The sequence below is a fragment of the Halichoeres trimaculatus genome, unplaced genomic scaffold (assembly GCF_033239565.1).
Source record: "Halichoeres trimaculatus isolate MK-OKI-2021-1 unplaced genomic scaffold, fHalTri1.1 fHalTri1_scaffold_22, whole genome shotgun sequence".
Taxonomy (NCBI): domain Eukaryota; kingdom Metazoa; phylum Chordata; class Actinopteri; order Labriformes; family Labridae; genus Halichoeres; species Halichoeres trimaculatus.
In genome coordinates this window covers 15904769-16121047 of record NW_027437200.1, presented here as the reverse complement: position 1 = coordinate 16121047, position 216279 = coordinate 15904769, and the positions used below count along the sequence as shown (strand labels likewise).

Genomic DNA, 216279 nt, shown 5'->3' with positions numbered 1-216279 from the left:
CGCCGTCAATCTGCAGCTCAACATTTGCTTCGATGTTGTCCCCTTCAGGCCTCCTACAGATATGAAAATATTAAAGTACAAATCAAACATGATCATTGTAAACTAAGTACCATATTTCAATTGTAATATTTATGGTACTGTATTTTTAAAGTATTGTGAGTTTTGTGTGTTGATTGTGCAACTCGGTACTCGCAAGATGTACCTCATAAAGTAGCCAGTAAGTCTAGATATATATAGTGATTTTATAATTATGGGGGGAAAAAAAGTGAAGAAAAAAGTTGTTGTTTTTTGTTTCATATTCCATTTCATTGAAAAGGATCCTCATATTTAATGACCTTATTTTTCAACCTTATTTGACAAATTTGACTTTTTTCCATCATAAATCCATATAAAACTGAATTTAGAGTTGTTCAACATTTCTATGCAGGAAATACTCCTTAGAAATGTCCCTTACCATTTTTATTACGGTTTAGCCAAATTTGAGATAATCATGGCAGAAAAATCGCATGTTCTCATGGCACCACCTGACCTCCATCACCTCATATTTCTTTGCTTTTTCTTCACAATTTGTTTTTTTTTTTAACATTTATATGAAGAACACTAGAAAATGTTAGTAACACAGTAGATCAACAGTTAAAGCGCCCCATGTACGCACAACCATTTTGATGAAATATTTGATGAGGAGGGGTTAAAACATGCCACACCATCTTCATGGTTCCCACCAAAAAAGATGCAACTTCAGTTGATTTAAGTCATGTGACTTTGGAGCAAACCATTGCATTTATATGCCTTTTTTCAATGGGTAGCAAGATTGACGCTGATTTCTCGGACACACACAAAATGAAGTATTTCATCCATATAAATTATTAAATTACATATTGTTTTATGTGTTGTTTTTTCAATGATTACCCAAGATTTAGAAGCAATGTTATGGTAAACTCAGAGCCAAGCTTCTCTTTGAAGGTACAACCACACTATGAAGAAGAAATCAAAAGTTAGTTAAGACACAACATACCGGTATTTCTCTGTTCTAAAGAAAAATACAATTAAAAAGTTACACAAATTGTAAACAATAATATATCAAATTGTTGAAATAAATATAAATTGTACTTACCATATTTGTAAGTTGTGCTCCAACATCTTTGAACACTGTGCTGTTATTGTCGTCAATAATTCTTTCTTTTAAGCTTACTGCAAATACCAGTTTTTCTTGAGCAGTGTGTGTTCCAGTTGTATTTGTTTTTCCATCTTGAGATGTTTTCACTACTGTTGATGTATCAGTTGTGAAGGATCCATTGAACTGTGTTGCGGCAAACTTTGGGGCTCCTTTTTTAAAATGAATTGATAATTTGTCAAACTAGCCTCACATATTTATAACATTGCTGTCATTCATATGATAAATTTTTAATTGACTTACCCAGAAATATCAGCAACACTGATAAGATGGCCCAAAGACCCATCTTGCCAGGTACTGGATCTGTAAAATTTGTGTGTATGTGAAGTTATTTGAGGAAGCAAAGTACATATTGCCAATATAACCATTAAACAGTAAATGCAGCTGTGTTAGAAATGCAGTGATAAAGCTTAATGACTCTCTCAGGGTTATTTTAACAATAGAGTGAGTAATATGCATTCCAGTGTTGGTGAAAAATTTTAGAGAGAATACATAGTGTCAGAGTACTCTGGGGAGTTGCAGTGTAAAAACAGAGGTACTTCGAGAAGATGTGGACTATTCTCAAAAGACACACTGTCTCAGAACAAAAGCTTCATGTCGCCATTTTTTTTATTTTGATTTGATTTGATTTTTCTGTCGTACTGCTGCAGTAAGTCACTCTCAATTATCAGTTGTTGTTGTTGTTGTTGTTGTTTACATAAGCAAGGTTTTATAATTTTTTAATGTTTCAGTTCAATATGTTTTCCACCTGGCTGTTGTGTCCCTGTAAACCAAATTTCATGGGTCAGGGCAACTTTTTGATTGCTAGCTTATATTTGTGAGGCTAACGTTCCTCACATCACTGGTTTAATAAAGCTTTTAAAGCTCTAGAGACAATATGGACCATGAGACAATAGTGTCGCGTTCTTCTTTACGTTTACAGAATGTAGCGTAGAAGTGACTAAGACTGCACATGTTACACTCAATCATTATTTTTTAAGCATCGTCAATTTTCAACACTTTCTCAGAATTGATATTCAAACCTATTTCACTTTGCTCTTGCTAGGACTTCACTACAAAGGCATGTGCGAGAAATGTATGCCAGAGTCATAGTCACCATGTTCCTTCACCTTAAGGATTCTTACTCCAAAAATGGACAAATAAGTTGACATGTAAGTTTAATTTTAAAGAACTCTATAGTAGTTTTGTTTGATTTAATCATACCATTCAGACTATTGGCAATGCTGAAAAGGGGAGCTGATCTCATTATTGCTTAGGGTCCCCAAACAAAGAATTTGATTTCTAGGACATTGCAAAATTGTGGTGCATTACTGATTAAATGAATACAAGAGAAGATTTGTAAATCCACATTTTTTTCAACTGGCCAATATTAAAATGTTGCTGTTCGCTGCCATTGTCGCCCGTAGACGTCAATTTGATTGTGACTGTTTACTGTGTCATTAGAAGTAAATTGGGTTTTTCAGCAGGGGAGGCGGGATCTGGCGGAGCTTTCCAATCAAAATCATGCTCCTAAACCACTGTGGGTAAGAGAGTGTATAAGTATATGGGCTGCACGGTGGCACAGCTGTTAGGTTTGTCTGTCTGTCTTCCTTTTAATTTTTTTCGTTTGTTTGGCATTCATAATTATACTTTTCACAAAGCGCTGGTATTCAGCAGTTAGTGTCAAATCATAGGGGAAGAGTTGGGGAAACTGAGCATGGCATTGTAAAGCCCCACCTAGAATAGTTTTTACCTGCTGCCATATGTTAGCATAACAGTTAAGCTGCTCAACAGCCTTGGGTTTGTTCACTAGAGGGTTTTTTTTAATGGGGCGAGCCCGCGAGCTAGTTCAGGCAGACAACTCGAGCTGCACTACTATGCACATACCACGTGTCTCACACGTCATAACTATCTTGCTATCACACTCTGCCTCCCAATTGGGCGGTCTATTTAAACCGAGAGTCTCCCATCCCTCTCTGCCTGTCAATGCCTTGGTTGCCCTGCGTTTGTATTGCTGCATGTTTCTTTTGCCCCCACCACCACCCCAGCGACCAACTGCAGGCTCCGGGGGGGAAATGTGTACAATATGTTTTGCTCATCACTCCTCAATGTCGCCATGTAAACTTATTGTGAGGGGTGATGAGGCCGGAGCCAAACATAAAATATATTTGCTACTAAATAAAAAATTCAAACGTGAGTTGTCTGACTGAAATTACTTTATGGTGTAACAAATGTGAAACGTCTGGACCACAGGCCGGACACTTCAGCCAAGATATTATCTGGGTGGGAACAGGTACTAATGCACCCTCATACTATCAGAGATGCTGGCTTTTTGACTCTGAGGTAATAGTATGACAGAAGGTCCTGCTTCTCTTTTGTCCAGAGGACATAGCATCCATGTTTGAAAACATTCAAATAATTTCAAGTTTCATTTTCGTCAGACCGCAGAAAGGTTTCCCACTTTTCCCCAGTCCATTCTGGATGACCTTTGGCCCAGAAAAGATGGCGGGTTTCATGTTTACAAATGGCTTCATCTTAACATGATAGAGCTTTAGCCTACATTTGTGAAAGGCATGCTGAAGCGAGACTATGATTTGTGGCAATGTTTCTGAGCCTATGTGGGGATTTCCATTACAGAATCATATATGTTTTAATGAGGGATTTCTCCAAACTGTTGGGAATACAATTTTTGATACAAAGATACTCAGTCTTCCCAGTTTTTCCTGAGGAAGAGTTTCTCTGGATTTTTTTCTCAATTTGTTGATGCAGCTTTTCACAGACTGGTGGACCTCTGCCCATCTTTACTTTTAAGAGACACAGTCACTGTAGGATGTTCTTTTCACACAAAGGTAAATTGAGAACAGGTCATAAAGATGACTTATTCATTGCAAAAACTCCTCCAGGTGTTTCTGTATTACAACAGCTTACTTTTCAGCCTTTTGTTGCCCCTGTCTTTACTTTTTTGACAGGTGTTGTGCAACATACCCTGTACCCAGTATATTGGTCAGGGGGTGAACTTATCATATCCATACATAGCATGTCACTTATTTATAATTATATTCTACGTTTAAATTTACAATCTCCACTCAGTTTAGAATCAGTAAGAATTCAAAAACACACAAAACAATTCTTTTACACAATTTTTAACCAATTCAATCAGAAAGGGGTTAATAGCCATGATCACATAATCAGTGTTGGGTTGTGGACAATAATTTGTAATTGCTTGCTGCCTTTAGTTTCTGCTCATGGGCCATCCATGTGCCAATGTGTTTATGGTGCACTTTTTTCCTTCCTAATCAGCAATGTCTCCTCCTATCTCCATAATCTAATCTTGATTACCTTAAGTTGATGTTTTAACAATGCTTTGTTGCCTTTTTGTATCATAAAATAATTGTAAAAATAAATAAAAAAAATAGCAATAAAACTTTATTTATATAGAACCTCTAAAAACAAATTGTTAACAAAGTGCTTTGGCACGTTAGAAAATGGCACAGAATCAGAGAAAGGAGCATCAGGCTGAGGAAGGTAAGATATTATACAGGCAAAAAAATAATCGAATTAAAGAGGGGACCAAAATAAAGTTCCCCTCTCAACTTAGCAAATGATTAAAAGCACAAAAATGAAAATAATGTGTGCACACCTATATGCACATACATATACACTAAAATTGACTAATACAATCAATGAGCATAAATATATATATTTAAAGACTACCAAAATAAAATAAAAGAATCATAAAATAATAATAGTTTTAATGAAATGGATGAATATATAGATTAAAAATACTATAAAGGTAAGATTACAAAAAAGCTACATCGTAAAAGTGAGTTTTAGGAAGAAATTTAAAAGAGATTACTGACTCTGCCCCCCTTATCTCGTCAGGAAGGTCGTTCCAAAGTTGAGGGGCCCTGGAGGAAAAAGATTTGAGTCTCAACTTAGGAACGACCAGTAGGGTTCTGCCTGAGGATCTAGGGCTGCGAGATGGCTCTTAAGGCATTAACATTTCTGAGATATAACTTGGTGCAAGACCTAAGCAGGCTCTAAAATTAATCAGCAAAATCTTAAGATTTATTCTAAAGCGTACAGGGAGCCAGTGAAGAGATGCAAGGAAAGGAGTGATGTGATGTCATCTGTTAAAACCAGTAAGAAGCTCAGCTGCTTAACTTTTGGACCAGTTGGAGGCAGTAGAGAGATTTATGAGAAATATTGGCGCTTAAATTACATATCTGCAGCTAACTCCAAGAGCCTGCAAGTTATTGTTCATCGTAAAGTTTAAGTTAACTTTAAGTGAAGGTAGGTCAACTTTAGATTTAGCTATACTTTATCAATCCCCTTGGGGGAAATTCTATTTTTTACACTCTGAACATGCTATATACAAACTGCACTTCTGCACAGAAACATGAACTGATTCGGGGTCAGAGTGATGGTGCTGCACCTTCAGCGCGCACCTGAGCAGTTGGGGGGGTTTGGTGCCTTGCCCAAGGGCACCTGACAGTGCTCAGGAATGTAAGCCAACACCTCCCTAGGTATCAGCCCAGTTCCAATCTTGATCTGCACCTGGGCTTGAACCAGCGACCCTCCGATCCTTACGCCAAGTCCCTACTGACTCCTGAGCTACTGCCGCCCCCAACTTGCATCATCTACTGATGGGAATATGAGAAGATTACAACCAGAGTTGGGGAAAAGTTGTGTCCCCACTTGAGATAAAGAACTTCATGACTAGAGGGGAGGATATTGCCTCATCTCTAACAACTGACACTCTGTTCCATTTTACACAGTTAAATATACTCAAATAGATTACAAATAGCTTAGAGTTTAACTTTTTTATGTATTATTGAACACTTGATATTTTGAAAGTTGTTCCATTTTATACAGAATGCACTTTATATAGCATATTTAACATGTATCAGATACATCAACTATCAAAAAAGCTTTCATCAACTTCTTTCCAGTCAAGATCTAAAATACTTTTAAAAAACATTTTCATCTTTATGGAATTTTCACTTTTTAAAAGCTGTAAAATGTAATGTACGACTGAACACAGTGAAAGTACACTGGATTAAATGAGACCCAGGGTGTGTATATGATTAAAAAGATTTACTTACCCAGGCAGATAAAGATGTAAAGGCTTAAAGTCCACTGTCAGATTGAATGTTGATGAATTTTTGTCTTGGGATATCTCAACTGCTCCTGTATCAGTCTTACCTATGATAGTGATTCAGCAAACATTTGCCTGTTATAGAGGTCCTGCCTTCACAACAATTGAAGTCATATTTGGGCGTGCTATACCAAACAAATACAAATACCATGACTCAGTGATGATACATTTTTCAGACATGTGACACCAAAATAAAGAACAATATCAATACACAGGTGCCTCCTGTTAAGCTGTCACTTTATGGCTCAGTCTCAGAGTATACTCCCTTGTCTTTGTCCTGTGATAGCAATGCTGAGTTGCTGCATTCCACTTTTGTAAATTGTGAAGGGAGTTCCAACGATGTGTCAATGAGTTATGTCAAGCCAATAATTAATTGGATAAGTGCAATGAAAATGTTTGGCAGAGCTTTCCTTTCACTCATTTAAGTTCCTATTTTATGGGACTTGGCATATAGAGAACTGGCATAAGGTAAAACTCGATGCCTTTTTTTTTTTTTTCATGAATAAAGTCTAAGCATCACTTATCAGATCAGCTTCCTGGAGATTGATGCACCAAAGTGCTTACACACACACATATATAGACATATATAGATATATATATATACGTAGGAAAAGTTGTGATCCAAATGACATAGTTTATTCTCTAAACAGTGAGGTAAGAAAACATTTGATGTCTAAAATGACATCGTAACACTCTTATTGTGCGGCCACACCGAAAGCTAATTTGCGTCGAGACTACATACAAAGTCAATGCAAAGATGCGTTTAGAAGCCAATTCGCCCCAGACGGCGCGTTGGTGTGTTGGCGCATTTGGAGCGTTCGGGCAATTGGGCGTCAGACGCCTAAACGCTTAAGTTGAAAATATTGAACTTTCGACGTGAATTTGAGGCTGTGCCGCGGCAGCCAATCAGCGATGACATTCCCCCACGAGGTCACTAATTTGATTACGTTGGGGAGGAACCGCCACCTGCTCCGACTCCAACCCCACTGAAAGATGGAGGAGAAAAAAATCTGTGCAGTGTGTCATTATCCAGAGTTATATGATATGATGTTTGTACTCTACAGAGACCAGAACAAAAATGAGCAAGCTTGGGTGAAAGCCATTGGGGAGACAGGTTTTGAAGGTAAGTTCTGTAAATATTCGTTTATAGCTGAATTTGCCTGCACGGGTCATCACTGAGTCCGACTGTGATGGAAGTTCTCTGCAGTCCTCTCTTTCCTCGACCCCTTCATTATACCCAGGGAGACCTCCGGGAACGTGGGTCGGGGGGTCGAGGATGAGGTCACAGGGAACAGCTAGGCAGGGACAGTGGAGGTGGATTACCAGGGAGAGGCAGCAGGCCTTGATTGTGATCTCCAAAGCTTTCACACATTCCCCTAACATGCTTCTGAAATCACAGCTCATTGTTTTTTAGATGTTCTTTTGGGCTTTCCGTCTTCAAGTGAGCAGGCTCTCTACTCTCCCTGCACAGTGACGTGTGTCAGCCCCTCAGCTTGTCAAAACAGTCCAGCATCTAGACCTGGGTCTTTACGCCGCGCGTTACAGGCGTGACGCACGTTTAAATTCACAAGCCTGACAGTGATGGATGCTCTGATCATTTTTGAGTCTGATTTTCTGTTCGGTATGATCTGCTCTGCAGAGATCAAGGTGTCTGCAGCGTGTTCCAGCCAAAATTTTGAGGCTTTTCAGTTTTGCCTCTTTGAGTCTCTGGAACAATCAACTCAGAGCAGGTTCAGGTGTGTGTGTGTGTGTGTGTGTGTGTGTGTGTGTGTGTGTGTGTGTGTGTGTGTGTGTGTGTGTGTGTGTGCGTGTGTGTGTGTGTGTGTGTGTGTGTGTGTGTGTGTGTGTGGTATAATTTTACACATTTAGGCCTGTAATCCACACGAAACAGCAGCTATACATCACTAAAAACAATGTTTTTTGAAAACTCTGGCCAAAGAAAAGATTTTGGAAAACTCCGGTTTCATGGTTTCATATAGACAACAGTATATGAAATGTTGAGACAGGGCCTCATTCTGATTGGATGGCACCGGTTTTACGTCTGCAAAACACTGCCCATTACATCAGCTGATTTTCCAACTGCACGTGGTTAAAAACTATTTTTAAAAACATACCAGGGGGGACACTAGTTTTTGAAAATACCAGGCTACATGAGGCAAAACTGGAAAGCCGCACAAAAAAAAGACTTGCAGCGTAAAAGCTGTGCACAGCTGTTGGTGATCGTGGCAGTAGACTGCAGCGCGAGCTGTGTGAATGCAATGATTGACTGGAGTGGGTCTTTCTAGAGTGTTTTCTAAGAACAACATAGTGCTCTGTGTGGGGCTCACGCTTTATGTATGAATTGGGGGTCAGAGACAAGTAAGGTCACACTTTGAATCGCAAAAACAGTTTTTTTTTTTTTGTTTTTTTCAAAAATAGCTGCCAATCCACTAAAAATACTCTAGAGCCCATACCTTTTCCTCTGTTGTAGTTATAATGACATTTATATGTATATTGGGGGGTCAAGGAATCCAATAAAATAGTTAATAAGTAATTAAAAAAAGAGTTTGCATAATTGTAATTTGTTGCAAAACAACAAATTACAAGGCACTGGTCCAGCATGCAGTGTCAAACATCATAATAAAGGTTAGCCTATAAGATGCTATATATGTACCTAGAAAGATATATATCTATATCTGTATGAAAGAAACACAGGTGCTTTTGTTAACACATTTAATACAAAGGGAAGGATTAAGCACTTACTTGAGCTGAAAGACAGGATTTCCTAAAGCTCCCTTCAGTTGTATTAGAGACAGCAGAATTGTCTTTGTTGTTACAGCACTTGGGTGTGAATCAACAATACAGTTCTTAACCTTGGCTTGGAGGTACTGCCTCCATTTACAAGTTAAGTTGCCTACCACATGGCTCATTAAGTCCCAAAAACCTAAACCTCAAAGACAGATTGGCAGGGGTAATCAAGTCAGCTCCTCCTTTACCCACTGGTGTTTTAAGTTTGGGCCCACAACACCTGGGAGTGGCTCAGACATCCAGAAACAACTCCCTCCATGCTAGCTCTCAACCCATTCAGTACTGTTGCCTAGGTTCTCTTATATCAGATTGTCTCAGCCATAAAATTTGTTCAAGCATTAAGACAGGATCTGATAATTATCTTTATTGAAACCAACTTCAAAAAAAATCATAGTTAAATAAAAGATACAGGAGATAATTTCTTTATTGTTCAGTTAAATATCCTGATCATCATGGAGGCCTTCTAAATATCACTGACAAAAAAGTACTATCACATCCACAAAAGATAAATTTTGATATATTGCAAATACATAAGTACAAATGGGCAAAAGAAAGAAAAAAATACTTCTGACTGACTTTGGGGTTTTTATTCCCAATAATTGGACATTCCTCTACATCTGACGTCTTTACTGAATTGCACTCACAGGGGCAAGACAAGGCAAGCTTATTGATATAGCACATTTAGGTAATGCAACTCAAACTGCTTTGGGGACAAACCAGCTTCAATTCAAATAAATTTATAATGTTATTTAAAAAAAAAATTCTTGTAAATGTTTTTACTATCAAAGATAAAGAGTGAACAATGCCATCAATCTTTTTCAAAGTTTATCACCTGGCTTCTATACTCACTATCCAAAGGGTTACATACTTTTCTCTAATCAGTCAATAAAACCCAAAGTAGCACCAGAAACAACTGGATAACAAGAATTTTATCATATTCACATAGAGTTACAGCACATTTTATCCCCACAATGTTAGCACTGAAGTAACAATATTAGTGTTTGTTAGTGTGCTTGAATAGTTCACAATTACTTGAATCATTTTTTTATTATTATTATTGTTCTTGTTAGCATTTAAAATGTCAAAATCTATGGGTAGTATTTTATATTTTACCACTTATTTATTGAAGAAACACAAAACTTTTAGCTTGAGATCAATAGCTGACCAGTCACTGACCAAGAACATAAGGATGCCATTTTTTTATTTGTATTATTTCTTTTTGATAACACTTAACTTAAGAGGTCCACAAATTTCATCGCAGTCAGGTAATGATAATACAATTTTTTCTTATTCCTTTAGAATTAGCACATAACTTCTTAAAAATAATGTCCAAATTTATTGTCAAAAGTCACAATTGGTAGGTTACTGTTTTTTCCAGTTTCTTTGAAATTTACTCCAAATTGCAAGGTAAGAAGGTGATGATTAGCACAGAATTTATTTGAAATTAAATCACAACCCACCACTAAATGTTTTTTAGAAGTTTCCCAATGTTTCTGCTATTTCCAGAGAAGCAGGTGATAAATAGCTGCTTAGTTCTTGAATACAGAAGTTAGTTTCATTGTTTTCTCTGATAATAACCTTTGAAATGTGAAGTGAATAATTCATTTTCCAAACAAGCAGTTGATAGTCAACTATTTGTTATTTAATTTCACCAAGTTCTTTAGTACCGAGTTTGTTGATATGCATAATTGAGATCACATGCAAAATGATAAACCTCTATGATCAGGCCATAATGTTTTACATGATACAACTGAAGGCTTCAGATGTGATATTCACCTAGAGTGGGGTTGTAAATTGGCCAAGAAAGAAGAAAAAGCTTTGTCTAATTATTACCTAAGTGCAATGAAAATAGCGGACCTCTAAAGTTAAGTGTTACCTTATTTTACATGAAATATGTTGTGCTTAACACAAACTTGACTGAAAGACTTGCTAATAGAATACCTACTTGTCATATCAGCTGTGTCAGCGAACCATTTTTAATTCCATATGCGGGGTCATTTTGTTTCTATCTTTAATAAACAGCCTGGTATTATGTGGATCAATAAGTAGTGAGCCAGTGAGTGAGCCAGTAGTTACAAGAAATAGAGCCCCTTTGGGCTGGACAAGAACCCTTTATTTCAGGGTCTAGTCTCACCTTTCCTATTTTACTATCTACCCATCTATGTTTTTGTTAAGGCTGTGAATTTAAGTTTTTTGCAATCCAAAGTACAGTTGTGAATCAAGATGCTGTCTTGGATATTTTAGTGCAAACAGTCTTTTTTTCACTCTGCCAAGGTCTGCACTCATCCTATTGCGGACTAACCAGTATACATGACAACAGCACAAAGAAGGATGCAGTCCAGAGACTGATATAGTGTCGTACTCCGCTCGAAACTTCTGTAAATGATGAGAAAAGACAATTAGACATTACTTGGCCAAAGAAAAGCATTCTTCATTTTCCACAGGTAGAAATACTTTTTTTTTTTTACTCCTACTTACCACCATCCACTGTAATGAATGTAGTATCAATATTGAAGGCTGTGATGTTAGAGGCTGCACGGATCAAAGTGTTTGCAATAGCAGAGTTATTGGGAACAGATGCTGATGCAAAAACTAAATCTGCAGTGTTGATGATTGATCCACTTCTGCAAAATTAACAGGGGGGGTGCAAGTTTAAGATGACGTTTATGACTAGTGCTCTGAAGTTTCTGAAGACATTAAACCATTAAGTTATTACCTGAATGAAACCACTGTCAGGAAGCGGAATGCTGTGTGTTCGTCTTTGAAGATAGGCTCAAGCTGTGAAAATATGAAGAAAACTATTCAAGACCCAGAAAACCATTGCAATCTCATCAAAGAGTAACACTGACAAATCATGAGATTGTGGTATTTGTTAGTTTCACGCTAGATCTAGTGAAGGCAACTTGGCTTGGTAAAGTTACTGCAGATGTTTCACCTCTTCACCAGGGAGCTTCTTCAGCTCTATGAACAGTGGACTGAACGAGAAAATATGGGTCTCTAAAGATCATTAGTCTACTAATGAGTCACATGAGTGTGTTACTCTAGTTCTTGAGAGTCATTGGGAGTCTTTAGTTGCCTGTGGTCAACTTAAAAATAGTTGTTGCCCTGGAATAACAACAATGCTAGTTGAGTTAAGGATAATTCAAGTTAAAGTGGTCATGTAGCCAAAAATCTACCGTGGAGTAGCTTGTTTGAAATACCTCAATTTGGAAGCACACATGTTGATTTTTTTTTGTTATACTTACTGTATTTTTTATCAAAGAGGCTCGAGACATGAAAGCAGAAGACGATGAATTGAGTAAGTCACTTGTAAATGCCTCGCCAGCAGATCTGAAAACCAGACGTCTTGTTGTGACTGCCTCGGCAGTAGTTGTTGCTTGGGCAGTTGTAGCTCTGGCAGTTGTAGCTCTGGCAGTTGTTGCTCTTGCTGTCATCGCTTTGGTAGTTGCAGCTCTGGCAGTTGTTTGGGGGGCAGTGGTTGTAGTGGATATTCTCACTGTTGAGAAATTAAATTTAAAAAAAAAGAGAGAGAGAAAACAACAAGAATCTTTACAAAAACGTAGAGTTAAAAAAACAATGCTTGGAGGCCACCCCTGTCTTCTTTTGTATTAGCCCCACAGTTTGTAAAAAAATGTCTGGAAATGGACTGATTATCAGTTAACAGACACATAACAGTAGAAGAGCCTCATACTGGTAATTTAACTTCAAAAGTATTCTCTTCCCAAGTATTTTAGTGTATAATTGGGACTTCATGAAAATAACCTCAATCACACATTCACTCATTTGCAACTCCCAACACAGTAATGGATGCCTCACTCGTGGCACAGACAATAAATACTAAGGAACCGTTTGCATGACAACGGTTTTAGGGTGAAACGCAAAAGTTTTGTTGCGTTTCAGCTAGGGATGGGTACCTTTCACATTTGAAACGATATGGTACCAATACCTGGTACTTTGCTGGACAATTAATCAGATTTTAATCGTGATTTCAATTTTGCCATCTGACAATCATAAAAACAATATAATCGAAGAAAAACAACTAATATGCCACACAGTGTAGATGTATGCAAGTTCCTGTGCTTCATAGCTCTTCTGTGTTCCATGTGCAGCCACAGCGAGTGTGTGTGACTTATGTGTATCAATAATACTGTATGTGCCACTTGCTGGTTCTTTAAAGTTGTGTTTAAATCAGTACTGAAGTTTTTGAATAAGATTCAAATAATAAATGAATAATTGTGTGTATTAATTGTGATTTCAATATCACTTAAAATAATCGGGATTCTTATTTTTACCATAATTATGTGGTAAAAAATATCAATTTGTTTGATAATGATTTTTTTTTTTTTTTTACCTTAACATATTTATTCTTCAATATGTAACCTTATAACACTGTGTTTATGTCCAACTTGGAAAATTGCCTACTCTCCCACTCCCTCATAGTCACAAGGATGCATTTAGGTACCTATACATGGTACCTTCTGATTCTACGTGAATCGGTACCCGGTACTTTTGACAGAATTCAGTCGGTGCCAAGAAAAGTACCTAATTTGGTACCCATCCCTCGTTACAGCCTTGCGTTTACACAGAAACAGCATTTTCAACTTTTGAAAATGGCCACCACGGTGGGATTTTTTTGAAACACTGCCGACACCGTTGCCGTGTAAACAGTAAGCCGGCGTTTTCAGTGGAAACACTGCGATCAAACCCTGCTTCACACGAGCGCATACAACAGGACAAGAGTACTGCTGTTAAGATCGTCGCAAACTACCATGTCCTGCTTGCGCTGCTTATCCTGTTGAATCTGCTGACTGCCTTTAACAAAATTTGCATCTGGTGCTCCACTTCTGCTCTTAGTATTCACCAATACACCAGATGATCAGCTCAACTCTACTTTGATGGAGATCTCCCAAAAGCGCCTTCTTGACAAGACAGTTATAGCACCACCTTCAGGCCTGGCATGCTTACTACAGCATTTACAGTCCTTCAGCTTTTCGTGTAAATGCTGATTTTTTTGGCCTAAAAGGCATAAAAACAAAGACCAATCCCGGCTACTCAAAGTAAATTGGAAACTTACCCACTACAGTGGTGGAATCAACAGTGAGATTGAAGGTATTGTTGGGGTTTGTCACACCTTCTCTTAAAGTTTCTGCCACAGCATCAGGCTGTGGGATTTCTGATGCTGGTGAGGTTGTGTTGAACTCAATACCCACTTCGGCTTCAGTGTTAGGCATTCGCGTTGATGTCACAGCTTGCCTGCATCAAACAAAGACAAATTATAGAGTCAAATCACAAATATGAATTAGAAGTTATGAATTTGATTACCTTTTTTAAAAAAAGAGTAACAACAGTTCATTAAAATTCTTGAAATAGAAAATGTTACCTAAATGCTATGACGAAACTTCTGATGAAAAGAAAGCCAAATCGTGATCTGAAGATGAAATTATACTGTGGAAAAGAAGCACAAGGAAATGTGACGAGGACGTCACTGATTGAATCAACAAATAAAAACTCTCTTTATTAGCACTCACCACAAGAACAACCTGTTCCTCAAGAGCCTTGAATTCAGGGCTTGTTTTATCATTGAGTTCTTCTCTAAACGGTACGATCAACACTGCTGCAAGAACCACAACTGGAGCAGGTGCAACAGTGGTGGTGGTTGTTGGAATGGTTGTTGGAGTGGTTGTTCTACGCCTTGTTGTTGCACCTTGTGTCATCCCAACAACTGTTGTTCTTTGGCCAGTTGATGCTAATGCCTTTGATGTTGAAGCCCTTGCTGTGCTCATTGTTGGGGGGGCAGTTGTTGTAACGGATGGTATTTCTGTTAAGTAAAAAGAAAAAGAAAAGAAACAATATTTTTTATGATGATGAGGCTAAAGAAACAATGCGTAATGGTCATGGCCACCTGTGTCTACTACTTTATCAATGCCGCAGTATTTGAAAAGTTTCAAGAAATGGACCAATCGTCAGTTAGAAACAAACAAGGAGAGGTTAAAAACTAGCATCATTACTTCAAACGTACTTCTAAAGTATTTTTATACATCTTTGAAATGTCAAACTGTCAAACAAAGAAACTAAATCACACATTTATTTTTATGCGACTCCCAATACAGTGATGGACACACACTCGTGACATAGACAATAAAGCTAAATGGCAATTAAAAAAAACAAACAAACCAGGAAATTTAAGGTAAACTGGATACTTACCAATCACCTGCACAGAATTGGCATCAACAGGGAGGGTGATGGTACTGCTGGGGTTTGTCACACCGTCGATCAAAGTTTGTGCTACAGCATCAGCCTGTGGGATTTCTGCTCCTGCAGAGGCTGTGTTGAACCGAACACCCACATCTACTTCAGTATTTGACGTTCGCGTTAACGTCACAGATTGCCTGCATCAAACAAAGACAAATTATAGCTAAAAATTGAAAGACTGATTAGAAATTACGACAGCAATAACCGTATAAAAAAGAGTAACAATAGTTGGTTAAAAGTCTTGAAATTAAAAACGTTACCTAAATTCTTCCACAAAACTGCCAGCGAAGAGAGTGCCATACTCCTCACCGAAGATAAAATCAAGCTGTGGAAAAGAAACACAAGGGAATGCATTGAAGACTTTCCTGGTTAAATCAACAACTACAAAATGTCTTTACGCACTAAAACTTAGCACTTACCGCTTCAACAACTTGTGCCTCAAGAGCCTTAAATTCGTTGCTTGTTCTATCTCTGTATTGGTCTATAAACGTAACTAATAAAGTTGCCCTAAGGAAGACAACTTGAGCAGGTGAAACAGTGGTGGTGGTTGTTGGAATGGTTGTTGGAGTGGTTGTTCTACGCCTTGTTGTTGCACCTTGTGTCATCCCAACAACTGTTGTTCTTTGGCCAGTTGATGCTAATGCCTTTGATGTTGAAGCCCTTGCTGTGCTCATTGTTGGGGGGGCAGTTGTTGTAACGGATGGTATTTCTGTTAAGTAAAAAGAAAAAGAAAAGAAACAATATTTTTTATGATGATGAGGCTAAAGAAACAATGCGTAATGGTCATGGCCCCCTGTGTCTACTACTTTATCAACGCCGCAGTATTTGAAAAGTTTCAAGAAATGGACCAATCGTCAGTTAGAAACAAACAAGGAGAGGTTAAAAACTAGCATCATTACTTCAAACGTACTTCTAAAGTATTTTTATACATCTTTGAAATGTCAAACTGTCAAACAAAGAAACTAAATCACACATTTATTTTTATGCGACTCCCAATACAGTGATGGACACACACTCGTGACATAGACAATAAAGCTAAATGGCAATAAAAAAAAACAAACAAACCAGGAAATTTAAGGTAAACTGGATACTTACCAATCACCTGCACAGAATTGGCATCAACAGGGAGGGTGATGGTACTGCTGGGGTTTGTCACACCGTCGATCAAAGTTTGTGCTACAGCATCAGCCTGTGGGATTTCTGCTCCTGCAGAGGCTGTGTTGAACCGAACACCCACATCTACTTCAGTATTTGACGTTCGTGTTAAAGTCACAGATTGCCTGCATCAAACAAAGACAAATTATAGCTAAAAATTGAAAGACTGATTAGAAATTACGACAGCAATAACCGTATAAAAAAGAGTAACAATAGTTGGTTAAAAGTCTTGAAATTAAAAACGTTACCTAAATTCTTCCACAAAACTGCCAGCGAAGAGAGTGCCATACTCCTCACCGAAGATAAAATCAAGCTGTGGAAAAGAAACACAAGGGAATGCATTGAAGACTTTCCTGGTTAAATCAACAACTACAAAATGTCTTTACGCACTAAAACTTAGCACTTACTGCTTCAACAACTTGTGCCTCAAGAGCCTTAAATTCGTTGCTTGTTCTATCTCTGTATTGGTCTATAAACGTAACTAACAAAGTTGCCCTAAGGAAGACAACTTGAGCGGGTGAAACAGTAGTGGTTGCTCTACCCATCGTTGTTGGTGCAGCTGTTATTGTAGAACCTGCTGGTGTTCGTGAAGTCGGTCCTCTAGTTGTGGGTAATGCAGCAGACACTACAATTGTTGATGCATCAGTAACAGTTGGCGCCACAGTTGTTCTTTCTCCTGTAACAGTTGATTCCCTTATTGTTGTTGTTTCCGCACTTACTAGGATAAAAGCTTGAGTTGTTGATGCTACATTTGCAGTTGTTTCTACAGTAACCGTTTCTTCAGTTATAGTTGATGACTCAGCAGTTGCTGTTGCCACACTTGCGGTTGAAGCCTCAGTTGTTGTTTCACCAGTTGCTGCTGTTTCCTCAATTGCTGTTGTTTCTCCAGTTGCAGTTGCAGCTCCAGTTGCACTTGTGTCTTCAGTTAAAATTTCTTCAGTTGTGCTTGATGACCCACCAGTTGCTGTTGCTTCAGTTGCAGTTATAGCCCTAGTTGCACTTGTGTCTTCAGTTACCAGTGTTACCTCAGTTGCTGTTGTTTCTTCATTTGCTGTTGTTTCTCCAGTTGCAGTTGCTGCTCCAGTTGCACTTGTGTCTTCAGTTACCAGTGTTACCTCAGTTACGGTTGTTTCTTCATTTGCTGTTGTTTCTCCAGTTGCAGTTGCTGCTCCGGTTGCACTTGTGTCTTCAGTTACCAGTGTTACCTCAGTTGCTGTTGTTACTTCATTTGCTGTTGTTTCTCCAGTTGCAGTTGCTGCTCCAGTTGCACTTGTGTCTTCAGTTACCAGCGTTACCTCAGTTGCGGTTGTTTCTTCATTTGCTGTTGTTTCTCCAGTTGCAGTTGCTGCTCCAGTTGCACTTGTGTCTTCAGTTAAAATTTCTTCAGTTGTGCTTGATGACCCACCTGTTGCTGTTGCTTCAGTTGCAGTTAAACCCTCAGTTGCTGTTGTTTCTTCAGTTACCAGTGTTACCTCAGTTGCTGTTGTTTCTTCATTTGCTGTTGTTTCTCCAGTTGCAGTTGCTGCTCCAGTTGCACTTGTGTCTTCAGTTACCAGTGTTACCTCAGTTGCTGTTGTTTCTTCATTTGCTGTTGTTTCTCCAGTTGCAGTTGCTGCTCCAGTTGCACTTGTGTCTCCAGTTACCAGTGTTACCTCAGTTGCTGTTGTTTCTTCATTTGCTGTTGTTTCTCCAGTTGCAGTTTCTGTTCCAGTTGCAGTTGTATCTTCAGTCACCAGTGTTACCTCAGTTGCTGTTGTTTCTTCATTTGCTGTTGTTTCTGCAGTTGCAGTTGCTGCTCCAGTTGTACTTGTGTCTTCAGTTACCATTGTTACCTCAGTTGCTGTTGTTTCTTCATTTGCTGTTGTTTCTCCAGTTGCAGTTGCTGCTCCACTTGCACTTGTGTCTTCAGTTACCAGTGTTACCTCAGTTGCTGTTGTTTCTTCATTTGCTGTTGTTTCTCCAGTTGCAGTTGCTGCTCCAGTTGCACTTGTGTCTTCAGTAAAAATTTCTTCTGTTGTGCTTGATGACCCACTTGTTGCTGTTGCTTCAGTTGCAGTTAAACCCTCAGTTGCTGTTGTTTCTTCAGTTACCAGTGTTTCCTCAGTTGCTGTTGTTTCTTCATTTGCTGTTGTTTCTCCAGTTGCAGTTGCTGCTCCAGTTGCACTTGTGTCTTCAGTCACCAGTGTTACCTCAGTTGCTGTTGTTTCTTCATTTGCTGTTGTTTCTCCAGTTGCAGTTGCTGCTCCAGTTGCTGTTGTTTCTTCAGTTACCAGTGATACCTCAGTTGCTGTTGTTTCTTCATTTGCTGTTGTTTCTCCAGTTGCAGTTGCTGCTCCAGTTGCACTTGTGTCTTCAGTCACCATTGTTACCTCAGTTGCTGTTGTGTCTTCAGTTGCTGTTGTTGCTGCTGTGTCGGTCACATCTGCAGCTGCAGTTGTTGTGTCGCCAATTATTGTTGATGCTTCTGTTACAGTAGAACTATCACTTGTTGTCCCACTTGTTGTTGATTGTGCAGAAGTGTAAGCTGTTTAAATTCAAAGACATTGGGTCAATGTTTCAAAAAAAAGGAAAAGAAAAAGAAAAGAAACGTTTTCTTTGTATAGGTGGACAGTTACTTTGTATAAAGCTTCTACTTACCTGTTAGTACCAAAAACAAAACCACTGAGACTGGCCTTAAACCCATCATGTCTGTGGTTCAACCTGTAGAGATTGACAGAAAAGTTACCAACCTCGACCTCTTCGGTAGATTTCTAAGAATTTTTTTTTTTTTTTTTTTTTTTACAAAAAAACAATTATTGTTTTTGAAAGAGTTAGGTTGAACAAGCTATGAAAAAAAACTGTATCTCAATGGTAATACTTTTTCTGTGTGTTGAAAATGTCACTGTTTTGGGCTTGTTCCAAATCCAGGTATTTCAACATCCCTCTTATGATAAAGCAATAAAGTGCTACATTTATCTAAATCTTCACTTTCCAACTCCTCATAACAATAAGACATTTTTTAAATTCATATCGTTTGTATCTGCTCAATTTGTTCAATTTGCAATTAGTTTATAGTTAAATACTGTTTTACTTAGTCACGACCAACACACTCAACATTTTACAGACTAACAAAGTTGTTGCAAAATTTACTGACATTGTTGCATGCTAATTAGATGCTTCAGAGGAACACTCCGAGACATGAGGCAGAAGCCAGATTTTTTTATACCCACATATGTAAGTAATTTGATCTTTTATACACCCTGATGTTAGAGTATGTTTATTAGGTGTCATTACTAAACAAGCTATTATTTGAATATTTCAACTAACTGGTATGAAAATTTCACTTTATTGACATTTATTATGTGAACGCTGTATTCTAGCTAACCTGTTAGCTTAGCAAGTCCAAAACTTAACCAACATTTTCTGCAGAAAGTGGAATTTGTCATTACCGCCATGCCTCATTACCACGTCATTAAGACACAAAAACTTTTTTTTTTTTTTTTTTTTTTTTATAACTTCTTCAACCTTACCCTTACAAATTTGTTTTTTGCAAAAAAAAGAAAAAGACATTTTTCTTCTTGGAAATCTACCCTGGGGACAGAGAAACTCCCTTAATTGAAGAATCACCAATTACTGAACGCATTGCACAATGAAATTAACAGTGGCAGTGAGAGGAAAAGTTTTTTTTTCCTATCTTTTCACTTTAGCTACACTGTTATAAACATATTGAATGAAAAATAAAGATTACATACAACAGTCCACTGAGTATGGGTTTTACTTTTCTTGCACAAAAAGATATAAATTCAACTCATTGAGGCACTTGAGTGTTTTCCCATCATCATAATCACAGCTATACCAAGAATGCACTTCTGTCTTTCTGGGGAGCTTTATTAAATTTATGTTTAATTTCATTTTATAAGGTAATGATGGTGGGGGAAGAAAAGATGTTGGCAAAACATTACCAGTAATACATTTCTGACCATCAGTTAAACAACTTAGATTCAAGGTACATTGTGCAGGTCACCCAAGTGACCGGTTCTTTGTTAATTTTTTAAATAGAAAAGCATTAAATGATCTTAAGGTAGTGGTTTGGAGTTAGGGTTTACAATCACAGTGGCAGCTAACAAATGTTAAAAAAAAAAAATTTAACTTCCTTTCCTTGTCTTTTCAGAAGGACCTTGAGTTGGTTGAGGGTCGTTGTTTTTTCTTTGACTTTTTCCCTACTTTTTTGCCATTTATTTTAACCATTTTGAATAGTACCAATAAACAATATTTTACACTCAAAAATTTCAGATAATAAAAAAAAGCAAAATTAATCCAATTCATGTTAAGCTAACTAACAATTTAAGAGTTTGTTAAAATGTACTTACCTTTAAGGCAATAAGTGATTAAAATCTCCTTTATTTCAGCTTTATTTTCAAACTTATTCCTTGTGGTTTGTCTACCTTGGAGCACAGCTTTTCTGAAGGCACCTGTCCGTGCAGGTCTTATATATGTGGCACCAGAGTGGAAAAAAAATATAAAGAATGTGTTGTGACATTGATGGCAACATAAGGAAAACAAAGACAAAAAACTGGGTAAAGGGCTTGGAGTGAATCACAGCTCAGTCACAAACCGTTCTTTGCCCCATTGTTAAAGCATTCCAAGCAAGTAGACCAACCAGATGATCTTATCACATATTTCATCAGATCAAACCGTGTGATACTCATAAGGGAAAATATGTTCAGGAACTTACCTGTGAACAACCTGGGCTGTGTTTCTAAGATGACAACAATTCAACCCTGTTCAACCAAATGAACGTCAGACAGGGATAGAGTTACAACTCTTTTCTTTTAAGCCAAACCTGCTTCGTCTTCCTGAAAATCCTCTTTGGTGAGGGCAGAGCTGGAGATTTGTGAGTTTCACATTTTTTGTACTATGGAAACTGGTCAAAACATGGAGATGCTTTGACCTTGCGGTCCAGTTGTGCAGACCGCCTGAAAATGCTTGAAATCTTGGACTCCACTCTTGTAGTTTCTGTCAGTAGTGGGCTACTTCAGCTTATTGCCTAACAAGGAAAGATTTTCATTAAGCTCTGCATCAGCTGATGACACAGAACAACAAACTGTCAGACTGACAGATCCCTGGCTATGCTGTGAGGCAGCATATAGACCTCTATGGGCCCAGTAATGAGGAAGTCAGCAGTGTTGTGCCAGGGCACACAAAAAGTTCAGTTCACATCAGTTTAAATGAACTAGTTCACGTTCATAGTTCATTTTTGAAAACTTTGGACTCAGTTAATGATCCAAAAATGAATTAGTACACATACATTTTTTAACTGCAAGTTCTTTTTTTCAGTAGAGAAATCAATGATTAATTCATATCCCTCGAGCTAATTCCCCAAATTTATGAATCCCTGTATGCTATCACAGCACCACAGACAGAAAAGCCAACACCAAGAGTCCTGTTGTGGATCTCACCTCTGTTGCTGTTACTCACAGTGCTCGGCATCTCTCGGCGACTTCCCTTATCTCTCAACACCTTCCGGTGCCCCTCAGGAGTGAACTTTGCTCACGTTCCCATTCATGAGTTATAAACTGAGCAGTTCAATTCGCCGTTCATGAAAATATGACCACATTTAACACTGGAAGTCAGAACCATATTACCCAAGCACCAAGACAACAATCTCCATCTCAAGAGCAGTTATAGACTAGATGAATGGACATAGAGAAAGACAACACTCGCTCTAACCAAAGAGACTATTGAAGAAAGGATTGGCAGCTTTTGGTCTTGGGTTCACCTTCCAGGCCCTGACCAGGACTCACTCTATAGGATCATGAGAGGACAGGTTAAAGCTGATTTCTGTGTGGAATTAGGAACTCAACAGATACCAACTGAGGAGTATCCCAGTGCTAGCATCACTCAGTCATACAGATCAATGACTAATGGAAAAATTGCAGAAGGAGGGCACTGGTATCACCTAGCCATACGGTCAAGTGCCTCATTAGGTTTGTCCTTAAAAAGTTGGCCTGGGTTTAAATCCAAACTGTGGCACTTTTTCCTGCTCTATCCACTGTCCTTCCCTCTGTGAGCACAGTTTAGTTTGGTTTATTTAAGTCACTTTAAACATTGAGACTTATTCACAGTGAAGTGAAAACAAACAAATCTAATATGATGCTATTTCTGCATTAACACCAAACAGTCACCAAAAAAAAAAAGAAAAAGGAAAAACAAAAAATTATGTAGGCTGAAGCCTTCACTTACTTCACCAACCCTTTTCAAATTTATCTCTTACTCATCTCTTCTTTGGATCTATATAAAACAATAAGATAAACATAACTAAATACTGATTCATCACGCATTGAGATCTCAGACATGTTATGATTTCACACACATTTCTGTACTATACAAACAATTTTTGTTTAATTTTTTTAAACCAACCATTTGTTTGACATTCTTTCATGTCTGTGTCAAATCCCTTTCACAGACTAACTCCATATACTGAAACACATCTTAGTTTGTTCTGTTCTGTGTTTTTGCAAACAACTTTCGTTCAGCTCATACTCACACTCTCAAAGTCACAAACTCACAAAATTTTAGAGCTTGTAGATATATGAATTATTTGTGCGATAATCAGCTTGGTTTTTTGAGCCTGATCGCTTTCTTTTTAAGAAAAAATATATATAGTTTGTGATTATTTTGTAAGTTCTTCCCCAAGCTTCTACACAGTAAGTAAAGTATGAAAGATAAAAGAAAAATACAACATATGTATTAAATTAAAAGTAAGCACTTCTTTGGTATTATTGCAATTTATGATCTATAATATAACCCAAGAATTTATTTTATAAAAAACATTCGGTAGCACTTTAGATTACAGCCCGCGTCTTACAGTGTAGTTTCCCGTCTCTTACAGTGTAGTTTCGTCAACTGTAGGGGTAACTCTCACACATGTACCTTGACATTTTGCGGTACCTATCGGGTAGTTACGCTCTCGTCTTACAGTGTAAGTCCTGGAGTCTTACAGTGTAGTTTCGTCAACTGTAGGGGTAACTCTCACACAAGTACCTTGACATTTTGCGGTACCTATCGGGTAGTTACGCTCTCGTCTTACAGTGTAGTTTCCCGTGTCTTACCATGAACTTGTCAAAACAGTGTAATTTTCCTGGGCATATGCTTTTGCTGTTAATGTGCCACTTCCTCTTAACAATTAGTATGGTGAATAAAGTAGACCAATGATGAACCTAAACACTGTAATGTATTGATGAGTATGTGTTTCACACAATAATGATAAGACTTGCAGATGTAAAAAAAAAAAACTTTATTTTTTCAAACACACAGAGACCCCACATAGTAATTCACCTTTTAAGTAACCCGGCCATTAAGTTAACACTTGCCTCTGCTTACTGTCTAACTGTCCAGTACTTCCACTGCGACAACCCACTACTTTACCTGTAACTACTGGTAAACAACTGGAACCGGGCTGGATTATAAAGTGCACACTTGTTGGCTTGATTTACTATGTAACTACCCACTACTTTACCTGTAACTACTGAGCAACAACTGGAACCGGGCTGGATTTTAAAGTGCACACTTGTTGGCTTTACTTACTGTGTAACTACCCACTACTTTACTGTAACTACTGGTCAACAACTGGAACCGGGCTGGATTTTAAAGTGCACACTTGTTGGCTTTACTTACTGTGTAACTACCCACTACTTTACTGTAACTACTGGTCAACAACTGGAACCGGGCTGGATTTTAAAGTGCACACTTGTTGGCTTTACTTACTGTGTAACTACCCACTACTTTACCTGTAACTACTGGTCAACAACTGGAACCGGGCTGGATTTTTAAGTGCACACTTGTTGGCTTTACTTACTGTGTAACTACCCACTACTTTACCTGTAACTACTGATCAACAACTGGAACCGGGCTGGATTTTTAAGTGCACACTTGTTGGCTTTACTTACTGTGTAACTACCCACTACTTTACCTGTAACTACTGGTCAACAACTGGAACCGGGCTGGATTTTAAAGTGCACACTTGTTGGCTTTACTTACTGTGTAACTACCCACTACTTTACCTGTAACTACTGGTCAACAACTGGAACCGGGCTGGATTTTTAAGTGCACACTTGTTGGCTTTACTTACTGTGTAACTACCCACTACTTTACCTGTAACTACTGATCAACAACTGGAACCGGGCTGGATTTTAAAGTGCACACTTGTTGGCTTTACTTACTGTGTAACTACCCACTACTTTACTGTAACTACTGGTCAACAACTGGAACCGGGCTGGATTTTAAAGTGCACACTTGTTGGCTTTACTTACTGTGTAACTACCCACTACTTTACCTGTAACTACTGGTCAACAACTGGAACCGGGCTGGATTTTTAAGTGCACACTTGTTGGCTTTACTTACTGTGTAACTACCCACTACTTTACCTGTAACTACTGGTCAACAACTGGAACCGGGCTGGATTTTAAAGTGCACACTTGTTGGCTTTACTTACTGTGTAACTACCCACTACTTTACTGTAACTACTGGTCAACAACTGGAACCGGGCTGGATTATAAAGTGCACACATGTTGGCTTTACTTACTGTGTAACTACCCACTACTTTACTGTAACTACTAGTCAACAACTGGAACCGGGCTGGATTATAAAGTGCACACTTGTTGGCTTTACTTACTGTGTAACTACCCACTACTTTACTGTAACTACTAGTCAACAACTGGAACCGGGCTGGATTATAAAGTGCACACATGTTGGCTTTACTTACTGTGTAATTACCCACTACTTTACTGTAACTACTGGTCAACAACTGGAACCGGGCTGGATTTTAAAGTGCACACTTGTTGGCTTTACTTACTGTGTAACTACCCACTACTTTACCTGTAACTACTGGTCAACAACTGGAACCGGGCTGGATTTTAAAGTGCACACTTGTTCGCTGTACTTAATGTTTAACTACCCTCTACTAGTGTGCATTTTATAATCTAGTCCAGTTCCAGGTGTTGACCAGTAGTTACAGGTAAAGTGCTGGGTTGTTGCAGTGGAACTGTTGAAGCTACTGACATCTGTGTTTCTATGATGAATAATGCTTGGACACTTTATCCACACAGATACTCCGGTCAGAGAGTAAAGGCAGATACACAGTTCACAGTTCGGTCTTTTATGTATCCTTTTAGAAACAGCATTACACCAACGGCCGGATAGATGGAGATTGAATGAACGAAGAGGATGAATAATGTGTGTGACATCAACGTCCAACAGCCACTTATCAGTAGTGCATCTCAACAGGGCTGGCAGTGTATGGTATCTGAAACAATAAATAACAGAAGGTGAATCAAAGACAGTGTCTACCAGACGTTAATGATGCGCCCACTAGCTATTTAGCATTAGCAGTGCAACGTAAGGGAAACAAGAGCCAAAATTCCTGCCACATAAACAAACAAACTAAATGTTCATTCCCCTCTCAACACTCCTTGAAGATAACTTGTAAGCTATTAAAGTACTTACTTCCTCAAGAATGCATCACTGATAACTTATAAGATGTTTTGAAGATGCTTTTAAACAATCGCGGAATCTCCGTTCGGGATATACAACTTTGAGGACCCCAAGCTGCCCGCATACAGGCATGAACGTAAATACGCAAAATCCTAAGGACCCCGGTCTGCCCTCTAAGTTGCCTGAATAAAATTATATACAAAATGCTTACAACACATCAACGAAGAACAGAGGCAATTTATAACAGAAAATACTGGATAGTTAGCCAGTAAGCAAAGACAAGTGTGATCTTAATGGATCAGTAACTTAAAAGGAGAATTACAATGTGGGGTCTCTGTGTGTATAAAAAATAAAGATATTTTATACGTCTGAATATCATTATTATGTGAAACCCATACTCATCAATACATTACAGCTTTTAACTTTATCATTGGTCTACATAATCTTTATCCATGCTGATTCTTAAGAGGAAGTGATACATCAAGGTTTGCATAGTTAGAGCATATGTCCAGGAAAATTACATTGTTTTGATAAGTTCATGGTAAGACACGGGAAACTACACTGTAAGACTCCGGGACTTACACTGTAAGACGCGAGCATAACTACCCGATAGGTACCGCAAAATGTCAAGGTACATGTGTGAGAGTTACCCCTACAGTTGAGGAAACTACACTGTAAGAGACGGGAAACTACACTGTAAGACGCGGGCTGTAATCTAAAGTGCTACCAAACATTCTATCTCCATATCATGCTTCATCACCTTTTTTCTCTGTATTATTAGTCTTTTTCCAAATATCATGTACTTTTTTTTGTTTGTTTACATGTAAGGATAATTTACTAACACTGAACCACTGTGTCAAAGCATCCAATTCTTCAGAAAAAGTTAGTGTCATCAGCAAACAAAGTAAAAATTTAATAATTTTGACACATTACAAACATCATTTATGTACAATATGAACAATTTAGGACCCAGCGTTGATCCTTGTGGAAAAGGTAACAAAGCCTGAAAAAGTAACTTTAAAACAGGATGGAGCTGCTATCACTTCAGGACCTCTTCCTACAGACATCCTTCCTGTGTTTTCTCATCAAGCATTGTAAGTAGGGAGTTTGATAGCTGGTAGTTTCTGAACATTGCTTGTCAAAAAGTAGACATAATGAGCAGGTAATAAAAATATTTATTCAAACACATCAAATGTCATACAATGTTGCCCTTATGTACCCCTGAGAGTTCCTGTACATTGTTCACCTCTTTCAAAGTAGACTGACAGGCATGTGACAAACATGATAGTGACAGAATACAAAGGCAACAACGCTGTGCCCTCAACGAAGGGAGCAGAGAATCTAATTTTAGCATTGACCCACCCTGTCTGACTGATATTCACTGATAGTGACATTCTTTTATGCCCAGAGTGATTGCTGGGTCAGGACATGGCCAAACTCTAAACCACCCTGGTATATACATACAGTATGTCAGTTACAAGGCATTATCTTTACAAACACTTCCTTCTTTTGGAACTGGTACCAAAACCATAAAAACATAGCAGGAAAATCCAAGTATTTCAGTCTGATCATTACAATGTTTTTCAAAGTAGAGCAGAAATTTTCACTCTTATTTTTGCTTTTTAACTCTAAAAGTGATAAAGTGATAATGTACATTAAAATGACAAATGTATACCGAATGCATCGTTAACAACAAAAATCGTACTTAAAATTTTGAAAAAACGATACTTGGGAAAGATATTCAACTACCCAGTAAAGGTGAAAGACACAGCCAATGTTATGTACAGAAATTCTATTTGTGCTGAACAAAAATTACACCTCAATGTCTAAACCAGTAAATAAACAAAGACTTGGCTTGACAAAACCAAAAAGAAGGATAACAAAAAATATTAAAACACAATCACAATCATGTGTTAGGCTTGTCATCAGTGGATTTTCTTTAAAAGGGCATGAGGATAGTTTGATATGGGCATTTAAATAAGGAATGGGGGATTGGGTTTGTGAGTAGACCAACAACCACTTACGCATGGAGAGAAACTGACAGCAGTCTTTTAGTGGCTGTCTTACCTTGAAATTCCTTGTTTCAACCACCTGTGTCATGATGAGTGACATGTCTATTTGCAGAGGCAAACTGTCCTCATCACAGCTTCACTTTACCGGCTAATGCACGTCATTGGTGAACAGCAGGGTTAAGTAAGGGGAAAAGGGTGCAATAGTTACATCATTCTGTTAAACAGCTGTTGACAACCCAAGGTGGAAAGTGTGTGTGTTTCTGTTGAAGTTGCCACGAATCTATGAGTCCAGATGCAGACAACAGCACAATACACTAGATGCAGTTAAAGGGTGTATTGTTATAACTGGTGGTAGTGATGGCGTTGGAGGCTGGGGTCCAGGGAATGAAACTTGGATTAGGCAAGGGTGGAGGCACCGCAGGAAACATGACCAGGTAGAGAAGGCAGAGGCCGGAGTCAAGACTGTCAGGGCTAGAGGAAAATCGAAATGAGACGTAAAGAAACTTCAAACCTGCATTTTTTTAAGTATCTCATATTAAGACATTAAGCTTAATTCAAGAAGCTCAAGACAAAATTTTTCTAACCACTTGGCAGAATGAATGTTATACATAAGGGGCAATAAAGGTCTCATTCCTGCCCTTCGATATCTTGTAAAAGACAGTTTCTGGACGTGTCAGGTGAATGTGACTCATCAGTCAATATGCTGTGCCCTAGTCAATAGATTGCATACATCAGGGGTGGCCAACCTGCCGCTCGCGAGCCACATTTGGCACTTTGCCTTCCGGTGTGCGGCTCTTCGATCCATTCATAAAAATATATAAATATATCTTTTTGAGAAGTGGTGCAACAACAATTCTAAAATATTGATATACTGATGCCAACGTTGGGAACAGGATTGGTCAATACTTGGGTGATGAGCTTGATGCTTAAGTTTCAGTTTCTCTTCTCTACATGTGCTCCTCACAATCACTCATAGATAGATAGATAGATGGATGGATGGAACTTGGTCTCTTCTACAATAGAAACAGAAATTTGTCTTTGACACGACTCAACAAAAAACAATAAATCTCGCTTTGAAAATTGGAAATGTATTGATTTTCATTTTATGTCCATTCGTTTATGTATGAGGGGAAGTGTGTTTGTAAGACCACGCGTGTGATGTGGCTCTTTGTAGTACAACAGTAATTTTTGTGGCTCTTGGTCTCTTACTGGTGGTCCACCCCTGGCATACATGTTGCAGATAGCTTTGATGATATTGTGAGCTCCTATCAATACACTGGATCATTGGGTGTGAGGACATTTCAAGTTTAGGGCCCAGTGGGTCCAAAGATGATTGAAAGTCAGCAGATTGATGCCTCAAAAGATCTGGTTTTGATCTGAAATCATTTTCAATGAATAGGGAGCATGTCTATGTTACCACAACTCTATGTTCCCGCACTTCTAAAGCTGCGTTTCCACCTAGCAGTCCCATTCGGTTCAGTACCGTTTGGCATGGTTTGGTACAGTTAAGCCTGATCCTGTTTGTCAACAAAACTTTGCCCTCTCATGGTAAGCGGCATGTAAGCCGGATGCTGAAAGCCGCAGCTGTTAAACAATAGTGTGATGGCGTAGCAGCGCGACACAGTGTACCCCGCTAATAAATCCAACGAAGAAGAAAACTGCAACACAGTAAAAAAAGAGCACAGATGAAAGACTTGCAGCATTTCGTCTTCTCTGTGGCATGTAGCTCTTTGATACAAAGTGCAACCAAGCTTCGTTTCAGAGAAGTCTGTGAGCCACCAGGAGAAATACAGCCACCGTCGGGGTAAGTGACAATTCTTTCGACCAATCAATGGTCTGCAGTGTTGTAGCTCCACCTTCTGAGAGCAGATCAGTTCAGTCTGGCACCCATATGAAAGGGTCCCAAAAAGTAGGCCGGCTCGTCTCAGTTATTTGGGGATCTGTCCTGGGATAAGTCAGTGGAAACGGCGTGAAATGCGCACCATACCAAGACATACCAAACCGGACTGCTTGGTGGAAACGGGGCTTAAGATCTTGTTCTAAAATCTTTTCCAAAATCTTGTTTGCCTGACTTAAGGAAATGAAAACAAGCGCTCGGTATCTGTAAACTCTACTTCAGTTGAAACCCTTTTTAGATCAGCATTTATTATTTTTTCTTGGACTTTTCATGGATGATTGTGGTTGTGATCATTTCTCGACTGTGGTAACATAGGGCCCAATTGTCCATGGCAAAATAAACAAAGTGCTTAGAAATTTGGGAACATTGGGCAGTGGCAACTTAGGGCTGACCCCAATGAATCAGTGCAGATAATACCAATATTGGCCAATTTCATGGAAAGAAATACAGAACTTGAACCACCTTGGCACTACGTTAATGCCCCAGTGTAATGGATAACACAAGACTAATAACCACACCCAGTCTCTGTTTGAGTAAGTTCAACTGAAAGACAGGAAGTAACACAGGTTTGAGTCAGTCTTAAAGCTTGTTAAACTAGTCATCTAATGGAACAGATATATCCTATGATGCCAGGCTAATGCTTAGCTAAGTTGTACTCACCTCACTTGCGTTCTCTTTCTCTGGTTGCTCCGCATGATTGCCATCAGAGATAGGGAAAGTTGTCCGGTTTACAACTGGATAATCAAAGATGAGGGGCCTTACAGCAGCAGTTTTTGGACTATATTGGATAAAAACTATTTTTCCTTCAAGCAGGGAAACAGCAGTAGTGTCTAACTGGTGCTCTGTGATGTTTCCTTTGGGGGGATTTGTTGTTGAACTGTGGCTAGAAAGAACAGTAACAGGCTGGATGGAACTCATATGTGTCACATTGTCTTTCATTCCTGTCACAGGTTGAGAGACTGCAGGTGATGTGGTTTTGGAGACAGAACTGGATGGAACAGTTCCAAGAGCAACAGTTGGCATGTTCGTCAGCTTTTCTGTTAGAGGGCTCTTCGCTTTTTCAGCTACTGTTGTAGAGTCCTGGCTTTGAGTAGAGCCCCTGACAGATACAGATGTCGAGGTTTTGTCCATTTTAATCGTCCTGTTGGTTCGTGTCGATGGACTGGTTGACATTTTGGTAAATATTGATGACTGTCCAACAGCTTTTCCAGTTATTGTTGGAGCAGTTGTAGGTACTGGCAGAACTTTAGTTGTTGGGCCAGTTTTGCTTGTTGATGAAGATGCAGTTACAGTTCCTGTCACTAATGGAGAAGCTGTGATTGTGTGAGCGACTGTAGTTGTTGAAGCCGCAGTTTTTGGGACAGTTGTTGCTGAAGCCACTGTGGTTGCGGCAAGATCACCCTGAGTTGATAAAGCAACTGGTAAAGTTGTCTGAGAAAGTGTAGCCGTCAGGGGAGCTGTCGTTGAAATTTTGGGGGCAACTGTTGGAAGAGTACCTATGGTTGGTAAAGTAGATGGTGAAGCTGTTTGGTCATCTGTTGCTGTGAGAGTACCTATGGTTGTTGGAGTAGAAGTAGATGTAGTTGGTGCTACTGTTTGATCAGCTGTTGCAGTTGTTGCAGTGCTCTTGGCTGTTTGAGGGGCTTGGGTCGGGGTAGCAGGTATTGTTTCTGGAGGTGCTGCTGTTGGTGCAGTCAGCGTTTTTGTAGCAGCTGGAAAAGTTGTTGGAACTAAAGTAGACGTTAGTGTAGCTGGAGTACTTTCAGCTGCCTTTGCTGTTGTTGAAACTACTGGCAGTACTGTAGTTATTGAAGCAAGAAGGGTTGTTGGAGTTGTTTGAGCAGATTTATGTGAAGGGGTGTCCATCATTGTCGGAGAACCAGTTATTTTTTGTCCAGCAATAGTTGTTGAAGCAACTGTGGTGAGAGTATGGGAACCAATAGTTGTTTGGGCAACTGGGTTTAAAACTGCAGTTGTAGTTGTTGAAGTAGCTGTAGCTTTTTGAGCAGTTGTTGCTGTGAGAGTACCTTTTGTTGGAGCAACTGTTGTTTTTTGAGCAACTGTTGTAGTTCTTTGAGTATTTATTGTTGTTAGATCAGCTGTAGTTGTTGGTTCTCTTGTTGTTCTTGAAACTGCGGCAATTGTTGGTGTTACTGATGTTGTGAGTTTGACCAAAGTCACTGAGGCAGCTGGTAAAGTTTCTTGAGTTACTGTTGTGAGAGCAACTTTAGTCATTGGCGTAGCCGTAGTTGTGAAATCTGGCTTTGCTGTTGTTGAGGCAGCTGCCTTTTCTTTCGTACATGCAGTTGGTGCAGTTGTAGATATTGGTGAAGTTGTTGTGGTTGGTGGATGTAGGGAACTTGTATGAGCAACATTTGTTGTGAGAGCACCTTCAGTTGTTCGAGTTGGTGTCGTTGGAGAAGCTGAAGACATTGGTGGTTCTGTATTTGATTGAACAAAATGGGTTACTGGATTTGTAGTTGTTTGAATATCCTTGGCTAATGGAGAACCTGTGGTTTTCAGTGCAGCTGTAGTTGTTGGAGCAGATGTGGTTGCAGGGGTGGCAGTAATTGTCAGAGAACCTGAGATTGCTGGAGCTGGTGTAGTCGTAGGGGTAGCAGAAGCTGTCACAGCAGCCTTTGCTGTTTGAGTAATTGTCGTTGTTGGAGCAAGTGTTGCCATAATGATACCTTTAGTCATGTGAGAAGCAGCTGTAGTTGGCGCACCTGTGACTTTGTGAGCAGCTGAAGTTTTTGAGGCAGCTGTAGTTTCCGGGTCAGATGTTGTCTTTAGAGCTGATGTTGTAACGGTACCAAATGTTTTAGAAGCAGATGAGAAAGTAGCAGTTGAAGCTAATGTTGATGGTACGGCTCTTGTAGGACCACCAGTTGTATTTCTGTTGGCTATGATTTTCAGTGAAGGTGTATTTGTGGAAATAGCGATAGCCATTGGTGCAGTTGTAGAAATTGAAGTACCCCTGGTTTTTGGAGCAGCTTTAGTTGGAGTACCTGCCATTGGTTTGGCTGAAGGTGTCTGAAATTTTGTTGTTGTTGGAGTACCCATATCTGTTTTTACAGGCTTACTGGTCGATGTAGAAGGGTTTGGAGCAGCTGTTGTCTTTGAAGGCGCTGATGGTGCAAGGGAACCCATTGTGGATAAAGCAGCAGGTGAAGTAGTTTGAGCAGATGAAACTTGTGACACAGGTGAATTCGTAGAACCAGCCGTAGCTGTTGGGGCACCTGTTATTGAAACAATTGTTTGTAGAGCCGCTGGTGTTGTTGTGGGAGTTGCCATTGTTGTTTTGAAAGCTGCCTTTGATGTTGTTGGAGCAGGTTTTGCTATTGAAGCTCTTGTGGGTTTTGAGAACAATGGAGAATGTAGGGTTGTTGGTTTCACCGTTGTTTGAGCAGCTGTGTCTGTGTGAGTATCAGTAATTATTGAAGCGCCTGAAGTTTCCGGTGCAGCTACAGCTGTTGAATCAGCTGTGTTTGTTAGAAAACCAGAACTAACGATGGTTGGCACATTTGGAGCAGATGTCGTCTTTTGAGAAAATACTGTGTTTATCTGAGTAAAACTTCCTGGGGATACAGCAGTTGTTGTTGGTGCAGTCAAAGATTTTGGTGCAGCTGTTGTAGGAGTTCCCATAGTTGTTGGAACTGGTGCAGTTGCTGGTCCAGCTGTGCTAATAGAAGCGGCTGTAGTTGTTGCAGCAGTCATTTGTTGGGGTTCAGCTGTTGTTGTTTTTGTACTTGCAGTTGGTGTTGCAGCCGTTGCTCTTAAAACACCTATTGTTCCTGATTCTGCTATTGTTGGAGCAGTTGCAGTTGTTGGAACAGCTGTAGATGTTACTCGACCTTTGGGACTCTGTTCTGTGACTGATGTTGACTTTCGCAATGCAACTGTAGCTGTGATTTTGTTGGTTTGAACTGCTGCTGTAGTTTGGCTCATGGATAGTGCATTCTTTGGCTTGCTCATTGATTCAGATGGAGAAGGTTTACCGGTGTTTGTTTCCTTCGTTGTGGGCATTACAATTTGCATTGGTGTTTCTGTTTTGGTCGACAATGTTTTGGGCCTTGTTGATGTCGAAACTGGAGTGCGTGTTCCTGAGTGAGACCTTGTGAAAGTAGAGGTTGGGCTTCTTCTTGTTGCTTCCACTGTGATTGCAGATCCTGGTGTATTCATTAATAAAGCAGTTGAACCTGATGTAGCAGATGCTGTACTCAGAAGTGGAGCTGATTGCTCGGGGACGGTCGTATCTGCTGTTCCTAAGGATGCTGTAACTTGTGTTGGTTTTACAGTGTCTTCCATTGCCTGTGTGGTTGTTTCACCCTCGTTTGTTGTTGAAAACAGGTCTAGACTCTGTACAGATGATATTGCACCTTGTTCTGTTGTTGAAATTGGCTTTGTTGTGGTTTCAGTGGTTAACTTGGGCTCTAAAGTCAATGATCTTTTCTGTGTTTGTTTCAGGAATTTTGTACTAAAAAGTGTTGTTCTCCGTGTTTTTTGAGTGCTTTTAAGTTTGGAGTGCTTAGTGGATGCCTTCAAGAGAGATGCAGTTTCTGTTGTTGTTGATACAGTGCTTTGTTTTGTTCTTGTTTCATCAGTAGATTCTGAAGTTACAAATGGTGAAAGATGAGTTGTACTAGGACCAATGGTTTCAGTGTCTGGATTCTGCCCTTGTGTGACATTTCTACTACTTCCATGAGGCCGTGCATGTTGTGAAACTGATTGGCTGTTTGTTGCTAAGGGAAACAGTGTCCTCCGTTCCTGGGAACTTGTTTGTCTTGTTTTTTCCATATTAGAGGTGAGTAAAGCATGTAGCCTGGATGTACTTGTTGCTTCCTTTGCAGTCGTAGTCACCTCAGCCACATCTTGAGTTGGCATTCTCAGGGAACTTGCTTCAGATGAACCCCCAGGCACTGAAGAGTTTGAGTTTAAAGCTGTACTGTGAGAACCATTGAGGGGAAAATGTGCCTCTTCTAGCTTTGTTGCTTCAGGGACCGTGAGTTCAGGTGTGCTTTCTGGCAAAGCATTAACTTTTAAAGTATGAAGCATCTTGATTGGTGCACTTTTATCTATGATGTTGAAAGCCTTGGGTGTGGTTGCAGAAATGTTTGTGTGTGGATTTGCAGTGTGTGTAGTTTCCGTTTTTGTTGATGTGGGAGTTGCAAGCACTGATTCTAAAACAGATACAACTGTTTTCATCTTATCAGATGAATTTGGTGAGGGTGAACTTAATTCCTGAGTTGTTAGTTTTTGACTTGGCTGAGCTTTGGTTGAGGTTGCAGTGACTCCACTTTCTTCTGGCTCTACAGCACCCACGGTTTCCTCTTTACCCCTGGAGGTAGATGTTGAAATGCCAGTTGAAGAGAAAAAATTTGGCGTCATGGTGGGTCTTGTTGGTGTTCTCCATGTTGTTGATGTAGGCATACGTTGCTGAATCTTTGATAAGTTACTGATCTCTGGGACTGCTGCCATCAAGGTTTTTGCTGGAACCTTGGTAGAAGCTTTGACCCTGAAGTGAAGTAGGCAGACAGCTATACAAGGGTGAAAAAAAAACAAAACAGTTTTGGCTAGTTATTCTTGTAGAGCATGTTCTACTCCACAAAAAAGACCAAACTTTGTGACCAATTGCTAGGAATTCACAAGGGCTTCCCCTGGGCAAAGCAGAATTGGTCTTGAGGCTACCAAGCGGCTCACCAGACACACTGGTTTTACTGTACCCGTACAAAATAAGTGCATAAAAAGCATCATTCAATTTTAATCTCTTTTAGTTGTTAGGAGATGGGTAAAGCCAATGATGATGCAGAGCTAACTTACAAGTACAACCATAGTTGGAATAAGTGACAGATAAAAGTTTTTACAATTTAAGACATAATCCTCACTTCCCACAAAGCGAGCTTGCTTTAACCCCTGTTCCCTTCATGAAAAGTGTCACAGAAACATCAATTTTTGTCCCTTTCCAGATAAATTAACCCCCAGATTTTTCTGATACAAATAAATCAGGTGAATGACACATAAAGTGAGTGGATCATTGAACGAACACAGAGTTGGTGTCATTTTTCCAAACAAGAACTTAAAACTTCTCACGTCTTTACGTGTAACTGACTTGCGTAGATAATTCTACCCACATTTGGTGTGAACATAATAATTCATGGCTTATCAAAACAAACTGACTTACTTCAGGTACAGGCAGCACAGCAGCATTTATGCCAAGCTTAGTTAAGTCTTTGTGTGCCATGGACGGGATATGTATGGTAGGGATCCACCATGATTATGAGACAACTCTCCTCTTTTAAAGACCAATATTCAGAAAAAGACCCTAATAAATAGAATTTACTTTGTGAAAACAACCTATCTTATTGAAATCCTGACCAGATCAATAGAATATTAATTAGAGACTGCTTTCTTTCTTGACCATAAAATAATGATCATGGTAATGAGCATGCTTTCATTATGTTTCTCAATAACAAACTCAAACACTATTACTGTCAATCTCTTGGTAACGGCTGCTTCGAGGACCACAATAAACTTTTCTTACCCCTAAATTCCACGCGCAGTGCAGCGCAGCGTCAAGCCCTTGTGGAGCACTTAGCTTCCATTGTAATCTATAAGGCGCGAGAAATACGCTTCAGGTCTATTTTCTGCACGGCCGCTTCCAAACCTCGTAAGTTCACTTTAAGAAAGCACTAGACAGGAAGTCACTGTGTGAAGAACCCGGTAGATTCCAAATAAAACACAATGCACGAACTCTTGAACGTAAATTCCCCCCATATTTTTAAATATGTCACATCTGGAGTCGCATGCATCAGGTAGACAGTCGGTCAGAGGGTCCCGGATGCAACACGATGGCATGGATGAAGAGAAGCTGATCTTGGAAGTGGAGAAGTTCAACATTCTGTATGATCCCAAACATCCTTTTTATAAGGATACAGGCAGAAAGGACAAGGTGTGGACTGACATATCAAAAGACACGGGAGTGGATGGTGATCGCGTGATATGGCTATTCACACGAGACGAGAGCCTGTGATTCTCTGAGGACCAGCGGGAGTGAGCGGCGCAGCGCGCTGCTTCCAGTGAGGTTTGACAATCGGAGCAAGACCACGGCGCTCTGCTGCGCTGTGTGGCGTATGCAGAGGAATTTAGGGGTTACAGTTTGTCTTTTTTAGACTGTGCCATTTTAGGGCATTGCACTTCGTAACCCTATATTTTTCAGCTATCTGACAGTTGTTTGAAGTCTCTACTGTATTTTCCACCACTATCTTATGATTAACATCATAACTTCGCCTCAATGGTCTGGTAACTTACCAGACTGACTGCAGCCACAGTGAGGCTGGAGCCCTCAACCCTAGACCATTATTAGCATGTGTCAATGTTTAACCCTCGTTAAAGGACAATCCTATTTAATCACATTGTTTTTAACAAAAAAAAATCATCTTATATTCAGGTCAATACTTTCTTATCTTGGTGATTTAAACAATTTTGCAGGCAGGAGCCTAATGAGTGGCTGGTTTCTGTAGCTCCCTTAAGTTGAAGAGTCCCTACAAACTTGTTTATTTGGGAGCATACCTATGTTCCCACATTTCTAAGATTTTGTTCCAAAATTTGGTTTTGTTCAGCACCTGTAAACTCTGCTTCAGCTAAAAACCCTTTCCATTCAGCGTATTTTATTTTTTCATGGAATGATTGAGATTATGATGAACTTGTGGGAAGGGTTGTGGGAACACAGGGCCTAATTGTCCGTGGAAAAAAAAAAGTCTTAGAAACGTGGGAACGTTGGGCTGTGGGAACTTAGAGCTGACCTTGTTTGTTCAGTGTACAGGAAGTGCTGGCTCACAGATGTCTGTCAGCTGCTACCTGTTATACCGAAGTCTGAAAGTGTTTTCAAAAATACCTCACAAGAGTTTTCCTCTGTGCTCAAACTGCCTGCTGTATCATCACAGGTTTACTTTTTTATTCTCATGAAAGAATCAACAATCTGAATAAAAACCCACACGTGGTTTCAAACTGAAAGGCAATTTATAATGAGTGAATCATTCCTAGATAATTATCTGGGATTTTTAGACAATAAAACAGATGACATAAGTGAGGCTTTTGATGCAGTTACATTACAAAACAGTGATCTTACTCACCTGCCAGTAGGCTTAAGAGCAATCCACAGTCCATCGTTGAAGGTGACTGCTATTCAAGAGTAGACAGCATACCTGATAACAACAGATAAAAAAGCAACAAGTTCAAGGCATCTGGGTCTCCATTTGTTTTTTGTCTTGTAGACAAAACCTCATGCGTAATAGCATTCTTACATAGCTTGCATACTATCTTCCATTGCATCTGTGTGTACTTTTTTGCATAGTATGAAAAAACTGTAAGTTGCAGATAACATTCTACACCCACTCGTTCATTGCTTTGAGCCAGCGACTCTCTTTTTAATCTCTTTTTAAAACTCACTTTTACAGTCTAGCTTTTATGTAATCTTACCTTTATAGTATTTATCTATTTATTCAACCACTTTATTCTTCTTTAATTTTCTTTTAATATTTTTTAAAATATATATATTTTTGTTCATTGATTGTATTAGTCGATTTTAGTGTATATGTGTATGTATGCACACAAAGGTGTTCACATATTATTTTTATTTTTGTGCTTATAATCATTTGTTTAGTTGTTCAGTGTTTTCATTCTCTTACCTCTCTCCCAGAACCTTTTTCCTCTTTCCTCCTGATGTGATGATGTCATTTCCCCCTGTTTTTTTTCTTCTTTAATCCTTTTATTTTGTTGCCTGTATACCTCATCTCCCTCAGCCTGATGTTTTTTTTCTCTTATTCTGTGCCATTTTTTATGTGTCAAAGCACTTTTTTAACATTTTTTTAAAGGTGCTATATAAATAAAAGTTGATTATTATTATTATTTTATTTATTTATCTATTATTATTTTTTTATACCACAAATGCTAAAAAGTGTGAATACCATAAAGCAAGTTAAGTATGTCTCATTTACAATTAGAATCATTTCAGCTCATGTAAAAGGATAATCAAGTTTACTTAAAGGTGGAGCAGGTCAGATTTAGAAAGTAGCAGCAGTTAGCACAAATTTGATGGACCAAAATAAGCCCAGTGCCTACATGTTTGTTGTCATTCTCCATTGATGACTATTGCGATTTTCATATTGAACTTCAATTTAAAACCTATTGTCTTTTAGAGCTCTGATGAAGTAGCAGAGGCTGGAGACTGTGTGTTTGTCTGCTTTTTCTCATCCATCGTTGTCCAGGTCTATCTGTTGTGTTCATCTAGTTAGGCGAAGATTTATAGCTAAGTAGAAAGCACAGCGCCCTAATGTTAGACCAATATATGTTTGACTCAGTACCAATGTAAATGGTTAACACTTAATATTAACTACACCCTGTTTAGCATTAGTTGAGCATTAGATAACGCTTAACTCATTATCTGTAAAGCATTGTTCAAGAGACATTTAACACAGATGGTCACATTAATCAGTAATAAAACATTTATAACTGTGTTTGTACATGGTGCACAAATGAGTATTAATGTATAAACAATGCTTTACAGCAATGTTTGTCACACAGATCACATGAAAGTGTTTTTTGCGTTTTATATGTGGGGAGCTGAAAACAAATTTGTACTTCAAACAATAAAGACTCTTTCTATTTCTATCTATTCTTTTCTATTGTATTCTATGTCAGCTGTCAGCCTCTTAAAAGAGAATGAAATATGTTGATATAATGACAGCAGTAAATGTGCCAGGAATCTAGCTTTAGTCCCTTTGATTGATGTATAGCAGTGTTACCCAATCCTGGTCCTGGGGGACCCCTACCCTGCATGTTTTAGATGTTACCCCACGCCAACACACCTGATTCAAATGAATGGCTCGTTATCAGGCTCGAGCAAAGCTTGATGACGAGCTGATCATTTGAATCAGGTGTGTTGGAGTCGGGAAGTTGGAAGCACTCAGAAAGCGCAGACCTCCACCAAGCATATTGTGGTTGTCATGCAACACTTTAGTCCAACTTTAATGTATACTCCCCTTCAGCAGACTGTCTGCTACAATTTGGTGTTAGTTGCAGGTTTGTACGATAATTTGTTACCTGACAGTGTTGAAAATGATGATGACCCAGTACATATTTCATATTCCAAATCTTAGAATCCAGAATATTGCCAGGATCTGGATTGTACTTTTACATCTGTCAGAAATTATGGTAACTTTGTCTTGTATTGTTTTGCAAAGCAATCCGACCATTTATGGTGGAGTTATATACACATATGGTGAAAACAGCCCTATCTCACAATGATAAAGAATCCTTTAAAAAAAAAAAGTCCTGGACCCAGAGTGATCCAGATCACCTCCAAAACTTAATCACTTCTCCCCTAACCCATTTTGAAAATTTCCTAAAAATTTCATGAAGATCTGTTTGTTCGTTTTTGAGTTATGTAAAGCTTCACGCTATTTGGAAAGAAGAAATACACGTCACAAAAATAACTAGGGCTAGGTTGGATACATAGACTGTATTAAACATGGATGTAGTATCCCCGACGTCACCCGTCTGTTTCTGAAATGGAAAATGAAGCACATCGACTACAGCGGCCATATTGGTAGTGGCAAGGGCTTCGCGTACAGCTATAGGGCACCTGTTGGTCACGTGACCCCGAGCTGTGCCTCTGATTGGGCAAGTTCACAATTTTAATATCCTCTGAACTGCCAAGTTTGATAAAAAAAAAAAATCCCCGTACAATGTGTGCTAGTAGTAAAATTAGAGACTTTATTTATTTATCTATTGTTTCATTTTTTTGAACCAGGCTGTAAAAAGGTTAATTTCTGCTTTGAAAACAGCTTTTTTGGCTTGGTGTGTATGTGACTTTTGGTACTTCATGAGCCAGCCTTAAGTGGACGCTAGAGAAACAGCTGATTTTAGCAGGTCTGCATTGTCTCATATTCTTAGACCAGAGGTTGCCACTTGGTTGGAAATGCTAAACACAACGTAGCTTCATTTGAGTTGATGTGGGGCAAAGAGGTTGGCCTGTAGCTTTTGGCAGACAGTCATATCTATGGGGAATTAAGAGAAAACAATCAACCAACAAGAACTTTTTGGGGAAGACTGAAGTAGGAGCCGGAGAAAAAATGTATTTTGACATTTTACCCTCAAGCTCACTCTGTCTCTTCTCCTCTCCCTCACTTGCTCTGTCTCAATACAAATATACACATGTAACAATGTCCTTTCCTTTTTCCTTTCCTATAATCCAGACATTACCCCCACAAAACACTTTTCCTAGATCCACCCCATAGTGAGTGTGCGGTTTTTGAACACTCACTCGGAACAAACTAGCACGCCTAGTCTGCTGAGCTGTTTATGAACGTACTTGATCTACCGTTAGAGCTCAAAAGAGAGAAGAATCTAAAGAATGTAAATCTACAAAAAAAAAACACTCACCTTTAAAAAGCTTCGACTCCATATCTGAAAAATCTTCTTTACCCTGATAAGCATAATGTAAAGTCAAAAAGAAGAGCCATCTTTAGTAGTGGTTAAACCAGTCTTACCAGTTGGATCCACACCTGTCAGTCTACCCTGTGGCGGTGGTGAGTAATAGATGCTTTCCTACAGCAGGAACGTTTCCTGGGAACTCAAAGGTTAAGGAAGTAAGTGCAGAATAACTGCTGCATGTGGGTTGGAACGAATATTATCACAAACAGCTTAATCCTTTAAGCCCTTAGCCTTGGCTGTATCACTCTCCTATTTATCTTTCTTCTGCTCTTCTGTCCTTTTTCTGTCTGTCAGTTAGGCTCCTGTGTCCACGACCACTACAAAATCAATCACGGAAATCGTTTTTGGCAGAGAGAACAGACCAACTTCTTGCTGCTAAACTTCATCAGCCGGCGCGGTGTTGTCATAAGAAGCTACAAAGTAGAAATTTGAAATAACCTGTACTGGCGCTGATAATCTCATTTTAAGTGTTGGTTACAATCAGGCATATATCTATAAGGGAGACTCTTTCAAGATCAGTGAGGCACTTCTCACAGCCCCTTTAAGGTGAATTAGATTATCATTGAATACAAATGTGATGCAAAAATACCAGCCTGAAAGCAGGGACATTTTCAGGGGTAAATTTATGACCATAAAATTCAACTCAGATCCTAGTTTCAACAGTTGAAAAGCATGTAGCTATTGCAGAAAAATCACCTTCTGTGTGTCCCATGGGGAGGAACCAGAGTCTAAATTTAGTTCCTGGGTTAATCTACCCCTGTTTAGGATGTAGTTCCCTTCAGAACTTCAGGGAAAAGGCTTGCAGCGCTGAACATTTTATAGTGTTTTACTTAGTGTGTTTATATTTCAACTGCTGTGTTAAGAGAGTGCATGTACTCACTCTTTGATTTGTTTTTACTGTCTTGTTTTTCCATCCTGCTTTGAGGAGATTAAATTTGATGACAGCACAGTTCAGGCCCTGCTGGGAATATATGAGGAAGAGGACATTGTTGATTCAATGAATCTATTTGCGATGCAAAACAGCAGGATTAAAAAAGAAAAACATATTGAATCTCCCTTATATGAGCAGACAAACTGCAGAGTCACTCAAACGATGATGGTGGCCTGGTAAAGTTTTTCGAACTATTACAAGCAAAAGTCTCTGGAACTTCTGTGTATTTAATGATTAAAAAAGTCTTTGTACACCTTGTAGCCTAATTATAATGGCCCATGTTTGTTTGAACAAGATTCCCAGAATTTCCCCTTCATCTGTGAGAATAACTCGTCACAGGTAGTGATGGAGTCCGCAACTGTTCCACCCTGTTATGAATAAAAAGAAAACAAACAAAAAACCAGGAGGCTAAGATTTTTCATCTGGCTTGACGCACGTCGGCATCAGTGGTGAGCAAAAAACAACAACCATCTTGTCAAGCAACAATCCACTCTCAAAGTTTATTTTGATAGATTGTTACAATGAAACTGAAATAAAATGCCTGCTTACATGAGACCTTAACAAGTGCTGTATCGCTTGAAAGGTGTTTTGTGCTTAGATGCATACTGGCAACCAACATTTTAATAATGTATTCCTTTTTAACGTGTCAGTGTTGTATTCCCATGTTGTTTTATCTGTCTTTGATGACAAGTTTTATCTATTAATCTTTCTTTTGTAAATTCCTTCTGTTTGTTTGTATTGTCTACTTGTTACCCTATCGTAGCAATCTAAATGTCTTCCTTGTGGTGTTGATAGACAATTCATGTCTTGTTCATTCATGTCGTGTTGTGTTCCTTGTGTGTGTGTGTGTTGTTGTTTTTTTTGTTTGTTTTTGTCAAGTTTCAAGTGTTTCCTGAATTACTTTGTAGTTCGTGACCCCTGTGTTTCTGATTTGGCCATACTTCCTATCCTTGTTGGTGTCCCCCCCACTTTGGTCAGCAGTAAAGCCGCGTTTCCACCAAGCAATCTGGTTCAGTTCAGTACGGTTCCACACGGTTTGGTACAGTTAAGCCTGATCCCGTTTGCGTTTCCACAGCAAACTGTGCCCTCACGTGGTAGGCGGCGTGTAAGCCGGATGCCGAAAGCCGCAGCTGTTAAACAATAGCATGACGCCGTAGCAGCTTACCCCACTGTTAAACCCAACAAAGAAGAAAATTGTGACACAGTAAACAAAGAGCATAGATGGAAGACATGCAGCATTTCATCCTCTTGTTGATTGACATGTAGCTCTTTGAGACAAAGTGCAATCAAGCTTTGTTTCAGAGAAGTCTGTGAGCCACTGCCGTTGTCGGGTAAGTGATGATTCTTTTGACCAATCAACCGTCTGCAGTGTGTTGCTCCACCTTCCGAGAGCGGATCGGTTCAGTCTGGCACCCATACGGAAGGGTCTCAAAAAAGTGGGCCGACTTGTCTCGGTTTTTGGGGATCTAACCCCGGATAAATCAGTGGAAACGCCACAAAATGCGCGCCGTACCAAGATGCATTGAACCGGTCTGCTTGGTGGAATCGCAGCTTTAGTTTCACCTGTGTTCTTTGTCCACCAGTCCGAGGTGCTGCCAGAAGGGAAGGGTTTCGGCATTTGGCAGGTTTTGAGAAAATATTCTGGGGAAAATATTGGCAAGGGCTCACTATTATGTGGCAAAAAATAAAAACTTACACATGATGCGCTCTTGTTATAAGTACATTTATTCTGAAATGGAGATAATCTATCAAACTTTACATCACCAATCAGTGATAATCATTGGTTAATCAAGTGTCACTGTGACATGGTATTGGTTTCTTAGTAAGTGCCTTAGAGACAGTATCATGCCAAAGTAGGAGAGATAAAAAAAGATGAACAGAAAGGAATGACAGACTGATCTGGAGATATGATACTGGATTGTTCCTGTGCCAGAGGAGAATTATACATTAAAAAAAGTATATTATAATATGTTCAAATTTAAATATTTTTCTAAGCTCATCAGTGAGGGTGTTTGTGTTACTCTTTTTCCTTATTTAGTGTAGTCATGTGCTTATGACATGTTCTTTGTTACGCTTGGAATAGTTTTATGTTGTGTTTCGGCAGCTCTGTCAGATCTGGCAACCTTGCCTGTCCCTAGTTGGATTTTTCCTTTTATTTATTTTATTTTTTCTGTTTGGGTTTATGGGCTATGGAGTCAGTTTTGTCTTTGGTCTATTGCATATTTGTTCCTGTGTTAAATCACATTCTGATCTGTCAGTCGCTGAGTGGCACTACAAAGCATTTTATTACAAAGGAACTGTTTCTCTAAAAAAAATTGGTCTGCTTTCTGTCAGTGTGATGCAGTTTTGTTTTGCATTACCCTGTCTGCTGCTGTTCATAGCTTAGCTTCCATGTTTCATCTAATGTGCAAAGGACGTTTGATTTAATTAGTGTTTGTTGTGTGCTGCTTCAGATTGTAAAAAAAACAAAGAAACGAGTGTGTTGCTCCTGGAAACAAAATAATACTTATCTTGACTGCTAGATCGAGTGATAATTTTAATACCTTGAGGACATATCCTGCATGTCAAGCAGTGACTCTCGCTTGCTGTTGTTCTGAAACAAATCATTTAAACAGTAATTCCCCCTGAGGAGTATCTTACCAACTAAAAAGAAAACATTCCTTGTTATAAATCCACAAACCCTACCCACAAACAAAAACTATCGTCAAGTAATGTTGGCACAAGGTCAAGATGTTACATATCTTTCAAGCTTGCTTAATGATGACTTTAAATCAAGGAAGTGATAAAAGTTAATTAAAGGCTGACATAAGACTCACCTTAATGGGTTGAGAAATTTGTTGAGTAACAGTCCATTTTACAGGCGATGATGACGCCCTGAAGGTCCACTGTTACACAAATGTTTTGGACAGCATGTATGAAGTGCGGCTCCAGTTGAAACATATTTATCAGAAGTGACTGCAATGAGAAACACAATTTGAGCCCATTCATAGGGTTTACAATTCATCAACCTTCATTTTTTTCCAGGTGTTTGAGGGCACATGAGTTAGAGATTTGGGAGTTTAGTATTTACAGGTACAAAAAAATGTAAATTATTTTATTACCCCCGCCAAGGAGGTTATGTTTTTGGGAGACTTTGTCTGTTTTTTTGTCTGTGAACAACATAACTCAAAAGTAACAAACTTATCTTGATGAATTTTTCAGGAAATGTTTAAAATGGGATCATTGTGAGATAGGGCCGTTTTCACCGTATGTGTATATAACTCCACGATAAGTGGTCGGATTGCTTTGCAAAGCAATACAAGGCAAGGTCACTGTAATTTCCGACAAATGTAAAAGTACGATCCAGATCCTGGTAATATTCTGGATAAAAAGATCAGGAACTTGGAAAAATGTACTGGGTCATCATACTTTAACACTGTCAGGTAATAAATTATTTTACAAACCCGCAGCAGACAGTCTGCTGAAAGGAAGTATAACATTAAAGAAGGACCAAAGTGTTGTGTGACAATCACTATATACTTGGTGGAGGTCTGTGCTCTCTGAGTGCTTTTCTATGTCTAAATTATATAAAACATGACAACTCACACACTCAGAACTTAGTGGAATGACTTTTGGGTTTCACAGAAATGACCACCAAGTGGCTGTGGTGTTATTAAAGCTCAGCTTGTTTTTAAAATCCCTATGTTTTCACTGATGGGGAAATGAAGTGCTCTGAAATCTCCTGGTAGATTCTGTGTTGACTTTGGACTCCTGAGCAACAGTCTAGTTCTTTTTCTTTGTGTAACCCAAACAAGATGCTTTTGATGCATCCCATGATTTAGGGGTTGGCCTAATATTGTGACAGTTGCATCCATTCTTGTTGCTTGTACACCTTTTCCAACCACTGGTGTCCCCTCCAGTCAACTCCCCACTTAAAAATTTTGAAACAGCCATTGACCAGCCTTTTCATGATTGTGGCTGCATGCCCTGTACCAAGAGATATGCGGTGTTAACTCTGTTTGAATATTGATTTACCCAAACTTGATATGACAAATCCAATTTTTTCAAGACATGTTTTTTTTGTTTTCTTTCTACATATTTTAAACTGTATGCTGGTATTGTCTTTAACCCGAAAAACGATGGAGAATTAGTGTAATGGCTCCAGAATTGGTTAAACTCCCACTTGATTCAATGTGTAATGTTAAATGTTAAATGTTATCAGGATACACTCAGTCTTTGATAAGCACTTGCATAAATGCACGTACTCACACCTTGCAAAAATAACTTTTTTATGATAAATGAGCCTGGATTAAAACATGATCTGTGCTGAAAAAGTGTTGGTTGAGTGACACCAGCCAACTAACTTTAAAGGAGTGCCAATGACCGGAAAATCCAGTACTGTTAGATATTTTTGACTGGTTGGCAGCTTACTATGTACTGTAAGGAACTATCAGAACTTTCCCAAGACTCATATCAAAGCAACTCACAAACCACACCTAGCTCAGTTAACATCAGTCATGTGAAGAGGCCATCCTTCACATGTTGTGGTTGCAGTGGCATAGCCACACCTGGTGCTATTTTTAATAATGGTCCCGAGCTGAATTACATGGTTGTGCAATAAAAAGCTTTTATGTAAACAAAATTTAAGTATGGTACTGTCATTTTCACCTGGCTTAATTCCAAGAAATAATGATGATTTATTGAGGATTTGTATATGTCTGATTATTTAAATTGATTTGTAATAACTAGACAGAGAACCTGGAACATGCACATTAAATCAATTTATGAACCATTTAACAGCTATAAATTACAATTATGCTCACTTTTCTTTTATTCAGGGTTTACTCACAAACTTAGACACATTTTATTTAGGTTTGCTATCAGCTCCCATCAAAGACAGACATTAAAATGCTCTCATTGTGGAATTGCTAGTTATTCTTAATACTATTTAATCTAGCTTTAGGTAGTGTGTTCTGCAATTTCTTTTTCTTTATTCTTTAGATCTTTTATTTTTTTTGCACGTTTTACACTACACATACAGGACAAAGTATTTTCTGATAACTTATTATCAGTTGATACAATTTAGACTTTTTCTTTACACTACGCACCCAAAACCGATCAAAAAGTATGGAAACCCGCGAGTCCAAACATGCAACATTCGCCCGGTTGTGCGCGCTGCGACTGCTCCTCTTAAAGGAGACGCATCCTTAACAGACCTTCTCATTGCAAGGGATATATGAGGTTTGCTATCGCTTTAAGAAGCAAATAATGGTAAATGTTTGTAAATTTTGTATTTATCATATTCCGTAACGTTTAACTCGAAGTAGATAATAATATAACTGCATGGGGGCTAACAAAATAAACAAAGCTAACAAAACTAGGACCCTCTGGGGCCTTCGACGTTTCACTTGTCTTAAATTTCCTATATCTTGTTAACTAACTGATAACAAAAGCAACTCCGGCGAATAGACGCGTATGTAAATCCAAGAGAAGACGAGGTTTCAGGGATTAGTGCAGGGAAAAGAAAAAACACGGAAAACTCAATGGAGGCCTTGAACACATCCCCGGACTCGACTGAAACGTCCAGCCGGAGAGGAGGGAGTAAACGGCGCGTCGAAGCCGTGGTCACCTCCCCTGAATCTGTTGACTCCTGCTCTGATGCTGTGCGTGTCCTGCGAGCCAGAGGAGATGCATCAGGCAGGACTAATGAATCCAGGAATGCCTCCTGTAAGAAAAAGCCCCAGAGTCTGAACGGCAAACGTAGGAGACCTACAGGACCGAGCTGCAAAAGTACATCTGTCATAAAGTAAGTGTATGGTCAGAGGCACGTTAGATACTTCGCTATCCTACTGTTATTGACAGAGCATTAGTAACAGCACTTTCAGGAGGGTTGTTTGGGGCACCCGTGAGACTGAACCGCAAGTGGACTCGTGCCTGTAATTATCGGAAGTGTGCTATACCACAGTGGGTTCTTAAAGCTATACGTTTCCTAGATACTGAAACCAAACACATGAGATAAATGCTTTTATTTTTCTGTCTTGTCCTGTCATTTTTAAAGAGTAGAGGAGTTTAAATACATGGGTTTTTAACATCTTAATCATCACATGCACTTTGCTGTCATTAACTGTATCATATCTTTCTACAGAGCCAAGGTAAAGAAGCTGACAGCCAAAAAAGGTAAAAAAAAAAATAAAAAAAATAAAAAAAGGAAACACACACACGTGTCAGATTGATTCTTAAGCTGATTTCCTTCCAGTGATACAAGCTAGCTGACGCTAAAACCTGAGTACCCTTTCCTTTTTTTTCAGCATCCAAAATCAGTCTTGGAACAAAGCTGGCCAAATCTAAAAAAGGCAAAAAGAAACCTCAAAGCCAAGACATCTCATCTGTAGCATCATGCAAGCCAGAAGCAAAGCTTGAATCTTCACCATATGGTAAACGAAGAGGAATTCAGTGTATTCAAACAACAGTTTTGTATAAATATCGTGAATATGAGAGCAACTATTCTAAACTGAAGCGATAATGTCATGTCTGCCTTTCAGCGAAGGAATCGGGAGAATCAAAAGAAAGCAACAATATGTGAGTTATGTGTGATCATTCCTGAATAATTACAGAGTTATTTAGTTTTACATTATGAATTTGATAGTAGGGTGTTGTTTATGTTGTTGATGTCCATTTCTTCAGTGCCTCTGATCCAGATGATCCACTTGGTGAGGACCTTCCGTTCAGGGATGACTTGAATGATGCCATCTATACCCCGGAGACACACATGTATGATGTACACAATGTCTTTCCACACTCAGAAGAATCTTTGCATACACTCAGAACTTCATAGTGGATGTATTAATTGATGCTTCACCCTCAGGGAAAACTCAACGAGCCATGCAGCGTCACAAACGGAGGTGAAGACAGAGGAATCGGAGAAAGAGGACGATGATATAAAGGAGGAAGAATCGACTCAGAGCGTGGACGAAGGAGACAATGACGCAGAGCCAGCGAGAAAGTACGGGACATTATAACAATAGGAATGCACAAAAGAATGATGATGCTGGTGTGTTACGAGAAAGCCAGGAGCATGACAAAGGGTTTTTTTTGTAAGCACACCATAAAAACAGACATCAGGAATTCACAACCAGATCTTGTCTAACGTTAATGTGCCTTTCATGAATAAGCCCAAAACACATGTCACATTTAATTGAGCTAAAAGGAGAAAAACAAAGGCCTCGTAAAGTTGCTCAGTTTAAAATCTTGTCATGCACAAACAGAATGCTTTCTCTGCATCAAGTGTCACCACCCTAGGCCTGATGCCAGAGTAAACTCCCAAACCTGAGAACGGCATTCATGATGTATGACGCTAAAACACTGCAAAAAAAATGTGCCTGCAAACATAACCTCAGGCTGAGTCATCACGGCGTTTTTTAATGTGGTAACGCACTGATTGTCTATTAATATTACTGATGTTGACTCTTAATTATGTTTGCTGTAAATCTTAGCAACTTAAATTAGTTAACCAAAATGAAAATGTGGCTTACAAAGGAAAAAGTCCCCTGATGGGAAATGACCCTGACCTCTGTTAACCTTATAGAGCCCAGGGTTGCTATAGCGCTACAATTTGCATATTAAGTTTCGATTCAGTAGAACCAGAAAAGAAAGATCAGATTCTCTTGGCATAAAAAATCTGGGGACTTACACTTTCACACAGTGTTTTCAACATCTCCCAAAGGGCTGTTTCTTTCCACTGATTTGTTTGCAGATTTCCAAAATGTTAATGTCAGCTTCATTTATATAACACATTTAAAACAGTCAGAAGCAGGGTAGTTGCAGTAGGGTGGCTGGGCTCTCCCTTAGCGATAGGGTGAGAAGCTCGGCTATCAGGGAGGAGCTCGGAGTAAGGCCGCTGCTTCGTGTTGAGAGGAGCCAGATGAGGTGGCTCGGGCATCTGGTGTGGATGCCTCCCGGGCGCCTCCTTGGTGAGGTGTTCAGGGCACGTCCCACCGGGAGGTGACAGCGGGGCAGACCCAGGGCACACCAGGGAGACTACCTCTCTCGGCTGGCCCTGCTTTGGCTGCTGCCCCCGCGAGCCGACCCCGGATAAGCTGCAGAAGATGGATGGAAGAATGGATTTAAAACAGCCAGTGGCCCACCAAAGTGCTTTAACAGTAAAAATTCAGAAACAATAAAAACTGAAAAACAATAAACTTTAAAACATTAAAAGCTTAAAACAACAATATAGATAGAAATAAACTCAACAAAAGTGGCTATCCTGTGCCAAACGATTTAAAGAAAAAGAGCGTGGAACATCTGAAACCATCTGGTTAGCTGACTTAAGGGCTCTGGAGGGCTGGTGCAGCTTTATAAGGTCTGATAAGTATTCAGGGACCAGACTATTCAGGGATTCAAAAACAAACAAAGGGATCTTAAAAACATTAGGATTCAGACCAAGGTCATTGACATCGCTTCCTGCGTTGATTACATCATTTTTTACATTCACATTTTTAAGAGATACATCAATGACTTCTGAATTCTGAGAAATATGTTTAAAATTTTCATTTTTTAATAATTTCTTGCCCTTTTTAGCAATTTATTCAGTTAACTTGGACACACGTCTGTACATTTTATTGAAGTTGGGGACATAAGGGTTGAAAGCAAACGTACCCATTGGTTTGACTGTCTGTGCCAGTAGTTGTCTGTCCTGCACACTGTGACGACTGGGACAGGATCTCAAATTCAGCATTCTGTGTTTGTTGCAGGAGGACTAAACAGCAAAAAGATGACAAAGAAACTCGGCCACCAAAGCGGAGGTAACAATCTTTGCTGTATTATTGTTACTCTAACGCGAAAAGCACTATCTGAATGACTTGCGTCTAATTTTCCTTTTTGCTACCTTTACAGGAAAAAGCCACCGGTGCAGTATGTCCGCTGTGAAATAGAAGGCTGTGGAACTGTCTTAGCTCATCCACGCTACTTACAGGTGAGCTCGACACGGAAACCTCCAATCAGACCATTTTAAATTTGGCCCAGATTCAATAGCATAAGTCGTAGCTCATTGTAATTGCTCGTGTTGACTGTAGTATTCATGTTTCAATCAACATAATGACACTAGATTACACCTCTCTTTCTTCCAGCACCACATCAAATACCAGCACATGCTAAAGAAGAAGTACGTGTGCGATCATCCCTCGTGCGGTCGCTTGTTTCGTCTGCAGAAGCAGCTGCTGCGCCACGCTAAACACCACACAGGTGAAGATAGGAGCTCATTTGTTTAATTGAAGCTCTGTGACAGGCCTCACTCTCTGTGCAGCTCCGTTTGACTGTGAAATCACCTGATTTCTGAGCTGTCTGAAATACCTTGTCAACAAGTCACAAGATTGCCACCATGACTTCTTGTCCCCCTTTCTTTCCTGATGGTGCTTTTCTCCCCGTGTGTCTCACAGATCAGAGGGACTACATCTGTGAGTTCTGCGCTCGAGCCTTTAAGAGTGCCCACAACCTGGCTGTGCACAGGATGATCCACACAGGAGAAAAACCAATACAGTGAGTCGGAACTCAGGTTTTGCAATGTCATGCACCGACGTGTGGACAAGGAAGTATTTAAAAATAGAGTCACATGTGAATCATGCATGATTCCTGCTTCGTGTGAAGAAAACATCCTGAACTGCTCTTTTTTGTTCAAGATCTGTTTAAAAAAATCCATCTGAATCATTTTAAATCTTACCTTGATGATAGTAAATTTTAGCAGCTACAGCGCACCACAATGCAGGTTTATTAGCTACATAGAATAATGAGGGTTTTCAATCATTCATTTAAAATGAGGGCATCTTTGACCTTCCCTGTCTTTGCTCTATTTACCTTACCTAAATGGATCTAGGGCAATTAGTCATTGAAGTAAAAGTAAAATAGACACAGTTAAACCATAATTAATCTAGATTGTAATGACACATGTAAATAATTACTCCTGCTTAACAACCTTTGTGTCCATTTCAGGTCATACAGTCCACTTTACTCCGTTTTAGTAGGTCAGATCATTACGAGAGACAATTAACTTTGTTGCCTCCAATCTGTCGACTCGTAGCAGCTTGTGTGAACGGTTTGTTGTTCCTGTTTTTCCGTGCCCAAGACTTTATGAGGGTGAAACCGGACAACCTCTACGCCTCATGTTATGATGAATGCTTTTGCGCCTGGCTGGATGATGAACATTTTTTCTTTTAATTGGTTGAGTCATAAAATGTTTCATACGTTTATTTTTAGTTTGTTTTTAACTTGGATTTAAAGCAGTTTTATAAAGTTTCTTTGATAACTAACATGAAAGAGTGGTGACATCTGAAAGAGCAAGAGATTTTCTATCTGTGATGCTTTGATGTAAGAAGATAATTATAATTTTATCTGCATTTGTGTCAAAAGAGTGTAGTATAAAAACAGACGCATAAAAACACAGACAATTAAAGAATCCAAATAATGTTCAAACCGAAAAGCAGAAAGCATCTCATGTAAAACAACGAGAAAATCCAGTCAACATGATTCATTTGGACATTACATAAACCCAAGCAACTCAACACCCCAACAGCATGAAACGTGTCCAAGAGGAAAAAGGCTGTGAAACAATGTCGAGGATTTAAAAGAGAAAGAAAAGGATGAATGAGGAAACACATTTAAAGAAGCATGACAAGATATAAAAACGTTAATTCAGACACAAGGAGTCAAAGGGCAGAGTAAACTTTGAGTAATAATAAGAACATTAATAATAATAATAATAAAATAATTAGTAGAAGCGGGGAAAAAATCAAAATAATGTTTCAGAACTCCCCCAAAAATTATGGGAATAATAATAATAACACTTTTATTTTGTATATTTATTTCCCAAGTTTCAACTGATTGCTGTAGATATAAAAAGACATTCAAAAAAAACAAAACACAATAAAACACTGCTTTGAGCTTGAGCAGTTTTAAAAAATGGGTTTTGAGCTGAGGTTTGAACATGTTTAGGTCTGTGCAGTCACAGATGTGTTTGGGTAGGGATGGTAAACGCTTGTCTCCCCAGATAGAGACAAGGATGTGTAAGAGGTCAGTAAGAGAATGAGGGGAGCGGCTATGGAGGGCTTTGAATGTCAGCAGAGGAGTTTTGATGATGGACCATCTAAGATGCCATTGTAGAAGTTAATTCTGGATGAGTTAAAGGCGTATATCAGGGTTTCAGCTGCTGAGAATGAGATAAGTGGGTGGATACGGGCTATGATTTTTAGATGATAGAAGGCTGTGTTTGTGTTGTGAGTGGTATGTTGTCCCAATGTGAGTTTGGTACCCAGAAACGCCCAGATGAGTTAACGAGATAAGAACAGATAGAGAAGAAAAAAGAAGGTTTTCTATAGCGGGATTATCAGTCTACGTCATCATAAAGATGCGCACGCATCTCAATCGCAGAAGCAGAATGTAGCTACATTCAGTCAGACGAGTTAGCGTTTTTTAAACACTAAATTCAATCTGTTAGAAGCATCAAAATTTTCGGTTTTTCTGTGGACAGCTGTCAAAAACAATACAACACGATAGAGGCAACTTCTGTCAAGTTTCGACCGTTACAGCGCAACTGGTGTTTCGGCGTCAATAGCGACCATGCTAACTGGTGACTTTCAGCCGACGGCAGCCGTGATTAACGGCAGAGTGTCACCAGTTAACAGGGTCACACTTTACAGTGATACACCAGCGACGTCTGCGTGTATGTAATTAAATGTGTATTATTTATCCAACCTCATTTAACAAGGTTTGACTGCAAACAAGCAATAATAACTGCTGATACTCAGAATACAAATTTGACTTTGCTTATTTAATGAAAAAGTTGGTTTGGAGCTGAGGTGATGACCAAACATGGATTCAATATGGACAGTAAATAATGGGTGAACCTATAAATTATGATTAACAGAAACGGTTTTTATGAACAAAGTAAAATTAGGGAATATCATGAAACAATGTTTACATCCTGGTCTGTCACAGTCTGTTAAGTGTCCACAGATAATACAGTCATGGGCATGGAGTGAGAGTTGTGTTTCCTCTCTGGGTACACGCTAGGTTTCTCTGCTAAAAACTTCTCCACCTAATATCTGTCCACTCACTGATCTCTTCTGTCCACTCACTGCTATTTCACAAACCTGGGAGCATTTTGCCATCTGTTAAAGTGATGAGATTAAGAAATCATCATCGTTTCACTTCTTCTCTTTCCCTCTGCTTTGCTTCCCTCTTGTGGCAGGTGTGAGATCTGCGGCTTCACCTGCCGTCAAAAGGCCTCCTTAAACTGGCACATGAAGAAGCATGATGCAGAATCCTCCTACCAGTTCTCCTGCTCCATTTGTAACAAAAAGTTTGAGAAAAAAGACTCTGTTGTAGCACACAAGGCTAAAAGCCACCCAGAGGTGCTCATCGCTGAAGCCATGGCAGCTAACGGGGGCTCTGTAATAAGCACACCCATCCCAGTCCCAGAGACGGTCCCTGAACTAACGCAGCCCCAAACTCCCTCTGCTGGCCAGGAGAGTCAGAAGGAGGAGGAGAGTGAGGCGCTGACTCCCCTTGAGCAGGTGGTGCTCCCGCTCGCTCCACAGACGCAAGTGGACGCTACTCAAGGTCAGCTCCTCCAGCTGCCCTCCCACCACCTCGTGCCAGTTGCACATCAGCAACAAGCTCCCACCTTACTGCACCTCACCACGACCACTCCAGCTCAGCTCTCTGGTACTCAGCTCATCCAGTTCTCCACCTTCCCTGTCAGCACTGTGACGGCCGTGCCCACAGCAGACCAGCACAGCGCTCTCATCACTCTGAGCTCTGTCGGCACCATGACTCCTGCAGCCTCACTGGCGCCTCCTCAGCCGGCCCAGCAGTGGGAGAGGGAGGCTCAGGAGGACGCAGAGGTGCCTGGGGAGGGGGAGTTATGGGACAGGGTGGTTGTGGGTGACAGGGAGATGATATGGGAGGGTAACGAGGAGGAGAGGAGGAGGAAGGACGATGAAGGGATTTTTTTGGAGAGGGAAGGAGAGAGGCAGGTTCTGTTGCAGTGTGACGGAGTGAACGGAGAAAGTTTTCTGTAACAAAAGGAGAATGTAGGAAAGGTTTTCATCTGAGAAATTACGTTGATGTGCTGGCATTTTAATTAGAAACATCAACTTTATCTCCACAGAGCGCTTCACTACACAGAAACACTTCAAATCAGGGAATGTGTGCATTTTCTGATTTAAAATTATTAAGTTGTGTATTTAATTACTGAACATACTGATTATGTTCTAAATGTATACATGTGTATTTTGATTTTTGAGAGGTTGAAAAAAAAAATATGATTGCACATGTTCTATAAACAAGTGTAGAAGATTCCACATTTGTCTCTACATTGTGTGTCTACACTGCGTTTATGCAAAGTTAATAAAAAGAAGTGAATAAACTCTGTTGGCTTAGCTTTTAACAAGTCAACAAACTGATCAGTAGCAGAAAAACATACGACCACATGTGACTGAAACTTTATTGAAGATTCTGTTATGACGCATCAAATGATACCGAAACCCTTCACAGACAAGATATGAAACTCTTAAAAGATGAAACAGCTTTTCCACAGCAGACAATGTAACTGAAGCCTCTGGCAGTGACGCCGTATTATGTCTCTACTCCGTCTTTTATCACCTCTCTCTTAATAACTTTGTACCTCTGCACACTTTCACGACTACTGAGCAAAACACAAATTATTTTAGAGTCTTAATTTATCAAAAAATGTATTTTATGACTCTAATAAACACAATGTTTTAAGAAAACTTTGTGACTATGTGAGAAATCATTTATAAAAGCTTAAAGAGCAGCACATGGACGAAGATGTCCAGACAGGTGGAGATTTTACTTTCCAGTCAATTTTATTTAACAGCAAAAGTTGAATAATTTAAATGGTTTATATTCTCTATTTATATCTTTTGTACAGCTCTGACTCTGGGAAAGCCCTGCACAAGAATTCCTGTGTGTCAGGACTGTTGGTCCATGTACAAATGGCAAATAAAACCCTCGAATCCTTATAGTACAGATAAAACAAAGCTCATGTTGTTTTTCTTTTACAAAGATGCCAACACCGAAAATTACAAATCTTGTAACAAACAAAGGAAAAATTAGAGAGCAGGTTTTAAATTACAAGTACTTGTATTTTGGAAAACAAAAACCACGGACAACAAACTTCTTGCACATTCTGGACTTCATTCAGCACTGGACAATGGGATTAGCCCTGGGCCGATAACAAATTTTGCTGGAAGATATATTATCCCACAATTATTGACGTTAATATTATTTTGAGACCAAATAAACCACTAATATAAAACCTTTATACCATATTTATGCAATACACCCTTTCAAATGCAACACACTTTTATTTCTCATGAGAATTTTTCACTAATGTAATTGGAATATTAATAAATTTCAAATATCAAAAAAAAAAAAAAACAATAAAAATGTAATGGGCTCTCAGTCAAAAATTGCACCTGAATATAAAACTGAGTTAAAACACAGAATTTCTTTTGTGATGTGGCAAACTCCACCCTCTATGTCCATGTGAATTCTCACTTATCCAGCTCAGTTCAGTCAATCAGGCAACTGGATTGTTCAGAGTTTGTGAAGACATTTCTCCTCTCATCCATGAGGATTTATCAGCCTCATTAGCTTCATCCTAAACTACAAAAACAAGCATGCATTCACATGGCGATATATTGAAGCTGGCAAAATTATTGAGTTTATTTCATTTGTTAAACAATTAATTGATTTATTGACTATTGTCCCAGGCCTTTATGGGAACATGCTTTATTTGAGTGCATTATCCAAATGTCTCTGAACCTTGGACCATTTTTCATTCAGCACTGTGATTGGTCACTGGCTGTCGTCTTACTTACTGCTGTGAAATGTTTAAGAAATAAAACTCACCTTCTTGAAGTGCATGTAGATATGCACATTGGATGACTAATAAAGCTTTAAGCTTTGCTGCCCCCTTGGCGTATAGTACTCTACAGACTGAACTGAAACTTTGACCTTATTCCACTTGGAGTCTTCTGGTCTATCCTTAGGGACACACAGCTGAACAGTGCCTGTTTTTAAAATCTTAAACTGTTGTTTTAGTGTTGTGCAAACGCTCCCACGCTTCCTGTTATAGAAAACACTATGCTATAAATCAGTACTGTCACTTTGCTGGAACTGTTCCTATGATAGTGTTTTGACAATGCAATTTAAGAATTCACAGTGATGACACGTAGGAATTAGACCACACCAACCTCCCAACCACAGCAACATTGAGGCATACCACTTAATATTAAAAGAAACATAGTGTGGGGAAAAATAAATAAAACAAGTAGAAAGAAATCAAGCTACAGTGTAATAATTTGTTAGGGGTGTCAATTGGTACACTTTATTATCTGAAGCACAAAAAGGCACTGCTAAAACGCAATATCAGGCCAAATTTGTCAGCAAACCCCCTGACAGTAAACCTTTTCTCTTCTAGCTTAAAAAAAAACGTATTTCTCCAATGTTCTGTGTAATTTTTGAGGGTTGTTGTCTTTCCATCTCATTAAAACTTGGCTCCTGGAAACAAAAGCCAGACAACTTTTTGTGCAGTTCTTAAACTTGGTGTCACTTCACCAAATAGTGCAAGGGAGGCAGATACTTATCCCTACCCTACCTATAATTTTGTTAAGTGTATCAAATATCTCCATAAATTAAATAACCTAAATCATTTCCAAAACAAATTAATATTGTAATTCTGAGATAATAATTGTTATAATATGCTGCTATATAAAGATTGAATTGCACCATTACAAGTGCTGGGTTTGAAAGGTCATGATGGATAAGTTGTGTATTTATTTATTTATTTATTTATTTATTTATTTATTTATTTATTTATTTATTAATCTACTATTTTAGTTATTTTTAAGATTTTTTCCCAGCCTATATCAGTAATGCTTTATAAGCGTTTGAAAAAACACATTTTCCATAGCTGTTTCTTACCCTCAATAAATCATCCGGAGTCATCCTCTCTTTCCTCTCAGAAAGAAGAAAGTGTTTGTTATGTATGGACGGATGGGTGGGCCACATGTGTGACGTTTTGTGGGAGAGAAAATAGGCCCTCCTGTGCGTCCCCCTAAAAACGCCCGTGGCTTGCGGAACCAATTAAATCCCCTGCCGTTGCGTTCCTGCCAACCAACAGGAGCACCGACATGAACACGCTTCATTGACACCCGCTGTGAGGATCTCCGGTTCCTGACTTTTCAGACCTCGAAAGTATCCGAATGTAAATAACGTTTTTTTTCTGCTCCAACATTTGCGACGTTAGGGGGAGGAGGAGGAGGAGGAGGGGGGCTCACTTTGTGTCTCGGTGCTCATCCGGCTCGCTGCTAACACACCTATATAAACAGGGCTGAAGTGCAAATGGCAGAGCAGGAGGAGCAGAAGCAGATAACCGAGCTGGACGCGCCGGTGCCTGGTGTGTCCAGGACGGGAAGTGCGGTGGCTCTTGCCCGGCTACTGCACCACGAATGTGGTCGTCTGCTCCAGCTATACGTGAGTTATTGGTCTGCACGGTTGTTCTCCTGCCGACCTCATACTCTCCACACACTCCCCTTTCCCCGTTACTTCGATGCCAGCATGCTGTTGCTGTTGTACTGAGGCAGCTAGCAACCTGTCGCGCATGAATTACATGTTGGCTTACTCTGTTTACAGGCTAGCATTCATCATTTTGCACTTGTGTTCTATAAAGAGATGCTGTGGTGCAGAGTAATCACACTAAAAGACCCCCTCCCCTCCTCCATTTCCCCTAGGGCACCTAATGGATGAAGAGTATTGGATTTTTTTCTGCTGTCTCTAGTCTCCCTTTTAGGACACCTTTTAATTCGTCAATAAAATCAACATGGAAGTCACTTAGTATTTTGTTTATAATAGATTCTAAATAAATTAAAGGCACAAGTGCAAAAGCAGAGGCACCTTGTGGGTTTGTATTTCTGTTGATTTATAACTCTTGTTCATGCTCTTTCAGAAAGAGAAGGAGACCTTCTTGGCAGACCACACCCCAGACGGCGCTCGCATGGTGTCTCTGTCCCTTGCCTCAGAGGAGGTTAGCACCCAGCAGCAGGTGCAGGCGCTGCACTCAGCTCTGCGGCAGTGCCTGGGACTTCTTCACTGTGTCATTGCAAAGGAAGAGGAGGAATGGGGCGAGCTGGAGGGCGACTACGAGACCTTGAGGAAAAATGTCCGGTCCCGACTGGAGAACCTGCTCCACACTACCAAAAGTTTGGCTGAGACTGAAGACACGACACTGGAGGTCACTCCAGACCACCGGTGTAATGAGGTAGAATACTGATATGATGATCTAACAAAACACTAGTCACTGTAGTTTTGGTGTACATTGATTGGTTAGGCATATCCACATTCTTACAGTACGTATTCACAAGAACAACAATGTTCTCTATACCCAAAACACCCTTATTTGTCCCTCATAAAGGTGAATTTAGAATTCATTGTGTCTCTTAAAAGTGCAGAACAAAAAGACTCCTCAAAAACAAGCTTTTCAAGGCTGCCAAGCAAAATGTTTCTAAATAATATAATTACATAGAAGGCTAAGGCTTTTCTAAAGGTATGACTAAACCCTGTATTATATGAATAATACCTTTGTGTTAACATGACTAATGTCAGGAACAAAGATTTAAATTGTTGACTTGATCACCTGGGTATCCAGGATGATATTTTCATTGTGGTAAAAGCTTTATAAATATTTGTATAGGAACAATAGACCAATTTTGAGGGTTTAAGTTGTTTTGAGGAGCTTTTTCACAATTTTGATTTTCCAACTTGAGGTTTTATTATTGTTTCAGTTCATTTTCAGAGAATGCTTTTGGCTAAGCTAGCAATCAGTAAAAGGTAATGGGTGGTAAGCGGGGTTCTGTCTGAGTCCCAGTGACCTTAAATCTCATTCTTCAGCTGTACTGTCATGGCTAGGATTTCTGAACAGGATCTTGAATGAAAGTATCCCTGTGGTTTAGCATGCTAACAAAAGCAAACATTTTAGCCATATTCTTTACTGATGTGATGCTAGTGGAAATAAACAGTTGTACCCCACCTTGCGGTCCATCTATGGTGTCAAAATGCAGAAGTTAAAGTGCCACAATTTTTTACTGTGGAGTTCACATCTGCCTCTGGAGTTAGGACCAATCAGAATCAAGCATCTTACAAAGTCCGATCAGTGAGAAAGCCTGATTATAAGTAAGCAACTAGCTGGAGAAAAAGATGAGTACAACAGCTGGATAATAATGTATGTGTCATAGGAGGTGGTGGAGACTAAAAACAGTGGTGAAAGCTAACATGTGGTTGGATGGACACCAACAGCTGATACTGATTATCTTTTCTAACATTAGAGATGCCAAGCAAGTTTGCCACATGGACCTAGTCATCAAAAACGAGTAGTTTCCACCCAAGTTTTGGTAATCCATGATCTTGTGTGGAATTTGGGAAATTGACAAGGCCCTTTTGTCTTTGAACATTTTCTCTTTCAGCTTTTTTATCCTCTCAGCCTGGCACAGCTTTACTGGAAAGTTTTCAGAACCATATAACAGTGGGTGTGAAGTTCATTGCCTTTGTCTCTGTAGGAAACTGACGGAGCCGGTGGAGTTTTTGGGCTCAAAATGTGGACCTACCGAGTGCTGCTGGAGCTTGTCCACTGGGCCGACCATGCCACTCAGACCCTTCATGTATTCCACACGGAGAGAGGAGGGACAGAAGACATCTGATTAATCTTCATTTCAATTCACTGTCTATGAATGAACTCACTCAACACTAACAGCCAGCTATCCCTTTCATGTACCCCAAATTAGATATGAAACAGTGGGGGAGTATACTCTGTGTGCGCTAGAGGGTGAAAAATGTTCTGCTTAACTAAAATCACAACTAAGCTCCTCTTAACAAAAGGCCTACAGACAGCTTTTCCCAGACGTTGGTATTTCCACAGCAAGTGTTAAAACGACCCCAAATATGCCACAGTGGCATTTTCTTTTGACAAAGAAGTGAGTGCAGACTTTTAACAGTTTGATGGTTTGCTGTATGAAGTGGTGGAGATAGAAATTAGTTTGAAAGTGACTTTTGTTTTGTAAAGAGTGTTTATATTTATTTTATTTAAGTATCTTTTGATGACTAAAACCTACTGTAACTAACACTCCAAAATTGTACTAACTGCTAGAATGTAGCCAAAAAAACACAACTGATATACTGTGATTGATGTGCAGCTAAACACATAGCCATTAGCTATTTTAAAGGACAGTTAGTGATAAATGTAACACTTGATTAAACATGTATTATCCAAATGATTCCAACTCACATATATTGTTTGTTTTTAGAATAGATTGGATGCTTGTATCATCAATGGTTGGCACAGTCTTTGAGGAGCCAAGTGTCATGTTTGCTGCTCTGGTCACAAAGTTCTGTCCTGATATTATACTTGAATGTGCTGCTACACTGTTCTCATCTATGAACTTTAACCCCAGTGGTTCTCAATTGTTTTTTTCTTGTTTGGAAGAAGTAAAAAAAGAAGTCGGGAACCACTGTATTAATCTCCTAGGTTACACAATTGTAGTGTCTCTTTCGCCAAAAGAACCAAACACCCTGCACCTAAAGAGTTGTAGTGTTTAATGCCTAATGAAACAAAATGAATGAGCTGTGACTTTTATAGTACACAACTGATCACAATTTTAAGCACAGTTGAAAAATTGCAAGAATTTACCCTTCGCACTTTTGTATCTTAAGAATTTTTTTCAAGTAGAGCAGCCTATTTCCATTTAATTGTTTGCAACAAATATCTTTCTTGTTTGTTTGTTTTTCTCACTCCCATTTCTTTTTGCATTTTGAAACTCTACTTTAACTAATTTGGATCCAACAGTTTGAAATGTAAATTTTTGAAATTTTTCAACCGGTCCTAAAATTTTGATCAGGTGTGTATCTGCAGTAGTGAATTATCTTAATGCCATGGTTTTAATTGATCTCTGTGATAAATAACTGGATGTGCATATAAGATTAAAACCAGTGAATAACCTTTTTGTTGTTGTTGAAGGTCTTCTTCTGGAATGTGTGTATTTAAAAACTTATTCCCTTTACTTTTTTCACATTGCTTGACATGTCTAAAATCTCCCTAAAAAACATGTTTAAAAAAAACTACATTTACATATACGCTTGTGAAAATAGAGAGAACTTTCTGCCAATTCCAATCACATCAGTACCTGAAACTCAAGTATCCCCAGTCAACAATCACAAAAAAAGGTTTTTGCCTAATAAAGACACTAAATATTTCTTTTCATTTGACCTTGGCAGTTGGTTAGGAATATGTAGGTCAGTTGAAAGTAGCTTGATTAAAAATGAATGATAAATCACATATGTTTAATGTATTGCAAAACGTAAATTCACTCATCAGACCAGCACATGAAAATCCGTTTTGATAGCACACACTGAATTGTACAAGTGCTATTCATCAATGCATCCATAGTATTTAATACGTTACATAATTACAGCATGTGTATTACTGTATTGTGTTGGTGTACTATGTACCAGAGAAGCTCATTCTCCTGGAAATGGAGATGGGTTTGTTATCTTGAGCAGGTAAAACAACGCTGAGGCAGTGGCTTCATTAGCTTAAAAAAGCAAAATTAGATCTGGGATCAGACTGCACCTCCACGCGAATGCATGAAAAGAAGCTGAGAGCCATAACCTGCAAACTATTTCATCCACGAAATGTGTGTGTGCTGAGGTCGCAGGTCTGCCTCCTCAGAGGTGAGGGCACCCCATTTTACCATTGGAACCCCAAAAGGATGTTGTGCACATGCGCGTTGTGCAATCTACCGGAGCGCGAGAGGTAGGGGAAGGGAGTCCTAATGGCGGAGACTGTACGGTCGCCTTTTGACTACCGGGAACCACCGACCCTCGACAGCGACGGGGATGGGAGTAAACCACCGCCGCCTCGAGGGTGAGTGTCTGTGTCACGCCGCTGGTTTGTGGCCGTTTCCAGCGTGGATTTGTGAGCAAAAAATGCGAGAGCTCGAGACGCACGCGCGAGGAGCGTGCGCGCCTGTTTGGTTAACGTTAGGAGCCTTTATTCGCGTGCATGAATCCAGCGTTATATTGCGAAAAACGAAGCAAAAAACGTGACTTCTGTTTGCTTTATTATTGCAGTTACCGTGTCATGTGAGGCCACGAGTTCCCCAACCCACCTTAGCTTGCATTGAATCGACATTCTTTGAAATTTTGATATTGGAGTCCTAACGTTAGCTGCTGGGGGCTAAAGGCTAGCAATATGCTAGCATTCGCGTTAGCACAGACCCAGCTGGGATCAAACTGCTGAGGTACTAGCTCTGTAATTTTCTCCTCCCATTCATTAATCACAAGAATGGCAGTTTCTGGCTCTTTGAATATGTGTTTTTAAAAATAAATGCTCCTGCCACTGCATTAAGAAGCTCTTAAATAATCTTGGTTGCCCCTTATCATGACTCGTGGCTTGTTTGGCTTTGAGTAAACAAAGTTGCTGACCGTTGACAAGTGTGCATCGATGAGATTAGTAAATGATTGTATGTCCATTATTAATCTCTAAATATCTGCCTTACATGTTTTGATGGATCAGATCATTTGGCCTGAAGAAAACAGGAAAATAAAAGCAAGAGTTTTTCTACTATCTGACTGCAAATCACTTGAAATCATCTTAAACTGTTAACCCTAGGAATTCAGACCCAAATGCAACCATAGATCAGATGTTCAGGTTTTGGAGTCCCCTTTGTAAAAATAATTAAAAAAAAACGTGCAATTTTTTGTTGATTGTGGGAAAAATAAAGTCTTGACACTTCTAAACGCGAGCCAACAAAATTACTGAAATCACATCACTGCCAAACTTTTTTTCCAAGCACTTGAAAGGCTCAGTGTCACTCACCTTAAGGAAATGTCTTGTGAACGGGTTTAAGACAGGCTTCTCCAAATGTAGAACATGCCCTACTTATCCCTTGTGTCCTCCGGCTCAATATTTGCAATGAAGACATTTTTAAGCACTGCCTTGTCTCAATGTATCATCTTTTACAGCCGGGTGTGTGGGAGGAAGAGGAAAGGAACACCTGTGAAGGTGTGCGACCGAGCGTATGTAACAGAAGATGAGGAGGAGGAGAGCATGTCAGAACACAGCTACAGCCCTGGTATATATAGAACAATAACACAAACATGTTTTGCCACCTGCTGTTTATGTTATTATCCACTCTGATATTGAGGAAAACAAGTGCATGATGGTGAAATAGTAAAGATGTGTCAAGTCTAAACTCGCCTCTCTTGTCCAGGTGATAGCCAGTATCCAGAGGGTGCTGAGGATCGCCTCCCTCCGCCAGGAAGTCCCTACTACTTGCCCGATCCCTCTCAACTCTGGTGAGGAGGAGCCTTGAGAAATCAGTTTTTTTTAAGTCGCTCTTTGACCCTCTAACCTCATGATCTGAATGTTTTTCAGTGTGCCAGAGCTTGGGGAGGAAGGAGCAAGTGGAGTTAGGGGACCTGTGCTCTTCCATCCGCCGCCAAACTGTCGGATTCGAGAAGTTCACTGTGGGACACAGGTGCGACTGGTTGTCATAGCGATTCGAGACATTGTTAAAGGGGAGGAGATCACAGTGGACTACAGCCTCACAGACTGGGGAGAGAATGCAATGGTGAGTAATCAACCTGTTAGTAACTTTTGTGAGGAGTACTTAAAGGATCAGAGTCACAAGAGTGAGTTTTTGACATTCTGAAACCCATCTCCCATGAAGATAAACCAGGAAATCTAAAATACAGAGAACGCATTTGATCAAATCATTTTTTCCATTAGAGATTTTAATAATGAGAAAAAAATGAAAAACCTCAGTTTTACAGTTTGATTAAAGATAACATCATCAGCGCTTCCTGATCAGCTCATACAATTTGTTTTTATCTTTTAATTCATCCAACCAGGAAGAGGAGGCTGGCCCCCACCCGCTTTCCCTCTCTGTTTCTGATTACCTCACCCCCTCCTGGTCATTATCCCCCTCATCCTCCCCTCTCACCCACTCTGAGCCCAGCGACTCCGACCGAGAGGAGGATGAAGAGGAGGAAGATGATGATGATGATGACGATGACGAAGAAGAAGAGATAGAGGAGATAAGGGGTCGTATGCTTCGACGGCGCAAGAAGCGCAAGATGCCCACCGTGGTCAATTCAAAGAAGAAGACCACACCAACTTCCAACAGAGGGCCGGGGCGCCCCTGCTCTTCCTTCTCACGCCCCACACCCGTCACACCTCCAGCCAGATCCCAGTCCCAGGCCCCCGCGAGCGCCTTAGCGCCCCCTACCACTAATATTAACAACAACATCAACATAAATATTGGTAGCTCCAGCGGTGCCACAGTGAGCCGAAGGCAGCACTGCCCGTACTGTGGGCGCCATTACCGCTCTCTGGCACGCCACCTGGAGAAACACCACGCCAACCAGCCAGAGGTCCGAACAGCCATGGAGCTCGCACACCTGCACAGCTCCTCAAACGGAAACGCCTCACAACCCCACCCCTCGTCCTCGTCTTCCTCCTCAGCTCCTCACTCCTTCGCAGTCCCACAGACCTCCGCCTCCAACCCTGCTCCTCCCTCGCTCTTCGCCAGGGAGAGGGAATCACCAGCCACGCGTTCCAGCACAGGCGGCGTCTCCTTTTCCCTTTCCCTTTCGCCGCCATCTTCAACCCAGCAAGCAGCCTCCAAGAAGGCGCCCAGCTTAGCGGTGCCAACAGCGAAACGCCCGGCACCGACCCCAATGGTGTCACGGGTAAAAAGCCCTTCACCTCCTCCCCCTACTCCCAGGAGAGGTCGGAGGATGAAGAAAGAGAAGCAGGAGGAGCCGCCAAAAGTGGAGGTGGAGAGCTCCAGGAGTCAGGAGGAGCTGGCTCCGCCTCCTACGCCAGAGCCTGATGTGGATCCAGAGGAAGATCTGGAGCTGAGTGGAGAGGGTGAAGAGGACGCACCAGAGGAGAAGAATGGGGAGATTGTAAGGTGTGGTTTGATTTTTGTTTACTTTGAAGTTTTGTGATTCAGTGGCAAAGAGTGAGCGTACAGCTAAAAAAACAAACTTAACTTTGTGATCTTTGACCTTTGCTCTGACACCAGTTCTGTTTCCTTCCTTTCCAGGCATCACATGTCCCCCCTGCTCTCCTCCCTCTCCTGTTTGGTCCTCTACCTCCGCCGCCAGCAGCACTCTTCCTTCCTGTCTCTAACCCGCTCCCCTCACTCTGCTGAGGCCTGGCGCCTGCTTTGCCATTCCAGCCTCTCCCTCCTCATCCTCTACAACCGCCACCGAGAATGTGAAGTCGCCAAGCTCACCATCCAGGACTACCGCAGCCGTGTCACCCCTCAGCCCTGCTCCAGCAACAGCTCCCCCTCTGGCATGGAAGCCCTCCTCTCCCCCTTCGAGCGCCAGGTCCTCTGTCACCTCCCGCGGGCTGGTGTTCTGGGCAAACGCGGTCGCATCCAGCCGCTAATTCTCCCGCCACACTGTGAGTCCTGCCTTGACCTCCTCCTTCAAACCAGTCCGAATGTGGGCGTCGATCCAGAGAGCCCATACGTCTTCTCCCGGCCCTACCACTCTCCTGCCACACCGCTTCGAGGCACGGACCTTTTGAGAAACCTGGCACGCAGCAGTGGTGCTAAGAACCCAGGGCTGCTGACAGCAACGCGTGTGCGACGGCAGGTAGCGATACTCAGTCAGCTACTTCTCTTAGAGGAGGGCGAGGGCCAGGGGGGAGCTACAAAACGGCTGGAGGACTTCCTGGAAAGAGAGTACCATGTGACCCAGAACTGCTCGTCCATAGTGAGAGATCCAGCACTTATGGGCCGTGTGGGTCGTGTTGTTCTGTACGGCGAGAGGGAGGGCGTGCTGTTCAGAGGGATGAGCCTGCAGCACATCTGCCTGGAGTTGGATGGTGAGTTAGAGCAGGAAGTATTTCAAGCAATAAGTATTTTTCAGTAAATACACATTTAACTGACATCTGACATCTAACCCTAACTCCGGGGTTCTATTGTGCAGGGAGTATACCTGAAACACAATGTTAGAATATCAGTGAGATTAAATAGGATTAATGACTCACACAGCCAGTTATCAATTAGATTGAATGTCTTAACCACTTGACAGCACAGGTATTGGACTCTGGAAGGAGTGACTGGCTTTTTCAATCGATTTACAGCACAGAACAACATTAAGTTTGATTAAACTGCAACCATAGAAAATAGCTTTGGCTGGAACGTATTTATTTCAAAGATAAACGGAAAAACGGTTCACATTTTGAGTATGGATTTAAAGTTTTTGTGCAGGATGTTCATATTTAACCTGCACAGGTTTTCCAACAGCTACATATTGTAGAAACTCCTAAATCTGCCTGTAAAGTAGGAATGGGTACCGAATTAGGTACATTTAGGGGTACGGACCAAATTCTGTTAAAAGTACCGGGTACTGATTCACGTAAAATCAAAAGGTGCTGCAAAGGAGTGGAAGAATAGGTTATTTACCATGCTGGACATGAACACAGCATTGCAAGAATAAATATGTTTAAATAAAAAAAGGGTTTTTTTAATTAAAAAAGTAGATTTTTTTACCACATCAACACAAAAAAGTAACGAAAAATGGTACCGTTGAGTACCGGTACCGATTGCCAGGTACCAGGCATCGGGACTGTATTGTTTCAAATGCGAAAGGTATCCATCCCTACTGTGAAGTGTTCAAGTCATTCAGTCATAAAATCAATAGAAATGGCGTGAGACTTGCTGAAATGATGACATCATCACGAAAAGATTTCCTCGTAGAAGTAGATTCAGGTATGTTGACAGGGGGCCTCACCCACTAAAGTCTGTCCATTGCCCTGCAGGTTCCCAGAAGGCTGGCCAATCAGAGGGAAGTGGGTTTGTGGTGTGGGGAGCCTTAAAGAGACAGCCGCTAAAACAAAATGTTTGAGAAAGAGGCTGAAAAAAGGGTTTTCTAAAATACAAGTGTGAAAAAAATAGAGGTTCTTTTAGCTGCAGATCATGTAAAGCTGCTACAGGGGTAGAGGGTCAGTAAGAAAAAAAAGTGCAATAGCCCCTCTTTTACCAAAATGCGTGTCAGTCAATTGTTGCTCCTTTAGTTGAGACAATTTCTGTTTTTCTCTGTTGTTAAGTTTTGTCTGGAAACTCGGCAGAATCCTTCTCAGAGGATTCAGAGCCAGAGGAGGAGAAGGAAGGAGTCAAAGAGAAAGCTGAAGTAACTGTGAAGAAGAAAGGACCAGGACGGCCGCCAAGGAAGAAGAGAGCACCCGCTCCTCCTCCAGTCAGCCCAGTGATAGCCGGTCCTCATAAGAGGAGGTGTATCCCACAAAAATCAGGTAATCTTTCCTCACCAGTTTGACCTCTCAGGATACAGAAACAAACCAAGATTCAACTCTAATGATTTTTATTTACCATCTGTGACAGGAAAGCGTGGTGTGTTGAAGCGTCCCTGGTCAGAGGCCGAGCGTGTAGCAGTGGAGACTCACCTCAAGAGAAACCTCATGGAGCTGCGGGTCCCTGCGAAGGCAGACTGCGAGCGCTGCCTTGAACTCTGCCCGATGCTGGTGAGCAATCAGCGAGACTGGAGAGCGATCAAGTTTTACGTCCACAACCGCATCCAGCTGCTGAAGAAGCAGGGGCGGAGGGAAAGCGCTGCCGGGAACTGCTAGGGCGCAACAAAGAGACGTAGCACAGGACACATACCATAATGTATAGACCACCAGCAATCATAACGAAGAGGTGAGGTCTTTGTCATGGTGGAGTGGAGCTCCTTTTGGAAATAAGCTAAAAAGTTGCTCCAGTTAAAGATTTGTTCTCAGTGTTGATGTCTGTTGACGGATGTATTTTTAAGCGGTTTGACAACGTTACCCAAGCAAGAATATGAGTTCATACACAGTGAATGCGGTTTTTAGATGACTTTCTATTGGTGTTGTTCTGATACCAATACCAGTCGTGGTAATGGTCTCCAGCATAGCAGAAATGCATTATGGGGTGATGTCTTGTACACCCATGAATGCACAGCAGTTATCCCATAATTAATTATCCCTTGAGAAATTTTCTGGAAAATTCTAATGCAAAGAAAGCTAACGACGGTTAGATGTACACTGATTTTCTCCCAGCTTGTACGGCTATTTTCAACCACACTGGTAATGTGAGGAGCTCCGTATTAGAAAGAAAAAAGAATGGTATCCGCATATCTTTTTTCTAATGTCATTGTATAAGAACGTTGACTGTTTTTAGCAGGGAAAAAAAGGTGATTTTTAAAAGGTTTCTGGAGTGAAACAGATATCAAGGGGCTGCAGTTAAATGCGTTTCAACACCAGGACCCTCCAGAGCAAATTGTCTTGGTTCCAGTTTTATTTGCTCCCCCTGAAAGCTAACGACCAAACATGAATGTGTAAAGCTTTGAAGGAAGAAACAAATGGTTATGATCTTCTCAACCCTGCGGGCAGACTCCACGTCTACATGATCGAGACATGTATGAACTTGTATAGTTTGTGTTTTATTTAGTCTGGCATTGTGCCCCCTCCCCCTTCCAATGAGTGTTTTAAGAAGTATCCCTAAAAGTCTTTGACCATGATGCACCTGTGAAGCGGTTTTTCATACCTTATCATACCATGATCATTGTCAGACAATTATGTATCAAGGCACGTCTACTTGAATTTATTGTGTATCAGAATTTAAAAAAAAACAAAACAAAAAAATTATTACATATGGTCTTATTCACAATGTAAATACTTCCTAATCTATGAAAAGTATACAGTAGTGATGACAGTTAGTATTGTGCTATTGTGTATATACTGTAAATACTACCTGTACTTATTAAAGTGTATGACATTTTGCTGTGTTTTTATTAAAATTGGCTGTAAATTAAGTGGACAAAGAAACAAGAAGTAAATACAGGATCTCATTGTCATTGACTTTATTGAAAAAACACTTTAAAAATCTATTTTACACTCGTACAACACATTCAAAGTATTTAGGAATAGTCAAAAAAGAACACAAACAGATTGATGATCAAGTAGCTAATCAGTTCCCATCTTTAAAACAAAGCTGCCACATTTCAGGTGTACAAAGGACTTTTTCAAACTTGAGCAGCACTGAACCAAAAGCTAGCTTGATTTTCCTTGCAATAGAAGTTCGTACACAACATGTATTCATTGTTACTAGGCAGACACTATATTCTTACAATTAGTACACACAATGGTACACAACTTATCATTATCCCACTTAATCTCTTGTTCCCTGAATGGATCTGCCATTTTCCATTTTATAGCATATTTCACCATAGTTGTGCAACTTCAATGTAAATTAAGTACCACAACCTTGAATTAAATTATAAGAAACAAGTCACATTAAATCACTCACAAACAAGAAAGAGTTACACAAGAGGTGCTAACTAGAATTATTGTTCTAAATAATCATGAATAGTTCAGCTTGTATAGATTTTTTACATATGTAGTGGAACAATAAAATGGTTCACCATAGAGGACTAAACTAAGCACAAAGTAAGGCATTTGTTACGTAGTGATATCAGAAGTTTAAAAGATGAGTCAATAACAACAGCAGAATAAACTGGCAAAGAAGATTTTGCAAATTTTTCATGGTTCCCACACACTGAGCTCTGCGTGTTCTTTACGAATGTGGCACCATTTAAAAGGAAAAACAGATATTACCAATGGTATAAGATGTATTCTCAAGAAGCACCGTTACAACAAAGGCATAATCAGCTAAAAACAAATAGCCTTACATTTTATGCGATGTTTATTTCAATCTATCTCACATCAAGCAACTCTAAAAATCTTAAAACCTGTGTAGTAATGAGAGAGAGGCTTCAATTGGAGAGTCCAAAGACAGCTGGACTTGTCAGTTAGAAATGGTCACATAGTGGTGGACAGTAACAAAGTAAATCATACTGTACAGTGTTTGAGTATTTAATCTTTACTTGTGCTAACGTGGCTAACATCAGGGTGTTCATTTAGCGCTGGTAAAGATGGCCACAGCAGAGACGGATTACTTTTTACATTAGTGTCTACTTCAACTCAAACACTGAAGTTATGCACATCGTCCACCACTAGTCATAAAGCGAAAGACGCACAACAAAACTAAACATACAGTCTAAAAAAACACATTTTTTTCTTTTTTTTTTTCTTGAAAAGACTCTTGCCAGTAATTTTCTTCTCTTTGCCTCGTACTAGCTTGTCCGAAGTTGGGTTGCATTAGCAGTTTTCATACGGAAACCGTTCACTACTATCTTCAAATCTCTACCTTAGAAACAAACTGATGACATCACAGAAACCATGTTCATCTATCATACAATTCCTGGGTGTGTCTGAAATCCGTCCTAATGCACCATGCAGTGCAACATATTAGATATGCCACTTTTTAGAGCTGTCCAAATTCTGAATGAACATGGTCACACCCTATATAGTCCACTCAATGTGTCTCACAATGCATTTTGAAAAATAGTGCACAAGCGACGTTCACTATGCAAGCAATAAATACCATCATGCATCGCAGTTCAAACATAAAAATGGCTTATTACAAGAGTATGACATGATTCTACATTATCTAATATATTGTACCATCTACAAGAGACACTGAGCCCTAATCCAGGTTCAATGTCAATGGTTTCTTGAACCACTTAGCACCGGCTACTGTTGGAGGTAACCACAAGAGTATTACTTAGCTACCTATTTAGCTCTCCGACGAGCAGGCCCCACAACTCTGATTAAAAACGACATGAGAGTAGTGTCTGAAATGTTTTAGTTTTGCTGAGTGGACTAAATAGTCAACTACAATATCAGGTTGTTCATTTAGCGCCGGTAAAGATAGCCAAACATAGCTAGCATGGTTGGATGAGCTGGCTAAAAATGCCACAAAGTGGCATTTATTATTTGTATTAGTAGCTTTAACAAAAGTATTTTAATCATTATTTTCCAAAATGTGATATATTCACAAACTTAATTAGCTTGAGCTACCAAAACTGTCAATATTTAGCTAAAATGCATTAAATATTAGGAGCTAAAGTAAGGAATTTGTTATGGCTGCGTTTTCACTCAAGGGCAGTAGAGCTTTAAAAAAAATACAAGAGTGAGATTTACCTGCGTACAAAAACACTTTAAGACAGATAAGAAATCTGCATTATCTATAAGTTAACTTTATCTGCTCCCTTGTCTTCTGAATGTTTCTGGGCATTTTTTCAAAGTAGTACATTTGAAATGATTTAGTTAAAACCGATGACACACTAGTTTGTTTTTTGAATGACAAGCAGTTTCGTCTTGTCAATTTAAGCAGCTCTTCCCCCTATTGCTGGCTGGTGTCATTAGGAAGTGGTGAGGAATTCTCAATGCCACTTTTCTCCCCATCTTCTTCCCTCTGTATTATCTTCATTGTTGCTTTGTCCCCCAAACCAGGATTAAAAAGCGGGAACACTTCCCCTGTGAAATCACCTTTTAAAGTTCCCATAAGTGTTTCATTTTCCACATCATAAAAGGAAAGCTCTTTATCATCGTAATTCAAATACACACCAACAGTCCGTGGTAGGGTCTGGAAAGGAAGTAGAACATGTGGTTGACTGTTAAATTGAAAGCTCCCAGCCGTGGCAGGGGAAGATGACAGGAACCAGAAACCGTTAGACGGAGTTGGGGAGACATCATAAGAGATTTCTGTTACACTTGTAACCCCTACCCACCAGGATCGTTTGGTGCCTACGCCTGCACTTTCCAAAGACACCTCCCAGTAGTGTTTTCCAGAAGAGAAGCCAGGCATTCCTTTGATAGCAGTGTGGCAGGTAAAATGTGGTTGAACTTGGAAACCACATTTGCCAGAGTCTCGTAACATAGCACCCCTGGTTGTGAGATATGGATTTTCCACTTGGTCAAGAGACACATTTACTGTCAAAAAGGGGAAAAAAAAACAGGATGACATCAGAACATTTCAGATTCAAACACTAACAGGTACAAAAGATTATCAATAATACACTCTTTTATTTACCATAACAATCAGTTGGCAGGGTCACTGTAAGGAGAAAGCAGAGAAAGATTTAAAATATACAGTATATATTAGAGCTGAAACAATTCCTTGAATGATTCGAGGTACTCGATTTCAAAAAATACTCGAGTACTTTTCTCCGCCTCCAGGAATCGTTTAATTTTAAAAAAGATCAAAGAGTATTTCCAATAGAGCTGAGGCCATATTAAGAGAGTTTTCAGACCCCTCAAGCTACCTCTTATACAAAATAGCAACTAGCAACAAATCTAGCTTCTTTTCTGGAGTTTGGAGACTAATGGGTCATTCTACGAAACGGGTGCCATTTGGGTCCAAAACATTTGATGAGATGTACAAGGCACAAAAAATGTGTCAAAGTGTGTTTACAAATTTTGGAGCTACCAAAGCAAGTGCTCTTATTGACATGCTGTATCAGAAAAGTCTATTTCTTAAAGAGAAGAATTTTCATTCAATAAAATAACTGCTCTTTAACCAAACAAAAATGTATTTTATCTGATTACTCGATTAATCGATGGGATTTTCAGTAGAATACTTGAATACTAAAATATTCAATAGCTGCAGCCCTAGTATATATGCACACAATTATCTGCTTTTATTAAAATAAACCATCCTTTCATATCACAATTAATACTTTGCTTTGATATTATCAGCTGTATCAACAACACTTCTCACCTTTTTGTAGAAGTCTCTGACTCTCTGGGCCTAAAATACAAAAATGAATTGTGTCATCTTATGGAGTCATCAATTATTTGACAAAGAAAGAAAGAAAGTTTCATTACCAGGTCCGTATTCAGTCTCTGCTTTTCAAAATTAATAAGTAGAAAGACCACTAATAGGAATGTTCAGGGCGCAACATTTTGGGGCCATAAAGGGGCCAATCTCTGACAGTAAAAAATAAATAAAAGAAGTGGAGAAGTAACCCATAAAACAGAAAATAACAAATTGACTTAAAGTTTATGCAAGTAAAAGTAATAATTAAAAAAAACTTTCAAAATAAAACAAACTGTGTTGACAAGATTGTATTTAGCCTGACTAGAACAACAAACAAAAATAGTGAGCGCAGCCAGGCCAGGAGTCAACAGGTTTGAGGTTTCACAGCCAAACATGAACCAGGAGACAATCATAATTAAGGTGGAAATCGAAGGAACTCCTCAGTCTCGTGACTCCAGCTGCATGTTCAGTCCAGCAATGGCAATATGCTGGACTCAACATGCAAATGGTGTGGGCTGATGGATGAGAGAGCACGCAAGTAACACGCATTTAGGGTTGTTAACTACAGACTCTTTGGTCTCTCTTACCGTCAACAGCGTCACTGCCTGAGGTGGGTCTCTTTCCTGTAACAAAGAGTTTTGAGAAATAGTTAGATGAAGTTCCTGCTCTCAATAGTCTGTATTGAGTTTTTCAAAGTGAAACCTAAGTTTTACTGCTCTGTCCTTCTTATAGGACACAGTATTTAGCTGAGCCGCATTATGAGAAATGCATTTATTATGAATACAAACACTTATGCATGTATGTGAATCATTTACCTTTCTTTCTGTAGTAAAACACTCCAAGTGCAACGACAGCAGCTGTGAGCAGTAGCCCAAAGAGCACCCAGCCAGCATTTGAAGATCCAGACCCTGAATAGAAGAAACAGAATTTTAACAGAGGAAAAAGTTGAACCATTGAACACATATAAGTATCTATTTTGACTCTGTTTACCCGCTTCAGGAGGCTTTCCCAGTCGCACTCTTGACTCCTTTCTCTCTCCACCTGAGAGGCTGATCGAGCAGGAAACCTCTAAAGAGCTGGAGACAAGGATCCAGCTGCGGACGGACAGGAGACCAGAAGAGTCATTGCTGTACTTGGTGTTTTTTGCAGACAGAGCCTGCTTTGGATCCGACCACTGCAGACTGGGCTCAGGGTACCAGCCTTGAGACTCACAGCTCACATTCACCATGTTATCTTCCTTCCACTCTGCCGTCAGAAGAGGGGAACTTCCTATTTCTGTGAAGAGGAGAAGATGGAAAGCATTAGAGGCCATCACTTCAAAATAGTGACTTTCTGTTAGTGTTTGGTTTCGGATACTCACTAGTCACAATAAGACTGACACTTGCACTGTCGTAGTGCTTCTCGCTGCTAACATGACAAAGGTAATCTCCTGCATCCCTGAGCGTCACGTTTACCAGCTTCAGGCTAACATCACCCGCCTTCAGCCCACCAGATGCTGCATCCTTAAGGCCAAAAGACACCCGCCCCTTGTATGATTCGTCCTGGGATGCGTCCTCAAACTGTTTAGCGCGGTAAAGCAGTACTGGGGACTCAAAGTCATTTTTGCGGGACCAACGGACATCCAAAGACTCTGCACTTTGAGGTGGGTTGAGCCAGCATGGAAGGGTAGTCATGTGGCCTAGAGGCACGGAAACAGGAGACCTGGCAGAAACCACAAAGCTATCTGAAACTGAAACACAAAGTGAAAGATGGTTGAGTGTGTGCTTTTGCTTTTTTTTCTTCTTCAGGGTAAATATTGAGAAACAGTTTAGTTATCCTCATATACCACAATAAAAGTCAGATTAGTGTAATTTTTAGAGAAGTGACTCAAATCACAGACTCTGAAGATGATATGATCAGGTACTCACCCGGTGCTGCATTACTCAGTGATAAAGTCAGAGCAGCAATGGCGCATACGTGCCAGATCAGGGCACCTGTAAAATTCGACAAATTGAAGTTATGACCTAAGGATGTGAGCGGAAGGAGGCGCACAGAGCTGGCTTCCCTTGTTAACCTTTAAAACAAGTTTCAACATGGTATTAAATGATGAGTAATCCCTTAAGTGGTTATTTGCAGGAATCATCGGCCTACCCATTTTAACGTTTTTTTCCTTGGGCGATATCCCTCTTCAGAGAAGATGTGATCCTTTGAGACAGAAATACCCCAGCAGGTACTCCAGAAGCCAACTCCAGTGGATGTATATTTTATTGGTTGCTTCCAATAAATATAACTAACTCGATTAATACAAATTAAACAGGCTATGTAATCCCGCGTGCAGCGACAAGCCCGACAGACAAAACGGTCATTGAAGAAATTTTACTTTCACTTTCACCGTCGAGGACACGGGATGGGGAGGGGAGTGGTGGGGCGTTGAGTAGTATAAAGTACACGGCCTTACTAGCTTCAATTAGCCGCATAATAAATTATAAAATAAAATAAATAAATAAGATAAAATTTAAAAATGGGGGGAAATGGACCGCAGGTGTTGGAGCCTATTCTTCTACTGGAGATATTACCAAGCAATATAACTATATTATTAAAAAGAAAAAAAAAAGATACAAAGGAATTCATTTACCTTTGCATAAAAATGTAGAAAGTCCAATCATGATAGGTTATACACACATAGGCTATTATTATGCTTACAAACTAATTTTTTGGTGGATTTACTCATACACAAATATGGTTAAATTGGCAAAATTAAATAAAAAAATTTTTTTAAGTAAAACGAATGTTGAAAACCTTAAAATCAATGTAAAGGACGATCACAAGATGCGCGAGGGAGCGTTAATTAATAATGTTTGACCGCTCTCACGTGAGAGGGTCGGTAACTGAACACCAGCCACGGCCCGGATGTTTTTAATACTGCTTTCAAAATAAGTGTCATATGTTAATCAACGTGGAAAGAACGAGCATATTTTTTCCTGAGACTGGTGGGTAGTTATTTAAAAAAATATATACTCAAACATTTGTGAGAGTTTTGAACTGTGAGTTATAACAGAAATGAAAACTCAGTGTATTTTCATTCATAGGTATTTTATTTTGAAAGGACACACCGCTTCTGTCGTCTTTGCTTCGTTTGTTGTGACTGAAGTGAACACTCACACGACTGGTTCAGGTGGTTTTTTGAGGTGGTGTACTTTCGCTGCTTTCTCATTTTGCCTTCAGTTAGAAAGTTCTCGAAAGTTAAAAGAAGAAAATTACGTGTAATTTTACCTCGTACGGCGGATACAGGGTTAAGAATGCGTCGCTGTAGTTTGAGTTCCTAACGTTAGCTGTCATAGCTTTAGCAGTGAAGTTCACTGACCCTCTTCTTCATGGCGACTGAGAAATACAGTCCAAAGTCCAGGACAACGTCGTAATTTTCCTGGGCTGTTGTTTTTTCTTTGAAAAAATGTCTCAATTTGTTGACTCTGACGACACCACTCCTCTGCTGGGGGATGATGCATGCAGGTGAGAGCAGGGTTGCTGTTTGGGGTCAATTTGCAGTAAAGCGTTTTAAAGGTCGTGTAAAAATTTTAGAATTGCCTCTTCACAATATACAGTCATGCATTGTGTTTTTAGAATACATGTCTTATCACTTACTCCTGTGTTTTGGAGGACGAATGACATTTTTTTATGTCTCCACCTGTCACTGTACCTGTGTGCAGTGTTGACTCCAGGGATGAGGACTACAGAAAACGATGGAGGTCCATCCGGGTCATGTACTTCACCATGTTTCTCAGCAGTGTAGGTGAGGACCGTAAACAGACATGAGTAACTGGGATAAAAAGGATGTCTTTTAGAGCAACCAGGTGAAAAAGATCAGGAAACTGTTCTGTCTCTGGATGAAGATGTTTAACATGTATCTCTATGAAAAGATATGCATGCAAAGTCTATTGTCGAGGAACAGCAGGTAAACAAATCTCTTGTCTTTTAGGCTTTACTATTGTCATCACATCCCTCTGGCCTTATTTGCAAAAGGTATGTGTGACTTTTTTTTCAAAATGCTACTGTTAGCATCATAAAGACACTGTAGAAGTTGAGTTGAATTCATCATTCTCGCAACTCCAGCTGTGTGAGTTGATGTACCCAGTCAACACGCAGCGAAGCAGTGCCGCACTGGTGATGCATCTTGTGTATTTGGGCTGCCACTTTGTATGTGTCCTACAGATTGATGATAGTGCCAATGCCAGCTTCCTGGGATGGGTGGTGGCAGCGTACAGTCTTGGTCAGATGGTGGCCTCACCCATTTTTGGCCTCTGGTCCAACCACCGACCAAGGAGGGAGCCACTTGTGTGCTCCATCTTCATCAATTTGTCAGCTAACATCTACTACGCCTATGCTTACCTGCCCAAAGATTACAACAAATACCACATCCTCTTGTCCAGAGCCTTTGTTGGTTTTGGAGCAGGTAGTACATCACTTTTAAAACTTTCACAACTCCTGTTTTTTTTATAGATGATCTTTGTTGTGGGGTTACTTACCTAAGGTCACATCGGCTTTTCATTGCAGGTAATGTTGCTGTGGCGAGGTCCTATGTCTCTGGAGCTACATCCCTGAAAGAAAGGACTGGTGCCATGGCAAACATGAGCGCCTGTCAGGCCCTGGGTTTTATCCTGGGACCAGGTAGTACATGTTATAAAAAATCTGTTTGATGTTGTCAGAAAAATCGTCAATGAAAATCCTCTGTTAACATTTGCATATCTTTCGATATTAGCTTTGCAGGCGTGCCTGTCATTCATTGGTGAGCATGGGGTCACTGTAAAGCTCATAGACCTGCAGCTCAACATGTACACAGCTCCTGCGTTGCTGGCCGCAGCTTTTGGTATCATCAATATACTGTTGGTTGTTTTCTTGCTAAGGTAAGGCTTTACTTAACTTAACTTCCTTCCCGAGCATTGGTTTTCTCACTTTCATGTTTAAAAAGATAAAGTGTCTGTTGTGGTTTTTATCATCAGAGAGCATCGTGTTGATGACCATGGAAGGTATCTGCGAGCCATTAACTACTCATCAGAAGGTATTTACTGCCCATATTCAAATAACAGCATTCGCACTCATTGTGTTTTTTTTTCTCTTAAGGGCCTGTGTCCACTAACAGCAAAGTAGTTCATCACTCAGCAAAATGCTCTTAGTGTCAGCTGTTATTTATCACTGCACTTTTAGTTGACAGAAATTTAACTTTTTTAGTTTCCACTTTTTAAACATTAAACTAAAATCAAGAAGGGGCATGGCTTTTAATATAAACATGTCCACAACTATCGAGGAAAAAAATGATCTTGATAAGAAGCAAGTGCAGTAGATATGTGAAACAACTTGTGTAACCTACAAACACCAAGTGCAACACCTCTTGCTGATGTTCATCCCCCTTTCATAGATGGAGAGTACCTCAGTGAAGAGCCAGAGGAGAGCATTGACCAGGTCGCAGTCCTGACTTCCAACATCCTCTTCTTCATTGTCATGTTCATCTTCGCTGTCTTTGAGACGTGGGTATTCCTTTGGACACCTGTGAGTCTGAAGTTATGGACAAATTCTGTGTCTGCTTCTTCTAATTAGTGCATTTGTCACCTTTCCAGAATTGCCACACCTTTGTCCATGGACATGTTTGCATGGACACGGAAAGAAGCGGTGTTGTACAATGGCATCATCATCTGCTGCATTGGATTTGAGTCCATAGTGGTGTTTATAGTTGTTAAAGTGGCCTCTCAAAGGTGCGCACTTTGACAAATGCTTGGATTAAAGTTGGGAAGTATTTCAGCTAGGACACACTTCTTTATTAATGATAGTTGTTTGTGTCTTCGCAGGGTTGGGGATCGTCCTGTGTTGCTTGCGGGTTTGATCATTATATTCTGTGGCTTCTTTATTCTGCTTCCATGGGGGAATCATTATCCCAAAATCCAGTGGGCAGGTATGTCAGGTTTGATCTTGTAATTTGATCATTGTGTGGTTTCTAAATGACAAACATTTGGGCTACAAGAATCAATCTACATTCGATTTCTGTTTCTGGTCATAAGCACTTTAACAGGCTATAAGTGTTCACATCCTGTCTTTATTTTCATATACAGATATAAAAAACAACTCTATGGTCAGCAAGATGTCTACGTTCTCCAACAGCTCTGTGGAGCCCACAGGATGCCCGTTTGATCAGACCTGGTGTCAGTATACACCAGCCATCTATTTAGCTCAGTACATCTCATCTGATTTCCTCATCGGGATTGGGTACCCGGCATGCAACGTGATGTCGTACACACTGTATTCCAAAATCCTAGGACCTAAACCCCAGGTAAGAATGTTGACCATGGCCTGACATTGCTTTGAATTACTTTTCAAGGTCGCAAGTTTTAGAACTTTGATGTGGTGATATTGTGCTGCTTTCTGCAGGGTGTGTACATGGGCTGGTTGACAGCCTCAGGCAGTGGGGCTCGGACTTTGGGCCCAGTCTTTGTCTCTCAGGTCTACACCATTTTGGGGCCCCGCTGGGCCTTCAGTCTCATCTGTGGCCTTATGGTGGGGTCAGTTATCCTCCTCGCTGCTCTCTACCACAGACTCATCGCCTTTTCTGTACGCCATGGAAGGACTATGGAATAACAAAGAATCCCTTTACAGAGACTGATTTTAATTTTTCTACTTATGCTCTAAAGCTGGAATCCAGGCTCTTAGAGGCTCTTTGTCGTAGTTACTTGTAACTGATGAACTGCAAGAGTCTTTGACTCAGATTAGTTTTTACTTTTTAGCCTCTTAAGTGTACTGCAGCTGCACTTTGACTCACGTATTGAGAAAGAATCATGAACTACATTACCTAAATGGGTCCATCAAATTAGAAAAATGTAAGTTTTAATTCAGTGAGTTACTTAAATATGTGTAACTGAAATCACAGTTTCAATTTAATTGTGCATATGGTAACAAAATATTTTTTATCATAACAAAATTAATTTAAACTGTTTAAGCAAAGCATTAAATGATATGGCATGAGTTTGAAGCATAGAAGCAACTGTGACCAAACTGAGGCTGTTAACAAATACTATTTTTTTTATTGTTGTAAATTGTGCTGCTACCGCTTGATTCTTTACAAATGCCATTCCACGCTCCTGAATGCACTGATTTACCTACTTGTAATTTGTACTTTTATTGTAATACAGAAAGGGTAAACAAGAACAGTTGTTTTCTGTCTGAAATTGTTCAAAATGTAATGTGTGTAGATGTGTGAATGCATTTTAAATGGCTGAGGTGAAGTATTAAAAAGTGTGTTGTGATTTTTTATAATATCTCAATCCGTTTTAGGAAAAAAGTCGAAAAACAATTAAGCAAAAAAAGTAAAACACATTCAACAAACACAGCATCCTTATGAAGGAGGGTAGTATGAACGTGTTTCCAGAAGAGAGCAGCAGAGGACCTTCTAGCATAACATAAGGGCGCAACGCGCATGCGTCTCACGTGATCGTCCTATTCCCGCGATCCTGAAAGCAGCCGTGCGCGCGCCAACAACATGCACACGTCAGAAGTGAAAGGCTGCTGATATGAGCCAGAAATCAATGCTTGTTTGAGTGTTTAACTCGAAAATACGAGTATATGCCGCATCAGAAGGGTAGTTATTACAAAACATGGATTCAGAGGACGATGAGAGAGGTAAGCCGAACACTTGTTTTGTCGTTATGTGAAGTTAGAGGCTAATTTGGCTAAGGAGCTAACTATCTGGCTCACCCAAGTTAAAGCTAAAAAAACTACTTTTAATGGCACAACAGTTGAAGTTTTTGTCTCCCTCTTTTTTCAGACTTCTCAGACAACCCTGTTTACGTAAGTACACCCTTTTAACCCTATTTATTCACAGTTGTTGACGACATCAGGGAAAGCCCACATGGAGCTAATGCGGATGTTATCCTGCCAATCCCTCTTCCTAATAACTGCGCATACCCAGAGTCGATTGAAATATGTCTTCCGACACTAAAAACTCCCACACACTTCATGTTAGCCTTTTAATGGGGAGACATTCTTCGTGTGTGTTCAAATGTCAGTTATCAGAATAAACTTAGTTCCAAATTGCGTTTTACGTCGATGAATGTAACTGAATGCTAACTTAGCGGAAATAACTTTGTTAGTCGTGTTTTAGATGGATTATGAACATGTCTTCCGTCAACATGTCAGTTCGCATGTTGGTCATTCAGTACACTGTAGTTGGGCCCTGTTGCAAACGCACGAGGATAAAACTTCGTTCACCAGAATGACGCAGGAAAAGTAGTTCAGTCATTGTGTAGCTGAAATGTTGACACATTGTATTTGATGCTTTCTTGATTAAAATTGTCATTCGCTTTTCTTTTCTCCTGTCTAGTCGAGGGTATTGGGTATGTTTGATGGAAACCCGAGTTTTCAACGAATAATAAGACTCGGCCTTCAAGGTAAGAAGACGTCTATTTGCGTATGTAAAACATTTCAATTTTGTTTCAGTTTCACATAGATTTGAACACACTGATTTGGCAGGATATTTAGATATCTGACCTGAAACCATATAATGCAGAATAAGGTGAGGTCTATGTTTAGGGATTCTTTAGTGGAATGTAAACAGCGGGGCATCTTTCCTAACATGACTGGGGTGACTAGGAAAGTGAGCTGAAGCTTTCATTATACCATAAAACTTGATGATAAATTAATTTTCAATCAGTTTTAAAACTCAGTTTGAATTGTGCAGACTGAAATTGAAAAGTTCTATTTTGTCTATTTTAAATTAAATGAATAAAGAGAGTTGACTTTTCAAGTTGGTTAAAACAAAGTCAAGGCAAATTAGTTTTAGAAATCCGATTCAATTTCAGATCATGCTTTTCAATTCAACATCATGAATCAAATTCAGCTTCTAGCGGCATAGATTTCAGCCCATACACAGTTGCAACTAGAAAAGCACTTAGAGAGCGCTGTGTATCCAGAATATTGCCAGGATCTGGAGTGTACTTTCACATCCGTCAAAAATTATTGTGACCATTTATCGTAGAGTTACGTAAAAGAATCCTTTGAAAAACTCCTGGATCCAGACAGTAATCTGGATAACCACCAAAATTGAATCACATTTTTCTTATCCCAATTTGAACATTTCCTGAAAATTTCATTAAGATCTGTTGGTTAGTTTTTGAGTTGTGTTGTTCACAGACAAACTCTCCGAAACCAGCATCATGAAGTGCTTTAACACAAACTCTTCCTTTCTCAGTGAGTTCCCTATGGAAGGACAGAAAAGAGGAATTTTAAACCAAATTTATATTTAATTCCCAAATTTGAAGCAGAGAACTGGAAGTCTCTGATAATTCAGTAAGGAATTCAGAATAACAACCAACCTCTAAACACATTTTGTTGTCCCAGACCTTCAAATTGCTACATGTTCTCTGACTGGACCTTTGTGGATTTTAGTTGATGATCCCTGGGTTAGAGCGTTCACCAATGAGTGGGATTCTTGCTTCTACTTCTTAAACCTATGAGTAACCCTTTTCTTCTTTTGTGGTCAATGCAGCGGAGCTAGATGCTGCAAAGCGGGATCCCTATGAGGTACATGATGGTTCAAAATTGCCAATTGAGCCCAGTGAGTACCTGAAGGGATCTAACTGGAGCAGCGACGGTCGATATATCGGGAACTATACACGACCAGCCAACGGTGTTCCAGTGTCTTACCTCAATGCACTCGCCAACCTTCATCTCCAAACAGTAAGATCTTTGAAACTCAGTCCGTCCTAAGTGATTCATCTGAGACCACACTGTTTGAAATTGATGGAGTGTTTTAAAAAATCTTTCAGGATTCTGAAAAAAGGAGTGGAGTAATACCAGAATCAAAAAAGTACAAAGGGAAGGCAGAGAGGAAGCGGCTTAAAAAACAGGTAAATCCTGCAGTCTTACATGAGTTAGTTTATGTTTTCAGAAGTGTGACTAAACTTTAAGGTGTGTGCTCTTTATTCCCAACAGAGACAGAAGGAGAAAAAACGTCTCGAAGAGTCAGGGAAGGAGAACCCGAGCACTGGAAAGAATGCAGATGTAAGGTTATGATACGTGCTGATTCCTTTTTTAAAGTTTGCAGCCTTCAATGCAAGTGAATAAACCTGCAGATTTTTTTTGTTTATCAACTTTATAATTGATGACAGGGTGGTGATGGCCTGAAGAGCAAAAAAGAGTCTAGTGTTGAACAACAGGCGTGTGCCAAAGATACAGACAGCAGCAACTGTAGTGATGAAGGCGAATCCAGTGGTGAAGATGGAGACACAGAGGAAGACTTTGAGGTACTTTGAGCCCTGTTTTTCTTTTGAAGCAGTGAAGTTTTGCTTCATGAGCCATTGTAGATTTCAACCTATTCCTGTTTCTTTAGGAGCTGGATATGGGGAGTTCGTTTGTGAGCAAAGCTGCCCTTATAGCCAGACGTCAACTGGAGCAGAAGCCCAAACCTGAGAAAAAGAAGAGCCCGGTTAAAGAAGAAGCTAAAACCAGCCCAGACAAAGCGTATACAGAAACAGTGGTTGAAAAGAAGGTCAGAATGATAATCCACTTACTCCTTTTTGAATGTAATAAAGCAACACCTGTTTGATTTTGCTCTCCACGTTTTTCATCAGGACTCTGTCGCTGCTCCCAACCTTACTTTTGAGGATACTGTTAGAAAAAGTACAGAACTTGGAAGTAAGCGTTCTCTACCTCTTGTGCAAGCTCACACTCTGAAGATTGATTCTTTGATCTGAATTTTTATCATGTGTTTTTCTACAGATAAAGGAAATAGATCTGCTAGCGCCGGAGACTATAAAACAGCTGTGCAGTATTTTACTGATGCGATTAAATTCAACCCTACAGAGTTTAAGTGAGAACGTTTCCTCTACAAATCTGTCTGATCATTCACTTCTGTTTCAGTGTTTAACTTCACTTTCTTCTCCCTCTTCCAGGTTGTTTGGCAATCGTTCCTTCTGTTTTGAGAAGATGCAGGAGTATGAGAAGGCGCTGGCTGATGCAGAGTTGTCTCTCAGCATGCGTCCAGGCTGGGTTAAAGGTCTGTTTAGGAAGGGCAGAGCTCTGGCAGGTCTAAAGGTCAGTAGTCTCTCCTGTATGTGCCTGTGTCAGAAGCCCTTGTGTAATGTCACAGAGTTATAAAACAAGTGTTGGCTTTTTTCAGGGAACAGAAAGTGATTTTCAACAGGGTGATGTGGCAAACTCTGGTTGTATCAGCCCAACACCACATTGCTTCATATGCAAATATTTGTACACCAAAGGCAGCATGAAGACTTTATACGTCCTATTAAAACAGTCTCATTTATTTGCCTGTTTGTAATCCATGATCTTAAATAAGAACAACGGAGCCAATACTAGATTAAATAATATTCTTCAGTTTAATTTTAGATGTACTGTGTCTTGTGAAAAAGCTGAGGCTAAAACTGGGTTGTTTTTCTTTTTATGTAAAAAAGGGTCTTATTGCTGCAACAGTTTCACCTGTTCTAGATCATGGAGACCTTTTGTACATGCCTACCTCTGCACGGTGTCTTCATATGGTGGATACTGCCCACCATGCCTCATAAGCTGCGTTTCCACCAAGGTTCGGTTCGTCACGGTACAGGTCAGATAGCCTGCTTTGGCAACCCGGAGGCTCACACATTAGTACACTTTTATCTGTAAGACAGTTCTTGGTCTGCTGCCCCACTATTTATCTGTTTTTATCATGCAGAAAAGTACCAGACAGTACTTCCTGTGTTATCAGGACCACGTTGTGCTCTCTGTCCCAAACTCTTGGACAGAAATTAGGAAAAGGGCCTTTGGGTACTCGGCATGCTCAGCTTGGAACCAGTAGCAGAATGACTTAAAACTCAAGGAGCTAGTGTTTTAGCTCGGTTGTTTGAACAGTTGTTTCCTGGAACGTAATTTTAATACATTATCTTGTGTTTTATTAACTGTGCTTTGTCTATTTTTGTGCTTCCTGTCTAACTTATGTTTTGCTGCTGCCTGTTTTGGCCAGGTCTCCCTTAAAAACAAGGTTTTCAATCTCATAGGGACCAACCTGGTCAAATAAAAGTTTAAAAAATTAAAATCTGTGGGATAACACAGGCCTGTACAAGGGACGTAGATCTAAAGTCACTTTCATGACATCATGTTGACTGGCAAAGTTTAGCATCAGGAAGCAAAATCTGACCTTTTTCCTGAAGAAAATGAGTTATTTGATTTATTTTGTAGTAATAATGGAGGACACTGAAGCTGAACAACTGAAGTGAAGAAAAAGGACAGAAGAGCAGAAGAAAGCTAAACAACAGTGATAGAGCACAGGCTACAGGCTAAACGGGCTAATCTGTTTGTGATTATGTCTATTCCAACCCACAGTCAGCAGTTATTCTGCAGTGGTCTGTTCAAACTTGAGAGTCTATCAATAAAATAAAGAGTGAGGTTGTGTGACTTCTGCTCAGTGAGGTTGGAGTTGTTAGGAGAGTACTGGACATAAGGAGGATTTATTAATGTTACGGACACCAAACGTTTGGTTCTTGTCACATCTCCAAAAAGGCGATTCATTACTACAAATACATCACCTCTATGCTCTGCTTCCTGCTAAGGGTTGTTTTGAACAAATTTAAGTTGTCAGAAGTCTTGTAAGAATCGTTTACTCTCAGTGGCTCATGTCGGCGTGACTTTGCGATCACTCTGTCCTTGTTGCTTCAGATTGATTCAATTTCAAGTGTCATTGAGCTGCACCGGCTGCAGTTATTTACTCAGGCTTGTTTTGGCTAGCTGTTACTGTAAACAGTCATAACGGAGCTGATTAATCCAGCAGCGTGACAGTCATTGAGCCTTAACTTTGATCTAGTGCCGAGGCAGCAGCTCATGGAGGTTACGATGTTTCTCTCTGTCTTCCTGCAGAGGTACGAGGAGGCGTCTCAGGCTTTCAGGGAGGTCCTGAAACTGGATGGTTCATACGCTGAAGCTGCCCAGGAGTTAATGCGGATGCAGATAATGCAACTTATGGTGTGTAGTTGACTAACAACCACTGTTTACGCTTCCCTTCTTGAGAATTACAAGGGTTGTGTGAGCAGTTTTGAAGACTAACTGATGAAAATGTGTGGTTTGTTTCAGGGATATGGTTTCACTCGAGAGCAGTGCTCAAATGCTTTAATTATTCATGGAACAGTACAAAAAGCATTAGAGGTTCTGTCTAAATTAAACAGTCAACCAGGTGAGTGTCTCTTTTGTAGATTCTTAAAAATTTTTCCTACATCTTTGTGCATAAATGTAACCCTTTTGGTTTCTCTTTAGGACCCGTTCAGAACGGCGCTCTGCCACCAGCTCAAGTAGTGAACGTCAGCGGAGTGTCTCCAGTCCTTTCAGCCAAAAACCCCGCCACTCCATCTCCTCCTCCACCTCCCTGTCAGCCCCAGAACGCGCCTAAAAGCCAACTTCAGAGTGCACCTGTAGTCCCAGTCCAGAATACATCCTATGTCAAGAGCCAACCAAAAGCAGTTCCTGATCAGGCTATGAGGACCAACAGTAAACACCAACGCCCACAGCAGTAAGTGATCCCCCTTTAGATCCTTTAGGAAAAAAGGGATCCTGGTCTTCTTTTAGATTTCGACCTGGCATTAAAGAATTTGGACAAAAAACTTTTTTCACGAGCCCCAAATCAGGTCGTAAACTAACTGCACAAGTGAATTAGCTTCTGTTTGTATACGGAGAGCGTTTGGATGACAATCAGTCAGCTCTTGCATTGGACAGACTTAATTAAGTACTGATTGTTTACTTAAACTTATTGGTTTTGCATCTTCTCTGATTAGACACTTCATTCTAACAGAGCAGGAAATCATTGGTGCTTTCATGCAGCTCAGACTTTGTGTCTTGAATTATGTCACCAGGATCTTTGCGCTGGTTCTCACTGTATCATCCATTATCTGCAGTGATTTTAAACAATCAGGAGCTAATCATCTATCTTCTCTCTACAGGGAGCTGTTTCCTGTTTGGGTGGGGAACTTGTTCCAGCCGGTCTCTGAGTCTGACATAACTCGGCTGTTTAACAAGTGAGTTTACAATCACTGTTTTTGTCCTTCTAGTTTGCTGTTTTGAAGTTGATCACTCACATGATTCTCGCCCTGCAGGGTCGGAGTCGTCCACAGTGTGAGGCTCCTGTCTTACAGGCGATGTGCCTTCGTCAACTATACAAATCAGGAGGATTGTGATGAAGCAATTCGACGCTTTCAAGTGAGTTCAGCCTGAGCTCTGTGGATACGAGTCATTTCTCCAACGCTCACAAGAAATCTTTATGAATTCTCTCATAAGAAATGACAGCAAATCATCCAACTTGTGCTCCAACCTGTATAGGATAGAAACATTTCTCCTTGTTCTCTTCTTCAGGGCTTTGATCTAAACGGTGCCAAGATTGCAGTGAGATACCCAGACAGGATTCCTCATGGTATGGGCATGTCCAAATCCGCTCTCAAAGCTGATGACCTGGAGGAGGAGAACATAAGGTGAGAACTGGAATTTCTAACACTTACAGTGAATTTCATCACTTATAAATTCATTGAAAAAATAGCCTTGATTTGTTAAAGAAGGTGGTATTGGTAGGGATGGGAATCGAAAACAGGTTCCTGTTGAGAATCGATAAGAAATGTTTCAATCCATCGATATTGTTAGCCTTTGTGCTTAACCATTCCCTTATCAATTTTTGACATTGTGCTGGAGCTGCCAGGCCTTATGTCGACTAGTCTGCTGCAGCTATCTTAGCTTAGCACTTAGATAACGTTTCCCAAGAAAACTCTGAAGAAATGTACATTACTCTCTCTCAGGAGATTCATATTCAGTACATTTGAAATGCTATAAATCACCTTATTCACCAAAATAACAAAATAGTGCAAGCTCGATGCTAACGTATATGGGAAACTGCATTGATATGCTAGCAGTTAGCATACATCAGTATAACTTCAGCTTCAGAATAAAATTTCAACTTTCATCACAGAAACATTTTACATCAACTCTTTGTAAAGAATACTGAGAATTTCAAATGTGAAAAGCTAACAGGCTAATGAAAGGCTCATGGCTGACTTCATAACTGCGGGAAGTTTCCGAACAACTTGAACTATTGCTATAACCACTTTGAGACACTAGATGGCCTACTTGAATTAATAATATATTACAACACAGTACATCAACGTCACATTGTGTGCAGTTTTTACCTGTTTTTTTATAGTTATGCCCAGAAATATCCAGACTCAGGGACTAATTACAATTTATTCACTTACAGTATAAACTCAATTAAATGTTGTTGACACAGAAAACCTGTAAAGCTACTTTTTGTACCAAGAACACTCACAAAAGGAGTTGATAAGGGAATCCGTAAAGAATCAGATCGATAAGCAGAATCGATAAGGGCATCGGTATTGACAAAATCTTATTCCCATCCCTAGGTATTTGGTTTTTGGTTTGTTTTTTTTTAGGCTTTATTCAGTCTCCCTGGTACCCCTGAAGTAGTTTCCAACCTAATTATATCCCTTTATTTCTCATACTGGTGTTTTCATACACTAGTGTGAGACACACTTCATTGAAGCTGCTGTCTCTTTAAGACTCAACGCCACAAACCCCCGTCACTCTGATTGCCCAGCCCTCGTGGAGGTCTGTCAGGAGCCCTCCAACATGTCATAAACCAGTTGGGAGATTCTTAAGTACAAACTTCATAATTTCAGCAAGTTTTGTCGAAATCCCAACCTATTTTTTCGGAATAGGTTGTGACAGAAAATCTGGACACAATTAGTCCGAACAATCAGTGCTGATTCCTCACTGATGTCCGATATGTGGGAATGCATGATACCCCCTCTTTAAATAGTAAAAAAATAAAAACATTGTTATCATTTAACCTGATCTAGCCAGCAATTATCCCTGACCGGGTGAAAATAGTACAGACCTTATCTGTGTTCCCAGGGTCACTTCTAATCTTATTTTTTTTGCTTTCATTTCTTTGTGTATTCAGGTATGAGTACCTCAACAGTACACACAGAAGGAAACTGTACGGTCCTTATAGACACGTCAGCAACGACTATTGAGGAAACTACAACTACTGGGAGAAGAGGCTCTTCAAAATAAAAGCATATCCCTTACACTGCCCAGAAGAGGTTTTTAATCAGCAAGCTTGTATGCTTTCTGTCCCTTTCATGGTTTTTTATTCATTTATTTCTTGTTATTTTTTGTTAAGTGGGCGATGGATGCTGAATAACTTTTTTTTTCTTCTTTTTCAAGAAGGGATACAAGTATAAATGTTTTTTTTTCTAATGGTATAAAGAAATATTGCTCAACGTGTCTAAAAAGTGAAGCCTCAAATTTTGACTTTAATGCAAGCTGAAATTTAGGTCATTAAAGCTCTTTACTGCCAAGCACTAGAGAAATACACATGGCTTGAGTATTCATGTTATTGGTTTGGCTAGATAAAATCTATGAAGGACTTAAAATTGAATTCCTTCGTTCTTGTGTCTTGAAGAAACTGCTGCGTGAAAATGGATTAAATTCATTTTACATGATTATTGAATATACAGGAAATTGTTACAAATGAAAGTGTTAATCTTTATAAGAAAGCTTGCCTTAAACAGTACTTTACTATAATACAGCAGTGATTTATTTGATACGGAAAGTTAAATGTTGATTATATAACTGAGAGGTTGTAACAGCTGTGGATTGTGTGATGTTTCATGGGTTTTCTCATAAACACATTTATTGTTAATCATGTTCTTTTCGTAACAATTAAAGATTTATTCAGATTCTACCATCTCATTTTTATTACACCATGAGGAGTTGAGGGTATGAAAGGGTTTCTGTGAGTACATTTTTCATATTAAATTTTTATAAAGTCGATTTTTAGCTATTTAACAAAAATGTTGGACAGTTTTGTTTGACCTACTTTGAAAAAGTACAGCAGATTGTTGGATCGTGTGGACAAATAAACCACATAAACACAAAATCTGGATTAACATATACTAATGTTTGATACTGACATGAAGCCCCCTCCACCAAACGTGGTAGTTTTGATTCTAACTTTGCCACAACACATTTATATTTTCCAGTCTAAAATACCCAAACTAATCTGAAAGTTACTGAACAAAAAGTAACCAACAGATTCTGAGTCGTTTGTAAGTTTGAAGCCAATTAGCTGCCATCTGATTACAGTGAATTTACCCTGATCATTTATGACCTTCAGCCAATAGGTGGCAGCACAGGCTCAGTTTCAGATCGCAAGGAGACTTGCTTGTTGGGAAAAATTTCACTTACATGTAAAATCATGGCAGTGTGATAAACTTTTTGTGAATTTTATAACTTCCTGCTAAGAAATGAGAAACTAAACATGATATGATGGGATGACACCCTGAGCAGTGCACACACGTCTCACCTCTCCTGGAGCAACTTGAACAACAAGCAAATAAAAAAATGAGCAATCAGTGTTTCTGCAGCTTTATGTGAAACTAAACTAATTAGCAGCAGCACTGCTAGCAGCTTAACAGTGATTTCCTCCCCAGTACTGTTCTTTCAGAAAGAACATCCTGAATTATTCCCTGTTTGTTTATAAGGCATGTGATGATGCAACACCAAGTATGAGGATCTATGTATCTATGCAGAAGCATCAAACTAGCTTCCGAATTATTTGACATCATACTTTGGAAATTTTTGCTGATTTTTATGACTGAAAATAAAACTTACCCTTTTTATCATGAATGTGTGACTCTTGACATAGGAAAAACCCCTTGGTATTAATAATTTACTTTAAGGCTGCTATCATATGAGACCAACCTGTCTGCCTGTTTTCATCCCTAGAGTTTACAGGCACTGATTAGCAGAGTGCAGCTCAATAAATCAAAACATGTAAAAGTTAAAATTTTAAAATTATAAACTACTGATGTCACACATTAATCAGCTAATGAAGCAGAGGTTCCCTAAGCATTTAAATGGTCTCAGAGGCTGGTTCAGTAGACCACACCATCACAAGTAGCTTGAAGTTTTATGGAAAAGCTGATTTTGTTTTCCAGCAGGATTTGACTCCTGCCCACACTGCCAAAATTACCAAGAGTGGGTTAAATGACCTTGACATTGAACAACTGAAATCAACCAGTAACTTTTCAAACTTATTAGCCGTGTTTCCACCAAGCGGTTCTCTTCGTTACATTTTGTGGCGTTTCCACTGACTTATCCCAGGACAGATCCACTCTGAAGGTGGAGCTACACTGCAGACCGTTGATTGGTTAAAAGAATTGTCACTTACCCCGACAGCGGCTGCATTTCTCCTGGCAGCACACAGACTTCTCTGAAACAAAGCTTGGTTGCACTTTGTATCAAAGAGCTACATGCCAATCACAGAGAGGACGAAATACTGCATGTCTTCCATCTATGCTCTTTGTTTACTGTGTCACATTTTTCTTCTTCATTGGATTTATTGACGGGGTAAACTGTGTCGCGCTGCTACAGCGTCGGGTTATTGTTTAACAACTGCGGCTTTCAGCATCAGGCTTACACGCCACCTACCACGAGAGGGCACAGTATGCTGTGGAAACGCAAACGAGATCAGGCTTAACTGTACCAAACCGTGCCAAACTGTACTGAACCGAACCAGACTGCTTGGTGGAAACGTGGCCAAAGAGTCAGTCATCCTCTGAAGGTCTCGCTCACTTTAAGTCACTGAGGCATCAGTGCTTATTTCAGTTTGTTTTGTTACTAGCTAAAAACTTCTCACAGGAGCTTTAAAAGATTGAAAGGAGAAAAATTAACAAGTATGAAAAGCTCAACTCAGAATATGCACCAAATATTTAAAAAGAAACAATCTCTTTTATTTAAACTGCTTTTCATGAGCTGAAAACAAACACAAACACCCATCATCTTATTGATGAAAACAGCTTATCTTTCATCTGATTGACATCAGTGTTGTTATCTTAACCATAAGCTTCTGAAACCACAGACCCTGAAGTGTTCAGCGTCCGTTGGAGCTGAACATCTATCTGAGCATGCTCAAAAATGAGAATCAGCCAGCAGCAAAAACATCTAAATCCCTAATGTGGACTGATTATTACATTTTCACAAGTGAACACCACCTTTCAGCCGTCATCCTCTGTGCTCAATGTGGAGTTTGTTTTCCAGCTTGTGAAGAGGAGTTAATTATTAGTTTGGAGAGTTGGTGCTACGTTTCAGAAAGAAGTCATGCAAATGAGCAGATTGTGTGTTAATTAGGAGATGTGTTGAGTAAAATAAGGTGGTATCAGACTGTCCAGCTGGTCTTACTTTCTGCTACTTTCTGATTAGATACAAAGGTTTTTGGGGAATAGTGTTTTATGAAGCTACTATAAATGATTAAATTTTAACAAACTGTCTTTCTGCCCTGGAGCTATTCCATGATTAAAAATAATAGATTAAACTGTTAAAAGAAGCCGAAGCATTTGATCAGGACTTTTGATCACTACAGCCTTAATTAGAGGCAGAGTGGTGCAACCGGCCGTGTCCGTGCAGCAGCAGCAGGCTGACTCTGAAACACTCTCCTTGGGCTGTTTCCCTTCAGAGTGTCAGCGGCTGAGAAAAGCCTCTGAAGCGTCCAGGAGGTGAAACTCCAGAGTCCCTCAGTTATTTGTAAAACATGCACAGGGAAAGACGGGATTGGATGAAATCATGTCTGGTTGCACAGGCTGTTCTCCCTTAATTCGAGCTAAAAAGTGTCTTTTTAAAGCTCCTGTGAGGATTATTCAGTTGGTTATGAAACAAGTTGAAATTAAAAGTAATTCCTCAGTCTAAAAAGACCTTTACAGTAACACTGTCTCACATCAAAGAAGAGTTAAGAGGTTTGAAGCCTGGTTTATGCTTTTGGTGCTCTACCTACACCATGGTCATCATCATTGTGAGCACCATGTACGTTTAAAGAGGGGGGTGTAAACTGCTCAGAACTGTCAATTCTTGTGAAAGCAAGAATTTTCTCGAGATTTTAACAAGATTGCAAGCATGTTGAGGTCACCACAAAAGGATCACAATGTGTAAGAGCTGTGGGCCTCAAACACCAAGGTCTGCACAAATCTCTGTCCCTAAAAGACCCCAGAGGGAGCTGGCCAATCAGGTGAAGGGGGTCCGTAAAGCAGTGAGTCTTAAAGAGACAGGGACTAAAACTCCCTTTCCTCTGATTGGTAAGCCCCCATGAGGCTAAAATAAGAGATTTCCGAGAAAAGCAGGGTGAGAACAAATAAGTTTTGAGTTGTAAATCATTAAAAGCTATTACAAGATACAAAATAGCAAAAAAAATAAAATAAAAATTAAATTATATCTATCTATCTATATATATATATATATATATATATATATATATATATATATATATATATATATATATATATATATATATATATATATATATATATATATATATGTATATATATATATATATATATATATATATATATATATATATGTGTGTGTGTTTGCCTTTTTTATTATTATTTTTTTTTATACCTCCAAAAGTCAAAAATCTTCGATGTTGGATTGTTACCCAAACAAGTCAGAAACATTGATGTAATTTTTTTTTTATTTTTTTAAGTCTTGAGGTTGTTTAATGAAAGACCTCATCCCTTAGAGGAAAATACATAAAGTTTTGCTTGGATCTGAAAAAGCTTCAGCACAGTATGTTGAGGACATATTACACCCTGTTTTTTTTACTCGTTGCTTTGAGGTTTTTTGTAAGATGAAAAGAGAAACAAATACATCAGAGTAGTTTGGTGCAACCACTTGAGTCCTGGTGGAGGACTTTGTGTTTTCTAATTTACTCCTTTTCAATTTTTCTCAATCTCTTTCTGTTTGGTGGAATCGAAACAAGATGGTGTGTTTCGCCTAGAAAAAATGCAAAATTAAACAAACTAATCTTTAAAATATGAGGCTGGAAAAAAAAAAAAAACTCATGGAGCAGCTAATCTGTGGTTAGGATGCTGTTGGGTTTCTCACCAAAAGCGACGCTCCTCTGCGGCAGAGTGATGATGGAAGACGAGGAAGAGGAGAGCCTTTGCACCCTGGCAGGCTCCCGAACACATGGCTGCCTGCCTCGCTCTCAGCTGCAGAGCCAAGGTCAGCCAGCCTCTCGTGTCAAACTCCACAGAGGGATTCTGCCTCGGAGAGAAAACGTATACCCAGATTTAAATACGCAGGAATTATGAAAGGGGGAGTTTGATGAGGTTTGTCTTCAATCTGCCAACAGAGATTATTTAAAACTGAGTCAGATCAGAGAAGTTCTTACAGTCTGAACAATGTTTAAACTATCATGATGAATATAATATTGAAATTATTTGATATTGTAGCAGAAAACTTAAGAAAAAGTAGACTTACCTTGTTGAGTTAGATTCCCGTGAAAGAAGCTTATATTCCATCTATATTTTCCTGTTTCTGTCACTTGGAGACACTAAATACAACGTGTGCCACATAAAACATGTTTAATTTCAAACAGAACAGCTGTTAACACAGTGGAAAATAACCAACAGTCTATTGAGGTTATTAAAAAATGCATTTTGGGAGAAAACAGTATTGTGCTTACTCTTCTTTAAGCCTTCATCAATCACATACCGGTCACAGGAGGGATCCTTTCATTTACCCTTTTCATTTTTTTCTAACATAAAGTAGAAAAATAAAGGTGTGTCCTCTAAAAAAAAAAGTTAGTGGAAGTGTTCCTGTTCCTGATTCCAGAGAGCTACTGTTCATCAAACTCTGTCAGTACAGGAGCCCCGACCTCCAGCTGATCGCTGCAGGCAGCCGATCGCTGCTTCAGTCCCTGATCTGAGCTCAGACAGTGGAGAGTCAGCGCTCAACCCTCGCTCCGTCTTGATCTCAGCAGCTCCGGAGCAGATGTTAAAAGTTGTCCCCAGGTCAGCTCCAGAGGCAGATGTTACTCATGGCCTGACATGTGGAGCTGCTCTCTGCAGGGGAGAGGTAGATCTTACCGCTGGGGCAGACGCACACCTCGAACACTTCCTGCTCCTGGGAGGCCTGATGGGGCGACGCGGTGTAGACGCCCAGCGGGAGGCTGCCCAGCTGAATGGTGTTGGCGTCCAAAAGTATCTGGGAGGGCAAACATCAGAGATGTGCAGGACAGTATTAAATCCACATCGGCAGGGGAGCGCTGAGGTGATGATTTACAGCCTCAGACTGATAAAATGACAGAATTCAATGTGACGGCTGGAGTGAAGCAAAGCAGCTCTGATCTGGTGAGATGAGATAAGCAGCAGAGGAAACACTTTTCTTCAATTAAATTAAGTATTTTGGGCTCTAAGAGGTTTGTTTTTATCCATGGTGCTAAGTGTTACCAGGATATTAGCTTCGGCTTCACTAACAAAACCTAAAAGAGGAAGTTTCTGCCATCTCATACATATTAGACATACTCTGTAGAAATCTGTCTGTCAATACCAGGTCAATACCAAACCATCTCCTAACTGGGGTATCACACGTCAGCGGCGGGGCTCAACCACCAAGGTCTGATTGTAGCTCTGCCCCCTGTCACACTGGCCAGTCAAACCGTGTCAAGTAAGGTGGGGACAACATGCTATTCTAGCGATTCGATTTTTTTTTAACAATTTTTAGGACTCCGATTTGATTTAAATTGTGATTCTTTAATATTTACGATTTTCAGTTTGTTTTTTTAACACCAGACTATGTGAAAAAGTTAAATGATGATGATAATGTCTTCACACAAAATCAGGAGCCATATTTTCCCATAAAATGCACATCACATGAGTCAGAGAGAAACATTTCACCTTCTGCTGGACAAAAGTGGTAACTTTTTTCCAATCCTTTTTACAATAAAAGGCTGAAATGAAGAATTTGAAAAATAAAAAGAAAAGATTTTTGACAAGATTCTATTTTTTTTTTTTTCCCCACCCCTAGTGTTGAGCTTGAGCATGATTCCCCCTCCAGGTAGTGCCGTTCCCCCGCTAGAGAGTACAGCCTAGCCCAGTCTCACTACTCCAGTATGAACCAGACTTAAGGCATACCCATGACTCACCTACGTCATCGTGAAGCGTCTATTTACACCAAGCATGTTCTCATCAGGGTCAGCACAACGAGACACAGAGAGCACTGCTACAACTATAGACACTTATGTTCAGTCATTTTGATCCAACACAGCCCTCTGACTGCTCAGATACTGTTTAAAATGATTGACAAGAGGAGCGGTCAGCGATGATACGTCATGTCTGCGTGCTTAGGCTAGTGCATGAAGTGCAGTTTGTGTCACTCCAACAAAGTCTTCGTCAGTTCAGAGGTCAGTACAGCCACACAGCGCTGTCTGGAGTGACACAGACTGCAGCAGAGGACTAACCCGAAGCGGACCATGATGGAATGTTGGTAAAAAACACAAGTTTTTGGACGATTAATGCAGTTTTAGGAGCAGCGCTGTCTATGCCCTGATGGATCCCATTATACGGACGTCCGCTGCACAATTTTAGATCTAAATATCTCCCGAAGCACTGCTTGGATCAGGAAAGCCTTCTGGGTGAGTATTTTGTTCTACTTCATTCTATAAACAATGTAAAAGCTGTATAAACCGAACTTATCCTCTAAGCAAGGTATGGTTTGCAAGTGTGACCATGTCCTTAAAGAGACAGTAACTAAAACATGGCTTGACTCTTATTTTAGACAGAATCAAAAATAAGGGTTTGTCTGATTTTTTATTATTTGGTGGGAGAAAAAAACACTAATTCTTGAATTTTAAATAATGCAAAGGTACTACAGGATTCCAGAAAAACCCAATACCCCCTCTTTAAAAAATGACTAGAATAAAAGTGCCCTATCAAAAACTTTTGAGGGTAGGTAGGGCATGGTTACACTGGCCATTCACGCTTCATCACTGAAGTCCAGTTCGTTTTGACCAGTGTAACCACAAGTATTGCTGACTCTGGTGAGACCATGGTTGTGGTAAACAGGTGCTTCATGATGATGCAGGTGGGCCATGTGTGTCCCATTTGATGACATAGGGATGATTCTTATTGGAGCAGTGTGACCAGCAGGGGTAAAGTACTATGGGGAGCCAATCATGCTTGAGTAGAGCATAGTACAGTACAGTACAAAAATGTGTAAAAAAAAATTCTTCCTCAGTGTGTTTAATAATATATAAAGAAGGAAACTATGATGTCTCTTTACCCCATCTCCTAAATAACTCCTTCAAATTTTGGCTACCATAAAAATTCTGGGATTTCTGCCCCCCTGCTGCCCTGCATTGGTACTGCACTCATGTTTCAGCCTCAGCACAAAAACACACTAACATTGTTCCAGCTAACCTGCCAAGAGTTGCTGGACTTGAATTAGAACTATTAAAGAAAATAACTGAAGAAATAACAACAACAGGGAGTGTTTTAATTCCCAGGGTTACTCACTTCTCCCTCTGTGGATTCCAACTGTAGGTCCTTTCGACCGCTGACCTTCAGCGGCCCCATGGCAGCACTCACTTCCACCCCTCTGGGAGCCTCCATGGTCAGCGTCCGCGTAGGAGACTCCAGCCTGGAGACAAAAAAATAAATCAGTGCGGGTTCAGAGCTTCAGAGCTTGATCTTCAACTATTTCATTTCATACTTTCTTGATCTTTGTAGTCCTGAAATTTAACAGCTGACAGGGCACATTTGGGCTTTAATAGAATGATTGTAGTTTATAGAATTAATCAGTGTAATACTCCTTTAGGGATGGATGTGTAAAGCTAATATGTCTTCACACAGGCCTCAGGAGTTTAAATATGGCGTCTCAGGTGTAAAAAAGCAGCAGCACATTGTGATGTTTCTGCATGATTGTCTCCTGGCTGTTGGTTAAACCTACGACTCCTCCACCTGTGGAATATATTAACACTGCTGTTCATCTTTAAGCAGCTCTCCTCATTATTCTAATCCAGCATGGCTCTTTAACAGCCCATAATTGTATCAGCTCATTCTGACCTTCAGCAACACCGAGGCTAATGCAATTTGCATTTTCCTTCTGCAGACTATTTGTTTACACAAGGAAAGATAAGTGCGCGAGCCAATCAATGCAGGATTTGTTTTCATAACTCATAACCCTTTCAAATTGATTCCCTTCGCCCCATCTTCCCCTAAATCTGTTTTCAATGAATTTTAAACGGAAGACTTTAAGGCGACGTCTTGAAATCACTTGAATCTCCATACCCCGCTGAAAGTGACACACATTTCAGATTACGCTCTATTTGGATAAAAGAGGGAGAAAAAAGCAAATGAATTTCATCTGCATTTGAAAAGCCTCTTTGACTTTAAATAAGCTTTTCAGTAGATACAGTTTGGAGAGGATCTGTGAAATGCGCCTTTGACCCCAAACTGGAGAAATGGAGGGGAAGGGTGTGCTCTGTTGTTTTTTCTTCTTTCTCTTCTTTGTCTGCTTAACCTCTGAAATAAACAGCGCTACTATAAAATGTGTTTTGGGTCACTCAACAGCACATTTTTACACATTTATTTTTTTTCATTCCATCCTTGATTTTCCCCTTTATTCCTGAATTTTCAGGGCTGTATTTGTTTATTTTGTATATCCTGACCCATACATGTAGGGGTTTGAACAGTTATAATATAAAATGAGTTTCTTGGGTTAAATAACTGACATTTCCCTGTTTCATGTAAAGACAGTTCATGGCCAAGTTTCTGGGTTTTAATACTAAATCTGTAAAATTTTAACCCACAACATGTTCATTTTTTGTAATAATTTCTGAATCTGTAAATTTCTAAAGATAGCATAAAATTTTACAAGATTTGCTAAAAAGATGAGGTCATCATGCAAGGATTGCCTAAATCAAAGGTCTTCAACAGGGGGGACTGCAGCAGTACTGCAGGGGCTCCTTGACACTTTTGGTTGATTTGACATTTTTGGGGTTTTTGAAGTAATTATTCCCAAATATTTCAGTTTTTACTTATAATTTTTTTGAAACACACATTAGCAGAAACATGGACACCAAAGATTTTATCTTTCAGTCAAAACAAAAGCCCACCTCGATTACTACTCTGCCAATCAGAGCAGCAGTTTATCTTTATTGAGATTGTCTTTTAATTGTGTTTTTAATCATCTGTACAATGTCCTTGAGTGTTTTTAGAAGGTGCTTTAAAATATAAAAATAACAATAATAATAATTATAACAACAACAATAATAATAATAGTTATTATGATTATGATTATGATTATGATTATGATTATTATAAATCTGCAGGGATTTTCATCCCTGATTGTTATTAAATTTCACGCTTTTTTACATTGTCTTTATTACATTTTTGTTCATTACGTATCGGGCTCTAACAAAACTGAAATAAGGGTTTTCTAAAACACCAGTGTGAGGAAAATGGGAATTTCTTTAAATTGTAAGTCATGTTCAGCTACCACTGGGGCACAGGAGGGACAGAATAAAGTTGACAAAAAAGCACAATACTTCCTCTTTAAAATGCAAGAAACCCTTACAACAGATGGTACTATTTAAAGTCTATTAAGGTCAATAAAGAACTACATATCTGATAAAGAAAACCATAGAATTACTTGGAAAAGAAATGTACCTTCAAAACAAAAAACTGCTAATTTCTAACCCAATTTAAATACAACTGAGAAATTCACCATTTTATTCAGCTCCTCAGAAAACAACACTGTTTTAATGAGTTATTTGTCCTGAATCCAGCTGCATTTGCTGTTCTTTTTCAGACACATTTTCTTTACAACTCTTTATTTTCTGATTCATCACATCCTAGCTAACCTGTAAGTTTACATCAATTCAACACAAGCTCATCCAGGAGTAGTTTAAAAACAGCTTGAAATAATGTGACCTGAGTCAAAAGCTCACAGAGACGGTTAACTGCACATGTTCAAGTTTTCTCCACCATCTTCAGCATCAAGCAGCTTTTTAAACCCAGCTTTTCGGGCTTCATCCGTAAATCTCTTTGCAGATAACCTGGGTGGCATTTGTAGCCGCATCAGCTGTTTATGACAGGCTCTCTGAAAAAAAAAAAAAAATCTGACCAGCTTTTCTCGCAGCGTGCAGTTTGACCTTTCGATTCCCAGAAAAGGTCTCTGTATCGCAGATCTGGACAGCATAAAATGTGCTGAAGGCTGGGGCTGAGGGCGTAGTGGATGAAGCTGCTTTAAATACTGCATGTCTCCTCTGTTCGCTGAGGGGATTCCAAAGGTGAAAGTCAAGTTTATTTTTAAACCACGGTGTTGCCATACAGTGACTCGATGAGCTGCAAAGAGCACGTTTCTTCAATTCTGCAGCTCAGAGACGGATAATGGATCTAATGAGCCCCACGGGATGATGTTCTCAGCTTCTTTGAGAAGTGAAGTGCAGTTCTCTCATACTATCTAACCTGTCATTTTTTACACCAATGTTTCACGTTTTTCCACTTTCATTCTGTTTATGGCCCAAGCTGTACATCATTTAATGTTAAACAGAATTTATATCAGTGTTTCTTTTTGGAAAATCTTATCTTTTACAGCCTTGATTGAGCTTTCTGGTGTGAAATCAGCCTTCTTTCCTCAAAGGTTGGGATGGTAAAGTGAAATCAGATGTCTTAACCAATCTTGGAGCCACAGATGAGCCAACTGTTAGTGATACAAGATTCCACGCCAAAACTCCTCTTCCTCTTCTGTGTTTAAAGACCAATTAACTACCTATAAAATCCCCATATGTTCAAAGTGAAGCTGAATGTTTCTAGCACCTGGAAAGATAAAACCAAAATGTAGGATTTGAAAAGTAAAAATTAGGGTTGTTAAAAGTTAACGCACCAACGCACATTCCTTTTAACCATGCTAATTTTTTGACCCTTAGCCCACCTCCTGGGTAATCAGAATCCAGGGCAGCAGTAAGTAAGTAAGTGGAGGGTGAGCAGATATGTAAAACAGATCTTTTGAACAGCAAAAAACAGTGTAAATGCCCTGCCTGACAAAAGCACCTTTCATATAATGTCAACCTGGAGGTCAGGCGTGTGCTGGACGAGTACACAGCTGTTGCAGAAAGCCCTCTTCTTCCTTGTCAAAGTTTATCTGCAATCTTTGTTACAAACTATACAGCATGTGAGGTTAGACACTGATGCACTGTGCAAGGTTATTTGAGAGAACAGGAGTTCAACAAATCAATTATATCTTTTATGTTTCCAGAAAGTTGGTTTTCTAAAGACTCTGACTGTAAATCTTCAGTTTCACTTGCAGCTTAGCATCAAATAGATTTGTCACTCTGGGCAAAATTTCAGCTGCACTTTGATGCAGTTTATCGATATAAGTTATTTGTGATCAGACGAGGATACCATTCAGGATGTTGGTACGCTGTATGCATTCCTACCAAGCGACAACCTCCGGTTTAAGAATATGAGACAATGTGGAAGTGCTAAAATCTGCTGTTTCTCAAGTGTCCACTTGAGGCTGGCTCTGGAAGTATCAGAAGTCACATACACACCAAGCTCAAAAAATAAAAAGCTATTTTCAAAGCAGAAATTAACCAATTTACAGCCTGGTTCAAGAAGCGTCTTCTGTCAGAGTCACTAAGTCTACCATCAGCACACAATAATTTTTTTTCTAACTCGGCAGTTGCCACTTCCAATATGGCCGTGATTCTTGATTTGCTTCATTTTCCACTTCAGAAACAGATCGGTGACATGGGGGGAGAGTTCATTGAGCATCCACTTGAGGCTGCTGTAGAAACAACTGACACCACATATTCAACAAGGAACATGTTTGCAGCAAAAATAAATAATAATAATAAATAAAATTTTCCAGTGTGGTTCAAAAAAGCTTGGCTTGACTGTTGCTTGCTTTCGGGCGCTTGCAGAGTGACCCAAGTTGGTATTTGTCAAATACCCATGATTGGCTTGTACTAACATGCCAAGTCTGGTGCACAGCTCTCGAGTCTCTCCCACATAGAAACGCGATGCTGCAGGTGGTTGCTGGGCTGGTGAGTGTGCTCACGTTGCTTGGTCAGAAGAAGTGGGTGTGCGCTGCCGCTGGCACTGACCCAAGGAGGAGGAGCCAAGTTTGATTGTTGAGTCTACGAACAAGTGAAGAAAGTTCCTCCAGACTGTACCTTTAAGTTCTCAAACTTGCGAGTTTTGCCTACGTAAGGGGCACAGCGATTTGACTGGCAAACAGGCACACTGTAGCTACCAAAGACTGTGTTATAAGTGGACGTTGTTACCCTTTAGTTTCTGACACCAAATCGTTGGTAGGAGCCATATTGAAAATGAGGTGGGCTTTGATCCTCCACACTAACAGATATATGGTGCCTGCCTGTCAATCAGCTGAACTCTGTCTCTGATTGGGCGAACTCGTAGTCTTAATATTTCAAAACGTCAGCGCTAGAAAAAAATTCATCCCCCATACTGTGTGTGCTGTTGGTGAAATTAGCTAGTCTTTTTATTTACCAGGCTGTAAACATGCCTCAAGACAAACTACAGATTAAGCACTTCTGAATTGTTTTATATAGTACTTATATTTTTATTTTTAGCAAATAGGCTTAACTGGCACAAAATTGGCATGAGTCAGCGGTTTCCATATGGCACCCACTGATGATGTGTGACAAGAGTGACATCACTGAGGCTAAATCCAGATATCAAAAGGAGTCCCTCCTGCTTTTGCTCTTCATACTGACTTGTTTTCTTGCATACAGCGAAGCTTTCTGATAGATGATTGGGCAATCCTACTCACACCAATCTGCTGTTTTTCGATACAAGCTTTCACTCCAACGTTATTTTGCTGAGCTGAATTGCGGGTTTCATTTTTTCAGACCAAGGTCGATTCTTTTCAAGTTTTGCTTGTGACAAGTACACATCCGACCAATCAAAATGCTTGTTTACACGTCACATACCTCAACACTTAACAATGATTGTGTTGGTGTCCCAGCACCCAGTTCTTTTTGAAAAAAGACATAAAAATTACAAAGACATGGAGTATGGAGTAAAAAAGCTGTGGGGAGTGAATATGACACCTACAAAATTTCGTGCCTTTCGTGTCGTCTTAAGGCCTTTAAACAGAGACCACAGCATCTCACAAAGTAAGAGCCAGACCCCCATGACAGCATCCAGACTTTTATGTTGAATTTGGCTTTGGGTTGTTTTATTGAGCATCTGTCTGACATTTCAGGGACACTATGACTCAATTTATGGAGAGAAGCTTAAAGATTAATCAATAAATGTTAGTTCAGCAATGACAGATGATTACTTAAGCAGAAAAAAACTTTGGTCCTTACACTTTGACGAAAAAGTTTCCAACTTCAAACATTCCTCTAGAGGATAAATAAGACCACACAGTCATAGTCTTGTCAACACAGAGGGGGTGAAAAGAAGTCTTTCAGCACGATATCTCAATCTTACCAAATTGGTAATAAAAAAAAGTCTGACTTCAGCTAAGTGGAACCAAGAAGAATTGTTCTGTTCTGCCTTTATCTTCTTAATGAACCTGTCACTCGTGTGTGGACACAGTTACTGCAGAGACCGTCCTGGAAGAGGAGTACGGCTGACTGCATCGCAAACAGACTCTACTAACAGAGACTTTGAGAGAAAATAAAAGAAAAATTTGTTTTCCGGCTCTCTGATGCCAGGCTTGGAAATGTACCATGTGATGTCTGCAGTGCAAGGAAGCAGAGTGCCTTCAATTCCTGTCTGGTCTGCTTTCTGCTTCTTAATGTCAGACTCGTCTTACTTCAGATTCCCATGTGCTTTCGCACCATCGTCGAAAAACGCGAGCCGGAGTTTGTTCCTGACACAGTCGAGACTCTTCATAGCGTTGATAAGACGTCAATCCACCATTTGTCCTCCAAACATGTCAGGAGAGTAGACTGAGTCTGTGAGCGTAAACAAACTGGATGACAGATGTATCACAGTCACATTTCAGAAAAACAACGTTGCAAACCAGCTTCACCAAGAGGAATGCAGCAGAATTTCTCTCTGCCTCTTCAGATGGATTTGGGACATCAGGAATCAGAGCACCATCCTCCAGAACCAGACACAAGATGATCCTATTATGTAATTGACAGAAATATTTTCATATCCAGGCCTGTAATTTCTGGCTTGAAGCTGCTACAGTTATCAAACTGAGTGGGCAGCAGGCCGAGGAGTCAAAACATGAATCCTCACAGCCAAATTTTAGCAATTATCCATCTTGATTCCTGTCCTCAAACTCAGAGCCGGAGGTGTTTTGAGAGTAGAGCTGAGCCGAGGAGGTCAGCAGCAGGTGAAGGAGCAGATCAGAGCCTCAACAAGAGGGATGACTGAAGGTAATGAAGCCGTGAGCCGAGGGAAGGACATGACAGACTGACAGGCCGCTTCTTCAGAACTATATCCACTTTATAACTGCAGCGCCCTTGTTTCAGAGTCCTCTGGATCAAGGTTTGTGTTCTTGATAGATCTACAGTACCGGGCACAAAGCACAAACACTTTTCCTCTAATTTTAAAATGTACAGCGGACTAGAGGGAAAAAAAACAAGAAAATATTTTGATAACTTGCAGTTGCTATGACACCTGCTGTTCCTCTTGTTTATCTAAATCCACCAACAGTAACATTATGACCCCTAACAGTTAAAGTGAGTAACACTGACACACCAAATCCGTCTCTGGACACTAAATTGGTTTTGTCTTCAGTGATATTTTTACTATTTTGCTACTGAGTTTGTCTGGAGATCCTACATGAAACCATAGCTGCATTGTTTGCACGTGAAGCATGTAAATGCTAACTGGTGCAAGGCCTGATGTTTCCCCACAAGGTGAGGAGAAGGAGGTGAGGACAACGTGCTGGTTCTCAGGTGTGAGCTAAGAAGTGAAGACATCAACCTGTCCTTACATCCATCGTTATTGGGAACGTAAGATCTATCTCCAATAAGATGAACGAGCTAGCCATGCTAACCCTGCAACAGAGGGAATACCAGAAGGCAGAGTAGCATCATGCTATTCACAGACATGGCTAACGGAGCTAACACCAACGCCACATTGGAAGAGCTTCACCTGCTGTGAGCAGACAGGATACAGGAGACAGAGACTGAACAGACTGATGAAGAAGCTCAGTCCTGGACCCTGTGGAGGTGGAGGCTGGCTGAACTGGAGAATGATGGACAAGCTGTCATCATCTATTTTCTTATGGACCTTTTTGCACTTTCTTGACATTGTCTTACTTTTGTTTTCTTGATTGCTGCTGTGACTCCTGAATTTCCCCTCAGGGATAAATAAAGTCTTTTCTGTTCTGTTCTACTCTGTTATTCTATTGGATAGATTTTTATTGTTCATTTTCATCAAAAACTTTCTTATCTTATTTTGTAAACAAATTACTTTACTCTTCATAAACAGCAATATAATGAAAAACGTCTCCTAATCTAAATCTTCTGTTTACCTTGACATCATTATACTTTCCTGGAGGCTCCATTCAATCTCGCTAAAGTTGACCCCTTGTGGCTGTACTTGTGTTGTGCCATTTGCATTTGTGTTTTTCATTGGTGTGGTTGTGTTTTTTAAATTTGATATTTTTTGACACCTGCCAGCCACCAAACTAATGCACATGGGCCCAGATTGAATTTCACTTTACTACAAAAACGCATCACCATGACTGGAGCCAGACAGGAGCCAGAGAAAACACAAGTTCGAGGTCTTGACATGTTTTTCCAAGTTGCTAGATCTTAAGTTCGGTCAAGTGTCTGTGAGACAGGCAAATCCAATCCATGAAGACCCTGAGCTGAACTTACAGGTCTTCATGGACTTCCAGGTGGTTATAATGTTGCACCTGTACATCAGCTTGACTAGCTGTAACCAAATAACAGAGGATATTGTGCTGAGGATTTTGTTTGTTATCCACAGGCTAGGCTCTTATCGAGTTGTTTTCTTGCTCTAACAAATTAATAAAGAGGACTGCAGCAGAGATTCTGTGCACTTATTAACAAAACAGGTTCAGAAACATGTCCTAACTAATAAAACAGTTGTTTTTCTCAGATTAAAGAAATGTTCAGAAGCATCATGATGATGACAAAGAGACTCAGGCACAAGGCAACAAACAGGAAAGCTCAGGAGAAGAGCACGTGCTTCAAAAAGAGAGTCTGATCTCAGGTGGCTTTCTTTGATTTGCTCTTCTCTGAGATTATCGCTGGCTTGCAGAGGAATACAACACATCACAAAAACAACAATGTCGCTTTAAAGAGGAAAAGGAGGGCGACAGGGATACGAGCCACGTGGCATGTCTGTCTTTCAGAGAGATTTACTAACAGGTGGTGAGTGGTTTAGAAGAAGGAGGCTGAACTTGTGACCCCGAGACTTGTTAAACTTCTAACTAAATAACACTCACAGGAACCCAACGATGAAGGGGAAACTAGAAAAGCTTCATATAATTGTTTGCATTAAGTCAAGAGACTGCGAACATCCATCAGTAGTTCAAGTCTATGTTTGAACGATATTTGGAGATATTCCCTTCAATGATTAAAGAGGGGGTATTGTCCTCTTTTTAAAGTTTTATACTGTCCCTTTGATACTCCTCTACCTTTACATGATTTACAGCTCAAATAATCCCAGTTTTCTCACTCTGGTGTTTCAAAAACATTTAATTCAGCCTCTGTCTGGAATGCTTTGTTTTAGCTTCCGTCTCTTTAAGGCTCTCCACCCCGCTTCCCTCTGATTGGCCAGCCCTCTTGAGGCCTGTCTGAGACAGACTCAGGAATTTCTGTAACATGTGAAGTGGTTTGAAAATATGCAGAAGTGAAGTATGAACTTCCAGCATTGTCACTTTGTATCCAAGTTCCAAGTGTGAAAAAGCTCAATACCCCCTCTTTAAACGTTTAATCCTCAGTAGCAAACACTCTCAAACTTAGCTCAGGAATCTCAAGTGTTTGCCTAACACATGTTATAAAAGATGACAGTGACCTGATTCTGAACCACCACAATCCAGTCATTCCAAGCTGAAGTCCACTGTTTGTGCCAAATTAGAAGATACGCCCTGCAGGCATTCTCGAAATAACGTGTTCACAAGGATGTGACGCACAGATGGACGTTTGTGTGTGAGGACAGTGAACCTGAAATCATGTTGCCTCCAGGCACATTAATCTTCAACAAAACAAAATCAAGTTTTCTCTGAAGCGTGTTTATTTCAGCATTTCTAACCAGCTGTGTTGAGCACAATAAAAAAGGGGGAAATAATGGAGTAGACCATATTTCCAGTACAACATGGGTTTGCCAGCGTTATATTTAAGGTCAGCCCTGTTGGATACTGTCCTCATAATTACACAGCATCATGTCATCCTATTAGATGATAAATTGGAATTACACATGCAATCAATCACCACCCTTTTTTCTGGCTCATAACTCTGTGTCTGGCTTTATAATGAATAAGTGCCCGATGTGTTCTTTTCCTTCATCTCTCGAGCTGATAAGAGTTATCTCCGGGTAAACAAAAGGACAGTTTTTAGAGATAACAGGCCTGTAGCTCATCTGATTACAGCTTCTTCTGTTTTGCCGCTGTAACAGTCTGGGGGGACAGCGATTCAAGTGTAGTGTTACATTAATCTGTAACAACACTTTCACCTTGAATTAGCAAATCCTGTTTGTTGGGTTCATGCTGACATGAGTCTCCCAGTCTCAAATCAACATTATGAGCAATTTGCAAAAAAAAAGGGGTTGATTACGGAGCCTGTTCCCTAAAAACAACAACACATTTTCTTGTGAAGTTGCAGAATCAGAAAAATGGATTGCAACATTCATCTGCATTGCATGAATCTGGAAGCTTAACTCTCTTTAAACATTGTGGACATCATTAAACAAAAAACATCTGCTGAACCTTAGACAGCTACTTACTCTACAGCGCTGTTTGTGGGGCATTTAACCCTTTGCATGTGAATAAGGGCCACAAAAATGACCGTGGTACTACATAGAGCCCCGTCATGCACAGGGTCTTACAAACACACTTCCTCTCACACATAAGCGAAATGACATAAAATGAAAATCAATACATTTCCAACTTTCAAAGCAAGATTTATTGCGTTTGTTAGTGTGTTTGAATTTGTACTAGAGAAGAGAAACTGAAACTTAAGTATCAATCTGTACACCCAAACATTGATCAACACTGATCACAACGCTGGCAACAGTATATCAATATTTTAGATTGATCGGCACACCACTGCTCTTAACTATATATATGTTTATGAATTGATCAAAGATTCGCACGCTGAAAGGCAAAGAGCAACATGCGGCTCCTGAGCCACAGGTTGGCCACCCCTAGAATAAGGGGTTGGAAAAAAAAAAAAAAATAATAAGGGTTGTTGCGAAATGCATTCCAAAATGAAAAAAAAAAATAGGAAAACTGCATTTTCATCATCTATTGTAAAAATAAAGACAAAAAATCTGGTAAAATGTATATAAAATATAAAAACAGTATTAGCAACACAGCAAAGTGTGCACATATGTAGTTTGACTTCAAACCAGCTAAATTAAGTCTCTTAAAGGTGCAGGAATTTTTGTTACTAGCAAAGTAGTAAACACACACCTAATGCCTCCAACTAAAACTACGCAAAAACACTAGCTCAGCAACCACCTGTAGCATCGTGTTTCTACGTGGGAGAGACTCGAGAGCAGGCAGAGGAGGGGGTTCGAGGCAAACACAGACACTGACACACATGTATTGAGGCCCAGAAGTGACAACTCAGCAGGATCATTCCTGGAACAGTTGGTGTTTCGTTTTTTTAGGAAGACTGTGCAGATCTTACCTTTAAGCCTGTTTTTTTGTTTGTTTCTGGATTGGTCTCCTGGAGTTTTTCTTACAGCAGGGGGTCGCTGGTACTCCTACTTTGGCTGTAACCGTTTGAAAAGTTGGGGAAGCCCTGAATCACACGTCTTTTTGTCTCATTTGCACAGGTTTTGCGGCAAAAGCAGCACAATCCCTCTCTAGTGAATGAAGCCCTTAGTTTAGCGGGAGATATCATCCTCAAGCAAAGTCAGGTGTTCACATTCACACAGAGATTGGCATTTACCGATCTGGACTCGGACAGAGTGCACACTGAAAATCAGCACCTGATTAGGTGTACATTTTTATCGGCCAAGGTACGCATGTTTCATAAATAACACTTGAACGTGAGGTTCTCTGCATCTGTTCAGGCATTGCTGAGTTATAAATCAGTTCAAACTGTAAAACAGTGTCTTCCTTCAGAGTTTGCCAACTGCTTCTGGTTCAATAAGGTTGTAGTTGTGCCTATTTTCACCCAAGCCTTTCTGTTTACCCTCAAACCCCCTTGGGCCATTTCTGTTGTTTTCCAAATGAGTTACTCCAGAGTCTCCCTGTGAGTTTGTTCTCTGTTCAGCTGCTCAACAACAATGTTTTACTTTGCTTTACCCAAGCTTTGTTTGGGTTAAAAGACTTTGCTTTCTGGTCTGTATCATTTCTGCTTTTTTCTGTGTCCCTTCAACTGCTTGTGACCCCAATGGTTATTCCTCTGGGAAAAGCTTTTAGAGCCCCTGGTCTACAACTGTCCACCTACACCTAGCAGTCTGCTGCATCACTGTTTGGTTTCTCTTTAAGAAGTTAAAATCAGTTTTGATGGAAATAAAGACTTGATTTAATAATAAAAACCTTTTATTTTAGAATGAGTATTTTTACACAGTCTTTACAAAAGTTAAGGAGCTGAGCAATCTCACTATTTACATTTTATCATGGATGCAGATTTAACCAATCATTCAGCCTGTAGTCCTACTGTCCCTCTGCCTAACTAACACACACACCCCAGGTCTGTCCTCTGCATCAGGCTCCCAAAGCCCAATGTTCCCACAGCCCAATGTTCCCACAACCCAATGTTCCCACAGCCCAATGTTCCCACAACCCAATGTTCCCACAACCCAATGTTCCCACAGCCCAATGTTCCCACAACCCAATGTTCCCACAGCCCAATGTTCCCACAACCCAATGTTCCCACAGCCAGATGTTCCAACAACCCAGTGTTCCGACCGCCCAATATTCCCGGAGCTTAATGTCCACACAGCCCAATGTTCCCACAACCTAATGTTCCCACAGCCCAATGTTCCCACATTGAAATGTTCCAATAGCCCTATGCTCCCCCAGCCCAATGTTCCCACATCAAAATATTCCCAAGGCCCGATGTTCCCACCACATAAAGTTCCCACAGCCCAATGTTCCCATATCCAAATATTCCCAAAGCCCAATGTTCCAGCAACATTAAGTTTCCACAGCCCAATGTTCCCACATCCAAACATTACCAAACCCTATGTTCCAACAACCCAATGTTCCCACAGCCCAGTGTTCCCACAACCCAATGTTCCCACAGCCTAATGTTCCCACAACCCAATGCTCCCACAGCCCAGTGTTCCCACAACCCAATATTCCCACATCCAATTTTTTCCAAAGCCTAATGTTCCCAAAGCCCAATGTTCCCACATCCAGATATTTCCAAAGCCCATTTTTCCCACAGCCCAATATTCCCCAAGCTCTATGTTCCCACATTCTGATATTACCAAAGCCCAATGTTCCCACAGCCCTATGTTTCTGAATTAAAAATATTATTTTAAATTAGGCCCTTTGTTCCCACAGTTCTTTTGCCTAAAAGATTTTTTCCTCAAATCTGGTTTTGGTTGTCTGGCTTAAGAAAATGAAATCAAGGGTTCAGCATCTTTAAGCTCTGCTTCAGCTGAAACCCTTTTTGATCAGCCTTTTTTTCTTGTATTGATTGGGATTGTAAAGATTTTTTCTGCAGATCAAAAACCATGCATGTGAGTGGGATAGAATCTAGACCAGGTCTGGGCATGCTTCAGACTCGTAATGTGAGTGTTACCAGAGGGAAGCTGGAGTGGAACAGCACCCTGCTCTGCCTTCCCATCCTTAGGTAAAAAAAAATGATCTGCCCTTTTTCAAAATTTCTCCCGCTTGCTTGCACTTGGCTCACATGTTCTGATTAAAATAAAGTTCCTCATTCACTCATACATTCATTAACTATAAAGTGCTTCCCAAATATCTTGTGGGAAGATAGGGTTTAAATTGAAGGGAAAATGTGGGAACATAAGGCTGATCCTATGAAAAGTGAAAGTAAAAAAATTTCTCAGCCCTCAATGAGTGTCTGTTTTTAGTGACCTTAATATTGAAGGCTCATAACCTCGACCAAGTGAGGTAAAAAAACTTTGAGCTTATTTTAATTCCTTTTTTTTAATATGTGGCACATGTTACTCAGTGAGCCTGCAGGTTTGTAATGGGCGGTACTAAAGTAGTTAAAAAGCTTTTGAGCAAGTTTTCAAGTAAGGTCTCACCTCAAAAATATGGGGTGTGTTTACTTTGCCTGAAACCCAGTTAGAGCAAAACACACTTTAAAGACCGAAAATTAAAGCGCATCAATGTTGTTAGGCTTGAATTCATGTAATTAACAGCCCACATGGTTTGGTTTCAAAAGTGCTCAATGATTAATATGAAAATTCTCTGACTGTTTTTTTAGTGTTTGGGAAATAAATTAGTTTGGGATTAAAGGGGCATTTATTTCAAGTCCTGAAAGGGCAGTTTTTACATCTGCTTGTTTGGAAATATTTCAGTAAATGAATTTCACAGCAATTTTAGACTCACTTTGAATGAGCCTGAAGAAATAATGGGTTTTTAACATGCATGGTGTTTTAATTAAACAAATCAAACAGATCCAATATGCTGTCAAGTAAATCACACAAACAGAACCAAACTCCAACAATTTGGAAATTAAATATTTTCATTAAATTAGCATTAAAAGAACATGTGAGTCAAACATCATGTTGGAGGTCTTAAACGTCTCCTGTTTGTCTCATTAAGAGAGCGCACACTGCAGATGGTCACCCCTGAGCTGAGGCTGTGTGCGCCAGTCACGCGAGTGTGAGTGTAAGTGTGTGTGTGTGTGTGTGTGTGTGTGCGTGTGTGTGCTGGTGCCTCATCAGTATTCCTCTCACTCTGGAGGAATTAGATGCCAGAACACCGCTTTTTTCTGCCAACTTTGATCCCAGCGCTCCCTTCAGGACCAGTAAGGTGGACAACAAACCAAACTCGTTAGAGCTCGCTAATGGAGCGACGCAGCGCTCGGCGCCTCCGGGTGCTGCAGAGATGGGGATCACACTCACTGGAGTCTGATAAGCATCTCAAGCTCACCCACTTTCTGCATCCTCTCTCTGTGCTTTAATCAATTCCTGACTGCTTTAGAAAATGACTAACAGATTAGCTCACCCCTCAGCTGTGAAATTAATATAATGGTCAAATCTAGTTTATTAATTTGAGCGATAACGAGCCAACTAGTAGATGTTTGAGTTTAAAACTGTGAGCTGGAGGATAATGATACTGGTGAATAATAGCGCCTGCCACGGTTTCCCTTCTTCTTTTTTTCACAGCTCAGGCAGTGACTTTGAAATGCGGCAGTACATTCATCATCATCGTTTAAACTATCTTCATTTTAATTGAACAGGATATGAACATGTGACATTAAGCTTTAATGAAATTCTGTAAAGTCAGTGAATTTGAACTTACTTCAGGTCCTCTGAGGCCCTGGCCTGGATCAGGGGGGTTTCAACTGAGTGTCCAAACACAGCACCTTCTGAGCCTAGACGAAAAAACAACATTCTGTTATCATTTATAAACACCAGGGATGTTTTAACCTTATATTTTGTGCATTTGTGTATTACGAAATGAAATACTGTGTCTAATACCAAACATCAAGTATCTGAGACTAAGGAATCACATCAACCAATTAGCCAACAAGGTTTAATACAATCCAGTTTATATACAGAAAAAAACAGGGCCCAGTTAATTTGAAGTGAAGGATACTGTAAAAAGTGAATGGGAGGTTTTGCAAATTAGATCTCCGTCAGGGTGAGCAAGACCTCAACACTAAGCATCTATAGCCAGGTTAACTATCAAATGACTTTAAAAAAAGTAAAAACTGTGAATCAAAGATGATTCCATGGACTAAAAAATGATTTATCTCTGCACACAACAACTATCGTACTTGGCGGTTTGGATGGGGGTCCTCCTTTTAAACTGACCGCTGAAAAAAAAAAAAACACTAAAAAGTGTCCTCTGGGGAGCCAAAATGTGCACTCAAGTGCCCTCTAGGCTGGTTAAAACAAATTAAACTGCCCTCTTTGGGGGTACAAATACATGCTTAAGTGCCCTCCTTTGCCTTTTTGTCTCTTTATCCCTGCCCTTCCAAAGTCTGTGCGCACCACTGATTGTACTTGAGCCTTGTCACGGTGCATTGTTTTGACAGCACTTTGGAAGGCCAAGGTGGCATCAAAACAATGTGAAAATGTTCATCCCCCTACACCCACACACTGTGTGTATACCGCTAACATCAATTGGTAACCAATTAAGACAGAGGTATTGTGTTTCCATGTTTTCAACCTGGATATAAAGTAACAATGTGAAGAAATCCAATGATAGAAATCTCTGAATTTGTCTGTAAACTGCTCAAAAAGGTCTACTCTGGAATAAGAACAAGATCTTCACTGGAAAAAACTGAAATCTTATCAAGTTTTTTTGTCTTGTTTTTAGTGGATAATGCCTTTTTAGACCACATATGAGCCAAATTCATCTGACCAGTCCAGAAAGATGTCATATTTAGAGTTATTTAAAGACAAAACTAAGGACTGAATTGCTTGTAAAAAGAAAAAAGATCCTACTCTTACTCTTAAATCTTACAAGCAATTCAGATCTCATTTTTGTCTTTAAATAACTTAAAACAAGACTGTTTTTTGGACTGACCAGTTGAATGCAGGCTATATCAAGTAAAAAAAATACAATTTTTACTTAAAATAAGACAAAAACACTCGATAAGATCTCAGTTTTTTTGCAGTGTTCACAAGACTTGCTGGAATTATGACATCATGACTTAAGAAACAGGCCTCAAACACCAAGGTCTGCCTCTGGTGGGCTTTCAAAGGGCTGACCAATCAGAAGGGAGGAGGTTTGTGGAATGGGGGGCCTTAAAGAGACAGCTGCTAAACCAAAGTGCTTTAGACAGAGGCTGAAATAATTTTTTGTTTTTTTTTAAATTACATTTGTTAAATAGTTAGACAGTGGGCTTTTTTTCTGTTACATTCTCTTAAAGCTGCTTTTATACTATTCATCCTCAATTATCAGGTTTAACTTGCAGTGGTGGTATCACTTTTTTAAAAACTGACTGAAAGTCCTCAAACATTAAAGGCTTACATAAGGAGAGCAAAGCACATGTCACCTGTGACAGTAAACTTTTCCGTTGTCATGACGACTTCTTCTTCATTGGCCATGAACAGCAGCCTTTCTCCATCTTGACTTCGTACCTCCAGCCCCTTACACTGAGCCTCCACAGCCTCAGGTCCTGAGAACAAAGGGACAGAGGTGGCAGCTTCCAGGTTAGAGCTTTAAAAAGCAGCAAATTGCATTCCAGTGCTGGAAATTCAATTAAAAGACTTTTTATGCTTTGCATTGGTATTCATTTATATCCTGAATTTATCAATAGTATATTTATCTAGTAGTGAAATTAAATTTTCCTCTTGGTAACTAAAAGCATTAAAAGAAGGCATTTCTACCTAAAACCTTTTATCTGTCGTTAATGCTCAACATTAACAGTCATTCTGAAGAGGATGTGGACAAATTAAACTTTGCTTTATGTGTTCCTGGCCTTGCAAATCAGCTTTTTGAAGCCGAGTCTGGTCGTATGAGGCTATTAGGAATCTGAAAAACTGTGCAGAGTGCTTCCTCTGCAACTGAAAGGCATCTAACAAAGCTGGATGGGCCGTGCTTTTACAATGGATGGAGACAAATCAGTAATCTGTTCCGCTGGTGAAGAATATTAATTCCCAGTCTTTGGTGTTTTTCCAGATGTGCACGCAGGAACTTTTTAAACCTCTGCCTTTCTCACACTCTCCCCCAACCCTCGTTTCATTAATCCACGGGCTGCTGGGGAATTTAATTATTCTCGCCAAGTTTCATCTCATTTCAGACAAAAACGCACTTTCTACAAAAGTGGGCGCTAATTTTCCGAGGAAGGTCAAGCGCGACCAAAGCGTGTCATATCACCAGTCTTGTCAAATCAGCATCAACTCTCAACTTATGTTGGCCAAGATCAATAGCTATTAATGTTAATAAGCAGGTCATTTTCTTTCCAGTGGCCATTAATCATGTAAATGACTTTGGTAATTTGGGCTGACTGATGGTTGAACTTGATGATAATAAGAAGAATCCATTGTCCTTTCAATAAGTGCAGCAAAGGTTAGTGTCTGGAAGAAGCTACAGTCTTTCTTTTGAGGCACGAAGGGATTCAAAGAGGATTTCAGGATGAAGCGCTGCACTTATCTTGATTAGAGCCATTCATTAAATAGATAAATCGTGCCATTTACAATCAGGGAAAACTGAATTTAAGATTACTTTTCAATGAGTTGCACAAAATAAGAGAAATGAGAGCAACCGAAACTGGAGTGCAGTTCCTTTTATGTCCACTAGGGGCTTGCTATGTGCAGCTTTACAGTGGAATAGCTCGAAATACTGTTTGTACACAGCTGTCTCTCTTAATCATAGTTTAAACTTTCTCTTATTCTGTGTAATTTCATATTTGGTCATAACCTCCGCAAGAAACAAACTACACAAAGAGAAAACTGGATTTAGAATATTGGCAGTCAATTTTACTTATTTGAGGTCAAACCAGGCTAATTTAGGTTGGATAAATAAATCATTTTCAATAGCTTGCAGTCAAAGTCATCACTGGTGTTTCAGTCTAAAGTGTGAGCCTGTTAAGTAGTAACTCTTAGACGACAATCTCTTTCACATTGAGCTGTTGACACCAGTTAGAAAGGTCACTCTTTACTTCAAAACACCCTCGTAATGGTTGTGATCCTGTTTCAACTCCCCAGTATCATCTCTGGCAATTGATACAGGAAAAACAAATGTTTTTGTGCCACTAGAAATCTATTCATTCAGAACTCGTCTGAACTGCACTTCTGTTGCCAAAATTTGCGCAAATCTTTGACGCAGGTTGTAAATGGGTATATTGAACATGATCAAAGCCTGGCTTAGAAACAGAGCTGGTACACTGATATTTTTCTAACTTTTACATTCAGCCAGTAAGGTGACAGCTTCAAATGATGATTTTCATTTTTGGGTCATTAGCTCCAATAAGTAGTATTAAAAAAACTAACGTTAGCTTAAATTTGCAGTCATGTGCATCTATTCGATAAATCAGGGATGTTTATGAGCAACTTATTTCCAGGTTGTTTAAAGCGCTGGTTCTTAACCGTTGGATTGTGGCCCAAAAGTGAGTTGCAGACCTGTTTTTAGTGGGTAGAAGGCCTTTGTCTGGGCATTAAAAACTTGTTGAGATACAACCTGTGCTTTTATCTTGAGCTTTTTCCACTGAGCATTTTTAATGCAGGGTCAGGGTAAAGGTTAATGTCTTCTCACACACCTTAACACCAGGTGACGATGATGTTTATGAATGCTATTTGACACCCACCCTTTCACAGTAAAGAAGAAAACTCACAAAATCTGTCTAGCACAGGAAAGCATGAAACTGCCATAAACAAGGCAGCATTTGGAGACAAAACTCTTCTTTTGGAGATAAACCTATTGAAAACTTCTGAAGACGACTTCATGACCTAAGGACTTTATAAAAGTGTCTTTTCATGAGATAAATTGGAGAAGTTCAAATTTTTCCTGGATTTGGGTCACAGGTGGTCATTAAGGGATGATGGCTCGTTTTGGAGCCAGACAAGTCAAGAACCACTGGTTTAAAGTGAAACAAATCTGACAAATTGCTGAGTCTAACAGTAAGAACTAGAAAAGCACTCAGAGAGCACAGACCTCCGCCAAGCATATTGTGATTGTCACCAACACTTTAGTCCTACTTTAATGTTATACTCCCTTTCAGCAGACTGTCTGCTACAATTTGGTGTTAGTTGCAGGTTTGTACAATAATTTGTTTCCTGACAGTGTTGAAAATGATGATGACCCAGTTCATATTTCATATTCCAGATCTTAGTATCCAGAATATTGCCAGGATCTGGATCGTACTTTCACATCTATCAGAAATGATGGTGACCTTGTCTCGTATTGTTTTGCAAAGCAACCCGACCATTTATGGTGGAGTTATATACACATATGGTGAAAACAGCCCTATCTCACAATGATAAAGAATCCTTAAAAAAAGTCCTGGATCCAGACGGTGATCCAGATCACTTACAAAATTTAATCACTTCTTCCTCATCCCATTTTGAACATTTCCTGAAAATTTCATCAAGATCTGTTTGTTACTTTTTGAGTTATGTTTTTCACAGACAAACAGACAAATAGACAAATTCTCCCAAAAACATAACCTCCTTGGCGGAAGGAAACGGTTCAAACCTAAATCACAAATCAGATCTCAGGGCTCAGTCGGTAGGTTGCGGTTTCAGATCCTGGTGTCTACTCTAAGTGGCCTCGTCATTAGAACAACGTGAATAAGAAAAGATAAAAATAGCTCTATAGATAGCTGCCTCTTTCAAAAGTGTGTAAATGCAGAGTGAATGAGTGAATACAACTTGCAGTGTAAAATGGCTTGAGTGCAATGGTCTGTGGAAAAAGCTTTTTTATTAACATCGATCGAAATACTATCTAAACAGACTTACCCACAGTGAGCTGACCGGTCAGATGGCCTTGTTCGTTTCTGACGTTCAGCGTTACGTTCTTGTCTGACTGAAAGACCAACATGCTGTCCTAGGGGAAGTATGAACAGAGAAAGAGAGAAAGAGAGGAAATAAAATAGAAAACAGTGTTATATTTGGGTTTTTGATCTTATTTTTGGGGTCTTTATATCAGAAGGAGAAATCTTGGCTAAGCGAATTCCCTTTAGTAATCACTGAGATTTTGGAACATGGGAGAAACACATAAGTACTTCAAATAAATTACTTTTATACCAGCACAAATATGAAAATGGAGAGGTTCAATAAACTAAACCTATTCTTTGAATCTCCAAACAGAGGGGCTGTTAAAGGAGGTCTCTGGTGTATCTCCACTCCATCAGTCAGAGCTGAGGATTAGATTAAAAAAACCTTACTAACAGAAATTCTGATGACCACAAACCCTCACATTCAGCTCCATCAGAAAACAATCAGCACTGTATTATTCAGTGATGTGATGAAGAGATTAAGGAGACAGGGGACAGGGACAGTGCAGCTGAAAATGTGTGTTTTTCGTCTCACTGACAGGTGGAGGTGTTTCTTCCCCCCCCTGCAGACAGTTAAACTCTGGACTTGTTCTGCTTCTGGCAGTTTTACATTTTGAGTTTTAAAGCTGTTTGTCGTTTGAGTGATGGCACTTAGTTGTGTAGCTGTTTGCACGGTGACATGACTCACACAGCATTCAGGGTTTTTTGCGCTACTGTCAAAAAGCTTAGAGCACGGGGAATAAAACAAAAATCAGAGTAGAGGACACACTTTTAACCCTTTCACTGCCATCTTAAAAGCAGAGTATTTACAGTATAGCAAGGTGAACTAGCCAAGTGGCACCACTTTTTATGAGTCAATCTCATGAGTTTAAAGAGGAGATATTGTGATTTTTAGCCTTTATGCTGCCCTCAGGTACCTTTTTAGTGGCTTACATGATTAACAGCTTGAAAGATTTTTTTTTATTCTCAAAATTTGTTAAAAAAAAAAAAAACCCTAGCTACTGTCTCTTTAAGGCCTTCCACTCCGCAAACACCCTACCCTCTGATTGGCCAGTCCTCTGGAAGCCTGCCAGGGGCAGAGCTATGGGCAGACCTTGGTGTTTGAGGCCCGTGCCTAGTGTGATGACCTCATCATTTCAGCAAGTCTTGTGAAAATCTTGTGAAGATCTCAATTAAAGCTGATTTTTGAAAATAATTATTATATTGCAATTGCGATTTAGCATGCAATTTTTTGGGGGGAAGGGGCATTTATCTTCTGTGTTATTATAAACAGAGGCACTAAGTTATTCTATAATATAACCAACATGACAAAGGATACTGTCAACACATAAACAATTCTTTCCTGCTCTTTTTAATTGAAAAGACTAAGGAACACTGGAAATTTACTGAGCTCTAGTTGTCAGTAAGAGTAACAAAACCAGGGGGAGTTTTTAGAAAAAATTAATAGATAAAAAATAAACAACAACTGCATATTGACTTTTGCCAGTTTTAAGTAAGAATGTGCACAAGTTACTGTATTCCCTCCAGGTCTGTGTACGTGTTTTTTCTTAAACTGCGGCCTTTGCGATTTGAAAAGTTCAACTCGATCAATTGTTCAGCCCTTATCTCGATAAGATCTTGTGCAGTTTACAGACAGATAGAGGGATTTCCACGACATAAAATTATGCAGCAGTTTGAACATCCAGCACTGTTAACCTATAACTATGTTTAGAATATGGGAAAGCACTGTACCTCCTCTTAAGAGGACAGAGTGAAATACAGTTGTAGAAAACAGTCTTATTCTATTTGATCCCTTGATGCCTGTTGTCGCAAATTTGCGACATACCCTGTCAGGTCTTGAGGCAGCTAAAATGACCTTTGTATCTCACTATCACCTATTGATTTATATTCTACACATATCACATGTCACTATATATTGGTCAGTGGATGAACTTGTCATGTCTATATAAATAATATAACTTAGTTGTAACTATTGTGTTTACTATACTTAAATTTACAATCTTCACTCAATTCAACATATGTAAGAATGCGAAAACATGTGAAAACAATATATATTTTCATAACTTTTTAATTGATTCAGGCAGTAAGGGGTTTAGAGGTAAATTTCGTTATAAGACGTTTTAGCTGAAAGGACTTTTCAAGAGAAGAAAAGTGACAAGTGGAGGTGTTTTATTTTATGGGCTGAAAAAAGAAGGAAGCATTTGTAGGTACCTTCACTCCCCCCTTTCTAAAACAGCTGATGTGCCTGACTAAGCACTGGTACCTGTTTGTTTCTATCCATAAAGCACTGGCTCCAAGTGCTCTTTGCTGGGCCAGAGCGAAGCACTGACTACATCAGGGACCTGAGGGGGTGGGGTTACCATGACCAATGATCGGCAGTGGAAAACAGCCATTCAAAAAAGGAAAGGTGCTGAGTTTCTCATTTAAAACGTGAAGGCGAAATTGAAGCAGCAGTGCACGGTGAGCTCCTCCATTGTTGCTTTGTGCCGTCCTTGGGTAAACATCTATGTTTCGCCTTGTTTTGTAGCGTGTGCTTCAAAACTTGAATTGAGACAAAGGAATAGAGTCACATTTAGGCTGATAATTATGGTCTGCTGCAGTCTAATAAGTTTGATTAACTTCAAGCCTTTCTTGATTGGTGTCCAATTGAAATGAATTACCCAGAGGTTTTTTCCTGTGTGTGGATTTGCAGAGGTCAATCCGTTCATTTTAATCCCCTGTCTCTGGATATGAATGCGCATCATGAACAGAAGTTCTCCAGGAAACACTGAACACAGAGAAAATTTTTGTTTTGATTTGAAGTATCCCTTTATAGAGTTTATAGGTCTTGCGCTGTTTCCTAAGGGGGGCCGTGGCTGAGACACTGTTGCTCTCTCCGACACTTCTTTGGGATCTCATGAAAGGCTTTTTAGTCGCCGTGCCTGTTGAGGAAGGTCAAGTGCAGATCAGAGCGAATGCACATAAATGGAGCCCGTTGTTGAAGGTGCAGCGAGCCCCGTCAGACTGAGAAATTACCATGGCTGCTGTAAGGCAGAGGATGCTTCCCTGCATACAATGAATAACATCAGAGGCGTACGCGCGAGCACGGCCCACTGCTCCGATGAAAAGGCTGAAAACAAAGCAGCCTGGTGTGATTGTACTGTCTTCCTGAGCACAGAGTAAAATTCAGACCTTTTAGGAGGCACTGCTGTAATCCCAAACACATATTTGCATACATATATTTAAATTTTAATTATATTTGATTGTTCTGCCAGCAGCTCATTTTCATACTGAGCTGTAAAATAATGAAGCAAACATGTCACAAGTTGAAAAGGTACGCTTATTATCTTTCTATTTATTGGTTAGAAAAGCAAATCCAGCAGGGTGTCTTTTTGCACACAGGGCTTAGGTTGTTTGAGGACATTTTTTTGGGCTTATTTTATATATATATTTGAATTAAACCCTCCCTTTATTTCAGTTTAATACTGTTAGCGAAATTAAATTGGTTCAAGAAAACTGGGTGCTCAGATCTCTGAGGCACTGCTGGCGCTCTGAAGAAGATATAATTCAGAATTGTGGGAATGAAACAAGCAGTTGCATCAGCAGAGTGGAATTCAGATCAGCACTGGTGCTCACAATCATCTTTGTCATGCGTCACCAATGCAAGTGGGTGAGACCGAGGAGTTTCACCCCAATAAAGATACACCTGCATCTGATGCTATTAATAGATAGAGACAAAACGGAGAGCCAACAGTCTGAACGGCTGAGATTTGATGAAAATAAAAACTATCTGGGCAGTGTGTTGCCTCATACAGAGATGTGCGTCAGACTGAGACACAGTTTGAGTATTAGAAAAGAAGCATTTTAACTTGATTACGTAGTGAATAATGCAAAAACATTTGTGAGATGTTTGCCAATAACGTCACCAAACCTTGAAAAATGCTAATTCAAACCACTTGAAGTGAGCATTTTTCTGCAGCTTTTAAACGGTTTTATTTTAATTAAGCAACTAATCTTCACCACACACACGTCCAGAAACAGTAGCGATGCTACATTTCAGCCTTTTAAGAGTCAAGGTAAGAGATATTCAGTCACCTTTCCACAGAAATGGAGACCTTAGATAAGCAGGAATCAAAGCCTTCTGATGCCTTTTAAGTCCTCCTTCAGTTTGCATCAGTGGGCTTTAACCACGTGGCTTCAAATCAAAGGCCAGGACTGCGGGCCAAACACGCCAGCTAATGTTTTGTTTTTCTTCAGAACCACTTCAAGCAGAGGATTAATAAGAGAAAGCAGCTCCTGTAGGTCCTCACATGAATAAAACACTGTCTCTGTTCATTTATTGATATTCAGAGGAAGAATCAATTTACAAAACCAAGAAACAAATCTTTGAAATGTACTGAATCTGATGCTCATCACATCTCATTTAAGCTCTGCTGTTCTTAAAAGCTGCTGCAAGAAATTCTAAGCTTTTTGTAAAACAGCCTGAAATTAATATGGAGGTCCTTTTATCGACAATCAGTGAGTACACAGATTTAAGTTAAGTTGTTTTTCATGTGTGATACTGCTGAGGGGGGTAGGAGTCAGAAGGTGTTATTGGAAAACACTCTATAAAGATCTTTTGTTTTACAAACTTCAGGGCAAAAATTTTGGTAAATTTGGGGATTAAAAAACTCCCAAGAAGACTGTACACAAAAACAGACCCTAAGTGAAAATTCACAAAGGAGCTTTAAGAAGCAGAAATTATGCTACTGTTGTTTTAACTAGCAAACTGGCTTTTTAGTTTAAAAGCATAGTTAAGTATAATCATCAAACAGTGAAAATATTTTGAAGACACTGAGAATATCACATTCACAATATGACTTAATATATTTGATTTACTTGGCCAGTACCATGTCCTTTTTAAATTAGCGTTATAGAACAAATCATGGGGTTATGCTATAGATTGCAGAATATTTATTTATTATATAATATATAATTTAGGTTAGAAAGAATACTTAAAAGCTTTGCATCATACTCATTACATTTTTAACACCAGCCAATAACTGCTGTTTTCTAGAATGGAAAAACATGTATAACAGACAAACTGTTGAAACTGCCTTGCAGTTTTTGGACAAACTACTTTAAATAAGTAATAAGTTATAGATAATCGTTACTTTCCCAAATATATAACTGAATGAGTTACGAAAGTACTCCTTAAAAATTGTAATGAGTTACCAGAGAAGTATTTACTGCATCACATTTAAAGAAAAAACACCAGATATTTGGATTTTTGAGTGGGTTTAGCTAAGGGGCACTTAACATGTATGTTCTTGCCTTTTCAATCAATGACTTTGAAGTAGTGCCTGTATTTTCATCCTGAAAATGCCAGTTTTAACCATAAACTGTATTATTAATGGCGTCTCCATATCACCCCTGTGTTTCTTTAACAGAGTACTGAAGCAAAACCCAAACAGGGGCCATACTGGAAATGGGGCAGGCTTCGAGTCTATGGATTCGTAGCTACAGGGTGCCCAACTGTGCCTCCAATTAGACAATTTTGTGCTCTTAATACCTTCTAAACTGCAGAGTTAGAAAAAACTGGCCTCTGGACAGTGTGCGCTGTTAGAAATATTATCTATTCAGACAGGACATTTTTTGTTTCAGGGTGTACATGTTTATTTCTGCTGTGAAAATGACTTTTTTATCTTGGAGTGTATGTAGTTTCTAGTATTCTAGGAACCAGCCTTAACCTCTTTAGACCTGAGCTTTTTGTCTGGTGTGCAAATTTTAAAGGTCCCATATTATGCGAAACTCACTTTATTAAGTCTTTTAGTGAAATTTGTGGGTCTTTGGCTTTCCTCCCAGCCCACAAAATGTGATATTTAGTAACAAAACCTGTACTTAGTAGTGCTCGTGAATGTAAAATCCTGACCTAAAACGAGCTGTTAAGAGAATGTCAAAGTTGAAAAGCCATCACTGCTCTGTTTTTGGCTGTAAACAGCGACATAATTCCATGCACAAGCTTCCCATCTCAAAAGAAGACAAGACTAAGTGGCTAGAGTTCATTTATCAAGGAAATGTGCCAGCTACACTCAGTAAAACTGTGCATGTGTACTAGTCACTTCACGGCCGACTGCTTTTCCAACTTTGGACAGTCCAACAGAGGGCTAGCGAATAGACTGGTCCTGAATCCAGGCGCGTTACCAACCATCCACCAACAAACCTCGGACCCTGGAAATGTGAGTATTTTAAATGCTGTGTGCTGTGGAGCAGATGTAAGAGCTTTTCCTCAGTGTCCCCCCTGTATCTGTGTTAGCTTCAGGATGCTAACTTTAGCTGCAGTTAGCCTGTTGGCCAAGCTTCGCTGTTTTCTAAACATTGTGTATCAGCGGTGGCTCATTTACATATGAAGGCCACGCCCACTAAATCAGAGTGTTCTGAACAGAGGGGCTATGAGAGCCTGGAAACAATGCTGCTGTGCTTGATTTATTGGCTTTTTGGACCAAAACATGTGACTACCATTTCATGAAGACATCAGTGATCCATATTTAACTGCACAAAAGGAGCAGAATATGGGACCTTTAATTCACCTTGATATTTGGGATAAGTAAGACCTAGTAAGTGTAATAAATCAATTTGGCCTTTGTACAGGAAGTTTGATCATTTGTGGAATGACTTCTCTTTTCGTTGTTTGTTAGTGGTGTTATTGTACTTAAGTACTTTGTTTTTTTTACTAAAATTGGTGTAATGTTGTGATTTCACCAACAGATGATGTAGGCAGTGTCCCTCAATGTGGCAAATAGGTTTTAAAAAGTTTTAAAAAATGAAGTATCATGGGTCTGAGATGCAGAAATGTCAGTGCATTATAACGCGCCACATTCCACTGTTGGTAACTGTAATAGTGTTGTAATGTTTGAAATAGTGATAAACTAGATAACCTGTTTCTGGAAAACACTAACAGCATTAGCAACAGTGTTATTTTTAACACCACTGTTCCCAACACTGCTCACTACTATTACAAAAAAAAGGACCGTTGTGTTCTAGGACTGTAAGATAAAACTTTAATTCTCAGCTGAGCTGTGTGGTTAAATAAAGTTAAATAAAGGAAAAGGTTTATCTTAGTCAACTGAAATTAAAAATAAACAGCAACAGTTTTGTTTTCAATAAAATTGGAAAGAAATGCATATTTCTCAGATCACTGAAGCTGACAGCTTCACTTCCTGTCTAATATTCAGTAACAACTTTGCTGGAGTCCCACATATTTTACAGTCAAAAGGCTCTCTGACGACACGTTTGTCTTTGAACAATAGTTATTTCATCTGCTCTGTTTGAAGCCTCAGCATAAGGAAAATGAAAGGGGTCTCAAATATGTCTGCTGAAACACTTGTTGAAATTTTACCCGCCTAAAGAGCTGTTATAAATTTGGTCCTAAAATTACAGCAGCTCTTGTTGCATTCAAACCAGTGTCTTTTCAAGTGTCGGATTAATTTCACATTCCTGAAAGAGCAGCAGTATCAAAGCTTTCACAGGTGTGGGTGTGGGTGTTATGAGGCATCATATGCTTCATATTTAAGAGTGAAGTGGATTTTAAACATTCAATTTTAAGGTCAGCCCTTTTTGGGATGAAAATGCAGGTGTGAGGATGCTGTGTGAGCTGACAGGCTGATGGATGGATGTATAGATAGACCTGCACAGAAGAAAGCCCGCAGGGTGAGGAGAAATAATATACAGGAAATTCTCTCTTATCAATCTCCCTGTCAGGTTTGACGGACAGCTCAGCATGGCTGTTACTCAAATCTGCTGCAAAAGAGCCCGGCAATTGCAACGTACATTAAAAGGATCATAATATTGAGTGTCTATGACTCATTTACACTTGAACCTTCAAGCAGGAGCAGCACAATGCCTGTAATTTCAGATGTGAAAGCAACAATGGCACTCTAATTTTTAAGTGTTTGAAATCATCTCTGCACTCCGGGTTTCACCTGCTCGAGGTAAACTGGTGCTGCATCTGAAGTTTTTAAGGCCACCCGTGTTCATACCCAGCAGGCAGGATATGTGAAGCATCAACATCGAGGCACTACAGCCTGCTCTTTGCCATTTGCCAAATGTAGTGACATTAATTATATAACCCAGTGTGAGGAGTTAGTGCATGGTAGTATGAATAGGCCTGAGTGGACAGTGAGCACATGAAGTCTCTCTGATACCAAACAGTGTGTGTTTGAGCTTCATTGATGGCTATGATACAAGTAGCATATCTCTATTTCTGTATCATGTTTTATGTGTTTATGATCGTTTGACCATTTACTGAACATTAGGTTAGTTCAGGTAGTCCACAAAGTCAATCTCAGATTACATCTACACTCCCTTTAAACTGCTTTAGCCGGGCTACTCCTGCCACCAGATTTTACCATGTCTTTGCTGATGCTCTACCTGCCTTGGCTTTTCATGTATCCCCATGAAAGAGCAGAGAGCTGTGTCCTACCCACCAATATCTTTAGCATTCCATATAAGCATGGGGAAGGGCAGGGAATAAGAAGTGTTGCGTGTTTTTTTGTGTCACGGGTAGAACCCAAACTTTAGGGAGGTGTGCTCTCCCCACCTCAGGCTTTAGCATTCAACAAACAGCCATACCACCAAATATAAATTCTTGTGTGCAAAATAATTTATTCTTTTGTCTTTTCAGAGTGGTCTTGACTGAATTGATAAGAACTCAAAAACTGCCATTATTGAATGAGTCCCTGATGCTCTGTCTGCCGTGAACATTATACTGTGGCTTCAACAGCACAGAAGCCTCATTTCCTCCCCACCGACCACCACCTAGCTCAAAATCTTATGATGTGCTTTAATATTTGCTTTAAATTGGGACATCTTTATTTGAAGATGCTGGCGTATCTGTAGATTTGACACAGCAGAAGAGTTTTGGGGGTTGGAGTACAAATCCAAACTTTGGGGAAGTGTGCTCTCGCCACCTTGGACTTTAGCAGTCAAAGTTGGCACATGGAAAGAAAAATTGCCAAATTTAATTTTAGTGCAAGAAAATGTATGTATCTTACAACAAGTGTAGTCCTGACTGAAATGGTACAAAATCATGTAATATTCTGGAGTTTTTTGTTGTTGTTGATGTAATTTTCATTTTTTTTTTGGTTATGACAAATTCATTTTTTAATTGGAAATCTACACAGAACAATATAAGTTATAATGTCATCAGTTGCCTCACAGACTCTGCTGTATCTTTAGACCTAAGGCTTTGGATGTGTTTGTGCTTGTCTGTTTATACTACGACTAAAATTGTGAAGTAGCATCTCACTGGGCATTGGCTGCATGTTGAAAAAAGAAGCAGAATACATTGTCCATGATGTAATCTCAGACGCCATCATTAGCCTTATGAGACATATTTCAATAATGCCCCTTAAAGGATAAGTGAAAAAGGACTGTGATAAAATTGACCAAAAAAAAAAAAAAAAAATTTCGCTTCTCAAGTTTGTTTGAAATTGAAACCATGGCCAGGTTTCAACATAGAACTGTCTATGGCTACACTGGAAGCTGCAGAAAATCAGTGATAATTCTTATGAGTAACAAAACAGAGATGTATACAAATTACAAAAAAAGGAAATGCACAAGGAAAGTTAAAGTTGTAAAAGAAGGAGCAAATTCTATTCTATATTTCCACCTGTCAGGGGATTACAGGAAATTTACAAACTAGTTCTTTCACTTTCGTTTTCATCCTGGCAGGAACCCCATTGAGTGTAAACCATGTTTGCAAACTTACCAGCTCTCCTTTCACAACACGCTCCTGAGAGTGCTGATTTAAGAGGGCATCTTTGACTGTAATTTACTGCCAGCTACCTGAGCTCCTGCCAAAAAACACAGAGGGAGCTTTCCTAGTTTGTATTCACAGATTACAGCTTCAGTCATTGATGAGGATTCAAAGCATTGATTGACCCACGGGAAGTGAAACTAAAGCCACTTTGAGTCCCGCCTTGACGGCAGCTTGGACTCAGTGAAGGTATAAAAGAAGAGAATCATGCTATATTTAAGTTTAAGGAACCCGTGGTGCACTGCTGAGGTCACTGCTGTTTCTGGTAATGGCTTATTGATCAATGGTGGTTATCTGACTGAAGAACAGCACCGTGAGCTGTGCTGTAAACTCATTGGATAACCATAATCCCCTGCTCTCCCAATGCTTGACATATTTCTTCAGGTGAGAAATATCGAGTGACCTGCAGAGATTTTTGTCCTGCAAATATCTCTGGTGTGGGTAGATAAGGGGGCGAGTGCACAGCATGTCTGTAAAACAGGACAATAAAAATGTCTGCAGGTAGTATTGCACCGGGGGGATGAAATATTAGCTTTGTCCAGTGTTAGGTGATGGTCTTGTGGTGTTTTCTCCATTGCTTAGCGCACAGCTGTTTTATTCAAATCATCATTTAGCTCGGGCTTCAACATCAAAGACGCAGAGAGGGCTATTCTGAGTTGTTTCACGATCCACTGTGGCAAATTGTGCCCGCCACTTCCTCTGTCAACGTCCCTCAAAAATCAAATTTACATGGAACCCCGGCTTCCAGTGCTTGAAATTGCTTCCTCGCACCATGCCTAATCACTGAAAAAGAGGATGATCCAACCGAGTGTCTGTGTGTCGTGTGGGGGAGAGGGGGAAATTTGGATCAACTTTGCACTGGAGCTGTGTTGGTTAATCTACAAAACATCAAAGAGGAGAGAAAGAAGGGAGGAAGGACGGAAGTAGAAGAGGGGAATTTATCGTGCAGGCTTGATTGGAAATCCGAGCGGGTGGACTGTGGTCCCTCTGTAATCGCCTGTAATCTCCTGTAGGGTTGTATGTGGCCTGAGAGGAGCCGAGAGGCAGCTTATTACCCATCTCCGGCCGATGGGAGGCCCCGATAGTGCGCTGGTGGAGGGTGGCAGGAAATGAGGAGGAGGAGGAGAGTGTCTATTCGAGCACACTATAAGTTAACATCAAAGTATCATCAAGTCAGAGTTCAGAGAAAAGTTGGCCTTTGTTCTCAATGAATTGATCATAACGTCCTGAGATCGATAGCAGCTTGTCTGTAGCTTTGGAGGGATCTCCAGTCGATGGATGTAACCCTGAGTTCATCAGCGTATTGATCAACAGGCAAGCTGGAAGAAGAGCAAAGAGAGTGACTTACCCTTCTGGACTGGATCTCGCTCACGTAGAGAGGCAGGACGAACTCAGAGATTCCCTCCAGGTGAATCCCGTCGTGGTTCAGCTGCAGGTTCCCCATCCCGTCCTGAAACACAATCACGGGCAGCGCTGATATCTCCTGGTTTGACTCAAAGGATTATCGCTTCCCGAAAGCATTAAAAATTGAACCCCTCTGTCACTGAACTGCATTAGGGGGAGCATTAGGAGGGCCAGTGGACGGGCGGCGGAGCTGAGTGACAGTGAAAAAGTAGGACACGACACCGAGGTGACAATGGAGCAGACACTCAGAGGTGACGGGTGGCATGCAGGGGGGAGGCAGAGCGAGGCAAGGAAGGCTAATGTGGCAGCTGTGAGATGAATGTTGATGACAAAAACAGTATGATTGAACAGATTTACAGGCTGCCACGATGACGACATTGTCTTAAGGTTATTATAAAAGCGCTTAAAGTGTTATAGAAGCACAAGGAGTTCAGAAAAAACTGAAAGAACAAAAGAATGAAAGTTGCATCAGACTGCATGCATTGTTAAAACATCATGTATATTTCACATTTTTGCTGACTGTTACAGACAGAAGCGGGAGTTTCTGATCTATCTCCACTGCTGGTTCAGACAGCCATTGATTTTCATTTCTGTGAGGCGCTAAAATCAATTAATGGAGATTCAAAACTTGCTTCAGTAATCTTATCCATCAACATGAGCATCAAGTGAAGACTTTTATTTAAGTTTAGCATTGATCTAAAAATCAGATGTGACTGACCTTATAATTACAACACAACTTTGACAAAAGTTGTGCAGACGCTGTCAAGTAGTTTGAAATCTTAAGGCGCTACTTGTTTTCAATCTCAGTGAATGGGCACACATGGAAGGACAGGAGATAAGCCTGTCTGGAAAGTTTTCGAGACAAGCCTTTTAACTGTTCTGTGTTGGTTTTGGCGCCCCCTCTGGTGAAAGCAGTAACCCTCGTATTTTTGCAGATTTTTCTTTACATGTGTAAACCTCTTATTTTGTGCCTGGAAAACTCTTCCCTTTCATTTTTTTAGCAGTTAAATCACCCTTTGAGAATCCTTGCCGTTACAAGTCATCCAAAATATTCATTTCTGCAGCCGGTCCTCAACAACTTTGTCCAATAGCAACATTTTTAGGCATTGAAAAAAGCACGTCAGAGGGTTTCTTATGCTGATGGTCTTGTTTGCACTTTCAGGTCAAACAATTGAATTGTTAACCCTAACCCTGCACATTTTTAATTCCATTATTTTGCATTTTAAAACAGTTTTAAGCCTCTGTTGACCATAGACTGTATAAAACATGGACGTAGTCTCACCCATGTCACCCGTCTCTTTCTGAAACAGAAAATGAAGCACATCAGCTATAGCGGCCATATTGGTAGTGGCAAGGGCTTCACCTACAGTCATAGGGCGCCTGTCGGTCACGTGACCCTCAGCTGTGCCTCTTATTGGGGGAGCTTGGGATCTTAATATCCTCTGAACGGCTGCATTAGAAAAAAATTCACCCCCCGTACAGTGGGTGCCGGTAGTAAAATTAGCGACTCAGACAGGAGACGTTTTTTGAACCAGGCTGTAAATAGGTTAATTTCTGCTTTGAAAACAGCTTTTTTTGGCTTGGTGTGTTTGTGACCTCTGGTACTTCCAGAGTCAGCCTCAAGCGAACACTCGAGAAACAGGGAGCCTTAAAGAGACAGCAGCCAAAACGAGGCGCTTAAAACAGAGGCTAAAAAAAAGGTTTCTAAAACACCAATTTGAGGAAAAATAGGTTTTTTTTTTAAAAGCTGTATATAATAAAAGGCTGCTATGGGGGTACCAGAGGGACAGTATACAACTTAAAAAACACAGTACTCTTTCTTTAAAGGCTTTGAAAATTATGTCACTACAGCCAAGCCTTAAATCTTCACTCTGTCTAATGGCCAGTAGGGGACAGCAACATTTTAAGGCTTTTAATGTTTGATAGTAAAAAAAAAAAACATCAGCTTTTAATAAACAAAGTGGCTGTTATTTGTTTCACAAAAGTCCAACATAAAATAATCTGCTAACGTTTTTAATGTTAACCCTTTCTTGTACAGTAAAAGCCTCCTCCACCTTCAGGTTTTTTTTTATTCCGGGCCTGGTTTAGTGGATGATTCAGAAGAAACAGATAAAAGGTGATGCTTTGGCATACCTCAATAAGTAAAGTGAAGTCTGAGAGCAGCTTTTGAGAGGATTTGTGAGCACAGATGGTTTCTGACGGACGTGTTGGAAGAATCCGTAGAGCCAGCAGCACAAATGGATGGGGATAGTAAATTATAGAAGCGAAGAACAGAGGAGAGCCCCCATCACAAAGACTGGAAACAGACAGGAGGACAAAGTCAGAGAAGGTGGGTGTGGAATTGTGGAGCTCTTTGTGTGTTGGCAGCCAGACGTTAAAGTCACTCCTGTGCTGAAGCTGAGGTGATGTGGTGGGAGTGAAGGGTCTGTACAAGCTCCAGTCAGTCTGATGTTTGGGTGTGAGGCAGGACAAACAGGAGGGCGGTATGACGGATCAGTCGTGACGCTCTGAAGGCCGGGATGAGCTCCTCAGAAAGAGGCAGAGAAAGAGATGAGAAGACACAGGCGATGATTCTGAGATGGGAAATGACAACTAAAAGATTTAGCTTTGTTAGGTTTCACAGAAAGTGCAGTCAAAGACTCAGTCAAGTCAACCAAGGTCCTGCTGTCCTTGGCAACCTGTCAGAAGTTCTAGTTTTTGTGGATCCTCCCAGAAACAGTCAGGCTTTACAAAATGACTCCAAGACTTTTACAGTATTAAAAAACATGTTTACAGTCTGATTCTAAAATGGCTTGGGTCTGACAAGCTAACTTCTTTAACGGCACAAAGTTTTTTCTAACTTAGCGGTTTAGAAGATATCAAGATCATGAGTTTCTCAATCAGAGGTGCAGCTCATGTGACTGACAGGTCTGGCACATTGGGTACGTCTCAAAGCTCCAAACTTCCTCCACTTGCATCTCAGGGGCCGTTTACACGACAACAGTTTTAGGGTGAAACACAAACGTTTTGTTGCGTTTCAGCCTTGCGTTTACATGGAAACGGCATTTCAGCTGACCTAAAACGCAAAGTTTTGAAAACGGCCTCCAGAGTGGGATTTTTCTGGAACGCTCCCGACACCGTTGCCGTGTAAACAGTAAGCCGGCGTTTTCAGACGTTACACTCTGCCTCGCGCGTGCATACAACAGGACAACAGTACCGTTGTTATGATCGTCGCGAACTACCGTGTTGTGCTTGTGCTGCTCAATCTGCTGTATCTGCTGACTGTCTTTATACAAAATGTGCATCTGTTGCTCCAGTCTTTAACTTAGTATTCCCCAATACACCAGATGATCAGCTCAACTCTACTTCGGTGGAGTTCTCCCAAAAATGGCCTCTGGACAAGGCCGTTATAGCACCACCTAAAGGCCTGGCATGCTTACTACAGCGTTTTCAGTCCATCAGCGTTTCCGAGTAAACATAGATTTTTTTTCACTGCGTTTTCACAGCGTTTTAGGGAGAGATGTGGGGAAATGAAGAGAGGAAAAAGGAATCAAGGAGATTTGTTCTTGGAGCAATGAGATGTCCTTTCTTCCTCTAATAAAACATAAACAGTGACAGAGCTTTGTCTGTTTCTTTGGCCTGTTTGTCAAACACGTTACCATGAAGAAAACCTGCTCTCTGTTTATTCTGTGTGCTGTTTAGAAGCACACGTATCCCTTTAGCGGTAAAAAGCCTCACTATTAGATCATCTATGAATTATTTAGCCTTTATCTAGAGCAAAATCTGATCATGAACTCTGAAACTTACTAATATCACCTAGTTTGTTGTGTCTCAGCAAGATATCATCTATCAGATTTCAGTTTTCAGAATTAATCCTCTGTTATATTGATTTCATGATGGTTCTGTTCAGTATTTTGTGCTTGACAGTCACAAAAAACACTTTTTTTTATTTCCAGATTTATGGCCTGTTTCTGAACGATCGTCATTGCCTGTTTTCAGCTCATTAAACTCTGTTGTGTTTGTGAAGTTTCCTGTAGAGGAGTCTAAGCTAGAGTCCAACTGATATGGGATTTTTGGGGCCGATGGTGATACCAATACTGGGGGCAAAAAGAAGCTGATATCCGATATATAGCTATCGTGTTTCCTCGATCATCGCTCCTCCGATCAGTCTCCTCCATCCTCTCCCCTCTCAATTATCGCTTTGGGACAGCCTTCAGTATTGCGACTCAGAAAGTAATCCCTGTGCCGCAGAGGGGAGAGGATGGAGGAGGCTGCAGTTTATCGCTTTGAGAAGCACCCCTTGCAGCTGTTAGTGAGGAGGCTCAAAGCTGCTTCTCGAGTCAGCAATCACACTACAGCCCCCGCTGATGAAAGGCTTCATGACTCTGTATCAAGAACAGACGGGTGACATCACAAAGACAACATCCATACAGTCTATGATCCTTCCTAATGCATTCAACCAACATCATTGGGGATAAAAGCTTGGATGTCATTGGAGCGGACTGTGTTCTACCCGTTCTTGCTGATACTACTTTCATACATAATCTACATAGTAGAGGAGTTTTAAAGAGAATGTTTGAATAAACTGTCAAATGCAGACAATCAGGATAATAACTTCTGTCTTCCTTTCAGAAGTTGGAGGCAAATTGAAACTTGGAACAAATGACAAATTTTACTGAATCACTCATGTTTGTGTCTGTACGGGATTGGATGTGATTAAGATGCATTAGCAGCCGTTACACCAGCAGTCTTTTGACGTGTCTTTGGATCTTCTGACTATTTCATAGCAGCATTATATTGTTACAAGTTCCCCACACTACTGACTCTGATTTACAAGGACGAAGCAGGCGTCAACTTTTTTCCCCCACTCCGTTGCTCATAATTATGATTTGAACTGTGTGCCAAGAATAAGGCAATTTACATGGCAGGGAGAGTGTAATAATAAGATTAAACGCAGGATGGGAAATGTAGGATCAAGCCTTCTTGGAGCTTGACCAAGAAACAATGCTCCCGTGCCAGTGGCCCCCGCAAAAATGATAATGACACCAATACAGCAGGGTGCAGTTTGGCATGTGTTTTCTTATTTAGCTGCCTCAGAGATAGGAAGCAGGGAAGTACATTTTCTGGAGCGACACCAGCAGCACTGATAAGGTCTTTTGCTCGTGACACAGATTGATGGAGGTAGAGGAGTAGAGAAGTGATAGCAGGAATCTGGGGATGCATCCGTCACAGAGAGGTAGGGGGAGGGGGTGCTGTCATCCCCAGTTTGTTGACAAAATGCTAAATTGTGTGCATTGTCCCTGGAAATGTCAGTGGGGCTCAGAGCAGCTGCTTGTTTGTTCGTTTTTTTTTCTGTTTTGAGATTAACACGTTCTGTGTCAGCCGGGCTGCTTCAAAGTCTTTATGAGTCCTTATCAAACCCAGATGGGACGAACAGACAACATGAGAGAGGACGCCATGCCATACGTTTTCCACCGAGGCTTTGTATTCAGGTCAAAGAAAGATCTAAAGAGGGGGAAAAACATCCTGTGCTGCAGTTCAGTGACATTAATATGACTTGATCTTTGGTCGGAGATTGTCAGCATTTGGGCAAAACTGATCAGAAGCTTAAATATATCTCTATCAACCATTTCTTATTTTCAGCACTCTGTTCACTTTTCATTTTTAAAACACAGAATTTAAAAAAAAATGGTTTTTTTGGTAACCGACTGGAAACTATCAAAAAGAAATTAACCATTAGCAAATAGAAGCATTATTATTATTAATACCTAAAATCACTGCTGTAGGAAGGTGTCACATTTATTTATCTGTTTATGTATTTGTTTATTTTACCAGAGAAAATTTACAGAATTTAGCTGTGACAGAGTTAGCTTTAAGCTAATTTACAATTGTAGTCCCTGCAGAGACAATACTTGCATGCAATATTTTACTGTGTTTATTTCAACACTTCTGAATGAGAGATCAGTTTGACAGTTCAAAAGAGACGGAATTGGATTTTTGAAGAAAACATATATTCTATATTACCCTGAATTTTTGGTTAAATCAAAAGTTACAGAGAGGAGCTTCAATGTTGTTTGGCTCTTATAAATCTTTTTGTTGTACTTTTGAAAGCCAAGTATATATAATTTTTCACATGAACAAACAAGTAATTAGACCCCCAGAATTGATTCAAGTATTAAATTGATACCTTTAGAAAAAATAAATAAATAAAATTGAAAAATTTAAAAAAAGAAATATTGCCTTCCCAGCCTCAGTCCTTGGAGATTGTAACTTTCACCTTGGACTTCACACTTTTGTGTTTGTAGTATGTTGAAATGACTTTAATGCTAAGATTTCTTACTGTTTTCTAAATTTCAACTTTTCTAATTGATTTTTGAGTAAATGCAAAGGACGATTCTTCATAGACTGTATAATAAATGGATGTAATCTTCTTGATGCCACCTTTTGTTTGTTTTTTCTGAAACTGATTTTTGAGGCAAATCAGCTGGCACAGCCACATTTGAAATGGTGCAGGCTTTGAGTCTCCATGAACTGAGCTGTACCTCTGACTGGGCAAAATTTTAACATCTACCTCGTACCCTCACTGTGTTAGAAAAAAATTCACCCCAAACACAATGTGGCCAATTGTGAAACAAGCAATTCAGACAGAAAACGTTTTGGTACCAGGCTGTAAATAGGTTAAATTCAGCTTTCAAAGTAATTTTTTTTGGCTCAGTGTGAATGTTATTTGTGGTACTTCCAGAGCTAGGCTCAAGCGGACGCTTGAGAACCAGCAGGTTTTAGTACTCTGAATTGTCTCAAATTTTTAGACTGGAGGTTGCCGCTTGCAAGTCTTCTCCTGGTCTTTGGTGGTATTTAAAAGTGAGAGTCAGTTTGTGATCCATGTCATCATGTTTTCTCTGACTCCAGAGATGCTTTTCCACATAGTTGATGAATAAGGTTTAATTCTTGTATTTTCATTTCAACTGTTGGACGCTTTTTTAAGCCAAACTTTGTTTGTATTGGTTATTGGTTTAAGTATGGATCTCATTTTTCTTGGGTCTTGGGTGAGTTTTTGGCATTCTTAATCATCTGGCTAATCAGCTTCTCCAACCCTTGTTTTACCTTTTCCTTTTACATTCACCTGACGCCTTTTTGTTTGAATGAAAAGTTAAAAATAAATAAATAAAAATAGGTGATTTGCCTTTCCTATTTTTTTCACAGAACAGTTGATTGAATTATTAAAGTACTAAGGTAAACTGAGTAACAGTGAAAAGCAATATTGAACCCCCATAAAACTGCCTGCTGGGACTTATTTTGTTTTAAAAATTTGAGACTGCAGCAGAAAGACAGAGCAATAACAATTTAATGAAATTTTAATTAAAACCCTGTTTCTTTGTCAGCTATGTTTAAACTGTTGTTCCCTGAAAAAAAATCTGCAAAACAACTTTTTTGGTGACAAAGGTAACAACTAGTTCAAGCATATTTGAAAATAAAAGCTTTAACATCTCTTTTTTAATTTAATGAGAACTTGAACAGCCTCAAAACAAATGAACTTTCCTCATATTAACTAAGAACAAACTGCTGCAGAAGACGCAGCTTGTTCTGAAAAAGCATCCATGTACTCACCACAGAGAAATTCATGACCTTTATGATCCACACGGTGAGGGCCAGGTTCACGATCATGGTGACCAGCAGCAGCAGCAGGAAGAAGTAGAGGCCGCGTTTCCTCCAGCCGTACAGACCCACCGGGTACACTGCATCACAGCCGGGCCGCTGGAGGTGCAGGGACTGCGATGCCAGGATAAACTGCTCTTGGGTGATCTGGGAGAAACAAACACATTGCTTTATGCTAGCCTGCTGTCGGGGATATACACACACTTCAGGGGACGTCTCGTTGTTATACCTTTTGCCAGGAGCATCAGGAATAAGTCTAAGCTGAGGCAGGGTTGCTTTACTCTTTTCTCTAATGGGCGGTGCTGCTGTTATAAGAACAAAAGGTGGGAGCACTGCAGTAATAAACATGAAAGTGAGAAGAGGATATTTCAATACATAACACATGACGGAACCCTAATATTTGGAGGGGCAGACTATTTTTGTTGTTTGAAAATCCGTCCAAGGCACAGTTTTGTGTCCCGGCCCTACATGCTTCCAGAAATTGAACGAGTGGCAGAGCCATTCATCATGCTGTGGGCCTGCAAGACAAGGTTATTTGGGTGAATTTATTTCTTTGAAAGAGATACCAAGGAAGAGTGTCCACTCAGAAAAACATATCTTAATTTAGTGTTTCCTCTACTGCAGGACAGGCTGCACATCACTCACAATACAGCTCTGACAAAAAGCCATCAGCTGTGGGAATATCTGGCTCTGAACGAGGAAAACCCAGAGGTGCTCAGAGACCTGAAGTTTCCAAAACTGATCAAAGGCACAATTATTAAGAGACAACATGTTTCCACAGGATTATCAAAGTACAGTAACTTGTTTCGATAAATACATAACTTGAATTTTTCATCTTAAATGAACAAGTTAATTCATTATACTTACACAAGTTATCTTGTGTACACAAGACTAGAGAACAAAATAATCAACTTTCTAGACAAGATAGTTTTTCTCAGTATAAACAAAAGTAACTTTTTTTTGTAAACATCTTGTGCGCACAAGATAATTAATTCTTGCCCATACCTTACCTTTTTCATAATAACTTGTTTGCACTTTACGATTACATTGCATGCATAACCTAGTATCCTTGGCGTAGAAGATATTAATGTTTAAGCACAAGATAACTACAGGTTTTCATGAGGTAATTATCCTGTGCACACAAGAAAATTAATTCTTGCCCATGACAAGAAAACTTTCGTCGTTCAAAAATGTTATCTTGCAAGAACAACTCACATACGCACCAGATGGTCACCAGATTAGCCACATGACAATAACTAGTGCGCACAAGATATTATTTTAGACGCTGAAGATATTAACATTTAAGCACAACATAACTAGATTTTCGACAAGATAATTATCCTGTGCGCACAAGATTTTCAACTCTTCCACAGCATACCAATTTCTGCCCACATCATTATTTTCCTGTTGGTAAAAACATAGTCTTTTACAAACAAGATAATAACTTACATGCACAAGATAGTAACCTGTGCTTAGTACAGTATAGTTGTTCTCCACAAGATACCTATATTGTGTGAATGGGATATTATCTTGAAGTAAGAGGAACTTGTCTATTGGTAAATGTTAATATCTCTTGCATCTAAAACATTAAGTGTTCACAGGTTATTATCCACACAAGAAAATTATGTTGTGCTCATAAACTGTTATGGGAGGGGGTTAATTATCTTGTGCACTATTGATAATTGTCTTGTGGAAACAATAGTTATCTTGTGCTCAAATGTTCATGTCTTTCTGAACAAAGATAAGATGTTGAGCACACGATGTAACAATAAACACAAGCTATTGTCAGAAACATAATTATCATGTGCCTTTTTTAGTACAACATAACACCTTTTTTCCAGATAACAGGGCCTCTGATGACATTTTAGTGCATGTCAAATGTGAAAACAAATCCACAAAACATAAACAAACCAGCTTTAAAATAAAACAGTCCTGTAACAAGGTAATCAAGTTTTCCCTCTAGCATAAACACTGAAAATTAATTTGTATGGATTAAATATCATGTCACGGCTTTCTTGACAATGCTAATTGCTTGTTGACATACTGTCAAACTGAAACCTTGTGTTCGTACATGCCGAGTCGCTGTGAGTGACAGCTTCCTGCAGGCCGGTCTGTTTACTGCTCCCCCCTGGCTGAGATCTTTATAACTTCACTGCCCATCAATATTTCTTATGCCACAAGCGCTAAGCAGCTTTTATGGTGCTATATCAAACACAAGATGTGAAAGGAATGCTGCAGGGCGGGCAATTTACGGCTTGAATAAAGGATATCTCTATGTTAAGCACACTTTATGTGTGACTTTTCACACTAGCTGCTGTTTTTTCTCTCTAATGAAAAATGAGGCTGGTTTTATGACAAAGGATCAGCTTGGTGCCAGAGTGTCCTAGTGTGCAGCCTGTGGGGAGCTTCTACATGGGAGCTCTGATCTGAGATCAGAGGGGATGATGTCTGTCAAGTACGTTCATCCAGGCAAGGGTGAGCAGTGGCTGCTCTCCAGCCAATCGTGACTGCAGGCTGACAGTGTGACTCCCCGTCACCGAACAGCCCTGTTAGCTGGTGTTGAAGCTACCTGTCATCAGTCTCTGTTGCATCAATAAAACTTGGGCAAACTGAGATAAAATTCTCAGTAACATTATGTTTTATTACCTTCAGCATCCTCAAAGTTGCTCACACTTCCACGAGGCAACTAACAGTTTATCGACGCTTTAATTTCGAGAAACAAACATCTATAATAGATGCACCTGTGCACACTTTTCCCCGGAGAGAGCTCAGCACTGTAATTCATGCATAACTCAAGTCAGAATCCCGGACCTGCATGCTTTATTCACACTCAGCATGTCATTAGCATATGACACCGATGGCATATATCATTAGCTTGTATGTTTTTCTGACAGGCTCTCATTAACTCAGCCGCAGCAAGCAAAGACTCTTTAACTTGGCAAGCTAAAGACGGTTTTCCCTCAAGAAACTGGGTAGAAACTGGGCAGAAACTGGGACTTCTTTGGGTGCACATACAGCTGTGGAAACTCGCTGATGTACAGAGCCAGTCTCAGCTGGTGATGGTGATTATTATTACTTTTGTTGCAATAAATCAAAATCTCTTACAAAACATGAGCAGCTGATTAATTCTACTGATTAGACAAACTGTAGGCACTGTTTTTGGTTGCGTGAGAATACTGCTACAGTGTGTGTTAGGGTGAGTGTTTGGATCAGCTGGTATATGACGTATAAGAAGGCACCTTCCGGCCTTTTTCATTGCTGTGATGTATTTCCATCAATCAGTTATTTCATTCTTCTTCGGTAAACAAATTAGAAAGAAACTATTAAGTGGATTTTCTGGAGATAGATTAACTCATAAGAGTCCATAATCTTGTAGCAAGTTGTAACATGAGGCTCCAATTTTTTTACTGCTAAATTATAGGTAGCTATGAGGCAAATCTTAAACTACAAGCAAGTAAAGCTTTGGATTAAAGGTGAATGTGTGTTGACCATAGACCGTTAAAAAAATGGATGCTTGCTCAGCTTGAAGTGAGGTCTCCACAATAACTGCTCCCCCTGGTGGCTGGCTGCAGTATAGGTCAAAAATTTTGGCTCTCCAGTCATTCCAGATGAGCTGTGGTCAAACCTTAAAAAATTAATACTCCTCGGAGAAATGTTTCCCACGTCCGATTTGAAGATATCAATTGGCTGTCTTGTATTCATGTCCTCTTTTTCCTGAAAAGTTTCGTTTTCATTAGTTATAAGAGGTTAAAAACAAGGTTTTACGCAACGTTTAGCGATGATTGACAGATGCCGTTCTTGTGTATTTTTTTCAGGGATTGTAAAATATGTCGGGAGGTAGAGTCAAGAAGTGATTGGACTTTCGAAAGAAAAAATATATATATTATTTTTGTCACCCAGCTCCACTCAGATTCTCCCTGAACCTCTCATCATCCCTACTGCGCAGGCTCTGGCTCCAAACTACTACAATGGTGGTGCCTGTGGCGGGGGTATTTTAGCTACAGTCTATGGTACTAACTGGGCTGTTCCTCTATTCTGAAAATCGAGATGTGAAATGGCAAAAATACTTCATCTACCTGAGATTGTTATCTTATGGGAGCAAGATGCTAACTTGTGGGCACATGTAAGGATAAAAGTTGCTAGCTTACATTTTGGAAGAACAGATTATCTGATTCCCAAAACTTGGTCCCTTTCCTTGAAGTTGTGAAATTCATCTTTATGCTGATGACACAATTTTGTATTGCTCTGCACTGCTGCTAATGTACAGTTCTAACTCTTTTTTTAACGACGCAACTCACTTCACTGACAGGCAGGGACACTGTAGCCGTTAGCAAGGAGGCTAAGTATCGTTTGTAGTGAAGTCAAGAGAAACTCGACAACGGTAAGATGCAACCACCATGTAGTTATGTTTTTAGTATGCAAATCATCATTTTTTTTTATAGGTTTTTGTGTAATGTCACTGAGTTCACACAGTTTGCTTCACAAGGTTTTACACTCACATAGTTTCTTTCATAAGTTTGAGTGTAGATTTTTCCACTGTGCAGAGGCAAGGTCATTCTACTAACAAAGAGAACAATAACCTCCTCTTTACTAACTCCTTTCTAGTTGCAGGTCAGAGAAAATCACACATATACACATTCTCTGAAGAGACATGTGTGTCTGCTGGCGTGCACATTAACATCTTTGGCTAATAGCAGACGGTTGCGTGGAAGACCAGCTTTGTGTGTATGTTGACATTTTTTTCAGCCTAGGAGGTAAGTGTGAAATATACCCTATATGTGTGCTCTTTCTGCCAGAGCTCGGGGAAGGTCAGCTTCTGACCAGCGCTAATTTTTACATGTGACCAATTAACGGTTAAACTGAGACCAACAGATTCTCCAGTCTTCTAGCAACTCACCATGTTGCATGCTCCTCACTAAATCATCACTTTAAAACAAATATCTGGGCTGTATCAACACCAGCTTATTAAGCTCAAACATTGTTTCATTTTTTCTTTGACTTAGTATTACTACAGCTCTGGCTCGGTTTGCATAAAAAGTGTGATGGAGCTAAAAGTGATTTTTACGTCTGGTTTATCACACATTACCAGACACAGCATTCAAAACTGCCTCCTTTAAAAACAGACTTTCTTCCCTGCACACATAAATAACTTACTTCCAGGGGATGCCTTTCAAAAAAATAGCTAAATATCAACAGTTTCACTTGTTCGATTTTTGGTGTACAAAAGAAAAACTCCATCAAAATCTAGAAAATTTCAAGCTAACTTACCAATTTCAAGAGTTTCAAGGCTAAGGTAAAATAGCTGACAGACTGATGATGAAAATAACAGAAATGACTGAGACTTGATGCAACTTTAAGTACTTTTCTTACCAATTTTAGGCTCTATAACTCTTACAATGCCACTCAAATATACTGTAAAATGTCCAGGCACTGGCTCTGTTACACCAAATTGACAGTTTCCTGAGAGTTCATGAATGAACAAGCAATTTGTAGACCTGAACAAGGAAAACAAACACAGCAGCGAGAGTTTTCTGCAGCCTCGCAGCTTCACCCGCTCTTTAAGCGACTGTTTCCTCGGACCGGCAGTTTGGGTCGTGTCTGCCAGCGATGGCAGATGTCTCACAAATGGGTGTTGCGACTTTGCAGCAAATACAAATGACCCATATCGCTGGCCTAGAAATGTCAGCGCTTCCAATTTAACCAGCGATACAGCTGAGGGACGGGAGCATTATGAGAGGCGCTCACTCAAAGGCTGAACATAAACTCTCCACGCTGGCTCACACAAACCTTTCTTATTTATTTATTTTACAGTCACAACTTGTCGCAAAGTTTAGTGAAACCGCATACCTGAGATCATCTTTGAGACACTTCTACAACTTTACACTTTGAGAGCCTTGTAACTTCTCAATATATTCAGATAACGCCAAGAAAAAAGTGCCTTAATGCAATGTTTTAGCCTCCAGCCATGCCCCTGCTGGACAGATTCAGTCTATTTTCAAACCTCTGTTGCCATGGGAAATGTCAGCACTTCTAATTTCTATGGCAACCCACTGTTTCCAACATTTCAGGATGCTGTGATTTCTTTGTGAGAGTTGGAATGTATTGTTACACCGGTCATGTCATGCCTCCTAAAGCATGCCTCCTAAAGCATGCCTGTTCACAGAATAAACAGAAGCTGGTGTTTGGTCACTTTGTCAGTGAAGCATGCTGGTCAAGCACAACGCCAACCAACTCAATGGAGGCATCCACCTGTGGCGCATTTGCAATTTCGTTGCACTTGTTGCAATGACAAATAAAGTTCTATTCTATTCTATTACAGTAAAAACTTTGGCTTCTAAAGAAACCAAATGCCTCATTTATGTATTTGGGACAGTTTCAATAGGCCTGACACTTTGTATTTATTCAGGTAAAAAAATATGTAGCCTCTGCAGAAGCTTAAAATAAGCATGATTTAAGGTCCCATATTATGCAAAATCACTTTAAGTCTTTTAGTGAAATTTGTGGGTCTTTGGCTTTCCTCCCAGCCCACAAAATGTGATATTTAATAACAAAATCTGTACTAAGTAGTGCTTGTGAATGTAAAATCCTGACCTAAAACGAGCTGTTTGGATTTTGGGGATTTGCCGACATCAGCGGTTCCCTTTTTTGACCAATCAGGAGCAAATCTGACCTGATTGGTCCACCGGAGCAGATACCCCTGAACCCCCTCCCCACCCACTCCCTTCCCCGCTGCTGAAAAGAAATCTCTCCAGCAGCAGGGAGGTGAATGCCACAGTTGAAAAGCCATCACTGCTCTGTTTTGGGCTGTAAACAGCCACATAGTCCCATGCACTAGCTTCCCGTCACAGAAGAAGACAAGACTAAGTGGCTAGAGTTCATTTATCAAGGAAATGTGCCAGCTACACTCAGTAAAACTGTGCATGTGTGTGCTGGTCACTTCACGGCTGACTGCTTTTCCAACTTTGGACAGTATAACAGAGGGCTAGCTAATAGACTGGCGCACTACCAACCATCCACCAACAAACCTTGGATCCTGAAATGTGAGTATTTTAAATGCTGTGGAGCAGATGTAAGAGCATTTCCTCAGTGTCCCCCCTGTCTCTGTGTTAGCTTCAGGATGCTAACTTTAGCTGCGGTTAGCCTGTTGTTTTAGCCTGTAATGTTACAGTAAACGAGCTTCGCTGTTTTCTAAACACTATGCACTCGGAGCTCGTGGCCCCGCTCTCAGTGACGCTGAAGAGTGGGGCGGTATCAGTGGTGGCTCATTTACATATGAAGGCCACGCCCACTAAATCAGAGCGTTCTGAACAGAGGGGCTATGAGAGCCTGGAAACAATGCTGTTGTGCTTGATTATTGGCTTTTTGGACCAAAACATGTTACAACCATTTCATGAAGACATCAATTATCCATATTGAACTGCAGTAAAGGAGCAGAATATGGGACCTTTGGTTTGAATAGCTCCTTTGTTTCTCTGCATACACTGTTTGGTGGTGAATTTATTCAGAACTTACTTTGGAAATTGTTAAATTCACAATTTTTTCCCGTAAGAGAGAGGCTAAAGGCCCGCCTCTTTGTCTCAAACTTAACTTTGGTATTGCGTCGGAGGATTCTTGTGTGTCTTCTGGTTTGTGAGAGATGATTATGACAGTAATGATGAAAACCCCTCAGGGTAGAGATAAGAGGATACTTAACTAAATTACTGAAGTGAAACGAGCGATAACTTCATAAAATGAGTCCAGAGGTGGTGAAAGTTTGGTGGCTGTAAGAGTAAGCCTGAAGTAAACTCACACCTCAAAGAGCCCAGTGTCAAAACATGTGAACTATCCCTTTAAAGGGGCAAAGATCAGTCAGCCATGTAACCAGGTACAAAAAAAAGATCTTATCCATCTGGTTTCTTGTACCTGAAATGCCTCCTGCAAACCCCAGCCCCTCCATTATCAGCGTATAAAACTATTATGTGTCCTCATGCATATTGTTCAAGAAAAATTCAGCAGTGGTTCAGTGAGATCAGGTTAATACATTCATACACCAAATAATGAATTAGATTTCTACTTTCCTCACAAAGCACGCACTGAAAGAGAGAATGGATTAGATCACAGCTGTATTATCCTTCAGTGCAGAGTGTGAAATTCACTTAAAGATTCTAAAACTCAATCAAACTTTTGTACGAGATAAATTACACAATCACACAACTTTAGTTTTATCTGTCGCTGAAAACTCTGCTTGTTGTGTTTTTCGATAATGCATGAGTAAAGGTACTAAACCACTAAGTTAAGAAGTTTTGTTACTCATTAGACCAAATCTGGTCATGTATTTTTGAGTAGCTGGTCGTTGGCTAACAATTAAGTGGAGTTGATGGATTTATCGCAATTGGCCGTAAACATATTATTTTCCTGTTGGCACACTGTTGTTAAACTGCAGTCTCTTCATTCTGCTTTCTGCTCAGCTGACGAGTCTAAAGTAATGCGCTCTTTGTGTCTAGCAAAATTTTAAAGCCACCCAATCCAAGCACTTTGAAATAAAGGGACTGCAAGAGAGCCGAGCATACACGCTCTGATAATCTGACTTATGTTAGTAGGTAACGGCTTCGCAAAAGCTGGCAGAACAGATTTCATGTTTAGGGATGGGTACCGAGTAGTGCTGCACGATTTGGGGAAAAGGTGCGATTTGCGATTAGGTGGACAATATTGCGATTGCGATTGTGCTTGTGATTTACTAAAAAAAGTTGTGTCATGATGAGTCTACAGACTTGCTTGGTTATCATGGAGAAAAATCTGAATTGCATGTGCTGACATTGCGATTGCGATTGCGATATCCTCTTTTGCGATTACATAATTGCATGTGCTGACATTGCGATTGCGATTGCGATTGCGATTGCGATAATCGTGCAGCCCTAGTACCGAGTTACGTACTTTCATAGATACCGACCAAATTTTGTCAAAAAACCTGGTACCTAAATGCATCCTTGTGACTGTAAGGGAATAGAAGAGTAGGCGATTTTTCACGCTGGCCGTGAACACAGCATTACAAGGTTATATTTTAAAGAATAAATATGTTTAATTGAAAAAAAGTGCATTTAAATATCAAACAAATTGATATTTTTACCAAATAAACACAAAAAAGTACCAGAAATTTGTACCATTGAGTACCAATACCGATTGCCAGTAGGGATGGGTACCTTTCACATTTGAAACGATACGGTACCAATTCCCAGTACCTGGCAATCGGTATCGGTACTCAACGGTGCCAATTTTCTGTACTTTTGTGTGCATAGATGGAAAAAATATATCAATTTTTTCAATAATAAAATATAAATTATTTTTATTTAACATATTTATTCTTTTATATATAACCCTGTAATGCTGTGTTCATGTCCAGCATGTAAAATCACCTACTCTTCCACTCCCTTACAGTCACAAGTTTGCATTTAGGTACCTAAACATGGTACCTTTTGATTTTACATGAATCAGTACCCGGTACTTTTGAATGAATTCGGTCGGTACCTATAAAAGTACCTTATGCATTACCAATCCCTAATTGCCAGGCACCTGGCACCAGTATCGTATTGTTTCAAATGTGAAAGGTACCCACTCCTATTCCCCTATTCATGTTACAATTTTTTGTTTTTTACCAAGTCTTTTTTGGGGGTTTTCTACAGTCTTAAAAATGGTCTTAAAACACAAATTATGTCATTTTAGTTGTGATTAAAATGTTCTATCACAATTTATCTAAACCTCACATATCAGTTTTAAATTACAACATGAAACTAAATTCTTACATAATGTGCTTATTTACATTGTTTAACTCATGTTTGAATGGGAAGACTGTACAGAGAACAGAGTATGAAAGGATGCAATGCAGGGGGCTCTACAGAAGGAAAAACCAGTTCAACACTCTGGAGGTATGTAGCTACATTAATCATCAAGAAGAAAGAAGGCACAGCAGGCAGAAAAACAAATCCTTAACTATTGGTAATCAGTGATTAAATGGAACGAATAAAATACGTTTTGACAGCCTGAGACTTCGTCAGCAGCACCTGTTTATCAGTTTCTGGTGAGTCCAAGTTTAGTTACACTGAGGTTGCACTCTAGCTTATTTTGGCCATACGAATCAGAAAAAGAAATTAATGTGTCAAAGCAGAAAAATTTTGTTCCAGAAGATATAACTTTTTCAATGCAGACAGATAGATGTTTGAAGAAGAGCTGAATAACTTTACTTCTTTATGCAGTGAAGACACCGGAATCTGCATTTTGATCAAGACCATATTGGACCGTGTGGCGAGAAGAAGTCTGAGAACAATTCAAACTTCACTAAATCTAAAAACTATTTCTCCCTCCAGTCAGACTACAGCACTTTCCAGTCTGCACTCATTGTGGAAACAATTCTTGTGGCCCATTTTGAGCAGCAGCCTTATCTACGGAGAAATCATCACAATATGTTAGAGATGAGTGTCAACGGATTACCACCAACAGATGGCTGTGAAATCCACTCGAAGCTGTGGATGCTTTTCCACCTACAGTCCTGATTACATGTTGTTTCTAATAATAGAAACTCAAACACCCACACAGAAACTTGCTCCTCTGAGGTACAAAGTTAAAAACAGCTTTCTCAACACATCAGAACAGGTTTGTTGAGAAAGTCTTCGTCCTCATCACTCACTTCCTTTAAGTCTGTGTTGATATCTGTGTCACTGTCCCTTTTTTTCACAGGAAGAAGACAAGGGGGTCTCCAGAGCTTTGGCGGTACAGCTGGATCCAGCCGAAGTCGGCAATTACCCAGCAGCCCCTTCGCTCCACCGGCACAACTCATCTTCACCAATTAGCGTGCAGCGTGATATTCTACATGCTGTTTCGATCAAACATCGACACGCAGCAGAGGCAGCAAAAACGCAGCTGAGGAGCCCCTAATGAAGGAAAATGAGACGTTATCAACAGCTGATAATGTTAATCAGCAAATCGCAAAGAGCTGCCTCGCTCAGGGGCCCTGCAGGGCCGCCTCAGCTGGAGGTGAGAAAACATTTGAGGAGCACTAATGACCGTGGAGCTTGCTCTTGTGCGGCCCTTGCAGAATCGCTGAGGCAGCAAGAGTGGACGCAATCATGACATAGAGCGTCAAAGCACCTGTTTGTTTAGGTTCGTCCGGGTGTTTTAGTTTGACAGAAATCCCATCATGAAGACGGAGAGGCCTGAACACACAGCTGTAAACAGGGAAGGCAATTATACTCCTCAAATGTGCAACTCAATGCATTGACATAGCCATTTCACATTTTTGTTGATGTGACAATGAAGCATGTGGGTGAGGCTGCGGCTGTCAATAGGCGCTCCACTTAAGACGTGAAATCCAATTTTTCTGGCTCCATCATCTCTGGTGGAGTTACAATAGCGGCGCAGCTGGTCGATGGCTTCATCTCTCGCTGTGCGGTTGCCTGCCCTTTATGGGTGGATGCTCGTCCACTTCCTTGAGCTGAAAACCTCAATGCAAGGAGACGGACAGGGATCAAAGATCTCCAAAAAAAAGTCTGCAAAGGTTGCAGCCGTTCAATCAGAGAAGAAAACATCACAGACTTGTTTTGAAGAGGGGTGTTCAGAGAGAATTCCCTTTTTTCTCTCCCACACAGGTCTCCTTTTGATGACATTTTCATGAAAACATTCACACCCGGCGATGCAAAAAGTATGCAACAAACCTCGTCGCACTTCCACCTTTGCATCTTTCATTATCCCAGGTTTTCTTGAGTCTTGTGATTTTTTTTTCTTTTTTGCTTCTGTCATTTTCTTCCCTTCCCGGTGTTGATGATGGCTCGGGCAAACTGCTGATGTAAACAGACAGACACTTCTCCACAGTACACTAGCTTTCTCTGCTAATCCCTTGGCAAATCCTCGGAGAGCCTACGGGGCCGTTTTGGACAGCACCCATAGGCGTCATTTGCATTCATCAGTCTAACGCACAAGGGAGGGGGAGAGGGGGGTATCAAACTGAGTGTTATCAACAAAATTAAAGTGACAAAAAAATCTAAAGAAAGTGGATTGTTACGAAGAGGCGAACTTGATGATTTCACACTTATCAGTCACTTCTTGGCTGATAAGTGTGAGTCACAACTAAGCTTGGAGCTCTGCGTGTGCACGTGTGTGTGTGCATATGTGTGTGTGTTAAGGGCCAGTGGATCTCCCCCAGTGCACAGCTGAACAGTAGCAGTGCTGTGTGGCTCCCTGACACCGAGCTGCCTCTTTTCTTTTGCACTGCAGCACAGGAGACGCGATGCATTCACTGTACCCAGAGGTTAGTGCCTCCCCGCTGCTATAGCCTGGAATGATAATGAGAAACCAAGCAGGAGGAATATTCATAAGCTGTCACATTACTCTGATTCTTCAAGAGGTGAATGCATCGAAAATGAGGTACAGTGCAGGAAGGGGATATGTAAAGAACTCCAGACAGGCTTCCTGAGGTGTTTGAACGCTGGTCAGCGGTTATTAATCATCATGTTCCCGCCTGGAGAGAGATGCAAACACTGCAAGACTTGAGCAGTAAGCAGACGCTTCACATTCATCTTTGATTAGCCCGAATTTTTAATGCAACAATTGAAGTGCACCTGTTGCGGCGAGCACTTGAGAGAAACTCGAGTTTGAACTGTTGAATAAAACAACACAATACGCGGATAAATTATTCATAAACAAGTCCGTGAAGTATCCTCCAGTTCTGCCCCGTACAGAGAAATCAAACTCTCATTTTCTGTTGCGTCATAAGTCTCCCGAGTCAAACTAACGTTAATTTCTCTTCGAAAGTTGCTCCTTTTTAACTAAATTACTCCAGAAAAGAACATTTTAACATAGTCTTCTTACCTTTAACGTCTCTATGTCGAGAGTGGCCGACTGCTCCATGTTTTAATCTCATTTGTCACAGTTACATATTTCCACAAAGTTCAAATTTCTAACTGTACGAAATTCAGCCTCCTCGCGCGAGCCGTTTAACTCTTCTCTCCCGCTCAGTAAAAAATTAAAGCATCCGGTTTTAGAGTAACACTTTTAAAACTACATATTAGCGAGACTCTCGCGATATCTTACAATTAATAATATCGGCAGATACCAATGTTCTGATTAGCTGTCGTCTCCATTAACCACACAGGCTCAAGTGCTGCTCACTTTTCGTACAAGCAGCTCATGAGTGGTCGCGCTCGTGCGAAAATCAGCAGCGGCAAGTCAGCCAGAACGAGGAACAGGATATCCTGTATGGATTTTCAAAATAAAAGCATGGTAGTTGTACATTAATCTACGTACTTTACTGTATTTATTTCTATGTATTCAGCCTTTTTTTGGTTTTGTTTATCTATTTATTTTTTTATATCTTGATTTATTAATAGCTTTTTAGTCTGTAACAGCATTATTAATTGTGTATTGTTTTGATGTACAGCATTGAGTTTCCTTGTCAATATTGAAGAAACAGACTTGACTTGCCTTCATTTTTATGCTACTCTGTTTTTTCCATGCCTCCTAAATGTTGAAGGCTGTGTCTGTCAACCCAACAAAATCATATTACACATAAGGATCAGAGGATTTAATCAAAGGTCTAATTGTGGATTCACTAAATACCACGCTCTGTATACCATAGGAGGACATACATAACAATCAATGTTGTTCCTTTCTCCCTCTTGATAGATGCAGATGTTGAAAAGTATGACCAGTGGGGTTACATCGTATAGCTTGTAAAATTTACTATAAATTTCACGTCATAAATATCTAATGTTTTATTGTGAAAATACAATAGTGTTTAATTTCCTGTATTGTCACGGGAACTACAGTAAAATTGACACAAATCAAATCACTTCAGAGAAAAGTGGATTGAATCTGTTGAATATGTTTGATATTTATATTAAAATGTTGAGATGCAGATCCACTCAGCAACAAGACAGAGGGGAATTGACTCCTGCCGATTGGGCATGTGTATAATGTGCAGTTGTAGGCTAACTTTTCCTCATTAAAGTATAATAATCTCTTCAGAGAATATTCCATTCCAACATCTCTGAGGTTGTAAATTAGACAATGAGCCTCTGATAAAATACCGCATAAGGGCTCCTTCAGATTAAACACAGTTGCATACATATGAACGGTTCTCTCTTTTAATTACTACTACCACCTGCTGGAATGATAGTGACACTGCATCAACGAAACAAAAGGAAAGAAAGAAAAAACTGTTAACTAAAAGTAATTTCAGCGTATTCATTGATGCATTAATCAATTTTTATTTATTTTTTTGTCTTTTTTTAATGTATTTTATTTTATTATTTTTTTTGCTGAAACGTCCCTTTACTTTAACATAAGCCCCATCGATTTTTTTTAACATCAAGCAACATTTTATAAATAACAAATATGAATGATTTGTGCCTAGGTTATATGAAAAAGTATTGATGAACTTATAAGACTATATGAAAATTAAAGATTAAAAGCATCTCAATCCTTTCGGTGCAGTAACACTACATTGACAGTAGAGTGCAGCAAAGGTTCACGCGAGTAATTTCCAGACTCACACAATCAACCCCTGAGCTCCAGCTCGAGTTTAAGGATTACTAATCAATTATCGATCATCCGAGTTATCGTCGCAGGGATGTCAGACGCCAAACAAATCGCGGCACAGAAAAGGTAGATTATTAGCATTATCCTGTTTCATTTCAGATCAGCTCCCAGAAATATTGAGGTGTAACTGTCGGTCCTACTCTATTTAATTCTGCTAAACGACATCATACGATAGCCCCTTTTTTCTCTATATGATTGACTTATTATCTGCTTGTCATGCTAACATTCATAGTGCATCATTTATTGTAATGAAATATTATTCTCTGTGTTCTTGCAGTGCTAAAATAGCAGCTGGTGCTGTTGTTTGTGTTGAGTCTGAAATCAGAGGAGATGTAACAATTGGTGAGAGAACAGGAAACGCCATTTTTTTACATATTTCATAAAATTCATCTGCTGCATATGACATTGGGATGGATCTTTTTCTCGTGTTTATTGTTATTGTTTTGGGGTTTTTTTTCAGGTGCTAGAACAGTCGTCCACCCCAAAGCACGGATTATAGCAGAGGCAGGGCCTATTGTCATTGGAGAGGGTAATCTCATAGAGGAGCAGGCGCTTATCATTAACAGGTACAGTGTGTCTGAGAGCTTAATCACCCACTTGTCTCTGCAGTTCAGATTTTTGTTAAGTGCCTTTCCCCCCCTACAGTTATCCTGAAAACATAATGCCAGACACAGAAGGGGTGGAGCCAAAAACCATGACCATTGGGACCAATAATGTCTTTGAGGTTGGATGTGGTATCCTTTACAATGCAGTGACACACTGAAGAGATGTTGTTGTCATTAATTTAATGTCTTAAGATGCTTTCGAGCCAATGTGTCATCAGTGCCGTTGTTACCCACCAGAGAGCAGTGATGAGCTTAAATTAGCTTTAAAAAGCCCCACTCTGTAAATATCGTCTCATCTTCCTGAATGTGTTGTTTTTGTTAAGAGATAATCCTTAATGGCCTGCAGTCTCCCAGGCTTTGAAAATAGGAGACAACAATGTGATTGAGTCTAAAGGTAAGTACTGTAATCACTCACTGTAATCCTGTTAGGAGTCTGCAACATGGAAATAGGACTACATAACTGCTGCATTAGTGCCCTGATAGGTAGCAATTAGTTTAAATTGTACTAAAAATGAATGAACAATAATATATTTATCTCTTCTCTCTTCTTGTGCCATTTTATAGATTTTGATTTTTAATTCCAAAAGTAAGAAACAGCCAACATTGACATCTTCTCAGCTTGAGCTAGAAGAAAGTACATGATTTCTTGTAACTCGGGATGCACTGATCCAATCCTGGTAGACTCATAATGTTGTGTAGGATAGCAAATATAACCATAACACAGATCTACTCAACTAGGTTCTATGCACTTCTGTGTTCATTTCCAAAAGAAAAAAGAAATGTATTTTTGCATGACAGCTAAAATAGCAGGAATGAAGATAGCTACAGTTACTCAGCAGTTTGGAGGTATTTCATGTTCTGATTCACCTACAAGTTGACAGCAACTTGCGATATGTGCAAGTATAAATCCTCACATGTCCACTGCTGAGGATATTTGTATTACACATTAATGCAGTCAGTTTAAGTGTATGATTACTTTTATTGTGGTTCAAAAAGTTACAAAAGTCTCAAGTTTCAAAAACATAATTGCAGTCTCATCTTTACTTAAGAAATACAGGGTGTCCGCGGGGTCTTAAAAAGTATTAAAAGTTTATAAATCAATTGAGGGAAAAGTAAGGCCCTTAAAAAGTATTGGGAGAATGGGAGTGTCAATAAACCTGCCAGTAGTTTCATTTATTCTGTCAAGCTTAATACTTCATTTCTATTTAAATTCAAACCACAACTGCTAAAGATGGGTTGCTACCAACAGCTTAAAATTGCTATGAGGTCTTAAAACTTTTTGAAATGTTTTTTAAAAAAAAGTCTTAAAAAGGTATTGAAATTAACCTCTAGGTTTCAGCATATACCCTGGAAATAGAGAATAATAATATTAGATTGTATTTAGAGTGCTTGTCGAAATCCAAAGACAATGTCAATTGTTAAAATCAGTACTTAAAAAGAATAGACAAAATTGCAAATGAATCAAATAAAACAGCAACACAAACACAAATTGAAAGGTAACTTAAGTAGAGCAAATTTTGAAAGTGAGTGGGAGGGAGCAGCTATGCAGAAGAAGTCAGTGAGATAGGAAGGGGAAAGAATCTCACACAAATGCTGGTATCAGATCAGACGAATATCTGTTTAGGCCAGCTCCAAAGACCAGGTATTGGACTTAAAAAAATGCTTCCCTACTGAAAGATTTGCCTCTATGACAGCAAAAGCTCTCAGAGTCCCGCATAATAATGTAAAGACTGAATGATTAAAGGCCTTGTCTGTGATTTCTGAGAAAAATGTGTCTTTCTGCTGCATTACATCCCAGCTGATCTTGGGCGAAACGTGATCCTAACCAGCGGGTGCATCATCGGCGCGTGTTGCCAGGTAAACACGTGTGAGGTCGTGCCAGAAAACACAGTCGTGTATGGTTCAAACTGCATTAGGCGCGTGCAGAGCGAAAAGCCACAGGTCAGTCTCCCCATGATGCCTGTCTTCATACCTGCCAGTCATGAAGTTTTGTTTATGTATGCACAGATCCGTGCAACCAGAGGATGGTTTATTTATTTATTTATTGATATTAAATCTTACAGCCTCAGACCCTTCAGCTGGACTTCCTCATGAAGATTCTGCCCAACTATCATCACCTGAAGAAGACCGCCAAAGGAGGCAGCACGCCTGTGAGAAACTGAAACGGAGCAATAGCACACACATCTACTTGTGCACTTTAAGATCAATATCAAGACGCTATGTGACACATCCTTGTAAACTCTTGTGCCATTTCATTTACAACACCCTTATATATTTATAAATGTGACAGAAAGAAAGACAAATGTTTAAATAAAGATCACACAAGCTCTTATGCCTACAAGTGTTCATTTATTTGATCACAAGGGGGAGCTATCGAGCAACAGATTGTTCAGCCTCTGCTTTGAAGGCTTTGTTCCATCGGGTGATAAAAAATAACCAATTGGAGCAGCATTTATTTATAATACCACCAAAAATAACGGTATTATCATGCTCTTTGTTCCAAAAATAGCTTTGAGAAGATGTGTTGCGACAAAGAAAAAAAACAATACGTGCAGTGGCTGCTGTGCTTGTTAATGACTTTATCATTCAAAAAGTGTAATTTGGAGCAGATATGACATGTTTGGGTGGGGTTGTCCACATCTCAATAGCCAGTCCTGTGCCCTTCCACCAAAGGTTGCCAAATTGGTGCCGTGGGTACAGTGGGAATTTCACACAATGCCTGGCTTATTGTAATTGACACGGGTGTGGTTGCAACTTGCATTTCCGCTGCAGTGTGGGTCTGGATAATCCCTGGAGTCCCACCACTCCTTTATCTCTAAACCCCGTGGGTGGTGCTCCCATCTGTGGCATAGCCTTGCAGATTGGGGCGTGGATGGATTTGTGCGTGGTGGTCATTCTCCTTGAAACACCTGACGCGAGAAGTTCAGTCGACATCACAATGAACAGTTGTTTCCATTTAACTCTTGTATCTGTTAAACAAAGCTCAAGGCCGCTGCTCTTCGGGGTGTAAAGGGTTTGTTTTCATGCTCAGTGCTGAGCAGGACATGAGCTCCCTGTAGGAGGCCCACAGCTGGTGTCGCGCACTGCCAATACTCATTTGGACATGTCACGGTGCAGTCCCATGAGGAGTTCACGTCAACCAGGGGCTAATTATTTCAGCAGAGGAGTGCAGCAGGGGCCACTTCTAGGCTCCTTTCTGTTCTCACTTCGTCTGTTTTTCCCCCCTCGCTGCAGTACCATCACTTTTATTTCAGGGTGTTGCCAAAGCGTCAGTTTACTTTAATATGACAGGCAAGACAGATGCTGGGCACAGTTGCACGGATGTGAAGAGTGACAAGGACCTCATGGGGGCTGAGTGTGGCCTTAATCTGTGGTGGGGTTTTTTCGAGAGGCAAAATGGTTGTGATGATAGCAACTCATGGCAGGAATTTGAAGAGGAAGTTCAAATGTTGATCTATATTTGGAAACAGCTATTTATACAACTCCTTTACTGTACTGTTGTGAAACTGCATTATCTATCTTGTACTGCTTTGTTAAAGCTATGGTATGCTCTTTTCTTTCTTTAAGGTCACCTTAAATCAATATTTAACCACTGCTGCAGTATGTAGCATTCTTTTAAAAATAAACAGCTGCAAACAAAGAGAAAAGAATGGTATCTCACCTTTTGATAGAGTACCTGATATCACAAAAATGAGTGAAAACCAAGTGAAATCAGACTTCACAACCATCAAGTAACCCTGACTATATAATAGTTGAAGATTAACGTGTTCCCTGATCTCCAGTGACAATAATATCTGTGCTCTCAGCAGCACAAGTCCTGCTGTTGTCCACTGCAGTCAGTCATGGTCAAACAGGCCACCAGTTGCTTTTGGAGGATAAAGGCTTTCTGACAGCTGACCTTTGCATCCAGGTCCACTCCACCTTTGAAAAGTGAAATGTGACCTATAGGGCGCAGCGATTTCCATTGCAATCCGACTGAAATTATTAATTTAATCACGACAGGGACCCTGAAAAGCTGGATGTCGTGCATTTTTAGCTGGGCTATAGCTCTAGGTTCGTGTTGGTTGGGTGATACACTGCTTTAGTCCAAGACTTTAAAACACCTAAATAGATAATTAAAAATGACTCTAGGGCATGACTCAGGAACACTGTTTGTGAACATTTTCAACTATTTCCCACAATATTTTTCACACAATTTTCAACCCTTTCGGAAAGATATTGATGTCTAAACTAGGGATGTTTTTAAAACAGCCAATTTCCCAGCAGTCTGAATGGAAATTTGAATTCCAACTAACCAGACTAAAGAATTATCCACATGACTGTGCAGGATACACATTACCTGGGTTGAATACTTACATGACAAATCAAACGCACATAGTCAACAAAGAATTTAATCTCCATTCTCTGTGCTTGTTTGCATCCAATTAGCATTATAGTAGTATCTGTTAGCTGCAGCTACAACCTTTGTGTAAAGTGTCTGCACTATAGCTTTCTACACACAATATTACAAGATCATTTTCAGTCAACTCTGCTAAAAAAAAAAATCAAGCACTTAAACTGACTTATAGTTCTAGTAGTCAGGAAAACACTTCCATTTCTGACCAGAGGTGTCACTGTAACCAACTCCAAACCAGTAGTCCTCACGGCACCTTTAAATTGAATAAAATTCCCATCCATTAATTTTTGAAGTCTATTATAGTCTGACTGTTAAACTGTTATTGTTTTCATTGATCTCAGACCACCTTCGAGTTTAGGTGCTAGCAAGAAAATTGCTATGAGGAAATGCTAACATGCTCAAGATTAGAACGTGTTTGTGTCCCTTTGGCATTTGCTATGAATTATGCCTAAAAGAAAAACTACCCCGATTAATATGCAGGAAGGTACATTAACCCTTAAATTAAGATTTTAACCATTTTGTTGTGAACATGTTAGCACATGGACTTTAGCCTCTCGGAGCTGCTAGCATGGCTTCAAATGAGCTGTTTTGCTTTTTCTACATTCAAGCAGTGGTAACTTACAACAAATTAAAGTCAATCGTTACAGATTAATGGAATCATTTGTACCAGGCAAAAAAACCTTACCTTACCTAAAGAATTAGCTTAACATTGCTAAATGGCTACTATGAACAAGCATTTGCATGTTTTTGGATTCAACAGTGTATGCTAGCGAGTGGTAGGTTATATTTTCTTGTACTCCATAATAATCACAATCACACTACTTAACTATAAAATGGTTTAATGACATCCAAACCTCACAGTAAGAAGATGTAGCTACCTGTATGTAATGAACTGTTCTTAAAATAGAAGTAGGAGTCTTCTATGACGGTGAAGGTCATGACACAGCAACTTTGAGCTAACAACAGAAAACAAATTAACGGCCTTTTTACACACACACACACACACACACACACACACACACACACACACACACACACACACACACACACACACACACACACACACACATTGTTCAATAAAGATTAAAGGCGGTGGGAAAGATGAAGACCTGTGGGGCCAGGTTTTAGTTTAACCTTTTATTGGTTCCACTGCATAACAAAAGAGGAGATATAACTTTACGTACTCCACTCTGACCTGCTTTGAGACATTTTAGGACCACTCAGCTGCAGTCACAGGGAACATTATAGTCCATTACGTCGACTTGTGTCAACATTTGGGAATTCAAGCCTAGGAGACATACTTAGCTTGTTCTCTGTGCACTTCTCAACCTCTCCTCTGCGAGGTGAACCATGAAAGCTTAAAGTACAGTCAAATGTCATAGATCTGTGTCTACTTCTTGTGTTTCTATATGTCAGCAAGACCTCATGTCTTTCCGGAAAAACACAAAGGCATTTTTTCCACTTCTTGCTTTGGTGTGGAGCAGGTTTCATCTCATGGCTTGTCAGATTTAACACACGGGTAAACCTGAAGACCCAGACTGCGACCTTAAGTGTTGAACTCACATTCTTCGTCACTACTCACTAATTTAAACACGTTAATCACAAGGGTTCTTGCATTTTCTTTCTTTGAGCCTAGAAAGGAAAATTGAGGATGAACAGCAGCAGCTCACAAGAATGACTGTATCACCTAAAAGTCCACACTTGTGGCATCAAGTTGAACTTTTAACCTCCTGGAAATACAAACTAACTAACCTTTTACACTTTTGTGCTATTGCTGCTTAAAAGGAAACCCAAAAGGAAACTTTAGTTGAACAGCATTCTTGAGGGATTATTTCTCATGGTAGAGGCTTTCATTTCCTCTTGCAAGTGTTCAGTGATTGACAGTAACCAGAGCATAACATTTTGTGAAGACTGATACAAGGACACTGAACCTCGGCACAAACAGTCTTTGTTATAACAAAGACAAACTTTAATGACCTAGCTTAAGATTTCTGCTGTGATGCTCAACCTCATTTGTTAAGCCAAAAACATGGAGTGCTATTTGGCTGATGAGGCAAATTCCTCTGAAATTACTCTGATTATGACAATCATGGTCTCCAGAGGAAACAACTTTGATAGTCCTCTGAAATATTAGATGATAACTAAATGAGAGTTTTCCTTTTCTTACTACACCATAAGACTTTTTCAAGAAGTTGCAGGGACATGTTTTAAAATATTGGTAGTTTTGAGAGGATAATTCTTGATAACTTGATAACTAAGCCAAAAGTTTACTGTCGGTTGGAGTTACTGATCTTTCTGGGGGTTCCTGAACTCTCTTTCTATTCCAATTCCCAACCCCAACACAGTCAAGGCAGATGGACTGTATGTCTAACACAAGTCTGGTTCTGTTTGAGGTTTCTGCCTGTAAAGGAAGTCTGTTTTTGGGATTGTAACTTGCTAAATGTTGCAAGTTGCTCTACTTGTGGTGGATTAAAATGAGATAAGACTCCTTATCTTATGTTGATGTTGGGTTTTTTAGTTGATAATAAAACATTAACCAGTCTTGAGATAACATTTGTTGTGGTTTGACACATTATAGATAAAGGTTGATTGATTGATTGATTGATTGATTGATTGATTGATTGATTGATTGATTGATTGAGAACAGAAACAGATTGAGATAAAAGTGAAGAAGAGTTACTCGTTAGCATAAAAATGGCAAAAGACCATTCAACCAGTCATATCAGCATATAATACCAAATGTAATGGAAATGCTAGCAAGCCAAAGAAATCGACTCGGACAACTTTGATTATGTGATATTCTACTTTTTTTCAACACAGAAAAAGACCTACTAAAGTATCATTAGCTAACATGCTAAAATTGAACTCCAAAGGAAAATGCCTCATCTGCATGTTTGCTGAAATAATATTAGCATACTAGGGTTAGCATTTATTTCAAAGCAAACCTGAGTTTCCTAACTGAGCAATTAGCATGATTATCTTGCTCTTAAAGCAAAAAGTAAACACTCAACAAAACCATCCCCAAAGAAATGAGAGAAAACAACAAGCATTTAAAGGAAATCAGCTGGTGGAAAACCTTGACCAAACTCAAACAATGCTCGAGCCCCTCATGGCTAATTAGTGTGGGTCAGTCTGACCACAAACTGCTCATTGGTGATGTTAGAGGAAGATCAAAGGGCACTAAGGATAAGGGAGGAAAGAATCAGTAAGTCAAAGGAAAGGAATGGCCTGGCTCCGAGCCCAATGAGACCCACTTACCCCACATCACTCAAAAGGGTGAAGTGTTTTGCTCTGCCAAACCCAGAGCTGCTGTCAGGTCTTACAAGAGGGCCTGCCTGTTTTTACAGATGACCTCTATAACTATTGCAACATTGTTCTCTCCCTCTTTCTCTCGTTTCGTCTGAAGTTGTTTTGGAAGAAGTCAGTTACCATAGCAGTCCATGAGTTTGCTTTGATATTGACTTCCAGGAATGCAAAGAAAGAACAAAAAAGAGAAACAAGACAACACATCATCTTTGAGTCATGGCCACCGACTGAGCAGACTGCGGGAACCGTGGGGGTCCTCCCCAGGGGAAAACACCACCGGTCAATACATCGGCATTGTGTCATGACAGATTCTTGTTTTGGCGCTGATATCAAGCTGGCCTTTTAGCCATGAGTCAGTGATCCAGAAGATGATATCGGATAATCTGATTTATGTCTCAATCTTCAGTGTTGTCTTTGCTGAAGCCAAGTTGAAATGTTTCTTATCTGGGCTACAAAAGATCACTGGTTCTTAAATCATTAGTTTGACATTCTGTTGAATGTGAGCCCATCACTTTCTGCAAATTAGCTGTAAAACTCAAGACAACTCCAAAGTGACTGATACTTCAAAAAGTATCATCTTAAAGAAGGGTCGTTATGTTTTCACATTTTTAAACATGTATATAAAGTAACAATGCAGGACTTTCATACTAAATGTGTGCAGGTTTTTTCAAACTGCTACACATAGCCTACATATGTTGTAGAAATCCCTGAATCTGTCTGTAGCTGGAGATTTTTACAGGCACTTCACAAGACTTGCTGAAATGATAAGATCACATAAAGAACTCCTAATTTGGTCCTAATACACTTAAGGGGGCTCAAGAACCAAGGTAACAACAAAATTCTGCCTCTTACAACCCTTTATAGAGCTGGCCAATCAAAGGGACAGGGGTTTGTGGAGCAGTGAGCCTTAAAGAGACAGTGGCTAAGATAAAGTCTTTCAGACAGATGTTGAAATACAGGTTTTCTAGTATATCAGTGTGAGAAAAATATGACTTTTTAAAAAGTTTTAATCATTTGAAACTACTTTAAGGGCAACAGAGAGGTAATATAAAGCCTTGAAAATAAGCAAAATAGCCCCTCTTTAAAGTGTTGTCAGCAACAAGCTGCATTTGTTGTATTGGCCATGTTCTAATGTTGCTTAGCTTTTTGTTTTGCACCCAAAATGATTAAAAAACGTCCAGGGCAGGCTTTTTTTTTTTCTTTCTCTATTTTTCTAAATAATTTTTTGAAGCCAAGCTAGCAGCTAGCAAAGCTAAGTCCTCCAGCTTTGAGGTGTAGCACTATATTAAACATACAGACACAGTAAAAAAAAAAAACTTACAAAGGCTGGTGACATCCAATGAAACTGAATATTGATACATATTTTTTTTATTTCAATAAAGGTTTAAGACATGTGTATATTAAGAGTTTTAGATGCTTTGTTTTTCCACTTTGAAACCATGCTAGCTAATTTTTCTGTAAGCTAACTGAGCCAGCTGAAGACTGTTGCTACATGTTTAGCATATTGAGCTCACAGACAGTCGTTAAGATCTTATCATCCACATTCCAGCATTCAAATTATGTAGACATTATTCCCTATATACGGCCTTTCTATAAAGTGAAATTTACACTCTTGTTCTGTTTTGTCTGGTTGTCAACTTTAACTACATCAACAAGAGTTCTTCAACCAATTAGGCCAACAATGTTGCCTTTTCTTGAGCTGGCATGCTGCTGATAACACAAAGATATCTTCATGTAAGGCTGGACTATGTCAAAGCTTGCTGACATGTTACCCAGGACACCGTGACCAAACCGTCTCCTAGCTGCTCCCCCCTCCCTCCCTGCATGTGAGTGTGTTTTTGTGGAGAGAAGGATGGGGAGGGGGGGGCGCCCTCCCTCCCTCCTCTTCGAGCATCAGACCACACAGCTCAGCCCTGAGACCTGTCAAACACAGCTGGGACATCTCCCCCCCTCTCCGACTCCTATCCCCTCCTCTCCTCCTCCTTCTTACCTCTCCTCCCCCTCTTTTGCTCCCCAGACTCTAGCAGGAAGCTTTGATACAGGGGTGTTGAGCAGCATGGGGAACATTTCCATTTTTATCTGCTTGGAAGACTCCAAGACCCTCCTCCCTCTCCCCTTATCCCGAGCTGCTTCTCATCAGCATAAAAAGAATCTGCCATTCCCCTTCTTCATTGTGTATGCTTCAGACGCACAGTAATTGATATAGACACTATCTGCATGGGGGGAGAGAGCAGATAACTCCACGGCCAATCCACGATGACTGTTTTTCCTTCTTTACTTGCTTTTAAGGTGCAAGTTCAGCAAAAACGACGTTCTACTTTCTGCACTGGCTGTCATAAAACGCCAGCTCTTGTCCTGCGCAATAAATGTCATGCAACATATAGTCAAAGTCTCCACCAGCGAGCTACTGTCAGCTTTTGAACTTTTCATCACGAAAACACAAAGTGAGGCAGTTGCTCAAAATAAATGTTTTGAAACAGGGGAGCATTCAAGGCTGCCTTGTCACCTGATCGCTGCTTTTAAGGCTGTTCTGCACCCTGCACTGTAGACAATAATAGGTGTGCCAGCAAACTTTGTCAGTGTTTGTTCATCTTCTCTGTTGTTGAGACATCACTTCCATAGCTGCAGGGTCTGGCTGGTTTTCCACTCAAAGATCATAAATCAAGCACTCTCGAGTGAGCTAATGGCGGATTAGCCCAACTTGTTATCTTTTTAGAATCTTGAGTGATAAACAGGTGTTGTTTCCACTACCTCTTTACATGGACAACCTGCCATTGTCATTGTAAACAGAGACAGAACCAGGCTGTGCAAGGTGATGTCTGGGGAGAAATATTTGCCTGAAACCACAAAACTACTCCTAGAGGCCTTGAAATGATAAACCACGAGCCACGTGATATTTATTAAACCGCCAGGTTGATAATTATCTGTGTCTACTATTCTGTGCGTCCTAACAGATGATAGATTATGCTGAGTGTTACATTTCAGGGGGGCTGAGATGAGGAAAGAAAGAGAATACCCCTGAGTGTGCAGGCTAACAAGACGTCTTGTGATGCCAGATTTACGACGGAAACTGATGGTATGGAACGCAGCTTGGTTAACGTTTAAACAATGGTTAAGGTATATAGGAAAATTAGTGACTCTTCGAACACAAAGGTAAGTACAACTGAGGGACTTTCCAAAACAATGCAAACTGTGGGCTGAACTAAGGAAGTAAAAGGCATATACGGACAATGCTACAACCAAACCTTACTTAGATTACTCTGAACTCTTCTTCCGTATGAGTCATGTGTCATATGTGTGCTCCACTGCTCAACAGGTTTATTTTTGGATAATGTGTGCACTCCGTCATACTTCTACCATAAACATGTTATCTCATCTCATTTCAAATAATCAGACCTTCTTATATATGTTATAATAAAAACAAGGATCCCAAGTTAGTCAAACAGTAATTAATGGATGAAAATTTGTTGATCGTGTTTAATCTTCAAAATTCACTTCTTCAAAGGCAGAAGTTAGCATCACATACAGCTTTACAAGACTATTAAACATAGGTTCTGATATTTGGATCAAATTTCATATATACTTTGAATTCTTAAAGCTCCTGTGAGAAATTTGGGATTGTGGTGACTTTGGCGCCCCACTGTGGACGAAACTGTATTTGTCTTTTAAAAGTAAAAGTAGTTCTCCAACCAAAATTCTCATTACTGTACCAAAGAAAATACAAAACAAACAGTGACAGGTCTTCTGACACTGACCGTACAGTACCTGAATTGCGATGTTTTCTTCTTTATCCTTTTACGTTATATTTCGCTATATTTTCACATTTCAGTTTATTTTTTTTAACTTCCTTTTTTAATTTATATTGCTGGAAGAGAGGAACAACATCTTGATTTTTTTCCGAAAGTGCTCAAATATAAGATGAAATGACAATTTAAGCTATTAGCTAATTAGCTCATGATACAGGAATTAATAGAATCCTATATATATGTATTTTTTTTTTTAATTAATTTATTCCGTATCATGAAATTACAAGTCACACACTGTACATTTAGAAGTTCTATCACATTTTCCATTTCATGATCAAAAAGGGGCAGGAAGAAGAAAAACTTATTAATACCAGCCCCTTTCTTGACATAATAAAGCAAAAATACTTAATGGTCTAACCTTCAGATATTTAACAACCGATGCTTATTTAAAATGCAAAAAGTCAGAATTAATAATAATACTTAAATGATACATAAAAAAAATAGAAACAAATAATCACATAACAACTGGCAAACATACACAACTACTCATCATCAACAACAATGATATATAAAGCAAAAGAGGACCTTTCACCTAGCATCTTCATATTTCCTTATTACTTTGTTTTATGTATGTATTGTTAAGAGTAATCAGTATACATATCAACCCATTTCACAGCTGTCTGAAAAATGCCTCAGGGGAGCTGTAAACATACTGAATGATAATGTCAAAAAGAAGTTTCACATTTTTTTTTCTGCTTGTTTGTTTATTATAACAACTATTATCTTTTGGCCAGAGGAGAACTTTAGCATATTTTTGCTGTGTCACTGTCTTAGTTAAATAGTCTCACTGGTTGAAACTATTGCAGTCACTTCGCCTCTGTTGGACTTCAGAAGGAGGCGTTTTTTTTTTTTTTTTTTTTTATGGCACTCCACTATGGCCCCACTTTAAAAACTTTGGGGTTAGTTCTACTGATTATAAAGTATATTATTGTTTTGTTTTTTTTAAACATCACCCATGGGGCAAATGGTTTGAAAAGAGCATTTAGATAATAGTTCAGAAAACAACAGCTAAAGAGTTAAAAATAAAAAAAAAGTTGTTGAAATTTTAATGATTGTATTAAGATGTTATGGTTTTTGTTTTGGATACAAACTGTTAAGGAGGTGACAATTAGACAAATAAAAACAGTGGATGAGACATAGTGTTAGCACATCAGCTACTATAGATGGACAGCACACTACATTAATATTGCAGGAATGTTGCAGTGACTAAAATAACATCCAGCTGGTCCAAAAGCCGATTGGTGATAGGCACCAATTTTCCGCTGCCACTCTCTCAGCACTTGATAAAACTTGTTACAGCGCAGCAGACGGTGCATCCCACCCTTTACCCCACCCTAAACCCCTCCCTCCCTCCCTCCTTCATGCGTCCCTCCTTCCCTCACGCGGAGATGAAGAGAGAAGTTTGCCTGCGGCACAGTCCACTGAACATTTACTGTATTTCATTTGGGGAACAGCAACAAGAGCCTGCGGAGAAGCTTTCCAGGGAATGCTGAGGAATATCCGCCTGCACAGAAAGCACCGCTCACAGCTGACTTTTTCCTCTTCTTGAGAAAACAATTGCATTCAGTTATCATTGATGTCGCCAAACTAGTGGGAAGCTCGGGTCAGTAGGACAGCGGTCGCACGCGGACTGTTGTCTGTCGCGAGGGGGGCTTTTAAAAATCCGTGGTCCTGGAGAAGAAGGACGGAGCCACACAGAAGCGAAAGACGAAAGAAGGAGAAGAAGAAAAAGAAGATAGTCCACGCGAAGGGGAAAAGAGAGCCCGACTCAGAATGAATAACAACAAAATCGAGAAGGAAAACGAGCAGAGTGAATTCACCAACCACGAAGAGGAGGTATGTGTCCGCGCGCGAGCATCTATACCTGCAATTTGAATTTTAACAGGTCGTCGCGTGACGCATAACGGCTATCTGAATAAAGCTCTCTGTGCTGCCACCGTAGCATGTTTTGGAGTCCAGCTGCCAACTTTTTAGCTTATCCTTTCGATTTCTGTTTGATATTTTGTGCGTTATGAATTCCTTTTGTAGCTTCTCATGCAGTGTCACTGAGTTTTAAGGTTGTTCAAGTCAGAATAGTGAAGTCTGTTAGCTACATCAGCCTTGAGGGCTGACAGTAAAATATTTCACATTTGGGTTTCTTTCTCTAAATTCTGCACCTGTTATCCACTTTTACCTTTTTCTGAGCTCCTTTAGTTTAGTTTCACCTTACCTTGCAATCTACTGTTGCTTTGAAAGTATAAATTTTCCTTTTTCTTAAATTTTAAGCAGCTATGACAAGACCATCTTTTATTATCCCTTAATGGTGCTAGCAGGTATGCGTCAGAAAATGTGGTTGCCGTGTTAGCCTGTTTTTGTATTTCTAACATCAGAAACTCACAACAAAGGCTACAAAAACACATTTTGTACAAGTTCGGGACGAATTCTGCTGAGAAGTAAGATGTAACACTTTGTCCACAGGGGGCGACAAATTCAACATTTAACTGAAAGCTCCTCTCAGTTGCTTTAAATTTACCAAAGTGAAGTCTAAAAATAACTCATCCGCAGAGAGAAAAGTGAGCAACAGGAAGAGGCTTTAAGATGGATTGATCACTCCTAATAAATTCCTGAATAATTCCTTGTGCAAGATAACGAGTTACTCTGAAACAACAACAGCTGTAGTGTTGTTAGTTAAACCAAACTTTACACAAGATTTAAAAACACCACTTAAGGGAATTCAGAGCCAGGGGGTGAATTAGTGTTCAGATGTCTGCTGCTGCTGCAACATGTAGGCAATAACTCAAACAAAGACCCACTGCACTGCACTGAAGTAAGAGTATCCTCCCTGTGAAAATGACTTAATTATATCTCAATCAGAATGCTAATGTTTGTCTGAAACAAGTGGGGTAATCCATTACTCTGAAAATATGCTGGATAATAGCTCAGCTCTCCTTCTTCTTCTTGGGAAACATTGCACAATCATGGATGTGAAACATTTCCTTCTCAGTAAATTCATTTGTGCTTGTTTTGTTTTTTTTCAACAAAGGGATTTTCTTTGGAATGGGTGTATCTCTGTTATCTCAAAGCTCCACGCGTCCGCATAGCTGAGTGATGCAAGAAAGGTATATCGGATCATATCGCATATTTCTCTTGGAGCTATTCGATTAAGGCTCGGTGTTGTGTTAGTCTCTTTGTAACTGAATAGCCAAACGCAGCCGGCCTGATGTAACACCATATTTGGGTCCACTGCTGCTGAGGTTGGATGGAGTGAGTGTAGGCACTCTGCAGATGTGGGAAAGTGACTTCTTGGGGAATGTGATGTAGTTTGGAATCTGGATGTTTTTCAGATTCAGAGTCATTAAAAAAGACAGAAAGCCGGCCAATCGTCACATAATTTGTTTGCAAAGAGTTATTTTGGCGAGATCTTCCAGGTTATATTGACGCGTTAAAGAGACATGTCTTTTAAACAACAACAACAACAAAAAAATCCTCACACTATCTCCCAAAAGCTTTGTTTTCGAGTCAAAATAACTAACTAAATGTTAAAAAATAACTCAAAATTGTCTGATTTGATTGCTTCTAATTCTCAAAGGAAAATCAAAAAACAAAAGTTAGGATTCTAGTTTCTCAAATGTGTTGATTTTTCGTATTTTAGGTGCCTAATTGGACTCCAAGATATTTTTCTTTTTGCTCATAGATGAATTGTCTTACCAAATAAGCAATCTGAAGTCTCAACAAAGCTGTGATGTCTTAGAAACACAGAGAATAACAAGCAGATCACACAACGTGATTAATCAAGAATTACAATCACCATAAATTGCACCTCTTCTTCTATTTGATAAATAAACCTCTGAAGCCAAACGGCTTTTAATATTCAGTAGAAACAGAATCGGACGAGACCAGTGGGTTTTGCATTGTGTAAAAAAAAGCAGACGGAGAGACGGAGAAAGAGTAATGGCCGGAAGATTCTTAATGGTTGTAGAAATGTTTGGAAGCCACCCAGACTGGCAGGGGCGTAAATTTACCCTGGTGAATTAATGAAATGTTAGAGGCTACCACTTTGTCTTTTGGGTAATGATGTGTGTAAGTAATCTGGTTGAAGACATCCACGCTGGTGTGTACAAAAAAGGCAAGACACGCACAGAAATGACTTTAACTTATGAGTATGACTTGCACTTTTTCTACGCCATTCATTAACATCACAGTTTAGTCTTGCAGTGAAGAAAATAAGAAGAATACTTATAGTGTTGGACCACTTTTTTTTTTATTTGACCCATGTGAGCGGAAGCATTTACAATCAACACGGTAGCCATTGCAGTAAACTGCTAAACAGCACTAAACTAACCATAAACGATGACCTTATGAGAGCCAAAGTTTAACAGCCTCTGGTATGACTCTCACATGCTGAACAGCCCCTCTCCTCCTCCTCCTCTTCTTCGTCTCCCTGCACAGTGTAGTATGTGACTCAATGGATCACTGATTCGCAGCAGTAAAGCGCCGTAGCGAGCTCGTCCCCGCTTCATTGCTCAACCATCATCACTGTAAACCAAAGCTCGCCGATGCTTAATGTAAACTTACCAAACATGGAGCTGTTTCAGGCGAGTAACGCAGGTGGAGCCCCCCTCCTCCTTCTCCTGGACGCCTCTAATCTTGCAGGCTGTTTTTGATAAGCATTATTATCAGGTGCTCTGGAGGCCGTCACATGCTGTGGCACTCAACGGCCACTGATGTAGCAGAGGTGACAGGCCGGCTCTTGTGCGGTGGATGTTTAAGATACGCTCTGAGCAGCTGTGGTTTCCACACCTTGTATGGACAAAAGAGCTGCAGGGGGGCTTAAAGCGGATCTGATTTTCTACAGGAAAAACGTGATTTGAGGATGCTTTAAAGAGTACAGTTGCACGTGTTTCTGTTAACTTTTTGACGTCTATTCATGGTGACAGAGGTGAGGTGACAAACTCCAGACATGTTTGTGTTATCAGGAAGGTAACATATTTTGACAGTGCATGCAGTGAAGGAACAGCTGACCAAAAATGTATCACATCAGAGTTTATGTACTGATTTTAGAGACAAGATGTTGAGTAGATTAATGGTCCATTCGACTGAAAGAGCAGCAAAACAAACAAAAAAACCCCATTCTATTAGAATTCAATACAATGAAACAAATAATCTCACACCTGTTGTTTACAGCCTCAGTAATATTACTGAGTCATTTATTAAGCAAAAATCACAGGAAAATTTGCTGGTCGCCAAAAGATAAGGGCTGCAATGAAACAGAAAAGATTTCTAAAATTAGAATTTTGATTTAACAAAAATAAAGTTCAAATAAATTTTGAGTATACTGAACTGAAAGTTTATAAGAAAAACAGGAAAAAATAATATATATATATATATATATATATATATATATATATATATATATATATATATATATATAATTTTTTCCAGTTTTTATATTAATAAATATTATTTAATATATTATTTGGTTTCTTGACTCGAAAACTTAGAGTGTGTCAAGTTTGTCACTTAAATTACTGTGACATTAAACTAATGTTGCAAAAAAATATTGTGTGAAAAATGTGGTCAGTTAGTGAAATTGATAAATGTCACTTCATGTAACCAATGTTATTCATAAAAAAATCAATTTTGCACAAAACATGTCTATGATTATTATTTTATCAGTCTACTACACTGTAAAAAATGAACTTTAAATGATTTTAAACTAACCGACCTGAGTAAAGAGAGAAAACATTGATGATGATGAAGCTAAGGAATAAAATTTTTTGAATATACTATGAGGTTATATTTATTATACAGTTTAGGGAAAACATTCAGTGGAGTGGCTCTTTGGCACCATCTACTGCAGTGGAGGTGCGGAAGACATATTGTACTTCCTTCTCTCCTAAAATATGAATTTTTGTTTTAACAAATATATCGATAGCAAGAGTTGAAATATTGATATTTTATCACCGGTCAAAGTATCGCAATATATTGCCGTATCAAAAATTTTTCACGCCTCTAATAACAGCTAACGTAGACTGAAACTATGATGATAAAACAGGCTCATAGTTATACATTCAAATCTTTGACCTTACATTTATTCTTGACCTATTATTTTCTAATAATTCTATAAATTCAGTTCTGGTAATAAAGAGCTTTATCTTAACTTAAATATTTTTGTCAACATGACTTTTAGGCATTGGTCATAAGCTACACGTATTGTCATTAATTTATGTTTTTACATCTTGTAAATTTACAACCTGTTTTTGTAGGGGTCCATTTTTTGATTTTTTGATTCTTCTCATTGGTACAAACCAGTAGCAAGACCTACAACACATCATTTTTCACTTTAATCTGATTAAGATTTTTTTTTTCTTGAAAGCTTTGTAAATAAAATTTTACAAAATAGATTTACAAATTTACTTTGGAAATGTTCTTTATTCTCATTAATGTGCCACTTCAATCTGGTAAATTTCTAACTTTATTCTCTTGGTTTTGAGATTTTGTTCTTATGATATCAAGACTTTTCTTTTAAAAAATGACTTATTTTTTCAGTTTAGGATTTTTTTCTTGATATCAAATTTTGTTTTTCTCTAGCCTGGCCCTAACTCCTTTTGTAAACATAACCCAATCCTTTCTGTGTTGTTTTGGGAAATATCAGCAGTCACTTTTCCTATACTGCATACATTCAGTCATGTACAGAACAAGCTGATTAACCAAAGTGACAGGTGTCAGGAGTTTCAGTGAGTGAGTGAAAATGACAAAATAACAACTCTGGAGGAATTTAAGGCCTGATTTGTGTTAATAGACACACACACATAGTAAAGAGAGAGGACGGAGGAAGGTGAGGACAGGCTCTGAGTACATGGAATGCATCGTAGCTAAGCAAGTCAGCCGACCAAGCTTGACCTTTGACCTTTATGCTGTCAATTTCCCACAAGTCAACCTGTTTATTTAAGCTCTTCCTTGGAGGTCTGCTGCTTGTTTTTGTCTAAAGAGCGAGCAGAAACCATCTTTACATTCATTGTATTTATTTACCATCAAGTCAAAGTCATAATCATAACTGTTATAAATCTGGCCCTCCTGGACTGCCGAGCAGGAGTTTGAACCTCGTAAAACATCTGTTGATTCAAGTTCTTCGCTGTCCATAAACATGTAAGTGGATCTTTACAAGCACCCCGAAGAGAAACAGAATATCACTAGAGCAGAGTTCAGCAAATGCGCCGCGTCTCCCTGGGGTGTAATTGGACTGTGCTTGGCTGGCTTTAGGTATCCACCAGGTTCTTCTTCTTCTTCAAACAGCGGGTCATGTGGCCGGCGTGACCTTTTCGGTGGAGAGAAGCACGGTGAAGCGGAGGGAGGCCACGTCGGTCCGTAACACACTCGCTGTGGGCATGTGTGTGGTCTGCACTCATGTGCTTGTATCTATGAAAAGGGCACGCAGATGTATTAACGCTCTGTGACAAGAAACGTTAACAGGGGGGTTCTCAGAGGGCAAAGTGGCCATGAGGAGGCATAAAGAAACGGAGATTTGCTGTAGATTATGACTATAAAACATCTTGAACATACACAATGAAGCGACACACACAACGCAAACTGTGAAACCTAGCTCCTGCTTCCCGTCTGATCGGTAGAAGTTTATTTATAAAAGCGTGCGGGGAATTGTCATCTTATCTTAGCCATTTGTCAGCTGCGCGACAAGAGGTATTTGAAACGACAACAACAAGGCTTAGCGTCAGCAACGGCTGGCAAAGGATCCTGAAGAAAGGAAAGGAATCAGATAAAGAACCGTGCAAGATATTTAAATATATATCTGCAGCTATAAATAACCTACAAACTGACCACAACTCAGGAGTGAAGTCTCTCATATGTTTTCCTTTAAAGGCCTCAGTTGTCATCCTTGAGTTTCTTTGTAATTAATGATTCGCTGCACAAGTGGAAGAGTTTGTGCCCAGACAGCGTCGGCCATCTTGTCTGGCTTTGTCATACTGTATTTATGAGCTTCTTCTGTCACTTTTTCTTAATTTGCTTACTCAGAAGCTATAATTATCCACCTCAGTATCGCTTCTCCGAGCCCTCCTTTTCCTTTCTTTCCTCCTCAGCTCACTTTTTCCTCGCTGTATCTTCGCCCCCTCTCTCCTGCTCCCTTTCTACACTTTTATCTCCCTTCCTCTCCGTTTCCTCCTCCCTCCTGCCCTTTTTTTTTCTTCCCTTCTTATCTTGTTCTCTGGCCGTTTCCTCCCTTTTTCCCTTGGTACTGTTTATAAACCGCCACACTTCTTCTCCTCTTTCCCTCCTTCTTCACCCTGCCCACTTCAGTCCCAGGAGACCAGACAGACCCCTTATCCCTTATCGCCCCATACGTTGAAAGCATGACCCTGAGATCTTGGAACAGAAGGGCCTTTTATGGTCATGGGAAGAGGTCTAAAGGCTGGAGCGAGCTGGGCAGAACAGTAACCAGGAGTAACTTGGATTCTTGAGTGCCCACTGCTCATTAGAATGGCCAGTAAGAGTTAGCCATGCATGGTCTGACTGCTCAAGATTAGCTTAAAAAGGTGGGAGGAAAGTTTTAAAGACTCTTTTTGTAAGTTCTTTTTGGATTAGCTAATTTAAAGCTTTTTGAGAAGTTGTAAACCAGGAAAAGAAGATTAACTTCCTTTCCATTGTGCTAATCCAGATTTTCTTCCATATTGTGAAGAAAAACACTTGAACCAGATATGATGCACAGGTAGATCCATATTTTGACAGACTCATCAGCATCTTTGATGTTACATTATATAAAAACAGTATCGTCCAGTGAAAAAAACCCCAATATACTCGCAAATTAAGAAAGTAAGCTTATATTAGCCACCTTAAACTAAATAGTTTGCAGTTAAACTGATAACACATTCACGTAACATGCTACATTTACAACCATGAAGTAAGGTTCATCTATTGGTTATGCAAATTAGAATTTTGACAGGGTGAGCAGCATCTGTTCAAAATGCCTCGTGGCCTCCACCCAGAGATTGAAACTAGGGCTGGGGCAATATGCGATTCTTGCGATTAGATTTTTAGATTTTTGGGGTGCCAATTCAATTTAGATAAATAAAATTGATTCTTTTATTTACTGTTTTTGTGATTTTTAGTTTTCTATTTTAACACCAGACCATGTGAAAAAGTTAAATGATGATTATGCCTACAGACTATATCATGAGCCATATTTTCCCATAAAATGCACGTCACCTGAGTCCGAGAGAAACATTTCACCCTCTGCTGGAGAAAAGTGGTACCTTTTTCCACTCCAGTTTATGAACAAAGACTGAAATTAATAATTTGATTTTTTTTAAATCGATTTTTTGACAAAGAATCTCAATTTTGATATTGTCAAACAAAAAATCCTGATACATCCTTTTCGATTGTTTCCTCCCACCCCTAATAGAAATTAATGATTAATTAAGATAAGATAGGATACTCCTTTCCTCCATAACAGAGAAATTAACAGAGTGACAGCAGTAAACAAGAAAGTGTAGTACAAACATAAAAATAAGAATATATGAAATAGAATGTCATCATAAGTGTAACCTTGAAAAAGAAATACGCACAGAACTATTTAACCACAAGAAGTATGTCAAGAACTGAGTACAAAAAATGCACTAACTGATACAACACAAAATGCAACAAGTCTTCTGAAAATTGTTATTAAGATGTTAACAAATGTTAAAAACTAACTTTTTGCCACAGTGTCAACAGGCCGAGTTGATATGCGCCTAAACCAGGCCATGTGTTGCTTTTCTTAGTAATAGGGCACCATCGTCATAAGTTCTAACCAATCAGAATCCTGTATTTTACATAATTTGCTCATTGAAAAAGTTAAATAATATGTCAAGTAAAAAAAACATCAAGACATTCCATGGAAAGTAAGCAACCTTAGCTGTCATAAGCTAACTGTTTCATGACTGCCGCTTCAAAGGTACTGTGTTTAATGAATTTAGAACAGAACTCGGTGCAAATTTGACTTTTGTGAGTTTACAACTATCTACAGTCAAAAAATCTACATTAGCACATTCACATGTGTTGTTAACTGGTTGTTATGTAAATCAGAATGCACACACTAGCAATCCGCACTGTGCTTAAGCACACTTCAACCCCAAAGTCCACTCTGTTTGGCCAGTGTGACTGTGCCATGAGCACGAGTCACTTCTCTGCTTTGGCGCACTTCAGAGCAGGGGTGGCGCCATGGGTGGGCCCAACAGTCCAAGGCCCACCCACTTTCTGGCAGACCCACTTTAATCTTTTCTTTGAAAACATTTGTTTCTCTTTCTTCCTTTTTTTGTCTAAAAAAAATCAGCTTTAAAGAGGAATTTTATACAATTTTGTCATTTTACGGTTGTTTTGTTATTGTTCTGTTTCTATCAAATGAGCCAAGTTTGCCAGTCTTTTAGCCCCTGGGTAAAAACTTATGACTCAGTCAGCCTTATGTTATACCGGTAGGACTAGAAAATGAATTTTGGAAAGACTGTAGATTCTTGTCTTTTATTTAACTGAGGTTAACATTGCTGCTCTTTCAGCCTATAATACATGGGACAACACTAATCTTTGGCCGATACCATTGAGGGCCATTGCTGTCTGATGCACTACAATTTCATCAAACGTTAAAGGATCAAAAAACCAACCAAATCTGCCTGCAAAGAATGAGTTTGTTTGGACCCAGCATTGTATGTGCTGGTTTTCTTTATTTGTATCTCTTTGGAAACTTAAAAAAATGCTCAGTTAGACATAAAAGCAAGTAAAGGATACAAAGTATGTTCCATTAGGTGTCAAAGTTTAAACGAATTAATGGTTATTGGCAGTCAGAGAGAGGGGACCTTTAAGTGCCGTCACTTCTACACACAACGAGGAACAGCTGCGTATAATGGGAACATATTAACAGGAGGCTTACGTTTCCTCATGGAGACACAAAGCATGACTGAGTATCTGCTGTTGTTTTTGTCTCCACTTGCTCGGGACACTTTAACCCTCTGCCCACCCAACCCTCTAAACCAAACAGTGTAAGGTGTCCGCTCGGGCAGGCAGCAACAAAAGGGAGTCCAGGAAAAGGCAGGGCGGACTTGGCCGATTAGTTCACGTTAATGAGCAGCGAGGAATGTTAAGTCCATTCACCGGGAGGCATCAGATAAGAGAAAGGAAGAAGAGAGCAAGCTGCTATGAAGGATTTTGATAAACTCTTAAGCTGACAGCCAAGAAGTCACTCTTTTCAACATCATGTAAGAAAAACACCTTGAGGCCTTTGATGACAACTTTTCCAGTCTGCATTTAAAACAATGGAAACTGTTATAGTGTGAGGAAGAAAAGAGCAAGAGAAGGGGAAAAAACATTGTGAAGTGGGCGCTTACTCGCCTTTCCTAGGTCATTTGTTTAAATGTCTTTTAAAGGTTAACCTGTTGGAACATTTACAGGCCCTCACCGAGCTGTAATTGTTGCACAAAAGCTTTTCAGGGGGAAAGAAAAAGAGACAAAGAATCGCCTCGCAAAGTCAAATCGTGACGCTAGGAGTGTGCTCAACCTCAACCGCTGACCCCTGACCCGTGCAACAACCTGCGACCTCTCACCTCGTATGTGAAACTCAACCCTTCAAACTCTGGTGATTAACAGACAAACGGAGTCATCCATTTAGGGTCGTTTGACACCTCCCGGGGTTCTGCTATCTCTCACTTTTCACGTTCCCTGACAAGGAAGATGAAAAAAAAAAATATGCAGGGATGACGGAGAGCGATGCCAACACTGAGCGGTGACAAGTCAGATAGCAAAGGAGTGTGGGAGTCTGTCAGTTAGACTGTTTTTTAATAACCCGGCACTCAACTGATGCAAGAAAACTCAACTTACCCTGAGCTCACAGGCTTATGGGTAGACTTTGATTTTAGGTCGAGTACACTGATCCAAGACTTTAGAAGCAACTCGTGCAATTAGGTACTTCTTTTTCCATCTTTCATCTTACATTTTACATCTAAGAACAATTCACTGTTCTTAAATGCTGGACCACGAGTCCTCTATAACTTATCTAAATGATAAAAGTGAAGCCAAAATGCATCTCAGATAGATGCTTACCTGTGGCGCTGGTGATGGTACTAGAAGCCTGAGTTTGTGTAGTAGAATTTAACTGGAAGCAAGTTTTTGGAGTATTGCCGTTTTTTCACAAACTAAACAAAATTTAAACTTTATAATTACTGAAAATTCTGACAAGAATCTATCAGTTTGATCATTTCTGTTGCCGAAAGCATCTTGAGTTGGTATAAATCTGGCATTACTATTCAAGAGAAGTTCACAAACTTGTTCTGTTTCATTACCTTTCACAGTACAGCTGTAGTAGTACTCAAGTCTAGGACTCAAGTCTATGTCGGAATTGTGACCTGACTCAGACCTGGGTGCTGAGGATTTAGACTTGGGCTCAGACTTAAGCTTTGGCTGCATGAGCATTGAGAGGACTTGGGGTTATTTATCAATGAATCTATCCACATAGTTCTATACGGGCAGGCAGTATCATTTGTATTGATATAGTTCTGTGACCTGGTGACCACCCTCTCCCTCCACTCACCTCCACTAATCATGAGGATGGAGTCCATCACCAAAGAAGAGTTTGTCAGTAAAAGAGAAAATAATGCTTTGATCATATTGATCAGCAGCAAAATGTGCTCTGTAAAGAATGCGGAAAGCCTGTTGCCTGAATGTTGTCGCATTTGGTACGGGATGAAACAGTAAAAGTGGGTCTTTCTGTGGAGAGTGCTAGCGAAGCAAAAGTGCTGGTAAGAAACAAACAAAAAAGAAAAACATTAAAACATGACACTCCTCTTCTATTGGTCCAAAGTGCACACCCTCAGCCAATCGCACCGACTTACGGCATTGGGAGTGAAGCAGCATGTGTGAAAGTGAGTTTTGATTGTACTGTACATTTTAGAGTGTTTGGATGGGAGTGTTGGTGTGTCGTAGTTTTTTGTTGTGTGTGTCCGAGCAATGAGGTGATTCATGGCGACTTTGTGAATGCTTATTGACACCTGATGGTTTTGGAAGTAGTTGTAAAAAGTGATGAGATGCCCTGGGAGTGCTTGAAATGTTTTTTTTTTCTGTGCTTCTTGGGGTCGTTGTGACATTATTTTTCCTGACTCTGCTATGTAGAGTGTGTTTGTGTGTCTTGGAATGGGGCGTAACTTTGCTGTTTGTGATAAAGCTAGGTAATGTCAAGCTAGGTAACATCACCCTACGTAATGCCACCCTACATTATGTTGCTCTGACTGTCATCACCCTACGTTATGTCATATTAGTTCACTTCATACCAGGTCATGGCATGCGACATCAAGCTAGGTAATGTCAAGCTATGTAACGCTGTACTAACTATCGTCATGCTGACTACCGTCATGCTAACTACCATCATGCTGACAACCGTCATGCTACCTACCATCATGCTGACAACCGTCATGCTAACTACCATCATGCTAACTACTGTTATGCAAACAAACGTGAGCTATTTGGCTACGCAAAGTAGCTTTGTGCAACATCACCTTGCATTGCATCTCTCTATGTCTGTGTTAAACCAAGCTATGTCAAATCACGCTGTTATGTTATGTTATGTTTTGTCCCCTCACATCATGATACAATGTGCCTTGCTAGCACATATTACCTTCAGCTAGCTTGCAGGGTTGGAGTGAGTTCAAACTAAAAATGGAAATACTTTTAAATTAACTTCAATGAGTTGTTAAAAGAAAAATGTTTACTGAAAAAGAGACATCTCATTTTATGATATTAGTTATACTCCAGATTTAACAGGAAGTGAAACTTAACATTGTACAAAACAGACATACTGAGACTTGAATCAAATAAACGAGAACAAAACCCATTAGCAGTGTGAAAAAATAGTGCATGTCCTTGTTTTAAAGAGTGACCCATGAATTACCTGTTATAGAAGAAGCAGAGTTTAAAACCAGGGGCGTGTGAGATGGTTTGGCCTCACTTTTGGGGGGCTGTCGCATCATCACTTTTTCACATCTAGCCTGCGGCACAAACATTACAATAAGCCACTTTACCTTCTCTTTCAAGGCTTCAAGGTTAAAGCCTCGTCCTGCCACATCTGGGTCGAAGGCCCTTTGTCTAATAACTTGGCTGGCGGACACACACACACTCACACACACACACACACACACACACACACAGAAACACATAGTAATCATCTCGCATCGCGCCAAGGTCATGTCCCTCATTTCAGCCAGGAATGAACGGTCAAAAAAGCTCTCAATTAAAGTCAGGGCAAATATCTGAGAAAGTCACCTAGATTATAATGAGGCATTTCAGGCAATAGGTGCTACAGATTTTATAAATCTGCGACACAGGCTGAATAGAAATGACACATGAATAAGCAGCCAGGACATTCAATTACACAAATCAAGCAGCTTTTATAACAGCTGACAAATTGCTTTCCACGCTGGAGAAGAATTAAGATGCTTTAATGCAGGTTCTGAGCGGTGCTCAAGTCAGCTGGTGTTCGAGCTCTCAAGCAGTTTTGCTGTCAGTTTTGGATTTGTTAATTGAAACATCATGACATGCAATACTTGGTGGCTGGTAGGTCTCTTTGTTTCACACCTTGAGTGAGATTTTTACTTAACATGACTTCCAAGTCTGAAGCTAAAAAAACAGAAAGAGAAGAAAACATTGTCCCTTGGCTGGTATTTTTAGCATGAGACGTTCTTTTCTAAATTTATCATTCTTTGTAATTTAGCTCCTTCATCAGGTTCATACAAAGATCATTTCAGCTCATTACAACTCAGATCTCGTCTTCCAGGTTTGGCTGTCGTTTCTGTCTGTAGTTTCACACTCGGGTGAAATGGATAAGATTTCAGCAGACAGGGAAGAAACATGAGCAATCAGACTTTTGTGAAGCTTGATACTTGCATTGTTCTCAGACAAGAAGACGGGTTTGAAACAATTCTCAAGGTCGGCCAAACTTATTTAGAGGTCAAAAACAACTGGGAACATTCAGATGGTAAAACAAGTTTTCCAAAGTCAACATTCAAACTTTTGTCCTGTTCCAACTTAAAACTTATTTTCATTTACACAGCCCTGAACCAGAGCAAAAACTGTCCTGTGACATTTTACATACAAAGCAGGTTTTGCACAAAACCACATTAATCCACCAATGTGCAGAAAAAACATCTTTAAACACAGAAACCCTGAACAGAGCCAGACTAAATGGTAGATCGCCATCTTGATTTATTTACTCTATTTGGGTCACTAAGTTTTTTTTTTTGATAACAGTGATATTTTTGTTTCCTGGATGGGCATTTCAGGTGAAAGTACTATTGGATGGTCACTACGGACAATTGTTTGTAGACTAGCTTTAATACGCTATAACCATGGACATTGAACAAAGTTTGCCATTTTTTTTGCTTTAAGTCTCACTCTCAGGTCTTTTTAGCAGAAATCTGTATCTTTGCCTGTTTTTTGGCAGCTTGTGTTTTCTTCTTTGGTGCAGATGTTATGAAGAAAGGTTTTTTGTTATTTCTTGTCATTAAGTGAACAGCTTTCAGATACCTTACTGACACCATCCAGGGGTTGTGTAAATAACGACCAGGGGCTGATAAGAAACGTTTGTAAAATTATGTTGATGGGATGATGGTCAGGTGAACTTTTTCTTTTTTTTTCCAACTGAAGTGTTTCCAAAAATCACTTATCATCACTTGTCAAAACTAAACTAAGCGCAGAACATAAGGCAATTTGTGTTTGGTGAGATTATGTGTTGTAACAATGCTTCTTGGCAATAAATCTTTCTTTTTTTGGTTTTTATTTTTTAATTGGATAGGAGGGAGGACAGTGGACAGAGCAGGAAACAGGCGAGAGTTGACTTAAAACTGAGCCACCCTCGTGAGGGCAATCCTCACAATGTTTGACTTAGACTGCTAGGCCATTTGCGACCCAGCAATAAAACTTTTTCCATTGTGAAGCCTGTTTTATCTTTTTTGAATTCAGCCACCCACATACACCTGCCCGCCAACATTACTGTTCGACAAAGACAGTGAGGGCTGTTGTGCTCTGGACATCGATCATCAAACTTACCTCTTCAGGGGACAAAGCCAAAAACTGCAGAGTTTGCACTGTACATCAATTTTGTTCATTTTTTGAAAGGAGTTCCTGGCTTCCCGATCCATATTTGAATGTCTGCTCGTTCATTATTTCAGTTTGTTGCTGTGGTCAAGTTTAATACAAACTGGTTTGGACATGGTTTGTTTTATTTTGTGAACTTGATGCGTAACAGGTCCAGCATCCAGCATAAAACTGCAATCTGCTGAAGACAGGACAAAGTGATCATCATATGAACTATTCCATTTTTTTATGTTAACGACTATTTGAGTATTTGAAAATCATTGCCTATACCTAGTTGTAACAGCATTTTTCAAATAGGGACCTGCAATGTTAGCTCTGCCAAGGAGGTTATGTTTTTGAGAAAGTTTGTCTGTGAACAGCATAACTCAAAAAGTAATGAATAGATCTTTGTGAAATTTTCAGGAAGTGTTCAAAATGAGATAAGGAAGAAGTGATTAAATTTTGAAGGTGATCAGAATCATCGTCTGGACCCAGTTTTTTTTTTTTTTTTTAAGGATTCTTTATCATTGTGAGATTGGGTCGTTTTCACCATATGTGTATATAACTACGATAAATGGTCGGATTGCTTTTCAAAACAATACAAGATAAGGTCACCATAATTTCTGACACATGTAAAAGTACAATCCAGATCCTGGAAATATTCTGGATACTAAGATCCAGAATATGAAATATGTACTGGGTCATCATAATTTTCAACACTGTCAGGAAACAAATTATTGTACAAGCCTGCAACTAACACCAAATTGTTGCAGACAATCTGCTGAAAGGGAGTATAACATTAAAGTAGGACTAAAGTGTTGCTTGACAATCACAATATCCTTGGTGGAGGTCTGCGCTGTCTGAGTGCTTTTCTAGTTGTTCTATGAAGCTGATTTAACTTTGCATGGACATAAAAAGTAACAGCACAGAAATAAACAAGCTTCTTTACAGGAGCTTGAATCACTTGGATCAGTGGGAGCAACTTTATTTTTTTTTTAACTGTGAGACCCATGTTTTCCAAAGCAGAGTTTTACTGTAAGTTAATAAATCACTGTGGTTGTTAATAATTCTCAGAGTAGACCCCATCTCCACTTCCCAGACTTCTGATGGCACCAGCAAACTGTCCAGGTGTAATGATAAAGTATCAATAAGGTGATGACCTCATCTGGTGCCTTTGGAGTCAAGGATCTCTGATTAGAGGTGCATTGATCCCCTGAGACTCGCTGCAGAAGTGGCCTTAATAGGATCTGATGTTTTTGGCCGGGGGCTCCACGCTCTGCTGTGCTGCGCTAAGGCGTTGCCAGGGAACTGCGCTGGTAGCCGGCTGTGAGGTGCTCAGCTGGTTTGTGGTAGGTAGGGACTGCTGTTTTTGATCGAAGCCCGACTGCTTGTTGGTGTGCGAGCACGCCATAAATGGTCAGTGACTCAAAGCTTCGTAGCAGGCTACTCAGCACTATGGAAATGCAGGTATGTGACTCACAAAAGAAGCAGTGGAACTCTTAAAACCCAATAAAACAACGGCAAAGGTTTATCTTTGCTTTTTTTATGAATACAAAGAATCTGCTCATCCCCTGCCTCGACCTTCAGTTTAGTTTACTGCATCGTGAAACTTTGATTCCTCAGCGTTTACAACTCTCTCTGCCTCTTTTTTGTTGAGCTGGTTTTAGAGCAGCATAAATAAAGACTGATACTGTAATCAACAGCAGATGTCTGCAGGAGAGAGCTGATGACACATTTGCCTGTGAGTCATCCCTCATCCAGCATGTGCAGTCAGCTCCACAACCGGACACACGACCAAGCGATCATATATCACAACAACTGACGTCAGGAAGTCTCAGGAATGAGGTTCGACACAGCCAAGAATGTCCCATTGTTCTGAGCGAGTAGAGGACTCATTGTTTCGTGTGTTTGCGCATCCACAGCTCAAGTGTCTCCAGGTAAATCAGGATGAGGTTTCAGGTAACTTGGGGAAGGAGAGTTGGATGACTTAACTTCCTGTTTGAGCTACGGTTTCAGAGATGTTGCAAACGGTGTGATAATCTATGGGAATTTTTTCTAAAGTTATCTCATTTCAAAGTCAGAGATCAGTAAATGTGATGTATTCATTTAGCTTTATATATTTCAGATGTTCAATTTTGAGGGACACTTTAAGTATGCGCATACAAAAGAACAAAGCACTACAAAAAAATGCCACATTCACACAGCAAGTAATAACCAGTCATTATTTTCAGATAGTCAGAGCCAAATGTAAAGACTGTCATGTCTGCTTTCTACAAGCAACTCCGGCTTTTGTTTTCACCCATTTTACCTTGAGGAAAAACATTTTTCTCTGCTTGCCTAGCTTAAACCTAGCTTGAATTAAGTCTCTAAAGACATATTTTACTTGAAACAAAACAAAAACACTCACATAGTTTTGGCTTTTTGCTATGTAATCACGTTATAAATGAAACTGAACTTGTTAGCAATAACACTTCATGATTTATGAAAGCAAACAAGACTATCAGCATAAAGACTGTATTTTAAAATCAGCAAAAGGAGTTGGGTTCATCTCTGTCCACAGGGGGCGCCAAAAACATAACATGAGAGTTCCTCACAGGATTTTGGCTGAGATTTGTGCCTTTAGAAGCTGAATAAGAATTTTCATGTTGAATCAAGTTTAAAGTTTTGAAATCAAATCTTTTTTTTTTGTTTTCACCAGCTTGAAAATTCAATTCTCTTTTTTCCTTACATGAACACATTTTATAACTCAGATTTAGCTTGGAATTCCAATTTTAGTTTGGTGTAGCACATTGACTACATTATTTACGTCTGTGAGGAAGAGTACTTTAGCGCAGATTCACAGAAAATGTCTTTATGTTTAACCTTAAACTAAAGTTTTTACACACATCAAGAGGATTTCTGTGAATCTGAGCTCGGTTGGTCTTACTGACTAAGTGGTCTTGCTGCACTGAACTGAAATCAAATTTTGGAATTTTTGGAAATTAAGTAATAAAGAAAATAAAATTCTAAAACATTAAATTCAATTTCAGATCATGCTTTTTATGCTTTTTTTTATTCAGTATAATAATTCAAATTCAGTTCATAGTTGCACAAATCCCAGCCCACAACAGGAGCTTTAATGATATATTTAAAAAAATAATAATAAAAAAAACATAACAAAACAAAACAAATGATATCCCACAGGCCTTTGTGTTTGAGTTGCAGTTCGAGCATTTTTTTAGTCTTGGTTTCTCAAAAAGAACTCTTTGAGTGATACTGAAACTAAACCCTCCTCTTTAATGATTTCGGACCTTTTATTATTTTGGTTTCATTTTTGTTTTCATTCCTACGGCATGCTTCACCACCACATCACTATTCGTCTAATCAGCCTCTGCAGCTGTCAGTGACTGGCCTCGCTCGTGCCTGATTGATACCATCCTGTCCTAACTCTTTGTTCCCGTGTGGCTCCATATAAGGAGAACCCTCCACAAGAGTTTACTTAAACAGAACAGCCAGAGACAGAACCCAGTGACAGCCCCGCGGGGGGTTCAGCTCGCCTCAGATAAGATAAGAGGCGAAGGTGAGAAAGTCGGCGAGGTGAGATTTGTTGTCTGGATGGCCGGTTTGGCCTTCTCTAGCTATCACTCTCCCAGTTGCTAAGCTTCTTTGTTTGTGTGTTGCTCTGCCTTTGGCATCAGTGGTGTGTATCAGGTTACATGTGGGAATGAGGTGTAGTGTTAGTTCAGCAGTTCCTTTGTCTCTCGAGTTATGAATCTTCTACTCAATGAATCAGGGACTTTCAAATCTGCTGTGTGTAATGCATACCTCCCATTTTACTCCAAATTCAGTCTTAAATTAAATCAGAAGCTCAAATAATTCAATTATTCCTACAAATTCACTGTGATGGTATTGATGTGGGTGTGTACAGTGGAGCTGCACACGGTCTATTGTTTGATTTTTGATGCACACTAAAGCAATTACTTTCTTGTCTCTTGCCAACGTTAATTATGTGATCATTCCTGCTATAAGGTGTCTTCATGTCACTTCATCAGGAAAGGGAGGCTATTTCACGTCTTGATAGGTTTCTTTTGAGCTTAACAATTCCTAAGCTGTTGTAGGTTATAGAAAGAAATCCAACCCACGCACTTTATAAACCTCAGCCCCAAATCGTAACCAGATCTGCATTCATAGAGTGAGACAGGATGTCTCAGCACCTGTGTTATGTTGTAATGCTATGTCTGTGTTGACTGAAGGTTGCTGTTGTTGCTAATGTGTCTCATTTGTTGAGAGAGCCCCTGCTGTTCACACAAGCCTTTTATAGACACGGCAGCAAGGTTACTCATTGTGTTGCTAACGTGGTGACAGGCTATATGTGCTTTGAAAACAGACTTCTTACCACTCTACATCCAAAGATTCACTTTTACATATCACATTACTAGAAAATTAGGGATAGACCCTCCTTTATTTTCACATTACACATTCTCATCATCTTGTTTCTTCAGTATGAATCTGGAGCTAACACCTAGTTCGCTTAGTTTGGCGTGTTAGCTCCTAATGACAAAGCAAAATTTTAGTTTCACCCCTTTATTTCTGCACAGATAAACAACGCATAAACTGTGAAGAGGTGGGAAAAAGGGATGGGTACCAAATTAGGTGCTTTTATTTTTAGGTACCAACCGAATTTAGTCAAAACTACCGGGTACTGATTCACGTAAAATCAAAAGGTACCATGTTTAGGTGCGTAAATGCATCCTTGTGACTGTGAGGGAGTGGAAGAGTAGGCATGAACGTAGCATTGCAAGGTTATATAATGAAGAATAGATGTGTTAAATTGAAAGGAATTGACATTTTATTATTAAACAAATTTATATTTTTTACCAGATAAAGACACAAGTATCAAAAATTGGTACCATTGAGTACCAATAATGATTGCCAAGTAACGGTAATTGGTACTGTGTCATTTCAAATGTAAAAGGTACCCATCCCTAGTGGTACATGGGTTTGCTTGTAATAAGAATGTGGCTAGCTGTGTTTTAAGTTGAGCTAACATGCTAATAGCTCCAGCTTTACTATTGAGCACATTGTATTAATTCCTCCTTACTGTACTTTTTTTTCCATCTTTCAACCAAATTAGCTGTAAATGTGCAGACTTTTAAGTGAAATCTGTAGGTTCGACTGCTAGCACAAACAGCGTCAACTGCTAGCACCACTAGCTAAACGACAGCCCAGGGATACAGATCCTGTACCTTAACTGCTGTCTTCTGTAATTTGTATATGTTTCAAGAGATAAACAACTTTTAGTAACCCCTGCCTTTCCTAAAACACTGGAGATTAGAAAGTGAGGCAGTTTGTTGTGGTTGAGACTAAGATCAAATAAAGCTAACGGAGTTAGCCCCAACCAAAAACTAGCAGTACAAACTGATAAAACACCACCTTTAAAGTATCCTACCTTGACATCAATTTGTAATATTTCTTTAAAAAAGTGTGTTTACCATGTCAGCAGCACTTGTAGAAAACATGAAGACATGCTAATTGAATAGCTGTAACAAGCTAGCTTTAGATTCTCAGGGACACAACATCCCACCACTACATTATCATCTCAGCTATGCTAAACAGGTCATTTGAAACTTGCGACGCAGGTTTTAAGAAATCTTTCTGAGCCGCACTCTTTGCACGTAAATACTCTGCACTTTTTGTGCCTTTACTTGTTGTTCCCAGGCAACATTTCAAATTTTCTCAGCCCTGAGTTGAGATTGAGGTAAGAGGTACAATTTGCTTTCCAAAATATAGGTTTAAGATTGCGATTTCAAAATAATTGAACTTTGAGATGTTGCTTCTGAAAGAAAAGCTTCCATCTGAAAATTTCCCTTCGACAACCCTAAATTTTCACTGCAGTACACCTGTCATTTTGATGTCTATCAGCTTGCATAATAACCATCACTTCTTTGCCTGAAAATACATTTGTAGTCTCCCCGGTGTTACTCCCGCTGTGGTTTTCCACCTTCTCTGACTCTGTGCGGACCTCGACAATTAAATTCTCTTTTGGTCTCTCTTTGCGAACGTATACATTGTAATTCCTCAGCAATGCCGGCTCCAGTTGCAAGTTGAAAAGTTCAAATGTAAAACAGAGGCCAGAGCTGTGAGGGAGGATTGCCATAAAACACAGCAGGCTGTAGATTACACAGGAGAACACAATGCGCTCACTGTAGAAAGGTGTGTGTGATAGGGTGTGTGTGGGTGTGTTTGCTGAGCTGAAACACATCCCTATCTGGGTTTGAAAAGTCTTTTAGTGTCGCCCATGAAACTGTTTCACCCATGTTCAGAGTCCTTTTTCCCATAACCTCATCTGTTACTGTCATGTATGCAAAGTGGCTATTAATAACCAGTGGAGGTTAATGAAAAATACATGATCTCTCTTGTCTTCCTCAGGTCCGAACACTATTTGTCAGCGGGCTTCCACTGGATATTAAGCCACGGGAGCTCTATCTCCTCTTCAGACCATTTAAGGTATGTTTGTATGTTTTAAATGGATGGGCTGCAGCTATTCTTAGCAGCTTTTTTTCTTCCCAGCAGTCAATGGGACCTCCATTAATGGTGATGAAATAAACGGCAATGGAAACTCTCCTGCGAGGTTCAAGTGTCTGTGTTCATAAAGCCGAGTTTCAATCACATCTTGATCCATGGGAAGCTTGTGTGTGCATGTGCGTGCGTGTGTGTGTGTCATGGAAAAATGGCTTGCTGCCTGCAATACAAAAACAAAGCTATTTGCTTCACTTCAGGAACTTCACCTCGTCAGTGGCACACAGAGTCCCAGAGTTTAGTTCAGGTGAATGCGTGTAGGTAAATGCTGCAAGCCTTTTGGACTTCCGTCCTTGAATAATGCACTTTAATGGGGTGGCAGCAGCACGGTTAAAGTGAATAATGGGACATTTGCTATGCATCCATCTCTACAATGGATAAAGCTCATGGCATGTACTCTAAGTGGATGGTTTACAACATGAGCACTAAGGTAGTAAATCTCTATTAATCAGGTAAGACAGGAAACCAGTCCATACGGTTTTCTTAAGAGCTGTTGTACACGAGAAATCACCTTAGTTGAATCTTTCAGCTCTCACGGGAATGGGTCTGTCTTTGCTTCCGTTTGTATTGTTGCTTACTGTTTATTCAGATAGATCGTCAAAATTTCAGAATTGTGTCAAACAATAATAATTTTTTTTTAGTTTTTCCAATTTAATAGCTTAACAAAATCTTCAAAAGATGGCTCTAAAGCTAGTTTGACATCAAAAACATAACAAAAATATTTTGAAATATATGTAAACTTAGTTTAAAAGATACACTGTTTTCTATGCTTAATGCATAGAAATCTCAAAAGTCGGAATTGGTGTTTTTATTGCTCCTGATGTAACATTAAGGGTTAAAGCTCCTAAAATTTTCAAAACTTAATGGTAGGTTAAGTCTTGACCCACTTATTTTGATTTAGATGAATTAAAATAGGATAAAGCAAGTAATAATCTCCTTGTACCTAACTCCTGCTTAGCCCTGCTGGCTAAAGGCTTCTATAACATTTTACTGTGTCCCCCCTTTTATTATTTTTTTATAATAATCATAGGGCTTAAAGTGTCTAAATGATAAAAAATAATAGTTTATTGCATGGTCCAAATCTTTAATCTTAAATTAAGAGATTTGTATAAACCAAATACCAACCAGTTCCATTGAATTGTTGCTGCCTCCTGCTGGCCACAGGCTTACACTACATTTTGCGGTGCTTGGAAAAATTTAGAACAACACCAAAAGCATTCCTGTCCCTAAAACGATCAAAACTTAACTTTTCTTCATCTTAGCTTTTGTGTATTATAATCATTGAATTAGGATTGATGCTGTGTTCCATTTGTGCTCGGAACTGGGAAGTCAGGAATGGGAATGACATCATCTTTGAGTCGGAAAGTCGGAAAAACACTTGCTATAACAGTAATATCATTGTATATAAACATGAAATAACACCATGTATACAGCTGGTTTATTGGGACAACACTTGAACTTGGAATTTCCTACTGGGAACTCGGGGGTAGTGCGGGTGTTCAAGTCGGAAATTCCGACCTCAGGGAAATTCAGTCTTCCGAGTACAAATGGAACGCACCATAAACAATTCAGTATCTCCTATGACGTAATTGTGGCTGCCCCCTGCTGGCCATATGCTTACACTACAGTTGTTTGGGCACAATAGTTTTTTACTGAGTTTTAGAGCCCCAAAAACCCAACACTAGCCTATGTTATCTCCAAAAGCCAGATTGCAGCCGTCCCCTGCTGGCTGTGTGCTTACTTGATGATCAATGACATCTTTAAAGAAACTCTTATATTGTTGGATCTAAGATTTATAGAATTTAGACTCAAAACATTATTGTAAACATTTCTGCAAAAGGATTTACTAAAGATCTAATCATCTGTGACCCTGAAAGTCAAAAAATAAGTTGATAATTCTCCAGTACAGACCTGAAAACCCACTGCAGTAAACCCCTTTTCCATCGCTGGAACCTCAGAGATGTTTTTGTTTAAGCCTCTGTTTTCATTGCAAAAACATTATTTTTCCATTCTGACTTTATTTCCTCCTATTTTTCCTCAGGGCTATGAAGGCTCCTTGATAAAACTCACATCCAAACAGGTAAGCTGCACAACCCACTGAGCGCCATCTTCCTAAACAAAGAAACTAATGAGTGATGGCATCAGTCAATCTTTCATGTTACTGTCACTGTTTGCATTTCTCACCTCTTTGCTCATCAACACCTTTAATTTCTTTGTCTCTCCTTTGCCCTCATTCCTCCCGTCTTGTGGTTAGCACTTTGTTGACTATGAGGGATTAACACAATTTGTCAGGAAGTACCTGGAGTAGGGGAGAAAAAAAACTTTATTAGGTGGTGGGTGGAGGAGGGGAGGGACAAAAGATTTGCACCAACTTGCCTTTGGCAGTGAGATCGTACGCTTGTAGTCGCAGACAGTCGACTCCGGTGGGATGTGCGGGTACGAGGAGGGAGACGGGAAAAGAATTTTTGAGGTGTCAAAGCGAAGCGTTTTGACAAGAGCAGAACTGACGCTTGAGTTTAGCCTCGAGGGGCGCGGGACTGAAAATGAGCTCAGCTGGCAGGTGTCCACATCCAGACTTAAGCAATTTAGCTTCATGTCAGTGTACTTATTACCACATTACACTGTTTCCCATAAAGACATGACAAGCTCATTAGACAGGTTTAGTGCGATTTAAACTGAGAATAATACCTCTAAAACTAAGAACAAAGGAAGGATTTTTCCTTCCGCTGCTAAAATCCTAATACTTAGTATGGGACTTTCCCTTTTTGTGTTTCACGGCGTTGCATGCTGTCAAAAACTTTTAATGGGTAATTAGCAACCATATACTTTTTTTAAAATCTGAAGCTTATTGTATTTTGTCTGGGCGTGCAACTATTGAGTGTTCTACTCAGTAATCTGTCATCCTGTTTTTATTGAGGAGCTGATTCATTGTTGGATCTTTTAGTGAGCTGGAAGTCGTATAAAAAGCCCATAACAAGTCCCTCTGTCCCAAAATGACATCATTTGATAACATCATGTAAAAGTTTTTAGGAATTCTCAACATTTATTATGTTGAACTTTCAACAAAACCGACTGACATTTTAATACAAAACAAAGAACACTTCTGACTCTTAGTCATTCAGAATATGTCTTTTCATTTTACTGTGAATTAGAGTACTCCTGTTTTTTTACATGTTTAAGTGTTGACTCACCCATTGACTGTCAAACTTTAGGGTCTCTCTTCACTGTGTCTGTGTTTAAAGATCAAATTAAACAAAACAGCTATAGATACGTCTGCAAATTAGCTCTGACTCCAGCTACTGTTAGCTAGCAAAATGCTTCGTCCTCTACTTAAAGACAGTTTGACCATTACGTGCTGTCAATTTACTGATTTCATGTTTCTTCATTAAGTGTTCTGGTTTTAAATGTACCTGGCAAATTTTGCATTTCAAAAATGCATGTGAATTAATGGGACAGTTGACATTTCTAGGTATTAATGCTAGCTGCAGCTACGACTACTTTTTTTTAAACTTATCTTCCAACTCATGGAATTCTTGCAGCACTTTTTGCAAATTGAAATCATGTCATCTGTTATGAAATGGTGCAAAACACATCTGCACTGGTAGCGCCATTTTTACTCCCTTTTCATTAGCAATGCACAATATATCGTTATCAATATCCGTATCAACTGATGTTGGTAGTTTTTTTTTTCAACATATCAATATCAGCCGATGTGTATTGATGGGCCGATATTAACTCATTAGCTGCCGGCCATTTTCAGAGCATCTTGAATGATCTTTCAAGACCCAAATAATATTGTTTTCTATGACTATGTAAACACCAAAACTACCTTACAAAAGTCAACTGTCTTCGTTTATGTCTCTCTTCCTGTGTTTAATAAAAAAAACCAGACAATTGTACTTTTTTGATTGCTTTCATCTTAGCGCTACATCCTTTGATCCTCTCCATGGTTGTCTTTTCTCATGATCAAGCCACTCTTTCTGAACTACCTCGTCACATTCAGATTTTTTTTTTTTTTACCAATACTGATATCGGTAAACATAGGTTATGGGGCATAACAGCAATATTAACCGGATATCGGTATTGGCAAAAATTTTCATATCAGTGTATCCTTACTTTTCATCTACTGTCAGAATTGTCACACTTTTTAATAAGTTAGAATGCTTTTTATTGGTTTCCTACATCAGAAAAAATATTAATTTCAAATCAGTAATAAGACTTCTAGATCACAGACCCATATAAGATCCAACCATTTTTGGGCGTGCATCATAAAAAATCTTGAATTTACAGTAATCACAAACACAAAAATGCACTACATTAGTTGAGCTGTTAATACACTTGGGGCTCAGTGAGTTTAGAATGTAGAAAAAGTATTTCATATTTTGTTTTGGTTTTGCTATAACTCTTGAATTTAACGCACAGATGTGCTTTAGAAAGAGTCAGGGATGCAAAATGGCTCTCAAAACATCACCATGCAACACACAAGTGTCGAAAAAGCGTTCTTGAAAAAGCTTCTCTCATTTATAAACATTGAAAAAAAAAGTATGGCAGTTTGTGTACTGCTGATGATAGGTGTGTTTATCTGTTCGGCATCGGCAGAGAAGATTCTGCAACTTTTTCGACACACAAACTCAGCTCTATGTTACTCACAAATGTGACACTATGAGGTCCCTAGGAGTGTACTCAGTTTGTTTTCCTAAAATTTTATCTTCTGTCATTTTTTCACAACATAATTTTGGGACAGAATGTGGGTTTTTTTGGCAGTTATTCAAATTTTGCAAAAACTCCAAAAGCTGTACCCTGATGGCTTTGAAGAGAATGAACAGCTTTCTTACTGTGTACCATTTATGGCCATTTACAACCAAGAAATAATCTCCCAAACACAAATCAGATTACTTTTGTTTTAAGTTTGTAATACCTCAACAAGCATTTCACTTTTTTTTCAGGTATAATTGTGGCTACAGCTGCGTTAGCATTTCTTAACGTACAAAATGTTCTCTGTGCAGTTCTTCCTCTCTGTGTAATGAATAAATGACACCCTCAGCAGCTCTCCGTGCACTTTGCCCTCTCGTTGCACTTCCTCACCTTGCCTCATATTTTTATAATTGTCACCTTTCCAGGGCCAAAAGTCGGCTCGCGCTTACATTCTCGTCTCGCATGGTGCGTTAACATTCCTCCAGCCTGTCTTTGTTTTGTCCACCACTAATGACAAATATGATGCAGATCAATCGATCGCGCTGTGCCTTGCAGGCCGAGCGCACGCTGCCATCTCCATATATAGCAAGACTCAGATCTCAGGCCTTTTTCTATTTATACTCCTGCTCCATGTCCTCCTCCTCCTCCTGACGTCTTCACTTACTCCTTTTCTTTTCTTTTTTTGAATGTTTCTTCCTTTAACTCCCTCCTCCTCCTCCTCTTCTTACCCGTCTTGTTGAAAATTCCCATAACCCTACACTGCTTTTTTCAGATCACACGCAGCAGTGGGACCTCACGGGAGCAGCATGTTTGGAGATTTTCTCCTCTCCTCCTAACATCCACACATATACGCCTCTTTTGTTTTTCCAAAAAATGTGAATTCTTTCTTCCTCGATGCAACAAATCTGACAACCAAACCCCTCATCCTTGATGTTTTCTTTCTGTTCACCTCTACTTTCATGCACACAGGCTTGAGAATGATATCATAAATGTGAAAATATTGCAGGCCTCACTTTCCTCTATTCCTTCTCTTACCTTTAACCTCTACATTCTCTTTCTCTGCTCCCTCCTCCAAACAATTTGTCTTCTTCTCTCCCCCTCTTTGCCTTGCTCACATGCACTTTCTCTCCCTCATATTGCCCGTATTTGGGCATCAGGGAGCTGAATGATGAACTCTCCCTGTAAGTGTCCAGCCTCCATCTCTCCCTCTCTTCTTCTCTCTGTCGCCTCTGTTTTATAAACAGGGTAAAAAAGTGGGAGACAGCAGAAAAAAGAGGGGGGTTGGAAATGATGTTGGGGGGATGTAAGAGTAAAAAAAAAAAGAACAACATGTCTATGTCACCCAGACAGAAACGCCGACTCAGTTTTCTGCCTTAAACCATGTTTCTTTTCCTTTTGTTCTGTCTCCTTGTCTCCCCAGCCGGTGGGGTTTGTCAGCTTTGACAGTCGATCAGAGGCGGAGGCTGCTAAGAATGCCTTGAACGTAAGTGTCATGCCCTTCTCGTGCTCCAGCTCTGCGCTTCTGTATATCTTGTGATGACTCCAACCGCATCTCTGCATTGGTTATCCAGTCAAACATTTCCAACGTTTTCTTTCACATGCAACTCACAGGAAACGGTTGCAACGCCAACATACGACGCTCTGCTGCACACACTGTACGTCTGAATGTGTTTAAGTAAATAAGCCGTCTTCTTAAAGCTTCGGCTGCAAGGTCAGGAGGAAAATTAGCTCCTTCTTCACATATAAATAGAAGATATTGATCCAGGGTTTAATTTTAATCTCACTTATTTCAGAAGCTAGCTTGGTAGAAAGCCTTGATGAGGGAGAATCAAATATGAAACAGAGCCCGTCCTCTCAGGGTTTTATTCAGCTCTCTTAAAACAAAGCAAAGGCAGCGCCGCTCTCACACAGCTTCAGTTTCCCATTGTTGTTCTAACCTGTCTACACATACACAAAGACTTCAGAGTTTTGTGTTGATCTCTTCGTCTCAGATGAAGATCAGCGTCATCATCCTCCTGTAAAGAGGGAGCATGACAACTATAGCAGAGTCTGTCAACTTTCAGATGCTGAGGTTTTGTTGCGCATCAAAGGCACAAAGAGTTGAAGAAAGCGTCAAAATTATCATCTTATTATGAGCCAACAATAGTCTGACTGTTTCCGTAGAATAACACAGTGGGGCTGAGAATTGAGCAGCGCTCTTGTTTTTTCAGGGAAAGCTACGTCCCGGGGGTCATATGGAGATTTTGCAAACATCTATCTGCATATTGAAATATGGGAACGACTGAGAAAACTCAAGGAAGGAGGGGATTTGTCTCCCGTCATGGCACTTCTGTGATATTTTCCCCCAAACTGCGAGCTTCTAAAGCTTGCAAAACACCATTACAGTAATTATCACCACAACAATACATGCAAAGGTGCAAAGAAAGTGCTAAGGAGCTACAAAAAAAAAAGGAAGAGGAAGATTTCGAAGGAGGGGATTCAACACGGTTCAAACTGAGATGTGCTCAGGCCTCATTATATCCATGTACCTTATTATACCTCTGCAGCCTCCACTGGCAGAAGCTGTGCGTGCACTGAGCCAAGGCAATCCTAGTTAATTCCCTCCTCTTCATGAGAAGAGCCATCCCTCGCTTGTTTCAGCTCACCTCAGCCCGAGCCTGCAGGGACGATCAGCGCAGCTTCTCAGTCCTTTTTTTTTTGTACTGCGGAGAACTTCACTCTTCACTGCGTGTTTTCTTTTTTTTTTTTTTTTTAACCATTGATCTGACCCTCCATGTTTCCCTGCGTCTTTTTTTTTCCTAACAGACAATCGAATGAGGTTAATTAGAGGGTGCTTATAGTTGCTGGTGGAATTCTTCCGGCCTTGTTGCTGCCATTAGAGGCAAACAAATAGCTGCTTTGTTTGTGGATGAAGGAGACCTTTGTTTATGTCACATTTTGTGTTTCTCCTCGGGCGAATGTAATTGAGAAAGAAAAATGATTTGGTGGAGGGAACATGGAGAGGTTTCTGACGTAAACTGAACGGCGAGTGAGGAAAACTGGTATGTCGGAGGGCTTTAAGAGTTGGCATCTCAGGAATTTGGCTTTCTTCAAGCTGTGAGACCTGCAGCATGCCAGAGCTAACAGCAGATTTGATGTTATATTAAGTTACAGGGTCCACTGGGAAGACAAAAAGCATCATGGGGTGGCCTCTGAACTTGTCCACCATTAGTTGCCATCAACTGAAATGATGTTCTTTCCACAGTGAGGTTTTATATATATATATAAAAAAAAGTTGTCTTGCCACCAAGTTTCAGCTGTAAATCCACTCATACCATGCTGAAGTTAACACTCCTCTAAGTGGTGTTTTCAGATACACCCAAGCTTCAATTTGACGTAAAAACAAGGCTGAAGAAGGAAAAGGAGAAGCACGATCACTAACATCTCTGTATTCTGAAGTGGTTCTTAACCACATAAAAGAAAGACTATCAGATCCTCTTATTTATTTATAACATCGCCATTTCATCATTGAATGAAATCATTCATGGTTTTTCAAGCTGTTCAGAGCAATGTTGCTAAAGCAAAGGTTACTGTTCTCATTTGTGAGGTCATCCAAGTCATCATGTGATGGTCCCAAAACTAAAAAATCAAAGAAACATTCTGAGGTACCGACCTTCTGCAACCTTCCAGGGAAATAAAGAACATCTATGGACAACTTGTCTGAACTAAACTTAGCAAAAAAAGTAGGGCAGTTTATGTTTGGTAGATTGTCTCCAGGCAAATAAATCTTATACTTTGAAAAGTCTATTTCTTCATAAATGGACCCACATTTGAAAGGAACACAAGTTAGTGGGACGGGTTGTACCCATGAAAATTTGCCAGATCTTCACTACTAATGCCAAACAGTTTGTCCTGCTGTTTGGCTTTTAACCCTTGAGAGTCAGTAGCAAATATCAGCATGTCAAGTTTGACCGGTCTGGATATGGCCCTCCAAAATGAAGGCCATAGACAGGCCTCAACGTTGGGGTCCCAACAGGACAACTCCCAAAGAAAGCATTGTAGCAACAGAGAAAATAACTACCAAACTCATACTCAACTCATCCATATTTGTTAAAAATAAAGCACAACGAATCATCAAAACAGAATTTATGCAACCATGAACCTTGACTTGAAGTGTACATAATCATGATTTCCTAAATTCAGAAAACAATTGCTTTCCCCCAACAACTGCTGATGCCTTTCCTTGATGAGATTTGGGCAGGTAGAAGGTACTGTTTGTTTTCTTCATTAAAAAGAAAAACACTTCAATTCCGGTCTGCATGGATAAAACAAAATCAGCTACAAATCCCTGGAGGCGATCGTTAAAAAAAGGCCAGTCAATCTTTAAAATCTGCTCAGCTTCCGATGAGTGACAGCCAGAGACGACGCTGTTTTTAGACACCTTTATAGCTTGGAACAACAAAGATTGTGAGTTTGCTTGTAGCAGCTTCAACAAGGTTCATGGGTGTTAAACAACCAATTGCCTTCCAAAACAAAAAGAACAGATATTTATAGAAAGTGGCTGGGATTATTGATACCCACATTTTAGACCCAAAAAACTCTCAAATTAGCTAAGACGTTTTTTGGTCTAAACCAGCATCAATGAACACTAATGAGAATCACACTTCTTCCCTACATTGTATTTGGATTGTGAATACATGTTTAAGAATAGTAAAGTACAGACTTTGGTTGTTGACTGATGACACATTTGTTTTCTGCCAAAGAAGCCCTAGATATATAATATAACTGATAGCTGCACTGCGATGGTTTTCCATAGGGAAGTCCATCTTCTATCTGTTCTTCAAACTTCCCTGTTTAATTTCACTAACCCACCTTCACTCTTTGGTCTCAGGGGGTTCGGTTTGATCCAGAGATCCCCCAGACTCTTCGGCTGGAGTTCGCCAAGGCCAACACCAAGATGGCCAAGAACAAACTGGTTGGCACCCCCAACCCCCCGCCCTCCCAGCAGAGCCCTGGGCCACAGTTCATCGGCAGAGACCCGTGTAAGTACTCCGACCATGTATGTGTCCGTCCCTGATCTTGTCTGAAGGTTTGTCTGTGTTGCTGCTTTCTTTGGCCTTTAGTTTCTCCTTTATTAGGTTATGTGTACAGCTGTTCTCCTTTAGGATTTGTTGTTTTTTGGTCTAGGACTGTTTCAACAATGGAGATTGAATTGGTTGCCAGCGGTTATCATGTCCCTTCCTGTGGAAACAGGTTGATACTATTTTCTCTTTATTAATCCAGACCAAAATTAGATCCTCTTGAACTATTCAAGGTTGCTTTAAATTCAGATTGTACGCACTTCAGTCTTAATTTTAATAGAGTTCTCCTGTATGACTGCGTCCTCCTTCTAGATTAATGATTCATAAACAGTGCATGCTCACTGTTGGCTGTATCTCTAATTATTTGAACTTACAGTCCTTCATCTCGAGTACCAGACGTGTACAGAATCTGCTACAGCAGCTCTGTGCTTTTTCCATTTAATCAAATGTTTTTCTAAAGAGTTAAGGATTCAGCAAGAATTACCCATTGATAGTTGAACACAGGCCAGCTGTGGTCATACATTCCTCCCAAATGATCAAACTGCTCTTATCTTGGAGAATGGGTGTGTGCTCCGTGCCCCGGTGGAAAATGGAGGGAAACGATTAATGAAACCATGACGTAATTACCAGGAGAGAAATTGCTGTCATTTCCTGATAAGAGATGTTTAAATCAGGCATTTATCTGATTATACTATGATAAACACTCAGAGGGGGAGACAGGAAAAATGTTGCTTGAATTTTTACAGCTATCTGATGGTTCTCCGTTGAGCTGCTGTTCTATTTTCTGGAACTACATTTTTTAAGTCTTCATTTACTCTGTACCACTCTGCACTGTCACCTTTCTCTTCACTCATGCACTTTGATCTCTTCCCACAGTCACTTTATACTCGACTCAGTAAGTAAATCATCATTTCGAGATGGCTTCCTCTCATTTCGACCTGATTCAAGTCAGCTTTACTGATGTAGAGCAGTATGTCTAGCTGTTTGCTAAGCTATACTACCACTGTGAGTGTTACGTCAATTCTGGCAGTGTTAGTGGTGTGAAGTAACAGTTGAGGTTAAACTTCTTAGAATTCGTCATCTTTCAACATATTATCAGGTCCAAAACTTGTCCATTTAGTCCTATAACGATAGTCACAGCTATAGCTCACTAGCTAACAAGCTAACCTCAGTTTTATGAGTTACCTATGATAGCAAAGGTATGTTTCTAGTTTATTTTAAATGGTTTTATTTTATTTTGAATTAAAAAACGGGGGTTACAACTTTTAGCATACTATTAGCGTAGCAAGAGAAGCAAGGTGTTAGCCCCAGACAAGCTATTGTGCTAAAAACAGCTAGCTAAGGCACCTGTCAGCACCAATTTTGGGTGATACTACTCATGAGCTATCAAATTAATTCCAAATTAAAACGTCACTGTTTTTGTAAGGCCTCATACAACCAGAACGTATTCTTTTTTGATCATGACTTGAACATTTTTATGCTAACACAGTCATGTTGACAGCCTATCATGCTCGCTTGCTTATTTCTAACTTAATTCCATGAAACTGACACCAGACTAGATTTTTAATTTGATAATTGACCAAAACAATTAGGATGCCAATTTTGCCAAAATAGGTGAAGTTAGCTTGCGTTGTTGGAGTTTATGCTAGTTGACAGTAATCAGAAAGAAGCATTACCAAGCTGCTAAAATGTGTAAATGGAAGCGCTATCGAACATGCATGCTAACAATGCTTGCATAGGTTGTAGCAGATCCACTCAGTGTGAAGCTATATAGAATATAATTGCTAAGCTGTGATTGGACAGTTGTTGGTTGGGGGAGGAGTTTAGCAAACAGTTTATTTTGGTTGAAATAAAATTAAATGAGAGGAAGCTACTTCAGATCACAAATGACCGCCTGAAGCACACCTCCACCATCACCACCACCACCACCACCATCATCACCTCCACCCTGTCTCTTCAGCCACCTGCCCATCCACTGGCCACCTTCCTCACTCCACTCCTCCTCTTCTTCTTTCCACAGATGAGCTCACAGTGCCTGCTCTATATCCCAGCAGCCCAGACGTGTGGGCATCATACCCACTGTACCCGGCGGAGCTGTCGCCGGCCCTCCCACCCGCTTTCACCTACCCCTCCTCGCTCCACGCTCAGGTAACCTGCAAACCCATCCCCCCTCCCTTTCCACCACTGCACCATCACCACCACCTCAACCTCAACCTCGACCACTGCCCTCTTTCTGTTTCTTCAGCCCCTCAAGCAGCTGCTGCTGTCAGGCCTGAAATCACTCTCTGCTTCATCCCACAGACTCACCTCAGAGCACACAAAAATCTACTGACTAGCACTAATCGCTAATTTGCCTCTGATTTAAAGTCACAGGGTAATTTGGATATCTTGTGTAAGATTTTTCAATGTTTACTGGATTTTGGATTAAACTGTGGTTTAATCTTTAGCTGATGGAATAAAGGAGCAGCTCTCACAAAGTACACAACGTGTATCAAGCTTCTTCTGCTTTATAAGTTCATCAATCAGGTTCATACAACCAATGTGTTTATTGACAGTGAAAGTTGCAACCTCTGAAATATTTATGAGGTACATGATGGTATTAGCTTCCAGGAATCGAATCAAACCAAACAAATCTTAATTGCTAAAGAGCTGATAAAGACCGCACCTGACCACTTGCCTTACTAGTTTGAAAAATCATGTGTGGTTGACTGACACATTGCATATTTTGTGGTTGAAAATTCACGACCAAGAGGTTGAAAAAAGGAGGAATATGTCAAAGCCACACAATGGAAACTGCAGTATTTCATTTTTTTACCCCTGTGAGTGGCATTCTCCATTCAAATGACAGATTCAATGGTTAAAAAGTTTTTGCATCATCATTTGCACATCATTAACTAAACCCCTCTACTTCAACCTACCTACCATCCAGAAAATCGAGGTCTTCTAATCTGCACAGCTTCACTGTGAGTTCACATGAGAGTTCATTATTGATCTCTTGAAATTCTTCTCATGGAGTCAGTTTGCTGCAGCTAACCTTGATGAGTTCTCAGTGTTAGGCGTTCAGTTGTCTGATTTTCTGTTTTTGATTTTTTTAATTCTTTGTTCAGTGCTTTGCAGTATTTTTAAGCTCAAATTGTTACACTTTCTTTGAGTGTCTTTTATCTCTGCTATAAAGAGCATATTTCCATACATAATGCAGATGCTACGGCTGTGAAAGTATAAAGGCCCCTAGCAAAGACACCAAAGCTGAAGCTGGGATGATGTCAGAATATGAAATGAAGTGAAATCTGCCTCGCTGGCATTTTTCCATATTTGGTGGAAATGTGAGCGCACACTGACACACACACAAAGAGAAGCTGGCTTTTGGGATGTCAGTAGGGGCTTGTGGGTAGTGTTAGCATCCTGCAGCCTCTTCGGGCCAAGGGTCAAAACTGATTGTACAAGCATAGTAATATGGTGCATGTTCCTGCGCACTTAAGAGTGAGTTTTGGTCAACGTGAGCTCAGCTTTCTGGCTTCTTGTCAATCATCAGACTTAATCATTTCCAGTTAAAGTACAGTCATGTTACTGGGTTTCTAGTAAATGTTATCATCAGACTCTTTGCTGTGGCATAGATTTGAAAGAATAAGAGTCCTTCTGTGGCACACATGTGAATTAAATATAAAAACATCTCTGTTCTACTGGTCTTAGGTGCACCAGGCTTGATTATGTACACTTTACTGTGCAATTATCGAAACTTGACTCAGAAAAAGACAGCATTTCTTATCAGGTTGTTATTCTCTTATGTTTGATAAAAACTGGTGTCAATCAACCACTTGTAGAAAAAAAACATTGCCTGTGTCAGAGAAGAGAAATTGAGAAATTGAGAAATTGACGGTAAGATTCTTACCACACTTTGCCCCTTAAAGAGTAGATATCTCAAACATGGATATTAAGTAACAATGATAAAAGTGTATAGATTGTAAAACTGCAACTTCTTCATATGTTGTAGAAATCCACAAATCTGACTGTAAACCGCTCAAAACACTCATTTTAAAGACAAATGGTTCAAGATTTTGACAAGGTTTTCACAAGATCTTAAAATAATGACAAGACTTACTAAAACATCATAAGAATCTCTGTACTGAGACATAACATGTTGGGGGGGTGGGCCTCAAACACAAAGATCTGCCCTTGACAGGCCTCCAGAGGGCTGGCCAATCAGAGGGAAGGGGGTTTACAGAGCTGGGAGCCTTAAAGAGACAGTATCTCAAAGGAGATGTTTCAGGCAGAGGCTGAAATAAGAGTTTTCTAAAACACCAGTGTCAGGAAAAATAAAGTGTAGTATAATGTGTAAAAACAAAACAAAACATACCAAAAAACAAACTCTTTTTAAGTACAGCCATTGCCAACCTCAGTTAGCTTAGCTTAGCTTGGCAGCCTGGCAACAGAGTTAATGCTAGCCTACCATCAACCTGCACAGACCACCAGGCTTAAAATATGTCAGTTTAATCTTGTATTCTACATTCGTTGCCGAATGTTTAGTGACTTCCTGTTTCACTACGGTGTATAGGGATGGATACCTTTCACATTTGAAATGATACAGTACTGATGCCTGGTACCTGGCAATTGGTACCAGTACTCAACTGTACCAATTTTTGGTACTTTCTTGTGTTTATGTGCTAAAAAATATCATTTTTTTTAATAATAGATTATACACATTTTTCAATTTAACATATTTATTCTTCAATATATAACCTTGCAATGTTGTTTTCATGTCCTGCATTGAAAATCACCTACTCTCCCAGTCCTTCATAGTCACATTTAGTCGAATTCAGGTACCTAAACATGGTACCTTTTGATTTGATGTGAATCGGTACCCGGTACTTTTGACAGAATTTGGTCGGTACCTATAAAAGTACCTAATTCAGTACCCATCCCTTACTATGTTTGTGATTAAGAACAAGACAGTTTCTAGTGTTGGATGCCAAGGAATTGTATTTTTTTTTTTTGCTGCTTTATGAAACCAGGTATTAATTTAATCAAATCTGTAATATCCTTCCTTCTCCTGATGAGAGATTAACTTGATGTTTGCTCCTGGATATAGTCATTCCTGGGTTAAAAAAAGACTCAAACATTGTAGATTGCACCAATATATGCAGGTTTCATATGTTTATTTACATTCATGTCTGTATAAGCATGCTAATGTTCATCTATTCATATGTGTTTAGATTCGCTGGCTCCCACCTGCAGATGGAACTCCTCAGGGATGGAAGTCCAGGCAGTTCTGCTGAAGTATGTGTGAGTAACAGCACACGCCTCACACCCACAGCCTCCTGCCCTTCACTGTCAGAGAAGTGTACATTGTGCAGTGCTATGGAAATACCAAAGTAAATGTTTTGACAGTTTATATAAACATGCACAGCAATAGTCTTACACATACTGTACGTCAGGAAAATCACAAGTTGTCATGCCAGATGGCCTGTGCGTCAAGTAAGCTCTCTGCCCTCAAACCTTCACATGAAAACCGAGCTTCTGCCAACTAACCAACTAATTAGCAACGCTCCTGCTAGTTGACTTCAAATGTAGCAGTATAACAGCAAACAAAAATAATTACCCTACTAGAAGCAAATGTCAGAGTGTAAAGCCTAGTGGGTCAATGGATCCGCGGCCGCTCCTCAGACATCATCACAAGAGATGAAAGATGCAGTTTTAAGGGGGAACTCCATTACTTTCCCCTCTCAGGTCACAGCGTACAGAGGGTTGACTTCTCCTATTGATGTGATGCTTGATCTCAGGCATCAAAGCAGTGAGTCAAACGGAATATACAACGAGCTCCGACACCAACATTTTAATAAAACGGACAGGGTTGATCTCAGCAAATACGTGTAAAATGCTAATACAAGCTGCTTTGGTAGGTAATGTGATTAAAGCAAGGGGTGAAAGTCACTCTGCATTCATTTCAGCATGTAGGCTGTAGAGCTTTGTGGTATACCCAATACTCTAAGATCTAAATCCAGTTCCTCAACATTGTTTTTCTTTCCCCTGCATGGCCTTTCAGACAGAAAAAAAGATCAAATCACAATTTGACACAGACATCAATGAGGACATTGATTAGTTGTTTCATGTCCAACCTCCCTTTAGCTCTATTTCACTATTAGCTATCATTTGAAAGCAATTTCCCTTAAGCTTACAAGCTAGTAACAACAAGCAGCACAAGCCTTTATAACTGGTGGACATTCACTCTCACTCCTCAAGCTCTGTTAAAAGTGTTAGCTAGCTATTTATGGTAAAAATTGCAGTGGTTAGATACTGGTGAATGAAGAAGCAGCATTAGCGTTAACAATAGAGTTCAGAACTTACTCATCCTTTAGCTCAGAGTTAGTATTAGCCAGCTCCTTACAGAAATATGTTGGTTACTAAGCTAGTTGAAAAAGTAAGGTTAGCATTCATGCCAAGTCCATTCCCGTCCATCATTTATCTCTTTAGTTTAGCTGTTAAAAATGCTTGACTGCTAGCTTGCTCATTGCTACCTTGACAACTTGTTAGCAGCCAATGTCTCTGTGTTGTGTGTTTTCTGAGAGTGTTGTGGGACGTGCTCATCCAAAAATTAAACAGAGAGCCATGTGTTACTTTGTTGTGGTTACGGCCAACAGTAACCGATATTAAGCGGTCAAATGTACCGATAACTCCAAAACATGGACGCAGTCCCAGGGTCTTTTCTTGAGATACTACATTATTAATTAAAGGCTTGTTCATATAAACTGTGTTGGTACACGTCGTCAGACCTGGCGATCCCATATGCAGATCACAGCATAAAACAGGGTAAAAATGGATGTTAATGCACAGTTCAGGGATCTCCCAGTTTAAGTCTTATGTTGGCAGGTATGTTGTCAGCCCTATTTTATGGTAAGCTAGCTAATTCCTTTAAAATGTCTGGGAGGCTAGTTGTCGGTCATTAACCAAATATAAGAGCAACATTAGCATATGAATTTATCTTCTTTTTATTCTCAGCTAACTGTTATTGGAGAAATCTAGTTAAACACAGTTAGCTTGCTAGTTTTAAGCCAAATTATCTCTTAGGTTCAAAGTGTTAGCTTTTTCCTTTTTTGGTCCAAACTAACTCTTATAAGATGCATCTAGATGGCCAATAAGTTGGCTCCTAACCCATGTAGGAGCAGTATTAGGGGTCGGTTCGTCTAATTGTTGGGCTGCTTATGGCTAACCTAGCAAAGAACCAAGTAACCTTTTACGTTAAGATTTAGTGTTTCCACTTTCATCAGCCATGTTGTAGTTTTTTAATAAGTTATCCTTTGTTTTAGTTTCAGTTAACGGTTAAACAAGACATTTGCATGGTTAGCTTACTGGTGGCTAACCTAGCAATGGGTAAAATAACATCTTAGGTTGTATATAAACTCTTTTATTTTGCCTTACGCTTGAAAGATGCATGCATGCAAAAGCTTTTCAGCTAGATGCTAACCCTGGAGAGGAGCAGTAATAAGATTCATTTTACTGTCCAAAATTATGCTAACTTTAGAAGTAAGCTTATTAATGGCACCTTTTTAATTTTAGCTAACTCCTAAAAGGAATATCTGGGAGGTTAGTTAGCTAGTGGCTCGCTGAATTGAAGAGCAATATTAGCCATGATAGGAAGCTTTGGTTTGTTTTGGCTTTACCCTTGACAGAGACTGAAAGTGAATTAGGTGGCAAGTAGAAAAGTTAACAGCTGTTTTCGGCACAGTATCAAGGGAGTTTACAGGGAAAATGATTAAATTTTATGCAGAAAACAAAACTTATGAGGTTAGAGATGTTTATATGCTATGTAGAAGTAAATGAGAGCACAAAATCATGTGGTAACTCTGAGTATTGTGCCACAAGCAGCTGCCTTTGTGTTACACCTCGTATTTTATCAGCTGTTGATTTTAAAATGTAAAATGGTACAGATTAATCAGATAATTCCAATTACTCTGAAACCGTGGATAAACAGATGATGTTTTTGTCTGGACCCATTTACTTTTTCATGAAAAGGGAAATTCAATAACCAAACACAAGCTACAACATTTTAGGAGATTGGAGACAACTTATTGGTTCCACAGATCAGCCTTTATTGTGCATGTTTGTGTGTGCATTGTTAGACACACACACACAAACACAAACACACACTCCTCCTCATAAAAAAACATTGAATATTGTACCATAATAATCTTGGTACTATGCAGCAGATATTAGGGAATATTTGTCACTTTGTCAAATCCTGACAGTATGAAACACAGTTTTTAATTTTAAAAACGCTCCCTGCATTTCCATGTTGTGACAAAGCACACAGTGGAGAGTTATAAAGAAGGCTGGGCTGAAGAGGATGTAGGGATGTGATACTTCAAAAGGTCGTAAATGTGGGATATCCACCATGAAGCGCCGAGGTACCTGGATTGTGCTGTAAGGGCAGTTTTTATGAATCTTTATTAAAAAAGTGATTAGCATGGGGCTTTGTTTAAAATAAATTGCATGTGAATTACTATGAGTGCGACAGAACATGGAGGAGGAGCTGGTTTCTAATAAGTCCTTTGATAAATTCATGAGTTAACTGTAACCAAGCATGAGCTTCTCCTCTGCTTGAGACAAACCAAACACTGTTGTGCTTGCAGAAAAACGAAACCACAAAGCACAACAAATCCTCGGCTATTCCTTCAATCGGTGTTGGCAGACTGTGCCTGTGTGCGTGTGTGTACGTGAGTGTGTGTTTGCGCTCGGCGCCAGTCACTCTGTCACCAGCACCCTCCCTCCAGCGTCTCAGGACAGGAAGAAACATGTCCTCCCGACCCCTTGGGGAGCCGGTGGGGAGCAGGTGGGTGGTGATGTTAGCATGGAGGCTAACACTCATCTAGCTGTTGATTGGTGCTAGCCCTGCACTGTCCCTTTGTAACCCTTTGCATCCTGATTTGGAGAGACTAAAACATACATGGAGAAATAATAGATGTGTAGTTGTGGGTTGTGGGTGTAAAGCAGAAAAGGATTAGGGAAAGGAGGGGCTGGAGGAAATAATTATTTCTCTATCAGACCAGGAGGAAGTTGTTTAAAGGGTCAGGGCTGCCCCAGTGGATATAAGCCCCTCTTTGAAACAACACCCCCACATCCGGTTTACAGTGAAGCCAAGACATCCAGTCAGAACCCTGTGAGAAGAGCAACAGATCTACACTCACAGGCCTACAATGCTCTGAAATTATAGAGCACATGCTCAGCAATCAGCCCTGCATCTATAACTGCTGCCTATTATATCCGGCTGAAAGAAATTTGCCATATTTAAAGTATTAAGAGTTTCACTGAAATAAGTTTGAGCTATCTTTGATGCTGTGAGAACACCTCATACGTCACTGTAGTCTGTTTATGTGGGAACCTCCTTAGCCTGGAGTAAAACAGCCCACAATCACAAACAGTCTATGGACGATACAGATGATAAGAGGCTCTGGTTTTGTATTTGTGACGTCTTTTATTAAAAGGTCTCTGAGGAGTTTGAAAGTGATCTTGAAAAACTCTCTCCTGAGCATAATCCACACTTTAAAATGAGATTATCAGCGCCAATATTGCTGGTAACAGGTTATTTTAAATTGCTACTTCTTTGCGTCTAGTGGGCCATGCAGGACCGAATTGATCTACGGCACGTCTAGGTCTCTATGACAACACCACGGCTGCTGACGAAGTTCAGTACAGACGAGATAAAACACAGAGATCTGTTTTTCTCTGCGAAACACGATTTCTATGATTAATTTTGTAGTGATGGTGGACACAGGAGCTTAACTGTCAGACAGAAAAAGGACAGAAGAGCAGAAGAAAGATAAACGGTAGAGTGATACAGCCCGAGCTTAAGGCTAATTAGCCCTTTAGCTTGGGCTGTATCACTCTATAACACAGGGGCTAAACTGTTTTTGATAATGTTCATTTCAACCCACAGTCAGCAGTTATTTTGCAGTGGTCTGTTCAAACTTGAGAGTCTATCAATAAAATGAAGAGTGAGGTTACGTTAGCTCTGATTGGTAGATGACTGCAGGACATCGCTAACCAGGATTTACTAACGTTACACATTACGGACTTGTCTTAGAGCACCGTACTGCCAGCTGGGCTAAATATAAACGGCTACTAAGATACTTACAAACTGACAGTTTTTACCTGTTGTCACATTAGCCTACAGATACGTCAGAGCACTGGGCTAACATATAGGCGGCTGCTACAACATTTGCTTGATGTCACGTTTCAAACTGTAGTGCTACGTTACTGTACTGATAAATACCTTACCTCAGCGCATTGTACCCAGTAAAAAAATGTCTTGGACAAAGATAATTTGTTTTATCTGATCTCCATTTAATTCCAAAACAAACACACGCCTCACTAAAAGTAATTTACGACGGTGTGCGGAGACTCCGGGCCACAAGGTGGCGAGAGAGTGCAATCAAAACAGATCCTCCTCATAGTATCTTTAAATTTTTGCCTCAAAAGTTTGAAAAACTTGTATTAATTTGTGGTAAAGGCAGAAGGGAGGGATGTCTGAAACTGTCCGAGCAGAGTGAGCTTCCCCGCTCGCTCCGTCCCTGACATCTTACAGCTGGAGCCGACCTCGTGTTCTTTTCTCTCCTGCTTGTTTCTTCAGCCGATACAGTTTGAAGTTAGAAACAAAACGTCTCAATGTAGGCTGGAAGGAGGGTGTTACTTATTTGTGCAACACAATCTGTTGAGCACAGAGCTTGTGAAACACTTTGAAGCAATTTTAGCTGCAAGACTGCAAGAATAAACATGATCTGAGGTTACAGAGAGAGGCTGTCTGAGGTGCACTTGGTGCTGTACAATTTGTCTGCTTGTGACGGGATGAAAAAGTAAAGGTGCCATTTTTAGAGCTGTGCCACTTTATGCAAGTTGAAACAGGTAGATACCTAGTTCTGACTGCTGAAAAACACATCACACTGCAAGTTTTTGTAGTTCCCCTAAAAGCTGGGGCTAGTTTTTCATCAGAATGTTTGTGAAGGTGAATTATATTTGACATTCATGCTCGGGCACAGAGCTCCATCCAAAGACAACCTAATAGTGGACATTAATGCCTAGTGAACTGGATGGAAAGGTAATCCGGATTTTCCATCTGACAAGACGTGGTGGGGGACTAAAGTGTGTGTGTCATGCATGCTTGTGTGTGAGAGACACTAGATGTGTGTGTGTGTGTCTGGCTGCCTGCCCTGAGGAGCTTTTTTGGCCAATAGCCCGACAAAACCAGTGGTTCCTGTGCAACGTTGGACTAACTCCCACAGGAGAGCTGAGGGCCAGCTGGGGCCCCCTTTAATAAGGAAGTGGTACTTTGTTCTTTGACCCCCAACTGACACATGCACACACACACGCACACACACATGCACACTCGTACACATACAGTATGGCTGCCTCTTCCTCGCACCGGGGCTCAGGAGCTGGATACATGTCAGCAGCTGTGTTCATCACCACCCAGCTCCAGCAGCTTTGACTGGTATGTGAGAAACACAGCCGGGGCCTAAAGGCTTTTCTCCAGATTAAAGGGGCTTCAGACAGCCTGCTTTTTCATGGCTAGGCTGCACAGGTAGAAATCTTAAATGGCTGTACAGGTTTGCTTGCAAGTTAAAGCCCTGGATTTACAAATTGAGGATATTTAACATAGTGAACATTGTTATACAAGGGTTTACAGTTTTATAGTTTTTTGATGTGTTCCTGTTTCAGTTTGAGAGCAGTGATTGGTTATTGTTGTTCTCATCTGTACTGTTCTCAATTTTATCTTAACATCATCTGGGCTCAAAATTTTGATCCCATATTTTGCTCTTTTTCTGCAGTTTGATATGGATCATTGATGTCTGTATGAAATGGTAGTAACATGTTTTGGTCCAAAAAGCCAATAAATCAAGCACAGCAGCATTGTTTCCAGGCTTTCATAGCCCCTCTGTTCAGAACGCTCGGATTTAGTGGGCGTGACCTTCATATGTAAATGAGCCACCGCTGATGCTCTTCCACGTCACTGAGAGTGGCGCCACGAGCTCCGAGTGCACAATGTTTAGAAAACTGCGAAGCTCGTTTACTGTTACATTACAGGCTAAAACAACAGGCTAACCGCAGCTAAAGTTAGCATCCTGAAGCTAACACGGAGACAGGGGAGTATCAGTGGGGAGTATCTGCTCCGGTGGACCAATCAGGTCAGACTTGCTCCTGATTGGTCAAAAAGGGAATCGCTGACGTCGGCAAATCCTGGAAATTCCAAACAGCTCGTTTTAGGTCAGGATTTTACATTCAAAAGCACTACTAAGTACAGGTTTGGCCATTAAATATCAGATTTTGTGGGCTGGGAGGAAAGCCAAAGACCCACACATTTCACTAAAAGACGTAATCAAATGTTTTTTGCATAATATGTGATCTTTAAAACTGCACTTTACCTTAAAGGTACATTTTGTATTTTACAGTAAATCATCGGCACACTGCACGGCAGATGAATTCTTTTTTACTTCAGCGGTTTTGAAGATATTAGGATGACAAGTTTGTTCAATCAGAGGTGCAGCTCAGCTCACATAACTGACAGGGGCCACCAAGGTGTTTGAAAGGAAGCTCAAAGCCTGAGTCACATCCGATATGGTCCTTGTCAACCATTGACTTCATTACACTGCATCAGGAACAGATGGGCTACATAGCAGAGACCACATCTATATTTTAAACAGTTTTTGTATTTACCACATGGTGAGGTATCACATCCAATGCTTTCATTTCTGGTGTTATGTCAAATGCATGGCAAGATAAGGTATCGCTTCAAATGGTATTGTCTCATACTGCACTGTTCCTTATACTAATGGGAAATATCACATCTGATGGTAAATTGGATATTATTGCATCGTATCACATTGAACTATGTTGAATCGTATTACATCGCATTGGGTTGCATTTTATTGTATCCATAGACTGTAAAAAAAAATGGACGTCTCTTGCTTGGCTCGAAGTGAGGTCACCACAAAAACTGCTCCCCCTGGTGGCTGGCTGCAGTATATGCCAAAAAAATCCAGCTCTCCAGTCATTCCAGATGAGCTGTGGTCAGACTTCAGAAAACGAATACACCTTGTAGAAATGTTTCTCACATCCAATTGTTGTGGTGATTTGAAGATATTATTTGGCTGCCTTGTATTCAAGTCCTTTTTTTTCAGAAAAACTTCGTTTTCATTAGTTTCAAGAGTTTTAAAAGAGGCTTTACGCCTTGTTTAACGATGATTGACAGCTGCTGTTCTTATGTAATTTTTCAGGCATAGTAAAATATGTTGGGAGGTAGAGTAAAGAAGAGTGAGAGGAAAAAAATAAATATGATTTTTGTCACCTGGCTGTACAACTGCTACCAATGGCTGTGCCTGTAACAAGGGTTTTTTTGGCTTAGAAACTGTACAGTGGTAAATGGCAGAGCCACTCTATATACAGTCTATGATTGTATGGCATTGCGTTTTATTGTATTGTCCAGCATTGTCTGGCTTGATGTAGTATTGCGTTGTATCTTATTGTGTTGTTGGGTCACAAATTTAAGGGAATTTTCTTATTGTATCACATCATATTATTTTGTATTCTATCCCCAGTTTTGGGCGCCTGTATTTAGCATTTTGAGGCATATAAGCATTTGCCTTTTCTAAGATCCAGTGGCCGATTAGAAATTCAATTTAAAAGACATGCTGCTTAACCTGGGAGCTGTGTAATAAACACATGCTCAAAGGCATTCAAACAAAGTTAATGTTGGAGTTTGTATTATGTCAAGTTTTGAGGCCAATATTTTCACTTTTACTGTAAATGAATATCGGCACCAAATATTTGTTATCAGCTTCCTTGACTACTGATAATCAGTTTCGCTATGGCCTTGAAAAAAACACATTGGTCAATCTCTAGTATTGAGTGGTTACTCATGTATTACATCACTTACATCATTATCTTTATTGTATTATATTGTCTCGTCATATCATGAGTTGAAGATTTGTAGATTGGTATAAAGATAACAGTGAACTCTCTTGAGCATGTTCACATAGTTTTGATATTGTGCGGAAAGCACTGTTGAATTCTGGGTTCAAATTTGAACAGGACTTCTCTCTTTATTTGCAGTATGAGATCAGTGATCACTGATAACACGCACTGGAACATTTTCTGCATGGAAATAAAGCCAGAAAACAGTGCACACATTCATGAGAAAGCCAGTCAGCTCCCCACATTCTCAAACACCACTTGTTTACCTATCTCACATCATGCGCCCAGCCCGGGTTATTGGCTGTAACACATTAAGCCTGCAGATCACTAAACCTTTGCCTGATCCGCACAGACATGTTCAATGATCAACCCAGTCTTTAACCTTGGTGTCTCAGCCAGAACAAATAGGGAGGTCTGGAAGTATGCGTCGCATCAGCTTAGCCAAGCGGCTGAGTATCGCATCGATTCCCTCACCCCTGATTGAACGCGCAACAGGGCATTAGCTAGGCCAGCCGTGCCCCTACAAAATCAAAAGGAAAGTACTCTTTTCTCAACCTGTCTCTCCTCTTCTTCCCCTGTAACAGCCTGTCTCTCTTCCTCTCTCCTAAGGTCATGTTTAGTTTTCTAATTGTTTATTATTCCTAAGGGTTTCTCCCCCCTTCTGCCCCTCTGAACCCAAGTTACCACGGCCTCTCAGAGATGTCTATTTTTGGTTATACATCTGGGTTTGGGTGAAGGGGTCGGAGGATTGACCTTTCTCTCTGCTCTGCTGCTGCTGCTGCTGCTGGTGGGGGGATGATGGAGTTAAAGCTAGGATGGATCATGGGAGATATAGTTATGGGGGAAGTATTTAAGTCTATTCTGGGCTGACATCTTGTGTGTCACTGCCAGACCTAGAGAGATTAAGGAGAAAAAGATGGCAGAGATTATTTTCTTGAAGGAGAGGTTATCAGGTAGCGAGTCAAACTGTGTGTTTAGCAAATACAGAAATACTTTTAAAGAGTTGTTCAATCTGCTGAGTCCAACAACATTTTTGTTTTTTTTTGTGGACAGTGCATTATGTTTTACATTACACTTAAAAGAGTAGAGCTGGGACATTATGCTATCCTCGTGATTCGATTCTATTATGATTTTTGGGGTGCCGATTTCTTCAATATTTACAATTTTTGCAATTTTTAGTTTTCATTTTCAACACCAGACCATGGGAAAAATTAAGGATGATGATGTGAACAGATGATATCAGGAGCCATATTTTCCCATAAAATGCACGTCACGTGAGTCAGAGAGAAACATTTCGCCCTCTGCTGGTGAAAAGTGGTAACTTTTTTCAAGTCCAGTTTATAAACAAAGACTAAAATGAAGAATTTGAATTTAATTTTTTAAAAAAAAGACAGAGAATCCTGATTTTGATATTGTCAAACAAAAAATCCTAATATATCAATTTTCATTTTTTTCTCTATTAAAGAGGGGGTATTGTGTTTTTTTGTGGGATTGATAATGTCCCCTTGTTTTCCTGCATTAGCTTCTTTTGATTTAAAGTGTAAAAAATATCCTGACTTTTCTTACACTGGTGTTTAAGAAAAACCTTATTTGAGCTGCTGTCTCTTTAAGGCCCCCTGCTCCACAGACCCTCTTGCTTCTGAATAGCCATCCCTCCAGAGGCCTGTTGGCTGCAGACCTTGGTGTTTGAGGCCTCACCCTGACTAATATGTCATGACCCAGTGAAGAGATTTGATGACCTCTTTGTTTTAACTGGTCCCGTAAGGACTATTTGAGCAGTTATATCTAGTAAAATTCAAATATGAGAAAGCATAGTACCCCCTCTTTAACCAATAAATGTCATGGCTTTAAGTCTAATAAAACATTGATTCAGAAAGAGCAGATGCAATAATCTTAACCAGCGTCTCCTTCTTGTCCTCAGGTTCCTGATGTGTGATGGTGGCCGTGGCCGGCTGTGACGGGCGTTTGCTGATTGCCTCTCATGTCCAATTAGAAACCAGGAGGACGGAGCTGACTCCAGATCTCGGTGCAGCGTACCGTCGGTGAGTTTACGACTTGAGATTTCACAAGCATTGATCCCAACAGGCGACGAATAAAGGTGTAAGTCTCACCTCGCTACCAGAGAAGCTGCTCTGTCCCTCCTGGCGAAATAACTGGTCTTAAAGTGTAGATTTGTGGGGGAAAGCTGTGAAAGCTTCAGTCCGTGTCATTTCTTGAGCCTGTACGTCACTGCCACAGTGCTGGTCTCACCTGTGTGTGTTTCAGCTTTTGCTCAACAGAAAGTGTTTTCAAAACAAACCCTGTACACGATATTTGTGGAATAAAAGTGTGTGTGGTCCTGGCATAAGTTGGAGGAATTGAGTACAAAACAAGAAACATGTTTTGCACGAGCCTTTACCTTTCATCATCTTTGTGGTCGTGTGACTGCATTCAAGTCGTGCAAACGCTCCACATGCTCCCTCGTGTTTTCGTTTGTGTACAAGGTTCGTGTGCGGTGACCATGGCGATCTCACCCCTTTTTTTTTCCTCTCCTCTTCTCTGTCTCTCCCCTTCCCTATCAGGCAGCAGCAGCCTCATGGGCCTCAGGACATACTAGACCTCAGCCTCCATCACACATCGAGCACCCCCACCCTCCTCCTCAAAGTCCCTCCAACTCTTTTTTATACTGTTACATACTAAGATGTACCGGCAGCGCTTTGGCCACGCCTCCTCTGACACTTAAAAGGTACCACGACAAAGGCGCAGGCACCCTTTGTGACTGCATCCTCATCTTGCTGTGCGTTGTGTATATGCAAGTGTAGCGACAATTTATGCAGGAACTTTGCAAGGCCAGACATCGAAGTGTCCCCAAAGCGCTGCTGGGTAATGTTATTATATGACTATAATTATTACTATTCTGTATATCATTCATATTAATGTTATTATGATTATTAAATACATGTTGAAGCATGACTTTGCAAAAAAAGATGAAAAAAAAACAATGCTGTACATTTTTAGATATTTTAAAGAAATACAAAAAAGTATTTTTGTAATCAAGACAATGTTTGAAATGTTTGATTGGTTCATGTTGTGTGAGAAACTTTCATAATATTTTTTTCCTTTTTTGTGCCATGTTAGATTCGCTAAGTCGCCCTGCTAAACCAAAGCGGCCCTGTTGGCTTGCTCTTGTCCTTTCTGCATACTGTGTGTCTTTGTGCGGTGTCTTTACCTGAAGAAGCCAACATATTAGTCCTCTAGGATGTGATCCAAATCCTGATTTTTTTGCAGTTTGCAGGTAATCAAATGTGTTAAATAAAAAAAGAAAAAAATAGAGGAAGAAGAATAAAGAGGTTTTGACAAGAAGAAGCCATCAGCGTTGAAGCCGGCGTGACCCCGAAGACTGCAAAACACAGCAAACTGAGCCCTGCTATAATAAGAATGTGCTTCTTCATTGTTCAGCAGGAGGACAGCGGCACAGTATAGAGAAACAAAAGACCAAAGGCGTTTTATTTTTTACACTGGAGAGCTATCTAGGCTAGTGGAATTATTCTGTTTTCTGACTGCTTTGTACTCCTCAATCTGATTTCTTCTGAAGTATGACATTATTTTTTTTCTGCATGTCTCTTTTGGTGTCACTCCAAAGAGCCACTCTGCATCTGAAAGGATAGTCACTTAAAGCAATTTGTCCCTTTTGTCTATTTTTAGGGAGCCAACCTGCTCTTTATTTTATTTTGTGAAATTTCCAATTTGCATAACAATTATTAGAGTGTTTAAAACAAAAAAAAGAAACTCGTCTTTTGTAATCTTGCCTCCTCTGGACCTGCAATAATGTCTCTGCTGTTTGACATATCATAGAGCGATCATATTTTTTTCTGTGACATCCCGACGCCAAAATTTCTCATCCGTGTCACATCCTGAGAAAAACAAACAGCGTTTCTTGTACTTTTCTGATGAGGCTAAGTCACATTTCACAGTGATGTGACAATCAAAAAAAGTGAAAAACAACCCCTCCTGTAATCCCTCACCCAGGTGTGTACAATCATAATGGAGTGGTTGAAAAATATAGTCAGTGTTTGTAATGAATTATAATAATATGCACATACTTTCAACTAATTTTCTGAAGCAGTTTCCTCTTTCAAAGACATTTTTTAAAGCCATGTGTGGCACCAAATTTATTAGAACAAGTATTTATAAGGTGTGTGTGTGTGCGTGTGTTTTTATGGGTTTTTAAAGTTAATAGAAGAGGCCCATTATATAATTCATTGTAAGTATTAATGTAAGTTTAATTGTATATTCATTTGGTAATTTTCTAGAGCTCCTCTGTGTGTTTGTATCTGATATATAAATGCTGTTTTACCTACATAACTCACTGTGAAATCCAGAGAAAAACACACTCTTGGAGCCGATGGATCTGTGTGGGTGTGTTCCCAGCAGTATGGTACAGAAGTTTCTGGAAATTAATCCGATGATCCCTCCCTTTTGTGGATGAGAAACCCTCCTTTCTTGTTTCAATATACCATGTGCGTACCTGTGTGTTCTGTGCATGTTCACGGCATGTGTGTTCTTTTCTTTTTTTCTTATTGCATAGTGCTGTTGATATTTATGTATTTTAACCGCTGTGAGGAGAAACTGTATTTCAGTGAATTGCAGAGGTTTGTTTGTTTGAAACAAAGAAAAAAAAAACAAAGGTGATCAAAATGAGAAGTTTCTATGAAAATGTTAAATGAAGACATTTCAGGCCATCTGCCATTAAAGATTGACATCATCCCTGCTGCTGTCATGGTTACTTCTTTCTGGGTGTTGTTGTTATTGTGCTTCATGGAGCATGCTCTCTAGTTGTGGTTCCCAAAGTGGGGATGGGAGGCCCCGGAGGGTTGCGAAACACTGGAAGGGGGAGGTGTGAAATTCTTTCCAACACCAAAATTATTATTTGTTGTTTTTTAAATAAATATTTTGGGGAAAAAAATAATGAAATTAAAAAATAAAATGAAAGAAAAATTGGGCTTTCGTTCTAGCAAACCATGCAAACATGTATTGTTTAATCTGTTTTCCATTTTTTCCTTTCTTTGTCACCCCTGAGGTGACTAAATCAGGATAACAACAGTATTAAAAGCGTCAGGTTAATTTAGGAAACACAGCAAAAAGTGCACATCCATAATCTAATGCTGTACCGACCAAGGGATTTTGTTGTTTTTTCTTGTATTTGCCCATTAGTGTATTCCCATGGCAAGGGTTTGCTGTTGTCCAGTGCTGCTTTTCTGCTATTATTAGAGGTTTTGTCAAATTTTGGGAACCCCAAGAGGGGTGCAAATCTCAGAAGTGGCGTATTAAATTCTTAAAGTTTTTTTTAACATGTTCAGTCCTCTTAAAAACGTATCATCACAATTGCAGATTGAGCTCAGGCTCTCAACATTCTTCTAAAAATGGTCTACAGTGGTCAAAATGGCCTCTGTGAGAGTTCTGTCAAATCTTAAATCCCATGCAACATTTTTTATAAAACTGAAAAAACTGAGAAGCAACATTAGCATCAGAATAAGCAAACAGATAGAAAAACTATCAACAATGTAGAACTGGGATCTACAATATTTACTATCAAAGGAGCCATTTTGCTTCATTTAACTTGGATTCATGTCATTCCAGAGCCACAAAATCTACTTTATCTTCTCCAAAAGCTATGGGAGTAAAAAAATAAATTAAAAAAAAATAAGCAAAGTTAAAAAATATACAATAACTATCCAAACAAGAAGTTTTTGAATGTATGATTTTTTTTTTTGTCGTTCTACTCATTTATTATTTTATGCTAATTTCCTGACATAAC

At 39.8% G+C, this 216279-nt stretch overlaps 9 protein-coding genes across 13 annotated transcripts; 6 read left to right on the top strand and 3 right to left on the bottom strand.

The window, feature by feature from the left end:
* Window positions 1–30530: 30530 nt before the first annotated feature.
* On the bottom strand, window positions 30531–34453 carry LOC141784502 (uncharacterized). The gene has a single exon (XM_074662341.1). The coding sequence runs from the start codon at window positions 34191–34193 to the stop codon at window positions 30531–30533; it is 3663 nt and encodes a 1220-aa protein (XP_074518442.1). The 5' UTR covers window positions 34194–34453.
* Window positions 34454–47436: 12983 nt separating this feature from the next.
* On the top strand, window positions 47437–56158 carry LOC141784223 (uncharacterized). Its single transcript, XM_074661978.1, has 11 exons — window positions 47437–48094; window positions 48434–48465; window positions 48597–48722; window positions 48831–48867; window positions 48973–49059; window positions 49154–49291; window positions 51039–51089; window positions 51181–51259; window positions 51414–51528; window positions 51723–51822; window positions 54527–56158. Exons 1-11 carry the CDS (start codon window positions 47832–47834, stop codon window positions 55356–55358), a joined length of 1860 nt encoding a protein of 619 aa, XP_074518079.1. The 5' UTR covers window positions 47437–47831; the 3' UTR covers window positions 55359–56158.
* Window positions 56159–63107: 6949 nt separating this feature from the next.
* Window positions 63108–70193, top strand: LOC141811313 (uncharacterized). Its single transcript, XM_074699326.1, has 8 exons — window positions 63108–63277; window positions 64378–64487; window positions 64626–64710; window positions 64790–64985; window positions 65266–66329; window positions 66465–67255; window positions 68483–68686; window positions 68775–70193. Exons 1-8 carry the CDS (start codon window positions 63186–63188, stop codon window positions 69017–69019), a joined length of 2787 nt encoding a protein of 928 aa, XP_074555427.1. The 5' UTR covers window positions 63108–63185; the 3' UTR covers window positions 69020–70193.
* Window positions 70194–70313: 120 nt separating this feature from the next.
* On the bottom strand, window positions 70314–76551 carry LOC141811314 (butyrophilin subfamily 2 member A2-like). The gene is made up of 9 exons (XM_074699328.1): window positions 76203–76551; window positions 75980–76045; window positions 75433–75801; window positions 75063–75347; window positions 74888–74980; window positions 74660–74695; window positions 74034–74063; window positions 73347–73370; window positions 70314–73246 (listed from the first exon to the last, which is right to left on the bottom strand). The coding sequence occupies exons 1-9, from the start codon at window positions 76204–76206 to the stop codon at window positions 72657–72659; spliced, it is 1497 nt and encodes a 498-aa protein (XP_074555429.1). The 5' UTR covers window positions 76207–76551; the 3' UTR covers window positions 70314–72656.
* A 650-nt stretch (window positions 76552–77201) lies between these two features.
* On the top strand, window positions 77202–80799 carry mfsd8 (major facilitator superfamily domain containing 8). Its single transcript, XM_074699427.1, has 12 exons — window positions 77202–77561; window positions 77759–77841; window positions 78028–78071; window positions 78261–78501; window positions 78603–78716; window positions 78808–78952; window positions 79049–79107; window positions 79465–79573; window positions 79664–79798; window positions 79892–79995; window positions 80153–80370; window positions 80469–80799. Exons 1-12 carry the CDS (start codon window positions 77503–77505, stop codon window positions 80673–80675), a joined length of 1518 nt encoding a protein of 505 aa, XP_074555528.1. The 5' UTR covers window positions 77202–77502; the 3' UTR covers window positions 80676–80799.
* Window positions 80800–81512: 713 nt separating this feature from the next.
* LOC141784438 (uncharacterized) lies at window positions 81513–90742 on the top strand. Its single transcript, XM_074662277.1, has 18 exons — window positions 81513–81713; window positions 81859–81881; window positions 82414–82480; window positions 83578–83768; window positions 83858–83938; window positions 84024–84092; window positions 84200–84334; window positions 84421–84579; window positions 84662–84725; window positions 84810–84900; window positions 84983–85124; window positions 86934–87038; window positions 87147–87246; window positions 87327–87579; window positions 88007–88081; window positions 88160–88262; window positions 88416–88531; window positions 90028–90742. Exons 1-18 carry the CDS (start codon window positions 81689–81691, stop codon window positions 90098–90100), a joined length of 1872 nt encoding a protein of 623 aa, XP_074518378.1. The 5' UTR covers window positions 81513–81688; the 3' UTR covers window positions 90101–90742.
* Window positions 90743–95477: 4735 nt separating this feature from the next.
* LOC141811382 (zeta-sarcoglycan-like) lies at window positions 95478–150629 on the bottom strand. The gene is made up of 8 exons (XM_074699425.1): window positions 150290–150629; window positions 137405–137599; window positions 129762–129863; window positions 118601–118688; window positions 115198–115320; window positions 113493–113565; window positions 98420–98543; window positions 95478–96110 (listed from the first exon to the last, which is right to left on the bottom strand). The coding sequence occupies exons 1-8, from the start codon at window positions 150326–150328 to the stop codon at window positions 95919–95921; spliced, it is 936 nt and encodes a 311-aa protein (XP_074555526.1). The 5' UTR covers window positions 150329–150629; the 3' UTR covers window positions 95478–95918.
* A 1329-nt stretch (window positions 150630–151958) lies between these two features.
* On the top strand, window positions 151959–154954 carry LOC141784173 (dynactin subunit 6-like). The gene is made up of 7 exons (XM_074661909.1): window positions 151959–152083; window positions 152295–152359; window positions 152478–152583; window positions 152663–152751; window positions 152969–153016; window positions 154421–154563; window positions 154686–154954. Exons 1-7 carry the CDS (start codon window positions 152049–152051, stop codon window positions 154782–154784), a joined length of 585 nt encoding a protein of 194 aa, XP_074518010.1. The 5' UTR covers window positions 151959–152048; the 3' UTR covers window positions 154785–154954.
* A 10529-nt stretch (window positions 154955–165483) lies between these two features.
* On the top strand, window positions 165484–215224 carry LOC141784392 (RNA-binding protein with multiple splicing-like). Of its 5 annotated transcripts, none has more exons than XR_012597439.1 (8): window positions 165484–165966; window positions 186619–186696; window positions 188810–188848; window positions 192884–192946; window positions 196334–196484; window positions 201734–201797; window positions 212404–212524; window positions 213044–215224. XR_012597439.1 is itself a non-coding variant. In XM_074662222.1 (8 exons), the coding sequence occupies exons 1-7, from the start codon at window positions 165904–165906 to the stop codon at window positions 201794–201796; spliced, it is 585 nt and encodes a 194-aa protein (XP_074518323.1). In that variant the 5' UTR covers window positions 165485–165903; the 3' UTR covers window position 201797; window positions 212404–212524. The 5 variants fall into 5 exon arrangements, 2 of the variants coding, with proteins under 2 accessions (XP_074518323.1, XP_074518322.1); XR_012597438.1 differs by having other exon boundaries at window positions 201734–201803; window positions 213048–215224; XR_012597437.1 differs by having other exon boundaries at window positions 201734–201803.
* Window positions 215225–216279: the final 1055 nt, after the last annotated feature.

Excerpts from the sequence above, each read along its gene's own strand:
- LOC141784502 (XM_074662341.1), bottom strand. The coding sequence starts at position 34,193 with ATGGAAGACACTGTAAAACCAACACAAGTTACAGCATCCTTAGGAACA.
- LOC141784223 (XM_074661978.1), top strand. The coding sequence starts at position 47,832 with ATGGAGGCCTTGAACACATCCCCGGACTCGACTGAAACGTCCAGCCGG. Across the intron at positions 48,868-48,972 it reads TCAAAAGAAAGCAACAATAT|TGCCTCTGATCCAGATGATC; the intron begins GTGAGTTATGTG and ends CCATTTCTTCAG. Across the intron at positions 49,060-49,153 it reads TATACCCCGGAGACACACAT|GGAAAACTCAACGAGCCATG; the intron begins GTATGATGTACA and ends CTTCACCCTCAG.
- LOC141811313 (XM_074699326.1), top strand. The coding sequence starts at position 63,186 with ATGGCGGAGACTGTACGGTCGCCTTTTGACTACCGGGAACCACCGACC. Across the intron at positions 66,330-66,464 it reads AAGAATGGGGAGATTGTAAG|GCATCACATGTCCCCCCTGC; the intron begins GTGTGGTTTGAT and ends CTTCCTTTCCAG. Across the intron at positions 67,256-68,482 it reads CATCTGCCTGGAGTTGGATG|TTTTGTCTGGAAACTCGGCA; the intron begins GTGAGTTAGAGC and ends TCTGTTGTTAAG.
- LOC141811314 (XM_074699328.1), bottom strand. Across the intron at positions 74,696-74,887 it reads GTTTTACTACAGAAAGAAAG|GAAAGAGACCCACCTCAGGC; the intron begins GTAAATGATTCA and ends TCTTTGTTACAG. Across the intron at positions 73,247-73,346 it reads CCTGCCAACTGATTGTTATG|TAAATGTGTCTCTTGACCAA; the intron begins GTAAATAAAAGA and ends CCTTTTTGACAG.
- mfsd8 (XM_074699427.1), top strand. The coding sequence starts at position 77,503 with ATGTCTCAATTTGTTGACTCTGACGACACCACTCCTCTGCTGGGGGAT. Across the intron at positions 79,108-79,464 it reads CATTAACTACTCATCAGAAG|ATGGAGAGTACCTCAGTGAA; the intron begins GTATTTACTGCC and ends CCCCTTTCATAG. Across the intron at positions 79,996-80,152 it reads TCCCAAAATCCAGTGGGCAG|ATATAAAAAACAACTCTATG; the intron begins GTATGTCAGGTT and ends TTTCATATACAG.
- LOC141784438 (XM_074662277.1), top strand. The coding sequence starts at position 81,689 with ATGGATTCAGAGGACGATGAGAGAG. Across the intron at positions 84,335-84,420 it reads ACACAGAGGAAGACTTTGAG|GAGCTGGATATGGGGAGTTC; the intron begins GTACTTTGAGCC and ends CTGTTTCTTTAG. Across the intron at positions 84,580-84,661 it reads AAACAGTGGTTGAAAAGAAG|GACTCTGTCGCTGCTCCCAA; the intron begins GTCAGAATGATA and ends GTTTTTCATCAG.
- LOC141811382 (XM_074699425.1), bottom strand. The coding sequence starts at position 150,328 with ATGGAGCAGTCGGCCACTCTCGACATAGAGACGTTAAAG. Across the intron at positions 113,566-115,197 it reads GGAAAAGTTTACTGTCACAG|GCTCAGAAGGTGCTGTGTTT; the intron begins GTGACATGTGCT and ends TTTTTCGTCTAG. Across the intron at positions 96,111-98,419 it reads TGGAATCCACAGAGGGAGAA|ATACTTTTGGACGCCAACAC; the intron begins GTGAGTAACCCT and ends TTGCCCTCCCAG.
- LOC141784173 (XM_074661909.1), top strand. The coding sequence starts at position 152,049 with ATGTCAGACGCCAAACAAATCGCGGCACAGAAAAG. Across the intron at positions 153,017-154,420 it reads CAATGTGATTGAGTCTAAAG|CTGATCTTGGGCGAAACGTG; the intron begins GTAAGTACTGTA and ends ATTACATCCCAG. Across the intron at positions 154,564-154,685 it reads TGCAGAGCGAAAAGCCACAG|CCTCAGACCCTTCAGCTGGA; the intron begins GTCAGTCTCCCC and ends TAAATCTTACAG.
- LOC141784392 (XM_074662221.1), top strand. The coding sequence starts at position 165,904 with ATGAATAACAACAAAATCGAGAAGGAAAACGAGCAGAGTGAATTCACC. Across the intron at positions 165,967-186,618 it reads TCACCAACCACGAAGAGGAG|GTCCGAACACTATTTGTCAG; the intron begins GTATGTGTCCGC and ends TGTCTTCCTCAG. Across the intron at positions 186,697-188,809 it reads TCCTCTTCAGACCATTTAAG|GGCTATGAAGGCTCCTTGAT; the intron begins GTATGTTTGTAT and ends ATTTTTCCTCAG.